Raw genomic sequence first — 288,358 nt, forward strand, 5'->3', positions numbered from 1 at the left:
GGAATGAGATCAGGTCTAAGTGATGTCCTTTGTTATGTGTTTTGGTTGGGGGTGGTATGGAGTATCCTAGAGATGTTAGGAAGGAGAAAAGATCTGAAACGTTAGAATTCTATGCTTGTTCCAGGTGTAGATTTACATCGCCGGCGAGAAGGGTGTGGGTGCTGGCGGTGGAATTTGCGAGGAGGAATTCATAGAGATCTTCTTTTGCTTGGTTCCATTTATTAGGGGGGGTGTAGAATACTGTTATGGTCAGGTAATCTTTGCAGTCTGCTTTGGATAGTTTACAGGAGAGGATTTCCAGGTCTTTGGTCATTTTGGAGTCTAGGGTTTGGAATTGGAAGTGATCTTTGAGGATTATTGCTAGGCCACCTCCTCTCCTGGTTTGTCGTGATAGCGGAATGATTTTGTAGTTAGTAGGGAGAAGATCTCTAATGATGATGTCCTGATCGGAAATTAGCCATGTTTCCGTTAGGAGAAGAATGTCGAGTTGGGTTTCTTCTAGCCAATCTTTAATCAGTTGGGTTTTGTTTCTAGCTGAGTGGATGTTTAGATATGCACCAGTGATTGTGTAGTGTTCTGGGGGGGTTGTGTGTTGGGTAATTGGTAGGCTTTTTAGGAGTCTGTTTCTTTTTTGTGATGGTCTAGGGAATTGTCTGGAGGTATTGACCACGGAGATTGGGAAGGGGCCTGATTCCTTGTAGTCATGGAGGTTGCTGAAGGATTGAGGTAGTTTGCCTGGTTTGGCGATTCTGTTCCAGGTGTAGTAGGTAGGGATGGGTTCGAATGCTGAGGCTTTGGGGATCCATTGTCTTGAGCTAAGAAGATAGAGGAGGAGGAGGGCTAGAAGTTTTGTTGTGAAGTTGGACATGTTGCCGGGCGAGCCGTGGGAAGATTTTGGTTTGTGGAATGCGGTTGGTAAGGTATGCAGGCTGGTGAGGTAAGCAGGGGGGTTGTGGCATGCAAGAGCTTGGTAGTTGGGGCATGCAAGCAGATAGAGTCATGCAAATACTTAGCTGATGTTGGTCTGGATTGAGGCGTTTGAAATTTGTTGTTTGCAGGAGGTTTCCTCGATTGTTGTGAAGTCTTGAAGGACACAGCACTAGACACAGCACTAGACTCTACTACAGGGCCAACCACAGCCAGGCTCTACTAGACACAGCACTGGGCTCTCTACTAGACACAGCAAGACAACATCTAAGTAAAGGCAAAAAATGCTAGTCATACAACTTGATCTCACTGCAGCATTCAACCTGGTAGACCATGACATCCTACTACAAACAATGGAAGCAATGGGAATCAAAGGTAGAGTTTACACATGGTTTTAAGGATTCCTTCAATCTAGGAGATACAGAGTTAAAACAAATAAAGAAAAATGGGATTCCTGGACCAAACCCTGCGGAGTCCCTCCAAAGCTCTTCAACACTCTTCAATCTCTACATAGCCACACTCAGTACTTGCCTGGACAAACCAGGCATAACTTCATACAGCTACATAGACGACATCACCATCCTCCTTCTTTTCGACCAACACACCTCCAACACAACAAACATACTACATATAACAGTAGAAACTGTGACAAAATGGATGAAAGACCACAAACTAAAGCTGAACCAAGACAAAACTAAATTCCTACTTCTCGAAAAAAACAACAAAAAACAACAGTGCATAACAAACCTTGAAATAAACTCCATCACATATCCTTTGCGACCCAATCTAAAACTGCTGGGAATAGTGATAGACAAAGGCTGCACCATGTAAGTCCAAATCAACAAAACAGTCCAGAAAGCCTTCGCAGTCATGCACAACTTAAGACAAATCTGAAAATACTTTGACAAAAAACAATTCAGACTCCTGGTCCAGTCCCTAGTTCTAGGACACCTAGACTACTTTAACATCCTATACTTGTCATGCCCTGCCAACATGATAAAACAATTGCAAACAGTGCAAAATACAGCCCTCAGACTGATATGCTCATTGAAAAAAATACAACCACATTACTACTGCCTTCCAAGACTCACACTGGCTCTCTGTACAAGCACACATACTCTACAAATTCTAATGCACACTATTCAAAGCCCTGAATGGCGATGGACCAACCTATCTAAAGAATAGTCTTACCAGGAACAACATATTCAGACCAAGGAGAACACAGTCCCCCTTCACTCACCCCCAATCAAAGGCATACAACATAAGAAAATGTATGATAGCCTACTAGCGTCCCAAGCAGCAAAACTAGATCACCACATCTCCAACCTGCTGATCACAGCATCCAACTACAAAACCTTCAGTAGAGAATTTAAAATCAAGTTATTCAGGAAATTTGTCAAGTCAAACTAACCTCCTTTATATATCCCCGGACCCTAATGCTTCTTATAATTATCTATCTTGTAATCTCACTGGGTATGCCCAGACCAATTCTTTTGTAATCCACCTAGAACTGAAAGGTTTTGACGGAATAGGACAGTGTTCTTCAACCTTTTTACACCCGTGGACCGGCAGAAATAAAAGAATTATTTTGTGGACCGGCAAACTACTAGGACTAAAATTTAAAAACCCCGTTTACGCCCCATCTCTGTGAGCTCGGTCCCCGCAAACCATCTGATCCCATCTGCACAAGCCGCAATTATGATTTTATATTGAACGTATTTTATTAAAGTATAAAAAGAAACAATTTTTTGAACAATTGTGATTTTATAAATACAAATATACAGAGCACGGACCAACAAACCCCTGTCTCCCCTCCCCTTCACATATATCCCCTCTACTATCAAGAAAACTGAACAAGCCGAGTTATTATAGAATGCTACATAGAAATATCATGCTAACAGAATACTGCAGTCCCCAGTTATGTCTCTAGCAGGATATATATTTCAAATCTGATATATTCTAATGACAAAATAGAAATAAAATTATTTTTTTCTACCTTTTGTTGTCTCTGGTTTCTGCTTTCACCTTCTTTTCACTCTTTTCCTTCCAGCATCTGCCCGTTCCATCCAATGTCTGCCCTCTCCCCCTTCCATATGTATCTGACTTCTTTCTATGCCCCTCTTCCCTGTCCATCTAGCCTGTTCCTCCTCTCTCCTTTTTACATCATTCATTCCAGCTTCACTGCCTTCTTCATTTATATCTCTTCTACACCAGATCTAGCATCTTTATCCCTCTCTCATTTCTCTGCTGACCCCCTTTCCAGCATCAATGTCTCTCTACTTTCTCATTCCTCTCTCTCCCCTTTCCCTCATCTGATCTCTCCATTCCACCCTGACCCCCTTCCCCTCCTGTAATCTCCCTGCCAGCTATTTCCTTCCTTTTTTCTTTCTCCCTTCCCTCCTTCTTTTTTTTCCCTTCTCCCTTTCCCTCCTCCCTCTATCCAATATTAAATCTCTTCCCATCCCTTTCCCTCCTCCTCTCCTAGCAGCATCTCTCCTTCTTCTCCCTTCCCTCTTCCCTCTATCCAACATTAACTCTCTTCCCATCCCTTTCCCTCCTCCCCTCCCAGCAGCATCTCTCCTTCTAATTCTCTCCAAGTCCAGTAACAGCTCTCTCTTTATCCAGCAGCTTCCCAGCCTCCTACAGTGGCTTCCTCCCCTTCCAGCAGCTCTCAGTACTTGCCTGCAGGAAGTTGCCGGTAAATCACTGCCCTGGCAAGTAGGAGAGCTGGTGGGAGGGGAGACAGCCACTGTGAAGGCTCCCCAGGATCTTGCTCGCACACGCTGACCATCTCCCTCCACCTGCACCTGCAGCTCTCTCCATTCTACTTGCGACTTCCCCGCGGCCCTCTTCAGCAACTCGGCAGGGGCGGCGATCAAGACAGGCTGCCGACATCGGGACCTTCACTCTCTGAGTTCCGCCTATTTTGTTTCAACTTCCTGTTTCCTAACAGGCGAGACTCAGAGAGGGAAAGCCCCGACGTTGGCAGCCTGTCTTGATCGCCTGAGGCTGGGAGGAACATTAGTCGGGAGGAACCGCAGTCCAGTGGCGTACCTAGGGTATGTGGCACCCAGGGCCCATCATTTTTTGACACCCCCCTCATGTAAAAAAATATTTTTTGTAATGACCATGAAACGGAATAAATGGTCAGAATAGAAACAGGCAGTGAAAATTTTCTTATATTCCAAACATAACATAACATAAATTATGTCTGAATTGTCATGACATCAGAAGTACATATGGAGTAGTTGCAGGTGATGCTTGGGACAGTTCTGATTGTGTTAGTTCGGTTTTATGTGTTTTTTGAAAAGAAAGGTTTTTATTTCTTTTTGAAGGTTTTGTAGTCTGTGGTCGAGGTCAATAGGTTGTAGAGTTGAGGGTCGAGTGTTGCAGCTCGAATGGCTAGGAGATTGTCGAACAGTTTTTTTTCTTTTGACGTTTTTGGTTGGAGGGTGTGTGAATGGTGCGTGAGTTCTCCTATGTCTGTTTGAGGTGGATTGAATTATTTAGCTGAAGAAATTAGTTACCCCCTCATCCCACACACATTAATTCTCTTCCATTTTTGTTCCCATTATTAAAAACACTGATAAGTTCCGAGAAAAAAAATACATTAAAATAAGAAGTGAAAACAAAGGCCCCTACAGATGAGAACATAACATAAGAATAGCCTAACTGGGTCAGACCAATGGTCCATCATGCCCAGTAGCCCATTCTCATGGTAGCCAATCCAGGACACTAATACCTGGTCAAAACCCAAAGAGTAGCAACATTCCATGCTACCGATCCAGGGCAAGCAGACACTTCCCCCATGTCTTAATAACAGATTATGGACTTTTCCTCCAGGAATTTGTCCAAATCTTTCTTAAAACCAGCTACACTATCTGCTTTTACCATAACTTCTGGCCACTTCATTTTTAAGTTTAGATCTTTCCTTTCAAACAGAGACCTTGCTAGATGTCAAATACAGCACAAGGTAACTTCACATGGACTTAGCTGTGCAGGAAATGTGAATCTCCTCATACACCCACCATATAGTGCAAAAATGTGCAAAGGTCTGATTTTTTCTTTCGATCACTACATAGCCTAATGCCACACAAGCAGCGCTGTTACAAACATATTCTGTAGGTCAATGCTAAGGATAACCTTGGACCAGAAGGAGATACTGATAAACCACTGGAAGAGATCCCAAAACAACACCCAAAGACCCACTCAGTGTGTGAACCAGTTGAGTAGAGTGGACTAACTGGGGGGTGGAAATGGGCCCGGAGTTTGCTCAGCAGAATTTCCCAGACCACCTCTTCCTCTCAACACATTGACACGCTGCCACCACCACCACTAGGAACACCTCACTGGGTAGGCCAGCTATGCTATAAACTTTATAAAACACATTATTATATTTTCTTATAAAGCACATATTTTAACTGAGCTCTCTGACATCCTCAGCCTTTCCATTCACAAAAATAGAAGGAAGAAAAGTTCCCATTTCCTGCTGTCTCATGTCCCCGGCTTATACAATATTTTTTTTCTGCAGACCCTTTAAAAGTCTGACCAAATCCTCGTTTCACTTGCATTATAAAGTACTGAGGATGCCATCTCTCCCCAATCCCAGGTCCTAAAGTCTAAGACAGTAGCGCAAACTAATGTTGCCAGATTCAGGAAAAAAAATTTCGATTCGATTCGGCCTATTGAATTGGTTTTTCAATTCGATTTTCCTGCCCAGTTGGGTGATTTTTTTCAAAAATCCTGGTGGGTTTTATAGCTTTTTCACACCCTTTGGCTTCTCCTAACCACACTGGCGCTGTGGTGTAAATAAAATAAAGAAACAAAAAGGACTTTTCCTCTCTCTGTTAAATCCTAGCTCACGTTTGTAGTCCAACACCAGCTCTGGCAGGATACACATTTCAAATCTGACATATTGTAATCACAAAACAGAAAATAAAATTAATTTTTCTACCTTTTGTTGTCTGGTTATATTTCAAATCTTGTTGGTCCAAGGCTCTGGTTTTCTTCTGATAACTTGCTTGCCAGGGTCTCCTTCTTTCTGCATGCTAACCATCCATCTACCAACTCTGTCCTCCCTTTCCATTTCCCTTCCCCTTCCCTCCCCAGGAAGTCTGGTATCTTTTTCCTTTTTTTCATCTCCCTCCACAGATCCACCTTTTCTTAACTACCCTTTCATCCGGCATCTCTCCCTCCTTCCCCACCAACCGAGAGTCCACCATCTCTCCCTTTCTTTTCCCAATTACCCTCCTATCCAGTATCTCTATCCCTCCTCCACACCATCCCTTGTGTCCAATTTCTCTCCTTTTCTGTTCCTTCCCTCCCTAAATCCCATGGTCCATCATCTCTCTCCCTCTCCTCTATTTTCAGACCCATTATTTCTTCCCCCCCCTTGTAGGCCTGCCCCACCCCCTTGTAGGCCTGCCCCACCCCCTTGTAGGCTTGTCCCCCCCTTGAAGGCCTGCCTGCCTGTCCCCCCCTTGAAGGTCTGTCCCCCCCCTTGAAGGCCTGCACCCCCTTGAAGATCTGCACCCCCCCGAAGGCCTGTCCCACCCCCTTGTAGGCCTGTCCCTCCCTTGAAGGCCTGTCCCACCCCCTTGAAGGCCTGCACCCCCTTGAAGGTCTGCACACCCCCGAAGGCCTGTCCCTTCCCCCTTGAAGGCCTGCCTGCCTGCCTGCCCGCCCGCCCCAACCTGAAGGCCTGATGCCCCGACCCACCCCGAAGGACCGCTCGCCCCCTGGCCTCCCCGCACCACCTATGAAGCAGCCCGCAGCAGGATCGCGATGTCAGCGATCCCTGCGCTGCTTCCTGTGCTGCGGTCCCGCCCCCTCCTCTGACATCAGAGGAGGGGCGAGACCGCGGCGCAGGAAGCAGCGCCCAAGCAGCTCAGGGATCGCTGACATCGCGATACTGCTGCGGGCTGCTTCATAGGTGGAGCAAGAAGGTCAGTGGGGCGAGCGGTCCTTCGGGGGTGGGGGGGACTGAACGGCAAGGCCGGACCGCCCCCCCTTAGTACGCTACTGCCGCAGTCGGCAGGAAATTTAACTGCCGACTGGATCTCGCCGGCCCTGCGCGGACCGGCAGAAATTTTCTGCGGACCAGCACTGGTCTGCGGACCGGCGGTTGAAGAACTGTGGAATAGAAGACACTAATGTAAAGTAAAAAGAAGAAGATTGCAAACTGGACATTAAGAGTGAATTAAATCTAAGCAGATCGAGAGGCAGAAGAATAAAAGGAAGAAAACTGAAAAGAAAAGATTGAAATCAGAGATAAATGTAAGAGAAGATGGGAAGAACACAGGAAGGGAGAAAAGAAGAAATGGCAGATGGAAGGGGAGACCCAGGAAAGAGAACTAAGAAAAGACACAAGAAAGCAGAAATTGGTGACTGTGACAAACATGAATAATATGGTCAGAGAACAAAGGCAGAACAAAGAGCTTTATTTTTAAATTTTAACAATTGAAAATTGTCAGTTTTATGGTATAAATCTACATGTATTTTCTTTATATGTTGCAATGTAATTAATATAATTGCTTGATGAGTTGTATGAGGAAAGATCCTAGCTCTATTATTAAGAATTGTGATGTTTATAACAAAACTGGAGGTTCAGGGTTTATACCGAGATTTTCAGATTTGTCAATTATCCAGTTTTAACAGGGAGATTTTTGTTTATTTCTGACTTTGACAAAACTGCATTGATGCATTATGGGACCTGCAGCATGGATTTCAGTGAATAGAATCAGGGACTATAACTCCCTCTCTGCTTTGGGGTGTAAATTCAAAATCAGGATTGACCCCAAAACTAGGTAACTTAGCATGTCTGGTTTCTGGTATATCTTTTGTGAAATTCAGATTTCATTCCCATATAGAAGAATTTGTGAAATTATGCTATTGTTTTCAATAGGTAATTTTATGGATGGCGGAAACTAGCAGGTGGGATTCTTTGTGCTTAGAAATCCCATGGGACATATAGGTGGCAATTCTAAATTGGTGGCAAGATATAGGTACCCCAATGTCATGTGCTTAGCACTAATTCTATAAAGGTGCTAAGATTCCATAATAGAATACTAGGGTGAGTCAGCATTGGTACACCTAAAGTTAGGTGCCAATAGTTATTCCAAGTCAATGGCAGTTGTAACTGGTGGTGTCTAATTGTGCCCTGAAATACAATATTCTGCAAGTTATAGGCATACCTCAGAGACATTTCCATTACCTGTCCATATTCCACTCACTTACATACTAAGGGGTTCATAATTAAAAAAAAAAAAGTCTAAAAATGGCTAAATGGCTACTTGGACGATCAAAAAGCCTGATCGTCCAAGTACCCATAACCAAAGCTGGTTTTTAGACGTATCTAAAAACAGCAAAGGCCTTTCCCCTGCCTCTAGACACACAGAGAGAAAAGAGGTGTGTTTAGAGGAGGGAAAAGGGTGGGCAGTGGGCGGGAGGTGGGCTGACCTACAACACGTATAACCAAAACCGTAGGCAGGTTATCCAGTTGACACTTAGACCTTTTTGACTTAGACGAAGTCAAACCAGGTCTAAGTGCCGAAAAAGGGGCCGCTGAGCTGATGGCCACTGGTACGATCAGTTCAGCAGCACGGCAACCTACTCACCGCAACCATCGTGGCAGGAGAGATGCCTCATCTCCCCTACCGCGATGCGATCACCCCTCTACACGAACTGCCACGACCCGCGGCAGGAGAGATGCCCAAACTCTCCTGCCGTGGGTTGTGTCAATTTGGGTACAGGAGTGATCGCATCGCGACAGGGGAGATGTTCAATCTCTCCTGCCATGATACATCACCCCCGACGATATCGGGGCAAGAGGGAGCCCAAGCCCTCTTGCCCCGGCGATCATGCCCCCCTAACTCAATATGGCCAGGAGGGAGCTCAAGCCCTCCTGGCCCCGGCAACCCTCCTCCGACACAACGGGCCAGGAGAGAGCCCAAGCTCTCCTGGCCCCGGTGACCCCCCTACCCCCCACCCCCCACTACAATACAGGCAGGAGGGATTCCAGGCCCTCCTACCCTCGACACAACCCCCCTCCCCCAATAACCTCCCCCCCAGAACCCCCAATCGGACCCCCCACGCTGACCCACGACCCCCTCGGCCGACCCCACAATCCCTCCACCCCCACCCCTTCCCCATACCTGTAATGTTGGCCAGTCGGACGGGTGCCAAGCCCGCCCGTCCGACAGGCCCAGGAGCCTCAGGCCCCACCTGTGGGCGTGATTTCTGCCACCTAGGCTAATCCAGCCCCATTCTGGATCCGGCTGGCCTGCCGGACGGGCGGGCTTGGCACCCGTCCGTCTGGCCAACTTAACAGGTATAGGGTGGGGGGGTCATGGGGTCGGCCGGGGGGTCGCGGGTCGCTGGGGGGTTCTGGGGGGGCGGTCGTTGGGGGGAGGGGGATTGTGTCGAGGGCAGGAGTGCCTGGGATCCCTCCTGCCCGTATTTTATTGGGGGGTGGAAAGTAGGGGGTCGCTGAGCTTGGGCTCTCTCCTGGCCCATTGTGTCGGAGGAGGGGTTGCCGGGGCCAGGAGGGCTTGGGCTCCCTCCTGGCCATATCGAGTCAGGGGGGGCAAAATTGCCAGGACAAGCGGTTAACTTTTACTTTTACCAGCAGGCAGCAAGGCAGAGGGGGAGAAGAGCTGTGCGAGGCGCTGGGAGAGGGAAGAAGCGCCCGCACAAGCAGAGAGACTTCGGGGCAGCGGCGAGTTAGCTCCGCCCACCCCACCGCATCAGTAGCGTGCGACCGGGCTCCTCCATAAAAGGAGGCGAGCCATCGGGCGCCGCTACTGCTAGCGGTTAACTTTTACTTTTACCAGCAGGCAGCAAGGCAGAGGGGGAGAAGAGCTGTGCGAGGCGCTGGGAGAGGGAAGAAGCGCCCGCACAAGCAGAGAGACTTCGGGGCAGCGGCGAGTTAGCTCCGCCCACCCCACCGCATCAGTAGCGTGCGACCGGGCTCCTCCATAAAAGGAGGCGAGCCATCGGGCGCCGCTACTGCTAGCGGTTAACTTTTACTTTTACCAGCAGGCAGCAAGGCAGAGGGGGAGAAGAGCTGTGCGAGGCGCTGGGAGAGGGAAGAAGCGCCCGCACAAGCAGAGAGACTTCGGGGCAGCGGCGAGTTAGCTCCGCCCACCCCACCGCATCAGTAGCGTGCGACCGGGCTCCTCCATAAAAGGAGGCGAGCCAACGGCGCACAGCCGTTCGGCGCGTGGCGAAGGCGAGCGGCAAAGGCGCTCGCCTTAGCGAGAGCGCCTTTGCGAAGGGCCTCAAGAGGGGCCTCTAAACATAGCCCTACCACTTTGAACCAGATACACTCCACTCTTCCCACACAAAAACAGATACTCCCCTTTATCACACGCAAACAAGCACACAGGCAAACACACTCTTTCCTTGACTCACATTTGTTTTCTCTTTTCTTTTCCTTGTAGAAATGGCAGGGAGAACAAGGAGCGCCAAGACTACTATCAAGCTCAACAATCCAGCATCTGAAGACACCCGGGGGATGGCCAAGGACTCCACACAGAAGACAGAGAGTGCCACTGAGCAGGGAACAGATGTCTCAGTGCTGACCGAGGTCACTCCCCTCCCACGGTATGCCTCGATCTCTACGCAGACAGACGAGATGGAACAGGTAGAAGCGGACGAGGACGTTATGCAGGAACTGCGGAGCCTCAGGGAGGAGGTGAAACGCCTGAGGTGCATCAGGGAGGATGAGGCCTTCATCGACGAAGCCATCCAGGAATTGTCTCACATCGCAGAACGAAGCCTCGACAAGACCATCCTTGGCACTCCCAAACCTACAACTCTAAACTCAACGATCGGAATACAGGAAATGATTGGAGATGCCGGTCCCTGGCAGCTGGTAACCTCTTCTACTGGCAAGCAAAGAAATCCCCCCCCATTCTCACCTTCTTCTTCTTTTTCTCTCAAACAGGGCAGTTCAACACCAACGCCACAACTTTCCCTGAAAAACAGATTTCACGTCCTTCAAGAAGGAACTGACGAGGATGACGCAGAGGAGGATTCCGAACACAGAACACCGGCTGCAATTCTCGCTGCTCGATCCACCCCCCCTCGGAAGGAGCGTAGAGTGGTGGTCATCGGAGACTCCATGCTAAGAGGCACCGAAGGACCAATTTGCAGACCAGATTTGCAGTCGAGGGAGGTCTGCTGTCTCCCTGGAGCCAGGATCCGTGACATCACCAACAGTATAGACAAACTTCTAAAACCTACTGACCATTTCCCTATGTTTCTCATTCATGTAGGTACCAACGATACTGCCAGAAGCACATCAGACAGCATCCCTAAAGACTTCGAGGCCCTGGGAAGGAAGCTAAAGCAGACAGGAGCACAGGTGGTCTTCTCATCAATCCTCCCGGTAAGAGACAAAGGCAGAGACAGAGAGGAGCGCATCCATAGGACCAACGAGTGGCTTCGCGAATGGTGTTTAGAGACGAACTTTGGATTCCTTGACCACGGAGCAGCGCTACAAGGACTACAGGGACCTGATGGACTTCACCTAACAAAGAGAGGCAAGAAAGTTTTTGGACATCGACTAGCACATCTACTTCGGAAGGCTTTAAACTAGGTAAGTTGGGGGAGGGTTCACACATACATACCAGAGCAGTAAGGATCCATCCTGGAGAAGCAAGTAAAACCCACACTTCCGAGCCTAAGGTAAGTACCCATAGGATCCATCCTGGAGAAGCAAGTAAAACCCACACTTCCGAGCCTAAGGTAAGTACCCATAGTATACACACTTCTGAGCCTAAAGCAAGTACACTAACGGGGATAGGCATATCATCACAAATTTGGAGAGCAATGTATGTTAATGCACACAGCTTGGGCAACAAAATCCTGGAACTAGAAACAGAAATAAGGAATGCAGACCTTGACATAGTAGCGATATCCGAGACCTGGTTCACAGACTCGCATGGGTGGGATATGGTTATACCAGGCTACAATCTACTTCGTCGGGACAGAGAAAGCAAATTAGGAGGATAATATCAAAACTACCAGGATCACAGAGGTTAGATACATAGGGGAATCACTTTGGGTAAACCTGACCAGAGGGAACGAAAAATGCCTTTACCTCGGTGTGGTATACAGGCCTCCGAGACAAAAGGAAGACAAAGACAAAGAATTGATTGAGGACATAGAGAACATCACTCTGCGTGGTGACACAGTACTGTTAGGCGACTTCAACATGCCAGATGCAGACTGGAACACCCTCTCAGCAACTACGAGCGGTAGCAAAAGAATAATAACCTCCATTAAGGGTGCACAACTAAAACAAATGGTATTAGAGCCCACCAGGGAAAAAGCAATACTGGACCTGGTACTCACAAATGGAGACAGTGTCTCGGAAGTATCAGTGGGAGACACGCTGGCCTCCAGTGACCACAACATGGTATGGCTCAACCTCAGGAAAGGCTTCTCTAAATCAAACACAGCAACGAGGGTCCTCAACTTTAGGGAGGCAGATTTCGACCACATGAGAGACTTTGTCCATCAAAAGCTGCAAAACCATGCAGAAACTGACAATCCGGAAACTATGTGGTCAAACCTAAAATCCATCCTGAACGAAGCATCTAGCCGCTACGTAAAAACAGTAAGCAAACGCCGGAGAAACAAAAAACCACAATGGTTCAACAAGGAAATTTCGGACCTCATTAAAATGAAAAAAGAAACATTTATTACCTACAAACATCTGGGGAAAAGGGAGGCAAAAGAAGACTATCTGGCCAGATCTAAGGCTGTCAAAAAGGCAGTCAGGGAAGCCAAACTTCAAACAGAGGAAGATCTAGCATGGAACATTAAAAAAGGGGACAAATCCTTCTTCAGGTACATTAGCGACAGGAAGAGAAACAAAAATGGAATAGAACGCCTTAGGAAATCAGATGGAAACTACGCAGAATCTGATACTACCAAAGCAGAACTGCTAAACGAATACTTCTGCTCAGTATTCACCTGTGAAGCACCGGGAGATGGTCCGCAACTACAAATAAGAAACAGCCAAAATGACCTGTTTCGTGATTACGAGTTTACACCTAGTAATGTCTACCACGAACTTTCAAGACTCAAAGTAGACAAAGCTATGGGGCCAGACAATCTACACCCCAGAGTACTCAGAGAGCTGAGTGAAGTTCTGGCTGAACCACTATCTGTACTCTTCAATCTTTCCATGCGCACGGGAGTAGTACCCCTAGACTGGAAAACAGCTAACGTAATTCCACTCCACAAAAAGGGCTGCAGAACGGAGACAGGAAATTACAGACCGGTGAGTCTTACATCCATAGTGTGCAAACTCATGGAAACACTGATCAAACATGAACTTGACAAAATTCTAGATGAAGAAAATCTACGTGATCCACATCAACACGGATTCACCAGGGGAAGGTCCTGCCAATCTAATCTGATTGACTTCTTTGATTGGGTGACCAGTCATCTGGATGCCGGTGAGTCCCTTGACGTGATATACTTGGACTTCAGCAAAGCTTTTGATAGCGTTCCACACCGCAGGCTGTTGAACAAACTAAAATCGATGGGATTAGGGGATACATTCACAACATGGGTAAGGGATTGGCTAGATGGTAGGCTTCAAAGGGTGATGGTAAATGGTACCCCCTCCAAAACGTCAGCAGTGATGAGTGGAGTACCTCAGGGCTCCGTCTTAGGGCCGATTCTATTCAATTTATTCATAGGAGATTTGACCCAAGGACTTAGAGGAAAAGTATCACTGTTTGCCGACGATGCCAAACTATGCAACATAGTTGGCAAAAGCAGTGTGCCTGACTCTATGACGCAGGACCTAAGACAGCTTGAACAGTGGTCCTCAACTTGGCAGCTGGGCTTCAATGCTAAAAAATGTAAAGTAATGCACCTAGGCAAAAAAAATCCACACAGAACTTACACACTAAATGGTGAAACCTTGTCCAGGACCACGGTGGAACGTGATTTAGGAGTGATCATTAGCGACGATATGAAGGCTGCCAATCAAGTAGAGAAGGCATCGTCCAAGGCAAGACAAATGATGGGCTGTATCCGTAGGGGTTTTGTCAGCAGAAAACCTGAAGTCATAATGCCGCTGTACAGATCCATGGTGAGACCTCATCTCGAGTATTGTGTTCAATTCTGGAGACCACACTACCGAAAAGATGTGTTGAGAATTGAGTCGGTTCAGCGAATGGCTACCAGGATGGTTTTGGGGCTCGGGGAACTCACGTATGAAGAAAGGTTAAAAAGACTGCGGATGTACTCACTGGAGGAGCGAAGAGAGAGAGGGGACATGATTGAGACCTTTAAGTATATTACTGGGCGTATAGAGGTGAAAGATGATATCTTCAGTCTTACAGGGCCCTCAGTAACCAGAGGACACTCGCTGAAAATCAGGGGAGGGAAATTTCAGGGTGATGCGAGGAAGTACTTCTTCACTGAAAGGGTGGTAGATCATTGGAACGAGCTGCCTCAGAGGGTGATTGAGGCCAGCAGCGTGTTAGATTTCAAGAGAAAATGGGATATTCATGTGGGATCTCTAGGAGAGTAAGAATCAGGGAGTGGGTCATTGGTATGGGCAGACTCGATGGGCTATAGCCCTTTTCTGCCGTCAATTTCTATGTTTCTATGTTTCTAAGAGGGCTTGGGCTCCCTCTTGCCCTGATATCGTCGGGGTGGTGGTGATGTATCGCGGCAGGAGAGATTGGCCATCTCCCCTGCCGCAGTGCGATCACTCCTGTACCCGAACTGCCACAACCCACGGCAGGAGAGATTGGGCATCTCTCCTGCCGCGGATCGCGGCAGTTCGGGTAGAGGGGTGATAGCATCATGGTAGGGGAGATGAGGCATCTCTCCTGCCGCAATGGTTGGGGTGGGTAGGTTGCCGGGCCGCTGAACTGATCGCGCCAGCAGCCATCAGCTCAGCGGCCCCTTTTTCGGCACTTAGACCTGTTTTGACTTCGTCTAAGTCAAAAATGTCTAAGTGCCGACTAGGCAACCTGCCAACTGTTTTGGTTATACATGTTGTATGCCTAGGTGTAGGTCGGCCCACCTCCTGCCCACCGCCAGCCCTTTCCCCTCCTCTAAACACGCTTCTTTTCTCTGTGTGCGTTTAGAGGCAGGGGAAAGGCCTAAGCTGTTTTTAGATACGTCTAAAAACCAGCTTTGGTTATGGGTGCTTGGACGATCAGGCTTTTTGATCGTCCAAGTAGCCATTTAGGACACTTTTTAGACGTGTTTTTTTTTTTTTATTATTATTATGAACCCCTTAGTTTCTGATTTTATAAATGACGCCTATAGTTAGGAGCCTAGATCTTTATGACTAGACAATCTAGGTGCCTAACTTAATTATTTAAAAGGCTTTAATCTGCACAGATAATTAAAATTAGTACCTCATAATTAATGTAATTTGCACTTAATTGGATGGTACATGTTGGTACAAAATCTATGTCAAAATTCTTTCTAATTGCCTTAAATCCATTATTAACAAAGTTCGGAAGTCAAGATTAATGAGGAAGGTTACTGGAGTTAAACTATCCTGCGACCATCTTAGTCAGGCTCAACAGCGCCCCTCCCCCTCTGCGGATGATACCACTTTGAGGTAGGCACCTAGTCCAAAGCGCCTACCAGAAAGGTGTGGTTAAAAGTGGATCATGGGCATGTTTTTCATGTAGGCACCTATTTTGGACTTGGGTGCACTGATTTAGCCTAAGAAAACTTTGGCATAAATATGGTGTGCCTAAGATTAGGATGCCTATTGATGTCTAAGCCCACTTTTATAACTTTTATAGAATCACACTACTCAGCACATATGTGTTAGGCACCATTTATAGAACTGGGCCCTTAGGCCCATATTCTATAAATGGTACCATAAGTTAGGCACTGATTTAAGCAGCAGAGCCATTTAAAAGTGACTTTAAAATTGTTTAAAACCAAAAATGTAGGTGCCCAGAGGAGCCTATTAAACCAGCACCTAGATTGCATTTACGGCACCACCTAAGGACGCCTAAGGTCATAGTAGGCACGGCTAATGCCAGAAACAATCTTAGGCATCCTTAGGTGCTGCCATAGACACGATTCATGTGAAACATAGGCACTGGAAATGTAGGCCTTGAAATCCCTGTCCAGGCTGCGCTTATATTCTCTCGAGAAGCGCAGAGAAAGGGGGGACATGATAGAAACATTCAAATATGTCACGGGATGAATTGAAGTGGAGGAAGAAATCTTTTTTCTAAAGAGTCCCATAGCGACAAGAGGGCATCCGCTGAAACTCATGGGGGGAAGATTTCATGGAGACACCAGGAAATACTTCTTCACTGAGCGGGTGATTGATCCAGATAAATCCTTACTTGAACAACTGGTTGATCCGGGCTCCGTCTTGTCAGGAGTGCAAAAGTGTGGTGCAGACAGTGGTGTCTCTGCTACAGGTGTTGGATTAGATTGTCAACTTCAGGAAGAGCCACTTGACGCCCTCCCACTCCATGGGGTATCTGGGCCTTCTCCTAGACACCAGACAGGGTCATGTGTTTCTTACAAGGTACGCCAATAGAACCTTCTGAATCAGATCAGAGGTCTTCTGGACTGTCTGTCTCCCATGGCCTGGCATTATCTGCAAGTTCTGGTGTTCATGGTAGCATCCTTGGAGGCGTTCCCCTGGGCCAGAGAGCACATTTGCCCTTTTCAGGAGTCCCTCCTCTCTCGGTGGTCTCCTCAGCATCATCCCGTTCAGATGCCACTCCCCTGGACAGAGCCAGCTCGCAGAAGCTTGAGCTGATGGCTTCGGGGAGAGGCTCTGTACCAGGACAAGCTTCTTCAGATTTCAGAATGGACCTGCCTATCGGGTTGGAGTGCTCACCATGAGGACTGTTCCATTCAGGGGCAGTAGACTCCTCATCAGAAGCGCTGGTCGATCATTCGACTGGAGCTCAGGGCAATATGGCTGGCGTTACTCGCTCTCCAGCCCTTCTGTAAGGACAAACAACGCCAAGGCAGTGGTGTATGTGACTCGATCAGGAGGCACTAGAAGCATTCCCTTGGGCCATAAAGCTTGTATGCTGTTTCTCTGGGTGACTCAGAAAAGACAGCCAATGATGAAGCACCACACAATGCTTCCCGCGATCTAAATAATTTTTGCGGTGGAGTGGTGGGGCTGAGGCGTCCTTTCTAATACTATATAGACACGAGCAACAAAATAACATCCAGCCCATTTAGGGTAATGCAGTTTCACTGACGTTTCTCTGGGCGACAGCACATCTGTCTTTCTCAGTGGCCCATGTGGCCGGAGTCGACACTGTTCAGGCAGACTTCCTCAGCCGACAGATCCAGGACCCGGGAGACTGATCCCTCTGTGAGAAGGCTTCCTCCTTGATCGTACAGTGCTGGGATCATCCTCAGGTGGACTTCAGCAAAGAACTCGAAGGCTAGGCACTTGTTCAGTTGACGACCACAGCGCAGAAGCCTGGGGCTGGATGCCATGGTTTAGCCCTGGCTGGCTCGCAAGCTTCTGTATGTGTTCCATCCGTGGCCTCTGGTTGGTCGGGGTCATCCGCCGGATAGAAACACATCCCAGACTGGTGCTTCTAGTAGCTTCAGGCAGGCCTTATCGCCCATGGTATGCGGATCTCATCCATCTTCAGTGGGGTGAGAAACTCCAGCTCCCTCTTCATCAATAAGACGCTGGTGCCCATGGAGAACACATAGCAATTTGGTCTTACGGCATGGCTCTTGAGCAATCAGCTTTGATGAAGCGTGGTTTTTTGGATGTAGTTATCTTGGCTCTTTTGCGCTCGATGAAACCTACTATAGCATCTTATGCCAAAGCCTGGAAAGCTTTCAAACAGTGGTATGTTAAGGATCCCATGGAGCCTAAGAGGGCCCCCATTTCAGAGGTCCTGATTTTTCTTCAGGCAGGCCTAGAAACAGGTTTAGCAGTGGCCTCCTTTAAAGTTCAGATTGCAGGCCTTTCATGTTTTAGAGCGCACAGAGGCGCTAGTTTACTTACTACTTCTCCAGCTGTGTATAGGTTTCTGAGAGGGCCGCTTCATTTGTGACCTCCCTTGCATCTTCCTTTTCCTTTGTAGAATATTAACTTCATTCTGCAGGGACTTGGAGAGGCCCCATTCAAACCACTGAAGGATGCTTCTCTTCTGGATCTGATAGTCAAGACTGTTTTTCTGGTCGCCATTGTCTCGGCATGGCGTATATTGGAGCTTTAGGCTCTTTTATGCAGATAGTCCTTTATACATATTCTGGGCGTGGGAGTTTTCTCCATATGGTACCTTCCTTCCTTTCTACCGCAGGTGGTTTCTGCCTTCCATGTCAACCAGGAAGTTCATTTTTCTGCATTTCCTTCCATAGGCTCAGAGTGAAAGGGTCAGATCTTGTGCAAGTTGGCTGTCAGGAGAGTCTTGCTTCACTGTTTGAGAAGACTAATGTTTCATGGCTGTATGATTGCCTATTTGTCCTGACTGCTGCACCTCACTGAGGTCAGCTGGTGGTCAAGATTTTGATCGCTTGGATTAAAATGGCTATTTCTGCAACTTCCATTGCTCCTGGCAAGCAGCCGCCGATTTTGCTTAACACCCACTCGTCTGGTAGTGTGGCTGCATCATGGGCGGTGTCTCACACAAATCATCCTGATGAACTTTGCGGGGCAGCTACTGGATCCTCTGTCCATACTTTTACCCAGTTTTGCTGAGTGCATGTGGCAGCTCGTTCTGCCACTTTTGGGGCCTTGGTGTTGAGGGCAGGCTCTTCTGTCCCTCCTTAGATGTTACCATTACTTTGGTATGTCACCTAGCGTATGGAATCCATAAAGGACGTAATAGAATAGATTAGGTTTATACTTTCGATAATCTTCTTTCTGTTAGTCCAGGGGTAGGGAACTCCGGTCCTCGAGAGCCGTATTCCAGTCGGGTTTTCAGGATTTCCCCAATGAATATGCATTGAAAGCAATGCATGCAAATAGATCTCATGCATACTCATTGGGGAAATCCTGAAAACCCGACTGGAATACAGCTCTCGAGGACCGGAGTTCCTTACCCCTGTGTGAGTGCCTGTAGGTTTCCATATGACCCCCCATCTCTGTGTACACTTTCTTCTTTGATAATTTTCCTTTCAGGCTTGAACGCTTTTCAGCCAGTTGGAAGATCCTGTGAAGCATTTTCTATGAGTATATTGTGACAGGGAAGCTCCTGTCATGGTTAAAAAGACTGCTAACCCAGTCCAAAGTACAGCCCTCAAACCTGCAATCCCTAGAATAAAGTCTGTACACCCTGCTAAAAGCCCTAGTTTAGGACAGAAAGAAAGAAAAGAGAAAAGGCAGGTGATGTCACAGCCAGAAATTCAGGCAGGGAGGGCACAGAAACCACAGTCTATCCCCTATTATTCCTTTCCCAGAGCTGGGGAGAAAAATAAGATCAACCCAGAAGGGGGTGGAGTTAGCTACCGAGCTCTGCAGTCACGTAAGCCTCAAGCAGGAGGACTGCAAATGAATAAATTATCCTCAGCTGACTAACAGGAGAAGCAGAACGGAGCACACTGAAAGCAGCCCAACGCTCTCTGCAAACCACCAGGAACGTATGATTGCCCCAGGCCAAAAAGCAGGGAGAAGAATCCAGCAGCCAGCTAGGTACTATGAATTCCCAGGGGGAGCCTGAGGGGGTAGGGCTAGAGGTTCTTTCAGACAGAGAAGAACCTGGCCAGTAAACTTTCCCAAACAATCAGAGAAGGGATGGGAGGTGGAGAGTGAAGCAAGGGAATTTATGGAGACAGAAAACAACTATAGCCCCAGTGACACAGGGTGGGGGTGGTGCAGTGAGGCTAAAGCAGAGATAAGTGGGTCAGAGGAATGGATGGAAACCTGATTGATAAGTTATAAGCTGAATCATTCCTCCTTCCAAAGTAAGGACTGCATAGTAGAGAGTTGCGCGGGGACAGAAATCCCACCCGTCCCCGCCAAAGTCCCACCCGTCCCCGTGAGGAATCCCACCCGTCCCCACCTGTCCCCGTGAGGAATCCCTCCGTCCCCACCCGTCCCCGCGAGGAATCCCCTCCGTCCCCACCCATCCCCGCGAGGAATCCCCTCCGTCCCCGCCCGTCCATATAAACTTCAGAAATAGTTATTTCATTTAATTATGCTACTGAATTAAAGGCTCTGGTAGAAACCATTTACAAATAAGCAAAAAGACTTTATTAATTTGAAAATATTAATTGGGAAGAATACATACTTTGCAAATGGGTTTCTACCAGAGCCTCTAATGTTTATAAATTTTTATCAACACAACTAATATACTACTTTATCCTGAAGCAAAATAAAAAAAAAAAGAAATATAATTCTTTTCCTACCTTTGTTGCCTGGTTTCTGCTTTCCTCATGTTCTCATTCAATTCCTTCCATCCACTGTCTCTCTTCCTTCTGCATCTTCCATTTGCTCTGTTACTGTGCCTCTCCCTTTCTTCCCCCTTCCAAATTGGTCTGGCACCCATCTTCTTCTCTCCGCTCCCCCCATAGTCTGGCATCTGTCTTCTTCCCTGTCAGCGTCTTCTCCCTACTCTCTCTTCCCCATTTCCTTTCAGCGTCCTTCTCCCCCCATCTTCCCCATGTCCTGCCAGCGTCCTTCTCCCCCCTCTGTCTTCCACATGTGCTTTCAGTGTCCTTCTCCCCCCTCTGCTTCCCCATGTCCTTTCAGCGTCCTTCTCCCTCTCTGTCTTCCCCATGGCCTTTCAGTGTCCTTCTCCACCCCCCTCCCCGTCTTCCCCATGTCCTTTCAGCGTCCTTCTCCACCCCTTTGTCTTCCCCATGTGCTTTCAGCATCCTTCTCCCCCCTCTGTTTTCCACAAGTGCTTTCAGAGTCCTTTCCCCCCCCCCGCCCTTCCCATGGCCTTTCAGCGTCCTTCTCCACCCCTTTATCTTCCCCATGTCCTTTCAGCGTCCTTCTCCACCCCTTTGTCTTCCCCATGTGCTTTCAGCATCCTTCTCCCCCCTCTGTCTTCCACAAGTGCTTTCAGAGTCCTTTCCCCCCTGCCCTTCCCATGGCCTTTCAGCGTCCTTCTCCACCCCTTTATCTTCCCCATGTCCTTTCAGCGTCCTTCTCCACCCCTTTGTCTTCCCCATGTGCTTTCAGCATCCTTCTCCCCCCTCTGTCTTCCACAAGTGCTTTCAGAGTCCTTCCCCCCCCCCCCCGCCCTTCCCATGGCCTTTCAGCGTCCTTCTCCACCCCTTTGTATTCCCCCATGTGCTTTCAGCGTCCTTCTCCCTCCTCTGTCTTCAAGTGCTTTCAGCGTCCTTCTCCCCCCCTCCTTCTCTACCGCCCCGGGTGCAGCACAGCCGGCCAGGTCCCCTTACTTTTGTGGCACTTCCCCGACCGACTGACAACAGCCCCGGTCCGACAAGCCTCCCTGCCCTTAACTGCGAATCTAAATTACCTTATTACAGCTGCTGTAAGAAGATAATTTAGATTCGCGGCTACAGGGCAGGGAGGATTGTCGGACCGGGGCTGTTGTCGGTCGGTCGGGGAAGTGCCACAAAAGTAAGGGGACCTGGCCGGCTGTGCTGCAACCGGGGCGGGGTGTGGCGGGGCGGACCGCCCCGTCCCTTGGTAGCCACTCGAACCGCGAGGCTACTCTCCTCCTTACCTGCACTGCCTGCAGCACAGAGCCAAACGGAAGTCTTCCCGACTCAGTCGCGCGGCTCTTCTCTCTACCTTCTCTGCTTGCAGCACAGACAGAGCCGAACGGAAGTCTTCCCGACGTCAGCGCTGACGTCGGAGGGAGGGAGGGCTTTAAGCTTTAAGCCCTCCCTCCCCTCCGACGTCAGCGCTGACGTCGGGAAGACTTCCGTTCGGCTCTGTGCTGCAAGCAGAGAAGGTAGAGAGAAGAGCCGTGCAACTGAGTACATCCAGCCCCGCAGGAACCCCGCGACCCTTGGAGGCGTCCCCACGGGATCCCCGCGACCCTAGGGGGCGTCCCCACGGGATCCCCGCGACCCTAGGGGCGTCCCCACGGGATCCCCGTGACCCAAAGGGGGAACCCGCGGGATGCCCGCGGGTCCCGCGGGATTCCCGTCGTCCCCGTTCCCGTGCAGCTCTCTACTGCATAGCCTGTGCTTAATTAATGCCATAGAGGCAGAGGGTAGCAGAGTCTGTCCATTTGAACCAGGCTTAAAAGCCGTATTGGCAAGTAAGGTCCCTCGGTAACAGAAGCTCTAGGACTGTGGTAGCATTTGGGAGGGCCTGAAGAGCTTAGTGCAAAGGGAGACTTGCTCCACACAGCCTGCAAAGCAGGGCTTTGAAAGTCCTTATAGGGGACCAAGTGCTAGAGAGGAAAAGCAGTGGCAGAGAAAACGTTTTTCTTCTCTCTGTGGGAAAAGTGTTTGGAAGAAGGGCGGGCACCTGCAGTGCTCAGCCAGTGGTGGCAAGAACTGGTGCTAGAAGCCAGCTGCCCTAAGGAGGGAGAATTGGGGGCATTTGAGAGACTGAAAAGCCTGTTTTGATTTTGGTTTACCTTTTCGCTGACAAGGACTGTCCAGTCCAAGAACTAAACCACAGATAGCGTGCACTGGAACTAAAGGGAGGAACTGTATAATTGGTGCCTGTGAGAAATAATTGTCTGTTTTGGAATTTTTCTTTTGCCTTATAATAAACCCAGTGAAGTTTTGTTTGAGAGAAATCCAGTGTCCAGGTTTTCCTTCCACCAGCCATATAAAAGGCACATCAAAAATCTGCCCTGTGGTCTGAGCCGGGTTTTCCCACTTGCTCGTGGCCTGTCCCAGCCACAATATGCATTACCGAAGGCCTTTCTTGGGGTTCTCGTTGCACACAGCAGGTTAGTTCTACATTGTTTCTCAATGTTTTTCTGAGTTGCCTTTGTGCCTGTATATTGCTTGTTAATATTTTGCAGAGCAAACCAGTTCAAGAATTACTTATGTTGTTGGGGATCCTCTGCCATATCCCCTTGTCATGGATTTGTCCAGGAATGTTGCCAGGTTTGGGGGAACAGGCTTTCTCCTTCTTTGTCAAGAGGTAGAATGCATATGGAACTGGGCAACTGCTCAAAGCATAGTTCTCAAAGCTATCTATGTACAAGAAAAGCTGAATACTCCAGCCAACAAACTAAGCTGATTTCTTCAGCCACACAAGTGGACACTCAACTCCAGTGTCTTACACTGCATCTTCTTATCCTCAAATAGACCTCTTTGCATAGAAACATAGAAATAGACAGCAGATAAAGGCCACGGCCCATCTAGTCTGCCCACCCCTACCTTTCTCTGTGAATAGATCCCACGTGTCTATCCCATTTGGCCTTAAAATCAGGCACACTGCTGGCCTCAATAACCTGAAGTGGAAGACTATTCCAGCGAACAACCACCCTTTCAGTGAAAAATAATTTCCTGGTGTCCCCATGCAGTTTCCCGCCCCTGATTTTCCACGGATGCCCCCTTGTTGCCGCGGGACCCTTGAAAAAGAAGATATCTTCTTCCACCTCGATGCGGCCTGTGAGATACTTGAATGGCTCGATCATGTCACCCCTCTCTCTGCGTTCCTCGAGTGAGTACAGCTGCAACTTATCCAGCCATTCCTCGTACGGCAGATCCTTAGAACATAAGAAATGCCTTCACCGGATCAGACCAAGGTCCATCTAGTCCGGCGATCCGCACACGCGGAGGCCCATTTAGGTGCTCCTTGTTGGAGACCCGGATTTCCCTTATCCCTCAATATGATCTGCAAGAAGGTGTGCATCCAACTTGCGTTTGAAACCCAGCACAGTATTTTCTGCCACCACCTCCTCCGGGAGAGCATTCCAAGCGCCCACCACTCTCTGTGTGAAACAGAACTTCTTGACATTTGTCCTGAACCTGCTGCCATTCAGTTTCAGGCTATGACCTCTTGTCTGCGTCACATCTGAAAATGTCAGTAATGCTGCTTCCTGGTCAATTTGATCAAAACCCTTTAATATTTTAAAAGTCTCTATCAGATCACCACGCAGTCTTCTCTTTTCGAGGGTGAACAGTCCCAGTTTTCCGAGGCGTTCCTTGTAGCTTAAACTCTCCATGCCTTTGACTAGTTTCGTGGCTTGCCTCTGCACCCTCTCCAACAGAATTTTATCCTTCTTAAGGTATGGAGACCAGTGTTGGACATAGTATTCTAAGTGTGGTCTAACCATTGTTCTGTAAAGTGGCATTATAACATCTTCCGACCTACTCGTGATCCCCTTCTTAATCATGCCTAACATCCTATTTGCTTTCTTCACCGCCACCACACATTGAGCCGATGGCTTTAGGGTTCTGTCTATCAGTACCCCCAAATCCCTTTCTTGTTCGCATTTGGCTAATGTCACCCCCGACATCTTGTATTCATGTTCTTTGTTTTTCTTTCCCAGATGCATCACCTTGCATTTGTCAATGTTAAAATTCATCTGCCACTTTATTGCCCACGTTTCCAGCTGATTTAGGTCTTTCTGAAGATCCGCACAGTCCCTTTGAGAGCCAACCGCCCGACATAGTTTTGTATCATCTGCAAACTTGATTATATTGCATGATGCTTCCTCTTCCAGGTCATTTATAAAAATATTAAACAAGATGGGCCCAAGAACCGAGCCCTGGGGTACGCCGCTGGTCACCTTTTCCCAGTCTGAGAATTTCCCATTTATGGTTACCCTCTGCATTCTGTTCTCTAACCATTTTCCGATCCATCCGTGCACTTCTCCTCCTATTCCGTGACTTAGTAGTTTACTCATAAGCCTTGCATGCAGAACCTTGTCAAACGCTTTTTGGAAGTCCAAGTAAATTATGTCCACTGGATCTCCACTATCTATTTGCTTGTTAACCTTCTCAAAGAATTGAAGTAGATTTGTCAAACATGACCTCCCTTTCCTGAAGCCGTGTTGACTAGCTCTCATTAGGTTGTGCTTTTCCTAGTGTTGTATAATGCGGTCTTTAATTAGTGCTTCGATTATCTTCCCAGGAACCGATGTGAGACTCACCGGTCTGTAGTTTCCTGGTTCACCTCTTGATCCTTTTTTGAAAATTGGGATGACATTTGCTATCCTTCAGTCGTCTGGTATTTGCCCGGTTCTAATTGACATGTTAGCTGTCAATTAGAACCGGGCAAATACCAGACGACTGGAGGATAGCAAATGTCATCCCAATTTTCAAAAAAGGATCAAGAGGTGAACCAGGAAACTACAGACCGGTGAGTCTCACATCGGTTCCTGGGAAGATAATCCTTGAGTCCCGAGACCATCCGGGTGGCCATTCTCTGGACCGACTCCAGTCTCAGCACATCCTTATGGTAATGCGGCCTCCAGATTTGCACACAGTATTCCAGGTGGGGCCTCACCATGGATCTATACAATGGCATAATGACTTCAGGCTTACGGCTGACGAAACTCCTGCGTATGCAACCTATGATTTGCCTTGTCTTGGATGAAGCTTGCTCCACTTGATTGGCAGTCTTCATGTTCTCACTGACGATCACGTCTAAGTCTCGTTCTGCTTCAGTTCTTGTTAGGATCTCGCCATTAAGGGTGTAAGTCTTGCATGGATTTTGGCTGCCCAGGTGCATGACTTTGCGTTTTTTGGCATTGAAGCTGAGTTGCCAGGACCTAGACCAGCGCTCCAGTAGGTTCGTGCATCGTGTTATCTGACATTAAATTTATGTCTGTTGTGCTTTTGCCCATTACATTGCTTAGTTTGGCATCATCGGCGAATAATGTTATTTTACCTCGCAGCCCTTCTGCCAAGTCTCTTATAAAGATGTTGAATAGGATCGGGCCCAGGACCGAGCCCTGCGGCACTCCACTGATTACCTCCGTCATTTTGGAGGGGGTGCCGTTCACCACTACCCTCTGAAGCCTACCTCCAAGCCAGTTCCCAACCCATTTCGTCAATGTGTCGCCCAATCCTATAAAACTCATCTTGCTCAGTAATCTACGGTGTGGTACGCTATCGAATGCTTTACTGAAGTCCAGGTATACGATGTCCAGGGACTCCCCAACATCCAGCTTCCTCGTCACCCAGTCAAAGAAGCTGATCAGGTTGGATTGGCAGGATCTCCCCTTAGTAAATCCATGTTGACGGGGATCCCGTAGATTCTCCTCGTTCAGGATCCAATTGGCATTTGATTAGAGTTTCCATTAGTTTGCACACTATTGATGTGAGACTCACCGGTCTGTAGTTTGCTGTCTCCATCTTGGAGCCTTTCTTGTGGAGTGGAATGACATTAGCCATCTTCCAGTCCAACAGGACGTTACCCGTACTAAGGGAGAGATTGAAGAGCACGGATAGCGGTTCCGCCAAGACATCACACAATTCCTCAACCTGGCAGCTAGGCTACAATGTTAAGAAATGTAAGGTCATGCACCTCGGAAGCGGAAATCCATGCAGGACGTACTTCTTGAACGGAGAAACTTTAACTAGGACTTCAGCAGAACGAGATTTAGGAGTAATCATCAATGCAGACATGAAAACTGCCAATCAAGTGGAGAAGGCTTCATCTAAGGCAAGGCAGATATTGGGTTGTATCAATAGAAGTTTCATCAGCCGAAAGCCTGAAGTCATAATGCTGTTGTACAGGGCCATGGTGAGACCTCATCTGGAGTACTGTGTGCAATTCTGGAGGCCACATTACAGTAAAGATGTGCGCAGAATTGAATCGGTTCAACGGACGGCCACCAGGGTGATCTCGGGGCTCAAGGGTCTCTCGTACGAAGAGAGACTGAACAAATTGCAGCTCGACACTCTCGAGGAACGTAGGGAGAGGGGAGACATGATCGAAACATTTAAGTACCTCACGGGACGTGTCGAAGTGGAAGATGATATTTTCTTTCTCAAGGGACCCTCGGCCACAAGAGGGCACCCGCTCAAACTCAGGGGCGGAAAATTTCATGGCGACACCAGAAAGTATTTCTTCACAGAGAGAGTGGTTGATCATTGGAACAAGCTTCCAGTGCAGGTGATCGAGGCAGACAGCCTGCCAGACTTTAAGAATAAATGGGATACCCATGTGGGATCCCTACGAGGGTCAAGATAAGGAAATTGGGTCATTAGGGCATGGACAGGGGGTGGGTAAGCAGAGTGGGCAGACTTGATGGGCTGTAGCCCTTTTCTGCCGTCATCTTCTATGTTTCTATGTAACTCCCTGAGCACCCTGGGGTGTAGGTTGTCAGATCCCATTGCCTTGTTAACCTTAAGCTTTGACAGCTCGCAGTAGACACCGCTGGGTGTAAACTCGAAATTACTAAACGGGTCATCTGCGTCAACCCTTGCTTGTAGCTGAGGGCCGAGTCCTGGCGCCTCGCGGGTGAAGACTGAGCAGAAGTATTCATTTAACAGTTGGGCTTTTTCCGAGTCCACTTCTACATAGTCTCCGTCTGGTTTCCTAAGACGTACTATCACGCCTGAGTTCTTTTTTTCTGTCACTGATATACCTGAAGAAGGATTTATCTCCTTTCTGGATGTTGGATGTTCTTCGCTAGAGACTCCTCCATGCGGAATTTGGCCTCCCTAACTGCTGTTTTGACGGCTTTTGACTTGGCCAGATAGACTTCCCTAGAGTCCTGTTTCCCTGATTGTTTGTAAGAGATGAATGCTTTTTTCTTCTCCTTAATGAGGTCCGAAATCTCCGCAGAGAACCACTGTGGCTTATTGTTCCTTCGCCGTTTACTTACTGATTTAACATAGCTTCTTGTATGCTTCTTGTATGGTGGCTTTCAAAGTCGACCACATTTCTTCCACGTTATCGGTTTCTGCTTGGTTTTGTAGCGCCTGGTGAACGAAGTCTCCCATTTCTTTGAAGTTTGTGTCCTTGAATTTGAGGACCTTGGTCAGTGTGGTAGATTTAGTGAAACCTTTCCTGAGATTGAACCATACCATGTTGTGGTCACTGGAGGCCAATGTGTCACCCACCGAGACCTCTGTGACACTTTCTCCATTGGTAAGTATCAGGTCTAGTATTGCCTGATCCCTTGTTGGTTCCAACACCAGTTGCCTGAGTCTTGCTCCCTTCATAGAGTTTAATAGCCTCCTGCTGCTGCCGGAAGCAGAGGAAAGCGTATCCCAATCCACATCAGGCATGTTGAAGTCACCTAGCAATACTGTGTCCCCACGCAAGGTGATATTCTCTATATCTCCAATTAATTCCATATCTAGGTCATCCATCTTATGGAGGGTACACAGCCGGCCAGGTCCGGAAAATGGTCAATCGCCAAGGCAAAGTAAGTTGATTTTGAAGCCCATCCCGGGCTCCGTGATAGACTCACTTTGCCTTGGCGATCTACCGGGCCGATCAGCCTTCCTCTCCGCGACGTCAATTCTGCCGTCGGAGAGGAAGTTCAGGCCAGCCAATCGCTGCCTGGTTGGGCGGAACTTCCTCTCTGACGGCAGAATTGAAGTCAGGGAGAGGAATGCTGGTCGGCCCGTCACAGGGAAGCAGAGAGAGCTCGGGGCGGCCACGGCTTTGGGACCTGTTCCTCGATGGTGTCAGCAGTGGCTTGGTGGAGGGCAGGCAGGGAGAAAGAAAGAAAGGGGGCAGGCAGGGAGACAGAAGGGAAACAGAAAAAAAAGAAAGGGGATATGAAGAGAGAAAAAAGAAAGGGAGGCAGGGAGAGAGAAAAAAGAAAGGGCAGGGAGAGAGGAAGAAAAAGTTGGGGGAGGGAATGAGGTTTGGAGGAGAGGAAGCATACAGGCTGAAAGAAGGGAAGAAAGATTGGATGCACAGTCAGAAAAAGAAAGTGCAACCAGAGACTCATGAAATCACCAGACAAGGTAGGAAAAATTATTTTATTTTCAATTTAGTGATCAAAATGTGTCTGAATTTATATCTGCTGTCTATATTTTACACTTTGGCCCCCTTTTACTAAACCGCAATAGCGATTTTTAGTGCAGGGAGCCTATAAGCGTCGAGAGCAGCCCCAGAATAGGAATGATAATTAACATTTTCTCAGCGTACAGTGTGCTTTGTGTTTTTTAAAATTTTATTGTTGGTAGATCATTTTGACTTGATCATTTTAAAAGTAACTCGCAAGCCCAAAAAGTGTGGGCACCCCTGAGCTAGAGCGTTGAAGCTGCGTGTGGCTGCCGTAAAGGTCATCTCTGACACAACCGCAGCTCCCTTCGCTAAAAACTGCTATTGTGGTTTAGTAAAAAGGGAGGGGGTATATTTGTCTATTTTTGTATGGTTGTTACTGAGGTGACAGTGCATAGAGTCATCTGCCTTGACCTCTTTGAAAAATCCCCAGAATAGGAATAATAATTAACATTTTCTCAGCGTACAGTGTGCTTTGTGTTTTTTTAAATTTTATTGTTGGTAGATCATTTTGACTTGATCATTTTAAAAGTAGCTCGCAAGCCCAAAAAGTATGGGCACCCCCTGAGCTAGAGCGTTGAAGCTGCGTGTGGCTGCCATAAAGGTCATCTCTGACACAACCGAAAGTTTCATCAGAGACGACCTTTACGGCAGCCATATACAACTACAATGCTCCGGCTGCTGTAAGAAGGCAGTTTAGACATCGTCGGCCACAGTGCAGGGAGGTTTGTCGGACCGGGCCTGTTGTCCGGGGGGTGGAGGGGGGGGGGTTGTAGATCTTGTTGCCAAAATCGGAACGGTAAGGAAGGGAGAAAGATGGGCCTGTGGTGGATGGAGAGATTGAGAGAATGGGGCATATGATGGAAGTGGGGAGAAAGGGGAGAGAGAAGAGGTCAGATGATGGAAGTGGGGAGAAGGGAGAGCAAATGCTGAATGGAAGTGGAGAAAGAGAACACATACTGGATGGAAGGAGGGATAAAGAAAAAGGACATATGCTGGATGGGGGAAGAAGATAGAGTTAGTGAGATAGTGGAGGAGTGAAGGAAAGGGGTAGCATGCTGTGGGTAGACATAGTGAAAAGAGGGAAACTGAGGACTGTATAGTAAAAAAGAATTTAATTTAGATGGAGGCAGAAAATAAAGAAGGAAGACCAGAGAAGGAAAGGGGAGAGAGAGAGGAGTGAGAGATGCCAGAGAATGGGGAAGGAGACAGAGATATCAGATCTGAGCGGAGGAAATGAGAAGAGAGAGATGCTAAAAACCACAGGGGGAGGGAAAGAGAGATGAAAGGAGAAAGATGCAAGACCATGAGGGAACAGAGGGAAGATGATGGATGCCAGACCAAAGGGGGGGGGTCTAAAGGAGAGATGGAAGGGGGAGGCATACAGTTTCTGGAAGGGGCATTGAAGGAGAGAAGATGCCATATAGGGAGGGGCAGAGAGATGGCAGACAGTGGATGGAAGGAAGACAGTAAGAAGAAGATGAGGAAAGCAGAAACCAGAGAAGACAAAGATAGAACAAAAATTTTCTATTTATTTATTGCTTTAGGAGACATATGTCACTGTTTATGCAGAGTCCAGCTTCTTGCTGGTTCAATTTAATCTTTGTCTGTGTATTTCTATTTTATCCTCCCTTTTACAAAACTGTGGAGCGTTTTTTAGCGCCAGCCGTGGTGGTAGCAGCTCTGATGCTCAAAATTCTATGAGTGTCAGAGCTGTTACCACTGTGGCTAAAATCCATACTACAGTTTTGTAAAAGGGGGAGGGGTTAGTTTGTTATGACATATTCCATACTAGGCGAAGGTGTTTTCTGTGTTCTGTGTGTTTGAAAGACATGGTTTTCTGTTAGGATTGACGGTGTAGGATTGATCTGTACTGGTCTGGCTTGTTTAGTTTTACAATGAGTGTATTGATGTACTGCTCACTGCATTATGTAAGATGCTGCCTTTTCCTAGGTACTCATGTGTGACATGTGGCTTGTTACTAAAAATCATGTTTTTTGTACAGATGGGGGGGGGAGGTGCCAAAAACTGATGGGCCCGGGTGTCACATATGCTAAGTACGCCACTGAATCACAGTTCTGTTATTAATCCATATCAGATGGCCTAAATGTATGCAAAAGAAAAACTTTCAAACATAAACTCCTCTTTTGTAATCCACAAGGCTGTGGCAAAACATAGGTACAGTTAAGCATTAATAAAGATCCTCAAAACCCCAGCAGTTCAACAGTTAATAGTTCAACATTGAGGTACTTGCTCATGGGAAAAAAAACCCTATTAAAGCATGTGCCTTTCACTCCAGACACAAAAACACACTTTTCTTCACAACACTCTGTCATAGCTCTTCAGGCTTTGATTTAAACTGGACTGGTAACGAGCCTCTATTACCAGGCAGCCTGGGGGGAAAGAGCTTAACCCTACAGTAGATTCCTCCCTCCCCATTCTGAAATGCAGCAGCAGTGCAAACAGCAAAGCTTCGTTCCCATAATTCAGCAGACTAGCATTCACATTTCTTAGTATTTCCAATGTCCAGGAACAGAGTTGAAAAAAAGAGTTTCAGAGAGAAAGAAAAAAAAGAAAGGAAAAATAAACTCAAACACACTAGCTTCCTGTTTAGGCAGAACGTTACTGCCTCAACTCAAAACACTCAGTGCTGGGGTGCCCACCCATTTAACTCATGCAGGAGTTCAACAGACTTTCCCAGTTCCCACGTGTATCAGGGAAAGGAGAAAAAAACCCTCTGCAGCAGCACAATGAAAGTTCAAAAACAGTCTGACCTGAAACTAGGCAGTTCACACAGGGCCGCCATCAGAAATTTCTGGGCCCCTTACTGAGCAACCTATTGGGCCCCTACGCACCCCTTCCCCACCCCCAACCCCCCCTTCTTCCATGGGCCGAATACACACATACTTTTCTCTGTCGCCGCACTCTTTGACCAAAAGATTTGTAAGCCTGCAACCACGTCAAGGTAAACTCTTTCAGCAGGGCCCTAACCTAACCTAAACTAAACTAATCTATACCTATCTATTCTAAACTAACATATGTCTAATACTGAACTAATAACAAACTAACAAACATCTGCATAATAAATAACTAATAAATAATAGTGCTAGTAGCTATAATTCACATTTGAATGTAAAATCTCAGTTAAGGATTTCTTTTGACCTTTGTAGGCCAGAAGTAGATCACAATTGCACAATATTTTTTGTAACAAGTATTAAATGTGTTTTTATAAATACTGTAAGTTTAATAAATATATCAGAAAAAACTACACATCTGAGCGCATATCTGAACATACACATCTGTATGATCCCATCCTCCTCAGCTTGCCTATAGCTGCATCATGCATGTTAAAAATGTATGATATGTTGATATGTGCACCTTCCTTCCTTCCCATCCATCCTCCTCAGCCTGTCCTTACACATCCACAGCTGCATGTTAATGATGATGTATATGTTATGATGATAAATAAGTGCATATGAGCACATCATCAACATGCAGCTATGGATGAATATATAATGATGTTATGAGTGTGCACCTCTTCCTTCCCATCCTCAGCATGTCACATACAGCATGTTACATTACACAGACTTTGTGTAATGTAACATGCTGTATGTGACATGCTAAGGAAGATGGGAAGGAAGAGGTGCACACTCATAACACCATTATATATTCATGAATCAATCTGATAATCATCACCACCAGGCTGTGTGTGTTATGGGATGGAGGAAGAAAGGTGCATGGGATGGAGGAAGAAAGGTGCATGTTTAAATTGATCATTGCCTTACTAGTTCTGCAGCTCCTCGTGCTGCTCCTCTTGTCCTGTCCTCCTAGAGACGTGGTGAGGTCATCCGGCCGACCCGCTCTCACAGATTCAAGTGGCAGGCAAGTCATGTGTCTCCTGATTGGCTAGGCACCCTAAGCCCAAGCCAATCGGAGTGGAGACAGGGCGGGCCTTGATGAAGGAGTCAGGAGACGAGAGGCACGCACCTAGTATATCGCCGGCTGCGGTCGCGGGCCAGGTAGATGGATCCACTTTTGTCCGGGGGGTGCTATCAGGAAATCGGCAGGGGACAAAAAAAAGTATGACAGCAGTGTTTATTGTTGTGCACAGCAGAAGCATAATACAGGAATTTGTGCTATGATGGCCTAGGACAGTGTTCTTCAACCTTTTTACACCCGTGGACCGGCAGAAAAAAAAGAATTATTTTGTGGACCGGCAAATTACTAGGACTAAAATTTAAAAACCCCGTTTCCGCCCCATCTCTGTGAGCTCGGTCCCCACAAATCATCTGATCCCATCCACACAAGCCTCAGTTATGATTTTATATTAAATGTATTTTATTAAAGTATAAAAAGAAACAATATTCTGTACAATTGTCATTTTATAAATACAAATAATTCAGAGCAAGGATCAACAAAACCCCTGTCTCCCCTCCCCTTCACATATATCCCCTCTACTATCAAGAAAACTGAACAAGCCAAATTATTATAGAATGCTACACAGAAATATCATGCTAACAGAATACTGCAGTCACACATGACAGGAATAGTTTTAGGGGAGTGCAACTAGGGCAACTGCCCTCTGGTCAGAGAGCGCCCTAAGCCAGCTGGAAGCTAAAGAAGCACTGCCTGGGTTTTGCAGTCCCCAGTTATGTCTAACACCAGCTCTAGCAGGATATATATTTCAAATCTGATATATTCTAATCACAAAATAGAAATAAAATTATTTTTTTCTACCTTTTGTCGTCTCTGGTTTCTGCTTTCAATCTTCTTTTCACTCTCTTCCTTCCAGCGCCTGCCCTCTCTGTCTCTTCAGTCCAGCATCTGCCCCTTCCATCCACTGTCTGTCCTTTCCTCCCTTCCATATGGTATCTGTCTTCTTTCTTTGCCCCTCTCCCCTTTCCATCCAGCTTGTGCTCCCTCTCTCCTTTTTACATGATTCATTCCATCTTCACTGCTCTCTTCATTTTTATCTCTCCTACACCCGATCTATCATCGTTGTCCCTCTCTGTTTATTTTTCTGCTGACTCCTTCCTATCATCAATCTCTCTACTTTCTCATGCCTGTGTCTCCCCTTCCCCTCCTCTAATCTCTCTGCCAGCTGTTTCCTTCCTTTTTTCATTCTCCCTTCCCTCCTCCTCCTGTCCAGCAGTAACTCTCTTCCCTTCCTCCCCTCCCAGCAGCATCTCTCCTTCTCCCTCTCCAGTAGCAGCTGTCCCTTTTTTTCCCTTGCTCACAAGCTTCCCTCCAGGTCCAGTAGCAGCTGTCCCTTTTTTCCCCCTTGCCCAGCAGCTTCCCAGACTCCTTTCCCTCCTCCCCTCCCAGTAGCATCTCTCCTTCTCCTTCCCTCCAGGTCCAGTAGCAGCTGTCCCTTTTTTTCCCTTGACCAGCAGCTTCCCAGATTCCTTTCCCTCCTCCCCTCCCAGCAGCATCTTTCCTTCTCCCTCTCCAGTAGCAGATGTCCCTGTTTCCCCTTGCCCAGCAGCTTCCCAGACTCCAATAGTGGCTTTCTCCCCTCCCAGCAGCTCTCCTTACTTCCCAGCATAACGATTCAGGAAGGCAGTCTCGGGTCCTTTGTTGGGTCGCGCCGCCTCTGAGGAAAGAGGAAGTTGCATCATCAGAGGCAGCCGCGACTCAGCAAAAGCCCCCGAGGCTGCCTTCATGAATCGCTGCGTTGGGAAGTAAAGGAGAGCTGCAGAGAGGGGAGAAAGCCACTGTCGGAGACTCCCCAAGATCTCTCCGGCCCAGCGCAGACTTCAGCTGTTGATCTTGCTGGCCCTGCGCGGACCGGCAGGAAATTGAAGGGAGTCAATCTTGCCGGCCCTGTGCGGACATGCAAAAATTTTCTGCGGACTGGCCAGTGGTGTACCTAGGGTATGTGGCACCCGGGGCCCATCATTTTTTGACACCCCCCCCATCTATATGAAAAATACGATTTTTAGTAACAATCCACATATCGCACAAGAGTGTACCTAGGAAAAGGCAGCATCTTAAACACCAGTGAGCACTAGAACACCAACACATACATTGTAAAACTAAACAAGCCAGATCCCGCACAGTCAATTGATCCTGTAGTCAATGCCAACTGAAAACTATGTTCTTTTCATGCACACAGAACAGAGATACACCCTCGCCCAATATGGAATAATCACAAACTAAAAATAGAAATATGTAGACAAAAGTTAAACTGAACCGCCAAGAAACCAGACCCTGGATGCAATGCAACACCACAAAAACAGTAACACATGTCCTCTAATACAGTGCAAAATATAAAGACAGTAGATGTAAATTTGAAAAACTGATACATATCACCACTTTACAAATTAACAAATAAAAATAAAACAAATAATGAGAAATAAAAAAATACCATTTTATTGGACTAATCCCCGTAAGCTCGGTCCCCATCCCCGCAAACCACCTGATTCCATCCACACAAGCCTTGAATTGTTTATATTAAAGTATAAAAAGAAACAATATTCTGTACAATTGTCAATTTATAAATCAGCGTCTTCTCCCCACTCTCTCTTCCCCATTTCCCTTCAGCGTCCTCAGCCCACTCTCTCTCCACTTTCCTTCAGCGCACGCACATAAAAACAAGGAAGTAATTTATATCATTTTCATTCTATTCATTCATAGAAATTAAAGTCTAAATAATGCCAGTCACATAACAAAACATGATTTAAAAAAAATAATTCCCTGCACAGTCAAGCCTGCAAGGATTACTAGATGTCTTTCAGCAGCTCCCCTCCCTCCCTCCCCCTTACCTTTGTGGCCAAGTCAAAATGATCTACCAACAATAAAATTTTAAAAACACAAAGCACGCTGTACGCAGAGAAAATGTTAATTATCATTTATATTCCGTGGGTTTTCAAAGAGGTCAAGGCAGATGACTTTATGCAATGTCACCTCAGTAACAACTATACAAAAATAGACAAATATTCCCACTCCCTTTTTACTAAAATGCGATAGCGGTTTTTAGCACAGGGAGCTGCGCTGAATGCCCCACGCTGCTCTTAACGCTCATAGGCTTCCTGCGCTAAAAAACGCTATTGCGGTTTAGTAAAAGGGGGCCACAGTGCAAAATATAGACAGCATATATAAATTCTCAAAGCAGACACATTTTGATCACTAAATTGAAAATAAAATCATTTTTCCTACCTTTGGTAATTTCATCAGTCTCTGGTTGCACTTTATTCTTCTGACTGTGCATCCAATATTTCTTCCCTTCTTTCAGCCTCCTGTATGCTTCCTCTCCTCCAGACTTCATTCCCTCTCCAAACTTTTTCTTTGTTTCACCCTGCCCCTTCTTTCTTTTTCTCTCTCTCCATATCTCCTTTCTTTCTGTATGTCTGTTTTTCTCTCTTTCCGTGCCCCATTTCTTTCTTTGTTTCACCCTGCCCCCTTCTTTGTTTCTCTCTCCACACCCTCTTTCGTTCTGTATGTCTGTTTTTCTCTCTTTCTCCATGCCCCATTTTTTTTTGTTTTACCCTGCCCCCTTTCTTTCTTTCTGGCTTCCTGTCCCCCCCTTTCTTTCTTTCTCCCTGCCCTTCCCTATGCCACCACCATTGGGAAAATGCTGCCCCACCACTGGGGAATAGGCTGCCACTGCCGCCATCGGGAACAGGCTGGCGCCGAGTTCGCCCTGCTTCTCTTCCCCGCGGGGCCGACCAACTCTCGCCACCCGACGTCAATTCTAACGTCGGAGAGGACGTTCTAGGCCAGCCAGGCAGCGATTGGCTGGCCCAGAACGTCCTCTCCGATGTTAGAATTGACGCGAGTGGCGAGAGTTGGTCGGCCCCACAGGGAAAAGCAGGGAGAACTTGGCGCCGGCCTGTTCCCGATGGCAGCGGTGGCACTCAAGTGGCTAAAGAGCTGCAGTTTGCCGGCCTAGAGAGAACACTGGAGGGTGGCCAGCTGTGCACCCCCTTGGGACATAAACCCAGGGTGGGGTGGACCGCCCCCCCACCCTCCCCCACTTTGGTATGCCACTATCTGTACCTCACTCCCTCCCTATGACCAAAAATTCTCCTTTCTTCTATTCCCCGTGTACACAACCATCTCTTTCCCTCCCTTCCTCTCTCCTAAGTCCATGCCTTCTGTGTCCAAAAACCCATTCCCTCCCCACCTCAGCATCTCTTTCCTTCCCTTCCTCTCTCCCAAGTCCATGCCTTTTGTGTCCAAAAATCCATTACATCCCCCACCTCAGCATCTCTTTCCCTCCCTTTCTTTCTCCCAAGTTCATGCCTTCTGTGTCCAAAAACCCATTCCCTCCCCCACCTCAGCATCTCTTTCCCTCCCTTCTTCTCTCCCAAGTCCATGCCTTCTGTGTCCAAAAACCCATTCCATCCCCCACCTCAGCATCTCTTTCCCTCCCTTCCTCTCTCCCAAGTTCATGCCTTGTGTCCAAAATGCACTCCCTCCCCCCTTTTGTGTTCCGCGTTTGCCTCCCAGCCCATCTTTGCAACTTTCTCAGCAAAACGGAGCTCGAGCTGAGAGGCTTGTCTTCTGTTTCCTGCCTGCCCTGCCGCGCACAAATAGCCAACCGGAAGTATTCTCTGACGTCAGCGCTGACGTCGGAGGGCAGGCTTTGCTTAAGCCCTCCCTCCGACGTCAGCGCTGAAATCGGGGAACACTTCCGATCGGCTATAAGTGAGCGGCAGGGCAGGTAGGAACAGAAGACGAGCCTCGCGGCTCGAGCTGTATTTAACTCCGTGGGTCCCCCGTCAAGCTCTCTCCTGTGCACCCCCTTGGGGCGTGCACCTGGGGGCGGACCTCCCCCCCTAGGTACGCCACTGGGACCGGCACCAGTCTGCGGACCAGCGGTTGAAGAACTGTGGCCTAGGACCCTGGGGGAGCCCGGGCCCCCTGTCAGCTCCGGGCCTCTGAATGCAGGACTGGTAGTACTGCCCTGATGGCGGCCCTGAGTTCACATGCTCTCCTCAATGTAGAGTTCTGGGGAAAAGGAACTTTCCCACTTCATTTTTTTTAGAACTTGTCACTCATATGAGAAAATATTTGCACGCATCCGACCAATCCTTAGAGGGAGTTACATTGGAAGGATGGACTCAGCCAGAGGAAAGTTCTTGGAGCAGGCTTGCGATGTTGCCTCTTCAGTAAATGAAGTTTCTACACTGGTAGACCAGGGGCAGGAGGCACAAAGGGGGGTGGGATTGCTGTATCACCTGTGATCGGGAGGGGGGGGCTGTTGGATCTGTGATTGGGAGGAGGGCTGCTGGACCCATGATCATGAGGGGGTGTTGCTGGCTGGGAGGGGAGGAAGGAGGTGACTCATGACATTCTTTACTGTGGGAGCAAGGTCCTTTACAGCTTCCGTGTGGCGGTTAAAAAACCTTGTTCCCAAACTCACAGCAAATGGGCTAATTTTTTCCCCTATTCCTGCGGGTTTGCTGCAGTTTGCCATGGCTTACCACAGGAAACAATTGCTGTGTCATTCTCTACTCCAGGGCTGCCCAAGTCCGGTCCTCGAGATCTACTGGCAGGCCATGTTTTCTGGATATCCACAATGACCATGCATGAGAGAGATTTGCATACCAAGAAGGCAGTGCAGGTAAATCTCTCTCATGCATATTCATTGTGGATATCCTGAAAACCTGGCCTGCCAGTAGATCTCGAGGACCAAACTTGGGCAGCCCTGCTCTACTCTATCACTCATCTAAGGATCCTATAACTATTAACTATTTGCATCCTCTATGAGTTGTTTAAGACTTACTTAGTGTGATTGAGGAGAGGGGTAGCATGAGCATAATGACACTGGCTTTATGACTGACTTTATGTTACAGTTGGATGCATGCCAAGTAAATTACAGTAATGACATCCTTCTAGTCATGGCTGATATAGAGGCACTCTATACTAACATACCACAAGAAATAGCTATTGCACTTATTAGTTCTCTCCTTGATGCTCGATCAGATGCCACAAAACCACCTACCAGTTTTTTATCCACTCTTTTACGGTATGTTCTTCAAAAGAACTTTTTTCTGTTTCAAGATCAGTATTATTTTCAGATAAAAGGCACGGCGATGGGGGCGTCTGTCGCCCCTGATGTGGTGAATCTTTATGTTACTAATTTTGAAAAACAATTTCTTGATAGTTTACCATGGAGGTCTCACATCATATATTGGAAACGATATATAGATGACGTTTTTTTGATATGGCAAGGTAGTGTTGAAGATTTAACAAGTTTTTTTGCATGGCTAAATGGTTGTGAACATAATCTTAGGTTTACACACACTTTTCATAAAACTCAAGTGTGTTTTTTGGATTTATTAGTGAATTTCACAAAGAATGGTTTCTCATATACTATCTTCCGAAAGCCAAGTGACAGAAATACTTTATTACATTATGATAGTTGTCATCCCTTTCACTTGAAGAAAAACATACCTGATGGCCAGTTTTTGAGACTCCATAGAATTTGTTCATCTCTAAATGATTTTGAATCACAAGCAGAAATAATGAAAAAAAGATTTCTTGAACATAGTTATCCTACTTCTGTTATTAAGAGAGCCTATAAAAGATCTCGTTGGGCTGAACGCACATATTTACTATATCCTCAATCTAGGGAAACCACCAGCCGGGTGACTTGTGTTCTACCTTTTACACCTGATGTGCACATGGTCCAACAACACATATTGAAGCATTGGCATATATTGTAATTACATGAAGGATTTCAGAAGCCCCCACATTTTGCCTTCACCAGAGGTAGAAATTTGAAGGAATATCTTTCTCCATCTTTCCTTCCTTCAAGACATCTGACAGAAAACGATGTACGGACGTTGGGCCACTTTCCTTGTGGACAATGCAGTCTGTGCACTTGTTCTTTTTCAGGCCAAATCTTACATCTAAATAATAAACAAATCAAGCTGAGACATTATTCCACTTGTTTAACTGCTTATGTGGTGTATGCTGTATGGTGCCCATGTGGTTTGGTCTATATAGGTTAAACCTCTAGAGTTTTAAAGTTGAGATTGATCGAACATCGATCCCGTTTACATCAGCAAAACATGGATGCTCCATTGGTAGCTCATTGTATCGCAGCTCATCATTCGTTATCAGACTTAAAGTTTGCGGCTGTTGAAGTGGTAGTACCCTCCCCCAGGGGTGGAGATATTACCACTATTTTGCTCTGTAAAGAACGACGGTGGATATTTTATTTAGATTGTGTTTATCCAGCATGGTCTAAATAGAGAATTCAATTTATAATAAGTTATAATAAGTTGCAAAATCGATTTTTACCTTGGTCCTCAATTTAACCCATTTTGATTCTAATTTAACTTTTTTGGTTATGATCTCTGTTCCTTTTCCTTTCCCTTTTCATTTTCATTTTTTACATCTATTCATAATCATTCATATCTATACAAGGGTTTATTTTTTTTCCCCTTTTTTCTTTCATATTTATTTTAATTTAATTTAATTTTTTCACAGCTTTGATCTGTCTTTTAGGTTTGTTATTTAGTTTTGATATTGTTTATTGTTTATTCATTTATAATGTTTTTTGTATGGTGTGGTATCTCATTACATCTGGATAGCCTGAATTTTGTTCATGGTTCATATATTATACCCAGTTTATTTGTGGTTTATTATTGTTTATGCTTTCTTATACTATAAAATGGATGCTTTCTACGGTGGCCTATTTGGCCCACGTTTCGTTTTGTGTGAGTTGTGAATCTGGCACTGTTGCGATATTTGAGACATGAGTCACGTTGACTTCCGGTATCACCACCCCTATGCGTCATAATGAACACTTAAAAGCTGTTCACAGCACAAGAGTACACGGAAGACTTCGTTTCCTACATATTAAAACATTTTGGGCGTTAGGCCAGCTTAGTTTGGTATGTGCCTTTGGTTTTATTCAAATGTTTAGCGTTGTTTCTAGTATTCGTGGCTTCTAACTTAATTTTATTTTTTTCAGTTCATTGTTTCTGTCATTTAAGTATTTCCGCGTTGATAACGCCTGTTTAGGATCATGTAGCGCATGTTCGTTGAAGTGTAGTTTTCTTTTTCTTTTGGTAAGTAAGAAAGTTTTTTGTGGTGTTTGCTTTTTGCGTTTCTCTTTGGCCTTTTTAGTATGTACCATGGCACCAATGTATATTTAGGTTCTCTATGGGAGTCTCTCAGTATTATTTTTATATATGTTATCATTCACTTAGCTATTTCATTGCACTCGCTTTCCAATTTTTCATGGTGTTTCCGGTTTGTGAATTGTTTTTTTGTTCTGGCTTTCATTGTTTTATTAGTTGTTTCTGGTATATCCCTGCATGAACTAATTTGTCCAACCGTGTTTTTGTTTGTATATTTGATATAGTAAGGCAGCGTTGGTTCAAAATCTTCCCCCAAAGAAGACCCGTGCTCGGGTTGAAACGCCTATATAATATAAAGGCGTCGGGAGTTCTTCTATCATATCAACATTGATGGTGGCAGGTTCCACCACACAACAAGCTAAGTGTTGCCTTTTCAATAAAGATTAGCCACATTGCACATAATTTATTTACACTTTCCAAAAGAATTCAAGCAAATGCACGTTTTAGGAACATATATCTTTAGTCTTATTTACACATAGTGACATTTTCACAATTTTTTTTTTTTTTATGTTCAATAAGTTTTATTGAAGTTTCAAATAAAGAAATACAATAATATTAACAGATTAAGATAACAAGGAGAACTGTCACGCTTTCAAAATTACAAGCATTAAAGTAAACATTCATGTGTTAAACAGGCAAGGTGGCATATGTATGTAAAACAGAAATGTGTACACATTCATGTGAGTTAAGGAGAGCGTTCAGCATAAGACAGTAAATATGACCACATCTTCGTATATGAGGAAAACGAGAAAACATCTCTTTCTGCAATCGATTTTTCATACTTCGCATACATACAAACAGTGTTCCACCATTCGTGGAAATTAAGGGTTGAGAAGTCTTTCCAATGTGATAATATAGTCTTGAGTGCAATTATTAATAAGCAGTGCAATAGTTTAGTCCCATATTTATCTAGTTTCGATGTTAATGCCACACTACCTAGAATAATAATGGAGTACCGTATTTTCACGCATATAACGCGCGCGTTATACGCGTTTTTACCTACCGCGCATACCCCTCGCGCGTTATATGCGTGAGCGCGGTATACAAAAGTTTTAAAACATAGTTCCCACCCCCGCCCGACGCCCGATTCACCCCCCCAGCAGGACCGCTCGCACCCCCATCCCGAACGACCGCTCGCACGCGCTCCCACCCGCACCCGCATCCACGATCGGAGCAAGAGGGAGCCCAAGCCCTCTTGCCCGGCCGACTCCCCGACGTACGATACATCCCCCCCCCCGGCAGGACCACTCGCACCCCCACCCCGAAGGACCGCCGACTTCCCGACAATATCGGGCCAGAAGGGAGCCCAAACCCTCCTGGCCACGGCGACCCCCTAACCCCACCCCGCACTACATTACGGGCAGGAGGGATCCCAGGCCCTCCTGCCCTCGACGCAAACCCCCCTCCCTCCAACGATCGCCCCCCCCCAAGAACCTCCGACCGCCCCCCCAGCCGACCCGCGCCCCCCCTGGCGACCCCCACGACCCCCCACCCCCCTTCCCCGTACCTTTGGTAGTTGGGCCAGAAGGGAGCCCAAACCCTCCTGGCCACGGCGACCCCCTAACCCCACCCCGCACTACATTACGGGCAGGAGGGATCCCAGGCCCTCCTGCCCTCGACGCAAACCCCCCTCCCCCCCAACGACCGCCCCCCCCCAAGAACCTCCGACCGCCCCCCAGCCGACCCGCGATCCCCCTGGCGACCCCCACGACCCCCCCACCCCCCTTCCCCGTACCTTTGGTTGTTGGCCGGACAGACGGGAGCCAAACCCGCCTGTCCGGCAGGCAGCCAACGAAGGAATGAGGCCGGATTGGCCCATCCATCCTAAAGCTCCGCCTACTGGTGGGACCTAAGGCGCGTGGGCCAATCAGAATAGGCCCTGGAGCCTTAGGTCCCACCTGGGGGCGCGGCCTGAGGCACATGGGCCCAACCCGACCATGTGCCTCAGGCCGCGCCCCCAGGTGGGACCTAAGGCTCCAGGGCCTATTCTGATTGGCCCACGCGCCTTAGGTCCCACCAGTAGGCGGAGCTTTAGGATGGATGGGCCAATCCGGCCTCATTCCTTCGTTGGCTGCCTGCCGGACAGGCGGGTTTGGCTCCCGTCTGTCCGGCCAACTACCAAAGGTACGGGGAAGGGGGGTGGGGGGGTCGTGGGGGTCGCCAGGGGGGTCGCGGGTCGGCTGGGGGGGCGGTCGGAGGTTCTTGGGGGGGGCGGTCGTTGGGGGGGAGGGGGGTTTGCGTCGAGGGCAGGAGGGCCTGGGATCCCTCCTGCCCATAATGTAGTGCGGGGTGGGGTTAGGGGGTCGCCGTGGCCAGGAGGGTTTGGGCTCCCTTCTGGCCCAACTACCAAAGGTACGGGGAAGGGGGGTGGGGGAGTCGTGGGGGTCGTCAGGGGGATCGCGGGTCGGCTGGGGGGCGGTCGGAGGTTCTTGGGGGGGGGCGGGCGTTGGGGGGGGGGGGGGTTTGCGTCGAGGGCAGGAGGGCCTGGGATCCCTCCTGCCCGTAATGTAGTGCGGGGTGGGGTTAGGGGGTCGCCGTGGCCAGGAGGGTTTGGGCTCCCTTCTGGCCCAACTACCAAAGGTACGGGGAAGGGGGGTGGGGGGGTCGTGGGGGTCGTCAGGGGGATCGCGGGTCGGCTGGGGGGCGGTCGGAGGTTCTTGGGAGGGGCGGTCGTTGGGGGGAGGGGGGTTTGCGTCGAGGGCAGGAGGGCCTGGGATCCCTCCTGCCCGTAATGTAGTGCGGGGTGGGGTTAGGGGGTCGCCGTGGCCAGGAGGATTTGGGCTCCCTCCTGGCCCGATATTGTTGGGGAGTCGGCGGTCCTTCGGGGGGAGGGATGTATCGGACGTCGGGGGGGGGCATCAGGCTTTCAGGATGGGGACAGACCTTCAAGGGGGGACAGTGCACGGAAGTCAGGGTGGGTGAACGGAGAGTCGGGACAGCGCACGGAAAGTCAGGGCAGTGCACGGAAGTCAGGGGGGGGTGAACGGAGAGTCGGGACAGCGCACGGAAAGTCGGGGCAGTGCACGGAAGTCAGGGGGGGTGAACGGAGAGTCGGGACAGCGCACGGAAAGTCGGGGCAGTGCACGGAAGTCAGGGGGGGGTGAACGGAGAGTCGGGACAGCGCACGGAAAGTCGGGGCAGTGCACGGAAGTCAGGGGGGGTGAACGGAGAGTCGGGACAGCGCACGGAGAGGCGGGGCAGTGCACGGAAGTCAGGGGGGGTGAACGGAGAGTCGGGCAGCATGCGCGGTATAATCGTGAGCGCGTTATACCAAAGTTTTTGTGCTTATCATCGTGATTTCTGCGCGCTATACACGTGTGCGCGTTTTATACGGGTGCGTGTTATTTGCGTGAAAATACGGTAGTTAAGGGGATCAGAAATAGGTAGAATGTCACATATAGTAGTCCAAACTTTAGTCCAATATGATTTTAGAAGACTGCAAGAGAATAACATATGGGTTAATGTTCCGACATCAGCTGAACAAGACCAGCACAAATTTGAGACAGTAGATGAAACTTTCGACAATCTATATGGGGTCCAATAAGCCTTGTGATACATAAAAAGAACCAATTGTTTGATAGATGCTGCCTTTAACAAACCAAAGGCTCTAAGCCACATAGATTCCCAGTCTAGAGAGGAGAGTTGTACAGAGGTGTCATGTGCCCATATACTATATAAAACATTGGGACTATGATAAATAGACCCTTTTAACAATTTATACCATCTAGATGCTTCACCCTTAAAACCACTATATATTCTACACCATTCCAGAATGGTGGGAGAATTATTTGACAGAATTGTAGACTTCATTAAAGAGTGAAGGCTGTGATGAAGTTGATGCCATTGGAAGAACATAGAAGATGGTAGAGCATATGTAGTGGATAAAACAGCGAAAGAGGTCAATTTACCAACATCTAGAACTTGTGAAATGGACCAAATACCACATTTTATCCATGACTTCCATTCCACATATTGTCCTTGAATTTTTACCTGAGGATTTAGCCAGATGGAGGCGAGAGTAGTAGAGTTCCACGGAATCGGTGCTAATTTGTCCAAATCAGAAAGAGCCTTTATGGTAGAGGAAAGTATCTTGTTATTGCGTATGCGAGGAGGAGATGTGAGGAAGGAAGCAAATTGTAGGAACCTTTCATCATAAAGTTGACGTTCCAGCATGAGCCATGCAGGAGTAGGAGAGTTTGAGGTTGGGCTAAGCCATTTCGACCCTTGTCTGGCTAAGAAGGCAATGTGATATTCATACATACTTGGGAAATTCACACCCCCATTACATTTGAATGCCTTCAGTTTCTTTAGGGCAATGCGTGGAGTTTTGTGGTTCCATAGAAACTCAGCCAATATAGCTTCTATCTTGTTGTAAGTCTTTGTAGGAAACAGGAAAGGTAACATTGAGAGTATATATGTTATTTTAGGAGCCAGTACCATCTTTATGGAATCCAGCCTTCCCCACCAGCTCAATTTCAAGGGAGACCATGATGATGTATTTTCTTTGATCAATTTAAATATATGATCCTCATTATACTGTTGTGTTTCTTCCAGTGATGGGCCAAAATAGACCCCTAAGTATTTCAGACGGGAAGAGGAATATTGCAAACCAAGGTTAGATATGATGTCCCTACAAGGGGAACCAGATAATGGCATAACCTCCGTCTTGGATGTGTTGAGTTTGTAGCCCGATATACTTGCATAACTGCTAATTAATTGTAAGATGTATGGGATGGATGGAAGGGTGGCATAAATCATAACATCGTCAGCGTATGCCGATAATTTAATGTCCACTGTATCATATTGGAGACCCACAATATTAGGTGAAGATCTGATGGCTATAAGAAGGGGTTCCAGTGCGATGTTGAATAAAAGGGGCGACAAAGGGCAGCCCTGCCTTGTACCTCTGGATGGATGAAAATCTTCTGAGAGGATGTCATTTATTCGAAGCTTGGTAGTCGGGTTGGAGTATAAAACTTGTACCATTCGGATAAAGCTTTCAGGAAAGCCAAACCAAGACATTACTCTAAAGAGAAATGACCACTCAACGCGGTCAAAGGCTTTTTCCGCATCCAATGCCATGGCCACCAAAGAATCCTTAACTTGCGGAGCTCGGAGCAAAACATGTGCAAAGAGTCTGGTGTTGTCACTAGATAGTCTATTTTGCATAAAACCACATTGGTCATTATGGATAATTGAAGGGAGGACTGAATTGAGTCTAATTGCTAGAAGTTTCGCATATAATTTGGCATCGACATTTATCAATGATAGTGGTCTATAGTTTTGGACAAATAAGGGGTCCTTACCCGGCTTGGGTAAAACAATTGTGATCGCTTCCGTAATAGAACCGAAAGCTGTCCCAAGTTCAGCTAATTGTGTAAAGTATTGAGATAGAAAAGGAAGAATATCAGAACTAAAGGCCTGATAAAATTCCACAGGCAACCCATCAGGTCCAGGAGTTTTGTTTTTAGCCATTGTTTTCAAGGCCTGTTCCACTTGTGACTGTGTAAACGGTTCAGATAATGACGATGTCTCATCCTCAGTCAGGGATTTATGGGGTAGGCAATCCAAAAATGAGTCAAACTTAGATTGGACAGGGTTTTCAGTTTTGTAAAGTTCCTGATAAAACTTCTGAAATTGCTTACAAATGTCAACAGTATTTAATACCGTACTCCCATTCTCATCTGTAATTGCTGGAATTAAAGTCTTTTCTGATTTTAGTTTTAGATAAGCAGCAAGTTGATGTCCACATTTATTCATGCTCGAGTAGTAAGTGGTGGAATTCCGAAACAGTTCTTTGGCAGCCTCCGAACTTAATGTTAAATTGTAGTCAAATCTCAATTTCTGCAAATTAGAAAGTTTAATGGGGTTATTTAGATCTTCCTGATGTGATTTCTCTGCCAGTTGTATATCAGATTCCAATTGTTGCATATGAGCGCGTTCAGCTTTTCGTTTGGTGGCAGAATAAGAGATGATGTGACCTCTTATGTGGGCTTTGAACGCATCCCAGGTTGTTTGCCAAGAGGTATCCCCTGGTTTGTTAAGATCAAAATAAAGTGCAATTTGTTGTTTAATATTCGTACAAAAATCTTCATCAGATAACAAAGAAGAGTTAAATCTCCATAAGCCCGGTGTACGTTTCCAACTCAAATCAGATAGTGTAAGTAATATAGAGGCATGGTCAGATATCGAAATAGCGTTAATTTGGGCTGAGTTTACTTTTTGGGTTAATGAATAGCTCACTAAGAAATAGTCTATTCTCGAGTAAGAAGCATGAGGAGGAGAATAGAAGGTGTACATAAGTTCATCAGGATGTAAAATTCTCCAAATGTCGATCATCTTCAGGTGTTTCATTAAATCTTGTATACTTTGCCATGTTTTAGTGGTGCGGTAAGTGGACCCAGATTTCCTGTCTAATTTTTTGTCCAGTATCTGATTGAAATCACCACCTATTACACAAGGAGTGTTACCAGTAGAAGAAATTACATCTGATATTTTATGGAAAAAGACTGGTTCATCTATATTAGGGGCATAGAGGTTAACAATAGTAAGGCGTTCATTGCCAATGCTTAGATCAATTTTGGACCAACGGCCACAGTCGTCATTAGAATGGGAGTTGATCTTTATGTCTGGGCGACGTCGGATCAGCGTGAGTACACCATTTTTCTTGCCCATTGCTGGTGAAAACAGAGGTGGGTATGCCCATTTAGGACAGATCTTTTTGGATTCCATTTCATTAAGATGAGTTTCTTGATACATTACCACATCCGGATTATACTGTGTGGTATATTTAAGTATTTTGGATCTTTTGATTGGGTTATTAAAACCTTTTACATTTAAGGAAAAGTAAGTTATTGACATTATTAAGCAGACATATAAGATTCATACATATTCTGAACTATTATGTACTTATATACTAGGCATTGTGTATGTATAGGCTTAGAAATAAAAGTATTATGAGAGGGCTTAACCTTTTGATAGCACATGCAAAATGCATATAGATACACATAAAGTGAAAAAGTGTGCAATGATATATTAATACAGAGATGTATACGAAACACAAGTAGAGCAAGTGGATTACTTACTTTAGTACAGTAATTATGGAAGTTGCACCAAAAGTTATAAGACACATAAATGTGGTGCTTAGCCATAGACTCAAACACTCTCCTACAAAGTAATAATAATCCTCTCATTACTTCTGTAATATTGAAATAACAGAACATGCAGCATAGAACATAATAACCAAATCGTACTATATAGTATATTCTATGCAGTGGTTGTGACCAATTGCAGTACCATATCAAACCGGCATAGCAATAACAATTATTGGCAGTAAATTGTATATAAGAACATTTGGATGTAATGCAGCAATGGAAAAAGGCATTAGCAATCAATAGTAATAGTATGTCGGTGATATAGGCAACAATAGCATTGTTAGGAGAAAACATGATTAAGTGAATTAGGCTGTAAGTTGTTTGGTATTGCAGCTCAGATAGAGAGACAAGTGCATAAGAGAGATGAATACTGTGGCCACACGAAACACTGAGCAGAAAACTATACGAACACAGGAGACAGCAAAACATACATAAAAATCCAAAGGACTGGTTAATGCCTGCATAACTAGATGGAAGAAAAAAAATGATAAAAACACTTGTAATCAAAAAAACGTGACTAACTGTAAAACTACAGTAAAATTCCATGGGTAGGCAAACAAGGAACAGGGAGTGAGGGAACAGAGCAGACAGCAATAAAGCATTTGTTTGGAAAACATTGCTGAAACAGGTTACCAATAGAGATGTGCCATTAGAGGCTTGTGAGCCCCCTAACAGCTAACAATTGCATAGGAAACAGGCTAACAGGAACAGAGAGAGTTATTGATAAAAGAAAAGGTAAATGAATGAAAAGCCTTGAAGTTGATAGTAGAGATTGGCCTTCTATGTAATCAGGTCTTGTCAATCGCCGTCGGTAACAGGTTTTCTATGAAATCAGCTAGGTCAGCTGGATTTGTGAAATCCTTCGTTGCATTGTTATGTGTGACCCGCATTCTTGCCGGATAAAGGAGGCCATGTTTGGCACCGATGGTGTTTAGTTTTGGACGAAACGCCAGAAGCTGCTTCCTCTTCTTTGCAGTTTCCTTTGAGAGATCGGGAACTAGGATCAGTTTGGTGCCTTCAAAGATCACTGGCGCATATGTTTTTGCCTTCTGTAGGATAAGTTGTACTTGAGCCTGCCGCAGTAGAGTCACCACGATCGGGCGCGGGAATTTGCTGGGTCGCACCACGTGCTGCGGGACACGGAATGCCATGTCGATATCGAGCTTTGTTTCAGACGGTATTTTGAGTAGTTCAGGCAACAGGGCAGCCAGAAAATCCCGCAGATCACATGCTTCCCTACCTTCAGGTAGGCCGAGCAGCCGGAAACTGTTCTTTTTAGCACGGTTTTTCTCCGCTTCCAGTGCAAGCTCCAGCTGAGCTATGCGATTGGACTGTTTAAATAAAAGTTTAATGGAGTCCTCAGAGGATTGAACTTTAGCCTCGAGAGCTTCCGTACGAGCTTTAACTGAAGTGAATTCTTCCCGCATAGTGGTGAGTTCAGTTTTAATATCGTTGATATCTTGCTTTGTATCAAGAATTAAATTCCTGATCGAGCGCAGCTCATCCAATATGGAGGCCGCCGAACTGTCCTCAGGTTTCTCTTCGCCAGCTTTTTGTGGTGATGATGGTTCGGCGTTTTTCCTTTTACTTGGTTTGGTGCTGGACATGTTTAACCTGCAATTCGTATCTATTGCGCTTAAAAAAAATAAATGAAAAGCAGTGTTTTCCTCGATGGAATATTTAATAGGGCTGGAGCTCCGTTACCCTGCTGCCATCCCAGTCGGTGCTCACCAGCGCCCCCCCTTTTTTCACAATTTTTAAATCAATCAATTAGGTCACATGTACTTTATGCATTTTAGATTCTTAAGTCCGTAAATTTATTGTATTGTAATTTAATAGAAATTGAAAATGAAATTACAATTTAGTTTTTTTCACACACATGCAGTTATTATTTAATATTTTAAAAGTATTTAAGATCAGTGATCATAACAATAGTAAATTAAATAAACTGAGTAACTATAATCATTAAATGTAATTAAAATAAATAAATTAAAAGATTTTTTTGTTGGTAGGAGGTGATGGACATAAATGATTATAACAATATACAAGACAGGTACTTGGAATGGTATATAAGTAGTATAATGGGTACACCTCATGTCAAACTGATTGACAGGTGAGATAAGATAAGGATCGACCAATCAGCGTTCACTTCCGGGTTAAGCCCCGCCCATTGTCCCGCCTTAGTCTCCACCCATGGCCCCGCCCCCACCCATGGCCATGCCCTAGTCTCCGCCCTTGGCCCCGCCCCTCCCATAGGAATGAATGGTGGTAGCCCCGCCCATGGCCACACCCCCACCCATGGCCCCACCCCACCCTTCACCTAAGCCCCGCCCCTCCCATAGGAATGAATGGTGGTAGCCCCGCCCATGGCCCCACCCCCGCCCATGGCCCCACCCCTCAAGCCCCGCCCCCACCCCTGTCCCCACCCCTCAAGCCACGCCCCCACCCATGACCCCGCCCCCTCAAGCCACGCCCCCGGAAATGCACTTTTGATGACATCACCGGAAATGGGGGCGTGTTTAACCCCGAAAATACGCTTTCTGATGACATCACCGGAAATGGGAGTGCCTGCCCCCTACCGGAAATGCGCTTTTCTGATGACATAGGCGGAAATTGGGTAAATGACGCGGCGGAAATGCGCTTTTCTGAACACGTAGGCGGAAGTAGGGTAAATGACGCGGCGGAAATGCGCTTTTCTGAACACGTAGGCGGAAGTAGGGAAACAGACTCGGTCAAAACACCCACCCAGAAAAGAAGCGTCTTTATTTTAACAGTTTTTAGTTAAAAGACAGGGTTTAAGAGCTCACAGATAGAGCAGAGCACAAAACAAAAGGCATTCACAAAATCTTTCCTGCTTTTTAAAACAGAGTAGGGGCAGAAACAAACGAGAAAAAAAAAAAAAAAGTTGCATTTGCTTTTAACACCCTTTTCAGTAGGAATTCTGAGCTAATGGTTAATGGGTCAGCTCCCCTATTGTCATGGTAACAGCTGATAAGACCCTTGCAACACCCCTCCCCCTGATAAAACCAAGGGGAGAGATGCGGAAGTGTGTTTAAACATGTCTGAACTTGTCCCGGCCCCTACTGTTGTCTTAACAATCTGAAAAAAAAAAAAACACAAGGCAAAAGTCTTTATTGAAGCAAATTTATTATGATCCACATGCGGCAGGAAGCTATGGAGGCATTAACCCTCTACTTCAAGCGGCTAAAAAGAGTGATATAACAGTTCGGAGAAAAGATGTGGTGGATTGGGTCACCGGTCAAAACGCATACAATTTACACAGACCGGCTAGAATCCATTTTAAAAGAAATAAAACAACAGACAGTGGCAAAGTGACTTAGTCAACATGTCAGCCTTTGCCCCCTTATAATAACGGTTACAAATACATCTTAACGGTAATAGATAACCTGTCAAAATATGCACGGGTCGTTTCTTTAAAAACAAAAACCGGTCGGGAAGTTACCGAAGCCTTTGAAACAATATTTAATTTAGGGCGTACATCTGAAAAACTTCAAACAGACAAGGGTAAAGAATTTTGTGACCCATAATGATGTTAAAGCAGCTGTAGTGGAAAGATTTAACAGGACTTTAAAATCCATAATACCTTTACTTACCAAGACGTCCTACAGGCTATGGTGTACATCCGTATGGGCACGCGTTTCCGGTTGCCGCGCGGCGGCACACGTACGGCACAAAGGAAACATAAGTTTAACCCCCACCCTGACAGGTAACACCCCCGGAAATACGCTTTCTGGTGACATCACAGGAAAAGGGAGTGCCTGCCCCGACAGGAAATGCGCTTTTCTGATGACATAGGCGGAAATTGGGTAAATGGAGCGACGGATATGCGCTTTTCTGAACACGTAGGCGGAAACAGACTTAGTCAAAACCCCCCCACCCCGGAAATGAAGTGGGGTTTAAGAGCTCACAGATAGAGCAGAGCAGAAAACAAAAGGCATTCACAAAATATTTCCTGCTTTTTAAAACAGAGTAGGGGCAGAAACAAACGAGAAAAGTTGCATTAGCTTTTAACATCCTTTTCAGTAGGAATTCAATGTCTGTCACGAAGGCTCGTAGATTGAGTTACTTTCTTAAAGATCGTGATGTAGAAAAAGAGGGTTACCCAAAGACCGAAAAACTGTACGAATCAGACAAAGAAAATATGGATCCCTTTAACACGCAGGTAACTGAAAAAAGGCCTACCAAGAGGCCTCGTAACTTTCTTAAAGACTGTAATGCGGAGAAAGAGGTTTACTCACCGTCTGAAAAACCGATTGACTTGACGGCAGATACCGGGGAGCATACGCACGAATTAACAGATTCTGAAATACAAGAGTTTCCAGATGCTCAAAAGCTATATGATTCAGACATAGAAAATGAAGATGTAGGCTATGAACTACCAGAGGATAATGCTTCAGATATTGAATTTTATGAAGCCGCTGCTGAAGCCGAAGCAACAGACATGTTGGAAAAGCCAGGATCTTTCACGGTAAGAGAGAGAGAGAGAGACACACACGCACTTTTTATTACCAGTGGTCGTTGAAGGGGTTTATGAAGCTGTATGTGTTCATGTGTTTTAAAAAGGAAAATTTATTTCTGTATGTTTGTTTTTTTTTGTAGGGAAGTGGCGGATCTTCACGATCACAGAAACCTGTGGACAAGGTGTACAAGCCGATGATAAATCTATCATGTTTGTGTTTTTTCTGCTCGTTTCAAAGAGAACCGGCGGTGAATGTGCGTAAACCTGAAGATTCTTGTGATTATGGACTGTGGACAGGCATAGGCCTTTCCAAAACACCAACAGAACTTAAATCATTTATAAAGGTCGTTGTATACTGCGTTCTAAATAAATGTCTGCAAGGCGTGAAGGATGAAGATTGTGGAGCCTGCTTAATACGTACTGGGGGGCAAAAACACCACGATTGCTTGATATGGGGACATAAGGAAATACAGCAGAAACTCAAAAAAACTTGTGACATGCTATGCCTAGGACGTGTGGTAAATGTAGTCACATTTGTAGGCTATAAAATGAAAATATTGATGCTTTGTAATGAAAGCATTAATATAATCATTGATTTAATCAGAGATATTAAAACCTCTATAAATGGGCCACGGCTACTCAACAGAATGGTCAATGTCATGAGAGATGGTACATATGTAGAGATTGTAAATGATTTAATCCGTGACATCGATTATAAATCATTCTTCAAAAGAAATGCTTTTTAAAACATGTTTTGTTTTTTATTCTCGGGATTGTGGGAAATACAATGTGTAATGGTATGTTTGTTTGTATAAAAGTTTAAACATTTTATTGTTGTAAAATAAAGATTTTCTTAAAAAAAATAAAAAAATATAAAATGTGTGGTGTGTTTTAGAAATGTATTATCAACCCAAACTAAAACAATAGAAGGTGTGACAGGTTATAAGGAACTAGGTTCTAGACACGTAGGGGTCATTTTGGTGTCTAAATTGACTAACCAAGACAAACAAGTTCTATCAGAGGTCTTAGACATACAATAAAGCCTTTGTGAACGGATAACCTCTATAGAGGGGATTGTAAGTGTATAAAATAAACTATGAGAAGACCAGCAAGCATTCTGGTTTTTGTGGGTGCTACGCCGGGCCCCCGGATACATCAACTGCTAACATGGTGTGTAGAAAAGGGGCTTTTATTTTTGGTTTTAGGGATATCGTTTTTTCTTTCTCTGAATCTATCATTGCATTTAAAAACAGGAACGGGGATCTGATGGTAGAAATAAACTATCTCTTACCAGAAAAAGACAACGGATATTAAACAGTAAGTGACAAAAGTATTATATGGCACATATGTTGGTTTTTAAAAACAGCATGTACAAAACATTCTTTTTTCGTTATGATTAGACCAAGAAACGGCTGGAGAGCCCACATCTTCTACATCGACATGTTCTAACCAACAACCGGCTCCTTACCGGAAGCCAAAAGATAAACGAAATAGTAGGTATCCTGGTTTTGTAAGGAGACTAGGGTTAAAAGAAAATGTCATTACTTTTATAATGGTTGATGGGGAAAAAGTATTAACGGTTATGCTATGTTATAAATTGTAGATCGGGAAAATGTTAGAAAGTCACAAACAGACACCGTGAAGCCGACAGAAAAAGTTTAACAGCACAGAAGCACAGCCGGACAGCACAGAAGAAGGAGAATGTTATGAAGTTGATAATTATTCTGATAGCAGCAAAAAGTGTCAGAGGATGGTTCAAATAAGGGTGCATTAGGTCCTTCTGAAGATTCAGAACCAATCAACTATGTCCAATTTGTGAAAAGATGGGATCGCAACCTGGTCTAAGAAATCATCAGCATCTAGCGATTCGGGATTTAATTTACCAGAAAACAAGGAGTTGTGAAAAAGTGACGAATGTAGGTGCACTTGTACGTAGTCACCGGGCGATACTCTGCTGTTAACATCGTCCAGGATATGTTGGGTGCCTTGGCGTATAGCATTTTGAGCATCACTTAATGATGTTATCCTGTCTAAATTAATGAAACGAAATTCTTCTGAATAAAGCACACCATGAAACTTGTCCAGTTTACGATCCCATCTTTTCACAAATTGGACATAGTTGATTGGTTCTGAATCTTCAGAAGGACCTAATGCACCCTTATTTGAACCATCCTCTAACACTTTTTGCTGCTATCAGAATAATTATCAACTTCATAACATTCTCCTTCTTCTGTGCTGTCCGGCTGTGCTTCTGTGCTGTTAAACTTTTTCTGTCGGCTTCACGGTGTCTGTTTGTGACTTTCTAACATTTTCCCGATCTACAATTTATAACATAGCATAACCGTTAATACTTTTTCCCCATCAACCATTATAAAAGTAATGACATTTTCTTTTAACCCTAGTCTCCTTACAAAACCAGGATACCTACTATTTCGTTTATCTTTTGGCTTCCGGTAAGGAGCCGGTTGTTGGTTAGAACATGTCGATGTAGAAGATGTGGGCTCTCCAGCCGTTTCTTGGTCTAATCATAACGAAAAAAGAATGTTTTGTACATGCTGTTTTTAAAAACCAACATATGTGCCATATAATACTTTTGTCACTTACTGTTTAATATCCGTTGTCTTTTTCTGGTAAGAGATAGTTTATTTCTACCATCAGATCCCCGTTCCTGTTTTTAAATGCAATGATAGATTCAGAGAAAGAAAAAACGATATCCCTAAAACCAAAAATAAAAGCCCCTTTTCTACACACCATGTTAGCAGTTGATGTATCCGGGGGCCCGGCGTAGCACCCACAAAAACCAGAATGCTTGCTGGTCTTCTCATAGTTTATTTTATACACTTACAATCCCCTCTATAGAGGTTATCCGTTCACAAAGGCTTTATTGTATGTCTAAGACCTCTGATAGAACTTGTTTGTCTTGGTTAGTCAATTTAGACACCAAAATGACCCCTACGTGTCTAGAACCTAGTTCCTTATAACCTGTCACACCTTCTATTGTTTTAGTTTGGGTTGATAATACATTTCTAAAACACACCACACATTTTATATTTTTTTATTTTTTTTAAGAAAATCTTTATTTTACAACAATAAAATGTTTAAACTTTTATACAAACAAACATACCATTACACATTGTATTTCCCACAATCCCGAGAATAAAAAACAAAACATGTTTTAAAAAGCATTTCTTTTGAAGAATGATTTTTAATCGGTGTCACGGATTAAATCATTTACAATCTCTACATATGTACCATCTCTCATGACATTGACCATTCTGTTGAGTAGCCGTGGCCCATTTATAGAGGTTTTAATATCTCTGATTAAATCAATGATTATATTAATGCTTTCATTACAAAGCATCAATATTTTCATTTTATAGCCTACAAATGTGACTACATTTACCACACGTCCTAGGCATAGCATGTCACAAGTTTTTTTGAGTTTCTGCTGTATTTCCTTATGTCCCCATATCAAGCAATCGTGGTGTTTTTGCCCCCCAGTACGTATTAAGCAGGCTCCACAATCTTCATCCTTCACGCCTTGCAGACATTTATTTAGAACGCAGTATACAACGACCTTTATAAATGATTTAAGTTCTGTTGGTGTTTTGGAAAGGCCTATGCCTGTCCACAGTCCATAATCACAAGAATCTTCAGGTTTACGCACATTCACCGCCGGTTCTCTTTGAAACGAGCAGAAAAAACACAAACATGATAGATTTATCATCGGCTTGTACACCTTGTCCACAGGTTTCTGTGATCGTGAAGATCCGCCACTTCCCTACAAAAAAAAACAAACATACAGAAATAAATTTTCCTTTTTAAAACACATGAACACATACAGCTTCATAAACCCCTTCAACGACCACTGGTAATAAAAAGTGCGTGTGTGTCTCTCTCTCTCTCTCTTACCGTGAAAGATCCTGGCTTTTCCAACATGTCTGTTGCTTCGGCTTCAGCAGCGGCTTCATAAAATTCAATATCTGAAGCATTATCCTCTGGTAGTTCATAGCCTACATCTTCATTTTCTATGTCTGAATCATATAGCTTTTGAGCATCTGGAAACTCTTGTATTTCAGAATCTGTTAATTCGTGCGTATGCTCCCCGGTATCTGCCGTCAAGTCAATCGGTTTTTCAGACGGTGAGTAAACCTCTTTCTCCGCATTACAGTCTTTAAGAAAGTTACGAGGCCTCTTGGTAGGCCTTTTTTCAGTTACCTGCGTGTTAAAGGGATCCATATTTTCTTTGTCTGATTCGTACAGTTTTTCGGTCTTTGGGTAACCCTCTTTTTCTACATCACGATCTTTAAGAAAGTAACTCAATCTACGAGCCTTCGTGACAGACATTGAATTCCTACTGAAAAGGATGTTAAAAGCTAATGCAACTTTTCTCGTTTGTTTCTGCCCCTACTCTGTTTTAAAAAGCAGGAAATATTTTGTGAATGCCTTTTGTTTTCTGCTCTGCTCTATCTGTGAGCTCTTAAACCCCACTTCATTTCCGGGGTGGGGGGGTTTTGACTAAGTCTGTTTCCGCCTACGTGTTCAGAAAAGCGCATATCCGTTGCTCCATTTACCCAATTTCCGCCTATGTCATCAGAAAAGCGCATTTCCTGTCGGGGCAGGCACTCCCTTTTCCTGTGATGTCACCAGAAAGCGTATTTCCGGGGGTGTTACCTGTCAGGGTGGGGGTTAAACTTATGTTTCCTTTGTGCCGTACGTGTGCCGCCGCGCGGCAACCGGAAACGCGTGCCCATACGGATGTACACCATAGCCTGTAGGACGTCTTGGTAAGTAAAGGTATTATGGATTTTAAAGTCCTGTTAAATCTTTCCACTACAGCTGCTTTAACATCATTATGGGTCACAAAATTCTTTACCCTTGTCTGTTTGAAGTTTTTCAGATGTACGCCCTAAATTAAATATTGTTTCAAAGGCTTCGGTAACTTCCCGACCGGTTTTTGTTTTTAAAGAAACAACCCGTGCATATTTTGACAGGTTATCTATTACCGTTAAGATGTATTTGTAACCGTTGTTATAAGGGGGCAAAGGCTGACATGTTGACTAAGTCACTTTGCCACTGTCTGTTGTTTTATTTCTTTTAAAATGGATTCTAGCCGGTCTGTGTAAATTGTATGCGTTTTGACCGGTGACCCAATCCACCACATCTTTTCTCCGAACTGTTATATCACTCTTTTTAGCCGCTTGAAGTAGAGGGTTAATGCCTCCATAGCTTCCTGCCGCATGTGGATCATAATAAATTTGCTTCAATAAAGACTTTTGCCTTGTGTTTTTTTTTTTTTTCAGATTGTTAAGACAACAGTAGGGGCCGGGACAAGTTCAGACATGTTTAAACACACTTCCGCATCTCTCCCCTTGGTTTTATCAGGGGGAGGGGTGTTGCAAGGGTCTTATCAGCTGTTACCATGACAATAGGGGAGCTGACCCATTAACCATTAGCTCAGAATTCCTACTGAAAAGGGTGTTAAAAGCAAATGCAACTTTTTTTTTTTTTTTTCTCGTTTGTTTCTGCCCCTACTCTGTTTTAAAAAGCAGGAAAGATTTTGTGAATGCCTTTTGTTTTGTGCTCTGCTCTATCTGTGAGCTCTTAAACCCTGTCTTTTAACTAAAAACTGTTAAAATAAAGACGCTTCTTTTCTGGGTGGGTGTTTTGACCGAGTCTGTTTCCCTACTTCCGCCTACGTGTTCAGAAAAGCGCATTTCCGCCGCGTCATTTACCCTACTTCCGCCTACGTGTTCAGAAAAGCGCATTTCCGCCGCGTCATTTACCCAATTTCCGCCTATGTCATCAGAAAAGCGCATTTCCGGTAGGGGGCAGGCACTCCCATTTCCGGTGATGTCATCAGAAAGCGTATTTTCGGGGTTAAACACGCCCCCATTTCCGGTGATGTCATCAAAAGTGCATTTCCGGGGGCGTGGCTTGAGGGGGCGGGGTCATGGGTGGGGGCGTGGCTTGAGGGGTGGGGACAGGGGCGGGGGCGGGGCTTGAGGGGTGGGGGCATGGGCGGGGGTGGGGCCATGGGCGGGGCTACCACCATTCATTCCTATGGGAGGGGCGGGGCTTAGGTGAAGGGTGGGGTGGGGCCATGGGTGGGGGTGTGGCCATGGGCGGGGCTACCACCATTCATTCCTATGGGAGGGGCGGGGCCAAGGGCGGAGACTAGGGCGTGGCCATGGGTGGGGGCAGGGCCATGGGCGGAGACTAAGGCGGGACAATGGGCGGGGCTTAACCCGGAAGTGAACGCTGATTGGTCGATCCTTATCTTATCTCACCTGTCAATCAGTTTGACATGAGGTGTACCCATTATACTACTTATATATAATAAGAGGTTCCAAAGATTGAAGACTGTATAATTTATGAAATGTCCACCACAGTTTTCTTTCAATACCTAAACACTCAATAAGGATTATGACTTAATTTCAATTATATTTTGAACATTCATGATAATATTTTGATCTAGATTCATCACATTAGACGCTATTATGGCTTTTATTTTAGTCTTGAATGATGCTAGTTTTGATGATTTGATCACTTTATATATTTATTAAATTATCTTCCCTCTATCTATTTTGTTTACATTTATAGGGTTGATATATGGTTAAGGCCTTTCTATATAATATCCTACTGGCAGAATATGAGGCATGCAGCAGAACTGTAAACAGATTAAGGGGAGAGAGATGGTTTAGGAGAAGACCTGTGAGAAGCAAGTTGCAGTAGTCTAGGCAAGAGGTGATGAGAGTATAGTTTCATAGTTTATTTAAAATTTGATTATACACTTATCAAAATTCTAGGCAAGAATACAATACTAATAAAAATAAGGGATACAATAATTTACTGTTCAAAAAGTTTTATTGATTTTATAAGCAAAAAATACAATACAATACCAACAATATGCGTGCTCCCATAAAGGAGGCACATAATAACAATGAGCATTAACACAAGTAAAGTGTATCAATAATGAAACAAAATTTCAAGCCAGTAGATGCATTAAGAAAGGGTAAATAAAAGATATGGGATGATAAGTACAGATGCAGGCATGTTATACAAATCAGAAATAGTAATATAAGGCATTAAAACATAGAAGGAGATAAGACAAGTCGCAGTATAAGTAAGTGAGCAATGAGAGACATCAGTCAAATAACATGGAAGAAGATTAACAATAAGAGGAATGTCAAAGATCAGATTTACAATAATCCAACAATAAGGACCAGGTTTTTGTATAAGCAGATAGGGAATTATGTCTTTCAGCAATACTACGGTCATATTTCATAAACAGACAGATCGAGTTCCACCACTGATTGACATGAAGTTTAGTGGTATCCTTCCAGTGTTGAAGGATTAAGGAGAGGGCGGCATATAACAATATAATCAGTAGACGTTCATGGTGAATGGGTAACACGGAAGTAAGTGATACAGAACCAGTAAGCAGTATATCCAAGGAGAAAGGGTCTTCAATATTAATAATATGGGTGACAATAAACCAAACATCAGACCAGAAAGAAGAGACAGAAGGGCAAGTATAGAGCATATGGGATAAAGAGCCATCAGTGGATTTACAAGTCCAACAGCATCCATCATATGATTGATTAAGTTTGGCCGATTTGGCAGGCATCCAGAAGGCCCTATGATAAAAAAATAGGGCAGTTTGTAAATGTGAGGCTGATCTAAGTGATTTTAATAATTTGGGCCACATAAGGAGCCATATTTGTTCTGTAAAGGTAATATGTAACGATGCATCCCATTTAGCTATAGTATCAAGAGGGGGGTGTAGTGGTATGAGCTTGGATGCATTTATACCATTTGGACGACTGTCCTTTGGTGGCAGAATAGGAAGCGGTTAAAGCAGGTAAGTCTGGAGAGTCATGAAGAGAGGAAGGAGAGGGAAAGGCAGATTTGAGACAGTGATGGAGCTGGATCCACAGAAAGTACTGTGACTCAGGGATTCGGAACTTAGCAATAAGATCAGTAAAGGAGAGCCAGAGATCATTGAGGAGAAGATGGTGAAGAAACCAAATTCCTCGCTGTTGCCAACCCTTCCATGCCACCATCTCCTTGTTTATTTTGATATTTGGGTTGTTCCAAATAGGAGCTGCAGAGGAGCACGTCCATTTATGAGGATATATAGAGTCTATATAGCAAAGCACCGTCCAGGTGCTCATAAGAATGGGATTCTCCTTCACCATAGAAACATAGAAACATAGAAATAGACGGCAGATAAGGGCCACGGCCCATCAAGTCTGCCCACTCCAATGTCCCTCCCTATCTATCTTTGCGGATAGATCCCACATGTCTGTCCCATTTGGCCTTAAAATCTGGCACGCTGCTGGCCTCAATAACCTGAAGTGGAAGACTATTCCAGCGATCAACCACCCTTTCGGTGAAGAAGAACTTCCTAGTGTCACCGTGCAGTTTCCCGCCCCTGATTTTCCACTGATGCCCCCTTGTTGCCGCGGGACCCTTGAAAAAGAAGATATCCTCTTCCACCTCGATGCGACCTGTGAGGTACTTGAATGTCTCGATCATATCTCCCCTCTCTCTACGTTCCTCGAGTGAGTAGAGCTGCAATTTCCCTAACCGCTCCTCGTATGGGAGCTCCTTGAGTCCCGAGACCATCCTGGTGGCCATTCTCTGGACCGATTCCAGTCTCAGCACATCCTTGCAGTAATGTGGCTTCCAAAATTGCACACAGTACTCCAGGTGCGGTCTCACCATGGATCTATACAGTGGCATAATGACTTCACCGACATAGGAAGGGTCATACAAGGGGCATATTTGAGGAGAATTGGATCAGTTATAGTTTGTTCAAGATGCAGCCAATTGGGATGTGTAGTGGCAGTGAGATCTAACCAGAGGGATCCTTGTGTCATCAGGAAAGGCATGTGATAGTCCTAAAGCAAGGGAAATTCACCCCCCCCCATCTATTCGAGAACATTTCAGTTTTTTTAGTGCAATTCTGGGTTGCTTCCCCTGCCATAGAAAATGCACAAGTAGCTTCTCCATACAGGTGTATACAGAGTGAGGTAAAAGCATGGGGAGCATGCTGAGGACATAATTAATTTTAGGAACAATCATCATTCGGATAGTAGAAAGATGACCTAGCCACGACAGATTAAGAGGGGACCATTTACACGTACAAGCAAGTATAGTTGAAATAATGTAGTCTCCATTAAGTTGGATGGTCGAGTCAATAGAGGGTCCAATCATTAGTCAAAGATACTTAATTTTTTGAGGGGACCATATAAAGCCCTGGTTGAGAACATCAGGTTGTACATCTATGCAGTTCAAGGGTAAGACCTCGGATTTGGATATATTCAGTTTATATCCAGAAATATCAGAGTAGAGATGGATTTGGGATAGAACATGAGGTAAAGAATCAGGAGTGATATAAAGCAAAATGTCATCTGCATAAGCAGACAGTTTAACTGAAAAAGAGCCCTGATGAAAGCCCACAATGTTAGGGTCCATTCGGATGGCTGTGAGAAGAAGTTCCAGGGCAATATTAAAAAGAAGAGGTGAGAGAGGACACCCCTGTCTCGTACCCCGAGAGGGAGAAAAAGATTGAGTGAGTTGGCCGTTAATCATAATTCTGGTTTGGGGAGAGGAATATAAGGTCCTGATCATACGAATGAAGACCTCGGAAAAACCAAACCACTGGAGTGTGTGGTAAAGAAAGGACCATTCAATACATTCAAAAGCTTTTTCGGCATCAAGTGCCATAACTAAGAATCTATCGGGGTTAGAGTCTGTGTGATGTATGATGTGCGAAAGAAGACAAGTGTTATTAGAAGAATATTGATTATGTAAGAAGCTAGATTGGTTAGGATGGATCAAGTGGGGGAGTACAGATTGTAATCGAGTGGCTAGAATCTTGGCATAGATTTTTGCGTCCACATTGATCAAAGATATAGGGCGGTAGTTTCTAACATCTTGGGGGTCTTTACCAGGTTTTGGGAATACAATTAAAGTAGCTTCAGTAAATGAACCATGAGCATATCCCGTGTCACAGAGATGATGAAAAAAGGATAGCAGATGAGGAAGAAGGGAGGGGAGGAAAGCTTAGTAAAACTCAGTGATCAAACCGTCTGGTCCGGGGGATTTATTGGAGGCTAAGGAGGAAATAGCATCTATGAGTTCCTGTGCAGTGAATGTTTTGTTTAAAATTAAATGGTCAGAAGGGGAGACCATAGAGTGGGGAGAGGTGAGAAAAGAATCCGCTGAAGTGGTGGAGAAGTAGATTCTGAAGAGTATAATGATTGATAAAAGGATAAGAACTGAGAAGAGACGGCTGAAGAGCCAGTGAGAAGGGAACCAGAAGAATCTTTAATAGATGGTATAGAGCAGTGATGGCTAACCTTTTTGAGCCTGAGTGCCCAAACTGCCGCACAAAACCAAAGAATTTCCTCAAAGTGCCAGCACGTCAATTAAACCTTAATAACAAGATTTTAGTATCTAAAAACTCTTTATAAAGTTGCCTGAAATATGTAACATCATTTTTAAAGGTTGGAATCTTTGTATTGTCAGAGAATCAATTTGATTCACAATCCTTTGGTTTTCATTTCAATTTATTGGCAATTTATAATGTTTTAATGATTTCATTCAATTTAATGAATTTAGGAAGAATTTGATTCAGTTACACAATATATTTTAAATGTATTATTCACATAACATGTCAAATGTATCCTGAGTAAAAAAAAAGATAAACTTCTTAAAACTGTTAACTGTGTCAAGACTCGGTGTGTATTCCCAAAGAGTCTATACATGTTTTTTTGTAAAATTTACAATCAAATTTGAAAATAGTTAAATCATTACATTTCTAATAATATGATGTAAAGAAAACAAAAGAGCTTTCAATTAAACCAACCGTTTTTATTGGAAATTCCAGATTGGAATACAACAGGGCCATGTAAAGTCCCTTTTTTAAATAACATCTTTAAATAATATTTAAATAACTTAGAAAGTGTCTTAACTGCAAACTGAAAACACTGCTTCATGTAAACATATGCATTGGGCATGCTCTGAAAAAAATTAATGTGATTTTTGTTGTTGCATGCATGCTGATAACTTGTCAATCCTTGGCTCATATTGCGTTGATTTCAAAGCAACACATACAGCACTCATGTCATCCGTTAATCTGTTTCTAGCATCAGATTTTATATGATTCAAAGCTGAAAACAGCTGCTCACAAGCATAGGATGACCCAAACAAAGTAAGAAGAGCAATCCCAAGTGCTTTCATGAACTTAAAATTGTCTGGAAGAGAATTCCACGCTTTTAGGATTTCATTTTCAGAACTGCTAGCAGTGATTTCATTTGTCACCCTTTCACACTCAATATGTTCAAGAGCCGCACGCAGGTCATTGAATTTACTTTTCCAGATAGAGCTTTCTTGAAATTCCAGTAGCTCCATTTCCAAATTTTGAATATCCAACCACTGTAAGCAGGAAAGATCAAGATCTTCAAATGTGGACTTTTCTGGGGAAGTTATAAATGAAAGAGTTGTCTCCATCTTACGGAACTGAGAAAATCTTTTACTAAAATTCTCCTTTGCTTCGGCTACAATGGTGGAATATGCTTTATGGATTTTCTGGTGTTTTTTATGACTGTCCACAAATGTTGTAGAATTATCCAAATGTATTTTTAGGTTGGGAAAATATTTTAGCTGTCCACTCTCAAGGTCTTTTTCAAAAACATGCAATTTTCTCTCAAAAGCTTTGATGTCACTAAACATGCTTTCTGCTGTTTTTCCCATGCCTTGTAATTTTTTGTTTAGTACATTAAAGTGGTTAGTAAAATCTGTAAAGAACATGAGGTTGGTAAGCCAGGCCATGTTGGTGAGTTGAGGATAGTCTTCCCCCTTTTCATTCATAACTAGCCTAACTTCTTCCAAGCAGGCCACAAATCTCTCTAACACTCGTCCTCTGCTCAGCCACCGGACATTATTGTAAATCAGTAAAGTGTTATATTTTGCCTGAACCTCATCAAGAAGGGCTTGAAATTGTCGAAAATTAAGAGTATGCGCCATGATGAAGTTCACCATTTTTGTTACATCTTTGAGGACATCGTCAAGTTTTTTGCTGCTTTCTTTGGCGCAGAGAGCCTCTTGATGTATTATGCAGTGAAATTGAATCAGTGGATGTTTTGCTTCCTTAGCAAAGAAATGAATAAATCCTGATGTTGTCCCCACCATGCTAGGTGCTCCATCGCTAGTAACTGAAACCACTTTTTCTGGACTTATGTCTAGTGATGAAAAAGCCTCCATTGTGGATATCTATCCCTTGTGTTCTTCCAGGCAAAGACAGCAGTTTTACCAGCTCTTCTCTCATGATGTCACCAGTAGCATAACGCAATATGAGCGCTAGTCTTGCATGGTTAGTAATATCTGTACTTTCATCCAAGCACATGGAGTAGAAGGGTGCTTTTTGTAAGTCGCAAGTAAGCTGTTGACTAACATCAGCAGCCATTCGCAGAACCCTATCTTTTGCAGTATTTCTTCTTAGCGGCATCTCAGAGATGCGCTGCACAATTTTATCCTTGTTTTGGAAATCATGGAAGAGTGAATTACTCCAGCCAAAATTGCCTTTTTGATAAAATCTCCATCAGAGAGGGGCTTACCATGTTTTGCCATGCACAGTGAAATTTGAAAGCTGGCAACTGTAAGATGATTAGTTTTTGAAAGATAGTTGCTAAAACTAAGAGACTGGGAGTGATATTTCTTTAATTTTCCTACAAGGAACTCTTTTCTTTGAGCTAAACCAAGTTCAGCAACACTGTTATGGTTGGTCTCAAAGTGACGTTTGACACTTGATGTTCGAGACACAACACTTTCATTACACATAATACACAATGCTTTCCCACTGCGTTCAATCACTCCATATGTCTCTGTCCAGGCCTCTTGGAATGGTCTTCCACTATCTGATTTTGCTTTTTTTGCTGTACTCGTTTTCTTTGTTCAAGACTTCAAGTCTACAAAAAGATAAAATTTGTATAATAAAAAAAATCTAATGAAGTGCTGTATACAAATCCGTCCCCATAAAAAAATATGTGATTGGGGAATTTTACTAATTGTAGACATCCGTTTTGGTCAAAAAATATACTGTCCGGGTGAAAACCGGACTTGTGCAACCCTAACCTGGACACCTAGACAAATAGCCAGATAATTTAATAGGTTTTTAAAAAGGAGCACAGGCAAGTTTATAATTAACATTAGTATTATTGGTCCAATTAAACTTAGGCAGCACAGGGAGGGCAAAGTAGAAGTTTACCTAATAATAAATGATGTAGAATGCAGATTGCATCTCCTGTTCTCCTCAAGTCTCCCGCCAGGGTGGGAGGGCGTGATAGAAGAACGCTCGGTGCTGTAGGCGAGTACCTGGGCGGGTTCAGAGGCAGAGGCGGGGAGTGAGACTTTGCTTCTCACAGCCCCGCGGCGGTTCAGGCAGCCGCGAGGAACATTGCCAGGCAGGGCCGGACTGGGACAAAAAATAGGCCCGGGCATTTTAGGTTGAGCAGCCCAATCACATGACCTCACGCAGGCCCCGCCCATTGAAGTCCAGGGGCAGGGCTAAAATGCAGAAGCACACTTGAGAGGCACGGCCAGCCACTAATAAGTAAGGAGTGCAACAGCCAACACACAAGAAGATGTGACATGGGGGAGGGGAGAGAGAGAAGATGGGACATGGAGGGGGGGGAGAGAAGATCCATATCGTCACCTCTCTAGCATGGGAGCACTAGGAACTGTTCCTGATTACAGATGTCACATGTGGAGTCACACTACAGCCTCACTGAGTTCCTGTGACAGACTCAGTGTGAAGCTTCTCTTCCTCCCCCCACTTCCCCCTCACACACTGCCTGGCTCATAGGATACTAAGGGGAAGACAGGCAGGCTAAACATCCACTCACAGGACTGCAGCCAGCACAGGAGGATGGGCCGCGGCCCACCGGGACAATGCCCGGTCCTCCCAATGGCCAGTCCGGCCCTGTTGCCAGGTGAGCTGCAAAGCAGACACAGGCACACTCGCCTCCCGCTGCGCCACATACCTTAATTGCGGACCTTCCCGCGTGCCAGCTGCAAGGCCTTCGCGTGCCACAGTTGGCACGCGTGCCATAGGTTCGCCATCGCTGGTTTAGAGGATTTATTCAAGGATTTCTTAAGGTAATTAACTAGGAGATGGCCAGTCTTATTATTTTCTGCAAAGTAGGTTGATGCCTGTATAAAAACAGATTGAGTGGCCGAGGAACTGAGTAAAGAATTATATTCAATGCGAAGTTTACGGAGGTCTGAAAGGATAGAAACATTGGATATGTCTGACGTGTGTGTCGTTTCAGCTGTGTGAATCCGTTCTAGATCACGAAGGCGGTTCTTCCTAACTGAATGTAGGCAAGATGAAAATTGAATAATTACCCCACGAATGAAAGCTTTAAAAGCGTCCCATGTATTTAGAGGGTAGGTTGGTTGCGAAAAATTCATTAATGGCATCCGTTATGGTTGATTTGAAATCAGTTTCTTCAAGAAGAGACGAGTTAAATCTCGAATGGCGAGCACGAGGTTCAAGAGAAAGATGGTTACAAGTCAAGGAGATGGCAGCATGGTCAGATATGGCAATATCGTGAATGGTAGTAGAGGAGAGAGAGTCAATGAGGGAGGAGCTAGTCAGAAAGTAGTCAATACGAGAGTAGGTAGAATGAGGAGCAGAAAAGAATGTGAATTGGTCTGTGTCTGGGTAGTGTAATCGCCAAGGATCAATGAGGTGCAGTTGTGAAATGATATCATGGAGAGTATACCAGGACCGTGTCTTTTTGTATGAAGCATAGGATTTTCTATCTTTGTGAATATCTAGAATGAGATTAAAGTCCCCTCCCATAATAATAGGGACGGTCGGTTCCTGAAGGATATGAGTGGCTAGATTATGAAAGAAATCAGGTTGATCTATATTAGGAGCATATATGTTAATGGCACGGACTGATTGGCCAGAAATAGTAAGCTGAACGCTGACCCAACGCCCATGCATATCATGAGAGCTATAATCTATGGAAATAGAAGAATTTTGTCGTATAAGTGTAATGACCCCATTTTTTCCATTAATTGCAGGGTAGTATAATAAGGGAGTATAGTAGCCTTTCATGGTGAACTTAACAGAATCAGAGTCAGATAAGTGCGTTTCCTGCAGGAAAATAATATCAGGGTTAACATCATGCAAATGAGAGATAATTTTACGTTTCTTAATACAGTTATTAAGACCCTTGACATTAAGCGAGAAAAATGTTACAGGCATAAGAAGGTAAAAAGTATAGCATCATACGATGATGTTATACTGCAACAGGAGATCATTATAGAAAATATGGCATAACATATAGTAAAGGTACATCTCAGTAATGCAAGGAGAAACTTATACATAGCAAACAGAACCAGCAACTACCGGTAAAGTAAAAGAGACAGATACACTGAGAGAACAGGTGTTAATGTAAAGCACTGCAAGGGCAGCGACTTAAAACCGTGGAGGGTGGAGAGTCAAGCCAGGTGGCCGAGTGTAAACAGCCAGATAGCAACCATAGCAAGAAATAATAGCAAACATTTTCTGTACAAAGAACATAACAGATTAAGGAGGACACAGAATCATGCACATTAGCAATGCAAAGGGTCAATCAGAAATATAGAGATTAGGAAGGGAAAGCAAGAGGATAAGATTCAATAAGAGGAAATGAGCCGTGCAAAGCTAATAGGTAGTATAAATGCAATGAATACGGGCAGAGCAGGAGAAAGAAGAATGCAGGCCAAGGTTAATAATCTAATGAGGGTAATCAGCCAAGTAAACAGAAAGGGTGTGGGTAAGAGCACAGCTGAATGGAAATGTAATGAGCCGTGAAGGTAGAGTGAGACAGTGAAATCAGAGAAGAACAAGGCTAGAATGAGTAGTATAAGCATCAAGAAAATAAGCAGACAATCAGGGCAGATAGCAGCATAAGAGAATAAAATAACCCGAGACAGCAGTCCTGATCGCAGAGACTCCAAGTAGCAGCAGGGCGGACGTGGGTGGCAGGCCATGCAGAGCGATGAAGACGAGATGGAGGCGGGAAAAGCAGCGCAGCACGAGTCCTGAAGATTAGGGCGGTCAGGAGCGGCGAGAAAGTCACTCAACAACAATAGAGTTTAGCGGTAAAGATGAAGTCTGTAGCAAGAGGCAACAATCTTGATCGAGGAGTCGTCTAGAAGCAGCAAGGCAGGCGAGAGCGCCAGACGGGTAGATCGATGAAAGTAAAATGGAGGTGGTAAGAGTGGCGCGTTTCAAGTCACGAGGGTAGAAAAGTTACAAGCGGTGGAGGAGTCACACAGCATCAATGGAGATCGGAGATTTCTCCTCAATATCAGTTGCAAGGAGGTCCGGGTCAGTGAAGTCCCTGGTCTGATTGAGGTAGGTGACTCTCATTCTCGCGGGATAAAAAATTCCAAAGCGGGCGCCCATTTTTTTCAATTGTGGCCGAAGAGCCAGAAGCTGCTGTCTAGATTTAACAGTATTTTTGTGCAGGTCAGGCAGAAACAGAATTTTGTTGCCATCAAAGGTAAGCGGTGATAAGGAGCGAGCCTTCTGCATGATCTCGAGTACCTGTTGGTAACGGAGAATTTTAAGAATAATAGGCCGCGGTCGTTGGTCGCGTGGTTGTCGGGATGACGGTGTGTGATGCGCCTGCTCGATTTCGAAATCTTTGGAGAACTGAAGATTAAGTAAGGAGGGAATAAAAGATTCTAGGAAGGTTAGGATATTATTTCCTTCCCGTCCTTCCGGGACCCCAAGCAGTCTCACGTTTGTTCCGATGCGAGCGGTTACTCGCATCCTCAAATTCCCGCTCGATGAGTATGATGCGTTTTACATGTGTTTGCAGGGCCTTTATGTTGGCATCAGCAGTGGCCGATTTGATTTCCAATTCTGCAACTTTGGATTTGAACGCTGATAAATCCGTGTGAATGGTGGTAAGTTAATCTCTTACATCGGTCATGATGTCCTGCAGAGACCGGATCGCCTCCCACAAATCAAGCATGGAGGGAGCCTCCGGTTTGTCTGATTTCTCAGTAGAAGATTTGGCTGGCGATTGGGGCTCTGGTTTGTGGCATTTGCCCACTTTCGCAGAAGCCATGGTGTAAAGGATAAGTTCTGCTGAAAATTATCGAAGAATTTAGTAAAAAAGTAGTACAGAAAAGGAAAATAAAAGAAAGGGTTGCTGGAGCTGATCTAACACACGACCATCCTAGTCGGGCTCCACAGCGCCCCCCCGAGATACAATAATTTAAAACAAAGACATCTACACACTAAGGACAAACCATACTGATTATACGTGGGAAGGGGAGAAGAACTACAATAAAGTCAAGAAAGAAAACATAAAAGGAACAAACGCAAGGAATGGGAAGACATATTATGCTGCTGAATTTCTTTTAAAAGAAGGGAAACTGTAAGGGACGAGCAGCGCATTCAGAAAGGGTACCCAGTGTTCATGGGCATCTTTGAACAAACAAGGGTACCTAATAATGTTCATAGGAATCTTTGAACAAAAAACATTTTAAAGCGCCTTTGAATTTCTCTAAGTTAGTTTCTGATCTAATATGTAAAGGTAAAGAATTCCAAACTGTGGGAGCAGTTGCAGAAAATACTGTTGTACGGCAAGTGCCGATTATTTTCAATGAGGGTACAAAAAAAAGATGTTGGTTTGAGGATCTTAGTGTTTTAGATGCTGGTTCATTGGTTTTATGTGTTTTAAATGTTATCAAGGCGAGTTTATATGTTATTCTATGGGGGATGGGGAGTCAATGTTCCTTTATCAACAACGGAGTGACGTGGTTGTATTTCTTAGATCCTGTGATAACCTTAATAGTGGTATTTTGAATGAGTTGAATCTCTTTCTGTAATATACCCTTATATAGAGAATTGCAGTAGTCAATTTACGCCATTACAAGTGAATGAATCAGTATATTTAATGACAGTGGTTCCAAGATACTTGATAGTGATCTAATCATTCTCAATTTGTGAAAGGTCAGATTGCAGCAATGTAGGAAAGCGAATAATTGGGTAAAGAAGTCATTAATTGCAATCTCTTATTTGTTAGCTAAAATTTTTTGATATAAATAAGTCTTTAATGTTCTCCGAAAGATTATCAGAGAAGGAAGAAGTCTAATTTCAGTCGGAAGATCATTCCAGATTTTTGCAAGGGAGAATGCCAAAGAATGATAGATCCTACCTAATGCTTTGAATCCCTTAATAGAAGGGAAAGCTAGAGCAGGGGTAGGCAATTCCGGTCCTCGAGAGCCGGAGCCAGGTCAGGTTTTCAGGATATTCACAATGAATATGTATGAGATGGATTTGCATGCATTGCCTCCTTGAGATGCAAATCTATCTCATGCATATTTATTGTGGAAATCCTGGAAACCTGACCTGGCTCCAGCTCTCGAGGACTGGAATTGCCTACCACTGCCCTAGAGGATAAAGACTTTTGAGAATTAAACAAAAAAAGAGATTAATGGGAAAAAAATCCCATATAAGATTTTGAATATAATACTGGCACATTTGAATTGGACTCTCCAATAAACAGGAAGCCAATATAAAGCTTTCAATAAAGGAGTAACATGATCATATTTACTCTTTCTAAATATTAATTTTGCCGCCGTGTTTTCAATAAGTTGCAGTCTAGAAACATAGAAATAGATGGCAGATAAGGGCCACGGACAAATAGTTTGCCCATTTTGGTCTTAAAATTAGGCACGCTGCTGGCCTCAATAACCTGAAGTGGAAGACTATTCCAGCGATCAACCATCCTTTCAGTGAAAAAGAATTTCCTGGTGTCCCCGTGCAGTTTCCCGCCCCTGATTTTCCACGGATGCCCACTTGTTACCGCTGGACCCTTGATAAAGAAGATATCTTCTTCCATCTCAATGCGGCCCGTGAGATACTTGAATGTCTCGATCATGTCACCCCTCTCTCTGCATTCCTCAAGTGAGTATAGCTTTAATTTATCCAGCCATTCCTCGTACGGGAGATCCTTGAGTCCCGAGACCATCCTGGTGGCCATTCTCTGGACCGACTCAAGTCTCAGCACATCCTTACGGTAATGTGGCCTCCAGAATTGCACACAGTACTCCAGGTGGGGCCTCACCATGGATCTATACAATGGCATAATGACTTCAGGCTTACGACTGATGAAATTCCTGCGTATGCAACCTATGATTTGCCTTGCCTTTGATGAAGCTTGCTCCACTTGATTGGCAGTCTTCATGTTCTCACTGACGATCACCCCTAAATCTCGTTCTGCTTCAGTTCTTGTTAGGATCTCACCATTAAGGGTGTAAGTCTTGCATGGATTTTGGCTGCCCAGGTGCATGACTTTGCATTTTTTGGCATTGAAGCTGAGTTGCCAGGACCTAGACCAGCGCTCCAGTAGTAGTAGGTCGTGCATCATGTTGTCGGGCATTGAATTTATGTCCGTTGTGCTTTTGCCTACTACATAGCCCAGTTTGGCGTCATCGGTGAATAATGTCATTTTACCTTGCAGCCCTTCTGCTAAGTCTCTTATAAAGATGTTGAAAAGGATCGGGCCCAGGACCGAGCCCTGCGGCACCCCACTGATCACCTCCATCATTTCGGAGGGGGTGCTGTTCACTACAACCCTCTGAAGCCTACCTCCAAGCCAATTCCCAACCCATTTTGTCAATGTATTGCCCAATCCCATAGAACTCATCTTGCTCAGTAACCTGCGGTGTGGTACGCTATCAAATGCTTTGCTGAAGTCCAGGTATACGATGTCCAGGGACTCCCCAACATCCAGCTTCCTCGTCACTCAGTCAAAGAAGCTGATCAGGTTGGATTGGCACGATCTCCCTTTAGTAAATCCATGTTGACGGGAATCCCGTAGATTCTCCTCGTTCAGGATCGTATCCAATTGGCGCTTGATTAGAGTTTCCATTAGTTTGCTTACTATTGATGTGAGACTCACTGGCCTGTAGTTTGCCGTCTTCAACTTGGAACCTTTCTTGTGGAGTGGAATGACGTTAGCCGTCTTCCAGTCCAACGGGATGTTACCCGTACTAAGGGAGAGATTGAAGAGCACGGATAGCGGTTCTGCCAAAACATCACACAACTCCCTGAGCACCCTGGGGTGTAGGTTGTCAGGTCCCATTGCCTTGTTAACCTTAAGCTTTGACAGCTCGCAGTAGACACCGCTGGGTGTAAACTTGAAATTACTAAACGGGTCAACTGCGTCAACCCTTGTCTGTAGCTAAGGGCCAAGTCCTGGCGCCTCACGGATGAAGACTGAGCAGAAGTATTCATTTAACAGTTGGGCTTTTTCCGAGTCCGTTTCTACAAAGTCTCCGTCTGGTTTCCTAAGACGTACTATCCCGCCTGAGTTCCTATTTCTTTCACTGATATACCTGAAGAAGGATTTATCTCCTTTTTGGATGTTCTTTACTAGAGACTCCTCCATGCAGAATTTGGCCTCCCTAACTGCTGTTTTGATGGCTTTTGACTTGGCCAGATAGACTTCCCTAGAGTCCTGTTTCCCTGATTGTTTGTAAGAGATGAATGCTGCACTTACTTAAGCTGATATAAAGAGAGTTTATGTAATCCAAGTAAGCCAGTATAATTGCCTGGACCAAAACAGAAAAATGTTGTTGATGGAAGGAATGTCGAACCCTTCTCAACATCCAGAGACTAAAAAAGCATTTTTTTTTGTTATGTTATTAATCTGGTTGGACAAAGAAAGAATAGAATCCAGAACAAATCCCAGGATTCTGTGAGTTATCAGCATAGAGATGATACTGAAAGCCATGAGAGATGACTAGAGCACCAAGGGAAGAAGTATAGATGGAGAAAAGAAGAAGTCTCAGGACAGAGCCCTAGGGTACACCAACCAATAGCAGGATGGTGGTGGAGGAGGATCTACCAGAGCATATGCTAAATGTGTAGTGGGAAAGATAAAAAGAAAACCATGAGATAATAGAGCCCTGAAACGCAAGCAAAGACAGCGTATTAATAAGTATGCGGTGATCTACAGTATCAAAAGCTGCAAATCAAGGAGGATGAGGATAGAGTAGGGGCCTTTGGATTTGGTCAGGAATAGGTCATTGGAGACTTTAGCAAGGGCAGTTTCCATAGAATGAAGAGAGCGAAAGTCCGATTGAAATAGGTCAAGGATAGCTCGAGATGAAATAAAGTCAAAACAATGACAGAAAACAGCATGTTCAGTAGCTTGGATAAGAAGGGGAGGAGGGAGATGGAAGGGTCCAGTGAGGGTTTTTTGAGAAGTGGCTTAACTACGGCATGTTTGAAGGCTTCAGGCACAGTTGCAGTTGCTTCCAGAAAAGATTCTAATAAGAGGCCATACAATTTCAAGCAGAATAGATTCATTGTTTTGTGTGAGGGCAAGGCCTTAGTTCCTTTTTCCAGCTCTATACAAAAACTTCTACACCTTTCTGAGTCTAACCTCAAGATCAATTCCTTAAGGATTCACCTCAGTATATTTGGTGCATACTATCACTCTATGGAAGATAAGCCTATCTCTGTACAGCCTATAATTGTTCAATTCATGAGAAATTTGCTTCTAATGAAACTCTCAATCAAACCTCCCTCACTGTCATGGGACCTAAATGTTGTTCTCATCTAGCTGATGAAAGCTTCTTTTGAACCTCTAGATACTTGTCATCTGAAGTTCTTGACCTGGAAAGTTTTGTTCCTGGTGATAGTCACTTCAGCACATAGGGTTAGCAAGCTTCAAGCCCTAATAGCTGATCTACCTTATACAAAGTTTTATCATAACAGAGTGATTCTTTGAATTCATCTTAAGTTCCTTCCAAAGGTGGTGTCAGATTTCTACCTTAATCAGTCAACAGTTCTGCCAACATTTTTCCCAAAACCTTATGTTCATCATAGCAAAAGCACAGTGCACACCTTGAGCTGCAAGCAAACTTTGGTCTTTTTATCTAGAATGGACTAAATCCCAAAGAAAGTCCACCCAGCTTTTTGTTTCTTTTGACTCAAACAGGATGGAGGCAGCCCTAGTAAATGTACTCCATCCAATTGGCTAGCAATGGGCTGACTCTAGTGCATCATGTCATAGTTCACAATGTCAGAGCCATAGCTACATTGATAGCCTGCTTGAGTTCAGCCTCCATTGAGGATATTTGCAACGTGGCCTTCAATACACACATTCACATCTCACAACTGCCTTGAGCAAGATTCCAGTCAGAAAGTTCTGCAGAATTTATTTGGAGCCTAAAATCCAGCTCCACCCTCCTAGGCCCAGATCCAGGCTGCATCTACACAATACGAATGTATATAAGTTCAATTAATTGGATCCTTGTTAGTCTTGCCTGTTGCAAGATCCTGTGTCCGTTGTATATGGTTTTCAGTGAGCCTGATAGCTAAGAATTCCCAAATGTGGTAAATGATGTCCTGCTTGTCCTTAAAGAAAGTGAAGTTACTTACCTGTAGCAGGTATTCTCCAAGTACAGCAGGACACATTGCTTCATACCCTCCCTCCTCTCCTAGGAGTTGTCTTCTTTAAGCTTTTATATGATACTGTTGGCTTTCCATGTTCATGTTGAGCAGGAAGGCACCCATGCATGCATAATACTGCACTGCCAAAGGCTTCTGAAGTTACTAAAATGCTTAGAGTTGGACGTCTTGCAGCAATAATCATACCTTCTGCAGGATGTCCTAGCTGAAACTTACACATTCTGAGCTAGACCTGTTTTAGAAGCCTCTAAGTGCCAAAAAGGTACCCAAACTGACTAGATGACCACTAGATACATGAAAATATGACCCAGTGGTCACTGACCCCCTCCAACCCCCAAAGATCTGAATGAAACACTACATACCTGTGTGTAGAACAGCAGAACGTGGTATGAGAAAACCTAGTAGATGTCCACACAGATGTCTTAAGTAGCCAGATAGGTGGGTTAGTGAACCATAGAGAGCAGGATCCAAGCTCATAAGCCACTCTAAGTATGAGCCCCAAAAAATCCTACTATTCTGCCTTATATGTGCCACTGCAGCAATAAGGGCTATTGGGATGGTAGACAAGTGGGTATACTACGATTCAGGGAACTTTCAGAGAGCTTACCATTATAAGGGAGTTATGGTGAGATGTACATCTGGCACCCTTTATGTGAAGTTCATAGCAGTGTCCTATAAGGTGCCCCATTGCTCTGTTTGCATGTCTATGTGACCAGTCCATTACAATGCTAGCCTCTCTCAGGTCTAAATGCTGCCAATTTGGACATTTCTAATTTGGACATTTTTGTGGTTGAAAATGATGAATAAAGTTGGATGTTCTGGCTGCCTAGACATTCTGGCAGTTAACATGTCCAAATAGTTGATTTTAAAAAAAAAAGCTCTGTGACGGGGCCAGGGGTAAGCCTAGCACTGGCAACCCAGTTCCCGCCCCAGGCACAAGTATTAGTGTTCTTTAGAAGACCACTCTGGAATAAGCACAGCAGAGAAAAAGGAAAAAAAAACCCTTTTCACCAATAATTTCCAGTTCCAAGTTTTATTATCCAGTTCAGTTTGCACTGGTTCTAATACAGCCACACTGGATGATGATGCTTGGAAGAGATTTATCACAAACAAAAGTTCGCCTTACAGCCACTTTTTGTATCAGTCAGAAAAAAGAAAAAAACCCAAAACAAGTCCCTTTTAATCTGGGGGTTTTTTTCTCACAGTTCGGCTGCCATGCTTTGCACAGTTCTGGGCAGCATTCTGGTTTCAAGAACTTATATATGAGAGCCCCCCGTGGACCAGCCAGCCCTGGGCTCCACTCTTTTTAGGCTTGGCACAATTATTGTATTGAGCTCACTGTTTCTTCAGGAAGTTCTCCCCACCTGACTACCTGAAGTATGAATATCCCACTGACCGTTCTTATTTCTGGGCAGTGGGCTGAGAACCATCCACCCTTGTTTTAATGGTCTAAGATTCCCTTCCCAAAAGTTCCCACTATCAGGAATGTGAATTGTCAGGTCACTGAATCATCTCCGGGCTTTATTTCTCCTTTTAAGGTTAATTAGCATTACCCATCCCCCCACTCACTATGCTTTGCTTGCATACAGGGATTCTGATTTAATTTCTGTTGCTAACCAATCCTCAGATTCACACATCAAACTCTTATTTATAATACAGTCCCTAATGAGGACAGAAATGTTTAAGTACTTTAGACCATTGTTATAGAACAAACTTTAATTCCCTTCCCCCCCCCACCACAGTACCTTACTGACTCATGCTGCATTCAAACATATAATCTATGTCTTCTGGGCTGCAGTCCATTTCATTCCCCTCAGAGATATCTTCCTCTACTTCCATAAGAGATTTCGCACTCTCTGAAGCTGAGTACAAGTATTCTCTGGAGCAGCATTTGGCCCACCCTGCTCATGGAGCTTTTCCCTTCCAGTTAGCCTCTGTTTGGAAAGCAAAGTTTTTTCAGCATGGCAGTGCTGTAGGACAGGGGGTTTCTTAGCAGAAGGCAGTAAGACAGAGCTCCTAGCCTTCAGTTCCCTGTTCTGTGAGGAACGTCCTTCCCTCCAGGTTCCTGATTGCTTGTGTGTGTTCTCAGCTGGCTTTGATTTATCTTGCTGGGGAACTTTCACTGGTGCTCTAGCCACGTTCTGCCTGTCAGAATCACCCCTTTCCTTAACCCTTGCTATGTCAGATTGCCTGACCAGAGGTTTAGCTAAAGAATTAACAGATGATTTATAAAAGGGATTATAGTGACTTGGAACAGGTATTCTGTTCTTCTGTGCCATCCCTTCTCTGTTCTGCCCTGTCTGTCTGATCTTAGCACTGGTAACAGAATTAATGAGCAGCTTCCTTGGCTTAGGAATAGGCACATTTGCTTTAGTGGCAGGGTTTAAAGCGGGTTTTAAGCTAGTGATAGGGGCTTCCCTGTCATTATATATATATATATATATATCCTATATAATAAAAAGCTAGCCGTGCATGCGTGATCTGTGATCCCTGATCTGTGATCCGTAGGTCCATGGTCAGAGTGTGTATGCGGCGGACAGACAAATCGAGAAAGCACAGCACAGCCGGCGACTCCCCCCTCCCACCCTCACTCACCGCCAAAACTAACACCGCCAAAGCCTCCTCCTTCTCGCCAGCTCACCCGCGTTTAAATTGAGAAAAGCGCTGCACCGCGCTAACGCTGGCTATGCCGTCTTCTGTCCACTGAGGCCCACCCTTTCTGACTACTTCCTGTTTCCACTAGGGTTGGCCGCAGTGGATAGAAGACGCCGAAGCCAGCGGTAGCGCGGTGCAGCGCTTTTCTCAATTTAAAACTGCCCACCCCCTCACGTGCAGCCGGCTGCGCCGATCCATTACGCTACTCGTGCTCTCGGCAGCTGACTATTTCTCTCCGCGTGCTGATGAGTAGTCAGGGCGACAGAGGCAGGCATATGTTATGATGAACCCATTTGTTGCCACTACACTAAAAGGCCGATGTAGCAAGCTGTGTGTTCAGATTCCAGTGTTGAAACTCAGCTTCTCATGTTGTAACCAAATGGCATTGAAATAATTTGCACACAAAAAATACGTGTAAACATTGGGAGGCCACATGTTGATATTTAAGCAACGGGAAATAATTTTAGAGCAACTTGGTGGGGTTTTATGCACATACATTACCAGCATGTGCATGGCTGTACATGTATTGCTATTCTGCATATAAATATTATTGGAATGTCCAAATCCATCATCTTGGGTTTGTGGACAACGCTTTCAGCGGGTCCCACACTACCCCCTCCCTTTTTAACTTTCAACATCCTATATAATAAAAAGCTAGCCGCGCATGCGCACTCAGACCTGCGTGATCTGTGATCCGTAGGTCCGTGTCAGAGTGCGTATGCAGCGGCCAGACAAATCAGGAAAACACAGCACAGCACAGCCGGCGACTCCCCCCTCCCACTCTCACTCACCGCCAAAACCACCACTGCCAAAGCCTCCTCCTTCTCGCCGGCTCATCCGCGTTTAAATTGAGAAAAGCGCTGCACCGCGCTAATGCTGGCTTTGCCGTCTTCTGTCCACTGTGGCCCGCCCTCTCTGACTACTTCCTGTTTCCGCTAGGGTTGGCCGCAGTGTATAGAAGACGCCGAAGCCAGCGGTAGTGCTGTGCAGCACTTTTCTCTCAATTTAAATGCGGCAGCTGGGAAGGGAGCGGCGGGAAATGTTGCTTCTGCACAGGGAAGTGTGTGTGTGGGGGGGAAATGCTGCTGTGTGTGGGGAAATGCTGCTGCTGCACAGGGAAGGCCGGGAAATGCTGCTGCTGCTGCACAGGGTAGTGTGTGTGTGTGGGGGGGGAAATGCTACTTCTGCACAGGGAAGTGTATGTGTGTGGGGGGAAATGCTGCTTCTGCACAGGGAATTATGTGTGGGGGGGAAATGCTGCTTCTGCACAGGGAAATGCTGCTGTGTGTGGGGAAATGCTGCTTCTGCACAGGGAAGGCCGGGAAATGCTGCTGCTGCACAGGGTAGTGTGTGTGTGTGTGTGTGGGGGGAAATGCTGCTGCTGCACAGGGAAGGGTGGGAGGGAAATGCTGTTGCTGCTGCTGCAAAGAGAAGTGGAGGGGACGGAGAGGGAAAGGGGGCCTGGGAGCAATCTTGGTTTGCTTTGGGGAGGGGAGACAGAAGGGGGCTTGGAGAGACAGGCAGGCAGGCAGCGCATTAGAACGAAAGACAAACACACAGAAAGACAGCAGGCAGGAAGAGAGACAGAAAGACAGGCAGACAAGGTGCCAGAGAGAGAACCAGAAAGAAAGAAGGACAGACAGCGAGAGGGAGAAAGACAGAAAGAAAAGAAGAGAGAGACAGGGGCAGGGAGAGACACAGAAAGTAAGAAATAAAGACAGACAGACATATATTCTAGTAACGGGCTTAAACACTAGTATATATATATATATATATATATATATATATATATATATATTTGGACATATAGCGATTTGGGCAGTTTCAAAAATGGCTATTTCTCCACCCTCAACTTTGGATGTTTTGCGGGAAATGTCCAAAGTTGGATTTAGATATCCTGTCGAAATGCCCTTCTTCAACAACTATAGTTTGGATGGTGTCACACCTCATAAAAGATCCACCATCCATAAAAACTAAAAAGCTTACAAATTAATTTTTTAAGGAAAATGTTACACAAAAGCTAAAAAAAAGTATGATAGGCTACTAATCTACTATAACATCTTGAGCATACCTAGCAATTATTTTAGATGGTGCTGCATTTCATAGATTCCTAAAAAGGCAGCTATATTGCCATAACTGATTTTTAAACTTCTAAGCAAGGGATATCTCGCTTCTTAATGGGATACCGTATTTTTTGCCCAATAAGATGCACCTGACAATAAGACGCACCCTAAATTTAGAGGAGGAAAACAAGAAAAAAACATTCTGAACCAAATTCTACCTGCCAGGCTCTACACCCAACTCCACACTCATTGCCAGGCTCTGCACCCTGTCCCTCCTCCCTGCCAGGCTCTGCACCCTGTCTTCCCTCTGGTGGTTTAGTGGTAGGCTGGGACAGGGCACAAGGCGGGCAGGGAAATGGCACAAATGTCAAGGCAGATGACTTTTTAAAATATACAATGTCACCTCAGTAACAACTATATAAAAATAGACAAATATAGGGCAAAATATAGACAGCAGATATAAATTCTCCAGACTGACACATTTTGATTACTAAATTGCAAATAAAATCATTTTTCCTACCTTTCTTGTCTGGTGATTTCTTTCTTTCCTTCCTTCCATCTTCAGGCCCAACAATTGTCCCTTCTTCCCTCCCTCCTATGTTCTCCTCACTGCCTTTGTCATCTTCTCTCCCCTCCCCCCACCTCAGGCCCAACAATTGTTCCTTCCTCCCTCCTATGTTCCTCTCACTGCCTTCCAGCCTGCCCTCTTCCGCGACTCGCGAGAACTGCCTGCAGCCATTCAGGCAGGTGCACGGGACCACGCAGGCGCGCCTGCCTTGTTCGACGCTCTGCCTCTCCCTGCCACAGCTGTCCACTGAAGGAAGCGCCGGGATTAAAAGCAGGTACAGGAGGGGAAAGATCACTGCCGGGGGGGGGGGGGGGAGGCTCACTGCCATAGCTGCCAGCAAGGGAAGTACCGGGATTAAAAGCAGGCACGGGGGAGGAGCGACTCGCTGCCACAGTTGTCCAGCAAGAGAAGCGCCGACATTAAAAGCAGGCACGGGGAGGGTGGTTCACTGCCGCAGCCATCTAATGAGGGAAGTGCCATGATTAAAAACAGGTGGGGGGTGTGGTATTCGCTCTATAAGATGTACCCTTATTTCTATCTACTTTTGGGGGAGGGAAAAAGTGCATCTTATAGAGTGAAAAATACGGTAAATTTGTCTGTTTTGTCCCAGCTACAGATAGTTTCAGAATACTGATATGCACCTCCTGCATTGTGCCAGACTTGATGACTATTTTATGTCATTGCTTATGAAATGCTACTGGTTTCCAATCCGTTAGAGAGTTAAATTTAAAATTTTAGAAATAGCTTTTAAGGTAATGCAGGCAGAGTTTCCAGTGTCTTTAGCCAATGCTTTGGTTTCATAACTCCTTTGTGGGTTCTTCATTTGGCTAACGATGTTCTGCTATTTAATGGAGAGTGTATAACATCTTTGCTACTCCCCTTATGATGTTGAGATATGTAGTAGAAAATATTTTATCCGTAAATATTTATTATCCTTCATCTGAGCCACAGTACCTCAGGATTTGAGTTCCCCTTTATCCCAGGACAAGCAGGCAGGTATTCTCACTAGTGGGTGACGTGATCCAACGGAGCCCCGATGCGGACGCCTCATAAGCAGTCTTGCTTGAAGAAACTCGAAGTTTCGAGTCACCCGCACCGTGCATGCGCGAGTGCCTTCCCGCCCAGCGTAGGGCACGTCTCCTCAGTTCTTATTTTTCCGCGGAGCCGAGAAGTCCGTCTTCGACTCTCTGCGTGAAGTTAATTCACTTGCGCCTTCTTAAAGTCCTCAGTTTTGGGTTCTTTTACTCAGAATCGTTGCTTTTTGTCGTGCTTTCTTGTTTAAAAAAAAAAAAAAAAAAAAATTCTTCCATCCCTTCGACCGGGCAAGCCACGTGGCCTCGATCTTGAGGTGGAGCTTTTTCGGCCTATGTTCCGGCCTATTACCAGTTTAAAAAAGTGTGCCAAGTGCCAGCGCGCGATTTCGCTAACGGACCCTCATCGACGCTGTCTTCGGTGTCTCGGGCCTCAACACCTTCTGAAATCATGCCGGCCTTGCTCCACACTTACAGCACATGCTTTCAAGCGTCGTTGCTTTATTGTGGGAGTCGCTGTTCAGCATGGAGTCTTCGGCGGAGCTGTCTTCATCGAAGGGTGCATCACCTTCGACATCAACCGATGCTCTCCAGCCTTCCACCTTTGCGGCCCTGAGCATCCTCAAGCCTGCTTACAAAAAAAATATATAAAATACAAGCATCCTAGCTTTCAAAAAAAAAAAAAAAAAAATTGGAACAAAACAACAATAAAAAAAAATAATCCTGCCTCCCCTTTCCAAAAGCCCCCCCTTTCTTACCTGCCTCCCCAATTCTTACCTGCTAACCCAGGCCCCCCCAAAAAAACAAGGGAATTTACTAACTTCATTCTCCACTCTCCACTAAGCTCCTCCTCCATCCTACCTCTATAAAAAAATAAAAAAATAAATAAATATAAGTCCAACCTCCCCTTTCCAAAGGCTCCCCAATTCCTCTTGCCTCCCCACCCACTAAGGCTTCCCAGTCTCTCACCATGAAGCTACCCTCATGGCTCCTTCTCCTCCTACTCTGCTCCTCGCTCAACACCACCCTCTGCCTACTACTCCCTTCTCCCAACCTCCTTAATTCTGCTAGTGCCAGTAATATCTGCCCTGGCTTCAGAATCCCCACGCTGATACGCACCAGAAACCATCCCCCCCAAAAAAAACCTCGAATATCCAACCTTGCCTCTCTAAAGCCTATTCCCCCTGCCAACCTCCCAAACCTCGCCTCTGACTCCCTCACCCCAGTCCCAACACTTTATTGCAATGTCAGGTCCGCATGCAACAAGATCCAAATTTTGAAGGATCTACTCGAAGACTCTGACCCTGGATTCCTATGCATCTCTGAATCATGGATCACAAAAGATGATCAACTTACTCAAAACGAACTCTGCTCTCACGGCTACCATGGCCTCTTCTCTCCCAGAACCAACCGTAAAGGAGGTGGCTTGGCATTACTCTACAAATCATTTTTCGATGTCCAGCTCCTCAAAAAAGGCAGTCACACCTCACTAGAATACATGCTAGCCTCTGTAAACGATGAACTCCACCCCCATGCACTGGGTATCCTGCTTCTATATCGCCCACCCACCCCTTGGAACAAATCCTCTGAACTGGTACTTGAGACTATTACAAATGCCTTCCTTAAATTCCAAAGACTACTGATTATAGGGGACATCAATCTCCACCTAGACGACCTCACCAGCAAGGACACAACCGAATTTATTAGCTTCCTCACCTCCCTTGGCTTCCCCCCCTGCCCCATCCCCAACCCATGAAAAGGGGCACACACTTGACCTCATCAGCTTCCTCGACCTCACCGCCCACAAAACTCTAGCCGGCGATACTCGCTGGGATCATGTACCCTGGTCTGATCACCTCTTAGGGACCTTCTGTCTCCCCATCTTCATGTCGCCTTTTGGGGCCCCGCCCCGCACTCCCAGTTCCATCACCTTCCCGCAAAAAAATTACGAACGACCTGTTCTGGAGTAAATTTCTCAACCTATTCTCCTCCATTCCTCAGCCTGCAGACCCAGAATCCTACTGGCATAATTGGGTCACACTTTCCCAGTCCACTTACCATTCCCTCGCCCCTCTTTCCACCAAAACCATCTCCTACTCCCGTAAGGCCCCTTGGTTTCTCCCCTATCACAGAGAACTAAAACAGAAATGTCGAGCTCTGGAGCGCAAATGGAGAAAATCTAAATCCCCTATCGACAGACAGTCCTTGAGGGCCAACATCAAGCTCTACAATACAGTTCTGAAAAAAGCAAGACAGAACTTCTACGGAGATAAAATCACCAGATCCAACAACCAGAGCAGTACTCTATTCAATATCTGGCATTCCTTAACTTCCAAAAAAGGCTCCACCTCAGTCCCCTCCTCCCCCTCAGCTGGTGTTCTGGCGAAATTCTTCAACGATAAGATCACCACCTTGAAATCCCCCTTCCCACCCACAGTCTCCTACAACTCCCTGGTGCCCACCGACTCCATTTCTACCCCAACGACCTCCTATCCCATCCCAGTGGACAGATCCTGGTCCATCTTTGAGCTCGTATCGGAATCCTCGGTCCTCAAACTTTGCCTCAAACTGAAATCCTGCAACTGCTCCTTAGACCCATTCCCCTCCTACCTATATGAGAAAATTCCCACGCAGGCCATCTCTTCTATCACCGAACTCATCAACTCCGCCTTACGCTTGGGCCTTTTCTCCCCAGAAATGGGCCATATTGCCCTGACCCCTCTACTGAAAAAATCTGACCTAGACCCCTCCACACCATCCAGCTATCGCCCAATAGCAAATATCCCTCTATTAACCAAGTTACTCGAGTCCATCATTGCCACCCAACTCGCATCTTATTTAGAGAGATTTTCTATCCTCTTACCTTACCAATATGGATTTCGTCCCAATTTCAGCACCGAATCCCTACTGACCTCCTTAATCTCTAAGGTCTAGTTACTCCACTCTCGAAACAAGTTTGCCGTCCTCCTTCAATTTGACCTTTCCGCTGCTTTTGACGTTGTTCACCATGACATCCTAGTCTACCAACTCTCCGAGATAGGCATCAACTCCACAGTCTTAGACTGGTTCTCTAAATTCTTACGCTCTCGCTCTTACACCATCAACATGAATGGCACCTCATCCGCCCCCTGGCAACCAACGTGTGGAGTCCCACAAGGCTCTCCTCTCTCTCCTATCCTGTTCAACATCTATATGTCCTCCCTTAAACTCCTCCACCTATCACCCCTAGAAACAATTTACACTTACACTGACGATATCCTAGTCCTCCTCGAGACCGACCCAAACCTTACCAACCTCTCGGAGAACATATCCTCCTGTAAAACGAACCTCCAGTCCTGGGCCCATACTGTCAAAATGAAATTGAACGAGTCCAAAACTAAACTACTTTGGCTCGGCCCTAAACTTGACCAACTCCCCACCTCCATCTCCCTGTCCTCTGGCTCCACTCTGCAGCTGGAGTCCTCAAGCAATGTTCTGGGCATCATCATCGACTCCACTTTGTCTTTCAACGACCACCTCAATTCCTTGGCAAAAAAATACTATTTCAGCCTTCACATGCTTAGGAAAGTAAGATCCTATTTCCATCAAAACCACTTTACTGTTCTTGTCCAATCTATCATTCTGTCCAGATTGGACTACTGCAACTCAATCTACCTAAGCCTTACCAAGAATAGCCTTCATAGACTTCAGCGGATCCAGAATGCCGCGGCCAAGCTCATCTTCGCAAAAAGTAAATTCGACCATGTCTCACCGCTCCTGTCCAAGCTCCACTGGCTTCCGATTATCGCCAGGGTCCACGTTAAATGCGCCTGTCTAACTTTCAAAATCCTCCATGGCATCCTCCCTCCCTTCATCCCACTCTCCTGGAACTCCTTAAACCTTAATACCACCAGACCCACTCACAAACTTAAATTATCCTTTCCTTCGTTAAAAGGCATTTCCCGCGCAGGAAAACTAGGGACCTCCCTCCCCTTCAGACTCACTGAACTCTGGAACAACCTTACCTCCCCCCTCCGGACCCTGAGCTCTCTCCAACTCTTCCGCAAACATCTGAAAACCTGGCTGTTTTCAAAAATGTAATACTTACCCATCTTTGGCATCGTAAGCCCCAATCACCCTATCTCTATACCCTTTCTCTATACACATTAACCTTCATGGAGTTCCTTTCTCTCAACTCCTGTAAACTGTGCCGAGCTCTACGATTGTGGAGATGATGCGGTATATAAACCTAAGGTTTAGTTTAGTTTAGTTAGTTTGTTCTGGCTCAGCCTTCGGTGCCAGCTGCGATGCCTTCCGCCGTCTCCTCAGGTCAGGTAGCACAGCAGCCCATACCCCCAGTAGCGTTAAAAGTGCCCAAGGCTTCTAAGCCCAAGCACTCTCACACAGCCTCTAAGGAGCGCAAGGCCCATGCAGGTGGTCCCATTGCTGATGCGGGTCCATCCTTGCCGGCTTCGTTCCAGATCTTGCTTGAGAAGCAATTCATTGAGCTCTTTACCACCATGGGGCCCAAGCTTCTCTCTCAAATCCAGCCTGTGCAAGTGGAGGTCTCCCGCGGAGTCGAGCCGCCTCCGGTGCATCAGCAGTACGCACACTCTCAACAGGGAGCAGAGTCTCTGCGAGTGTCTGGTCTGGCATCGATGCATGCATTGCTAAGAGCAGAGTCTTTGCCCATGCCTCCGTTGGAACCGATTCACTCGATGCAAGGAGTAGATTCTTTGCGAGTGCCTCCATTGGAACCAATCCACTCGATGCAAGGAGTAGATTCTTTGCGAGTGCCTCCATTGGAACCAATCCACTCGATGCAAGGAGTAGATTCTTTGCGAGTGCCTCCATTGGAACCAATCCACTCGATGCAAGGAGTAGAGTCTTTGCGAGTGCCTCCGTTGGAGCCGATTCACTTGATGCAAGGGCTCGAGTCTTTGTGAGTGCCTCGAGGTGATTCCAGCCATCCACCTCTGCTTCGATCCACCACTTCCAGCCCCATCCACTCGCTGGGGGCTTCAGCAAAGGCCTACTTGCCTCGTTTGTCGAGGCCTGCTTCTAGACACAGCTCGCATCATCGATCAAGACATTCATCGAGGCATTCGTCCAGGCATGCCTCGCCTCATCGGAAACAGCCTTTTCTTGAATATTCCCCACCGGCTACTTCACCTCCTCCGATGCCGGAGCTCAAGGACATGCTGGGGTCCTTTTCTCCATCTCGATCCCCGTCCTCATTGGATCCAGAGGCCTCGACGTCATCGAGCCCTTCTCGAGGCCCTGCTTTGGCTGACCAGCTGTCTTTCTCCTCGTTTCTTCGGCAGATGGCAGCTGATTTGGACATTCAACTGGACACCGGTTCCAAATTTTCAAAGGAGTATCTGGAGACTATGCATCTTCCTCAACCACCTGCTGAATCCCTCAAGCTTCCTCTTCATAAGCTGCTGGATCAGACCTTTGTTTGGTGTCTTGAAACACCCTACTCCATCCCCGCTGTGCCGGGCAAGTTGGATGCCAGGTACCGCATGGTCCACCATAAGGGGTTTGACGGTGCCCAACTCTCCCATCAATCCCTTTTGGTGGAGTCTTCTTTGAAGCGGTCTCACCCCTCCCAGGTGTTTGCCACCGTTCCACCTGGCAGGGAGGGCAAGACCATGGACAGGTTTGGCAGGAGAATTTATCAGAACTCCATGATGACATCCAGAGTTCTTAATTACAACTTCCACTTCATCATCTATTTTGAATTTTTCCTGTCTGTCCTGCAAAAGTTCATGCCCTATTTGGACTCTAGAACACAGTTTGAATACCAAGAGGTTCTCGCTTCATTATCCCAGCTCAGGTTGCAAATGATGCAGTCCTCCTATGAAGCCTTTGAGCTCTCTGCTCGGGCTACTGCTTGCTCGATGGCCATGCGCCGGCTGGCATGGCTCAGGACCATCGACAAGGACCCCAATCTTCAGGACAGACTTGCCAATGTTCCATGTGTGGGTACCGACCTCTTCGATGAGTCCATTGAGGCGGCGACCAAGAAGCTTATGGACCACAAGAAGTCTTTCCAGTCCATTCTTCATCCGAAGCCCAAGCCTGCTCCTCCTCATCCATCACGCCCACCGTTGATCTACCAGCGGCTTTTCCTGCCTAAACAGGCTCCTGCCATCCGTCAGCCTGTTAAGAGGCAGCACCCTCAAAAGCAGCAGCAGAAATCTCAGCCATCTGCTGTCCCCAAGGCTCCTCAGCCTTTTTGACTGTCTCATGGAGAGCATAACATCCGTCGTTCTGCCCTTCCCTGTTTTTCCCCCGATAGGAGGTCGTCTCCATCATTTTTACCATCGATGGAAGACTATTACCACCGACCTCTGGGTCCTATCCATCGTCCAGGAGGGATACTCTCTTCAGTTCCATCAAGTTCCTCCGGAACATCCTCCAAGAGAGTATCCTTCCACCTTGACCCAGACTGCCCTTCTTCTTCAGGAAGCTCAGGCTTTGTTGTAGCTCCGGGCTGTCGAGCCAGTTCCTCTGGTTCAACAGAACAAGGGTTTTTACTCCCGGTACTTCTTTGTTCCGAAGAAGATGGGCGATCTGTGTCCTATTTTGGATCTCATGGTGCTCAACAAATATCTGGTCAAGGAAAAATTTAGCATGTTGACCCTGGCATCCCTGTATCCCCTCCTCAAGCAGAACGACTGGTTATGCTCTCTGGATCTGAAGGAGGCCTACACTCACATTCCCATTCATCCGGCCTCCCGTCAATACCTCAGATTTCGGGTGGGACATCTTCATCTCCAATATCGAGTGCTCCCTTTCGGCCTGGCATCGTCACCCAGAGTGTTCACCAAGTGCCTGGTTGTGGTGGCTGCAGCACTCAGGAACCTTGGTCTTCAGGTGTTTCCCTACCTGGACAACTGGCTCATCAAGGATTCCACGTCTCAGGGAGTCGTCCTGGCGACCCAGAGTACTATCTGGTTCCTGCAGAGTCTGGGGTTCAAGATCAACTTTCCAAAATCCCATCTGCAACCTTCCCAGACTCTTCCCTTCATTGGAGCTGTTCTGGATACTACCCAACTCAGAGCGTTCCTTCCTCCTCAACGTCTGGAAGCTCTCCTCCATCTTTGTCAATCGGTGTCCTCTCGCCCGTCCATCTCGGCGAGACATATGATGGTTCTTCTGGGCCACATGGCCTCTACAGTTCATGTGACTCCTTTTGCCAGACTTCACCTTCGGATTCCTCAGTGGACCCTGGCATCTCAGTGGACGCAGGTCTCTGACCCTCTGTCACGTCACATCCAGGTCACTCCTGCTCTGCAGCAGTCTCTTCGCTGATGGATGCTCTCTTCCAATCTATCCAGAGGTTTGCTGTTTCACACACCCCCACATCAGAAAGTTCTCACGACCGACTCTTCGACTTATGCTTGGGGGTTCATTTGGACGGTCTCCGCACTCAGGGTTATTGGACCAGTACAGACCGCCAGTGCTATATCAATCTCCTGGAACTCAGGGTGATTTTCAATGCTCTCAATGCTTTTCAACATCTGCTTCGCGACCGTGTGGTCCTCATTCGCACAGACAACCAAGTCGCCATGTACTATATCAACAAACAGGGAGGGACGGGATCGGCCTCTCTCTGCCAGGAAGCTCTGAAAGTGTAGGATTGGGCGATTCACCACAACACCTTCCTCAAAGCTGTCTACATTCAAGGGGTGGACAATGCCTTAGTGGACAAATTGAGTCGTCTTCTGCAACCGCACGAATGGATTCTCCACTCCATGCCCCTTCATCACATCTTCTCCCTGTGGGGAGCACCTCAAATAGACCTCTTTGCAGCCTCCCACAACTTCAAACTGCCTCAGTTTTACTCCAGGATCTACACTCCTCATCGCCTCGAGGCAGATGCCTTTCTTCTGGACTGGACGAATCTCTTTCTATATGCGTTTCCTCCATTTCCTCTCATTCAAAAGACTCTAGTCAAGCTGAAGTCCGATCATGCCACCATGATTCTGATTGCTCCTCGGTGGCCAAGACAACCTTGGTACTCCCTTCTACTTCAACTCAGCACCAGGGAGACTTTCCTTCTAACAGTTTTTCCCTTGCTATTTTCACAGCATCAGGGATCCCTGCTTCATCCCAACCTGCAGTCTCTCCACCTGACAGCTTGGTTCCTCTCAACATAACTCCTCTCCAGTTTTCCCAACCTGTGAGGGAGGTCTTGGAAGCTTCACGGAAGTTATTTTAGTGGGGGTGGGGGTAGGGGGGTCCACCTGGGCAGGAGGGGTAGGGCTCCCTCCTGCTTGATCTTGTAGGGGGTGGGGGTTGAGTGGGTAGGAGGGCTTGGGCTCCCTCCTGGCCGGATCGGACTCGGCGGGGGGGGGGGGGGAGTTGGGGATCGTGGGGCAGGAGGGCTTGGGCTCCCTCCTGCCCCGAATGTAATCGGGGGTTCAGGGGTGCCACGGGACAGGAGGACTTGGGCTTCCTCCTGCCCCAATAGTGTCGGGGAGGTCGGGGGTGCCGCGGGGCAAGAGGGCTTGGGCTCCCTCTTGCCCCAATGTTGGTGGGGGTTGGGGATCGCGGAGCAAGAGGGCTTGGGCTCCCTCTTGCCCCGATGTCGTGGGGGGGTGTGGATTCTATAACCGGTGTTGTTTTTGACAGACACCAGTTACAGAATCCAGCTTTTAGGCAAAGGACTGGCTCCTCCTTCACCTAAAAGCCCTTTTTTTGGACGTTTGGGGCTTAGGCTTTTTGTAGGTTGATTATATGATATAAGTTTAGATGTAGTGGTGGTCTGGGCGTTTAAACAGCTGAACATAGAGGCAGACCATGATCAAGAAAAACCTCCTTTTGGATGTTTTTTTGATAATGGACATTTTCCCTGTTTCTACTTTCAACGTTTAAGGCCTTAGGCCAAAAGAGGCCTTAGACTTTTTTTTTATTATGCCCCTCCACGGAGTTAGAGTTGGCTGACTATCCCTCAAATCCTGAATCAGCTAATGAAATGCAGCAGTATAGTGTTCCATGGCAGTATGTGCCTCCCAGGTTTAAAAGAATTAGAAAACCTGGTAAGATTAAAGAGGACAGGAAATGGAGACATGTTCCTTTAAGGAAAGCTCATCCCTGGTTACCCAGTAGGGGAAATCAGGCTCACTACCTGGATGAGCTGGAGCCAAGCCTCTTTCCCAGGAGAGAAGGGCAGGGGTTGGGTCCATTTAAGCTCAGTGCTCTGAGAGCAAAGGAGAGAGAGAACTGGCAACACAGACAGCAGGGAACAGACTTGAGGAAAGGTCAGAAGCCAAGCCGTAGGTGGAAGGGAGGAGTCATTCCCCTCACACAGGCAAGTGTCAAGATGTAGAAATGGCTGAGGACTTGCGCTTGAGCTCAGACCCTGCACCTATTTCCATAGAAGATTTAATGGATACCTCTAACCCTTTTGGGGAATTATATGTTGGCTCAGAAGGTATGGATAACCAGTCTTTAACAATGTCTGTAAGCTGTACAGGGAAGCATTGCCTTGCTAGCATTATGTGTGTTTGCTTGTACAGAGGAAACTGTGTGCAGCTGACGCTAATCAAGAAGCAAGAGAGATAATAGTGGTTTTACAATTCTGTGCATCTTCAGGATGGCATCCTTGTAGATAATCTTATGCAGAAAGGTGGCAAGGGTGACCTCCAGCACCCCAGCTGTGCTGGGTTCCCATAACTTGCTTCAGAGGCAGACCAGCCTGGGTAAGAGTTCTGTCTTGGTATCAGGATCCTACGTCTCTTACTCCCCTGTCATCCTGCAGGGAATTTTGCTTGTTATAAATATTTTATGGATTTCCAGGGTGCCTGGCATATGTGAAGTCATACAGTACTGATAACAGCTCAGCAGAACCTTGGAGAAGTATCCTCCCAGCAGAGAATGGAGACAAGAACTTTGCAGCAAAGGCAGCTGGATTAGCATTTCAAAGGATACATGTGTTCACAGACAGCAAGGTACAGGTTGGGCCAGGCTATAGGCAAATATATGTTAAAAATGTCTGTAGTGTCCAGCATACACAAGTGAGACCAGTATGTCCAGTTTATCCATCTGTATGTCAAGGTTATCCATTTCACCCCAAAGCAGCCTCCTACCATTCAGCTGTTCAGGGCAGGACGAGTAGGGTTTTTTTTATGGGCAAAGGTATGAGCATTGGAGCAGCATCGGAACATTTAGCACTACAGGCCATAGTAGAAACATCTGCCATAGGTTAGTAAAAGAGGGCCTAAATAAATAAACAAAAAATATAGGTGCATTAAAAATAAATCTCCATCTACTGTTCACAGAACCCTGTGGCTTCCAAAATCTGAATAAAAGAATGCAAAACATCTAAAAAGAGGGCATACATTATGATCAATACAAAATAAAAATAAAAAAAATGAAACATCTAATGCTCAAAATGTTCATACCAAGCCATTACTCTTAGAAACAGTGGACAAAAACTGCTATGCCAAGACAGGAAGCTGAAAAGAAGAAAAAATGAAAACAATTTTTATCATAAAAATACCTACATCTAATATGTAATCTCTACTGGTGTCGCATAATGGTTAGAGCTTCAGCCTCAGCACCCTGAAGATATGGGTTCAAACCCAGCACTTCTTGTGGTCCTGGACAAGTCACTTAGGCCTAGATTCACTAAACTTACCGATCCTCTAAGGTTTTGCGATCGTTCTTGTTCCCCGACCTGATTCACTAAATGGCCCACCGCCTACTTAATGATCTGATCCAATCCACCCATGCAAATGAGCAAAACCCCATGCAAAATAGCCATGCAATTGATTCACTAACAATTGTTTTGCTATTTTGCATTGGGTTTTACCATTGCAAAACCCGAATGCTGCAGACCTGTCGATAACTGTGTTACCGACAGGTCTGCCTGGTTTTTTTCATTTTTTTAATGTAACAGATATTTTGCATGTATTAAGAACATAAGAACAGCCACTGCTAGGTCAGACCAGTGGTCCTTTGCACCCAGCAGTCCGCTCACGCAGCGGCCCCCAGGTCAGTGCCCTAACCTACCTGCGTTCGTTCTGATTCAGCAGGAACTTGTCCAACCTTGTTTTGAATCCCTGGAGGGTGTTTTCCCTTATGACAGTCTCCGGAAGAGCATCCCAATTCTCTACCACTCTCTGGGTGAAGAAGAACTTCCTTACGTTTGTACAGAATCTATCCCCTTTTAACTTTAGAGAGTGCCCTCTCGTTCTCTCTACCTGTACATGCCAAATATCTGGCCAATTAAAAAAAAAAAATGAGGAAAAAGCCCCTTCCCCCGACATATGCAGCCCCCGCACTCCCCTCCAAAGAAAAAAGCAGGAGGGATGCCCACTCCCTCCTGCCAGCAAATACCTCCCCCACCCCCGAAAAACCCAGCAGGAACGTTGCCCATTCCTATGGAGCAGGAGGGACTGAGCACTCCTCCTGCTCCCAGGGCAGGATTAACCAATAAGCCAAGTAGGCACTTGCCTAGGGCCTGAAATGGACAAGGGGGCCCAATGAAGGAGGGCATCAACATTGTTTTTTCCAAACAGCGATGGGCCCCTCCTGCATCGATCGGCAACGCTGGCCCCCCCGATCAGAAACACAGGCCCCCACCCCGATCGGCAACGCAGCCCCCCCCATCGACGGAAAGTAAGACAAGCAAGCAACGTGGGTAAGAAAGGCAACAGGAACAGAGGAGGGGCGAAACCGCAGGGGAGGAAGCAGTGCCGAAGCAGCTCAGGGATTGCTGGCATCGCGATCCCGCTGCGGACTGTTTCTCCACCGTAGATGGTGTGGGGAGGCTAGGGGGATGAGCGGTCCTTCAGGGTTGGGGTGAGCAGTCTTTCGGGGTGGGTCGGGGCATCAGGCCTTCAGGGTGGAGCGGGCGGGCAGGCCTTCAAGGGGGGGACAGGCAGGCAGGCCTTCAAGGGGGGGACAGGCCTTCAAGGGGGGGACAGGCAGGCAGGCCTTCAAGGGTGGGACAGGCCTTCGGGGGGTGCAGGTCTTTAAGGGGGGGACAGGCAGGCCTTCAAGGGGGACAGTCAGGCAGGCCTTCAAAGGGGGGAAAGGCCTTCAAGGGGGGATAGGCCTTCAAGGTGAGGTCAGACAGGCAGGCCTTCAATGGGGGGGACAGGCCTTCAAGAGGGGGGGACAGGCAGGCAGGCTTTCAAGGGGGGACAGGTCTTCAACGGGGGGGGACAGGTCTTCAAGGGGGACAGACAGGCAGGCCTTCAAGGGGGGACAGGCCTTCAAGGGGGGATAGGCCTTCAAGGGGATCAGGCAGGCAGGCCTTCAAGGGGGGGACAGGCCTTCAAGGGGAGCAGGCAGGCAGGCCTTCAAAGGAGGGGGTGCAGGCCTTCAAGGGGGGGACAGACCATCAGGGGTGGGATGCAGACCTTTAAGAGGGAACAGGCCTTCAGGGGAGGGGAGGTGGGACAGGCCTTCAGGGGAGGGGGTGCTCTGGTGTAGAAGTACACGGAGGGAAGGGGGGTTCAAAGAGACGTGCATTTACTGGACTTTGGTTGGGAAGAAATAATGGGTCTGAAAATAGAGGAGAGGGAGAGAGATGATGGACCATGGTTTTTAGGGAGGGAAGGAACAGAAAGGGAGAGAAATTGGACACAAGAGATGGTGTGGAGGGGGAATAGAGATACACACCCTCCAACTAAATTCGTCAAAAGAAAAAAAACTGTTCGACAACCTCCTAACACTCGACCCCCAACTCTACAACCTATTGACCTCGACCACAAACTACAAAACCTTCAAAAAAGAAATAAAAACCCTTCTATTCAAAAAACACATAAAACCGAACTAACACAATCAGAACGGTCCCAAGCATCACCTGCAACTACTCCTTATGTACATCTGATGTCATGACAATTCAGACATAATTTATGATATGTTTGGAATAATGGTTACATATATGAGGTTCAATAAAAGAAAATTTTCTCTGCCTGTTTCTATTCTGACCATTTATTCCGTTTCATGGTTATTACAAAAAATATTTTTTTACATGGGGGGGCGTCAAAAAATGATGGGCCCCGGGTGCCACATATCCTAGGTACGCCACTGATGGATCCTAATCTTCAGGACCGCTTGGCTAATCCTTGTGCAAGCAGTGACCTCTTTGATGAATCTATCGAGGCATCCACCAAGAAATTGTCTGAACATGAAAAATCCTTTGCTTCTATTGTCAGACCAAAACCTAAGCCAGCTCCTGCCAAACCTGCACACCCTAATCCAATTTTCCAGAGGCGCTTTGCTCTGAAAGCAGCTCCTTATTCTTGTCCTCTCAAAAAACAGCAAAATTAGAAGCACCAGAAATCTCAATCTTCTGCTGCACCTAAGGCTTCGCAGCCTTTTTGACTGTTTAAAACAGAGCATAACTTCTACCTTTCTGTCTCTGCCCTATCTTCCCCCCATTGGAGGTCGTCTCCATCATTTTTATTATCGATGGGAGCCAATCACATCTGACCTCTGGGTGCTGTCAATCATCAGGGAAGGATACTCTCTTCATTTCACTCACGTTCCACCAGAGCTTCCTCCAAGAGAGTATCCTTCCAGCCCATCTCAGCCCGCCCTTCTTCTTCAGGAAGCTCAAGCTCTGCTTACCCTCCATGCTGTCGAACCAGTTCCCTTGGAACAGCAGAACAGGGGGTTTTACTCCCGTTACTTCCTTGTTCCGAAAAAGACAGGCGATCTGCAACCCATTCTGGATCTCAGGGCTCTCAACAAATTTTTAGTCAAAGAAAAATTTTGAATGTTATCCCTGGCGTCCTTTTATCCCCTTTCTCGATCAGAATGACTGGTTATACTCTTGGGATCTCAAGGAGGCTTATACTCGTATTCCCATTCATCTGGCCTCTCGCCAATATCTTAGATTTTGGGTGGGGAATCTGCATTATCAGTACAGAGTGCTGCTCTTTGGCCTGGCTTCATCTCCCTTAGTGTTTATCAAGTTCCTGATAATGGTAGCAGCAGCTCTCAGGAACCATGGTCTTCAGGTATTTCCCTACCTGGACGACTGGCTCATCAAAGATTCAACATCTCAGGGGATTATTGTAGAGCCCCAACGGACTATGTGGTTCCTACAAAGTTTGGGATTCGAAATCAACTTTCCCAAATCCCAACTTCAGCCCTCACAGAATCTACAATTCATTGGAGCTGTTCTAGACACTATCCAACTCAGAGCATTCCTTCCACAACGACGTCTGGAAGCTCTCCTTCAACTCTGTCATACAGTGTCTTCCCGCTCTTCCATCTCAGCGAGACACATGATGATACTATTAGGTCACATAGCCTCCACAGTACATGTGACTCCTTTTGCCAGACATTCTGCTATGCCCAGGCTGGATTACAACTACAGAGTTGAGTCACAGCCCATAAATTCAGAGCAATGACAGCTTCAGTAGCTTTCCTCAGATCTACACCTATTGAGGAAATTTGCAAAGCTGCTATCTAGTCCTCAGTTCATACATTCACCTCTCACTATTGTCTGGATGTTTTCTCCAGATGGGATAGCCATGTTGGCCAGAGAATTTTGCAAAATTTATTCTCCTAAGTTGCCAACGCTCCCTACATCCCATTCTGGTTATCTTGGAGATTAGGCTGCCTGCTTGTCCTGGGATAAAGCACAGTTACTTACCATAACAGGTGTTATCCAGGGACAGCAGGCAGCTATTCTCACAACCCACCCACCTTGCGCATGCGTGCTGCAGTTGACTTGAAACTTCTAGTTTCTACAAGCAAGTCTGCTTGCGAGGCATCCACATCCGGGCTCCGTCGATGACATCACCCATGTGTGAGATTAGCTGCCTGCATTCCCTGGATAACACCTGTTACAGTAAGTAACTATGCTTTTTGAGCCCACAGGACAGATAGGGAAAATGCTTGTAGTACCTGTATGTAAACTGCTTTGAGTGTGATTGTAAAATTATAAAAAGGTGGTATACAAGTCCCAATCCCTTTCCCCTTTCCCTAATATCAATTATGCTCCAGTCTAATAACTGAAAATAAAACTATGGGCTGTGATGAAAAAAGCTTAAAAATTTGTTTCAGTTTCTTATGCTGCAACTCAAAAAAGTTTCTTATAAAAAAATACATTTATACTGGTATAGTACAAAATGCAATGCAAAACCCAGAAAAGCTGCACATTTGAAATATACATGTAAATCGCAATTCTACCTTTGCTCCTTATAAATCTATACCCCTTGGAATGCCTACATGCAAATTGCATAAATGTTTAACAGTTTCTTTGTGCATTTTACACATTTTACTGCACATAAAACAAGTTTACACATGGAAAAATATAAAATTATCCCTATAAAGTGGAGCAGGGTTGGGTGGTTGGGATGCAATGTCAGAAGTTATATCACTCTATTTTACCTGTCTATCCCCCTTTTTGCAAAGCTGAGGCAGCAGCTGCCTATCTCAAATAACATTATCTCTATGGGCTTCGGAACAATTACTGCAGCAGCAGCCGCTACCGTGGTTTTGTATAAGGAGCCTATGTGTTCCACATTTGCTTCTACCTCATGATGTTTATTCAAATTTTTGATTGCTTATTCTGTTGACAATTTAAGTAGCATACTATGCCATTCTATGTATTGTTATTTGAATATTTTTATTACAGTAATTGCCTATGCTTGTTTTCAACTTATTTTTGCTGTACAGGCCTTGTGTAAATTTTTTCCAAAAAAGCAGTATAAAAGTTCTAATAAATATATATATATGGATAGTAGTGATATTCACCCACTATCCTTATAACGTAGGGGCTCATAATAAAAAAAAAAAGTCTAAAAAGTGGCCTAAATGACTACTTGGATGATCAAAAAGCCTGATCGTCCAAGTACTCATAATCAAAACTGGTTTTAGACGTATTTAAAACCAGCTTAGGCCTTTCCTCTGCCTCTAAACTCACAGAGAGAAAGGTGTTTTTAGAGGAGGAGAAAGGGTGGGAGGTGGCCGACCTAGACCTAGGTGTGTAACAGGTATATATATTAACAATAATCACAGCTCTGATTAAGTAAATTTCGTGCTAAATATTTATGTGAAAAACTCAGACCCTGAACCCGTGAATTAGTGTAACAACACCAACTGAGGTTCACTAGGGGACCATCATAGTTTTCACTGTCCCCTCATACCATCCAAACATATTGAAACAATAAATACCACTAAGTACTTATCTGAAACAGATGGTATTCCGCTGTTATAGAGCCTCAGAGGAGTTAAAGTGACTTGTGCAGTTAAAAATAATTCATAAGAACATAAGAACATAAGAAGGTGCCTCCGCTGGGACAGACCAGAGGTCCATCTTGCCCAGCGGTCTGCTCACGCAGTGGCCCATCAGGCCTATCGCCTGAACAGTGGTCCCAGACTAATTTTGTAACTTACCTCTAATCCTCTAATCCTATCCTTATAACCTACCTCTACTCCTATCTGTACCCCTCAATCCCTTTGTCCTCTAGGTACCTATCCAAACCTTCTTTGAAGCCCTGTAGCGTGCTCCTGCTTATCACTTCTTCTGGTAGCGCGTTCCATGTATCCACCACCCTCTGTGTGAAAAAGAACTTCCTGGCGTTTGTTCTAAACCTATCCCCTTTCAATTTCTCCGAGTGCCCCCTTGTATTTGTAGTTCCCCATAATTTGAAAAATCTATCCCTATCTACTTTTTCTACACCCTTCATGATTTTGAAGGTTTCTATCATGTCCCCTCTAAGTCTCCGCTTTTCCAGGGAGAAAAGCCCCAGCCCTTTCAGTCTGTCAGTATATGAGAGGTCCTCCATACCCTTTATTAGCTTAGTTGCTCTTCTCTGGACTCTCTCAAGTACCGCCATGTCCTTCTTGAGGTACGGTGATCAGTACTGGACACAGTACTCCAGGTGCGGGCGCACCATTGCACGATACAGTGGCAGGATGACTTCCTTCGTCCTGGTCGTGATACCTTTCTTAATGATACCCAACATTTTGTTTGCTTTCTTTGAGGCTGCCGCACACTGTGCCGACGCCTTCAAGGTTGTGTCTACCATCACTCCCAGGTCTCTTTCAAGTTGCTCACCCCTAGTGGTGAGTTTCCCATTTTGTAAGTGAACATCGGGGTTTTTTTCCCTACATGCATGTCCTTGCATTTCCCTATGTTGAAGCTCATTTGCCACTTTTTGGCCCACTCTTCCAGCGTTGTCAGATCTTTTTGGAGATCTTTGTAGTCCTCCATGTTATTTACCCTGCTGTATAGTTTGGTGTCATCCGCAAACTTAATAACCTCACATTTTGTTCCTGCCTCTAGGTCGTTAATAAATATATTGAACAGGAGCGGTCCCAGCACCGACCCCTGCGGAACTCCGCTCGTGACCCATTGCCAATCTGAGTAATGGCCCTTTACTCCAACCCTCTGTTTCCTGTCCGCCAGCCAGTTTTTAATCCATCGGTGGACCTCCCCTTGCACCCCGTGGTTCCATAGCTTCCTTGGCAGCCTTTCGTGTGGTACCATGTCGAAGGCTTTTTGTAAGTCAAGGTAAATGATGTCTATGGATTCCCCTTTATCCACCTGGCTGTTGACCCCCTCAATTCCTATGTTGATTGTAGAAAAATTCACTCTAATGACTCTGTCCCCCCGACTCGAGTTTCAAGTCTTCTTCAGGGAAGGACATTAATAATTCAAAGCAAAAATAACTATTAGAAAAATCCTAACTAAATATAATATAACCCACTACTCGGGCCCCAAGGGAATGTGTATATCTCCCTTAAGGATCTATCAATCTTACTATGTATCTCAAAACTACATAAAAATACCTGTTAGTGGCACAGAACAACAGAGAGGTAACATTATCAGGACTGGCTGACTGAGAGTGTGAGAATAAAAATATATTCCCCAGAGCGTCAGTTATATCCCAATTCCACCGGAAATGACGGAACCCCAACCAGGAAACAAAGGCTTACCCACGCCGGTGATGTTAAGTCAATAGCCATTCAATTTCATGATTTAAACCGTGCGGGGTCAGTGTATGCCATTCAAAAATAAAACGTTGTTCCCTCCGGATCAGAGATCCCAAGAAATCACCCTCTAGATCCCTGATCTGGATTAGAACAGTGTATTTGAGATCATCAATTGAATGTGATTCCTCAATCCAGTGGGCTGCAAAGGGGGCTGACATTCTCTGATTGCGGATACCGCTCAAATGTTCAGAAATTCTAATTTTAATCTTACGAGACGTCTGACCTATGTAAAGTTGTTGACACGGGCATTTTATACAATATACTACCCCAACAGATTCACAATTTGTTACTGATTGTAGTTTAAATTTTCTCCCTTGACCCTAGGGATATCCACATAAGAAGTGTCCCATACAAACTGGCATAAGCGGCACTTGCCGCACGCTTGATGGGGTTGGAAATTCCTTTTATCAAATCTCACCTGCCTATATTTTAATTTTTCCCCCAAATTCGGGGCCCTGGAGAAAGCAAACTTAGGTCTCTCCTGAAAAACCGTATGATACTGGACAATGGGCCAATATTTCAGAATGATCTGCTTGATGTCATTACTTTTACTAGTATGTGGCATAACACATACCAAATCATCGAGATTATTATTATTTTTAGGATTTGTTTTCATGACCCAAGGTCTGTGGCAGTTTTTTGCTCGTTTCCAAGCCCTCTTTATTACCTTATGTGGATACCCCCTGTCTACAAAGTTATTATACATTCTAAAGGCCTCATCATCAAAATCTTGCTCATTAGAGCAGATTCTCCTAAGGCGGAGAAACTGCCCTATTGGAATACTATCTCTTAGAGGCCGTGGATGGAAACTTTGATATTGCAGGAGAGCATTCCGATCCGATGGCTTTTTGTGAAGAGTGGTGGAGGGGCGCCCTTGGACATTATACACTTTAATATCAAGGAATGAAATCTGATGACAATCAAACTGATAAGTAAATTTAATATTAAGATCCCATTGATTCATCTCCTCCATAAACAATGTGAGCGCCGCATCCCCACCAGTCCACACAAAAAACACATCGTCGATGAATCTCTTCCAACAACGAATGTATTTAAATGATGGTGATTTGTATACATGGGTCTCCTCAAACCCCGTCATATAGAGGCAAGCCAAAGTCAGGGCAACAGTAGCCTCCATAGCTACCCCTTTAGTTTGGAGGAAAAACTCATCCTCAAACCTAGAATAATTATTGTAAATTCACAAATTCAGCCAAGTCATTCAGCAAGGACCTTTTGGCTTGAGACATCATCATATTATTAACCATCTGCGAATTTACCAAAGACACAGCTGCCACTTGGGGAATGTTCGTATACAATGCTGTCACGTCAGCCGTGACAAGAATGCATTGATCCCACCTATGTTACGTCATTATCACAGAAGAATATAGATTTTCTCTCCATTATTGGCGAATTTTGTGTAGCAGGTATAACCAAAACTTTAGACAGGTTGCCTAGTCGGTACTTATACGTTTTGACTTAGACCAAGTCAAAACAGGTATAAGTGCCGAAAAGGGGCCGCTGAGCTGATCGTGGCTGCTGCGATCAGCTCAGCGGCCCCAGCAACCTGCCTACCCCCTACAGCAATGATCGCGGCAGGAGATATGGCTCATCTCCCCTGCCGCAATCCACCCTTCCCCCCCGATGACATCGGGGCAAGAGAGAGGCCAAGCCCTCTTGCCCCGCGGCACCCCCGAACTCCCCGACAGGATCAGGGCAGGAGGGAGCCCAAGCCCTCCTGCCCCGGGCACCCCCGAACTCCCTGACAGGATCGGGCCAGGAGGGGTACGGGGAAGGGGGGTGGGGGGGGTTGGAGGTCGATGGGGGGGGATCGGGGTTTCGGGGAGGTGGTCATTGGGAGGGTTGCATCGAGGGCAGGAGGGCCTGGGATCCCTCCTGTCCGTATTTTAGTGGGGGGTGGGGGTTAGAGGGGTCGCGGGCCAGGAGGGCTTGGGCTCCCTCCTGGCCCGATCCTGTCGGGGAGTTCGGGGGTGCACGGGGCAGGAGGGCTTGGGCTCTATCCTGCCCCGATCCTGTCGGGGAGTTCGGGGGTGCCCAGGGTAGGAGGGCTTGGGCTCTATCCTGCCCTGATCCTGTTGAGGAGTTTGGGGGTGCTCGGGGCAGGAGGGCTTGGGCTCCCTCCTACCCCGATAGTGTCGGGGAGGTCGGGGTGCTGCGGGGCAAGAGGGCTTGAGCTCCCTCTTACCCCGATGTTGTTGGGGGGATGGGGGTTGGGGTGGATTCTGTAACCGGATACAGAATCCAGCTTTTAGGCGAAGGACTGACTCCTCCTTCGCCTAAAAGCCCTTGTTTTGGGTGTTTGGTACTTAGGCTTTTTTTGGGTTCATTATATGTAGTGTGTAGATGTAGTGGTGGTCTGGGTGTTTAAACAGCTGAACGTAGAGGCAGGCCATTATCAAAAAAAACTCCTTTTGGATCTTTTTTTGATGATTGACATTTTCCCTGCTTCTACTTTCAACGTTTAAGGCCTTAGGCCAAAAGAGAACTTAGACATTTTTTTAAATTATGCCCTTCTTAGTGTTCAAGAATGTATAAATAGGAAGCCTAACTTGATAAGGATAACTTATCCATATAAAATTATGCCAGCATTTTCAGTATTCAGACGTGGACAAATATAGAATATGCAGAAATTATCTGTATATCGTTATGTAGTCCCAGTCCTTTTGACTATCTCATTCAACAAATGGTGGCATATCAAATGCAATAACTTTACCTTTCCCTTATTCATATCTTTATGGGATTTAGACTTTTTTTTTTATTTATCACTCTCCTCCAAATCAGATCTCTAAAGGGCCCTTTTACTTATTCTTAGCATACACTAACAGAATTAGCATGCATTAAATGCACATCCTATTTTAAATCTGCGGGCCACACAGCATTTAGCATATGCTAATTCCATTAACGTGTGCTAAGCTTTAGTAAATGAGTCCCTATTTGAATTACATTCAGTCACACAAAATAGGATCAAAGTTTAAGTTGCATCTGAGGGCTAGTGCTAGGGCCAGGATTCACTAAGCAAACCGATCATGTACCAATCGGTTTGCGAGACCTTTGCGACCAAATTTCCCTCCTGCACTATTCACTAAGGCCTATAGGGATCCAATCTCAATCCTCCCATGCAAATTAGTAAAATAGAGTGATATAACATGCAAAATAGCCAAGCGATTGATTCACTAACAATTGCTTGGCTATTTTGAGTCGGGTGTTACTACTGACAAACCCGACTGCTGCAGACCTGTCGGTAACTGAGTTACTTATTGAAAAAGGGGGGGTATAAAGGATAATTTAAGATGTTTACCTTAAAGTCTTTTTTGCACATCAGTGTCTCATTTTATTTATGATTAATATTTCACTCTTATTCACCCACTATTCTAATCATTTAAATGATGCCCTAATTTAACAATAAAACTCATCCCCAAATTTAATAGAGGTTGAAGTATCATAAAATATGCACTGTACTCAGTAAAGAGACTTCTTATAACTTAGATGTTATTTCAAGTTCTCATCCTGAATGCATGTGATGTAATCATTTACTTCAAAACCTCCTTCCTAACCTTAATATTTATTAATTAATTAATTAAAAAGAGCTACTTGACTAACTGGGGGTGCAACCCTTTAATCGATTATTTATATTATTTCATGTAATATTGTATTATCCCAAAACTTAAAATCCACTTATTAGTTATATGCTTCTAAATATATACTTTATAGAAGAGCAACAACATTTATCTTAGTGGCCTTCCGGCCAATCCAACGTTGAGGGACCATGAACTACCCGACGCTCAAATTGGTCTTAGAGCATTTCAGCTAACAAATAGCCTTCATCGGGGGGACAATATTATTATTGTGCCGCCTGCGCAGCTGCCCGCTCACAGGCGCAGGTAGCACAACAATAATGTCCCCCGATGAAGGCTATATGTTAATTGAAACACTCTAAGATCAATTTGAGCGTTGGGTAGTTAATGGTCCCCCAACATTGGCATATTATAAATATATTCATATTGGTAGGACAGGTAAGTGACTGGTCTTGACCAGTTGCTTTTTTCGGATTGCTAAAAGCAATCACTTTTTTTGTGTATCGGAAAGCCATGTTAGAGCATCAATCGCTCTAGTTTACAAGGCATTTTAATATTAATGACCTTATTTGCATAGCTGGATCAGTGAATAAGCAGTCCTGCAGAAAACCACATGGTGAGCCATTTTCTGCATCAGGTTGGCAATTCTGATCATCGCTAAACCAGTCAAAACCGATTTAGTGATGATCATTTGAGAATTGCTGACTTTAGTGCATCTAAACCCGAGTCAATTCAGAAGTTACTATCTCATGATCACAAAGAGGGCCAATAGGAATTTCACTATTTGAAACCTGCTTTCCTGGTTCATAATCTACTTCTCTAACCATTTAACCTCTTAGCTACTCAATTATTTAGCAAATTTCTATCTTGAATTATCTCTGAAAATCTAAGCAAGTTACAACAAACATTCCAAAAATTCAAGACCTAGGACAACATCCAGCTATTTATATTGAATTTGTCTCTTACAGGAGCAAAAGGTGCTCCACTGGAATGCTTCACTGCAGTGAATACCACTGGTGATAGATATGGGAATTGCAGTAATGCTGAAAATAAAACAAAATGTGAGAGCAAGTAAGTTGCATTGAAGTGAAACTTATGTGTACATTTGCTGGCAGTGGTATAAAATTGAAACTGTTTAGCAAATTAAAGAATATGCTTTCTAACTCCTTGACTTGTGTGTATGGTGCAATTGTAGAAGTATATTTCCAGTGCAATAGGTTATTTCCCCCTAGCCGCATGCAGCTGAAGAAGGAATCCACTCCATATTTTTAATACTGCCTCTGCTGTACTTGACTGGGTTCTCTAGCTCCACCTATAGTTCTTTCCTTCTGAACGCATGCCTGCAGGAGTGTTTGTTCTGCTTGAGAATTCAGACTTTGGTCTGTAGCTGACAGGTCGACCCCACTGGGTAACTGTTAGCCAGCCTGCATAGTTTTCTCTGGAGCTCAGGGCCATCTCTGATATGATCTCACCTACTGTTAAGCAGGGGGTCAAGCGCAGGCTGTTGGGTCACCCTTAGGAGACTCGGCAGTGTCTCATAGGACGCTGGCTGCATCTCCGTGCCTCCACCTATCCCAGGGCACATCCATTGGTCACAGGAGTAGAGGTATAGTCAGGCATAGAAATCTGACTGGCAGCCTGAAGATCAGCTTTGCAAAAGTATCCCCAGCATTGTGGCAGTGATTTTCTCATCTAGATACTTTGAGAGAGCTGAAGCAGGCTGCAGCACAGATCTTCTGTCAGTTCACAATGAGTATGCAGGCTGACAGCTTATGAGAGGAATCGGTAGACATTGGAAAAGTGGGGGTTTGAGTGTTTCTTAGGTTCAAACAATATTTTATTGATACAATCAAGAGTGCAAACACAAAAGGTTCAAAATACAAACAGTGATGCATCATATACAACAAATCTCCCCTCAAATCGACTCATGGCCAGCGAGGCCAGAGTTGGCAGAATGGCCCTCCAGGACCCTGGACTCTTATGAGCCTTGAAGTTGCCACTCCACCTCCCTCCTCCCACTCATCCCCAATACAAAAACCTGTGACCAGTGCATGAATCTTAGGAACCCCCCTCCCCCTTCCCCCTTCCCAACCCCCCAACCCCCCCATCGGTACTCTCCGCCCCACCCCACCATTGCTCACTATTGCTTTCTCATCCCAATAAGCTGAGCGCCCAATTAGGACACCCATCGTAAAATTTCACTATGTCCCATTGGATGTAAAGATTGCAGATATGGCTCCCATACATTCATGAACACCGTCTTCCACTTCCTAGACCAGGGGTGTCCAATGTTGGTCCTCGAGGGCCGCAGTCCAGTCGGGTTTTCAGGATTTCCCCAGTGAATATGCATTGAAACAGTGCATGCAAATAGATCTCATGCATATTCATTGGGGAAATCCTGAAAACCCGACTGGACTGCGGCCCTCGAGGACCGACATTGGACACCCCTGTCCTTGACCCTCCTGCATACCTCGCCTCCCAGGTAGCCAACTGATGCAACTGGTTCCTCCAGTGCCAAAATGCGGGAGGTTCCTGGACCATCCTGTATTGTAGAATACATTTCTGGGCCAGCAAGCTCATCTTTCTATAGAGAGCCCTGTTCCCCCTTTGCAAATGGCCATAAGCCTCCAGTAAATCAATACAAAGTGGGCCGGGGTCCCACATAAATCTTTACCAAGCAACCCGAACATATAGGAGATGATACGTCTCCAGAAGTTCTGGATGATGGGGCAAAACCAAAAAGCATGCCCCAAAGAGTGTCCCCCCATCCCACATTTATTACACAGTGGTGTTGGCAGACTTCCGCTATAATACAACTGTGTATGAGTGTAAAAAGCGCGTAAGATCACCCTGTAATACGTTTTCCGCAACCACGCACAGGGGGGGTCACCCCAGGTGTCGCCCTCAAAGTACGACCAACATCCCATTGTCTCAAATTAATCTGCAATTTCAACTCCCATTTACTCCTAACCAAATGATAGTCTTTAGCTGGTTGTAAGTCTTGCAATCTATACAGAAAGGGACACCCCTTCCTCCCAGGTGAAAAACTCCCGCAGCTGGGCTCCTATATGCTTGCTCAATTGTGCTTTGTCGAGGGATCTCACATAATGTTCCACTTGATGACACGCAAACTGTGCTCCCCAGGTATCTCCCACCTTTACCTGCAAATCTGCACGGACCAACAACTCCCCATCGGCCCCCAAGAAGTGCTCCAGCTGGAAAACCCCTCTTTCTGCCCAAAGCAAATACTCCTGGCACTCCCTTCCCAGGGGAAAGGCTGGATTACCCCTCAGAGGCAAGAGATCCATGACCGTCGGATCCCCCCCAGGGTCTGTATGAGCCAACGCCATGCCGCTTGCAGTGTGCGAAATATCACACTGGTTCTGATACAGGGGGGGCATGTCCTTCTGGGGACTATAAAGTAATGTGAACACATCGAATGGAGCAAAATATTCATGTTCCATTTGTAGAGGGGTGTAACTATTAGACAAATTCACCCAATCCCCTAAATGACGAAGTAAACACGCAAAATTATAAACCCAAACATCCAGTAAACCCAACCCCCCCGCCTCCCTTGCCAATTCCCCAATAACTGAGCCAGCTGTAATTTTGTTTTTTTGGCTGCCCAACAGAAACGAGTAACCCCTTTGTAGAAGATGTGCAAATCTTTCTTCGTCAAACACAATGTAGCACATACAGCCATTTGGGAAAAATAAACATCTTAACCAAACGCGTCCCATCAGAGAAAGGGGTAAGGTCCGCCAAGTATCCATCATGCACTCCATCTGCTGCTGAAGCCTGTCCACATTAAGTTGATATTCGAGAGGCACCTGCATAGTCATTAGAGTCCCCAGGTACAGAAACTGCCCCTATGCCCAAGTCAATGGAAACTGAGTTCCCCATTGGGCCTGATCCGTTACTGATAACGCCAACGCCTCGGATTTCTTCAAATTTAAGCGAAAGCCCATATAATCTCCATATTCTGTCATCAAGTCCAATAGAGCCGTTAAGGATGACAAAGGATCCATGAGATGCACTAAGATATTGTCTGCAAAGGCCCGATAGCTTAAAGGTAGTGGCTCCGATATCAATCCCCCGAGTAGATGGCATGGCATATATGTCTCGAATAAGGGGGTCTAGGGTAAGCACAAACAATAATGGTAACAAGGGACAACCCTGTCTCATCCCCCTGGAAATTGAGAACCGATTCGTTTCAAAATCTTTCAGCACTAATTTAGCTTGCGGCAGGGCATACAACGCCCGCACCGCCGATACAAAAAACCCATCAAAACCGTAAGCCGTCAGAGTATCATAGAAAAAATCCCACCTCACCCTGTCAAATGCTTTTTCGGCGTCAAAGCTCACCAATACAGATGGGAGACTGCGAGCTGCCTGCTGTTCCAAAGACAGAAGTAGTTTTCTCACATTTTTGGCTGCTGTTCTGCCCTTCACAAAGCCCATCTGAGCTTTGTGAATAAGAGAAGGCAGCACCGTCGCCATCCTATTGGCCATAATTTTCGCTAACAGTTTAACCTCTGTTCAAAAGAGAGATAGGACGATACGAGGCCGCTTGTTCTGGGTCTTTATGCGGCTTAGGTAACATCAAAATATGAGCCGTATTCAAACCCTCCGGTATTGCTTCTGCTCCCACCATGATGTTAAACATCCATGTGAGTGGCTGTATGATTTCCTCCTCTAGGATTTTATAAAACTCAATGCACATGCCATCCTCACCCGGTGCTTTCATCAAGGGACTATTCCCAATTGCCCAATACACTTCCTTCGGGGAGATAGGCGCATTCAAGCGCTCCTTGGCTTTTGCAGTGATACGGGGCAACGTTATCCCATCCAAATAGGGGGCAGCCGATACACCCTCCTCAGACGGGGGGGGGGGGGTATAGAGGTTCGTAAAATAGCGGAGAAATATTGCTCCTATCTCAGGATCAGTTGTAACTCTTTTCCCCCGCTCATTCTGCAGGGCCTGAACCCTATGGGGGCCAATAGTTTCCCCCCCTTATTCCCATATCTATAGAGCTGGTACTTATAGTAAGCAAAGGATTTACTTGCCCGCTGATGTAATAGGGATTTAAGGGCGACTTGATATTCCATCAGCTACTGTCTGTGCGTGGGCTACCCGTGCAGCCATACCGCTGCCGTGGCCTGGTGATGGCCCTCTCCAAGCACAAAATCTTCCTGTCTCTGGCCTTCTTAATATGACTACTATAACTTAAGGTCTCCTCCCCCCCCTCAGCACCGCCTTCGCTGCTTCCCAAAAGAGAATTGGATCCTCCTCCGCATGTGCATTATTATGCTTATAATCTTTCCAAGAAGCCAACAACCGCTCCCGATAACTCTGATCCTTATACAGGGCCAGTGGGAACACCCAGCGCCAAGCCCTCAGAGTCCCCCCACCCCTTGCCACCGCACACCAACCCAGGCAGGATCCGAAACCGTATACAGTCCAATATCTGCTCGCTCAATGCCCCAAAACACGGATTCTGTCACCCAAATATAATCAATGCGCGATTGGGTACCATGCGCCCTAGATAAATGCGTAAAATCCTTTTCATTCCCATGCAACACCCTCCAGGCGTCATTTAATTCTAGGTTGTCACTAAACTTTTGTAATTCCTTCTCCCCAGCCTGACGCACGGTTTCCATTGGCCCAGTACAATCCAGGCAGGGATCTCTAACTGCATTAAAATCCCCTCCAACAATGAGAGCACTCTGAGAGAAAGGCAACAGCAAGCATGTCAGTTTGGCATAAAATGCCGGATCACACTCATTTGGGGCATAGACACAATAAAACACAATGTCACGCTGTTCTAGCATCCCCTGACAGAGCACATAGCGGCCTTCCCCATCCCTGGCTAAAATTTGCAGATTATCAACAAGACCCTTGCAAAACAATATCGCTACCCCCCTGTGTTTCACCTGTGCAGAGGCCGCCACACAATCCCCCACCCACCACTGTTTCAGCTTTGCATGCTCAATATCATTCAAATGAGTCTCCTGAAGGAACGCCACATCCACTTTGTGTCACTGCAACTGCTGTAAAATTTTGAGCACTTAACTGGTGAATTTATCCCCCTCACATTCCAAGTTACCAAGTTAACCAGGGTCTAGAAACTGCAACCACTCTATATACATCTTTATAGACACAGAGGCAACCCAGCCATCCAGCCCCTGACCAGGCCCCCCCAGAGCATCAGTTGACTACACAGATCCAAAGATGGGCAGAGAGTGCCATTCCCCAGACAACCCTCACCCCAATCCCCCTTCCCCACCCCATCCCCTCCCCAACTCCCAACCCAACCTTCAAAGTCCGCCCTCTACCCAAACCCCAGCCCACTGCTATATCTCAAAACCATCCTACTTGACCCCGAGATTCCCTGAAAGAAGAAGTAACATTACACGGATACAACCTGCTTCGCCAAGATAGAGAGGGTAAGTTGGGAGGTGGGGTAGCACTCTACATCAAAGAGAACATCAAGACAACTAGGATCACAGATGTCAAGTACACTGGGGAATCCATCTGGGTAAACCTGGCCAGAGGCAGAGAGAAATGCCTATACCTTGGTGTGGTATACAGACCTCCAAGACAATTGGAGGACAAGGACACAGGATTAATTGAAGACATTGAGAATTTCACCTTACGGGGGGACGTTGTCCTGCTAGGGGACTTCAACATGCCTGATGTAGACTGGAACACATTCTCAGCAACAACTTGTAGTAGAGGAGGATATTAACATCCATGAAGGGAGTACAGCTCAAACAAATGGTACTAGAGCCCACTAGGGCCCAGGCCATCCTGGACCTGGTACTTACGAACGGGGAAAGCGTCACGGAAGTCTCGGTGGGAGAAACGCTGGCAACCAGTGACCATAACATGGTATGGTTCAACCTTAGAAAGGGCTTCCCTGGATCACAAACAAAAACGAAGGTACTCAATTTCTGGGGCACTGACTTCGCAAGCATGGGTGATTTCGTCCATCAGACGCTACAGGCTCAAGAAACAACGGATGATGTGGAAGCTATGTGGTCAACACTGAAAAGGACACTACACGAAGCAACTATCCGCTACATAAAATCGGTAAACAAACAACAAAGAAAGAAGAAACCCCGTTGGTTCACTGATGAGGTCTCACACCTAGTCAAGGACAAGAAAAGAGCATTTCTTTCATACAAACGCACCGGGGAGAAAGAAGCTAACATTGAATACAAGACAAAGTCTGCAGCGGTCAAAACAGCAGTCAGGGAGGCCAAACTTCGAGTGGAAGAAACTCTAGCAAAGAACATTAAGAAAGGGGACAAATCCTTCTTCAGGTATATTAGTGACAGGTAGAAGAACACAAACGGGATGGTACGCCTTAGAACAGCAGATGGGATTTATGTGGAAACAGATTCCGAAAAAGCCAAACTACTGAACGATTACTTCTGCTCAGTCTTTACCTGCGAGGCACCTGGACACGGGCCACAGCTGGAAGCAAAGCCAAGCAAGGAAGACCCATTTCAGAATTTTGGGTTCTCACCAGCTGACGTTTACAGCGAACTGTCAAGACTCAAGGTGAGCAAAGCCATGGGACCAGACAAATTGCACCCACGAGTGCTCAGGGAGCTGTGTGATGTCCTGGCGGAACCGTTAACCATGCTCTTCAATCTCTCCCTAAGTACGGGGAGAGTCCCCCTGGACTGGAAAACAGCTAACGTCGTTCCTCTGCACAAAAAGGGTTGCAGAGCGGAGGCTGCGAATTACAGACCAGTGAGTCTCACATCAATAGTGTGTAAACTCATGGAAACATTACTTAAATGTAAATTAGATACGATTTTGGATGAGGGGAATCTAAGGGATCCTAGTCAACATGGATTCACTAGGGGTAGGTCATGCCAATCCAATCTTATTAGCTTCTTTGACTGGGTAACAGGAAAGCTAGACTCGGGAGAGTCTCTGGACATAGTGTACTTGGATTTCAGTAAGGCTTTCGACAGCGTCCCACACCGTAGACTATTAAACAAGATGAAATCGATGGGGTTAGGTGAGACACTAATTGCATGGGTCAATGATTGGCTGAGTGGAAGATGTCAGAGGGTGGTGGTCAACGGCACCCTCTCTGAGACATCAGAGGTGACCAGCGGAGTGCCACAGGGCTCGGTCCTGGGTCCACTCCTTTTTAACATATTCATAAGGGACTTGACCCAAGGGCTTCAGGGTAAAGTAACTCTATTCGCTGATGACGCCAAACTATGTAATATAGTAAGTGAAAGCAATCTGCAGGATAGTATGACGCAGGATCTGCTTACATTGGAAAACTGGTCCTCGACATGGCAGCTGGGCTTCAACGCTAAGAAATGTAAGGTTATGCATCTCGGTAGCAGAAATCCATGCAAACCTTACACCTTAAATGGAGAAACACTAGCTAGGACTTCAGAAGAAAGAGACTTGGGAGTAATCATCAGTGCAGACATGAAGGCCGCCAAACAAGTGGAGAAGGCCTCATCCAAAGCAAGGCAACTTATGGGATGTATCAACAGAAGCTTCGTTAGCCGCAAATCTGAAGTCATAATGCCACTGTACAGAACCATGGTGAGACCTCATCTGGAGTACTGTGTGCAATTTTGGAGGCCACATTACCGTAAAGACGTGCTTAGAGTTGAGTCGGTTCAGCGGATGGCCACTAGGATGATCTCGGGGCTCAAGGGTCTCTCGTACGAAGAAAGACTAAACAAATTGCAGCTCTACACTCTAGAGGAGCGCAGGGAGAGGGGGGACATGATTGAGACATTTAAATTAGAGAATGACACGGGGAAAAAATCTGTCCCCGTCACCGGCCCACCATCCTCTGCACCGCCCCGTCACCGCCGTTTCCTTCACCTGCCCCGTCACCGTCACCGCCATCCCTTTCACCGCCCCGTCACCGCCACTGCCATCCCATTCACCGCCCCGTCACCGTCCTCGCTGCATCCATATAAGCCTTAGTACTGTAATATTTAGCTTATTCCTTTCTTATAAATCAAAGTTCCTGCTGCTGAACTAGAGAAAGAGATGTTCAGCTGGCAGGGCTTTGTTTATAAATTTTTATCAACACAACTAATATACTATTTTATCCTAAAGCAAAAAATAAATAAATAAATATAATTTTTTTTTCTACCTTTGTTGTCTGGTTTCTGCTTTCCACATCTTCTCATTGAATTCCTTCCATCCACTGTGTGTCTTCTCTCTGCGTCTTCCATTTGCTGTTACTGTGCCTCTCCCTTCACCCCCCCCAAATTGGTCTAGCACCCATCTTCTTCCCTCCGCTCCCTCATAGTCTGGCATCTGTCTTCTTCCCATTCTATCTTCCACATTTCCCTTCAGGGTCTGTTCCTCTCCACCCTCCTTCAATGTCTGTCCTATTCCTTTCCACCACCACCCTTCCCTCCCTCCTTTACCATCTGTTCCTTTCTACTACCCTTCAGCTCCTCTCGCGTGGCCTATCTATCTACCTTCCTCCCTCTTATTTTCATGGCACGTTACAATGTAATTTGTGCAAGCCACTGGAGCCTGCGAGCTCGATCCCTGTCCCATCCCCACAAACCATCTCGCTTCTGTGCTCCTATTTTCCCCATTTCTAATATCTCCCCTATGTATCTGCCATTGCCCCCCCTGTGTCCATATACCATCCCCATGGCATGTCCCCTTTATGTCTCTGTCCCTATGCCCCATGCACATAATTTCCCCTCTTTCTGTTACCTTCCTGTGTCCAGATTTCCCCTATCTTCCTCTTCCATACCAGTGTGTCTCTTCTTTTCAACCCCATCTAGCTTTTTTCCCTCTTTCTCCCCCCCCCCCACTGCTTATAGCATCTGGCTCACCTGTCTGTCCTTCCCTTTCTTTCCTGCTGTGGGTTTTTCTTTCCGTTTTCATCCCCTTGGCCCAGAATCCTTTTCCCTTTCACTCCCTCCTTACAGTTTGAGCCGGGAACACGGGTGATCGCACGGTCCTCGCAGCCCCCACCCGCCTGCCCAATCGATCGTAGTGATTAGCCAGCTCTCTCCCTTCTCCTCACCTTAGTTTGCAGGCTTTCTTTTTCAGCGACCTGCACGCTTTCCCAAAGAGCCGCACACGCGCGGCTGCTCAGTGTTCAATCTTCTGCTCTGCTGCAACTTCCTGTTTCCGGTTGCGTCAGAGCAGAAGATCGAAACTGAGCAGCGGCGGGTGCGTGGCTCTCTGATAGCGTGCGGGTCGCCGAAAAAGAAAATCTACAAACTAAGGTGAGGAGAAGGGAGAGAGCTGGCTAAACACTAGAATCGATTGGGCAGGCGGGTGTGAGCTGCGGGGACCGCGCGATCCTTCATGCCTCACTGCGGGGACAAGACCCATTCACCGCCCCGCGGGCGGTGAATGGCCTTGTCCCCGTCGCCGCAGCGACTGCTAGTTTTCTTCCCCATTTTCGGCGGGTGACCCGCGGCTAAAATGCAGTGGCCGCGGGTAAACCGCCACCGTGTCATTCTCTAATTTAAATACATCACGGGACGTGTCGAGGTGGAAGAAGACATCTTCTTTCTCAAGGGACCCTCGGTCACAAGGGGGCATCCGTTCAAACTCAGAGGAGGGAAATTCGATAGTGACATAAGGAAGTACTTCTTCACAGAAAGGGTTGTGGATCACTGGAACAAGCTTCCAGAGCAGGTGATCAAGGCCACCAGCGTTATTGACTTTAAGAATAAATGGGATGCCCTAGTAGGATCCTTACGAGGGTCGAGGTAAGGAACTAGGTCATTAGTACTCAGACTTAATGGGGTGGGTCAGTAGAGTGGACAGACTTGATGGGCTATAGCCCTTTTCTGCCGTCATCTTTCTATGTTTCTATGTTACACCCCCCCCCCAGCCGCCCCTGAATTATACAAACCACTTCATAGTAAATTCAACACAAACTCCACACTCCCGTCCAACCCCTGCCCAACTCACACACTTCAGGCACGTGCACCACCCCACCCCTGAACCCCCACCTTCCACTCTTCCACTTCCCATTTCCCCTCCAGAAACCCCCCAAGACTTCCCCTTAGGGGATCTCTAAAACAGCAATTGAGTCCAACAGCAGTCTGGTCTCCTCTCATGTTGGCGGTTCTTCAGACACACTATGCGCTGCATTCCTTGTAACCGCCTCTCGGGTTTGGCGCCTCCATCCTGATGTTCCTTCTTGGCCCCCTGCTCACTGCAGGAGAGCCCCTTCTGGAAGGTTAGGGGCTCCAAGGTCTTTCAGAACAGTCCATGCCTCGGCCACCGTTCTTACTCTCTTAGTGGTGCCCCCCACCATCAGGGCCAAGGCAAAGGGATAGAGCCACTGATAGCGCAGACCTTCCCTCCGAAGTTAGGTCATCACCGGTTGCATATCCTTGTGCTTCTGCAAAGTGGCCGCCGCCACATCCTGGAGCGTTCCCGCAGCTTCCTCCACACATAAAAGATCTCCTCTTTCACCCAGAAGCTTCCCAGGCAGATGATGATGTCGCAGGGCAGATTAGCTTTGGGGCGCCCCAGCGCCCTGTGAGCCCGTTAAATATCAATTTCCGGCACGCAACCAAATTACTGGTGAGGATATCCATGCAAATGTCCAAGGCTATTTGTCTAGCATCTTGATAGGCGCTTTCTTCAGGCACCCCCCCTGAGTTGTAGATTACACCTTCGAGACCTGTTTTCCAGATCCTCCAGCTTGTCCCACAGCGCCAGCTCTCCCGTCCACACTCCCTCTATGGCCTGCTTCACCTCAATTATTTCCTCAGTCATGGTGTTCACTTGGGCCTCCATTAGTGCTGCCCGTATCAGGAAAAAAATTTCTTTTCGATTCAGCCTATTGAATTGTTTTTTTGATTTGATTTGATTTTCCTGCCCAGTTGGGTTTTTTTTTTTTTTGTTTTGTTTTTTCAAACATTCTGGTGGGTTTATTTTATAGCCTCTTCACCCTTTTTGCCTTCTCCTAACCACACTGGTGCTGTGGTGTAAACAAAATAAACAAACAATAAAGTCTTTTCCTCTCTGTTAAATCCTAGCTCACGTTTTCATTTCAAGCATCATCAATCATTAAAAATTTTTTTTACACATACCACACAGACAAACATACACATGAAAAAACAATAAATAGAAAAGACATAAGTCAAAAACAGCGAAGGAGTCCACTGCATACATCCTATATAATAAAAGGCTAGCCGTGCATGCGCACTCCTATTTGCGTGCTTCCGTGATCAGTAGGTTTGTGGTCGCAGGAGTGCGCATGCACGCTTATATGTCACCAGCCGCCGATGGCCTTCACAAGCCGGGTCCGCAGCTAGCCGCCGATCTCCGGGGGGGGGGGGGGTCTGGGAGGAGAGGGATCGCGGCCGCTCAGCGCCCCCCACCGAGGAGCCCAGCAACTTTCCGCTGCCCGGGACCCAAGTCCTTTGCTGCCCCCCTTTTCCCTTCCCGTGGGCCCGACTGGCGATTTAAGCAGCGTGTGCAGCAGTCTTCACACGCTGCTTCGGGCCCTTCTATTGCCCTGATTTGCTCTGCCGCGTCTCTGATGATGTCATCAGGGACGTGCCAGAGTAAATCAGGCCAGTAGAAGGACCCGAAGCAGCGTGTGAAGACTGCTGCACACGCTGCTTGAATCACCAGGTTTGTAGTCGGGCCTGCAGGAAGGAAGGGGGGGAGGGCGGCAAAGGACTCGTGACCGCGTTTGGAGTCGGGACCGCGGGAAGGGAAAGGGAGGTAGAGGAAACGCTAATGCTGCTGCACAGGGAACTGGTGTGGGGGGAGGGAATGCTGCTTCGGACAGACAGACAGAGAGAGGAAGGGAGATGAAAAGAATAAAGACACAGGGGCAGGGAGATACACAGAAAGACAGACAGATAAAGGGGGCCAGGGACAGAGACAGACAGAAAGAAAGACAGCGGGAGTCACGTCAGGAGGGGTGCGGGATGCGGCAGAGGGAACTTTTCCAATGGGTGCAACTGGGCGGCTGTCGGGAACCTCTGATCAGGGGCAGAGCAAGGTAAGTGTATCATAGGGATAAGAAGGAGGAAGAGGGAGAGAAAAAGGAAGGGACGCCTACTGCTGGACAGGGGGAGAAGGAAAAAGGTGCTGATGGACAGGGGGGTGAAGAAAAATGAACAGAGGCCTAATGTTGGACAGGGGGAGAAGGAAAGAGGTGCTGCTGGACAGGGGGGAGGTAAAACAAAAGGAGAAGAGCTACTGCTGCATAAGGAGAGCAGTGAAGGGGTGGTGGTGGACACAGGGGAGGTAAAAGGAAGGGACAGGGGGAGCAGGCAAGGGGTGGTGATGGACAACCAAGGAAAAAGAAAGAAAGAAAACGGCTAAGGAGAGAGAGAGAAAGAAATAAAGACAGACACACACACATATATTCTAGCACCCGTTAATGTAACGGGCTATAAGACTAGTAAGATAATAATAGAGTTCATGAGTCACTTATCTCAAATGGGTTCAAGCTTCATGAATCACTTGTCCAAAGTAAGTTCAAACTTCAATATAAATGACCTCAGAAGATAAACCAAGGCAAGTGGAGTCCTGAGCCGTCCGATGAAGCAAAAAACCATAAAGTTCATGTGCAAACAGACCTAATATATTAATATTATTAAAGCAAACAAAATTAACAGAAAATAAGAGCAATCATACCAGGTGAGAGAACAAAGCAAACTTAACCAAGAGCAAAGCTAGAGAACGTCGTATAAACGTCATGACGATAGAGAGAGGGCGGAGCATTAAATATGGAGAAACATATTGCCTAAAGAGGCAGCTGGATTAACTTTCCACAACAATTAAACCAATCAGACACAAAATAATAATCTAAGTGTTAATGAAGCGTCAGCCACTCAATCTCACTATTCAAACCATTAGGGTGCACGGTGTGCCAGGCAAAAATCAAGCGTTGCTCATGGTAAGTAAGTAGCTGAGAAATATTGTCCCCAGTGCTAGTAACAAACTGCTTAAAGACACAAAACCGCAAGTCAGTTAAAGAATGGTGAAATTGAACCTAATGGTCCACCAGAGTGGCCTCACTTTTCAAAGTTCTAATACAACTCAAATGTTCAGCAATACGAAGTTTAATGGCTCTCTTAGTTTGACCAATATAAAGTTTCTGACAAGGACAGAAAATACCATAAACGACTTGAGTAGAATTACAGTCAGTTTTTTGTAGTAGTTTAAACTGAATCCCCACATTGGGAATAAGGACACTCTCAGTGCTCACTGAATATTGACAGTACCTACATTTTCCACAAGGGGTGTGACCCAGCTTACTATTATCGGCTTGAAAAGGTAAATGATGTTTGAGAGATTCACCTAGATTTTTACCACTTTTAAAAGCAAATCGCGATTTATTAATAAACACCGGATTAAAGCCTAACAGATGCCAGTGTTGACCAATAATATTCTGAACATGAGTAGACAAAGGAGAAAAAGGAAGCACACAGGTAATTCTATGGTCAGTAATGTCACTGGAAGGCTTGGGAAGAAACAACATTGTTGTTCAGTGCTTAACTACTCGAGTAGGATAACCACGCTGCCTGAATCTCCGATACATATGATGACATTGAATTTTAAAATCACTATCAGACGAACACAAACGTTTCAGTCTCAACATTTGACTCATGGGTATACTATTGTGTAACAGTTTCGGATGGTAACTACGATAGTGAAGTACCGTATTAGTATCAGTCGGTTTCTGAAAAATTGAGGTATCAAATTGCCCCTCGCAATAATGTAATTGTATGTCCAAAAAGTTGATGGAAGTAAAGTGATAAGTCATCGTAAATTGGATATTCTGGTCACATTGATTAAGATATACTAAAAATTTGTCTAATGCAGCCTGTGATCCCCACCAAATAATAAAGATGTCATCTATATACCTCTTCCAATAAAGCACATAAGAAAAAAATATAGATGGATAAACAAACAGCTCTTCAAATATAGCCATAAAAAGACAGGCTATGGAGGGGGCCACAGTAGCACCCATGGCAACACCCTTCTTCTGCATGTAAAACGACTCATTGAATTTAAAATAGTTTTTATTAATAAAGTCAGCCATGGATAAAATTAACTCTAAACGGTTTCCGACATCAGCAGTCCCGCCCCTCCTCTGACATCAGAGGCAGGATCGCGGCAGAGGAAACATCTCTGAAGCAGTGCAAAGATCGCTAGCATTGCAATCTTGTCTGCAGGCTGCTCCTCAAAGGTAAACAGTGCGGGGAGGCCAAGGGGGGAAGCGGGAGGCCAGGGGGGAAAACAGAAATACTGGGGGGAAACGGATGCCAGGGGGGAAGCTGGACAGCAGCACTTCCCGACTGACCCTCCCCCCTCGCCCTCTAAAGCAGGCGCGGCAGCGGCCAACCAGCAAGAGCAGCGCTGCTGCTCCTGCTTTAGGGGGCCAGGGGGGAGGGTCAGCCGAATCGGGAAGCCGATTTTTTTTTGTTTTGAAACGATTCAAATCAATTCACCCAAAGTGAATCGGTGAATCGATTCGAATCGTGAATCAGGCAGTACTAGTCTCCACCTCATCTTGGGGTGTAGCCAAATCCTCAAACTCCTGTTTGAGGTCTGTAACTACATTTCTGCCCGGATTTCTAGAAGTTCTCGGATTGGGTCCGGAGCCACACCTGAAACCTGAGTTTCACACTGCTCCCTGGGGAGTCCGTTACCTCCGCCATCTTGGCCACCGGCGGGGAGCTTACACTCGCCACCCTCTGCTCTCCCGGCTGCTTCCCGGCGAAGCCATAGCTGTCCAACTTTCATTAGGTGGTCATTCTGACGTTACCACAACCGCCACGCTTGTTCAGGGGCTGCAGGAATTCGATTGCGGGGCGTTATTGGCACATTTTTATCACAGCTCCCATGGAACTAAGTTCAGAGTCGTCCGTTCATGATGGTGAAGTCACTTCCCCCCTTGAGTGTTTCTTAATGTTCCCCTGTGTACCCCCTCCTGAAAAATCCTGAAATTGCTGTTTTTGGAGTTTGGGAAGTGTAAAAAATATGGTGCAAATTTTTTGACGGTGGTCATCTTGGATTTTTAGCAATCTTTTTTTCTAAAGCTCCCTGTTTCTTAAAAACTACAAATTATGCCTAAAAACCTGCTGGGATGGAGTCCTTGGGCTCTCCTCATGTGGATTCTTGTTATGATTGTGCAAATGTAGCACTTTTAGAGTGTCTTTGGCACCATGTGTTACGTGGCACAGCCTGGGGGGGGGGGGGGGTTGGCAGCAGGTTCCAGCTTAGCCTCTCAAATGTTAAGCTAGCCTAGTAGGGTGGCTTTTATTGCTTTCTTGGCTTGGCACAGCTGGTAATCCCGTTAGCCAGGCTGTGGACCCTGGGGATGATCCTACGGCCTATGCTTATTTAAGTTTGCGGCTCTGCCGGACCTTATTTCTGAGTCTTTGAAGGGATTGAACTTAGTCACTCTCGTCTCTGTCAACTTCTTCCTCCTGGCTTTGTGGTGTGCGCTCACAGTATGTTGCCTTTCCCTGGCACCCTGATATGAGCATTCTGGTCTCAGAGCAGTTTGGCTCTTCGGAGGGTGCTCTGAAAATTGCCAGAGCTATGTCATGCTTGTATCCTCTGGCACAAGAGTGTCAGCAGCTTTTGGGTCAGCCCAGGGTGGATTCTTTAGTGGCGCAGGTGACTAAGTGCACCTCTCCCCAGTGAAGGTGGTGTACTGTTAAAGGTTATGCAAGATCACCATGTGGATGTGGCCCTCAGGAAACTTTTTTATGCAGCTGCTTTGGGCATCAAAGCTACTTAGACGACATCTTATGTCGCACACGCCTATCTCTCTCGCCTGCACACACTGGAGAGTGAGGCGGTGGATCACCCTCTTCAACTTCTGTTGGCTGGGACAGATTATATGGCTGATGCATTGTATGATCTTATGCAAGTTTTGGCAAAGGTGTCGGTATACTCCATCTCTGCCAGCAGAATGCTCTGGATCAGACAGTGGGTTGTTGATTCCACTTCCAAGGCTACTTGACTAGGCTGCCTTTTAAGGGGCAGTTGTTGTTTGGCAAAGGTCTGGATGACCTCATGGATTCTGTGATGGATCATCACCCTAAGACTCTGCCGGATAGCAGACTCAGACCCTCTAGGGGCTCTAGTCATTATAATTTTCATGGCTCAGAGCAATCCAGACTATATGAAAAGTGCTACGTTGCACAGGGCTCCTGATGAAGATATACGGGCTTCAGGCGTTCCCAGCCTTCCACCTCCCATTCTGCACCCTCTGCCAGAAAGGCACAATGACGCCAGGCCGAGGGATGTCCCTCTTCAGATAGTGGGCCGGCTCTCAGCATTTCTTCCTGCCTGGATGCGCATTACATACGACCAATGGGTCTTGGACAATATTCGGTTGGGCTACAAGCTGTAATTTGCCTGGCCTCTGACAGATTGGTTTGTGGACTCTCCCACAGGTCATCCAGACAAAGCACTCAAGGTTTAAGCCATTGTTTAGCACTTGCTGGATATTCAAGCTATAAGAACCAATGCCACCTAGACAGTCGGGCAGATACCGCTGGCCATCCTGACTTGGGCGGAGGGTTGCTTTTCACAAGAATTGCCAGCTTTGCCTTCGGTTTGACCTTGCTCTTCTGTGAGGGATTGTCACTCCCCATCTCGATGAGTTCTACCTCCAGATATCGATCTTCGCATTGACGTTCTAGCTCATCTCATCGACGTAATCCATTGAGGCATCGATCCACTGCTTCGAAGCATTGACGCTCTTCTTCAAAATGGTGTTTGACACCAAGGTATCCTCGTTCCTCATTGCATTATTCTCATTCTTCTAAGGGGAAAACGGATACTCATCAATCCTCCTCCTCATCTTCATCACATCTGTACTGAAGATGTCAAAAAACTTCTCATAGACATCGTTCTCCTTGACACACAACTTCTCCAAATTTTCTCTATGATTAAGATTTGCATCTGACTCAAGAGTATGAGTGTACTTTATCTGCGCCTGAGTCTTATGACACACCTTCAGAATCATCACCACAGAAAATGCCTCCCAGAAGAAGATCTCCAGAAGGACTTTCCTTTATTAGATATAGTAGGCAGAAGGGAAAAGCCTTATCTGTTAAATTGGAAGCTGACACTCAACCAAACCCTGAGTTCCAGGAAGCCTCCCAAAGAGCTCCTCAAATTACCATTACTTGGCATTCTTAAAGACACATTTCTCAAGAAAACTAGATTCCATTTACAGAATCATTTCTTGTCTAGGGTTTGATAAACTACAACTTCAACATCAGTTATTACTTGTGGAGTCAACCCTTAAGAAACCTTCCAGTACAAGAGTTTATGCCTCAGCGCCACTAAGGCGTGAAGTCCATACTGTGGACGTTTGGACGTTGCCTTGTATTCGATGACTTTATATTGTGACTACTTCGCTGATTGTCCAGCACATCTTATTGTAAACTGCCTCGAACTATCATGGCTTTGGCGGTATATAAGAATAAAATTATTATTATTAATTATCAAAATTCTATGCTAGTAAGCAGGATCCTTAATTACAATTTCTACATGTCCATTTATTTAAAACTACTTGTAAGGAAATTGCCTGATTTTGAGCTAGATTCACTAAGCAAACCAATCGTGTACCGATCGATTTGCGACATGATTTTACTCCGTCCTGATTCACTCTCTGCTGATCCGATTCCAATCTGCGCATGCAAATGAGAGGAATGGCATGCAAAGTAGGCAGGGACGCGATTCACAAAACAAATTTTGCGAACCGACTGGGCTGGCCGATCAACCCATGAAGCGACTGCTGGGGACCACTCGCAAACGTCCTTTCCCATTCTCCAGCTCCATTGCCGCCCTGCTCTCTCCTCTGCTCTCTGCATGCCCCGACAATATTGAGGAGCACTCAGGGCAAAGCATGATAGTCTGTTTAGTTCCCCATGATGAAAATCATCTCTCTGCCCTGAAACTCTCCTGCCTGCCACCCTGAATTGCTGCCCTGTTCTGCCCTGAATCTCTCCTGCCCTTCCCTGCACTGTAAGCCCATGGTTTTAACACATGGGTTAAAAGCACGGGCTCGCTGGGCTACAAAAGTAAAATAAAAGTAAAAAACAAGGTTTCATTAAGGCATGACAAAAATCCGCCTACGTAGAAAAATAAAACGTGCCAGCATTGTATCTATTTCTTCCCAGGAATTTGTGCCAGAAGCTGGCGCTTTCTGTCTGGAGAGTCCAGAGTTTTTTTTCAACTTGGCTCTCTGGAACCGTGTGGTGTCTCCGTGTTGATAAGTGTCATCCGAAGTCCCTGTTTTCACAAATGTTTGCACCACTGACACAGGAGTCAGCTCTGCTGGTGCTGTGAATGCTTTGAGAAGGGAGGCAGGGTTTCAAGGGCCGGTTGTTAATGCGTCTCTGAGTTTTTGAGTTAAAAAAGGATCCAATGTATGTTTTGATACAGAGGCAGGGAGGAGAGCAGTGGGCAACTGGCCAGGAGCTGGGAGGTGGGGTGAGCGGCTGCTGGAGGGTGCTAGGTCTAGAAGCAGTCCCAGAAAGACACGGCCAGGTAGCATTGTCGAAGAATCAAAACTCCTATTTCTTTCTCTTTTCTCTTTCCCTCCTGCTGGAATCCACACCTACAACATGAGAGAAACAACTCTGCTGTTGGAGAGGGCCAAATCGGTGCCACTTGGGGGGGGCAACCTTACACTTTAAAAAGTCACAGCTCAGACAGGTCTTAGACGCATGCGCAGGTCTGCACATGCGTCAGGATTGCACACTAGAGATCCGTGCCGACAGATGGGGGCGCTCTCTGATCGCCCCCATTAGAATATTGTTGGTTTCTGAATCCATCAGACCTGCCCAGATCGGACACGGATCAGTCACAATCGGGCAGGTTAGTGAATCTAGTCCTTTGAAAAGTATATTCCTTTAGAGCACCTTACAGAATATTAGCAAACTGTTCACACTTTTTCACAGACTAGAAAGCGATAAATCCCCGGGACCAGATGGCATCCATCCGAGGGTCATCAAGGAATTGAAAGGGACTATAGCTGAACTGCTTCAACTAGTAGCCAACCTGTCGATCAAATCAGGAAAGATTCCGGAGGACTGGAAGGTGGCGAATGTTATGTCGATCTTTCAAAAAAGGTTTGAGGGGGGACCCAGGAAACTACAGACCGGTGAGTCTGACCTCGGTACTGGGAAAGATAATAGAGGCACTGATAAAGGATCGCATCATTGATCACCTTGACGGACATGGGCTGATGATGACCAGCCAGCACATTTTCAGCAAAGGCAGATCTTGTTTGACGAACTTGCTGCACTTATTCGAGGGAGTAAACAGGCAGATAGACAAGGGCGACCCAGTCGACATTGTATATCTGGATTTTCAGAAGGCATTTGACAAGGTTCCACATAAACGACTACTTAAGAAAATTGCAAGCCATGGAATTGAGGGTGAAATACTCACATGGATTGAAAACTGGCTGGAGCATAGGAAACAGAGAGTGGGGGTAAATGCACAATACTCGGACTGGAAGAGCGTTACCATTGGGGTGCCGCAGTGCTCTGTGCTTGGACCCATGCTATTCAACATCTTTATAAATGATCTGGACATTGGTACGACGAGTGAGGTGATTAAATTTGCAGACAATCCGAAGTTATTCAGAGTTGTGAAGACACAGGGGGACTGCGAAGATCTGCAGCGTGACATAATCAGGCTTGAGAAATGGGCATTGAAATGGCAGATGAAGTTCAACATGGATAAGTGTAAAGTGATACAGGATGTCCGGGCAGTACTTGGAGAGACTTCCCAGAAAAGTTCTGATCGAAAAGTCGATGAAATTGTCCATGCGATGCGCAGCAGCGGCGAAAAGGGCGAACAGAATGCTAGGAATGATAAAGGGATCATGAACAAATCAGAGAAGGTTATCATGCCGCTGTACTGGGCCATGGTGCACCCTCACCTGGAGTACTGCATCCAGCACTGGTCGGCGTACATGAAGATGGACACAATACTACTCGAAAGGGTCCAGAGAAGAGTGACTAAAATGGTTAAGGGGGCTGGAGGAGTTTCCGTACAGTGAGAGATTAGAGAAACTGGGCCTCTTCTCCCTCAAAAAGAGTAGATTGAGAGGGGACATGATCGAAACATTCAAGATACTGAAGGGAATAAACTTATTAGATAAAGACAGGTTGGTCACCTTCTCCAAGGAAGGGAGAATGAGAGGGCAGCTCTAAAGTTGAAAGGGGATAGATTCCATACGAACGTAAGGAAGTTCTTCTTCACCCAGAGAGTGGTAGAAAACTGGAACGCTCTTCCGGAGTCTGTCATAGGGGAAAACACCCTTCAGGGATTCAAAATAAAGTTGGACAAGTTCCTGCTCAATTGGAAAGTACGCAGGTAAGGCTGGGCTCGTTTAGAGCACTGGTCTATGACCTAGGGGCCGCCGCGTGAGTGGACTGCTGGGCACGATGGACCACTGGTCTGACCCAGGAGCGGCAATTCTTATGTTCTTAATGCAAGGTCAGCCTATGGTGCTTTTGAAATGTCATCTAGAGCAGTGTTCTTCAACCTCCAGTCAGCTGACCGATGTCGGTCCGCAAAAAATTCCTGCAGGTATGCGCAGGGTCGCAGTGTTGTCCCTTGTGTGTTTTAGCAGGGCACTCCACCAGGCTAATTTAGGGGAGTGCCCAGCTATCATCTTGCATCCACAGATCGCCCTGCTCATCCCACTACCAGCATTGAAGCAGCGCGCCAATCCTCTTCCCTGCCCCTATTCCTTCACTGTGAGCAGGGAGGGGTAATTTGCATAGCGTTCCAGGACACGCGCCAACCCTCTTCCCCACTCCTACTTCTTCACCGTAAGCAGGGAGGGGTAATTTGCATAGTGTTTGTGGTGCACGGCCTCGAACGCTATGCAAATTACCCCTCCCTGCTTACGGTGAAGTAGGGGTGGGGAAGAAGGTTGGTGCGTGGCCTGGAACGCTATGCAAATTACCTCTCCCTGCTCATGGTGAAGGAGTAGGGGCAGGGAAGCAGTGGAGGTAAGGCCCTGCCCATCGCGAGGGCCCCGGTGGGCGGCAGGCTTCAACATCAAAGCTATGCACCATCAGGTGAAAGTGTAGGGGCGGGGAAGCAGCGGAGGTAAGGCCCTGTGTATTTGATTGAAAATATCAAATACACAAGGATAGCAACCAATATATTTCTGAACTAGGTAAGTTTTCAATGATCATTTAAAAAATAAAAAACCCATGAATTTGAAAACCTAATATCCATTGGAAGAGAATCCCAGCTTTGAACATCTTAAAACCCAAAGGAATTTTTTAAGATCCTAAGATACCGTATACCCTTTGGTAGGGAAAATGAAGGACAGGCACTGAATGAGATCTGGAAGTCTTAGCTTTAATAGGATAAGAGAAGATTCAAAGCATACTGTATACTTGGAACCAACTCCTTCAAACAATTTAATAAGATTTAAACTGAATTTGTACCTAAACAGGGAGCCATTTTTTGCAGAACACTCCAGATTGATTTGAAGTTGAGTAAACATAGGGACCCTTTTACAAAGGCACAGTAGTATATTGCCCTGCGGCAAACAATACTGCATGCACGCTGCACTTGCTGTGGTAAAAAAATGATTTTCCACATGACATTTCAAGCAGTAAGGCTTACTGAATCAGTAGGCAAATGGGCAGAAAAAGGGGCTTCTTGTAGGTTTTTGTACCCACAATGCACTGGCACCAAATGGAATGCCACCAAATGGAAAACTCATTGAGATGCTGGATCTGGACACTGGGGGTGGGGACAGAAAAGGACCTTGAGGAGTGGCGGGAAAGCAGACTTGAACCATAAGGGAGGGGGAAGACAGGACAGATGCTGAACTAGAAGGGGTAGAGAGGAGAAACACCCTGAACTGAGGAGAGAGAGATGCCAGGCCCTGGGGAGGGGGAAGACAAAGAGAGTGAGAGAGACAGAAAGACCTGGATCAAAGGTGGGAGGACTCAAAATGTTAGCAGAAGAAAGATAGAGGGAAAAATCAGAAACAAAAGGGAGGCAGAAGGGGGGGGGAAGATGCTGGACTTGGAGGTTGTAGGGTGAAGGAAAAAAGCAGACTTGAATGAGTAGGAAGACAGGTTAGAGATGCTAGACATGGGGTGGATGCAGTAAGAAGAAAAAGGAGGTTCTGGATATTGGAGTAATAGGTAGAAGACAGGAAGGGACAGAAGTGACAGATAGACTGAAGACCTTGGAAAGAAAATTAAGAAAAGACAGAAGAAAGCAGAAACTGGGATAAACATGAACAAAATGGGCAGACAATAAAGGTAGAAAAAATAATTTTATTTCTATTTTGTCATTAGAATATATCAGATTTGAACTATATTTCCAGGCAGTGCTTTTTTTTAGCTTCCAGCTGGCTTAGGACTCTCTCTAACCAGGGGGCACTCTCCTAACACTATTCCTGTCGTGTGACTGCAGTATTCTGTTAGCATGATATTTCTGTGTAGCATTCTATAATAATTTGGCTTGTTCAGTTTTCTTGATAGTAGAGGGGATATATGTGAAGGGGAGGGGAGACAGGGGTTTTGTTGGTCCTTGCTCTGTATATTTGTATTTATAAAATGACAATTGTACAGAATATTGTTTCTTTTTATACTTTAATAAAATACGTTCAATATAAAATCATAACTGAGGTTTGTGCGGATGGGATCAGATGGTTTGCGGGAACTGAGCTCATGGAGATGGGGCGGAAATGAGTTTTTAAAATTTCAGTCTTAGTAGTTTGCTGGTCCACAAAATAATTATTTTATTTCCGCTGGTCCATAGGTGTAAAAAGGTCCATAGATGATCTAGAGCATCTGCTATACCAATGGCTATGAGATGCTTAGCTTGGCTAAGTCTCTGATATGGATATCAATCTTCAAGATAGATTAGCAAATATTCCATGTTTAGGAGAAGAATGTTTTGGCAATTTGATCGAGGGGGCCACACAAAAATTGACACAACATGAAAAAAAATTGGAATTCTTTGAACAGAACAAAGACTAAGCCTCAAGCTTCAAGCAATCTGCTAAACCTTCCTATTTGTATCAGAGGCAATATACTTCTACACCTTCTGCTTCTAAGCAAAAACAACAGTGGCCTCAGAAAGCTCAGTTGGCTGCTCCTCAAAAACCTGTTCAGTCCTTTTGACATGCTTCTGTAAAGCATAGCTGCTGTTCTCTTATCTTAGCCTCTTCCTCGACTAATTGGAGGTCATCTACAATTTTTACCATTAACCTTGGTCTGATAACAACCGACCTGTGGGTTCTCAAAGTCATCAAGGAAGGTTACTCTCTTCATTTGGTCACCATACCTCCAAATCATCCTCCAAGAGAGTTCTCTTTCAACCCTCTGGAGACGTTCTTTCTTTAGGAAGTAGAGGCTCTGCTTCAACTAAATGCCATAGAGGTAGTACCCACTTCTCAGAAAAAATCAGGGGTTCTACTCCAGGTATTTTCTCATCACAAAGAAGACAGAAGGTCTACATCCAATTCCCGACCTCCGAGACCTAAACAAATTCCTAGTCGAAGAAACATAGAAACATAGAAATAGACGGCAGATAAGGGCCACTGCCCATCTAGTCTGCCCACCACAATGACTCTCCCCCACCTAACTCAGTGAATAGATCCCATGTGTCTATCCCATTTGGCCTTAAAATCAGGCACGCTGCTGGCCTCAGTGACCTGAAGTGGAAGACTATTCCAGCGGTCAACCACTCTTTCAGTGAAAAAGAATTTCCTGGTGTCACTGTGCAGTTTCCCTCCCCTGATTTTCCACAGTTGCCCCCTGGTTGCCGTGGGACCCTTGAGAAGGAAGATATCTTCTTCCACTTCGATGTGGCCTGTGAGATACTTGAACGTCTCGATCATGTCTCCCCTCTCTCTGCGTTCCTCGAGTGAGTAGAGCTGTAATTTATCCAGCCTTTCCTCGTACAGGAGATCCTTGAGACCCGCGATCATCCGGGTGGCCATTCTCTGGACCGACTCTAGTCTTAGCACATCCTTTCGGTAATGCGGCCTCCAGAATTGCACACAGTACTCGAGGTGTGGTCTCACCATAGATTTATACAATGGCATAATGACTTTAGGCTTACGGCTGACGAAACTCCTGCGTATGCAACCTATGATTTGCCTTGCTTTGGAGGAAGCTTGCTCCACTTGATTGGCAGCCTTCATGACCTCACTGACGATCACCCCTAGGTCACGTTCTGCTTCAGTTCTTGTTAGGATCTCGCCATTTAGGGTGTAAGTCCTGCATGGATTTTGGCTGCCCAGGTGCATGACTTTGCATTTTTTAGCATTGAAGCTGAGTTGCCAGGACCTAGACCAGCGCTCCAGTAGTAGTAGGTCGTGCATCATGTTGTCGGGCATTGAATTTTTGTCTGTTGTACTCTTCGATCAAAATGATTGGCTATGCTCTCTAGATCTAAAAGAGGCTTATATACATATATCAATTCATCCTACTCACAGAAAGTTTCTGCAGTTTCGGATAGCCCATCAACATTTTCAATACATAGTTCTGCCCTTCAGCCTGGCCTCCCCTCCAAGTGTTCACCAAGTGCCTGGTAGTAGTGGTAACAGCTTTAAGAGCTCAAGGGTTCCAAGTTTTTCCCTATCTGTATGATTGGCTCATAAAAGATGCCTCTCCTCATTGGGTACTCTCAGCAACTCAGTCCACAATCCTGTTTCTTCAGCAGTTAGAGTTCGAAGTCAACTTTCCAAAATCCTGACTTCAACCCTCTCAACCTCTCAATTCATAGGGATCCTGCTCGACATGATTCAGCTCAGGGCGTTCCTACCTCAGCAAAGACAGGACAATTTGCTTCAACTTTGCAATCGTCTATTATCTTCCATCCATCTCAGCCAGACAAATGATGAAATTATTAGATCACATGGCATCTACCCCTTTCTCGAGGCTTCATCTCAGACCAGCTCAGTAATCCTTGGCATCTCAATGGTCTCACGCTCTCAATACATTCTCATAGAAAATTACTCTCACATCATTGCTTCATCAGTCTCTGCAGTGGTGGATGAATTCTTCAAATCTTTCCAAAGGGCTGCTGTTTCAAATGCCTCCACATCAGAAAGTTCTGACCATAGACTTGTCTAAGTATGCTTGGGGAGTTTACCTGGACAGTCTTCACACACAAGGTCACTGGTCTGCTCATGAGCAGAACTTCCACATAAACCTTATGGAACTCAGAGCTATTCGAAATGCTCTGAAGACTTTTCAAAACAGTATATCCAATCAAATCCTAGTACGCATGGACAATCAAGTTGCGGTATATTACATAAACAAGCAAGGAGGGTACGGGTTCTCTGACTCTCTGACAAGAGGCAGACAAGATTTGGAACTGGGCAATTCCTCGAAACATATTTCTAAAAACTGTCTATATTCAAGGAGCGCAAAATACTCTTGCCGACAACTAGCAGTAGTAGCAGCCTATCTCCGCAAGCAACATCGTGCAGTTTATCCTTAACTAGACAATTGGCTACTGATAGCTCATTCCAAGGAAAGTTTGCTGCATATGATCCATGCAGCAGTACATATCTTTGCAAAACTTAGGTTTCATTATCAACCTCAAGAAATCCAAACTCACACCAGTTTGCTCCCTTACGTTAATTGAAGCACAGCAAGAGCCTATCTTCCAGAAGACCGACATCAAACAAACATCACTCTAGCCCACCATCTCAGACAATCCTTCCTTCCAGCACGCAGCATATTATGCCTCTTGGGTCATATGGCAGCATCACTTTCCAAGTCCACATGCAAAATTAAACATGTGCCCACTGCAATGGCACCTAAAATTGCACTGGAATCAACGTACTCAACTACTTTCCAAAAGAATACCTACAACAGAACACATCCAAAATTCCATGCTGTGGTGGATCCATTCCCCTTCTTTTCAAGAGGGTTGCCCGTTCCAGCCGCCACCCTTTCAAGTCACCATTACAATAGATACTTTGACCAAAGGTTGGGGAACTCATCTCAACTGCCTTCGAACTCAGGGCCAGTGGTCTTCGGGGAGCAACACCTCCACATCAACCACTTAGACTAGAGCTTTGAGCCATACACTATGCTCTTCGAGTTTTCCACCCTTTGATTCACAGCCAATGCCTTCTCAAACAGACAGACAACCAAGTAGCAATGTTCTATGTGAACAAGCATGAGGGATCTTTCCCTTCATGTGGAACTCCATGCAGTATACATTCCAGAAGACAATTTGAGTTTCATTGTGGATTCTCTAAGCCGCAAGCTCGATCCTCCAAGTTTCCAAGTTTATTTAAAAATTTTATATACTGCTTAATAAGTATCTAAGCGGTGTACAAAAATATAAAATTTGAAAAATTCCAGGATATATATTAAAAGGTATACAAAGACAGAACATTCAAACACATGTGGAAAGGGATGAAGGTGGGGGGTGAAATATAATTCATGATAGCATAGATGTATAATAAATGGTAAATACAATAAGAGAGGGTGTGCTCTTCATTTGATCCTCATGAATGAATTTTAAATACTGCCACCCTTCAACACATATTTTAACTCTGGGGAACCCCTCTGATAGACTTTTTTGCTTCGCAAGACAATGCTCAGTATCAATTGCTCTGCTCCCTTTGTCCAGCTCTGCAAGCAATAGTAAGAGATGATTTTTCCATTCCATGAGGAAACATCTTCTCTATGCCTTCCCATCAATTCCACTCATTTTCAGAGTACTTCAGAAAGTAGCCAGAGATAATACTCATTTTATTCTAAATGCCCCTCGCTGGCCCAGACAGATCTGGTATCCACTGCTTCTAGATCTCCTTGATACTCTCCAAACCCTTTGGAGGACCAACTCTCTCTACTTTCGCAGCAGAACAGACAACTCCTGCATCCCAATCTATGGAGTCTCAACATCACAGCACGGAAATTGAAGTTTCATTCCTCGCTGGAATTCTAGTCTCACAATCAGTGAAGTTGGTCTTTCTTGCATCCAGATGCCCTTCAACTAGGAAGTCTTATCAATCTAAATGGCAATGTTTTAAAATATCAATGTAGTAGCTAGGAAATCCAAATATGGTTGCTTGTTTAGCAGGAAAGAAATTATTTCCTAGCTACTACATTGATATATGAAGTAAGCACCTTTACTCATTTATAGTGCTTTGGTTTGAATGTTTTAAAATAGGCACATTCTGAAGCATTCTTGATTGCCTGATTCCTTACGTATTAACAAATCTTCTCCATTTGCCAGTTTCTGGTATCAAGTCAAATTCTGTAAAATTCCATTATCTGCAATTTCAGCATATCATTCTATCATTGATGGAAAACCAATTTCATATTCCCTGGTTTCTCATTTTCTCAGAGGTCTCACTAATATTACGCCTCCATTATCCTAGGACAAGCAGACATCCTATTCTCACCTATAGGTGACATCATCCACGGAGCCCAGATGCGGACAGCCTTACAAGCATACTTGCTTGTAGAAAACTTCAGAAGTTTTGAGTCAGCCACACCGCGCATGCGCGAGTGCCTTCCCGCCCAGCACAGGGCGAGTCTCCTCAGTTCTCAGTTTTCCGCGGAGCCGAGAAGTCCGTCTTTAATGCTCTGCGCTGAACTTACTGCACTTTGTGCCTTCCCTCACTGCGGTTTGTGTTCTTTTTAGTCGCGAATCGCTGTGTTTCTTCATTTTCTGTTTGGGTTTATAAATTTTTTTAAATACTTTATTTTTTTTCTTCATTCGACTGGCGGGAGAGGCCACTCAGCTGCAGCCTGCGGGCTTCGACTTCGCAGTGGCTATTTTTCCTCCTATGTCCTGACCAACAACAGGCTTCAAGAAGTGTAGCCAGTACCAGTGTGCAATTTATCTCACGGACCCACACCACTGGTGCCTTAAGTGCTTCAGGCCTGATCATTGTATGAAGTTGTATGAGCGCTGTGCTACTCTTCAACCTCGAGTCCTTAAATGTCATCGGATTTTGGTGGAGAAACTCTTCAGGATGGACTCTTCAGTGACACCCTCGACCTCGAGTGCTGCCTCGGTCCCACTGTCTACCAAGGGTCCTCCTGCTTCCACAACTCCAACCTCAAGTCTCATCAAACCTTCCTCATTTGGAGCATCTTTGACCTCGAGTATATCTGCTTTATCCCAGGACAAACAGGCAGCCTATTCTTACATATGGGTGACGTCATCCACGGAGCCCGGATGCAGACAGCCTCGCAAGCAGACTTGCTTGTAGAAACTTAGAAGTTTCGAGTCAGCCGCACTGAGCATGCACGAGTGCCTTCCCGCCCAGTGCAGGGCGAGTCTCCTCAGTTCTCAGTTTTTCGTGGAGCCGAGAAGTCTGTCTTTGACTCTCTGCGTTTAACTTTGTTACTTCGTGCCTTCTCTCACCGTGGTTTGTGTTATTTTCTTCACGAATCGCTGTGTTCTTTTATTTCTAGTTTATATTTTTAAAAAATTTATTTTCTTCCGTTCAACTGGCGGGGCAGGACGCTTGGCCACAGCCCAGGGGCTTCGACTTCACTGCGGCTATTTTTCCTCCTATGTCCCGGCCAGCAACGGGCTTCAAGAAGTGTAGCCAGTGCCAGCGTGCGATTTTTCTCACGAACCCACACCTCAACTGCTTTGGGCCGGGCCATCAACTGAAGTCATGCGAGCGCTATGCTACGCTTCAACCTCATGCCCTTAAAGAAATTTCAGACCTAGTTAAACAAAAAAAAGACGCATTTATCACCTACAAACATTTAGGCAGAGAGGGGGCGAAAGAGGACTATCTAGATAGATCTAAAGCTGTCAAAACAGCAGTCAGAGAAGCCAAACTCCGAATGGAGGAAGAGCTAGCACGGAAAATTAAGAAAGGGGATAAATCTTTCTTCAGCTATATTAGTGACAGGAAAAGAAACAAAGATGGGATAGTATGCCTGAAGCAATCGGACGGTAACTTTGCGGAATCAGATTCTGAGAAGGCAGAACTACTAAACAAATACTTCTGTTCAGTGTTCACCCGCGAATCGCCGGGAGCTGGTCCACAGCTGCAGACGAGAGATAACCAGAAAGACCAGTTTCAAGATTTCGAATTTACGCCCAGTAGCATCTATGACGAACTATCAAGACTCAAAATAAACAAAGTCATGGGACCGGATAACCTACACCCCAGAATGCTCAGGGAGTTAAGGGAAGTCCTGGCAGAACCTTTATCTGTTCTTTTCAATCTTTCCCTAAGCACAGGAAGGGTCCCCTTGGACTGGAAAACCGCCAACGTAATCCCACTCCACAAAAAGGGCTGCAGGACAGAGACAGCAAACTACAGACCAGTGAGTCTCACGTCTATAGTGTGTAAACTCATGGAAACACTGATCAAACAGAATCTTGACACAATCCTAGACGAAGAAAAACTGTGTGATCCACACCAACACGGGTTCACCCAGGGTAGATCCTGCCAATCTAATCTGATTAGCTTTTTTGACTGGGTTACTAGACAACTGGACGCCGGAGAGTCACTGGACGTGGTATATTTGGAATTCAGTAAAGCATTTGATAGCGTCCCTCATCGAAGATTACTGAACAAGCTGAAATCGATAGGATTAGGAGACACTCTAACTACATGGGTTGGGGATTGGCTGAGCGGTAGACTTCAGAAGGTGGTGGTGAACGGTACCCCATCCGAAGCATCGGACGTGATCAGTGGAGTGCCGCAGGGCTCGGTCCTGGGCCCGATTCTATTTAACTTATTCATAAGAGATATGACGCAAGGACTTAGAGGAAGGGTATCACTGTTCGCCGACGCCGCCAAACTTTGCAACATAGTAGGCAAAAGCTTATTACCTGATAATATGACACACGACCTACTGTTGCTGGAACAATGGTCAACTACTTGGCAGCTAGGCTTCAATGCTAAAAAATGCAAGATAATGCACCTGGGTAAGAGAAACCCGCATAGAACTTATGTACTAAATGGTGAGACCTTGGTTAGGACCACGGCGGAACGCGACCTAGGGGTGATCATTAGTGAGGACATGAAGGTTGCCAATCAAGTGGAGAAGGCTTCCTCCAGGGCAAGACAAATGATGGGGTGTATCCGCAGAGGTTTCATCAGCAGGAGACCTGAAGTTATGATGCCGTTGTACAGAGCCATGGTGAGGCCTCACTTGGAGTACTGTGTTCAGTTTTGGAGACCACACTACCGAAAGGACGTGCTGAGGATTGAGTCGGTTCAGCGAACGGCCACCAGGATGGTCTTGGGGCTCAAGGATCTCACGTATGAAGAAAGATTTAAAAAATTGCGGCTGTACTCACTTGAAGAAAGAAGAGAACATCACGGGATGCATCGAGTCAGAAGATGATATCTTCTGGCTCATGGGACCCTCGACCACCAGAGGGCATCCGCTGAAGATCAGGGGAGGGAAGTTTCATGGCGACTCCAGGAAGTACTTCACCGAAAGAGTAGTGGATCATTGGAACAGACTCCCACTCCAGGTGATAAAGGCCAGCAGCGTGACGGATTTTAAGAGAAAATGGGATACTCACGTGGGATCTTTAAGGGCGTAAATTCAGGGGAGGGGATACTTGGAATGGGCAGACTTGGTGGGCTATAGCCCTTTTCTGCTGCTTTTTTCTATGTTTCTATGTTTCTAAATGTCATCAGATTTTAGTGGAGAAGCTTTTCGGGATGGACTCTTCAGTCACACTCTCGCCTTCGAAAGCGGCCTTGGTTCTACCTTCTACCGAGGGTCCTTCTGCCTCCACGACTCCAACCTCGAGCCTCATCAAACCTTCCTCGTTTGCGGCGGCTCTTTCCTCGAGTACATCTGCTGTATCTTCCCCTGGATCCTCAGGTCAGATAGCTCAGCAGAAAGTTCCAGCTGTGGTTCTCAAGCTTGCTAAGACTTCCAAGTTGAAGCATATTTCCACTGCCACTTTGGAACCTCCAGTCATAGCAGGTGGTCCAGTTAAAGACGCGAATCCATCCTTGCCGGCTTCCTTCCAGACCATGTTAGAGCAGCAATTTGTTCAGTTCCTAACCAAAATGGGTCCGAAGCTAGCTACTCTAATCCAGCCTGAGCATTCTGCAGACTCCCGCGAGGTCAAGCCTCTTCCTATGCCTCAGGCTGAGACTTCACACTCTATACAGGGAGCAGAGTCTTTGCGAGTGTCTGGTCTGGCATCTATGCACTCTAAGCAAGGAGTAGATTCTTTGCAAGTGCCTCGACAGGAATCCTCAAACTCCATACAAGGAGCAGAATCTTTGGGAGTGCCTCGAGAAGCCTCCTGAGCTTCGTTCTACAGCTTCTAGCCCTATCCATTCCTTGGTGGCAACATCTGCTTTCATCTCCGGGGCGAAGTCTCCTCGATCCTCGAGATCTGCTTCCAAGCACCACTCTTGTCATCGATCGAGGCCTTCCTCGAGGCATACTTCCAGGCATAGCTCTTCTTCCAAAGAGAGTCCTTCTTCAACTAAGCCTCGATCTACACCTTCCAGTTCTACCAGACCACCAACTCCTCGATCGATGTCTCCGCTTCCAGACCTCAAGGACCCAGTGGCTTGTATTGCTTCATCCAAGTCTCCCTATTCTATTGAAAAATATTTTCCCGCCAAGGTTTCATCTTCAACCCAGGCTGCCTCGAGGTCCTCGAGTTCCTCTTGAGGCAGGGCATTAGCGGATCAGCTATCTTTCTCTTCTTTTCTTCGCCAGATAGCTGCTGACCTGGAACTTCAATTGGATGCTGGTTCTAAATATTCTAAGGAGTACCTCGAAGTCATGCATGTTCCTCAACCCGAGTCACTTAAGCTTCCTCTTCACAAGATTTTGTCTCAGACTGTTACACGATGCCTGGAGACTCCTTATGCAATTGCTGCTGTTCCAGGCAAATTGGACTCCAGGTATAAAACTCTGCATTGCAGGAAGGAATCAAGATGGCGTCGGAGTGAGTCGAGCTATCAAGTGGCTCCTGCTCCGTTCGGCAATTTTTCTACCTTTTTCCTTAGAGATTTACCTGCTATGCCCAAGCACAGGGGTAAGCAGAGGAGTGTGCTTCCTGCCTCCTCTTCCACTTCTTTGACTCAGCAAGCGGCAATTACAAGCTATGCCATTCCAGTTGGAGTGGGCGCATCCGCAGACCAAGGAGAGCAGACCTCGGTCTTGGAAGGCGACATTTCGCTTAGTCCATTCGGGCCTGGAGTTCCTCCGTGTCCCGTGATGATGTCGGGGACGCCCTCAGACGCACAGGAAGCGCCAGAATTGATGTCTCCAGCGGCGCTGTAGGCAGGGCCGCCATCAGGGCAGTACTACCAGTCCTGCATTCAGGGGCCTGGAGCTGACAGGGGGCCCGGGCTCCCCAGTGTTCTCCCCAGCGCTTTTCAGCCAGGCGCAACGCCCAGCAAATTTAGATGCCCGCCCGGCTGTCATCTGCCGAATCCTGCTGCCGCCACTGCTTAATGCGCAGCCTGAAGAGCCGCTGAAAAACCCGCCGGACTTTAAACAAAAAAAACCCCCAGCAAGCGACTCGAACCCGGCTTCCCTCCGAAACCGGAAATTATGTCGGGGGGGGGTAGAGAAGAGAAGCCGGCATGGACTATTAGAGCCCAGGAGCATGCGGGAGATAGGCCAGCCACGGAGGGAAGCTTACTTGCTCTTGCTTACTTCGGGCCTTTCTAGCTGCCGGGTCCTGCCTACTTTCTGTTTCTGTGAAGGCAGGACCCGGCAACGAGAAAGGCCCGAAGTAAGCAAGAGCAGCAAGTTGTAAACTTCCCTCTGTCGCTGCCCTTTGGGAGATAGGTCAGCGACCAAGGGAAACTTGCAACTTGCCTTTGTCTGTAGCAAATCTGCCGGGTGTGTGAGACGGGGGGGGGGAATGGGAGGAGTAATGCTGCTGCACCCAATTAGGGGGGAGGGGGAAGAGAAATGCTGATGATACTGCTGTACCCAGTGGGGGGAGGGGGAAGAGAAATACTGCTGCATCCAATTGGGGAGAGAGAGGGAAGGAGGGAGAAGGAAGATCAGGAAAAGGAGGAAAGAGATGCAAAGACCATGGGAGGGAGGGAAAGGAGTTACCATACCATGGAGTGGAAGAGAGAGATGTCAGGGCATATGGGGGGAAGCAGGGCCAGATTAAAGGATAGGCCCAGTAGGCACAGGCCTAGGGCCCAAAATAGTCAGGGGGGCCTGCCAGTGCTGTGCTTTGGGGCCTCACCCTTGCTGGATTCACTGGCAGCAGCAGCAGCCTTATCATCATCCCGGGCGACCCCCAACCCGATCCGCCCCTCCTATCTCTCCCTCCTTCCCTCATCAGTGACGTGCCAGAGGGAATCACGGCAGGAGAAAGCCCTGAAGCAGCCTGCTTAGAGTAGAGCAGTGCTGTTTAGAGTCTCGTGATGGGAGGGAGGGCGAGATAGGAGGGTCATGGGGGGGAGAGTAGCAGTCTGCCCCAGGTGTTCAATCTGGCGTCATGAACTTCTTTGGCTAGCATCAGCATTTACAATTCACTGCTGTTGCCAGCTTCAGGCCTTCCTCTCTGCCGGGTCCTGCCTACTTCTGTTTCCATGAAGGCAGGACCCGACAGAGAAGAAGGCCCGAAGCTGGCAAAAGCAGCAAATTGTGAATGCTGCTGCCTGAAGAAGTTCATGACGCCAGGTCATGGGTGACAGAAGGAGGAAAGGGAGCAGAGGGGGAAAAACTTGCTGCACCCAACTGGAGGGAGAAAGAAGATGAGGGAGGGAATGAAACGAGATGCCAGGGATTGGAGGGAAGGGAGGGAGGAAGAGATGCCAGGGCATGGAGGGAAGGAGGAAAGTATGCCAGACCAAGGGAAAAGGAAGGGGGAAAGGAAGGAGGCGATGTCAGCGCATGGAGGGGGAGGGAGAGATGGAAGAAAAGGAAAGGAGGGGAGCCTTGTTCATCTGGAGGATACTACTTGAGGGGATTCTAAGCCGGTTCCTGGCCTCCTGCAGCAGCGGTCTGCAGTTGATTTTTCTTTGCTGGCAGGCATCTACAGAGACGGACCCCCTGATGTCATCGGGTCCGTCTCCAACGTCTTAAAACTAGCCGCCGCCGCGGCTGAACCGGGAGCCTTGTTCATCTGGAGGATACTACCCGAGGGGATTCTAAGCCGGTTCCTGGCCTCCTGCAGCAGCGGTTTGCAGTTGATTTTTCTTTGCTGGCAGGCATCTACAGAGACGGACCTCCTGACGTCATCGGGTCCGTCTCCAACATCTTAAAACTAAGCCGCCGCCGCGGTTGCGGCCGCAGGGGCGTGCCCTAAGGGGCCCGCCAGGCCCCTTGGGAGCCACGAGGAGCTACGAGGAGCCCGGGAGCTGGAAGCCGGTTGGTAATATAAAAGTTTTCCTATAATTTTTATATGACTTTAGAATATGGGAAAAAGAAAGATAAAACCTAAAAGTTCTACACCAGTGGTATCTGGTCCAATGGATAGACATTTATTATTACTTTCTGACAATCCACCAGTGGTACCACCAAATGTAGATTCCTCCTTGTCAGGAGCCTCAATAAGTCCTCTCAATCGTACTCCTCCCCTTCATCCGGTACCCAGTGATAGTGGGAATATAACACCCACTATATCCGATGCTCAAGTGATTTCATCCACCCATTTAAGTAAATTAGTATATGCTGAAATACCTAAACCATTGATATTTTCTGGTGGAGTGGATGAAAAAACACGAACAGAGGAAACATAAAAGACTTATGGTTAGGTATATCCAGAGTTGAAGGGTTTCTCAGGACAACGATGAAGCAAATGGGAGATTATTCTCAGTTAGTTTCTTCTAAATTAGAAAATGTGGATGCTAATTTAGGTTGTTTGGATAAACAACTAAATGTGGTGGAAAATCAATGTAATAATTTGCTAGCTGTCTCTGTATCAGCTGTTAAAGATTCAACAGTAATACACTCAAAAATTGAATCTATGGAGAACATGAATAGAGTGAAAAATCTACGCTTGGTCAATTTTCCAGTAACTCATTTATTGTCACCTGAGATTTTATTAAGGAAGTTTTTTAAAGAAGTACTGGGAATGACCAATGCTGAGAATTTTCCAATAAATAATTATTATTATATCCCTCCAAAAAAACTTGAATCTGCCCAGGAGGTGGACCATCTGACCACACCAGAGGTAAATTTGACTGAATTTCTAGAAGATACACAGGATGTGATTCAGAGTCGGTCCACCCTGGTAATAACATGCATGAGCGAGATGGATAAAATGTTGATAATGAGACTTTATTTTAAAAACAGGTTAATGAAATTTTGTGGGGATTTGGTTAGGATTTTTCCGGATGTATCCAGAACCACACAGTTGAGGAGGAAAGAATTTTTGAAATTGAAGGATAGAGTGTTGGCACTGGATGCATCCTTTTACCTGAAATTTCCCTGTAAATGTCTGATTAAGCTACAAGATATCGAATATTTTTTTTGGGATCCTATACAACTACAACAATTCTTAATTGTAAGAGAAAAGAAATAGAAATGAGATTTGTTTCACCTTGCTGAAAAATATGAGGAGAATTAATATAACAGTATCCCAGTTTAAGGAACGATTCAGGGTTCATTAAATATGAACCAAGAATCATTATCCTTTATATTTCTTGAACTTTATTTTATTAGAAATAGCAATATATACTCCCCATTAATGTGGGCTTGAAAGGAGCTTTGTATGTATGATTTGATTATGTATTGTTTTATGTGATTTCCTTTTTCTTTTGAATTGTTGGATATTGTAATGTATTCAAAATTATAATTAAAAAAAAAAAAAGGAAAGGAAAGGAGTGAGATGCTAGAGAATCAGGGAAGGGAAGATACCAGACTGTGGGGTGCGAAGGAAAGAAAGGAGAAGAGAAAGATGCCAGAGCATAGGGGACGGGGTGGTAACAGAGAGAGAAAAATAGAGAGGTGACACAGCTGAAATCAATCATGTACAAAGGAGAAGAGAAGGGGCACAGGATAGACAGTTTATTGAAGGAGCATAAAAAGAGGGAAGATGCCATATGGAACGGGGAGAGGGCGGACAGTGGATGGAAGGGGCTGATGCTGTATGGAAGACAGAGTGGACAGATGCTGGCTAGAAAGAAGAGTGAAGACAAGATGATTAAAGCAAAAACGACAAAAGGTAGAAAAAATTGTTTTGTTGCTTTACGTAGAATCAAATAGTATTGTATCTATTGATTAAAGTTTATAAATAGGAAATGGAAATAAGGCAGTTTTGGGGGGACTAAACCCCTTTCCTCAGGTCAGGACAGGATACCATAACAGCAGGGGTGCCCAAATGGTCGAGCGCGATCGACCTGTAGATCGCAAAGGCAATGTGAGTCGATCGCGTTGCCTTGGCAATCTTTTTCTTCCTGCCTCCCTGAGCCAGGCCAAGCACGTAGATGCGCCGGACTCACAAGACTTCACTTCCGACGTCAATTCTGACGTCAGAGAGGAAGTTCTGGGCCAGCCAATCGCTGCCTGGCTGGCCTGGAACTTCCTCTCCGACATTAGAATTGACATCAGAGGTGAAGTCTTGTGAGTCCGGCGCTTGTACATTCCTGGCCTGGCTCGTGGAAGCATGGAGAAATCAGCATGGTGGCTTAGGGGGTAGGGAAAGAATCGGGGAAGTGGAGAAATTGGTGCGATGGCTTGGGGGGGCAGGGGGAGAGAGAAAGAAAGAAAGAGAGACAGAAAGAAAAGGGGAGGGGCAGAAAGAAAAAAATATTGGATTTATAGTCAGAAGAAGAAAGTGCAAACAGAGACTCATGAAATCACCAGACAAAAAGGTAGGAAAAATGATTTTATTTTCAGTTTAGTGATCAAAATGTATCTGTTTAGAGAATTTATATCTGCAATAGCGTTTTTTAGCGCAGGGAGCCTATGAGCATCGAGAGCAGCACAGGGCATTCAGTGCATCTCCCTGCTCTAAAAACCGCTATTGCGATTTAGTAAAAAGGGAGGGGGTATATTTGTCTATTTTTGTGTAGTTGTTCCCGAGGTGACATTGCATAGAATCGTCTGACTTGACCTCTTTGAAAACCCATGGAATATAAATGATAATTAACATTTTCTTTGCATACAGTGTGCTTTGTGGGTTTTTTTTAAATTTTATTGTTGGTAGATCATTTTGACTTGGTCATTTTAAAAGTAGCTCGCAAGCCCAAAAAGTGAGGGCACCCCTGCTGTAGAGCCATTTCTTGTATGACTGGATGAGCTATATTTATCTTTTTTTTTTTAGTTGTTTAAATTCATGCAGAAATAAATGGCTAGATTGAACCCAGTGACTTCATTAACGCCTGTCCCTTTTTTTAACTTCTATACCATTTGAAAGAGAGCAAATACTTCTTAAATTTAGTAAAAATATTCTGGCACAAGTGTCAAACCTTAAAAAAGGAAGTCATATTGAGCATTGGAAAATAATAATAATAATTAACTAATAAAAATAGGGCTCCTTTTACTAAGTTACGATAGTGGCTTTAGCGTACGCCACGCGCGCTAGATGCTAACGCCAGCATTGAGCTGGTGTTATTTTTCCCATGTAGAGCAAGGGTTTGTGCGCGCTAGACATATGTTAGTTTAGAATAGATAGGTATAGATTAGTTTAGGTTAGGTTAGGGCCCTGCTGAAAGAGTCTACCTTGACGTGGTTGCAGCCTTACAAATCTTTTGGTCAAAGAGTGCAGTAACAGATAAAAGTATGTGTGTATTCGGCCCATGGAAGAAAGGGGGGGGGTCGGGGTGGAAGGGGTGTGTGGGGGACCCAATAGGATTGCTCAGTAAGGGGCCCAGAAATTTCTGATGGCGGCCCTGGCTGTAGGTCTCACCCTTGACCCCGGATGGGAACCACAGCTTGCTGACTTTTTCACAGTCAGCATTAGAAGTCGGAGGACCTGAATGTCAGCATGAAGCGGGAAAGGTGGAGATGGAACCCTTGGTAGAGTCCCCCGGAATAGCTATCCCTGCTTCCCTGATTAAACCAGCGGTGATAGACATGGAAACATTATGGAGCGCTTTGGAGACTTTACACAAGGTATGCTCCCAGTTAGTTGTTTCCACACAAAATTCTAACATTAAATTTAAAACTTTTGAAGAGAAACTCCAGCAACAGTCTCATAGAATGGACAAATTGGAGAAATCTGTGGCAGATGGGAAGATTACTACTAATTTACAAGTTAAGGAAAAAGCTTTATTTACTAGGAAAATTGAAAATTTGGAGAACGCTAATAGGAATTTGAACTTAAGACTTTTAAATTTTCCTGTTTCCAAGTTTCAGTCTCCTAGGGATTTATTTCAGTCCTTTTTAAACATAGTTTTGAAATTTCCAGAAAATAATATGCCACCATTACAAAAGATATATTACTTAAATTTACCAAAGGAGGATAAAGGGAATGCATTACCAGGAGAATTGGATCTCACTGGTATGCTGGAGACATCTCAAGAAGAAATAGTGACTAGAGCTACTTTAATGGTAACTTTTGTTTTTCTTCAAGATAAAGAAGCAATTCTTCGTCTATTCTATAGGACTGATAAGGTGGAATTTCACGGATTCAAAATTTCTATATTTCCTGATGTATCAAGTGGACACAAGCCAGACACAAGAAGTTTTTGGCCTGTCGTCAGTCTGTTTTGAGTTTGGGGGCAGCCTTTCAATTACGTTTCCCATGTAAATGTTATATTACATATCAGAGTAATAGATATATTTTTTATGAACCTGATCAATTGCAGTTTTTCCTTGAAGGTAAAGTAACCACAAGAATTCCAGAGACCTTCATGGAATCAGCCAAGCAGGCCATTAGTTAAATAACTCCAACTGCACTCTGCTATTTGATTTAGTTTAGTATTATTTCCTGGAATCCAACTACCCTTGGAAGTGATTGATTCCTTCTCTCCTTAAATTGTGGACTTTAGTCATGGTCACTGTGTGTTATTATTTTATAATTGGTACTTGTTTTCCTTATTTGAGTATGATATTTCCTTTCAAGTATTGATCTATTTGTTAAGTTGTTAAAGTATAAATAATAAAACTCTGCATTGCAAAGGATTTGAGAATTCACAGTTGTATCACCAATCCCTGCTTTTGGAGTCCTCCTTGAAAAGATCCCATCCTTCCAGAGTTTATGCTACCGTTCCTCCTGGAAGGGAAGGGAAAACCATGGACAAGTTTGGACATCGCCTCTACCAAAATGCCATGATGTCCTCCAAAGTCCTCAATTACAATTTTCATTTTGTCACTTATTTCAAGTTCCTCATTGATCTCCTTCCTAAATTTCTCAGCTATTTAGATAACATAGAAGCACTTCGAAAATCAAGAAGTCATAGCTACTCTGTCACAACTCAGATTAAATCTTCCCCAGTCTTCTTGTGATGCCTTTGAGTTGTCCGCCAGGGTGACTGCTTGTTCTGTAGCAATGCGCCGTCTGGCCTGGCTTTGCACCATTGACATGGACCCTAAACTTCAGGACCGCTTGGCTAATATTCCTTGTGCAAGCAATGACCTCTTTGATGAATCTATTGAGGCAGCCACCAAGAAATTGTGTGAACATGAAAAATCTTTTGCTTCCATTGTCAGACAAAAGCCTAAGCCAGCTCCTGCCAAGCCTGCACAACCTCCTCCAATTTCTCAGAGGCGTTTTGCTCTGAGAGCAGCTCCTTACACTCGTCCGCCTCCCAAGAAACAGCAGAATCAGAAGCAACAAAAATCTCAACCTTCTGCTGTACCTAAGGCTGCGCAGTCTTTTTGACTGTCTCAAACAGAGCATAACCTCCACCATTCTGTCTCTGTCTTCTCTTCCCCCCCATTGGAGGTCGTCTTCATCATTTTTATCACCGATGGGAGACAATTACATCCGACCTCTGAGTGCTGTCAATCAGGGAAGGATACTCTCTTCATTTCTCTCAGGTTCCACTAGAGCTTCCTCCAAGAGAGTATCCTTCCAGTCCATCCCAGTCTGCCCTTCTCCTTCAGGAAGCTCAAGTTTTGCTTTGTCTCCGTGCCATCGAACCAGTTTCTTTAGAAAAGCAGAAGAGGGGGTTTTACTCCCGTTACTTCCTAGTTCCGAACATAAGAATTACCACTGCTGAGTCAGACCAATGGTCCATCGCACCTAGCAGTCCGCTCATGTGGCGGCCCCCAGGTCGAACACCTGTGCCCTAACCGAGACCAGCCCTACCTGCGTTCGTTCCGGTTCAGCAGGAACTTGTCCAACCTTGTCTTGAATACCTGGAGCATGTTTTCCCTTATAACAGATTCCGGAAGAGCATTCCACTTCTCCACCACTATCTGGTTGAAGAAGAACTTCCTTACATTTGTACGGAATCTATCCCCTTTCAACTTTAGAGAGTGCCCTCTCATTCTCCCTACCTTGGAAAGGGTGAACAACCTGTCCTTATCTACTAAGTCTATCCCCTTCAGTACCTTGAATGTTTCAATCATGTACCCTCTCAATCTCCTCTGTTCAAGGGAGAAGAGGCCCAGTTTCTCTAATCTTTTGCTGTACAGCAGCTCTTCCAACCCCTTAACCATCCAACGGTCCCACCGCTTCCTTTGCGGGTCGTTTCCCCTTAATGTATCGAAAGAATGGCTTGAAGATTTTTGCCTCCTTGGCTATTTTTTCCTTGTCTCTTTTGGCCCCTTTTACTGCTCTATGGCACTTGAGTTGATGCTGTTTGTGCTTTTTTCAGTTTTCATCCATTTTTGACCTTTTTCATTCCTTAAACGAAGTCTTCTTGTCTCTGATCGCTTCCTTCACTACTACAATGAACGACGCCGGTTCTTTGATATTTTTCCTCATGGCTCCCTTGTTGATATGCAGTATATATAGATTTTGCACCTGGGTCCTTAAAAAGGGACCATGCCTGCTCTAGCATTTTAACAATGCTTATCTTCTTCTTGATCTTTTACCCTACCATGAGTCTCATCCCTTCAGAATTTCCTTTTCGGAATTTCAGTGCCGTGGCTGTCATTCTGGATCGATGTTTCACACCTGCATCTATGTCGAAGCGGATCATATTGTGATCGCTAGTTCCCAGCATCCCCTCTACTTCTTCATCTTGTACCTGTCCTCGTAGTCCATTTAGAATTAAGTCCAGAATTGTGTTTCCTCTCGTGTTTTCCTTGAAGAAGATGAGCGATCTGCGACCCATACTGGATCTCAGGGCTCTCAACAAATTTTTAGTCAAAGAAAAATTTTGCATGTTGTCCCTGGTATCCCTTTACCCCCTTCTAGATCAAAATGATTGGTTATGTTCTCTGGATCTCAAGGAGGCTTATACTCACATCCCCATTCATCCAGCCTCCCATCAGTACCTCAAATTTTGGGTGGGAAATCTGCATTACCAATACAGAGTGCTACCCTTTGGCCTGGCTTCATCTCCCAGAGTGCTCACCAAGTGCCTAGTGGTGGTAGTAGCAGCTCTAAGCAACCATAGTCTTCAGGTGTTCCCCTACCTAGACGACTGGCTCATCAAAGATTCAACATCTCAGGGGGTTATTGTAGCGACCCAACGGACTACATGGTTTCTAGAAAGCTTAGGATTTGAAATTAACTTTCCCAAATCCCATCTTCAGCCCTCTCAGAATCACAGGTCATCGGAGCTGTTCTGGACACTATCCAACTCAGAGCATTCCTTCCTCAACAACGTCTGGATGCTCTTCTTCAATTCTGTCATGCAGTGTCTTCCCGCTCTTCAATCTCAGTGATACACATGATGGTACTACTAGGTCACATGGCCTCCACAGTTCACATGACTCCTTTTGCCAGACTTCACCTCAGAATTCCTCAGTGAACCCTGGCATCTCAATGGACATAGGCTTGTGAACCACTCTCTGGACACATTACAGTCACTCCTTCGTGGAGACAGTCTTTCCACTGGTGGATGCTCTCTTCCAATCTCTCCAGAGGCTTGTGTTTCAAACACCCCCTCATCAGAAGGTCCTCATGACAGATTCCTCGACCTATGCATGGCGGGGCTCATCTCGATGGTCTCCGTACTCAAGGCCACTGGACCAGCATGGATCTTCAGTGTCACATCAATCTGTTGGAACTCAGAGCGATCTTCAATGCTCTCAAAGCTTTTCAACATCTTCTTCATGACCAGGTAGTCCTCATTCGGACGGACAACCAAGTCACCATGTACTATGTCAACAAACAGGGAGGGACGGAATCTCTCTCCCTTTGTCAAGAAGCTCTGAAGGTTTGGGACTGGGCAATCCTCCACAATATCTTCCTGAAAGCTGTCTACATCCAAGGGGTGAAAAACTGTTTGGCGGACAAACTGAGTCATCTTCTGCAACCTCACGAATGGACACTCAATTCTTCGCCTCTTCATCACGTTTTTTCACAGCGGGGAACTCTTCAGATAGATCTCTTTTCGTCTCCCCAAAACCACAAACTGCCTCAGTTCTGCTCCAGGATATATTCTCATCGCCTCGAGGCAGATGCTTTCCTACTGGAATGGACAAATCTCTTCCTTTATGCATTCCCTCCATTCCCTCTCATTCTCAAGACTCTTGTCAAGTTGAAGAACGATCATGCCACCATGATTCTGATAGATCCTCGGTGGCCGTGACAACCTTGGTACTCCCTTCTACTTCAACTCAGCAGCAGGGAGCCATACCTTCTACCAATTTTTCCGTCTCTGCTTACACTGAGTCAATGATCTCTACTTTAACCCAACCTGCAGTCTCTACATTTGACAGCTTGGTACCTCTCAATATAACTCCTCTTCAGTTTTCTTAACCGGTAAGAGACATTTTAGAGGCTTCTAGAAAGCCTGTCACTACCACCAAAAATGGACTAGATTTTCTACGTGGTGCATCTCTCATGATAAGGAGCCTCAAGATTCCTCCTTATCTTCTCTTCTGGATTATCTTTTGCACTTATCCATCTCTGGCCTCAAGTCTACATTTATCCGAGTCCATCTCAGTGCAATTACTGCTTTTCACCAGCCTATTGAAGGGAAACCCCTTGCTGTTCATTCGGTGATTTCCAGGTTTATGAAAGGACTTTTCAATGTCAAACCTCCTCTCAAACTGCCTCCAGTGGTTTGGGATCTCAATGTTGTTCTTGCTAAGTTAATGAAGCCTTCATTTGAACCAAGGTCTATGGCTCATCTGAAGTATCTTACTTGAAAAGTGGTTTTTTCTCATTGCTCTCACATCTGCTCGAAAAGTCAATGAGCTACAAGCATTAGTTGCTGATTCACCTTTCACAGTTTTCCATCATGATAAGGTGGTCCTCCATACTCATCCAAAATTCTTACCTAAAGTGGTTTCAGAATTTCATCTCAATCAATCTATTGTACTTCCAATATTTTTTCCAAGACCTCATTCTCATCCTGAAGAATCAGCTCTTCATACTCTAGAATGTAAGCGTGTTTTGGCCTTCTACTTGGAACGCACCAAACCACACAGAATTGCTCCTCAACTTTTTGTCTCCTTTGATCCAAACAAGTTGGGACATCCAATTTCTAAGCGTACCATCTCCAACTGGATGGCTGCTTGTATCTCTTTCCGCTATGCCCAGGCTGGACTGCATCTACAGAGTCAAGTTACAGCCCACAAAGTCAGAGCCATGGCAGCTTCAGTAGTTTTCCTCAGATCCACTCCTATTGAGGAAATTTGTAAAGCTGCCACCTGGTCCTGGGTTCATACTTTTACCTCTCATTATTGTCTGGATATCTTCTCCAGACAGGATGGCCATTTTCGCCAGAGTATTACAAAATTTATTCTAAGTTGCCAACTTTCCCACCATCCCATTCTGGTTAGCTTGGAGGTCACCCATAGGTGAGAATAAGGCTGCCTGCTTGTCCTGGGATAAAGCACAGTTACTTACCATAACAGTTGTTATCCAGGGACAGCAGGCAACTATTCTCATAAGCCACCCACCTCTCCTGGTTGGCTTCTCTGTTAGCTATCTGAACTGAGGAAACTCGCCCTGTGCTGGGTGGGAAGGCATTCGCGCATGTGCGGTGCGGCTGACTCAAAACTTCTGAAGTTTTCTACAAGTAAGTATGCTTGCGAGGCTGTCCACATCCGGACCCCGTGGATGACATCACCTATAGGTTCTTATGTTCTTAAGTAACTATGCTTTATGGGACCCTCCGCTAGCATGGGACCTTAACTTACCCCCTCTTCTACGAAACTGTGCTAGCAGTTTCTAGTGTGGGGAGCCATGCTGTATGTGCTGCGCTGCACCCGACGCTCATAGGAACTGTATGAGCGTCAGGAGCAGCGTGGGCCATTCAGCGTGGGCCTCTTCTACAAAACTGCTAGGGCAGTTTTGTAGAAGAGGGGAGTTAGTTATAGATCAATTAATGAAAGTCCCTTTTGAACCTTTGGGGTCAACCATGTTAACATTCCTCACATGGAAAACAGTCCTCCTCAAAGTGCTCACATCGGCATGGAGAGTTAGTGAGCATCAGGCTCTGATTACCTATTATCCTTATCTCCAATTTTTTCCAAGTAAATACAGATGTGGACTCACCCGAAGTTCCTTTCAAAAGTTGTTTCAGATTTCAATCTCAACCAGACTATTTCCTTCCTCCGCATTCCTCTCCAGCGGAAGAACATCTCCATACCTTGGACTGCAAATATTCCTTACTGTACTATACTATGCGAGTTTACTATATAAGGAAATTTCAATCTTCCATCAAACTAACCAAGTTTTTGTTTGTTACAATCCCTCCAATTGAGGACACCCAGTCTCTAAAAGAACTATATCCTCATGAATTGTGCACTGTATCAACTTCTGCTATACCAAAGCTCTAGAGTCACCTCCTGACTCAATTGGAGCACACAGAATACGAGCAATGGCTTCTTTGATAGCACATTTTAAATCCTTACCAATTCAAGATATCTGCAAAGCTGCAACCTGATCCTCCATCCATACATTCACCAAACACTACTGCTGACAATCAGTTATTAGAAACTTATTTGCACTTAATTTTTTACCTCCACCCATTTGCTTCTTAAGCTTGTGACTCACCAGCAAGTGTACCTACATTTTCCTTGCTTGTCTCCAGAGAAAGCAAAGTTGCTTACCTGTAGACAGCAGGGGAATGCAGCCACACTTGCCCACCTTCCATAACCTCAGTACACAATTACTTTCTTTGCTAGTGACAAAACTGACAGGAGTAGGGGCATGCCCAGTAAGCTCAAAAGCTTACTACTAGGTGAGAGCACCAACACACAGGCTCAGTCAGAGGACTTCATCAGCAAGTGTGGCTGCATTCTCCTGCTGTCTACCGAAAATCCCTGTTACAGGTAAGCAACTTTGCTATCAAGGCTGTGTAGATATACATATATGGGCATCAGCTTTCAGTATATTACATGTATATTCAGTGCCATGGACTATACTGTGCACAGCAGTCCTGGGTTTATCTGTTTTTGTAAAAACCACTGCTAGCATTTAGAAAATACACTGACCTTTGGGTCAAAATATTGATTCATCCAATTGTACAGTTACATACTGCATATTAAATATAAAATAGATCTCAATATAATTTTAAAGAGGGGAAGTTATTAATGTGGACTACCATTAAGACATGTTATTTTAATGTTAACAAAATACACCATAGGAGCCTAATAAGTCCGTAGAAATGCAAACAAAAAAAAAGAGCAGATCCTATGATGCATGGAGTGTTTTATTCTGTGCTGCAGCTGTGAGAAGAGAGAGTTAACTAGTAGTAGTGCTCAGCATTAGCACATGTGGTATAGAGTGTGTGTCATTGATATTCATGCATATTACATCTGATGCAGCCCATGTAAGGGTGAAAAGTAGCCCACATCAGGTAGTTTTAAGGACTTCTTAAGACTGAATAAATTTATTTGGTATCCTGTCCTTTTGATTTTAATGTTAACTCCAGTTATTAGAAACTACTGTAGGTCTCATTACATAAAATAGGACCTGTGCTAAAACAGGAGAAGTTAATGGTTAAATAACACATCTTAATGGTAGCCCACATTCCAATGGTAGCCTACACCCCTAAATATAGTGAAAAATAAAAATAAATGTACAGATCTGCACTTTTTTTCAAATTTTTAGCATTGTCAAATGTGGACTGGCACAGTGTGTGAATGTGAAGAATATTAGTCTCAGTGACAATCGTACTTCTATTGTACAAACGCCCATGGGAAAATCTTGGTGTTGGAGTTTGGATTACAAATTAAATATGGACATCCCTCATGTTGGAAGAGTACCAGACGGGGCAAAATGTGATATTGGAAAGGTAAACAGAAAGAATGGAATATTTTTGCATATCATTTTCTATTACTACTATCTTGTGCATGACCAGAAATCTGTTCGTTTTGGGAAATTCTCAAATTTTCTGATGTTCAGTGGCTCATTTCATACATTTTACCAATTAGAACATTTGAATTATTTATTTAAAAATGTATAGCCCACTCCATCCGCAGTTCTATGTGGGATACATGCATGCAAATCAATTGTGTATGCATTAATTCATACCTAATGTGCATTACAAAAAAAAGGTTCCCAGCATTCTTCCCTTCTCATTGCCTTGGTTCTAACTCTTCCTTCTGTACTAATTGTATTATCATATCTATTAGGTAATGTGTATTTATTAGCACTCCTTACAAAATTGATGTGCATTCCTCCTGCCGATTTCGGATCTGGGGTGTGTCGAGGGTGTCCTCAGGCAGGAGGGAGTGGGCATCTTTCCTGCTGACTGAGGAAGGAATCTTCTGCCCACTGCTGCTGCTGCTCTCATTGCCAATTGAGCTGATCACTACAGGGGAATCCCAGATCAGCTGAAGCCACGGTTTTGGGGAGTCCTGCCAGCTCAGTTGATCGGGGATTCTTCTGCATAATCAACTGATGGCAGGCTGCAGACTATTGTCCAGATCCTCCAGCAAGGATACTGTAGGTACCAGAAATGTAGGCCAGGGTTTTCCAAACACAGATGGCACACAGAAATTTTACAATTTAAGTAAGTCCCATGAACCCCTTTCCCCCAAACCAACCCCCCCAACTATCCCCCCAATAATATACACAGGGCTTCCCCCAAAAAACTTCCATCCCCACATAAAATAAGAAAGCATTAGTTCAACTGTTCAGTATTCTGCTCCATGAGGCAGTTTTGCAACATATAATATAAAGGAATGGTTCACATAAGCACAACTAGCCTGTTGAACCGGGAGAGAAGGGCCCAGACTGAGATAAAATCCCTAGAGAGGGAACAGAATAAGGAGGTCTATGATAGGTAGTATGTTCCCAGGAAGGGCTGCAACATAGGAGCCAACTTTTCAAAATGATTGTGGTGCTCAACTTGGCACAAATTCCGAAGTCCATATAAAGGAAATTAAAGCATAATGAGTTATGAACACAACTAGCCATGCTGTCTTTAAACAAATAGCACAGCAGTTGGTACACACACGGGGAGGACTTGTGGGTAAAACAAACGGCTAAGATGTACCACTACAAATCCCACCAGTCTCTCTTCCCTCCAAACCCCAACTAATCTCCACAGTTTACTATCCTGTTCCAAGCTCATGTACACCACACTCACACTGTGCCTTTCAGCCCACTGTGACCCATTTATACAACCAAAAAAACCCTGAGAGAAAAAATATATAAATCATATAGATTCACAACTAATCAAACACATTAAATCAAGAGAATCCACTATTTAAAAATAACATAAATTCATTTAAATAATCCAACAATTTAATATTTTAGTTCAATAATTTAGTAATAACCAAACAATTCCAGAATTCAGAGAAAGGAATACAAGTTATCATCACATTTGCATATCTCCAGAAAGGACAATAGTGAACATAAACAATGAATGATAGACATATACTGAAATAGCTCACTTAACTTGGAATTCATTCAGACTTCAAACTAAAGTCCAAGGAGACATCCGAGGAAAGTCAATGTTCATAATCTATAACTCCTAAATTCATATGCAATCAAATCCCTAAGTGTGTCATTAGGATAAAGTGCAGATGCAACAATCATGTGATCATGTCATCAGATCATGTTCAAAAGCATCAGTGGTAAAACTATCCAGTAAAAGGCGTTGAATACAAAGACATTCCATATCAGTTTTAACTCCCTCAACACGAGCCGTGTTTTGATAATACTCTTTATTAAATCAGACAATGAGTGATGGAATTGAACCCAGTGATCCACTAAGGGAGAATCAGTCTTCTGAGTTCTGATACAACTTAAGTGCTCTGCAATATGAATTTATACAACCCATATTCTCCCCCCCCAGCCAGTATTCAATAGTTCCTCTTCTCTACCTACCTGTGCACACCATATACTTTCTTTTCTCTCATATTATCCATACTGCGTTCTCAGTCCTGCTCCACTTTAATATCTTCTTCCTAATCTAGTCTTATTCTGTTTTTTCCCTCATTTATTTTCCCCAGTACAGTTTGTTTTGGGGTAGGATGCTTAAAACTCCCCTGTACCTACTCTAGGCCCCCATTCTATACTTCTTTGCTATCTAATTTCTCCTGACCTGCCTTGCCTTCTACTTTCTCTCTCATTATGTTCTCTCTCACTCCACCTTGATCAGAACCCCCTTCCCTGTAGGCTACACTCACCCATCCCTCATACCTCGTAAGAAGATTAATCTCACATTTCAAACTTTTTTATTCCCACCCTTTCTGGCAAAGATCAAATTCCTTATTTATTTCATTTTCTATACCGTTCTCTCAAGGGAGCTTAGAATGGTTTACATGAATTTATTCAGGTACTCAAGAATTTTTCCCTGTCTGCTCCAGTGGGCTCACAATCTGTCTAATGTACCTGGGGTAATGGGGGGATTAAGTGACTTGCCAAAGATCACAAGGAGCAGTGTGGGTTTGAACCCACAACCCCAGGGTGCTGAGGCTGTAGCATTAACCACTGCTCCATACACTCCCCTTTCCCAGAACCCATATCTAGAACTCACCGACTGAACTACAATAGCAGTTCCATATCCAAAATGGCCCTATGAGCTGCTCTATCACCTGCATGCACAAACCTTGGGAAGCTTAGCAATCAGTTGCTTCACAGCCCCCTGGGCCACATGCATGTAGTGCTTCCTGCCTTCAGATTAAAACCCCAAATATTGCATGCTGAGCAAGAAATTAGTGAACCAAAAACATGCATCCATATCAGCCCACCTGCTAAAGCTCTACTGGTCACAGAGTAAGTGGTTGGCTTGGGGAGCTGAGTTAGCATTGACTCTAGTGCCTTCTGCAAAAATGAAAATTGGCACCCCATTTGGTGATAACAGCTTTGGCAAATGCTCACTCCTTTATTAGTGGTGACTCCAGCATAATATTTCTTTTGTCTCATTTTTTTCTAAAAGATCTCCTTTTTTTCTCCTCCATTCTCTTCCCAGCCCCATTGTCTCCCCACTTCCCTCTTTTTCCAGCTCACATGATGTGGAAGGACATGGGAGTAGCATATCACTATAGCACAGTGGTCTCAAACTCAAACCCTTTGCAGGGCCACATTTTAGATTTGTAGGTACTTGGAGGGCCTCAGAAAAAATAGTTAGTGTCTTATTAAAGAAATGACAATTTTGCATGAGATAAAACTTTATAGTTTATAAATCTTACCTTTTGGCTAAGTCTTAATAATAATATGATCAAGAAACTGTTTTATTTTACTTTTGTGATTATGATAAACATACCGAGGGCCTCAAAATAGTAGCTGGCAGGCCGCATGTGGCCCCTGGGCCGCGAGTTTGAGACTACTGCTATAACAGTACCCCTTCATTCATAGTGCCCTGCACAGTGACACAGGTCATATACCCTAAAACTAGTCTATAGCATACCTGCACTGGGAATGGGAATGGAAAGCCAGGGTTTAGTAGCTGAGCCAAGAGAAAAATCAAACAAGAATCCCATACTTCCATCCAAATCTCCTGTAACCTCATACTTGCTGCTGCCATGCTATTTCTTTGGGATGATACTGCATAATAAGCCCATTTAGTCCTACCCCACTGTGTCCCATAAGATATTTGACTGTTTCATTTTTGTGAAAAAAGAGTGATGATATTATTCTATATACCCCTTTCAATTTGAGATGCAATCATAGGTCTCTTCAGAGCTCCCAAAAAGAAGCAATTTCAGATATTTTCAGACCATGGCATCAAATACTGGCACAATCCCCTCCTGCTCTTCTGTCCTTCCAGTAAAATCACCAAACATAATGGAGATGATCAAGCATCACACCAAAAAGAATTGATAGAATTTTTCACTCATGTCAAAAAAATATTATATTAGTAAACTTTCATCTGCCTTTACACATCATGTTTCAGCCACCTGACCTGCTGGTGGAAGGATAGACTGGCATTACCAGACGACTGAGAGAGAGTGTATGTTTACTGACATGTCCTTTTGTTGAGATTTGCTACATTTCCTTATTCTTCTGATATATAAAATTGTTTTATGAGTTCTTCCATATCTAAAAATCAATAGTAGACTTGTACTGACATTGGAGGCTTCTGATGCAGGCCAAGTGGCCAAAACACTAACACTACCTTTTTGATCTGAGTTTGGAAAAATCTATCAATTCTTTTTGGCATGCTGCTTGATCATCTCCACTGTGTTTAGTGTTTTTTTTCTGTGTCCTGTGGAGTTTTGTTCTTGTGCTATTTTTTAGAACATAAGAATTGCCGCTGCTGGGTCAGACCGGTAGTCCATCGCGCCCAGCAGTCCGCTCACGCGGTGGCCCCCAGGTCAAAGACCAGTGCCCTAATCGAGACCAGCCCTACTTGCGTTCATTCTGGTTCAGCAGGAACTTCTTCAACCTTGTCTTGAATCCCTGGAGGGTGTTTTCCCTTATAACAGACTCCGGAAGAGCATTCCAGTTCTCTACCACTCTCTGGGTGATGAAGAACTTCTTTACGTTTGTACGGAATCTATCCCGTTTTAACTTTAGAAAGTGCCCTCTCGTTCTTCCAGTAAAATAACATTAATTATCCCAGAACAAGTATGCAGCATATTCTCACAGATAGGCAATGTCATCCACGGAGCCCAGTACGGACAGTCTAAAAGTGTAATATCACTTTAACTCTTCAGAAGTCTCGAGACAGCCCATACCACGCATGCATGAGTGCCTTCCTGCCTGATGTCGGTTCTGAGGATCATCAATTTTTAGTCTTCCACAGAGCTAAACAGTTGTTGTTATGGATGGTCTCCAAACACGTGATTTTTCCTCATATATTTTTGCCGTCCCATAATTTTTTACCTTTATTTTTTTCATTATTTTCTTTTCTTTAGTACTCTTGTTTTAAATACTTAAATTTTTCCTAATTTTCATTTCTAGGGCCTTCTGGCTCCTCTCAGCTTCTTAGCAGGCCAGCTGCATCGATCAATTTTTGGTATCTCGTTCACTCAACTAACGCTACAATTCAGAACATAAGAACTGCCGCTGCTGGGTCAGACCAGTGGTCCCTCTTGCCCAGCAGTCCGCTCACAAGGCGGCCCTCTGGTCAAAGACCAGCACCCTAACTGAAACTAGCCCTACTTGACAATGTTCCGGTTCAGCAAGAACTTGTCTAACTTTGTCTTGAATCCCTGGAGGGTGTTTTCCCCTATGACAGACACTGGAAGAGCGTTCCAGTTTTCTAATAATAATAACAGTTTATATACCGCAGTACCGTGAAGTTCTATGCGGTTTACAAAAGAATAAAAGAAGGTACAAATTGAATGAACTTAAAAGATGTGAGAGTGAGTGGTTGATAGGGCAGGAAAACTAATATTGGGGGGAAAGAGATGTATGGATCAGGTGTCTAGATACTTCAGGAACAGATGTGCTTTTAGGGCTTCCTGAATTCCTCATAAGTAGTGGGCGAAAGCAATTGTTCTAGATCTTTACCCCATAATGTTGCCTGATGTGAGAGAAGGTGTTCATGGTTTTTTTTAGTCTACATCCTCTAACTGGGGTGAAAACGAAGTTCAAATGAGAGCTTCTCTTGTGTCTGTTGGCTGAGAAGGAGAAGAGGTCAGTTATGTATTTAGGGGCTAGGGAGGCAAAGAAGAAGAACTTCCTTACATTTCCTTCCTTTCAATTTTAGAGTGCCCTCTCGTTCTCCCTACCTTGGAGAGGGTGAACAACCTGTCCTTATATACTAAGTTTATTCCCTTCAGTACCTTGAATATTTCCTTCTCAATCTCCTCTGTTCGAGGGAGAAAAGGCCCAGTTTCTCTAATCTTTCACTATATGGCAACTCCTCCAGCCCCCTAACCATCTTAGTCGCCCTTCTCTGGCCTGGTATAGCGACATGATAACCTTCTCCAGTCTGTTTGTGATCCCCTTCTTTATCATTCCTAGCATTCTGTTCACCCTTTTCGCTGCCGCCGCACATTGCATGGACGGCTTCATCGACTTGTCCCTTTCCTGGGAGGTCTCTCTAAGTACCACCCCGGACATCCTGTATTCGTGCAGGAGATTTTTGTTACCGACATGCATCACTTTACACTTATCCACGTTGAACCTCTGCCATGTCGATGCCCATTCCTCGAGCCTGATTATGTCATGTTGCAGATCTTCGCAATTCTCCTGCATCTTCACTACTCTGAATAACTTTGTATCGTCCGCAAATTTAATCACCTCGCTCATTGTACCTATGTCCAGATCGTTTATAAAGATGTTGAAGAGCACAGATCCAAGCACTGAGCCCTGCAACACACCACTGGTGATGCTCTTCCAGTCTGAGTATTGTCCATTTATTCCCACTCTCTGTTTCCTATGCTCCAGCCAGTTTTTAATCAACGTGAGTATTTCACCCTCGATTCCATGGCTCGCAATTTTCCGAAGTAGTCGTTAATGTGGAACCTTGTCAAACGCCTTCTGAAAATCAGTGCTTTGACCTTATGATATTTGTTTTTTTCATTGATGTCCAAACCTTCCTGTGGGTTTTTAAAAATGTTCTCAGTGTAGCAGGGCCATTTCTAATGCTGATCCGCACACTTTGTGCCTTCAGTGCCTTGGCCCTGACCACTGGGTTGACACTTGTACCTGCTGTGCCTCTCTTAAAAAGTGTACATTGAAGACACGGCTTATTAAACAAGAGATACATTTTGGCTCAACTTCAACAATGTCTTCACCTTCACCACCAAAGTCTAAGAATACTTTGACTAAAGCATCGACATCAACGTTGGTACTGACATCCTACTCAGTGTCAGCTCCACTGGTACCATCGTCTGCTCCTAAAAATGCTAAGAAGCGGGTTCATTCTTCTCCATCATCTCATGAATCCACATCTTCTCAAGCATCCAGTAAATCGATGCATGCCCAAAGCGGAGGCAAGAAGTCGAAGTCTCCTTCACCACAGTTGGCATCCCCTCCGAGGCATGCCTCTTCATCTAGGTCACCAAAGCCTCGATGCACTGTAGCTCAAACGGCACCATCTGTACTGACAATGGTACCAGTGCAATCTTTACAGGAGCAACTGCAAGAGTTCCTACAAAGGGAGTTGGCACTTATGTTGTAATCGCAACCAGTCCAGATACCTCCCTTGGCTCTGTCGGTACAGTCCCAGCTCAAACATAGCTCTATCGGCCCCTCATCCATCACAACCATCACAGTTCTTCACACTCCATTTCAGATCGGTACCGAGACACCGATTGAAGCTCTTCCAGGCAGCGCAGTCATAGGTCTTCAGATTGGTACCAATCCCAATCAAAAGATCACTGCTCTAAGCGTGTCTTATCCCATAAAAGAACTGACAATGATTCAGATCTTTTGGATCCTACATACTCAAATGCAAAACCTGCTATGCCAGAATCTTATAGTATTATCCCTGATTCTTCTCCTCAACCTCATACCCATAAATCTCCAACAGAGAGTTTATCATTCACCAAATTCATATGCTAAATAGGACATGCTCTACCAGTGAAAATGGAATCTGTTTCTCAACCAAAAGCAGAGTTGTATGATGCCTTGGATTTTGAACTGCTCTATCTATTGCCATGTGTCGACAGGCATGGTTAAGGGTCTCTGACTTAGACCCTAATGTACAAGATCATCTGGCCAATATTCCTTGTCTGGGAGATGACAAGATTGAACTAGTCACTGAGAAAATGACTCAGCATGAGCAAAGTATGACAACTTTGTCTACCTCAAAGTCTTCTAATCCCCAGACTGTTAGGCATTATTATAATCCTAGATATCCGTCAACAGCTTTTAAAAGATGCTATTCTCAGACAATTTCTTCTGTTAAGCCTACTCCTTAAAGATGCCCCAGAAAACAACTGGCCCAGAAACAACAAACACAGCCTCAGTAAAACTCCACTCAGTCATTTTGACTCCCTCATCCATAGAATAGCTACTGTTCCAATATATCTCCCTTCCTCTCATCCCATCAGAGGTCAACTGATTCATTATCATCATTGTTGAACCTAAATCACCACTGACAACTGGGTCTTCAAGGTCATAAGAGAAGGCTATGCACTTTGTCTTTGCAAAATGCCTCCACACAGACTTCCAAGAAAGTATATTTTCAATTCCCAGCAGACCTCCCTTCTTCAACAAGAACTTTCAGGCCTTCTTCAGCTGAATGCCATTAAGCCAGCAGCTCCTCAGCAGAGGGGTTGAGGGTTCTATTCCAAATATTTCCTCATACCAAAGAAGACTGGAGGCCTGCACCCAATCCTTGACCTCAAAGCCCTCAACAAGTACTTAGTCACTGAAAAGTTTTGCATGTTATCCCTTGGCACCCTCTATCCCCTCTTAGAGAACAACTGGCTTTACTCTCTGCATCTCAAAAAAGCATACACGCATATCCCCATTCTTCCAGCCCACAGTAAATACCACCACTTTCAAATAAGCACACATCATCTCCAACACAGAGTGCTGCCCTTTGGCCTAGCATCAGCATCAAGGATATTCACACAGTGTTTAGCTGCAGTGGCTGCAACACTCTACTCATAGGGTTTCATGTATTCCCTTATCTGGATGACTAGTTGATAAAATCTTCCTCACCTCAAGTGGCTCACATAGCAATGGACTCAACCATATGTCTTTTAGAAATTCTGGAGTTTGCGATCAACTACAAAAAAACCCCATCTCCAACTAATCCAGAAACTGGAATTCATAGGAGTGATGCTGGATACAACTCAAGCTCGTGCCTTCCTCCCACAACAAAGGCTTGACAATCTAATTCATCTCTGCAACCAAGTATCTACTCAACAGACTATTTCAGCATGTCACATGATACGCCTCCTGGGTCACATGGCCTCCACGGTACATGTTATACCATTTACTCATCTTCATCTCAGGGATTCCCAATGGTCTCTGGATTCTCAATGGTCTCAAGTCACAGATCCATTTTCCCACCACATTGGAATCACCTCACTTCTTTGTCACTTTCTGCAGTGGTGGACTATCCCATCCAACCTCTTAAGAGGTCTTCTTTTTCATATACCCCAACATTGGAAGATATTAATGACATGCATTCATGTCTAGATCGGGAGCTCACCTAGATGACCTTCAGACTCAAGGGATTTGGGCTTTTCAGGAACAATCATTTCATATCAATCTACTAGAACTGCAAGATTTGCAGAGCACTGAATACATTTCAGGATCGTCTCCTCAATCAAGTAGTTCTAATATGCACAGACAATCAAGTAGTTATGTACTATATCAACAAGCAGGGAGGCATGGTTCTTGCCTCCTGTGCCAAGAAGCAACTCAAATCTGGAATTGGGCCATTCCGTAAAAAATCTTTCTCAAGGCAGTATATCCAGCAGGCAAGCAGAATGTTCTAGCAGACAAGCTAAGCAGATTCCTTCAATCTCATGAGTGGTTCTTGAACATTAAGATGGTTCAATGAATCTTCTCAACATGGGGAACCCTCCAATAGATCTGTTTGTATCTCCCATCAATTACAAACTTCCACAGTTTTATTCCAGACTACACTCGCCGCATTGCCTGTAATCCGATGCAGGACAGACTGGATAGACTGGACAGACTGATTTCTCTATACCTAGGGAAACTTCTCTTCATACTCAAAGAGAGCCAGCTATCATGATTCCGAGATGACCAGGAGAGTCCTGGTTCCCTCTTATATTTCAACTCAGTATCGGGGAGCACATCCCTCTGCAGATTTACCCAACTCTGATCACTCAAAATGAGAGGTCCCTACTTTGAAGATGCCACTGCAATAGTGGATATGTTTTTGGAGCAAAGATTTTGATAAACCCCTGACACAATCAGAGGCGAAATGGGGATTCCCTGTTGGGTTTTCAGGGACACGACAGTAGGATTGTGAGGTCTTGTGAAATCTGCTTGATATCAGAACCACAAAGAGATTACTGCATTTCATTTATTTGCCTTGCCTTTATTATGAAGCCTAATTGAATGTACTGTGGTGCAATTTCAGCTGTGCATGATTACTACTGAACTAATTTGCTTTATGAAGTCCAGTTTATGGTGTTGGTTTAAGACTTGAATATTAAGATTGATGCGCAAAGTGGAGATTTTTACCTATGAAGCACAACTGAGGTTTTTCTCCAATTTCTTTTTCTTTTTGTGTAGCTTTGGAGGTTTGGTTCCTTGAGCTATGAGCTTTTGAGAGGGTTCTGAGGTGTATATGGAGCATGTGTAGATATTATTGGTGATTTTTTTTTGTTCCCTCTTCATTATTAAATTGGTAGTCCCTACTTCACCCCAATCTGCGTTCATTAGCTCTAACAGCCTGGTATCTCTCTCCCAAAGACTAAATGATATTCATCTCTCTACTCCAGTTTCAGCTATCATTAATGTCGCCAGGAAGACTTCCACTCTACACAACTATCGGTTTAAGTGGAATTGTTTTTCCTCATGGTGTACTCAGCAAGCTTTACTTCCAGATACATGACACCTGTCTTCAGTTTTGGATTACCTTTTACACTTCTCAGACTCGTGTCTAAAGACTATTTTCAGTAAGAATGCACCTCAGTGCCATCAGTGCCTTTTACATTCCTCTTCAAGATAAACCTTTAGCTACACACCCATTAATTTCCAGATTTATTAAGGGTCTGCGGCACACAGAACCTCCAATCAAGGGTGTCAGGTCAAAAGCGCGCCAGGACAAAGGAGCGCGCAGACAACAGAGCGCAGCACGGAGGTGCGAGCCGAAGAAAATGACTGTTTTAAAGGGCTCTGACAGGGGGTGTAGGGGGGGAACCCCCCACACTTTACTTTTACAGATCGCGCTGCGTTGCGGGGGTGTTGTGGGGGGTTTTGGGGGTTGTAACCCCCCACATTTTACTGAAAACTTCACTTTTTCCCTAAAAAACAGAGAAACAGTTAAGTTTCCAATATAATGAGGGAAGTTACAACCCCCCAAACCCCCCACAACGCCGCCACGATCTGTATTAAGTAAACTGGGGGGGTTCCCCAACAAAACCCCCTGTCGGAGCCCCTAAAAACACTCTTTTTCTTTGGCGCGTGCTTCCGTCTTGCGCTCAGTTGTCGGCGCGCGCCTTTGTCTTTGGCGGTTTTGTCTATGAACCCCAATCAAGCCTTCTCTGGTTTCTTGAGACCTCAATATTATACTTTCCACTCTCATTAAACCACTGAGTCAGCTTTTTCATCACTCAAATATCTCACCTGGAAAGTAGTCTTCTTAATTTGCATCATTTTAGTTAAACGAATCAGTGAATTTCAAGCACTGATCTCAGATCTTCCTTATACAACCTTCTATCATGACAGAGTGGTCCTCTGCAGTGTTCCCTCTAAGGATTGATGAGGTGTGTGCAAAAAAAAATATGCATGAGCGACAAATTACATACTCCACAAATTTATGAGCAGGCGCAGAGGACGCATTTTTAAACAAATGTAGTTTATCCTTGTACTCCTTATGTAATTTTAATCATCTATGGATATGTTTGTATGTTTATTGTTCAAATGGTTTTATTTATTTCCCAAAATTTATTTTTGTTATACACATTGAAAATATTTGATATTGCGTTTAAATCAAAATCTCAATAAACTTGAAACTTGAAACGAGTGCCCATGAGATTGTGGGAGGGTTAAATACTCAAAACTTAGAAGAATAACAATTTACTTAAAGTTTTTGCTTCGCCAGCTTTCTGGTATCTTTACATAATGCAGTGGTGTACCTAGCATATGTAACACCCGGGGCCCATCATTTTTTGGCACCCCCCCCCCACCATCTGTACGAAAAACGTGATTTTTAGTAACAAGCCACACGTCACACATGAGTACCTAGGAAAAGGCAGCATCTTACATATTGCAGTGAACAGTACATCAATACACCCATTGTAAAACTAAACAAGCCAGACCAGCACAGATCAATCCTACATCGTCAATCCTAACAGAAAACCATGTCTTTCGAACACACAGAACACAGAAAACACCTTCGCCTAGTAAGGAATATGTAATCACAAACTAACCCCTCCCTCTTTTACAAAACTGTAGTGTGGATTTTAGCTACGGAGGTAACAGCTCTGATGCTCATAAAATTCTGAGCATCAGAGCTGCTACCACCAAGGCTGGTGCTAAAAACGCTTCACAGTTTTGTAAAAGGGGGGATAAAATAAAAATACATAGACAAAGGTTAAATTGAACCAGCAAGAAGCTGGACTCTGCATACAATGCTTCACAGAAACAGTGACACATGTCTCCTAAAGCAATAAATAAATAGAAATTTTTTTCTACCTTTGTCTTCTGTGGTTTCTCCTTTCCTCATCTTCTTGTAACTCTCTTCCTTCCATCCACTGTCTGCCGTCTCTCTTCCCCTATATGGCATCTTCTCTCCTTCTATGCCCCTTCCAGAAATTGTATGCCTCCCCCTTCCATCTCTCCTTTCACCCCATTGGTCTGGCATCTCTCTCCTCGCCTTCCCTCTCCCACACCTCTCCTCATAGTCTGGTATCTCCCCTTCCCTGATTCTCTGGCATCTCTCTCCTTTCCTTTTCTTCCATCTTTCGCTCCCCCTCCATGCTCTCACATCTCCCCCTTCCTTTTCCCTTAGACTGGCATACCTTCCTCCTACGCTCCAAGCCCTGGCATCTCCTTTAATTCCCTCCCTCATCTTCCTTCTCCCTCCAGCTGGGTACCGCAACACTCTTCCCTGCAGCTCTGCACTTCCCCACAATTGCCATGCTTCGGTTCCTCTTCTTCCTTCCTTCCTCCCCCCCCCCCCCCGCGGGACCCTGCGGCACCATCAACTCTTACTCCCTCTAATGTCGGCCCTGCAGCTCCAGACTTCCTCGCACCTTCTCCCCTCCCCCTTTGGATCGCTATTATTTTAAATGTTATAGCCGCGGAGCTGTATCCATCAGTGGAGATGTCTAACCTCGGCCTGCCCCGGAACTCTTACTGCAGCAGCCGCCCGTCTAGGCAGGAACAGGAAGTCACTGTTGCAGTAAGAGTTCCGGGGCAGGCCGAGGTTAGACATCTCCACTGATGGATACAGCTCCGCGGCTATAACATTTAAAATAATAGCGATCCAAAGGGGGAGGGGAGAAGGTGCGAGGAAGTCTGGAGCTGCAGGGCCGACATTAGAGGGAGTAAGAGTTGATGGTGCCGCAGGGTCCCGCGGGGGGGGGGAGGAAGGAAGGAAGAAGAGGAACCGAAGCATGGCAATTGTGGGGAAGTGCAATCCCCCCAATGCGTCCCCTTACCTTACCTCCCCTTACCTTTGCGACGCGTGTGTGCGCTGTGAAGAGAAACTTGTGCGCTGCGATGTAATATTTTGTGCGCGAGCGCAGGCCAGCGCAGCTTAGCGGGAACTGTCATCTCAGAATCCCACCTCAACCAGTCTGTAGTTCTTCCTGTCTTCTTTCCAAGACCACATTCCCATCCGGGTGAAGCTGCACTTCATACATTGGACTGTAAATGTGCTTTAACTTACTACCTGGATCAAACAAAGTCTCATAGAACATCTACTCAGCTATTCCTTACATTTGATCCTAACAAACTGGGTACTCCTGTGACTAAGAAAATAATCTCTACATAATTGGTAGACTGCATCTCTTTCTACTATATTCGAGCTGGGCTACCATTGGAAGGTCGAGTCACAGCATACAAGGTTAGAGCAATGGTAGCCTCAGTTGCTTTTCTCCATTCCACTCCTATTGAAGATATCTGTAAGGCTGCCACCTGGTCTTCAATACATACTTTCATGTCTCACTACTGTCTGGAGACTCATTCTAGACAGGACAGTCGGTTCGGCCAAGCAGTTCTACAAAATGTATTATTCTCTACATAAGTGCCATCTTCCCTCCATCCCTTACAGAGTAGCTAGGGAGTCCTATCTGTGAGAATTTGATGCCTTCTTGTTCTAGGATAAAGCACAGTTATTTACCTGTAACAGGTGTTATCCAGGGGCAGCAGATAGATATTCTCACAATCCTCCCACCTCTCTTAGTTGGCTTCTTAGTTTTTTTTACTGAACTGATGATCCCGCAGGTTACATCGGATGATAAGGCACTCGCGCATGCACAGTATGGGCCGTCTCAAGACATCTGAAGAATTAAAGTGATACTACACTTTTAGACCATCCATACCGGGCTTCGTAGATGACGTTACCCATCTGTGAGAACATCTGCCTACTGTCCATGGATAACACCTGTTAAAGTTAAGTAATTGCTTTCTGGTGACTACAGGACTGGAGGAAATGAGCAAAATATAGCTATTGCCCACCCTTGATCCAGCCTAGCTGGCACATAAATCTTTACTAAAAACGCAAACAATTTTCATTCCAACCTATGTGTCTGAGTATAACTTCAGTTTTGTTTCTCTACTTGTTCTTGGTTTTCTCTCTCTCCTCAAGCTTCTTCTTTTAAGGATTCTTCTCCAGTCTTCTTGCATGTATATTTGTCTCTCATTGGTTTTTCTCTACAGCTTCTGTCATCTCACTTTTTTCTAGGCTTATTCCTTCCTCCACCTCTGAACCTATTCTCACCTTCATATCTGTTCTCTCTACCATGACCCTATATCCCTCAGCCAACGTTTTCCCCAGTTCTATAAAGCCATCCTCCATCTTTTCAACTCCTCTTCTGTCTGCAGTGTATGTCCCATCTCCCTACTCTTCCTCCTCTCTCCTAGATCATTTCTCTTTCTGCCAGCCAGTGAGCTCCTCACGTTAGGCTCAAGGTCCCCCAAACTACAGTACTCTCTATGGCTTGCAGGGATGCCCAAGCCCTGCCAGTCAAAATGCTCTGCAGCTCAAACATCCCCTAGTGCGAAGATGTCAGCAGTGTGCTTTCCTGTGCCAACACTAGTACTCCTTGTGCATGCCAATTGGTGCGTATGAAGTAAGCATTCATGAGGCAAGGTGGCGGCCGCGGCAATGGCTAGAAAGCATGTAGCTGATTTCTTCAAATCAGGGGAGTTTCAGGCTTTGTACCAAGTCTCTTCTGCTGTTTTTCAAGAGTTTTTTGAAATCTATCAGCCTAAAAGAAGTCTGAGGTCAGAAAACAGTATGAAATTATGTTTGGAAGGTAATATGTTAATCTCCCACATTAAGATTGATGCGACTATGTTATCTGTAGCGGGTGTAAAGCTGTGGAATACCCTGCCAGGAATTCTGCATTTGTGTACTGCAAGAATGAATATTAAGAAAATGTTTAAAAACTCAACTGTTTGTGAAGTCTTTTTTGAGTTGAAATTTTATTTTCAAACTGGATTTGAAGATTTCTGATGTTTACTGGCCATTTCTAAGAGTGTTGGTTTTGTTTAACTGAATTATGTTTAACATTTTATGCTTGTTACTATGGAAACCAAATAGGTAATCTACAGTATATACATTTTTAAACAAATAAAATAGAACTCTTCAGCTTGAGGGGCTTATGCATCCTGGCCAGCAAAGGTAACATTTTTAATGGAGGATGGAGATGGAGCAGAAAATAATGGGTGACTCCCCAGTTACCCTTGGCACCCTCAAAAAATGAGCTGCTGGCTATGCCCCTGCTGTCAGCAAACTTCCCACACACAGCCCCCATTTTGTGAAACCCACTTCAACAACTGTGCACTTCAATGTGTCAAGCAAAAATAAAGTAAAAATAAACAATCATAGCAGTGATCCAGATAAGTGATTTTTTTAAATTACTTTACTTTTGCTTGATATATTGAAGTGCACAGTTGTTGAAATGGATTTCACAAGATGATCTGAAACAAAATAGAATTTGGAATAGATTGTTTCCTATATGAGATTCACATACCCTTTAGAAACAGATGTCCTCTATATATACTATTTAATATTTGAAAAAGACAAAATAAATACACTAATTATATTATTTTAATAAAAGTTCTGAATTTATACTTTGTGTTCCCCCTTTGAATATGATAGCATAGTTTGTTTCTCTGCAGGTTCTATTTCAGATTGATACAAAGCATTTCTATGGACAGCACTATCTATATTATGTTACTTTATGTAGCTGTTATGTTGTTTTATGCATTCATTCATTTCTTATTTATTTTATATATGCATCTTATAAAGATTTGTCTTTCTGGAAAATGTGTTCCTGACTCAGCCTTGAAATATGATTGTGATGCAAAAAACAAATGCAGTGGACGTGGTGTAAGTAAAGATCTAAAATCTCAATAATTTTACAGAAGATAAAGTTATTGTCTGTTCCCTTTCTTTTCTTTTTAATTTATGCAACTTTTCATTTTACAATGAGAATTTAGTGAACAGAAAATTAACCCTTCCTCCTTCCACAAAACCGTGATAGCGTTTTTTTTAGCGCAGGCCAGCATACTGAATGCTCCACGCTGCTCCTGACACTTAGGAACTTTATAAGTGTCAGGAGCAGTGCAGATTATTCAGCACACCAGCCTGTGCTAAAAAACGCTATTTCAGTTTTGTAAAAGAGGTGTGGGCTGGTAAACAATGTAATTAGAAACCAAACAGGGAACAAAAATGTTTTTTCTAATTAAACAAATCAGGGGAAATTTCCAATCTTACATTGTAACTATTAGTCCACAAACTTAGAAGGAGGAGCTATGAAAAAGACAGAACTAAAAGAAAAACAGGTAAGAAATTTCAAGGAAATAGAGATGATGCTTGAAGAAATTCTGGCAAAATTACTTAGAGCAAATTAAGACAATTCTCATGGCATACTTATTATCACTTGTCCTTTACTGGAAATACAATTAGATAACTGTTGAGGTTCAAAAAAACCATATCTTATTCCAGAATAAGTAACTACATATTTACATGGGTATCTTAGAATAAGTGTAGTTCCCAGCTGCACTACCTGAGGGGGAAGGAGTAAAACGCGGACCTCATGGATCTGACGAACCTCGCGGATCTAAACCCGTATGTCCATAAAAATCTGAGGTCCGTGTCCATGGCGCTTGTAGTTTCTGTCGCTGACAGACCTTGATGAGATTTTAGCACTGACGGATCCGTCTCAGCATAGGGAGGGAAAAGTGTTAGGATCTGTCAGCGCTAAAATCTCTTTGAGGTCTGTCAGAGCCAGAGACTAGTGCTGGAGCGGCAGAGCAGAAGCCAAGAGAGCGGGGACATAGGTTTTGGACGTGCATTATGGAAAAGAAGTCTCCAAATTCCAGCACTAGTCTCTGGCTCTGACAGACCTCGAAGAGATTTTAGCGCTGACGGATCCTAACACTTTTCCCTCCCTATGCTGAGACGGATCCGTCAGTGCTAAAATCTTATCATGGTCTGTCAGCGACAGAAACTACAAGCGCCATGTACATGGACCGACACGGACCTCAGATTTTTAAGGTCGTACGGGTTTAGATCCGCGAGGTCCGTCAGGTCCGTGAGGTTTTACCCCTTCCCTACCTGAGGTCTCAATAACAAAAATTGTTTTCTTCTCTTCTGGGTTAACACTATTATTTTGCTTGTCATAAACAAAGTATCCCTATGCTTAAAAAACAATTTAAATAACCATTCTTTGTCCGAATCAATAGCAAATTGCATTGAGAGTAGCTAAAACTAGTGCCTCAGTATCTATACTCTAGGAAATTTAAGTCAAGTCCAGACTCTCTGCAGACAAAACCTGCTGGTTAGGACTCTTTCTTTTTCTTCTCAAATAATAAACTTTAGAGGGAGGTGGATATGAGGCCTCTAGAACCTTCAAAATCTCAGTTAAATATCTTCTGAACATATCTTGAGCAGTAACTGAAAATGCTTTAGGAAAATTTATAATACTAAGATTACATCTTCTGACAGCATTCTCCAAGATCTCCCACTGTCTTTCACCCATGACGAAACTTGACCCTCCAATGTATTAAATCTGGTCTCATAATCTACAGATCTATTTTCCAAAGTTGAAACTCTATTTTTTTTTTTTTTTGTTCAATAAGTTTTATTGAGGTTTCAAGTAAATAAAGAAATACAATAAACTAAACATAAGAACAACAAAAACTATCACGTTTTCAAGTTTACAAGCTTAGAATAAGCAACCAGGTAAGTAAGCAGGCAAGTTACAACAGTTATACATCATGAGTGTGTACATACTATTAAACCTTAGTAAGATCGTTCAGCATAGGACAATAGGTATGACCACATCTTTGTATATGATGAGAATAAGAGATTATCTTTCTCTGCAATCGATTTCTCATATTTAGCATATATACAGACAGTATTCCACCATTCGTGGTAACTGAGAGTAGAAAAGTTTCTAATGTGATAATAAAGTTTTGAGTGCAATTAGCAACAAACAGTGCAAAAGTTTAATACCACTTTTATCTAGCTTCGAGGTTAAAGCCATACCACCTAAGACAATAATGGAATATTCAAGGGTGTCCGTAATAGGCAGAATTTCGCAGATGGTAGACCAAACTTTGGTCCAATATGGTTTTAGAAGACTACAAGAAAATAACATATGATTTAAGGTACCTACGTTAGATGAGCAAGACCAGCATAGATTAGAAACAGTGGAAGAGACTTTTGACAATCTGTACGGGGTCCAGTAAGCCCTATGGTACAAATAAAGCACCATTTGTTTAATGGAAGCCGCTTTTAGTGAGCCAAAGGACGTGAGCCAAAAGGATTCCCATTCATTAGAAGAGAGACGCACAGAAGTGTCATGGGCCCAAATATCATACAACGCTTCAGGATTGTGGTATTTAGACATTTTCAACAATTTATACCACTGAGAGGCTTTCCCTTTATTCCCACAAAATAAACTACACCATTCCAAAATTGTAGGCATCTCACTTGATAGAGGAGTATTCTTTAAAAAGGAATGAATACTATGTTGGAGTTGATACCATTGAAAGAACATAGTTGATGGAAGACCATAAGTGGAAGATAAGACTGCAAAAGTGGACAATTTCTCCGCCACCAGAACTTGTGATATGGACCAAATACCAAGCTTGATCCCCCATTACATTTATATGTTTTCAACTTCTTTAGCGCAATGCGAGGTGTTTTATGGTTCCATAAAAACCCAGATAATAGCGCTTCTATTTTAGTATAGGTTTTTATAGCAACCAGAAAAGGTAACATAGATAACACGTATGTTATTTTAGGAGCCAATACCATTTTGATAGAGTCCAGTCTGCCCCACCAGCTTAGTTTCAAGGGTGACCATGATGATGTATTTTCTTTAATCATCTTAATGATATATTCTTCATTGTACTGTTGTGTTTCTTCCACGGATGGACCAAAATAAACCCCCAAGTATTTCAAACGGGAAGAAGAATATTGCAAACCAAGGTTAGTTATAAGATCACCACAGGGGATACCAGATAGTGGCATTACTTCAGTCTTGGAAGCATTGAGTTTGTAGCCAGAGATGTGTGCATAGCTGTCTATTATTTGTAGTATGTACGGTATGGAGGGAAGGGTGGCATAAATCATAACGTCATCTGCATACGCCGATAGTTTAATGTCCAGTTCACCAAGGCGGACTCCAACTATATCAGGTGAGGATCTGATGGCTATAAGAAGGGGTTCCAAGGCGATGTTAAATAAAAGAGGGGATAAAGGGCAGCCCTGCCTCGTACCTCTGGATGGATGAAACTCCTCTGAAAAAATATCGTTTATTCGAATTTTAGAGGCAGGATTGGAGAACAGAACCTTTACCATTTGGATAAATCTATCAGGTAGGCCAAACCAAGACATCACTCGGAAAAGATAAGACCATTCTACCCGGTCAAAGGCCTTTTCAGCGTCCAATGCCATCGCTACCATAGGATCCTTAGAGCAGTTAGCTTGGAGGCGTATATGTGCAAAGAATCTGGTGTTATCACTAGACAGCCTATTTTTCATAAATCCACATTGGTCTTGGTGGATAATGGTAGGAAGGATCGAGTTCAATTGATTTGCTAATAGTTTCGCATAAATCTTGGCATTCACGTTTATCAATGATAGTGGTCTGTAATTTTGAACATATAAGGGGTCCTTACCCTGCTTAGGTAGAACGATGGTGAGGGCTTCCATAAAAGTTCCAGATGCCACTCCAGCGTCAGCCATTTGACCAAAATATTGAGACAGAAATGGGAGAATATCATCACTGAAGGCCTGATAAAATTCCACAGTCAAACCGTCAGGACCAGGTGTTTTGTGTTTCGCCATCATTTTCAAAGCCTGTTCCACTTGCAACTGCGTAAATGGTTCAACTAAGGAGGACATCTCTTCTTCCATCAAGCGTTCCAAAAAAGAGTCAAAACTAGCAAGTTCAGGATTTTCAGACTTATAGAGATCTTGATAGAAAATCTGAAATTGTTTACAGATATCAATGTTATTCAACACCGTGCTGCCATTCCCATCCTTAATTTCTGGAATTGCAGTCTTTTCAGATCTCAGTTTCAGGTATGCAGCAAGTTGGTGGCCACATTTATTCATACTCGAGTAATGAGTGGTAGATTTCTGAAAAAGCTCTTTAGAAGCCTCCATGCTCAAAAGGAGATTATATTCAAGTCTCAATTTCTGCAGAGTAGAAAGTTTAACAGGGTTATTTAAGTCTTCTTGATGTGTCTTTTCTGCTATTTGTATATTACTTTCCAATTGCTGTAAGTGACCACGATCAGCTTTGCGTTTGGTAGCAGCATACGAAATTATATGACCTCTTATAAATGCTTTGAATGCATCCCACGTAGTTTGCCAAGAAGTATCCGAAGCTTTGTTGAACTCAAAATAAGACGCAATCTGTTGCTTGATAGACACACAAAAATTTTCATCAGTCAATAGAGAAGATTTAAATCTCCATAGGCCTGAAGAGTGCTTCCAACCCAAATCGTTCAGGGTAAGTTGTACGGATGCATGATCGGATACCGAAATAGAGTTGATTTGAGCTGCACTCACTTTTTGAGATAATGAATAACTAATTAGAAAATATTCTATTCTTGAATAAGAAGCATGAGGTGGAGAATAAAAAGTGTACATATGTTCATCAGAGTGCAATATTCTCCAAATAGCTTCAATTGACTCATTAAGTCTTGTATACTTTGCCATGTTTTAGTATTACGGTAAGAAGACTTAGATTTCCTGTCCAAATTTTTATCTAATATTTGATTGAAGTCTCCTCCAATTATACATGGGATATCCCCAGCAGAAGCAACCACATCTGATATTTTATGAAAGAAAGCAGGTTCATCCACATTTGGAGCATATAGGTTAATGACATTGAGGCGATCATTGCCAATAGACATTTCATTCTTAGACCAACGGCCACAATCATCAGTGGAATGGGAGAGGATCTTGACATCCGACCTGCGTCGGATTAGTGTGATAACACCATTTTTCTTCCCCACTGCTGGTGAAAACAATGGCGGATATGCCCATTTTGGAGAGATCTTCTTGGACTCAGATTCATTGAGATGGGTTTCCTGATAGAATACTACATCCGGTTTGTATTGTGCAGTATATTGAAGTATTTTGGATCTTTTAATTGGGTTATTAAAGCCTTTCACATTTAAAGAAAAATAAGTTAGTGACATTTCAATGCAATAGTATGAGATATATATATAAAAAGACAAAGCCATCACAATTAGAAATCCCTATGTATGTTTCAGAGAAAGTTATAGAGGTAGTAGTGGAACCACATGTTTTGTAGTCAGGTATTAGGTAGTACAGGTGAGTAGAAATATCAATGATAGTAGTATACCATAATAACAGTCGCTGATAAAATACACATGGCATACATAAACCCATATAGCATGGAAAGGTATACAATAGTACAGTAGCACAATTATGCAATGCAGACATATACCCACAAGTACAGCAATGTATTAAAGACATAATAAGTTTATCACACGTAATATATACTTGAAATGGCTAAGATGAGAAATAAACATGCTTCCATACTGCTGAGGATCAGAGTGAGAAAACATATTTCTATACCCGTGCATATTTGTAATGTTATCGCTTTTTCTACTTCCGGAATGCCGAAGTAAAAGTACAAATAGTAAAAGACATCAGTACTAATTTGGAATATTAGGCAGATATCAGGTGAACTCATTAGACTGTGACAATTCCAAACAAGGCAAATATTTGAATGATAATTAGAACAACTGGGCTTTGTGGTAAACGTATAGATGGCAATAAAGCACTCGAAACATCCATTATCATATGTTATGAAAATGAGTCCAAAAATATACTCAGCGCTAACAATTGTGATAGGAACAGTTTTCAGTAGTAAGATACTGCATGGAGCTTGATCAAGCAATACAAACAAAAAGACAAGTATAACGTAAGGAGGAATACAAAAACCAATTATAATACCAAATAAAAGAAAGAACAAGCAGAGTAAACAGAAAAGCAGACACCATGAAGCAAATAAATTAGAAAGACCTGCATTATATGTAAGTGAGAAAAAGAAAAAGCTTGCAACAGAGAAAACACGACTAACCATTGTGCAACAGACAAATTCCATGGGTAGGCAAACAAGAAACAGGGATTAAGGGAACACAGAGACCAGCTAAAGAAAATTTCTTGGAAAACATCGCTAAAGTATAGCACCAACATTGAGACACCTTAACAGGCAGATTAGCCTCGTGTCAACAGGTATCAATCCAGCAATGGAGAGATCGGGAACAAAGAAACCGGCACTGAAGCTTCAGAGACACAGTGGTTTTGATCCAGAAGCTAGGTATACGCTACCCAGATCAGGTTTTATCAATCGCTGTCGGGAGCAGGCTTTCTATGTAATCAGCAAGGTCAGCCGGATTTGTAAAATCCTTCGTCGCGTTGTTCAGAGTGACCCGCATTCTTGCCGGATAGAGGAGGCCATGTTTGGCACTCATGGTGTTGAGTTTAGGGCGGAAGGCCAAAAGTTGTTTTCTCTTCTTTGCAGTCTCTTTAGAGAGATCTGGGACCAGGATTAGTTTAGAGCCCTCGAAAATCACAGGTGCATACGTTTTTGCCTTCTGTAGCAGAAGCTGTACCTGCGCCTGCCTCAGTAATGTTATCACAATCGGGCGTGGGAATCTACTTGGACGTGCCACATGTTGCGGGACCCGGAATGCAGTGTCGATTTCAAGCTTCTTATCGGGTGGTAGTTTGAGTAGTTCAGGCAGTAATGCGGCCAGAAATTCCGGTAAATCACACGCTTCTCTGCCTTCTGTTAAACCAAGCAGACGGAAGCTGTTCTTTTTAGCCCTGTTCTTTTCCGCTTCCAGCACAAGTTCCAGTTGAGCTATGCGGGAGGACTGTTTGAAGAGAAGTTTGATAGAGTCCTCAGAGGATTGTACCTTAGCCTCCAAAGCTTCAGTTCGAGCTTTAACATTGGTAAATTCCTCACGTAGGGTGGTGAGTTCAGATTTAATATCTGTTATATCTTGTTTTGTATCGACTATTAAGTTCTTAATGGAGCGGAGCTCTTCTAAAATGGAGGCCCCCGAACTATCTTCCGCTTTATTTTCTCCAGATTTTTGAGGAGAGGGCAGCTCAGCATTCTTTCTCTTACCCGGTTTGGTGCTAGACATGTTTAGCCTGCAATTTGAGGACAAGGTGATCGAAAATTTTGAAGAAAAGCAATGTTTTTCTCGGGTGATTAAAATGTAAAGCTGGAGCTCCATTACCCTGCTGCCATCCCAGTCGGTGCTCACCAGCGCCCCTGAAACTCTATTTTTAATATCTAAATTTTCAGAGAGAAACAAAAGTACAGTGGGAGGAAAGACCTTGTATCTAGTTGCCCAGAGAAAGTTGCATAGTTGAAATTGCCTCCCAAATAGACTCAAAATTGAAGACCTTCGGTCTTTGTAGTGGGGTAACATCTATTCCAGCACCCTTCGAGAAAATTTGAGTACCTGAACCCACAGTAGAGGAAAAAGCTTTCCCAAGCTCCACTCCATATTGTTGCTTCAATTTCTCCACCAACAATCCAGCTGACTCATCTTGTTCCAAAACAACTACGGATTCCTCTCCAACCCCACAGCACTGGTTCAAAGGTGAAACACCTCGACCTGGAATGGCCTCCAAATTTATCTCCATTGAAAGAGGTTGAGTCGCTGAATATGCTCTTCCAGAGACAAGATGACACCTTCAATGGAGGATGTGCACTCTTCTGACAATGCACTTCCTCCTGCCGAAGCTCCCTCCAGTCTCTGCACACCAGAATCCCGCTTTACAAAGGTGTCCATCAATCCAGTTAAAAAGGTAACGTTTACGGATTCATCCGGGAAAATCCAGATCTTAGATTTCGTCTTTACCATTGGCAAAAAGGAGTAAAGGAATTTTGATAGAGCCTAAGCGCGCTCTTCAAGCAGCCATCTTAAATAAGCTACTCCATCTGTTCCCTTTCTTTTTCTTAAATAAAGTGAATTCTAGTTCCAGATATATCATTATATATGGAAACAAACAATGTACAATACAATTTTAGAACATTTTTAAACTACTCATCATATGTGTGAAAAGTTCCATGTAACCATCCGGCTTTCTTTTACTTTTTTAAATTTTCTCATAAATTGAACATAACATACAGGTAAATGATATAAAATGTATAGGAAAATTCCCTTAAAAAAAGAACAAAGGCATATATAAAATCATATAGTCTATATCTTGGGAGCATAGCAACAATTCTTAAAGTATCTTAGAAAAAAAAAATGTTGCATTCTCTTGGAGAACAGGTATATCCAAAAGAAGCAGCTCTAAAAGATTAGAATCTACAGGTGTATACAATCTATTATTTTCATAAGTGACTCAACATTTATAGGGAAATCTAAGGGTAAAAAGTGCCACACACTATTAAAACTTTGGTTTTAACTGCACAAATTCCTTTCTATGAAGTTGTGTTTGTCTAGCCACATCAGGAAATATGTTACTCTGTTGATTACAGAAAGAAATGTGGAGTTTTCAAAACAGCATTTTTCTTAACTTCAGAACAAAGAGTAATCAGTAGCATGTTTGGTAACAAGATCTTGAGATGAATCCAGAAAATGAAAAGTACCAGGACTATCTGTTGACACAATCTGGTCTAACTCTCCCTCCTCTTTAAACACTTTGGAACCTCTAAGAACACATCAGCTGATATTCAGCACTAAATCTAATCTAATCTAATCTAAACCTTAAGTTTATATACCGCATCATCTCCATGAGAATGGAGCTCGACACGGTTTACAAGAACTTAAAATAGTGGGTAGAGAAGAAGAAAAAGGATTACATGAACTTATGTGTAGAAGGGGGGAGAGAAAGGGGGGAAGGATAGAGCTACAATTTGCTGAAAAGCCAGGTTTTCAGTTGTTTGCGGAATAACTGAAGGGAGCTCAGGTTCCGCAACGGGGTGGTGAGGTCGTTCCAAAGACCTGTGATTTTGAAGAGAAGGGATTTTCCCAGTTTGCCTGAATAGTGGATGCCGCGTGGAGAGGGGAAGGCTAGTTTAAGCCTTTGGGCAGTTCTGGAGGAGTCGGGACTGGAGGAGTTGAAAGACAGTGGGATAAGAGGAGGCAGGATTCCATGAATGATCTTGAAAGCCAGGCAGGAACATTTGAAATGGATTCTGGAGATTATTGGGAGCCAGTGAAGTTTGGCAAGGAGTGGGGAGGCATGGTCAGACTTGCGTTTTGAGAAGATCAGTTTGGCTGCAGTATTCTGGATTAGCTGGAGTCTTAACCTAGCCAGTTAAATAACACTTAGCCAGCTAAGCACTAATATTCAGCACAAGACAGCTGCTAAATATTAGCACTTAGGGCTCCTTTTACTAAGGTGCGCTAGCGGTTTTAGCTCATGCTACAATGCCGCACACGCTAGATGCTAATGCCACTATAGAACTGGCGTTAGATTTTCGTTTAGTGTGGGGGGTTTGCGTGTGCTAATCTCCAGCGCGCGCTAAAAACGCTAGCACACCTTAGTAAATGGAGCACTTAGTAACTAGTGGGTAGTTGGCTATGTCACGTGATTTAGCTGGCTATCCTTGAAATTTAAAGCACTTGATGGCTAAGTGGCTGCCAAATCAAGCCATGTAAATAACTGTTCTATTTTTGCCCTCTATAAACTTAGTGCTGAGTATAGATTTAGTCAGCTAAGTTTATAGTGGCCAAAAATAAATTGGATATTCAATGCTGGTTACTAAAAATGGCCCTGCACAGAATATCCAGGCACAGAACTGACCATGAGAGTCAGCCTCAATTGAAAGAATCATCTTGAAGATAATGCAAAATCTCTCAAGTACCTTTTAAAAGTTCCAAAGAAGCCAAATAATGAGTCATTGGAAAATGTAATATTCTGAGATTCCTAGAACAAAAACAGTTCTCCATAAGTTCCAACTGGCTATGCACCCAGTAGCATAGTTGTTGGGGGATGGGGTTTGACAGGATGGGCAGACCACCTTTGGCACCATCTTGGTGGGTGCGCCAGCACCTTTTCTCCTCTCTGCCCCTCTGCTCCTTCCCACTCTTCCCTCACCACGTGCGTGCTTTCAATTCCCTGCCATTGTACCTCTAGCACTTTGCTGGCATGAGCAGCAGCTCCAACCTGCTGCTCGCACCAGCCTCAGCGCACCCCTCTTATGTTACTTCCAGGTCCCACAACTAGGAAGTGACATGAGAGGGAGAGCCAATGCTGGCACGGGCAGCAAGTTAGAGATGCTGCTCGCACTGGGGAAGCTAAATAGGTACTGGAGAAGGAAAGGTGAGCACGCATAGTGGGGGGGGGGGGAGGGGGTAGAGAAGGAGCCTTGGGTGCCTCCCACTCTCGCTCTGCCTCTGTATGTACCAACCAACTATCTTTAACCATAGACAGAGCAGTAGATTGAAGTGTAGCACTAAAAAAATTCAACTTAACTTCTTTAATCCTCCTTCAATGTTTAACAATCTCATGTCAGTTTCAGAAAATTTAGCATCTCTTCCTGAGAGAATTTACATAGCAGAGAAATAGTCCTCTGCATTGAATTTTCAATCCATTTAACAATCTGCCTTATATCTTGCAAAGTAACCTGGTTTGTTTGTTTTATTTGAGTAGTAGATCCTTCTGTAGAAAAATCATATATCATATGAACAGTCCTTGAGATACAAGCTCTGTAAGGGCTCATAGCCTCCAGGATATTGTCAGATGTCTCATTCATAACAGAAATAAGCAGAGAAAGAGAAACATAATTCCAGTGCCCATTCTGGGCAAGCGGGTTATCTCCCCATGGCTGCGAGCCACCTGCAGAATGAATGCACTCCGGATTTTTTCTGTGATCCTCTTCACTGAGAGGTCTACTGCCATCTACAGCTTTTCCCTTCTGCATGTGAGCTGGAAGGAGTGTTTCTGTTCTGCTGCTCTCCCTTTTTATTTATTTTCTCTTGTGTTTCACAGTTAAGAGTGAGGATTCAGTCCTCTGTGTTTCCCTGGCATCCGAATATTAATATCTTGGTCTCGGAGCAGTGGAGTTCTCCTGAAGGGTCTCTCAAGATTGAAGGGTCTCTCAAGATAGCGAGAGCCATGTCTCAGTTGTATCCTATGACACAGGAGTGCCAGCAGCTTTTTAGTCAGCCTAAAGTAGATTCCTTGGTGGCACAAGTTACTAAGCGTACCTCCCTTCTGAGTGAAGGCAGTGTGGTGCTCAAAGATATGTAGGACCATCACGTAGATGTTCTGAAGAGGCTTTATGAAGAGGTGGCTTTAGGAGTCAAAGCTGCCTCAACAATGTCCTTTGTCACACTAAACTAAACTAAACTAAACCTTAAGTTTATATACCGCATCATCTCCATGGATGTTGTGGAGCTCGGCGTGCCTGTCTTTCCAGGCTGCGTACTTTGAAACGTGAAGGCGATGATCCGCCCCCTCAGCTACTTTTATCTGGTGTGTATTTTGTAGCTGATGCTTTCTATGACATTATTCGTGTCCTGGGTAAAGCGTCAGCTTATTCAATCTCTGCTCAGACAATGGGCTGGAGAGTCCACTTCTAAAGCTACTCTCAGCAGATTCTCTTAAGAGACAACTGTTGTTTGGTAAGGACCAGGATGATCGCATGAACTCTGTGGTGGACCGTCATCCTAAGACTCTGCCTGACAGCCAACCTAGAGCCTTTTGACACTCAGGGAGCTCTAATTATTGTGGCTCCAGGCACTCTCCACAATATTCCAGTTCCAAGTCCCAGAGATTCTCCCAGAGCTACAAGCAAAGGTTTTTCAGGATTCAGACATACCAAGCCCTCAGCACCTGTTGCTGCATCCTCCACCAAGAAATCACAATGATGCCAGGTTGAGAGAGGTCCCTCTTCAATTTGGGGGCTGCCTCTTGGCATTTCTTCAGGCCTGGGTTTAGATTTCATCCAACCGATGGGTTCTGGACATCATTCAGTCTGGCTACAAGCTGGAGTTTGCCCGGCCTCTAATGGATTGGTTTGTGGACTTTCCCATGAGGCATCCAGAAAAGGCACTCAAAGTATAAGTGAGAGTGAGATGGTTGCTAGATATTCAACTCTAATTGTAGAACAATCTCTTTTTGTTCCACCTCCGGTTCTCATTCAAATATCTTAATCTGTTGGTTTTTATGGTCCTCAGAAACACCACCTTAATTCATTGGCTTAGGCTTTAAGTGCTGTTTCCTCACCGGATCCTTTTTAAGTTTATACTAATATTTTAAATATATAAATCTTTTATAAATAATTTAGCATAGTAACTTAATAGTTCAACTTATCTTAATGTGGTCTTCCTTAATGGGATAACTTTGCCAACAAGTTTCACTAAGAAGTTTTATCAAGGCCATTTATCCCTGCAAACAAATGAAATAACCATTTGTCAATTTTATATCTTATTGGACATCCTGCTAAATCCATCCCTGATAATCCAAGAATCCCTTCATCCCGATATCAGAATGAAATATAGTTTACCTTAAGCAAGCTCTGCACTACTCCAACTGACCTCAGTATGTGTTAACATGACCGCTGCGTTCTTGTGTGTTCTACCATACTAAACTAAACCTTAAGTTTGTATACCGCTCCGATGCTATTCCTAAAACTATTACCCTCATTAAAGAGCATTGGTCTATCTTACAGATTTTGAAAGGATTAGAATCCATGCCTATGTTTGCCTTTAATAAAGGGAGAACGATTAGTCAAGTATTGGGACAACAAAGTAACAGGCAATATGGTGACAACTGGAAATCATACAAGCTGCGGCCACTGTCAATGGTGTGAAAACACGATGGAGGGACCTTTTTCGCAGGATCCACAATCTGGCCCTACAATCACAGCCCAATGCAATACTAACTGTCAATCTAGTAAGGTGATGTAATTTAGTTTATGTGGGACGTACTAAAAGAGCTATTCATATACGTTTAAATGAACACAAGTCCCACATCACTACGGGCAACTTGCAAGTCCCTTTAGTACAGCATTGGGCACAGTACCAGCATACAGTAAAACAAATTAAATGGAGGATAATTGAAACCTTGGAAGGAGAGAGGGAGGAAGGCCATTGGGAGGAGAGATTGAATTTTCTGGAACAGAGGTGGATATATTGTCTTGATACAGTGATTCCAAAGGGTTTAAACCTAGAATTGGAATGGGCCTCATTACTTTAAATCAGTGTGAAGGAGGCTCCTTAGGTTTATTAACTAGGTTTCAGTGCATTTTACCATTTGATTTCACCCCTAATAAAAGAAACCATAAGGTTTCCTCCAGTGCCACGATTTCCTGCTGATGTAATGATGTGACCAGTATCTCGCTCCACTGGAGGCTAATTTAAGAAACACACAAGAATGTGGCGGCCATGTTAACACATATTGTGGTCGGTTGGAATAGCGCAGAGCTTGCTTAAGGTAAACTATATTTCACTCTGATATCGGGATGAAGAGATTCTTGGATTATCAGGGAAGGATTTAGCAGGATGTCCAATAAGATGTAAAATTGACAAATGATTATTTCATTTGTTTGCAGGGATGAATGGCCTTGATAAAACTTCTTAGTGAAACATGTTGTCAAAGTTATCTCATTAAAGAAGACCACATTAAGATAAGTTGAATTATTAAGTTACTATGCTAAATTATTTATAAAAGATTTATATATTTAAAATATTAGTATAACATATTTTACTGGGGTGGAGGCTTCGGGGGCTTTTCCGGCTCATGTTAACAGGGCACATATTGTGCTGATTCCCAAGCCTCACCGGAACCCGGCTTTCGTGGATTCTTATCGTCCCATTTCTTTGATTAACTTTGAGCTTAAAATATTGGCTAAAATTCTGGCTAACCGGTTGGCGGGTTTTATACCGGATTTGAATCATGCTGACAAGGTGGGGTTTATTCGGGGTAAACAGGCAGTTTGTAATGTCCGGAGGTCATTGCAGCTTTGGGCCATAGTGCGACCCATTCGCTCCCCGGTCTCTTGATTAGTCTTGATGCTAGTAAAGCATTTGATTGCGTGGACTGGGAGTATTTGTTCGCTGTGCTTGAGGGCTATGGGTTGGGGGGTTCATTTCTGATCATGGTCCGTTTGTTGTATCATCATCCTAGTTCGGCAGTATTGGTTAATGGTCTGGTTTCTAGTTATTTTCCAGTGGAGAGCGGCACCCGTCAGGGTTGTCCTCTTCCCCCTTATTATTTATTCTATCTTTGGAGCCCCTCTTGCGGCTGATTCAGGAGGATGGCTCTGTTTTTGGGTTGACTGTGGGGTGAGAGGAGGTCCGTTGCTTGGCCTTTGCAGATGATATTTTGTTGCTGTTGACCCAAGTGGGTCGGTCTCTTCCTAGTGTGTTACAATTGGTTGGTGATCATGGTGGGGTGTCTGGTTTGGAATTGAATTTGGACAAGTCCGAGGCTTTGGCTGTTGGTGGGTATGTTTATGAAGATTGGTTGATCCCATTCTCCTGCGAAAGGTGGCACACAAACTTAAATACTTGGGGGTATACATCACTGGCGATCTGTTCTTGGCCTATAAAGACAATTTCACAGTGCTATTGAACAGGTCCCGGGATCTTTTGAGTCTTTGGACTCTGTTTCCATTGTTCCTATAGGGTCGCATTGCTCTTTACAAAATGGTGTTGTTTCCTAAGTGGATATATGTAATGCAAACTTTTCCATTGTATATGACTAATAAGGATGTTACTATGTTTCACACTGTCTTACGTAAATTTCTTTGGAATAATAGGAAACCAAGACTGACTCTTGCTCAATTATCTCTCCCTGTGGGACAGGGCGGACTGGCACTCCTGGACCTGAGGAGATACAACATAGCCTGCCTTCTTCGGCACTTGATGGACTGGATTAAGAACATTCAGTTTTATACGCCTGTTACTCTTGAACAGCAGTTGATGGCTCCTACTCACCTGATGTACTATCTTCATGCTAAGCGCCTACACCGGATTTTTCCTACTAGGTCTCATCCTCTGCTGTGTTCCATGAGACAATGTTGGCAATGGTTGTGCAAACTTATGCATTTACCTTTCACCTCTAAGATTCTGTTACCCTTATGGGGTAATCGAGACCTGGATCATGACGCTTCTAAATTATACTTACAACGTTGGAGTGCTCGAGGACTATGCTATGTGCGCGATATGGTGTCGGAAGAGGGTGTGCCTCGCTCTTTTCAGGATCTGCAGGCAATGGGTCTCTTGGAGGCTCGGGACTGGCTGTCTCATCCACTCGTTGGATGCTGCTACTTTGAATGAAGACATGGCGGATATGGTCTGTGAGACTCTGATTCTGTCTCGCCTGACTCGGATTAGTTTATCCTTTCATCAAGTCAGTTTGGGCTGCTTTGTGGCCCCTTGGAACCCAGAGGTGTTGGCAGCTGTGTGAATCAGGATCTCCCCCCATCTGAGCGTATTATGGGCTCTGGAATTCATCTTCTTATGAAATATCTTTCTTGTATGACTCGTTCCGTGGTCCTGCAGGAGCAACACTTCAAGTTTCTACTGTGGCTGCATGTCTCTCCATTCCGGACCTATGTTTCTGGATATGCCTCTCATGCTCGGTGTCCTCGGTGCCAGTCCGCCCCTGCAGGCCTACTTCATATGTTTTGGTCTTGTGACCACATTCAAACATTCTGGTCCTTTGTAGCTCTGTATCTGAAGTCTGCTTTGCGTAAGCAAATTCCCTTGAGAGCGGATGTTCTGCTTTTTTCTCAGGGGGTTCATTTGGGACTGTCCAGAGGGGGCAATTTGTTATTACAAAAGGCCTCTTTGTTGGCCCGGAAGTGTATTCTTTTGCTGTGGCGCCAAGTTGAAGTGCCGACTCTTACTATGTGGAGGAATGAATTGTTTACTCTTTTGAAATTTGAATACCTGGATTTTCGGAGGGGAGGTCCTGGGCCTTGGAGGAAATTTAGGAGAATCTGGGCTCCAATTTGGGAGGGATTGTCCCCTAGAGCTCGCAGTTCTTTATTGAACTTTTGACACTGGAGTGCTGGGGGGGTGGAGGTTGGGAGGGTGGAGGTTGGGAGGGTGGAGGTTGGGGGGGAGGTGGGGGGGATTAGATGGAAGGGTTAGGTTTCCGTGGGTTTTCATGAAGGAATGACACGTAAGACCCGATTGTTTCAGCATTTTCTCTTGTCAATGGTTATTGGTTTGTGATGATCTGTATTTCAAAAACTTAATAAAAATGATTATACAAAAAAAAAAATATTAGTATTAGGATCCAGTGAGGAAACAGCACTTAAAGCCTAAGACAATGAATTATAGGAGTCTAAGGTGGGGTTTCCGAGGACCAAAAAACCAACAGATTAAGATATTTGAATGAGAACCGGAGGTGAAACAAAAAGAGATTGTTCTACAATTAGTCTATTATTTAATTGGTCTCATTCTGAATTGAATTTTCACCAAGGTGCTTTAATATAATTTGCTAGATATTCAAGTCATAGAGTCTATGCTGCCCAAAGACTTGGGCTCTGGCAGCTACTCTATATACTTCACCGTGCAAAGAAATGCTCCAATGATTGGAGACCCATTCTGAACCTTATTCATGTAAATGCAGCGCTCAGAGTTCCGCGCTTTCACATAGAGATAGTTCTCTTTATTATAGCGGCGGTGACTCCGGGGGAGTTCCTTGCCTAACTAGATCTGACAGAGGCTTACTTAAATATTCCAATTTTCCCAGATTACAAAAAGTTTCTCAGGTTTCATGTCCTGGAAAATCATTATCAATTTTCAGCTCTGCCTTTCAGCCTGGCGAAGGCTCCTCGCACCTGGCTGATTAGGGCCCTGTTGTTATTTGAGGATAAGTACACAGTAAATCAGGTGATCCAAGTCCTGGAGGATCTGGGTTGGATTATGAATTACCAAAAGAGAATTTGATGCTGACTCAATCCTTAGAGTACTTGGGAGTCTTGATTGATATGGCTGCTGACTGCATCTATCTTCCAGAGGCATGCAGACAGAAGCTTTGTTCTCAGATTTCCTGTCTCCTGGACAGCCAGCTCCATTGTCATGGGACTATCTTCACGTCCTAAGTTCCATGGCGACCACAATAGATGTGGTTCCTTGGTCGAGGACCCATATTCATCCTCTCCAGCATGCGATACTCTCACACTGGTCTCCACAGACAGACACTTTGCAGAAGTCTCTGCCTTGGATGCTGGAGGCTCGGGCCAGCAGAAATATGTGACTCCGCTCTCAGTCCCTATCCAAGGGCATGCCTCTTTGAATAACTTCCTGGGTACTCGTCATGACAGATGCCAGTCTCCTTGGCTGGTTAGCTCATTGCAACCATTGACCATTTAAAGGGCATTTGTCATCTTCTCAGGAAGTAGTCAATCAACAGGCTAGAGCTGCATGCTGTTCGGATAGCTCTGATGAAATTGCAAAAGACTCTGGAAGGTCAAGTGGTCAGAGTCTTCAACAATGCTACAGTGGTGGCATATGTCAATCACCAGAGTGGAACCAAGAGCACACCTCTGTATATGGAGGCCCACATCCTCTTCAAATGAGTGGAATGTCAACTGCATGTGCTATCAGCAGTGCATGTGGTGGGAGTGGACAATGTTCAAGCTGACTTCCTCAATAGAAAGACTCTGGATCCGGGTGAGTGGACACTGTCCATTCAACACATCAAACACACATGCAACCATTTAAGTTTTGCTTTTTATACCATTCATTTTCTAATTAGAGATCATCTGTGTTCATCCCATGCCTTTTTGAATTCTGTCACCATTTTCATCTCTACCATCTTCCCCAGGAGGGCATTTCAGGCATCAACCACCCTTCTCCATGAAAAGAATTTCCTGACATTATTCCTAAGTCTTAACATAACAAGCAGATCAATCAAAATGAAGAGAAGTGTGGTTTATTAATATTGTATACTCACTAACCATAATAAGATCCATCCACTATAGAACTAATATTCTAATAAAAATGTGAATAATAGTGTTCAGTCAAGCTAACATCTAACACACCGGCAGCAGTATGATTCACATGGTTATAAATAAGTACCATAGTACCATCAATAATACTAACTAGACAAATGTTGGTATAAAATAACACTTATCTTGATGGAATCACCACTACAAGGTAAAGCAGGGGTTGGAATCACTGTTTTTCAATAGATCTTGCTGCCATTATATATATGTTTCCTTCAACCATGTGTCCCAGTGAAAAAAAACATATATCCCAAAACACAAAAAGATTTTTCAAAAATAATTTTTCAAAAATTAATGTCTATTTTCAAGCCAGCCAAAAGTTTTGACAAAAAATCTTAGATCTGTTAAAGAATGGTTTTGTTCCTGCCAATGGGCCACAAGAGGTGCCCATTGGCAGGATTGAATACAACTAAGATGTTCCTCTATCCCATTTTCAACAGAATGTTTGGTTTGTCCAATATATAAGTTATGATGATATGGGAAAAAAATCCCATAAATGACCTCATTAGGATTGCAGTCAGTTCTCCCTTTAAGATGATAGATATTGTTAGTATTAGGAATCTCAACATGATCTATAATCAGAGCATAATGACAATAGTTGCAGGCACCACATCGTGATCTGCTGTCTCCCTATATTTATGTTTTAAGAGCTCACTCAGGTTTTTCCCCATTTGAATGCAAATCTTGGGACCTCTGCAAAAACTGGGTGATAACATAATACATCTCAATGTTTAAAGATCACTCACCGCAATTGAAAAGCCACAGGAGAAAAAGGCAAAATACAAGTGATTCTTCTATAAGGCATTCCTGACTGCCGCATCTACTATAATAAAATGCTAAGCGCACATGCGCACTCCTACCTGCGTGATCCATGATCCGTAGGTCCGTGGCCAGCAGGAGTGCGCATGTGCGCTTAGCTGTGACAGTGGCCAGCAGAGAATCTGTAAAGCGCGGGCCTCCCTGCTCTTCAGCTCCTCCAGGCAGCGGCAGACCTCTCCACAGCAAACAGGACCCGACTACTGCCGGATCAGAGCCCAGATCCTCCCCACCTGAAGCCCTACACTTGCTGCTCACCCATGCCCCTAAACTCCCATGCAGCCGACCTTGGAATCACGCACGAGAGCCTCCCCCCGACCGGCTCCTCCAGGCCGATGACACGCACGAGGCTAAGTCAGCCGGCCAAAGCAACAGATCCAATGCTGCAAAAACGGGCAATTCCCCCATTGCGCCAGTAGCCCTGCATGCCGCTCCACCTCCGATGCGAGGACCAGCAAGCTGACAAATAGAAAAGCCCTGAGCACCTCTCATGGTGCCCGATGTACAGAACTGGCCCCGCGCCCTGCACAGGGAAGTGGGGTGGGAAGGGAAATGCTGCTTCACAGGGACGTGCAGGGGGAGGGAATGCTGCAGCTGCACAGGGAAGTGGGGGGGGGGGGAGGGAAATGCTGCTGCACAGGGAAAGGGGGGGGAAAGGGAAAGGGGGCCAGGGAGTGAACTTGCTTTGCTTAGGGGGGAGGGGTGTGCTGGGGGGCAGGGAGCAATCATGGTTTGCTTTGGGGAGGATACAGAAAGGGGGCCATAGAGAAAGACAAAGAAAGGCAGGCAGGGGGCCACAGAGAGAGTCAGGCAGGCAGCACACGAGAATGAAAGACAGCAGGCAGGGAGAGAGTCAGACAGAAAGAAACACAGACAGTGGGAGGGAGAGAGATAGAAAGAAAGAAAGATAAACAGCGGGAAGGAGAGAGACAGAAAGAAAGGAAGAAAGAAACAGGGGCAGGGAGAGACACAGAAAGAAAGAAAGACAGACATATATTCTAGCACCCATTAATGTAACGGGCTTAAAGACTAGTAGGTAATAAGAGCCACTCATGATTAGCACAAACGGCCCTCCTATATGCCAGTTTCAAACTATGGGCAGGATATCCCCTCTGCCAAAAATGCTGATTCATTACAACAGCCTGAGTTCTAAATTCTGATTGTGAAGAGCACAAACGTTTCAATCTTAACATTTGACCAACCGGGATGCTATTTCTAAGTCACTTAGGATGGTAACTCTGATAATGCAAAAGAGTATTCCTATCAGACTTCTTCCTAAATATTGTAGTCCCAAACACATCTGCTCTATATCCTAATTGGATATCTAAAAAAAATGATAGTAGTCAACACTAGTGGTACTAAACTGCAAGTGTTGATTCCACCTATTTAGGTACTGGATAAATTCACTAAGCTCTTCCCTAAAACCTGTCTAAACAAAAAATATATAATCAATAAAATGTTTCCAGATGAGTACCTTAGAAAAGTGCACCATAGGATACACATCTCTTCAAATTCCGCTATATAAAGGCAGGCAATAAAAGGGCTCTATCATAGTTCCAATGGCCACCCCCTTTATCTGAATATAAAACTGATTGTCAAAAACAAAATAATTTTTCTCAATAACAATGTGAGCCATATACAACAGTAATTCTAACTTAATCCCAACCCTAGGAGAATCAGCAAGATATTTCTCAAGAACTGACATGGCCTCTAATTGTGGAACACTAGTATATAAAGAAGAATCACTAATATTATACTGTCTTGTATCTCCACAGGGATTACCAACTCTTCCAGTTGTTGCATGAGGTTCATAGAATTGCAAATACAGTATATGAAATTATGTTATGAATAAATGGCTGTAAATAAAAATCAGTGTATTGAGACAATGGTTCAAACAATGATATCCTGCACGACACTATTGGTCGACCTGGGGGATTTTGCAGTTTTATGCACTTTGGTGAGAAAGTATGTAATAAGAATGCTTGGATGTATACAAAATAAGTATTTAAATTCCTTAGCAGATATGATTCCCTCAGTGTTAACCTGACACAGTAACTCATGGACTGCTTCCTGAAATTGAGATGTAGGTCATATTCTAACCCCTGATATGAATTGGTGTCTTGTAATTGTCGTTGCCCCTCAGAGAGATAGGAGATTTTATCTAACACAACCACTCCTCTGCCTTTATCTGCTAGCATGATAATAATAGAGCTATCCTGAGATAGGGATTTTAGAGCTAACCATTGGGTGTAGGAGAGGTTGTGGTACTGCATTACCTTATCTGATTCAAATTTTTCAAATCTCTGACTAATTTTTCAAAAGCACCAATGATATCATCAATCGGTCCAAGAGGTGTCCATGATGATGGCACATGATATATATCAGAAAAAGATCTGTCATCTTGATTCTGCCTCAACTCATCATTCCATCCAAAATGTAGCTTAAGTCTTAGTGATCTAAATAATTTTTGTAACCAGGCATGAGTATTATAAGAATTGAACCAGGAGAGTGAAAACACCTATTATCCTAGGACAAACAGGCAGCATATTCTCATATATGGGTAACATCATCCATGGAACCCGGTACGGATAGTGAAAAGTGCACCAGCATTTAAAAAATTTTTTAAAGCTTTCAGTCTGCCCACACCACAGTCTGCCCGACGAGGGCTTGCAGTACCTCAGTTCTTCGTTTTCCAAGGGGCAAAGAAGCTGTGTTTTCTTGTGCTGCATTGCCTTTCCTCAGTGTGTTCTACTGTGAGATTTGTTTTACAAATATATATTTTTTCTTTTTCGTTCATCTTCGTAAATCCTTAAAAAAAAAAAAAAATTATTATCTTAGTTTATTACATTTTTACCTCACTCCTCGTTAAAGGCCTGGGATCTCACTTTTTCCTTGTTTTGGTGGGTTTTCTTCCCTCAGAAAAATTGAGTTTCACTTTGCCGCTCAAATCTTCCCATCCATGTCTAGGACAACAAGCGGTATATCCAGTATTTAGGGCCCGAACATCGAGTAGACTCCTGCATTCGTTGTTCTGCTCTCCAAAAACATTTGCTAAAGGCCCAGTATCTTCAGCAGGAGAAATTTTTCAGTCTCGCTATGGAAGAAAAATCTCAACCCTCAGTACTGCTGGTGCCTGCATCGACATCAGCATTAGGCATCCTTGCCTCAGGACAGCTTGCTAAGAAGTCGACCTCTTCCCAGTCAGCATCACAGGCCTCTTCAGTACCGAGTCTCTCGATGCAGGCCAAATCTCGATGCCAACAGTCTCCTTCTGTGCAGGCTATGTCTTCTACTGGGTGTGCATCCTCTTTGAGGTCTCTCACCCCTTGACACCCTGCCGCACCAGTGATACCTACTCAGTATCAGGTATTGATGCAGGATCTTCAATCCCGAGTTGATGACTTTCTGCACAAAGAGATTGGAGATATGTTCAAACTAATCTCCATGCCAGTGTCTACACCAACCCAGCCCGAGCATAGCTCTCAAAGACCACAATTTACCGCTTCAGAGTCTGCTCCTAAGTATTGCTCTGCTTCATATCAATACTTCTCTAGTCAATGTTAACACTCGTCCGCGGAGCATTCTTCTTCCACAAGGCATCGACACTCTCGATCCCGGCGCTGACGATCAACTTCATTGGAGCATCGATCTCCATTGAAGCAACGTCTTTCTTTGAAACATTATTCTTCACTGAGACATCGGGGCTATACATTGAAATATCAAAGGTTTTCATTGAGGCAGCGACAATAGCGTACCAATAGGGGGCGGGGGGGGGGGGCGGTCCGCCCTGGGTGCAATCCCTGAGGGGGTGCTCCCGGCCTTGGCATCCAGTTTCCCCCCGGCCCCCCAACCGTTTGAGGTGGAGAAGCAGCCCGCAGTGGGATCGTGATGCCAGCGATCCCTGCGCTGCTTCCTCCACCGCGGTCCCACCCCTCCTCTGATGTCAGAGGAGGGGGCATGACCACGGTGGAGGAAGCAGCACCGAAGCAGCACAGGGATCGCTGGCATCACGATCTTGCTGCGGGCTGCTTCAATACCATAGATGGTGCGGGGAGTTCAGGGGGGCGAGTGGTCCTTCGGAGTGGGTCAGGCAGGCTAGGGGGACAGGCAGGCCAGCCTTCAAGGGGGGAGGGGGGACAGGCAGGCAGGCAGATCAGTGGGACAGGCAGGCAGGCCTTCAAAGGGGGGAACAGCCAGGCAGGTCAGGGGGTCAGGCAGGCAGACAGGCCTTCAAGTGGGGGACAGGCAGGCAGGCCTTCAAGGGGGGACAGGCAGGCAGGCCTTCAAGGGGGGGAGGACAGGCAAGCAGGCCAGAGGGACAGTCAGTCAGGCCTTCAAAGGGGGGAGGACAGGCAGTCAGGCAGGCCAGGGGGACAGGCAGGCAGGCCTTCAAGGGGGGGGGGCAGGCCTTCAAGGGGGCAGACAGGCAGGCCTTCAAGGGGGGGACAGGCCTTTGGGGAGCTGCAGGCCTTCAAGGGGGGGGGGACAGGCCTTCAGGGGTGGGATGCAGACCTTTAAGGGGGGGACAGGCCTTCAGGGAGGGGGGCCCTGGTGTAGAAGTACATGGAGGGAAGGGGGGTTCAAAGAGACACGCATATGCAGGATTTTGGGTGGGAAGAAATAATGGGTCTGAAAATAGAGGAGAGGGAGAGAGATGATGGACCATGGTTTTTAGGGAGGGAAGGAACAGAAAGGGAGAGAAGTTGGACACAAGGGATGGTGTGGAGGGGGGATAGAGATACTAGATAGGAGGTAGTTGGGAAAAGAAAGGGAGAGATGGTGGAATCTGGGGGGTGGGGAAGGAGGGAGAGATGCTGGATGAAAGGGTAGTTAAGAAAAGGTGGATCTGTGGAGGGAGACAAAAAAAGGAAAGATGTCAGACATCTGGGGGAGGGAAGGGAAACGGAAGGGGAGGACAGAGATGGCAGATGGATGGTTAGCACGGAGAAAGAAGAAAAGAGACCCTGGCAAGCAAGTTATCAGAAGACAACCAGAGCCTTGGACCAACAAGATTTGAAAAATAACCAGACAACAAAAGGTAGAAAAACTAATTTTATTTTCTGTTTTGTGATTTCAATATGTCAGATTTGAAATGTGTATCCTGCCAGAGCTGGTGTTAGACCTCAAACGTGAGCTAGGATTTAACAGAGAGGAAAAGTCCTTTTTGTTTCTTTATTTTATTTACATCACAGCGCCAGTGTGGTTATGAGAAGCCAAAGGGGGGTGAAAAAGCTATAAAATAAACCCACCAGGATGTTTGAAAAAAACAAACAAACACCCAATTGGGCAGGAAAATTGAATCGAAAAACCATTCAATAGGCTGAATCGAATCAAAATTTTTAATTTTTTTTTCCTGAATCGGGCAGCACTAGTTTGCGCTACTGTCTTAGACTTTAGGACCTGGGATTGGGGAGAGATGGCTTCTTCAGTACTTTATAATGCAAGTGAAACGAGGATTTGGTAAGACTTTTGAAGGGTCTGCAGAAGAAAAATATTGTATAGGCCGGGGACATGAGACAACAGGAAACGGGAACTTTTCTTCCTTCTATTTTTGTGAATGGCAAGGCTGAGGATGTCAGAGAGTTCAGTTAAAATATGTGCTTTATAAGAAAATATAATAATGTGTTTTATAAAGTTTATAAGCATTGCTGGCCTACCCAGTGAAGTGTTCCTAATTGTGGTGGTGGCGGCAGCGTGTCAATGTGTTGAGAGGAAGAGGTGGTCTGGGAAATTCTGCTGAGCAAACTCCGGGCCCATTTCCACCCTCCCAGTTAGTCCACTCCACTCAACTGGTTCACACACTGAGTGGGTCTTTGGGTGTTGTGCCTGGGTAGTTGTTTTGGGATCCCTTCCAGTGGTTTGTCAGTATCTGCTTGTGGTCCAAGGAAGAAAACTTTGTTAACCTTAGCATTGACCTTCAGAATATGTTTGTAACAGCGCTGCTTGTGTGGCATTAGGCTATGTAGTGATCGAAAGAAAAAACCAGACCTTTGCACATTTTTGCACTATATGGTGGATGTATGAGGAGATTCACATTTCCTGCACAGCTAAGTCCTTGTGAAGTTACCTTGTTCTTTCTGTATTTGATATCTAGCAAGGTCTCTGTTTGGAAGGAAAGATCTAAGCTTAGCTTAAAAATGAAGTTGCCAGAAGTTATGGTAAAAGCAGATAGCATTGCTGGTTTTAAGAAAGGTTTGGACAAATTCCTGGAGGAAAAGTCCAAAGTCTGTTATTAAGACATGGGGGAAGTGTCTGCTTGCCCTGGATCGATAGCATGGAATGTTGCTACTCTTTGGGTTTTGACCAGGTACTAGTGACCTGGATTGGTTATCATGAGAATGGGCTACTGGGCATGATGGACCATTGGTCTGACCCAGTTAGGCTATTCTTATGTTATGTTCTCATCTGTAGGGGCCTTTGTTTTCACTTCTTATTTTAATGTATTTTTTTCTGGGAACTTATCAGTGTTTTTTATAATGGGAACAAAAATGGAAGAGAATTAATGTGTGTGGAATGGGTGTGGGGGGGAGGGTAACTAATTTCTTCAGCTAAATAATTCAATCCACCTCAACCAGACATAGGAGAACTCACGCACCATTCACACACCCTCCAATCAAAAACGTCTAAAGAAAAAAATGGTTCGACAACCTCCTAGCCATTCGAGCTGCAACATTCGACCCCCCAACTCTACAATCTATTGACCTCGACCACAGACTACAAAACCTTCAAAAAAGACATAAAAACCCTTCTATTCAAAAAACACATAAAACCGAACTAACACAATCAGAACTGTCTCAAGCATCACCTGCAACTACTCCATATGTACTTCTGATATCATGACAATTCAGACATAATTTATGTTATGTGTGGAATAATGGTTACATATATGAGGTTCAATAAAAGAAAATTTTCACTGCCTGCTTCTATTCTGACCATTTATTCTGTTTCATGGTTATTACAAAAAATATTTTTTTACATGGGGGGTCAAAAAATGATGGGCCCCGGGTGCCACATATCCTAGGTACGCCACTGGGCAGCGAAAATCCTTATCAAAACATTGACGCTCCTCATTGAGGCATCAACGTCCTTAATTAAAACATCAACATTCGTATCAACGTTCTTCTTCTAAGTATTTTACCTTGAGGCATATGTCATCTCGTTCATCTCAGTACCGACAGTCTCTATCTTCAGCATTGTCAAGTCATCACAGAGACTCACCAAACTTTGATCAGGACTCTGATTTATTTTCTAATCACAGTGACTCTAAATGTGAGGCTACTTTATCAGCTGAGTCCTATGGAATATCCACAGAGCCATCCCTTCCGCCACCTAGAAGAAGATTCCCTCTGGAATGACTCTCTGTCACTAAATATATTGGGCAGATGGGTAAAGAGCTTTCTGTAAAATTAGAAGCAGACATTGAACATAGGGCTGAACTTCTGGAGGCATTAGATTTTGATGAACCTCCCAAGGAGCTCGTAAAATTACCACTTCACAATCTTTAGAAAGAGTCTCTTCTGAAAAATTTGGAAACTCCATTGTCAGTAACTATAGCTTCTACAAAGTTAGATTATTTCATGTCCAGGATTTGATAAACCACAACTCCAACATCAGTCGTTGTTGGTAGAGTCTATCCTCACAAAGTCTTCTAGTTCCAGATTCTATGCCACAGCCCCTCCAGGTCATGAAGGCAGAACTATGGACAAATTTGGCTGTTGCCTATTTAAAAATTCAATGTTATCCAACAAGAGTATTAAATTACAATTTCTTCATGTCTTTTTATTTCAAACAGTTAATTACAAAGCTAGCAGTATTTGAGCAATACATTCCACCTGCCCATCTTCCTGAGTTCAAACATATCACTCATGCTCTGCTGCAAACCAGGAAATATATGGCTCATTCTGCTTTTGATGAGTTCAAGCTTTCATCCTGAGCTTCGGCCATGGCAATAGCTATGAGGAGACTTGCCTGGCTATGGGTCTCCGATAAGGATATAAATCTTTAAGACCTCTTGGCCAACATACCATGTGTGGGAGAAAAGCATTTTGGAGAAAAAGTCAAGTTTGCCACACAGAAGCTTACCCAGCATGAGCAGAGTTGGAATACTCTTAACAAAACCAAGATATCTCAGTCTGCTAAGCCTGTTCAGAAGTTGTCTTACACTTATTAGAGATGGTATCCTGCCTCTTCTTCAGCTAAACCACCACCTCAGAAGAAACAGAGACAGAAAAAATCTCAGAAGCAGCAACCATCCACTACTCAAAAACCAGCTCAGTCTTTTTGACCTGCTTCTAGAGAGCATAGTCCATATAATACCTTTACAGCCTCTTCCTCTTCTCACTGGAGGTCATCTTCAATCATTTTACCCACAATGGACTCTCATTATTAACGATACTTGGGTCTTAAAAGTCATAAAGGAGGGTTACTCTCTTCATTTTGAATCCATTCCTCCAAACCACCCTTCAAGAGAGTCCTCTATAACCTCTCAGCAGATGTCCCTTCTTCTTCAGGAACTAGACTTTTACTTCAACTCAGTATCATAGAGGAAGTTCCCCCTCCCCAGAAACAATCTGAGGTTCTACTCCAGGTACTTCCTAATTTCAAAGAAGAAGGGAAGTCTACTTCTAATTCTCAACCTCCAAAATCTCAACAAATATCTAGTCAGGGAAAAGTTCTGTATGTTATCCCTTGTGACATTATATCCCCTTCTAGATCAAAGCAAATGGCTATGTTCTCTAGACCAGTGTTCTTCAACCTTTGACATCTATGGACCGGCGGAAATAAAATAATTATTTTTGGACTGGCAGTTGAAGAACACAGGGCTAAATCGTGCCCATCTCCACCCATTCTCCGCCCCAGACCCCGCCCCCATAATAGTACTAATTGTAACACCATTTTTTCCATTCATTTTTCATATATAAACACACACAATATAATCGTATTAACAACACATAATGGTTAACCACAAAGTTAAAATATACAAAGCACGGGGGGCGCTAGCGAGCTCAGCAGGGAATGGCTGCATAAGTATTGAGCTCCGCTATCCGTTTACTATTAAGAATCGATATCTGCCATAAAAGCTGCTTCTCCAGAGCTACATACAGCTCCCGGTATATGCTAGATCATGGCCTTAAACAAAACCGGGAAACGGAAGAGCACTGAGCCAATTTCACCCCAAAAAGTGTTATCATATAAAGGTGAACTATGGGCCCATAACATTTTATATATATAAATGTCCAGAATGATGTACGTTAGTATAAGTTTCCATGCACAAATACCGTGCTATGGGAATTGTGCTGCTATCTGGACTACACTTACTTTTTCCACTATTCTTTAAAGGAAGCCTCAGCCCCACCACTCCACCGCAAAATTGTTATTTTGTTGCGAGAAGATTTGTGTGGCTCTTCATCATTGGTGTTTTGTTTATATTTCCCATTCACAAAAGTACTTCAATAAATTCAATAAATAGTGCTAAATGTTTCTATTTTGTAATGGTACTTAGCTTGCGTTATCCAACTTGAACACAGCCAAAAGCTCAGGAGTCTGACCCGACATGTTTCGCATAAAAATGCTTTGTCAAGGGTCCCCCTATAGTAAAACAAGTATAAGGAAAAGAGCTATGAAAACATCTTAACACATAGCTACTATTCCTGCTCATTTCAAAGTTGTTAAAAGTTTTGTACTCACCGAGTGTGCTGCTGTCATCCGACTCCAAAAAAGTAAGAGAAAGATGGCGGCGGCACTGACCCCGGCTTCTTTTATACTCCTCCCATTCATTCAGTGATGTCATTCCCTCCCCCTTTGATCCCATTGGCTAGCCTACAATGTCATCCACTCGATTTCCCCATTCAATCCTCTAGGTGTTACCGTATCCAAAAGATAGATATATTTCTGCTCACTCCAATTAAGATTTTTTTGATCTTTCCCTCCATCCCTTCCCGTAATCTTATTAATAACACGCCATCTAATATCATTCACAACATGCCCCTGTGTAATCCAGTGTTGTTCTAGGGGTGCCTGCATAACCTGGTTTGTGATGCGTGACTTATGCTCTGTGAGTCTGGTTTTTATTTTTCTATTAGTCCGTCCCACATATATAAGGTCGCACGGACAAAGGATTATATAAACCACACTTTCAGAATTACAGTCAGTATCCACCTTAGCCCGTAAAGTAATGTTTTTACCCGGTGCTCTCCATTGTTCTCCTTGTATCGTAGAAGAGCACCACTGACACTTTCCACATTGGCGATGCTGCCCCCCTAGTTGTTTAGACCTAACTCCATATTTTTGAAAACTGTATTTCTGCCTAAGGGTTTGACCCCTGGAATACGCTATCCTTGGGAAATCCCGGAGTGAATCATGCATTTGAATAATATGCCAATGCTGCCTCATAAGATTGACCATCTTCCTAGTTGCTTTCGAAAAGGGTAATACACAAGTCAGACCCTGAACTTCTTTGTCATTTATTGTCCCTTGACCCTGTAAAAGAAGTTCCCTTTGAGCAAACCTAGCTCGTAGGTATCCCAGTCTGATTAATCTCTCCGGATAACCTCTATTTCTCAATCTTTCAGATAATAGCTGGGCCTGATTCTTATATTCTTCCAAAGTGGAACATAATCTCCGGATCCGCAAGAATTGACTTATTGGTAAATTAAAACGCAGTTTATATGGATGAAAGCTATGATAATGGAGTATGGTATTTCGTGTTGTGGGTTTTCTATAGAGGGAGGTATGGATCTCTCCTTCTTGTATAGAAATGGCAACATCCAAAAAGTCAATATGCATCTGATGGCATTGCATAGTAAATTTAATATTAGGGTCCACTGTATTCAGATACTGGAAAAATATTTCCAATGGTTCTCTCGTATCTTCCCAAATCAGAAAAATATCATCTAAAAATATCATTCCCTTGCAATGGGCGGATTCCTCGTTTCGCTATTTGGGAGTGCAGTTGTCCATGGATGTTCGGGAGATCTACCGGTTGAATGTCGCTCGTTTGCTCTCCATTACCGGCTCGGTGTTGGCCGCTTGGCGTACTCTGCCGCTTTCTTTGATGGGGAGGGTGCAACTTTTTCGGATGGTGTTATTCCCTAAGTGGCTTTATGTTTTACAGACTTTACCGCTGTATCTTTTGCGTAAGGATATCCGGGCTCTCTTGTCCTTGTTGTCTAAATACCTTTGGGGGGGTCGGAGACCGAAGATGCGGTGGCAGTTGCTGGTGGGTCCCTGGGCGCGGGGCGGGTTTGGTGTGCCGGATATGGCTCTTTATAATCAGGCGTGTCTATTACGACATGTCCGGGACTGGGTCTTGGGTACTGATCTTTATACTGATATATCCCTGGAGCGCGATTATTTTTATCCTTCTCATCTGCTCTTTCTATTGCAGTCTCGGCTGTCGGTTCTGCCGGGGTTTTGTCGCCGTAGTGTTTTGTTTCGCCCCCTTTGGGAAGTGTGGAGACGGGTGTTGTCTTTATGGCGTCAGGATCCTCATGTTAGTGTGTTATTGCCCATTACTGGTAATCGCTCCTTTCTCCCGGGGCTGTTTCCTTCTGTTTTTGGGCGTTGGCGGGCTCGAGGGTTTGAATGTCTTTTTCATATGATGCGGGAGGATGGGACGCTCCTCTCTTGCGAGGAGTTGTTGCGCTGTGGTCTGCCTTCATCGGGCCTTCTCTTTGCTCATTGTCAACTGCGGCATTATGTGAAGTCCCTTCCGCAGAGCGCTCTTTCTTTGGAGTTTGGGATCAGTTTTCGTGCCTTTTTGGAGGGGGGAGAGGACCTAGCCACTGGGATCTCAGTCTCTGTATATCACAAGCAGCTTGGGGCACTGGGGCCCCCGAGGGATTTTACTGTGGTGCTGGAGGCTTGGCAGAGGGATTTGGGGCAGGAGCTGGGGATGGGGTTTTTGCTGCGGGCTATTCGTCATACTCCTACTCTGGTGCATAGTGCGGAGCTTCGAGAATGTCACTTCAGGACCATGCTAAGAGGGTATGCCTCCCAGAGCCGGGCCTACCATATGGGGTGTGTCGATACCCAATACTGTCTCACCTGTCAGGTGGAGGTGAACTCTTATTTTCACGGACTTTGGGAATGTGAGAGTATCCAGAGTTTTTGGGGGGCCTTGGCTTCCTATCTTCAGGGTCTCCTACGGGTGTCTGTTCCTGTCTCTGCATACCATATGTTGTTCGCTCATTTTTCTTTGTTTTCGGTGTATACATCGGCAGAGAAAATGTTTTTGAGCAAATGTTATATTTTGGGGAAGAAATGTATATTGAACTTCTGGCTGGCGGATACCCCGCCCTCCTTCTGGTACTGGAGAAATAAATTACACGAACTTTTAGGGTGGGAGGCCACGTTGGTCTCTGCTTCTCGCCGCCGCAGCAGAGACTTTGTTCATATTTGGACTCCATATTTGGACAGTTTATCTCCCCGGATACGTAGTCGTATCTTGAATAGATTGCAGATGTATGCCATTCCGCCTGTCTGAACTGGGGGGTGGGGGTGAGGTGGGGGGTGGGGTTCTGGGGGGGGGGGAGGGGGTGTGCTGGGGGGGGGTGGGGGGTTGGAGAACCGTGTGACCTGAGAGGACATAAGAGTCCAGTCCTCTTGGGGAGGGGAGTTATGTACTCAATATTTGCCTTTTTGCCTACTGTTTGTACTTGTTGTGGTTCGTTGTTTAATAAAAACAGTTTTCACTAAAAATCTACTCCAAAATACAATATGGGATTCCCACAGTGTCCCATATACCCATGTGTTTTCAAACTTAGCCATATATAGGGCTGCCATAGAAGGGGCCAGGGTAGCTCCCATGGCAACCCCCTGTATGTATTGGAAATTTTTTTTTTTATATTGAAAGTAATTTTTCTGAATGACCCATCTTGCCATTTGCATTAAAAATTCTATAGTGAGAGGGAAAGGAGGATGGAAAGAAGAAGAAGATCATAAAATCCTTGTCAAGTCCTTGTGTGATACAGGTGAAGCAGGATAAGTTCTTTGGATAAAGGTGAAGTAACCAGACCTCACAGGAGAAAACTCCCTCCCCTCCCTCTTGCTCTAATAAATCAGTATATTAACTGTAAAAGATATTTCATAACCCACTTGCCAGCTGGCCTATAGTGATTGAGAAATATCCTGTTTCTGAGTTAGCTATGGTAAGCAAAAACATAAGAAACAAGACTTAAATTCCAATGCATGGCACCTGGCCGGATATTATGCAAAGAGGAACGCAGCTCATGGTCAGAAAAAATGAATTCTCAAGAATATTATTTAGCAAGATATATCACGTGTTACCACAGCAGAGAAGGAATTTGAGACTCGGAATTGCTTATATGGTAAAGGGAAAAGGGCATTTGCAGGAAAGGGTTAGGCCTTACGGTAGACTGAACAGACGTATAAGATGACACAAATAGATAAGCCAATAAATGAATCTACTTATGTAATGACGTATAAGAAAATAACCAATAAAGATGTACCATGTGATTTAGGCCAACGTGGTGTTGACCACCAAAAAATGTATAAAAACAGGCCTGTAAACGGAAGTAAGCAGAACAGAATTCAGAGAATCCTCAGGCCTGAAGATCACTTTCTGTTACGCTATATGCTGAATGATTTATTCTTGTAAGCTGTTACTGATTTGCTAATAAATATATACCTATTGAAACCAGTATATAGTGTGTGAAGTCTCCATTCCGAGGTAGGCCTAGACAGCGGCTTACTTCAATAGGAATGCGGTTAGGGAGCTCTATATGATGGAGGGTTTCAAAGATGATCTGTAAAGCCTCAAGTTGGGGTATCTGGGTGTATAAAGAGGTGACGTCCAACGTCACCATCCACTTATTATACATATTTCCCTCTATCTGTGAAAGTTTCCCCCCAAAAATGGGAAGAATCCCTTATATATGATTTTATCTTTGGTACCTCATCTCTTAGAAAATAGTCCACCATTTTGGAGAGTGGTTCCAATATCGAGTGGCGTGTGTTCACAATGGGGCGACCCGGAGGTCTAGACAAGGTTTTATGTATCTTTGGTACAAATGAGATCTTCAGAATTACCGGATTATTTTCAAATAAGAAGGAATATTCCTTCTATGTAAGAGTCCCATTCTGTAAATGTATATTTAGATATTCTAATATCTCACTGCCCAATGAATCCGTGGGGTCTTGGCCCAATTCTAAATATGCCTGATGATCGTCAAGCTGGCGCTTAGTCTCCCTTTCATAGTAATGTCTATCGATTATCACTGTGGCGCCTCCTTTATCTGCATCTATTATAATGATATCCTCATTATCAAGTAAATTCTGTAACCCCTGTTGTTGAGATTTGGTGATATTGAAGGGGCCTCTATTTTCCCAGTTAAGTTCTATTTCATTTAACCCTTTAGTGATCATTTCTCTGAATGTAAAAATCAAAGGGTCCATGGGGCCAGGGGGTACCCAGATAGACCTGGTTTTACAAATCTCCACTGAGGTCTTATGTACATTAATAGGGTCCTCAACATCCTCTTGGTTAGATATCCCAGGTAGAGACGTCATATCCTGTTTATTATCAAAGAAGAGTTTTAATTGCATCTTGCGTACAAATGTATGAAGCCTCACATGCAGTCTGAAAAAAATCCGGAGGATGTGTGGGTACAAAACCCAACCCGAGCTCCAATACAGATCGTTGGTCAGGAGATAGTGGAAGAGTGGATAAGTTTATGACGGTTGTATGGTTCCCGTGCGGGTCCTGGTCATTGTTTGTTGCATCGGCCCTCTCGATTTCAGTTGGCGTGTCTGTCCTCTTCCCCTCAGTGCTCTGTTGGGTAGTTCCCCTGATTTCTCAGTCATGCTTTCATTAGATCCTTCACTTGTCCCGTCTGAGTCTGCTGAGGTACTATCAAATGCAACTTTTTTAGACTGTGGACCTGGCACATTTCTGCGGTTCCATGAATATACCCTGTCACTCTGATAGTCCCTCTCGTCCCTCTTCCACTTTTTTATTTTAGTTTGTTTCATCTCCTGTCTAAATTGGTTCATTGAATTCTTTAATTCCAAAAGCTTCTTATCAAACTCCTGGGTGTCCATCCGTTGTAATTCGGTCTGTAATGTGGTAGCTTTTGTACAAAGGTCTTTCTCCGTAGATTCCGTGGTCTCCACCAAGAGTATCATCAGATCTCTTGAGTATTTGTTGAGGATGGCTGTCCACCTCTCTCCAAATGCTTTGTCCATAGATATCATCTTGGGTTCTTTAAGAATGCGTAATCCCCTTGGTATCATTGATTTTTTGAGATATTGTATCAAAGTACTGTTATGTAACTCTGCCCTGATCGCCCTTTTCATGGTATTCTCCAAATCTAGCCATGAAGATTCAATGGGGGAGGTCTCTTTTTCATCCAAGACAGCAGGTTTTAAAAGTAGTTTCCTTAAATGTTCTTCTGAATAGCCTTCAAATTGAGTAAATTCCTGGGCCATCGTGTTTTAATACTATACAGTGTGAACTATGGGCCCATAACCTTTTATATATATAAATGTCCAGAATGATGTACGTTAGTATAAGTTTCCATGCACAAATACCGTGCTATGGGAATTGTGCTGCTATCTGGACTACACTTACTTTTTCCACTATTCTTTAAAGGAAGCCTCAGCCCCACCACTCCACCGCAAAATTGTTATTTTGTTGCGAGAAGATTTGTGTGGCTCTTCATCATTGGCCGTCCTTGTTATATAGTATTCTAAGGTGTTTTGTTTATATTTCCCATTCACAAAAGTACTTCAATAAATAATTTAATAAATAGTGCTAAATGTTTCTATTTTGTAATGGTACTTAGCTTGCGTTATCCAACTTGAACACAGCCAAAAGCTCAGGAGTCTGACCCGACATGTTTCGCATAAAAATGCTTTGTCAAGGGTCCCCCTGTAGTAAAACAAGTCTAAGGAAAAGAGCTATGAAAACATCTTAACACATAGCTACTATTCCTGCTCATTTCAAAGTTGTTAAAAGTTTTGTACTCATCGCCAATGTGGAAAGTGTCAGTGGTGCTCTTCTACGATACAAGGAGAACAATGGAGAGCACCGGGTAAAAACATTACTTTACGGGCTAAGGTGGATACTGACTGTAATTCTGAAAGTGTGGTTTATATAATCCTTTGTCCGTGCGACCTTATATATGTGGGACGGACTAATAGAAAAATAAAAACCAGACTCACAGAGCATAAGTCATGCATCAAAAACCAGGTTATGCAGGCACCCCTAGTACAACACTGGATTACACAGGGGCATGTTGTGAATGATATTAGATGGCGTGTTATTAATAAGATTACGGGAAGGGATGGAGGGAAAGATCAAAAAAATCTTAATTGGAGTGAGCAGAAATATATCTACCTTTTGGATACGGTAACACCTAGAGGATTGAATGGGGAAATCGAGTGGATGACATTGATAGGCTAGCCAATGGGATCAAAGGGGGAGGGAATGACATCACTGAATGAATGGGAGCAGTATAAAAGAAGCCGGGGTCAGTGCCGCCGCCATCTTTCTCTTACTTTTTTGGAGTCGGATGACAGCAGCACACTCGGTGAGTACAAAACTTTTAACAACTTTGAAATGAGCAGGAATAGTAGCTATGTGTTAAGATGTTTTCATAGCTCTTTTCCTTATACTTGTTTTACTACAGGGGGACCCTTGACAAAGCATTTTTATGCGAAACATGTCGGGTCAGACTCCTGAGCTTTTGGCTGTGTTCAAGTTGGATAACGCAAGCTAAGTACCATTACAAAATAGAAACATTTAGCACTATTTATTGAATTATTTATTGAAGTACTTTTGTGAATGGGAAATATAAACAAAACACCTTAGAATACTATATAACAAGGACGGCCAATGATGAAGAGCCACAGAAATCTTCTCGCAACAATTTTGCGGTGGAGTGGTGGGGCTAAGGCTTCATTTAAAGAATAGTGGAAAAAGTAAGTGTAGTCCAGATAACAGCACAATTCCCATAGCACGGAGAATCATATAAAGGTGAGGCAGAGGCTGAGGCCTTGCATACAATCATGGAGGAGCTCAAATCTATGAGATGGCTGTTCCGATCTCGTGTCGATATAGCAGAACAGCATATGGAAACCAACGGCATGATTATTAAAGCTCTGCAACATCAAATAAAAAATATGGAGATCCTAGAGCAGGAGCTCAAAGATGCACCACGGGGTGGGAGGGGATGTGCACAGATGGATCAAGCACTGGTTGTCGGGTAGACTGCAGAGGGTCGGAGTAAAGGGCCAATATTCTGACTGGCGGGGAGTCACGAGCGGTGTGCCACAGGGATCGGTGCTGGGGCCGTTACTCTTCAACAAAAAGGAGGCAAAGTGCGAGGTTATAAAATTTGCAGACGATACCAAACTGTGCGGCAGAGTTAGGTCCAGGGAGGAGTGTGAGGAACTGCAAAGGGACCTGGACAAGCTGGAAGACTGGGCAAACAAATGGCAAATGTGCTTTAACGTGGAAAAATGCAAGGTCATGCATATAGGGAAAAAGAACCCGTTGTTCAACTACAAATTGGGGGGGGCATTGTTGGGAGACAGCAGACTTGAGAGAGACTTGGGTGTGCTGGTGGATGCATCACTGAAGCCATCTGCACAGTGCGCAGCAGCCTCGATAAAAGCCAACAGGATGCTGGGCATCATAAAGAGGGGCATAACAACCAGGACGTGGGAAGTCAGCATGCCATTGTATCGAACGATGGTGCGTCCACATCTGGAATACTGCATTCAGTATTGGTCGCCGCACCTCAAGAAGGACATTGCGGTACTTGAGAGAGTCCAAAGGAGAGCAACGAAACTGGTAAGAGGGCTGGAACACTGCCCATACGCCGAGAGGTTGGATAGGCTGGGGCTCTTCTCTCTGGAAAAAAGGAGGCTCAGGGGAGATATGATAGAGACCTTCAAGATCATGAGGGGCATAGAGAGGGTGGATAGGGACAGATTCTTCAGACTGAAGGGGACAACAAGTACAAGGGGGCATTCGGAGAAACTGAAGGGAGATAGGTTCAAAACAAATGCAAGGAAGTTTTTTTTCATCCAAAGGGTCGTGGACACTTGGAATGCGCTACCGGAGGAAGTGATCAGGCAGAGTACGGTAGAGGGATTCAAACAGGGATTGGACAGATTCCTGAGGGATAAAGGGATCGTGGGATACTGAGGGAGGTGCTGGGATGTAGCACAAGTATAGAAAGCTAACCAGGTAATAAGTATAGAAACCCAACCAGGTCGTGCATGTGCAAGACCGGAGGGTTAGGACTTCGATGGGAAGATAGGACTTCAATGAGAAACCAAGGTGGCAAGGGAGACCCTTCTGGTGATTCAGACAGGTCGTGACCTGTTTGGGCCACCGCGGGAGCGGACTGCTGGGCAGGATGGACCTATGGTCTGACCCGGCGGAGGCACTGCTTATGATCTTATGTTCTTATGCTCAGAACAGATCGTGTCGCAATAATTTCTGGATACTGGGGATTCTGGAGGGCCGTAAGGGCCACGATGTTATTGCCTTTATACAAATGTCGCTACCAAAAATTCTTGATTTGGAATTCAAGCCCATCGAGTGCCTTCGCACAAGCTTGATACCAGTGCATGCTATCCTCGACCCATTGCAGTGAGGCTCTTTTGCTATAGGCAAGTGATGGACATCATGCAACAGGTCAAACTTAAACATCCGCTGAAGTTTGACGGCTCATCTCTGCTGATTGTACCTGATCTGGCCAAGCAAACTGCTAAACGCCGTAAAGCTGTACTGGACTACCGACCTCAGCTCAAGGATATTGGCGCGAAGTTTGGCCTGCTTTATCCTGCCACAATGTGGATTACGTATAACAACATCAAGAAGAACGTCACTAATCCATTGGAACTAGCGGAATACTTTGAGCGTGCAGCTCCAAGTTCAATCCAATGCGACCTAATTCTCTAGTGTCTGGCCTTTGGATATAGCAGGCTTGTGGTACAGGCTGATTTGTCTGGGTATACTATCTGCCGTGGCTCTTTCACATGCTATGTGACTGATGTTTCAATACAATATATTTCATGATTAGTTATTATCATAATCTTTTCACTGAGTACCTGTGTTTATCCTCACTGCTCTGCACATAATATTATTCACTGCAGTCTGTTCGTCTCTCACAATTTTGCACTTATGCTTACTATAACTGTTAGTTATAAAATGGCTCTATCCTGATTGATACTCTGATTTAAGCTACCCCTGTTACCACTTTATTTTTCTTGCAGCTTTTACTTGAGTGCTATTGGTTGGTGGTCTCTCCTCATTGCAGCCCTTGTGGACTCGCTATCCCATGGTTCTGCTTCTTTGTGCTATGTCCAATTCTGCCTTTCTCCTCGTTTCTTCATCTGAGTCTCTTCCTTCTACACTCCCAGCAGTTTGTACCTACTTTGACTTCTTGTGTGTCTGCCATTGTCATTTATGGTCTTCAGAGCTGTTTTCTGGTTTGTTTTTTTTACTTTTCTTGCAGGTTACGTTGAATTACAATTTGCCATTGGGACATTGTGTTCTCACTATACCAAGACTATAATATCCCTAGCCTGTATCAGATAATGGTATTTGTTTTGTTTCACTACAATGGTTAATATCTGCTCTCTTAATGTAAAAGGTCTGAATAATCCCTTAAAAAAACAAATGATCTGGGACTATGTTAACAGTTTACAACTTGACATCTTGTTATTGCAGGAATCCCATTTGTCTGCAGCTGATTCTGTGAAACTTTCTTTTCCTTGGACCTTACCAGTCCTATACTCTCCTGCCATTGATAAACATAATGGCGTACTTACATTCATTAGGAAATGTTTGCATATTGAACTCATTGACCACTGTACCAACACTCATGGTCATTGGATCAATGCTACTATCAAACTTGTGGATAAGCTGATTACCTGTGTGAATGTGTATGGTCCTAATACTGATGACCTGGATTTTTTGATGACCTCTCTGACCAACTGACATCATCTACTGATCATCTTATTCTAATGGGAGGCGATTTTAATATGATCATTGACCCCATACTGGATCGGAAATCACATGCAGTATACAAAAAAAATCGAGATCCTGGCACAAACTTAAAGATATGATTCTTCAATTCCACCTAGTTGATTCTTTTTTTTCTGTCCCCCATGCCACCTATTCACTCATCGATTTCTTTCTTCTCAGTGCAGCTTTGTCAACCTATCTCTCGTCTTCCCCCATAAGAGAAATAGCTATCTCTGACTACGGTGCTGTGACCCTTCAACTGAGTGGCCTCCTTACAGTTACCACTCAGAGACGTTGGAGATTTAACAATTCATTACTTAATGAGCCTGAATTTGTTACTCAGATTAATACAGCCATTGAGGAATTCTTCTTGAACAAGCCCTCAGATACAGATTGGGTGATACTATGGGATACGTTTAAAGTGTATATTAGAGGCAAGATCATTTCCTATGCAGCTTACATTAAAAAGTCGAAACGAGCCGAACTTCAAAAACTGGAAGATGAAATCAAACACACTGAACAGCAACACATCCAATCATCCAGTGATTTTTCTCTATTAACTAAGCTTCGCGCTCTCCGAGTACAACATAGTGTATTATCTAGTCAGTTAGCCAATAATCATTTACTGTTGAAGAATGCACACATATATGAAAAATAATAAGTGTGGCCACACTTTAGCTTAGTATCTTAAAAGCAAACCGACTAAGACCTGTGTAGCTGCGTTAACTGATGAAGCTGGGATCAATATTACAAACTCCAGTGGAATTGTTGCACGATTTCAACAATTTTACCAGTCTCTATATTCTTCTGAAACTTAAGATGTAGAGACTGTGCTGGCGTTTCTACAAGATCTTCCTCAGGTACTGATACCAGAATCTCATAGAGATGCTCTCGACCATCCTATACAACTGAATGAAGTGTCCTTGGCTGTCTCCACTCTTGCTAAGAATAAAGCCCCTGGGCCTGATGGCATCTCCTCTGAATTCTATCATTGTTTTCTCCCTCGATTACTCCCACACATGCATGCTTTCTTCAATTGGCTTTTTCTTTTCTTTTTAATTATGAAAAACATTAATTTTGTAACTGTCTCCCTTTCTTTTTTTTCCTTATGTATCCAAGTCTGTCTGTCTGTCAGTCCGTTTTAACCCATTTTAATGCTGTACATTTATTATAAGTTTATTCTATATTTTATTGTTACTCGCTTAGTATGCAATAAGCGATTCATCAAATTTAAATAAAACTTGAAACTTGAAAACTTGAATTACCTGATCAGAGGGTCGCGGTCGAGGCACATTCACAGAAGCAACTATCATCGTACTTCCCAAGGAGGGAAAGGATGCCACAGATGTCAAGAATTATCGGCCGCTCTCATTGATCAACACTGATGCCAAGATCTTTGCAAAACTTGTTGCGACTAGGTTACAATCTATCCTGGGTAATCTTATTGCCCCTGATCAGACAGGTTTTATGTCGGGAAGATTATCATCTGACAAAACTAGACTACTTTCCAATATTACATTAAATTAATTACATTAGGGATTTCTATTCCGCCATTACCTTGCGGTTCAAGGCGGCTTACAAAAGATTTATAAACAGGGGTTACAATGGGAGAACAATTGATTTACTAGGGTGGTAAAGAGTAGATCTTTTGATATTTCTCTGGTTGTTAAGATTAAGGTGGCTTACAAAAGATTTATAAAAGGGGGTTTCAATGGGAGCACAATTGTCATTGCTATGGTAGTAAAGAGTAGATCCTTTGTCAATATTAGCGTTGTTAAGAGTACGTGAAGTTAGGGCTGTTTCAGGAATTTCTTGAAAAGTATAGTTTTTATTTCTTTTCTGAATGTCTTGTAGTCTGGGGTGGTCATCAGAAGGTTGGAGATCTGGTCGTCCAGTCTTGCAGCCTGAGTGGCCAGGAGTTCTGTCATGTAGTTTTGATCGTTTTACTTCTTTGATCGGAGGGGGTATGAATGGGGAATGCGTTTTTCTGTGTCTGATTGTGGATGCTTGGATGAGGCTGTTGTTCAGGTAGGACGGGCTGTCTCCGTTTAGGGTTTTAAATAACATGCAGTAGAATTTAAATTGTATTCTTTCTTGGATTGGTAGCCAATGTGAGTTGATGTAAGCTTCTGTGATATGGTCATGTTTTCTCAATGAGTAGATGAGTCTCAAAGCTGTATTTTGGATTGTTTATAGTTGTTTGGTCATAGTAGCAGGGCATGGAAGGAAGAGGATGTTGCAGTAGTCCAGCAGTCCTAAGATTAGGGATTGTACTATAAGCTGGAATTGTGTTCTTTCAAAGAATTTCCGGATTAGTCTCAGATTTCTCATGATAGCGAAGGATTTCTGTATTGTTTTATTTATTTGCGGTTGCATGGTACAGCATCTGTCTATAGTTATTCCTAGTAGTTTTATGGTGGTTTGGATGGGGTAGTTGATTGAGTTGAGTTCTAAGTTGGCTATGGTTTAGATTTTGTCATTTTTGAGGAAGATGAATTTGGGTTTGTCTGGGTTGAATTTAAGTTTGTGATCTTTCATCCAGGTCGTAACCGTTTCTAGTGTTCGATGTAGTATATTTGTCATGGTAGACTTTGGCTGATCATAAGGTACGAGAATGGTAATGTCATCCGCGTAACTATAGGTGGTTATGCCCAGATTGTCCAGATGTGTTCCGAGAGAGGCAGTGTATAGGTTAAAGAGGGTAGGGGATAGTGGGGATCCCTGTGGTACTCCGCAGGGGTTTGACCAAGGTTCCGATTTTTCTTTATTTGATTTTACACTGTAGGTTCTGGATTTTAGGAAGCCTTCAAGCCAAGAGTATACTTTATCTGAGATACCTATTGCATCCAATATTTGCAGAAGGATATTATGGTCAACTAGGTCGAATGCTGCAGTCGGGTCCAGTTGTATGAGAAGCATTTTTTTCCCTGTGCTGATTGTGTAGGGTTTGGTGTCAGTTAGATCTTTTAAGATTTGGAATAGTTTTTTGGAGTCTTGGGTTTCTGTGCCTGTAAGATTTGTATAATGAGTTTTCCTTTTGTCCTTTAGTAGAAGTTTGTATTGTTTGTTGATTTTTATACACGGAGCTCAGTTATCACACCGTCCTTTATTGGCAATCAGTCTATATGCGGAAAAAGCTTTCAACCGCATAGAATGGTCATACATTTTCCAAGTATTAATTTGATATGGATTTCCTCCTTATTTTATTTCACTCATTAGAGTTCTTTACTCCAACCCTACTACTAATATATTTGTCAATGATATTTACTCGTCCACTTTCCAACCTAAACGTGGTACTAGACAGGGTTGTCCTCTGTCCCCTCTCCTCTTTAATATCGCACTGGAGCCCCTCTTAATTGCTCTTTGAGCCAATGTCAACATCTCTGGATATAAAATGGGTGCCCATGAATTCAAAATCTCAGCCTATGCAGACGATGTACTGATATACGCTTCTCCTTCATCTCTCCCACACATTTTACAGGTGATTCACAGTTACTCTAAGATATCCGGCTATAAACTCAACCTCTCCAAGTCTGAAATCATGCCTTTAAATTGCCCGGAAGCATGGATTTCAATGGGCGAGAGAGAAGATGAAATACCTAGGAGTATATTTTGGTCCTTCTATTGAGAACACGCTGACTCTCAACTCAGATAATATCCTTCAAAAGACTAAAGCACTATTAATGCTCTGGTCCCTGCTAAAATTATCTTGGTGGGGTTGTCTTGACACAATAAAAATGATGGTTTTACCGGTCATTACATATGTTCTTAGTATGCTTCCGTGTTTACTACATAAGTCCTTTTATAAGAAAATTAAGTCTCTTCTTACTGACTTTTATGGAATCATAAGAATCCTTGTATTGGTCTACAGAAGCTTAAATGTATGAAACAGGATGGTGGAGTCTCCTTCCCAAGCATATACGACTATCACATATCTTTTCTACTAAGACATGGAGCCAAATGGAACTATGCCCTGGAAGCCTCACAATCACCTCCTTGGCTGCTACTGGAATGCCCCTGAAATATCTACATGCTATGAGCAAATCCGTGCCGGTGGTATCAAACCCCATTATGCTTGCTACTATATCTGCAATACATGAGGTTGATTCCTTCTCAGAAATCAAATAGGAGTCCTCTCACTAGTTCCCTTGTGGAATAATTCCAAAATTTGGATACAAAATAATTTAGTGTCATGGAAAGTCTGGCAAAAACCATGGTATCTGGTATGTAGGTCAACTGTATGATGGTCGGAAGTGGTACACTTTTGCTGATATCTGCAGGACTTTTAATCTTCCTCCATCACAGTTTTTTCAACTTACCCATACTATAAAAAAGGATCTTCTGCCATCTTCCCCATGTCTAGGATATCCAACATATTTATCTATATGTGACAAGTTGCTACTTCAGTGACACGAAGCTTCTCAATGGTACAAATTGCTTCAATGTCATAAATACATAGAAACATAGAAGATGACGGCAGAAAAGGGCTACAGCCAATCAAGTCTGCCCACTCTGCTTACCCACCCCCTGTCTATGCCCTAATGACCCAATTTTCTTATCTTGACCCTCTTAGGGATCCCACATGGGTATCCCATTTATTCTTAAAGTCTGGCACGCTGTCTGCCTCGATCACCTGCACTGGAAGCTTGTTCCAATGATCAACCACTCTCTCTGTGAAGAAATACTTTTTGGTGTCACCATGAAATTTTCTGCCCCTGAGTTTGAGCGGGTGCCCTCTTGTGGCCGAGGGTCCCTTGAGAAAGAAAATATCATCTTCCACTTCGACACGTCCCGTGAGGTACTTAAATGTTTCGATCATGTCTCCCCTCTCCCTACGTTCCTCGAGAGTGTAGAGCTGCAATTTGTTCAGTCTCTCTTCATATGAGAGACCCTTGAGCCCCGAGATCATTCTGGTGGCCATCCGCTGAACCGATTCAATTCTGCACACATCTTTACTGTAATGTGGCCTCCAGAATTGCACACAGTACTCCAGATGAGGTCTCACCATGGCTCTGTACAACGACATTATGACTTCAGACTTTCGGCTGATGAAACTTCTATTGATACAACCCAATATCTGCCTTGCCTTAGATGAAGCCTTCTCCATTTGATTGGCAGTTTTCATGTATGCACTGATGATTACTCCTAAATCTCGTTCTGCTGAAGTCCTAGTTAAAGTTTCTCTGTTCAAGAAGTACGTCCTGCATGGATTTCCGCTTCCGAGGTGCATGACCTTACATTTCTTAGCATTGAAGCCTAGCTGTCAGGTTGAGGACCAACTTTCCAATGTAAGCAGGTCCTGCACCATATAATTCTGTAAACTGCATTCACTTACTATATTACATAGTTTGGTGTCATCGGCGAATAGTGTTATTTTACCTTGAAGCCCTTGAGTTAGATCCCCTATGAATATGTTGAAAAGGAGTGGACCCAGGACCGAGCCCTGCGGCACTCCACTGGTCACCTCCGATGTTTTAGAGAGGGTACCATTAACCACCACCCTCTGAAGTCTGCCACTCAGCCAATCATTGACCCATGCAGTTAGTGTCTCTCCTAACCTCATCGATTCCAACTTGCTTAGCAGCCTGCGGTGTGGGACACTGTCAAAAGCTTTACTGAAGTCCAGGTACACGACGTCCAAAGACTCTCCCAAGTCCAACTTTCTTGTTACCCAGTCAAAGAAGCTGATGAGATTGGATTGGCAGGACCTACCCTTGGTGAATCCATGCTACTGGGATCCCGAAGATTCCCTTCATTCAAGATCGTGTCCAATTTGCTTTTAATTAGTGTTTCCATGAGTTTGCACACTATTGATGTGAGACTCACCGGTCTATAATTCGCAGCCTCTGCCCTGCAACCCTTTTTATGCAGAGGAACGACATTAGCTAATTTCCAGTCCAGGGGAACTTTCCCCTTACTTAGGGAGAGATTGAATAGTTCAGCCAACGGTTTCGCCAGGACATCGCTCAATTCTCTGAGCACTCTTGGGTGCAAATTGTCTGGTCCCATGGCTTTGTTCACCTTGAGTCTTGCCAGTTCACTGTAAACTCACCTGGTGTGAACTCAAAATTCTGAAACGGGTCTTCTGTGCTTTGTGTTGCCTTCAACTGCGGACCGTGTCCCGGTGCCTCACAGGTGAAGACTGAGCAGAAGTATTCATTCAGTAGTTCAGCTTTATCGGAATCTGCTTCCACGTAACTTCCGTCCGGTCTTCTAAGGCGTACTATCCCGCCTGTGTTCCTTTTTCTGTCACTAATATACCTGAAGAAGGATTTGTCCCCCTTTTTAATGTTTTTTGCCAGAATTTCTTCTACTCGAAGTTTTGCCTCCCTAACTGCCTTTTGACCGCTGTAGACCTGGTCCTATATTCTACCTTTGCCTCTCTTTTCTCCGTGCGCTTGTAGGAGAGAAACGCTTTTTTCTTCTCCTTAATGAGGTGCGAGATCTCCGCGGTGAACCATTGGGGTTTATTGTTTCTTTGTCGTTTATTTACTGATTTTATGAAGCGGCTAGTTGCTTCATGTATGGTTGATTTCAGTGTTAACCACTTAGCTTCTACATCATCGGTCTCCGCTTGGTCCTGCAGCGTCCGATGGATGAAATCTCCCATGCGTGCGAAGTCTGTGCCCCGGAAATTGAGTACCTTTGTTTTCGTGTTTGATCTAGGGAAGCCTTTCCTAAGGTTGAACCATACTATGTTGTGGTCGCTGGAGGCTAGCGTATCTCCTACTGAGACCTCTGAGACGCTTTCCCCGTTGGTGAGTACCAGGTCGAGGATCGCCTGGGCCCTAGTGAGCTCCGTTACCATTTGTTTGAGACGTGCTCCCTTTATGGAGGTTAAGAGCCTCCTGCTACCGCTGGTTGTCGCTGAAAATGAGTTCCAGTCTGCATCAGGCATATTGAAGTCCCCTAGCAGTACAGCTTCTCCTCGTAGAGTGATATTCTCTATGTCTTCAATTAATTCTGCATCCATGTCTTCCAGTTGTCTTGGGGGTCTGTATACCACACCTAGATACAGGCATTTTTCTCTGCCTCTTGCCAGGTTTACCCAGAGGGACTCCCCGGTGTACTTGACATCTGTGATCCTGGTGGTTTTGATGTCCTATTTAATGTATAGAGCTGACAAACCTGACAAAGGGCTGCGAGATTCCTGGAATACCGAAGTAGATATGACTATCGATGATGACTGCTGGTCTTCCATTTGGTCTAACATCCGTAAGGCCTTTTACTTCTCATCCTTGATACAATCAGCTTTCTTCACACTTCATAAAGCATATTGGACTCCAGTTCGTGTTGGTAAACTGGTTCCTCCTCATTCTAATATATGCTGGTCGTGTTAACAGTATACCCGAGTCGCATAGACATATGCTGTTTGATTGCCCCTTGCGCAAGACATTCTGGAGCCAAATCTGGGTGACCATTGAAGACATAATATCCGTCAAGCAGACTTTAACCTATATCATAGTCATATTTGGTGCAGTGGCGATTTCTCATCCACTTTCTGAACTGGTATTGCTGCTACTAAATGGTCTCTTGACTATGGCACTCAAAGTGATTCTATTAAATTGGAAGAACTTATCTGCTGCTACCTATTCCACCTGGTGGTCCTATATTACTGTTACCATAAAATATGAATGGATATTTGCTGAGACATATGGCTCTCTGGGAAAATTTCATGAAATATGGGATTTGGTCTCAGACTTTTGTTCATCTCGATATCATTAATGCTTTTAGGATACTCATGTTATAACTTTTGGATATTGTCCTTATCATCCTATACATGTGCTACCTGCTATTTTGTATGCTGTTTGCACCATATTATGGAAGGCACCTTTTCTATATTTTCCTGTTTTACTGCTGCTGACTGTAGAGTTATTGCTGTTTGTTTTACTGTTTTGATAACTGACCGACACTGGCATATTGTATGTAATTCTATTACTGTTATACTTATACTGTTGTTTGTTTCTGATTTGTTTATATACCAATAAACATATTGAACTTAAAAAAAAAATACACAAAGCACACTGTTTGCTTTTCAGCATTCATTCCTACCAGAAAACAGATAACCCCATGCAAATGCAGGACCAAAAACTAAAAGTATTAATATTTACAAACCCTAAGATGCAAGACTCTGCAAGCAGTATAACCCCAGAGGAAAAGAAGCAAATGCATTTCTTCCTGAACAGACAGCAGATGTAAATCAATCACTAAATAAAAAAAATAAAAGCATTCCCTCTATTGTTGTCTCTCTCCCTCCATGCTGTGCCTTGCCTTCTGGCCTGCCCCGCGGTGCTATCTTCGAGCTGGCCCGCGGTGCGATCAATGCAGCGTCTTCAGGCTGGCTCTCTGAGTGCCACAGTGCACAAAGCTGTGGGTAATGGCTCCTCTTGTGCATCCCACGCATCATCTAGAAGCCTTCTCTCTGACGTTAAGACGTCAGAGAAAAGGCTTCCAGTTCTGGCGCAGGACGTGCATAGGAGCCTTTTCCCATGGCTTTGTGCACTGGGAAACTCAGGGAGCTGGCCCGAAGATGCCGAGTTGATCGCACTGTGGACTGGCGGCTGAAGAGCACTGTCTTGGGCCCGATGGATGTGCCAACCCTGTGGATCGGCAGAAATATTTCTGTGGACCGGCACTGGTCCACGGACCGGTGGTTAAAGAACACTGCTCTAAACCACACATTTCCATCCATCTAGACCACAGGAAATGTCTCTGCTTTCGGATAGCTCATCAGCATTACCAGTACAAAGTTCTGCCTTTTGGCCTAGCTTCCTCTCCAAGAGTATTCACAAAATGCCTAGTGGTCATAGCAGCAAATCTCTGGACTTATGGTCTCCAAGTATTTCCCTATCTAGACGATTGGCTAATAAAAGCCACATATCCTCAGGCAGTTGGTTTGGCAACCAGACTGACCATAGATTTTCTTCAGCAACTCAGATTCAAAGTCAACTTTCCAAAGTCTCAACTTCAACCCTCATAACTTCTTCGGTTTATAGGGACCATATTAGATACCAGTTACGAGCTTATCTTCCTCAACAGAGACAAGACACTTTAATTCATCTTTGCAATAAAGTCTCCACTCTGCAAATACTTTCAGCCTGACAGATGATGTGACTCATAGACCACATGGCGTCCACAGTCCATGTTACCCAATTCACTCACCTACATCTCAGAGTGCTCCAGTGGTCCATAGCATCTCAATTGTCTCAAGCCTTGGACCCCTTATCCAAAAAGATCAATGTCACTTCACATCAAAAATCTTTTCAATGGTGGATAAACCCTGTCAATCTTTCCAGAGGTTTCTTCTTTCAGATTCCCCCACATCAAAAAAGTTCTTACCACGGATTCATCCATATATGCTTGGGGGGCTCACCTGGACGGCCTCAAAGCACAAGTTATTGCAATTCACAAGAGAAGTGTGATAGAGTGGGGCTGCTTGCTCAGGAGAAGGGTTGCATAGCCAGTCAGACAGACCACACTCTGGGCATTTAAGAAAAAAAACTTTTATTCAACAGTAGTGCAGAGCCTGTTTCTTCACAGACTCCTGTAAGGTTGTGTTCTTCAAATAAAACAGTCTTTCTCAAACACAAGTCCCCTTCTCCAAAGGCCATGCCACATCCCAAAGTTTTTATTCCTTGTGTAGGGAACAGTTAGGCAGCGTTATGTCCCAGTTCTTAGCAGGCACTAGAACAAAGGCAGGGTTGTTAAATGCAGTAGAGTCTTACTTCCTACAAACTCGGTCAGTGCAGGCCCTTCAACCAGCTTCTCCAGCACCTAGGTTCCCTCTAGTACACACCTCTCCTTCTGGGTCTGGCTCTGCCTTTTAAGTTCCCCTGAGTCATTTCCTGGTTTCCTACTTTTCTCCCTGCCCCCCTCCCTGGGAGAAACTCTTTCTCAGTGCTGCTGTGATTGTGAGACAATTTAGCCAGGAGGGGGAGTACCGGATTTTCCTGAGGTTTATTCTGAGTCTGAGCAGCAGTATCAAGCAGGGGAAGTGGCAGGGTTTCATACACTCTGTCACATAACCTCCCCCTCAGCTCAGCCATGTCTGGGTGAGCGTCTGCTCCCTGGGACTCTACCACTTGAGACAAAAAAAGCTGCATTTATGTGTTCTCGGCCTGGCCAATGTCTTATGTCAAAGTTAAAGGCTTGTAGCCGTAGAAACCACCTCATTATCCTGGCTTTGGAGTCTTTATGGCGGGCTAGCCATTGAAGTGGTGCATGGTTGGTGACCAACAGGAAATGCCTTCCCAGGCGATAGAATTGTAATGTCTCTAAGGCCCATTTAACGGCCAAGGCTTCTTTCACAATAGTGGAATAGTTCTTCTCCCTCAGAAAAAGTTTTCGGCTGATGAAGGCGACTGGTTGCTCTTCCACATTTATTTCTTGCAAGAAAACCGCCCCCAGGCCAACTTCAGAGGTGTCTGTTTGGACTACATAGGGCCGGTTAAATTCAGGGTTGATGAGGATGGGTTCTGAGCAAATATCCACCTTAAGTATCTAGCATGCTTTTTCTAGCTCAGGGGTCCACTGGATGGCATCAGGAGTTCTTTTCTGCAGCAACCTGGTCAGGGGTTCGGCCTTTTCCGCAAAGTCGGGTATAAATCTTCGGCAGTACCTTACTAAGCCTAAAAAGGCATGGATCTGTTTCTTTGTTTGAGGTCTTGGAATATGGTTGATGGCATTCACTTTTTGCAGTTGGGGTTTGACCTGGCCCCGGCCTACTACATATCCTAAGTACTGGACTTCGTGACTTCCTAGGAAACACTTTTTGGGGTTGGCAGTTAGATCAGCTTTTCTTAAGCTGTGCAAAAAATCTTCAACTTGAATCAAGTGCGATCTCCAGTTGGCACTATAGATTACATTGTCATCAAGGTAGGCTGCTGCATATTCTTGATGGGCTTTCAAGTGATGATTTACCAAGCATTGAAATGTACTTGTGGCCCCATGAAGGCCGAAAGGGAGGACCATAAATTGGAACAGGCCCTGAGGAATAGAAAAGGCAGTCTTCTCTTTGGCAACAGGTGAAAGGGGTACCTGCCAGTACCCCTTAGTTAGATCCAATGTGGAAATGAGCTAAGTCTTTCCTAGTCGTTCGATCAGTTCGTCTACCCTAGGCATAGGGTAGGTATCAAATTTGAGCACTGTATTTACCCTTCGGAAGTTAATGCAGAATCTTATACTGCCGTCGGGCTTAGGTACCACCACTATTGGAGAGTACCAATTACTCATAGACTCTTCAATATTTCCCAGTTGTAACCAGTGTTCCCGCTAAGGTGCGCTGGCCTGCGCACGCGCACAAAATATTACATCGCAGCGCAAAGTTTCTCTTCACAGCGCACACACGCGTCGCAAAGGTAAGGGGAGGTAAGGTAAGGGGACGCATTGGGGGGATTGCACTTCCCCACAATTGCCATGCTTCGGTTCCTCTTCTTCCTTCCTTCCTCCCCCCCCCCCCCGCGGGACCCTGCGGCACCATCAACTCTTACTCCCTCTAATGTCGGCCCTGCAGCTCCAGACTTCCTCGCACCTTCTCCCCTCCCCCTTTGGATCGCTATTATTTTAAATGTTATAGCCGCGGAGCTGTATCCATCAGTGGAGATGTCTAACCTCGGCCTGCCCCGGAACTCTTACTGCAACAGTGACTTCCTGTTCCTGCCTAGACGGGCGGCTGCTGCAGTAAGAGTTCCGGGGCAGGCCGAGGTTAGACATCTCCACTGATGGATACAGCTCCGCGGCTATAACATTTAAAATAATAGCGATCCAAAGGGGGAGGGGAGAAGGTGCGAGGAAGTCTGGAGCTGCAGGGCCGACATTAGAGGGAGTAAGAGTTGATGGTGCCGCAGGGTCCCGCGGGGGGGGGGGAGGAAGGAAGGAAGAAGAAGAGGAACCGAAGCATGGCAATTGTGGGGAAGTGCAGAGCTGCAGGGAAGAGTGTTGCGGTACCCAGCTGGAGGGAGAAGGAAGATGAGGGAGGGAATTAAAGGATATGCCAGGGCTTGGAGCGTAGGAGGAAGGTATGCCAGTCTAAGGGAAAAGGAAGGGGGAGATGTGAGAGCATGGAGGGGGAGCGAAAGATGGAAGAAAAGGAAAGGAGAGAGATGCCAGAGAATCAGGGAAGGGGAGATACCAGACTATGAGGAGAGGTGTGGGAGAGGGAAGGCGAGGAGAGAGATGCCAGACCAATGGGGTGAAAGGAGAGATGGAAGGGGGAGGCATACAGTTTCTGGAAGGGGCATAGAAGGAGAGAAGATGCCATATAGGGGAAGAGAGACGGCAGACAGTGAATGGAAGGAAGAGAGTTACAAGAAGATGAGGAAAGGAGAAACCACAGAAGACAAAGGTAGAAAAAAATTTCTATTTATTTATTGCTTTAGGAGACATGTGTCACTGTTTCTGTGAAGCATTGTATGCAGAGTCCAGCTTCTTGCTGGTTCAATTTAACCTTTGTCTATGTATTTTTATTTTATCCCCCCTTTTACAAAACTGTGAAGCGTTTTTAGCACCAGCCTTGGTGGTAGCAGCTCTGATGCTCAGAATTTTATGAGCATCAGAGCTGTTACCTCCGTAGCTAAAATCCACACTACAGTTTTGTAAAAGAGGGAGGGGTTAGTTTGTGATTACATATTCCTTACTAGGCGAAGGTGTTTTCTGTGTTCTGTGTGTTTTCTGTTAGGATTGACGGTGTAGGATTGATCTGTGCTGGTCTGGCTTGTTTAGTTTTACAATGGGTGTATTGATGTACTGCTCACTGCAATATGTAAGATGCTGCCTTTTCCTAGGTACTCATGTGTGACGTGTGGTTTGTTACTAAAAATCATGTTTTTCTTACAGATGGGGGGGGGTGCCAAAAAATGATGGGCCCCGGATGTTACATATGCTAGGTACGCCACTGTATGTAAAGATACCAGAAAGCTGGCGTAGCAAAAACTTCTAAGTTTTGAGTATTTAACCCTCCCACAATCTCACGGGCACTCGTTTCAAGTTTATTGAGATTTTGATTTAAACGCAATATCAAATATTTTCAATGCGTATAACAAAAATAAATTTGGGGAAATAAATAAAACCATTTGAACCAGTGTTCCCGCTAAGCTGCGCTGGCGTGCGCTGGCGCACAAAATATTACATCGCAGCGCACACGTTTCTCATCACAGCGCACGATCGGAAGAGGCGTACGGCAGATGGCAGGGCGGCGAGAGGAGAATCGGGCGAGTTGGCTCATAACTTGCTGGCGCCCGATATTTTTGGCTCACGGTGAAAAAAGTTTGCTCACAACACCCGCCCGCTTAGAGGGAACACTGGTTGTAACATATCTGTAACCTCCTTCGCCACTGCCTGTTGTTGTGACTCAGAAATCCGGGAGGGAGATTGTCATACTACCACCCCAGGATCCATGACAATCTCGTAAATGGCCAAATGGGTCCGACCAGTTATGGTGGAGAATGCATCTTGGTTCTGATACACCAGTTTCTCCAGATCCTTCCTCTAGTCAGGGTGAAGTTGATTTGCAAATGGTACATGGGCTGAGTCGGGTACTACCTGGCCCTCTGGGCCAAAATTGTCCAGTTGGACTAATGCTGATGTAACCGGGATCCATTTTTTAACAAATTAACATTATATAGTTTGGTTTTGTCCCGCTTGTTCGGCTGAGCCACTTTATAATTCACTGAACCCATCTGGGATACCACTTCGTATGGGCCTTGCCATTTACACAGGAGTTTACTCTCTGAAGAGGGCAGGAGGACTAAAACTTTATCCCCAGGTTGGAAGACTCTCAGCATGGCCCTAGTATTATAGGCTCGTGCTTTTCTCTGCTGGGCTTCCTCCAAACATAGTTTAGCGATTTTCCCCACTTTCCTCAACCGCTCTTGCATCATGAGTATAAACTTGGCCAAATTCCTTCCCTAAATTGGCTCTTTCTCCCAGGACTCCAGGACCACATCTAGAATTCTGTGGGGCCTCCTTCCATATAGTAGCTCAAACTAGGAGAACCCTGTCGAACTCTGGGGTACCTCCCAGATAGCGAACATCACATAGGGGAGTAGGGTGTCCCAGTTCTTTTCATCCTCTGAAACAAACTTCTTGAGCATCTGCTTGAGGGTTTTGTTAAACCTCCCAACTAGGCCTTTCAATAGAGTGCATACTGCTTCATTGTCCTAGACATGAAAGAACTGCCTTGGTCCATTAGTATTTCTTTGGTGATGCCCAGGCGGGCAAACATTTCCCATAAGGCCCTTGCTACTGTTGTGATTTTCATGTTGCGTAGAGGAATAGCCTCTGGATATCTGGTGGCATAGTCCAGTATAACGAGAATGTATTTGTTGCCCTGGGTGGTCCACTCCAGGGGTCCAACAAAAAGTCCATGGCAAAAAGTCTTGAAAGGTACATCGACTAAGGGCACAGGCACAAGAGGAGCTGGTGGAACCTGAACAGGATTGCTCACTTGACAGGTTGGGCATGACTAACAGAAGAGGTCTACCTGTTTATAAATGCCGGGCCAGTAGAACCGAGCTAGAATACGTTGATGAGTTTTATCCTTTCCTAGATGACTCCCTAACATATGACTGTGGGCCAACTGTAAAACTTTATTTCTAAAAGGTTGTGCCAGGGGTCTCTTATCCACCCTGTACACCAGATCCTGTTTAATAATAAAATAAGGAGTGGCTGGTTTACTTGAGGTTTGGGGTCCCACAGGATTCCCATCTATGGCCACTACCCAGGACTCATTCTTGGCCTGTGCCCTTTTGAATCCCTCTGAAGTTCCCATCTTAGTCTCATTAAGAGGAGCATCCCCTAGGTCCTCTTCTGCCGATATCTCACTCCTGGGGTCAGAGATCAGGTCCACCACTGCTACCAGGGCTCTGGAACTTGGTCCTTTTAACTGCAGCAGCCTTTAGCTGCACGCTACTCTCCTCTTCTGAGTCACAAAGATGTCTAGATCCTCCCAGGGGAAAGTCTCAGCAAAAGTTTCTTCCTTATTGTTGGGGAGTCCGGCCAACACCTGAGTCCAGGCAACCCCCAATTTCGGGAAGTCCCTTCCCAATATTACAGGGTATGGTATCTAGAGCAAAACGGCTGCCCCCACCTGAGCTGACCCAATTGGAGTTGTGAGGTGTATTTGGGCTATGGGATACTGGCGCTATCACCATGTACACATATTAATACCACCATTTTAGCATAATCTATCCGAGAGCGATCCAGATCTCTTCAGATTAGGGTTTCCATGCTCCCAAAGTCTATGAGAGCTTGAAGCAAATTCCCTCTCAGCTTTACTTCCATTATCGCTCCCTTACTCGGGGGTTGAGCAGTTTCCTCCCTGTTACAGGAATGGGCAGCGAAGTTAACATCCATTTTTTTTGGTGTATTGTAGGACAAAATGGCCCCAACCCCCACAGTTGAAACAGACCGATGCAGGGGCAACAGCCTCTTGCTCCCTTTGAGGGGGCAACACCCGAGAGGCTCCAAAACTTCTTGGGGTAGTTTCCCCTGGAGAGCCAGAGTTCCGGATTGAGTCGGGGCCATCCCATCTTGACTCTGGATTTGGTGGCTTCGGGCTTGAGCCCCATGGCTGGAGTCTTGGTTGCCTGGCTTGGACAATGCTCCGCCGATTACTGGGGCTCCCAGCAATTGGTTGTTGGGGGTTCCCTCAAGACCTGGCTGCGCCTGGTAATATGCTTCAGCAGCCTTGACCGCACTTTCAGGGGTTAAGTCTGGGTGTCGGACCCACTGTTACATGGGTAGAGGCAGGCCCTCCAGGAACTCCTCAAGGAGTATCTCCTGGGCTACCTGCAGTCCAGTCCTCTCCTCCAGCTGAAGCCACCTCCACTCAACCTCGAGCTGGAAAAAGTAGCTTTGAGGGTTCTCTTTCCCCTGTAAGCGAGCCTTCCGAAACCTCTGTCGATAAACTTCCGCCGTGCACCCAGCTCTTGCCAAAATTGCTAGGCCTATGGAACTGACATCCTGGAAAGCAGTTTGGCTGCTGCCGATAAGCAAGTTGCCTAGATAAGCTGTCCAGATATTTTATGGCCAGCTTGCCAAATGAGCCACTCTCTCAAAGTTGGTTAAAAAATAAGCTGCATCATCCTCTGGCACCATTTTCTTCAAAACTGTGGCTGTGCTTAAAGAATCAATGGACTTAACTTTAGCTTCAGGGCAAGGTGAATTGTTGAGTTATTCAAATTGTTGTTAGATATTCAAATGCAGGTGATCATCGCTCCTACCGTCTCTACCAGTCCCTTTGCTGACATTGAGCTAGCTGTTGTTTCGCCTTCAAGCTGCGTCAGGGTTGTGGATCAATTTTTACGGCGCTTAATTTTCATGCTCACCGTGGCACCTGAATATCTAACATTCAACTCTCAACAATTCAACCTGCCCTGAAGATAAAGTTAAGTCCTTTGATTCTTTAAGCATTGTAAAGTGTCTAAGATTTGATTCTATGCGGGCAGGAGGGGGAGTATGAGCCAGTGAGGTTAATTCCCTTTCTAGTGCAGTTGTTAAGCTTTACAACGCACAGGGATCTGAGGCTCTTCCCCTTTAATTAACAAGACAAGGGGGTTTTTTGGCTGCAGAAAAACACTACCAATTGACCCTGAAAAAGGCATTATTTACTCTTGAGGAACTCCTCAGATAGGTTTGTTTGTGTCTTCCCTCAATCACAAGCTGCCTCAATTTTGCTCCAGACAATTGCTTTTGCCTCTCCTCAATGTCTCAAGGCAAATGCATTCCTTCTGGATTGGAAGAACAAATTTCTAAATGCATATCCACCAATCCCTCTCATTCTGAGGACCTTGGTCAAACTCAAAAGAGAATCATGATCCTAATAGTTTCTCAATGGCCCAGAAAACCTTGGTTCTCCCTTTTACTTTAGCTGACTGTCAAGGATCTGATTCCACTACAGATCTTTCCATCTCTACTCACTCAGTCACAGATCCATGTTACATCCCAATTTGAAGTCTCTATACTTGACAGCTTGGTACCTTTTGGTGTAACTTCAACAGATTTTCATCTCATTCATCCTGTTCAAGCCACTATTGCTGATTGCAGAAAACCATGTACCCAGAAAGCTATCAACAGAAGGGTGACCCATCAAAAGTGCACTGAACATTGGCGCACCGACAATCATGCCCAGATGTTTGTGTAAAGGACAAATGCGCACCGCCTATCAGGCCTTCCCATTTGCACTCTGGGGGTGTGTGGGGAACCCCCACTTCACTTACAACTCCTTGCGCTTCCGTTGAGGGGGGTCTAGGGGGGAAACCCCGCAGTACACTTAAAACATACATACATTTGGAGAGCATGAGTTTTAAGTATACTGAGGGGTTCCCCCCAGACCCCCCTTCAACAGAAACATGAGGGGTTCTAAGTGAAGTGGGAGGTTCCCCCCAAACCCACCCTCAGAGTGCAAATGGGAAGGCCTGATACCGGTCACAGGGGCGGCACTCATTTCTTCTGCACGCAAATGTCGGGGTGTGATTGTTGGCACGCCAATGTCCGTTGTGCTTTTGAAGGTGTGCCCACAGAAGTTGACACATTTTACCTCTTGGTGTTCTCTTTATCACCAAGAACCTTCATCCTCCTCTGGATTACCCTCTCCATCTTTCCACTTCTAGCCTCAAAACCACTTTAATCAGAGTCCACCTCAGGGTTATTAGTGCTTTCTATGCTCCTGTCAACAATAAACCTCTGGCCACTTATCCTCTTGTTTCCAGGTTTATGAAAGGGCTTTTCAACTCCAAGCCTCTGCTGAAATCACCTCCGGTTGTCTAAGATCTTAATGTAGTCCTTGCTAAGTTGATGAAACCACCTTTTGAGCCACTAGCATCTATTCATCTCAAGTTCCTCACTTGGAAAGTAGTTTTCTTGATTGCAGTCACTTTTGCTCGTCGAGTCAACAAACTTTAAACATTGGTTTCCAATCCACTGTATACAGTATTTCATCATGACAAGGTAGTTCTTCATACTCATCCTAAATTCCTTCCAAAAGTTGTCATGGAATTTCATTTCAATCAATCCATTGTACTTTTTTCCAAAGCTTCATCCTCATCTGGGAGAAGTAGCTCTTCATACTACCTACAAAGGACTAAACCACACAGGACTTCACTTCAATTGTTCATCTCCTTTGATCCCAACAAATTAGACCAACCTGTCACCAAGAGAACTATTTCCACATGGCTAGTGGCCTGCATTTCTTTCTGCTATGCTCGGGCTGGGTTGCAACTTGAGGGACGTGTTACAGCTCACAAAGTTCAAACGAGGGCAGGCTCAGTGGCTTTCTTACAATCCGCTACCATTGATGAAATTTGCAAAGCAGCCACTTGGTCCTCAATCCACACATTCACATCTCACTACTGTCTAGAATCCTATTCCAGACGAGATGATCATTTCAGCCAAGCAGTGTTACAGAATCTATTTTATTCTTAATGGCCAACTCTCCCTCCATCCCATTGCAGTAAGCTAGGGAGTCCCACATGTGAGAATATGATGCTTGCTTGTCCTAGGATAAAGCACAGTTACTTACCATAACAGGTGTTATCCGGAGACAGCAGACAAATATTTTCACATCCCTCCCATCTCACCTGGTTGGCTTCTTAGCTTGCTTATGGAACTGAGGTACTGTGAGCCCTCATCAGGTGAGAAGGCACTTGCATATGCGTGGTATTGGCAGACAGAAAGCTTTTTAAGCTCTTAAAGTGCCAGTGCACTTTTCATTGTCCGTACTGGGCTTTGCGGATTATGTCACCCAAATGTGAGAATATCTGCCTGCAGTATCTGGATAACACCTTTTACGATAAGTAACTGTGCTTTGTGGCCCATTGGCAGGAACAAAACCATTCCTTAACAGATCTAAGGTTTTTGTGATCAGGCAGTTTCATTCTTATCATGGGGGTAATATCTCTCAAGTTCTGACTTATCATGAGGAACATTTGATCTATGCTTGGCACATTATTAGCCCAATTGGGCTTAATAAAGAGACTGAATGGACTGTGTTGTGACAACAGGTGCCATGAGGTCATTGTTGATGATGCTGATGAGGTCATCACATCAGGTTGCCATATTAAGTAGGGCGTTTCATATCCTGATCGGTATGAAGATCTGTTATTTTTGTGGATTATATTGAAAAATGTTTTTGACAATTTGATAATGTGTTAAGAATAATATTGTTCATGTTTCCTTTAGGATCAAATTCTTCCTCCTGATGAAGCAAAAGTGAAACACAATCTCGTTTGGGGAAGAATACTGCAGAGCTTTATTTGGAAAGTGGATTTTGGGGAACATTTTGTTGAAGACTTTAGCTAGTTTGAAAATAGATATGAATTTTTGAAAAATTCTTTTTGAAAATTTTTTTGTGTTTTGGGATATATGTTTTTTTTATTGGGACACATGGTTGAAGAAAAATTATATATACTGGCACCAAAATCTATTAAAATACAGTGATTCCAACCCCTGCTCTACCTTGTGGTGAAGATTCTAGCAAGATAAGTGATATTTTATATCAACATTTGTCTATTTAGTATTATTGGTAATAGGGAGATGGTGCTTTGATGTTATTTATAACACTGTGAATCACACTGCTGCCGGCATGTTAGGTGTTAGTTTGAATGAGTACTATTATTCACATTTTTATTAGCATATTAGTTCTATAGTGGAACAGATCTTATTTTGGATATTGAATATTAATTAAAAGATCTTATTAAATTCTGTTTCCTGTTACTATTTTCACTTGATTATTAATAGTGTAACCAGACATGGCCACGGATGGTGCTCAGGGATTGGGAGGAAAAGGGGACACCACTGTCTTCCTCTCTTTCTCTCCACCTGGGCCACACGCTGATTACACCGGGCCTGGGGTGCCTCCCAGCATGAGGAGGGCCTGACCGAGGAGGAGCGAGACAGCAGTGGCAATGCGAAGCTCCAAACAGGGTTCCCAGCACCGCTGGCTTCACGTTAGGTGAAGCCCTGACTGAGTGAGGCTGCTGGACCCCTGATAGGGAAGGTAAGCCCTGGGGTTGGGCTGCGGGGATCTTCTCTCCATACTCTTTTCCTGGGAGTGCATGGATGCCCGGGATCCTCTTCCACTCGCTGACTAGGAGAGAAGGGGAGAAAGAGGTCCATGCTTCAACACCAGGCATGCCATGTGGAAGAAGCCCCATTGATGGGCAGAGGTGTAGCTGGAATGAGAGGGAGGTCCCTGCCCCACCCTACCTCTACCCTCCGAAACCCTTCGTGAGGGCCTTCCATCTGGTCGAACACTGTTCTGTCCTCTGTGGTTCCAGGTACCTAGCAGTGCAGCCCGATCAGGACATGGCAGAGGTTTGAAGACTCAAGCAACTCTGGGTGTGCCCAGTGAGAGGCACCGAAGGGTTACAGTGCTGTACGTGATGTCTTCCTGGGTTGGTGGGGGAGAGGGGTGTGGGGGTGAAATATAGAGATTGGCATCAACATTGAGATGATACTCATGTAATATCAGGTTGACAATGTCAGGAAATACATATCTTTCAAAGAATACATACAGATGACATAAGAACAAAAAAATAGCCTTACTGGGTGAGACCAATGGTTCATCAAGCCCAGTCTCACAGTAACCAATCCAGGTCCCTAGTACCTGGCCAAAACCCAAGAAGTAACAAAATTACATGCTACTGATCCAGGTCAAGCAGTGGCTTTCCCCATGTCTATCTCAATAACAGACTATGGACTTTTCCTCCAGGAAATTGTCCAAACCATTATTAAAATCAGTTACGCTATCCGCTCTTACCACAATCTCTGGCAATGCGTTTCAGAGCTTAACTATTCTCTGGGTGAAAAAATATTTCTTCCTATTGGTTTTAAAAGTATTTCCCTGCAGTTTCATCGAGTGTCCCCCAGTCTTTGTAACTTTTGATGGAGTAAAAAATTGATCTATTTGTACTCGTTCTACTCCACTCATGATTTTGTAGTCTTCAATCATATCTTCCCTCAGACATCTCTTTTCCAAATGAAGAGCCCTAACCTTTTTAGTCTTTCCTCAAACGAGAGGAGTTCCATCCCCTTTATCATCTTGGTCACTCTTCTTTGAACCTTTTCTATGTGTTCCTATATCTTTCTTAAGATAAGGAGACCAGAATTGAACGCAATACTCCAGATGAAGTTGCACCATGGAGTGATACAGGGGCATTATAGTTAACCAACCCTTTTTTAATAATTCCTAGCATCCTGTTTGCTTTTTTGGCCACCATTGCACATTGGGCAGAAGGTTTCATCATATTGTCTACGATGACACAAATCCTTTTCTTGGGCGCTAACCCCCAAGGTGGACCCTAGCATTTGGCAACTGTGATTCAAGTTATTCTTCCCAATGTGCATCACTTTGCATTTGTCCACATTAAATTTCATCTACCACTTGGATGTCCAGTCTTCCAATTTCCTAAGGCCTGCCTGTAATTTTTCATAATTCGCATGGGTTTTAACAACTTTGAATTATTTAGTGTTATCTGCAAATTTAATTGCCTCACTCGTTCCAATTTCCAGGTCATTTATGAATAAGTTAAATAGCACCGATCCCAGTACAGATCCCTGTGGCACTCCACTGTTTACTCTCCTCCATTGAGAAAAATGACCATTTAACCCTACCTCTATTTTCTATCCGATAACCAATTCCTAATCCACAACTGAACTTTGCCACCTATCCCATGACTCTTTAATTTTCTCAGGAGCCTCTCATGAGGAACTTTATCAAAAGCTTTCTGAAAATCTAGATATACAATATCAAATATCCGCATGTGTATTCAAAACTTCAAACAAGTCAAGCAAAGGGGCATCAGCAGAATGCATCTGCCTATTTGGATGATGTCATCATCCACTCCCAGACTTGGCCACAACATGTAGAACAGGTACAGGAGTCCTGCAGGCTTTAAGGGAAGCAGTCCTGACTATTAACCCCAAGTAGTGTTGCCTGGGGAAAAGGGAATTCAAATACTTGGGGTACCTAGTGGGGAGGGGGTGGTAAAGCCTTTAGTGGATAAAATCCAATGCATCTGAGAGTACCCAGTGCCCAATTCCAAAAGACAACTCTGAGGGTTCCTAGGGCTGGTAGGGTACTACCGGTGGATTATTCCCCACTTTGCCACCTGGGCCACCCCGCTGACAGAGATGCTTAGAAAGAATAGGCCAGACAAATTGCAATGAGGCACGGAGGGCAGGGAAGCTCTGAAAGACTTAAAAACCTGTTTGTGCTCCGAACCAGTGCTGGCATCCGTGAATTTCCAAAAGCCGTTTGTATTGCAAACGGATGCCTCACAAAACGGATTAGGAGCGGTGTTGAGCCAGGAAGTAGAGGGGCTAGAACATCCTGTACTCTACTTAAGCCGTAAACTGCATGACAATGAAAAGAATTATGCAACTATGGAGCTAGAATGCCTAGCTGCCAAATGAGCAATGCAAAGTCTCGAACACTATCTCGAGGCCGATAATTTTCATTAGTCACGGATCATGCTGCTCTTAGCTGGCTGGACTCCATGAGAAACAACAATACCAGGCTAACCAGGTGGTACCTGTCCCTCCAAACCTTTCATTTCAGGCCAAGCCGACTACACGACAATGCTGATGCCCTATCCCATGTTGGAGAAAAAGATCCGGCAAGACATAGGTCCACCCCTAGCAGTAATTTAAGGAAGGGGGTATGTGGTATTCAGCATATGCCTGCTAGGTCTGTCCCCAGAGCAGTGCACAAACCAGAATCAGATGCACTAGAAACAGCACACTTTAAACCTCAAACTGACCATTTTGAGGACTTTTCTTCTTTGGCCTCTAGAGGGAGCAGGAGAGCAGATTTGCCTGTTCCACATCACACACACAGCTCTGGCTTAGTTCTTGTATACAAACAGACTGACTTCAGTAAGAAGTTCTGTCTTCAGAGAGATATATACTCTGCTCAGAGATATGAAACTCAAAAAAGGAAGGCTGAGAAGCCACCTTTACACTAAGAGTTCACCTTCCAGTCATTGTGATATTCATATGTTAGATCACTCTCTGAGACTTGATGGAACAATGTATCTAATAATTCAATAGACAATTTCAAAAAATGTTTCAACAGACGAATGTTTCAACTGACTTTCTTAAATATCTTCATTTAGTTTAAATGTATCAAAAGTCCATAGTGTGGAGGGATACATTGTCAGAGCTAGTTGAATGTAATAAAGGTACTTAGCTTGTGAAACCAATTGCCTCAGAGAGTGATCTAACATATAAATATCGCAATGACTGGAAGGTGAACTCTTAGTGCAAAGGTGGCTTCTCTGAAGACAGAACTTCTTACTGAAGTCAGTCTGTATATATTGTGCCATTTTTCTGACTTCCTTTTCATAAATTTTGATCCCTGGTTATCTAAGGAATTTAATTTCTGGCTTAGTTCTTAGCAGTCACGTGCAGGCTGAAACTAGAGCCAGCAGGAAAACCTTTGCACCTGAGGGTTTGGGGCATGGCTGCAGACTTTTACACCAGAGAGCAGAACAGCTAGGGAGGCAGAGGAATAAGAAGGAGCAGCAAGGAAGGCAGGAATGCTCAGGGCTGAGAGTTCTAAATGGCAGTGAACAGCCAGAATGCATGGACCTGGTAGAGGCTGGTTCAGAGCAGGAGCGCTAGTACACCAGGATTTACAAGCCATGGAGTTGGAGCTGTACCCTAAACTGCCTAATGGGGCCCTACCAATGGAAGTCTGCTGTACTAAAGGCAAGTGATCTAAATTGCCTAATTTGAACTGGATATTTTATGGATAAGCTTGCTGTATTTTTTGTTGAATAATCTTGAGAAAGGTGTGATGCTTGGTGGCACCTGATTGAACTTTAAAAGAACTGGATTTTCTGTTTGGTTTTCTTTCCCTCTGTGTGGAGGAAGGGCAGTTAGTAGTCCCAGGAAGTGGGGACTGCTCTGTGTTTTTCTGTGGTGGGTTTGAGGGCATAAATTATGCAAAGTGAGGCAACACAGAGCACACTCCCTGGCCAGCAAGCCATATGCTGGGGCCTAGTGCCATAGCACTAGTGCAGGCTGAGTGATCTGATATCAGCCCAAGAAACTGTTTTGGATAAATTCAGAGAGTTTTAAGAGATAAACTGTGGTGGCTTTGAGAAGCCAAAACTGTGAATTTTGAATTTATTTTCAACATTGAGAGACTCGGGATAAAAGAGTTTCAGTGAACTTTATTGGCTGGCACTAATCCAGAAACTGTTTGAAAATATAGTTTGTTTGTTTTTTTGTTTGTTTTCGTACACGGTGGACACTAGCAGAAGGACCATGCTTTGTATTTTGGAGCATTCTGACAATATTGATTTTCTTTCTTCCAATGTGGAATTGTTTAACCCTATGCAAGCAGGCTGGTTTAAATGGTTTTTTTGTGAATAAGCTCAGACCTTGCTTTATGAGATACACTTACCTAGTGCTGTGGTGTTTCCTTTTGGTTACCTATTTTTCCTTGTGCAGCCCATAGCAGCTCACAAGAGTTTTCTCTTGTCACTGGTGTCCTAGGACCCATTGCCCTGAGGCTGCCGGTAACAACCCACAGATTCCCTCACAGGTTTTCTGTTTCTGATGTACCTAAAGAAATTGTTATGAGTTTTTGCCTCTTTGGCAAGTTTCTCTTAATATTCTTTCTTAGCTTTCTTTATCAATGCTTTATCAATGCTTAACTTGCCAATGCTTGTGTCTCTTCTTATTTTCTTCAGTCGGATCCTTTTTCCATTCTTTAAAGCACAGATGTCAAAGTCGGTCCTCAAGGGCCGCAATCCAGTCGGGTTTTCAGGATTTCCCCAATGAATATGCATGAGATCTATTAGCATACAATTAAAGCAGTGCATGCAAATAGATCTCATTCATATTCATTGGGGAAATCCTGAAAACCCAACTGGATTGCGGCCTTCGAGGAGAGACGTTGATACCCCTGCTTTAAATAATTTTTTTTTTTTGCTCTAATAGCCTCTTCCACTTCACTTTTTAACCATGCCGGTTCTTGTTTCCACTTTTGTGAATACATGGGATACATCTGGTCTGGACTTCCATGATGGTATTTTTAAATAACATCCATGCCTGATTTACAGTCCTAATCTTTGCAATTGATCCTTTACCTAACGGATGTAGCGGTATATAAGAAATAAATTACATTACATTACATTACATCTTCTTTTTAACCATTTTCCTCATTTTATCATAGTCCCCCTTTCAAAAATTAAATGCCTCTTCAGCAGATTTATTTTGCGATGTAACTCCAGATATCAGCTCAAATTTGATCACATTATAATCATTGTTGCCAAGCGGACCCAACACAGTTAACTCCTGTACTGTGCCTTGTATTCCACTAAGGACCAAATCTAAAATAGCTCCCCCTCTTGTCGGTTCCCAGACCAGTTGCTCCAAGAAGCAGTCATTTATGACGTTTAGGAATTTTACCTTCCTTGCACTCCCTGACGTGAAGGCCAATGCCACCTTAACACCAGCAGTGTCTGAATCATACAGACTCTTCAGGTCAAAATCCACACGTCAGTCATGAACATCCTTCAGGACTTCTCCACCATCACTGGGGAGGGAAGTGCGCTTGGTGACCTGAGCTACCATAGAATCTACCTTCAGGGAAATAAAGCGCTGTTAAAGGCAACAGCCATGGGAGAGCTATGTCTTGACATGAGCCCATTTCAAGGAACTCTCAAGAGCCTCCCAGAGATCTGTAAGAATCTAAACAAAGTCAGGCTGAACAGGAAGAAAGGCAGATTGTGGACTTTGGTCACTCATGAGGGAATATTCTTCAGTGACAGGCTGCTGTGACAAACCTACTGAAGTCCCGAGGTTTATTACAGGAAAATATAGAAAATTATACAAACCACAGTGCAGAATGGCAGACCAGGTCAGAGGCCACGACAGTAATTTAGCTGATTACCCTATGAGCAGTGAAGAGGAGACTGAGACAGAACAGGAAAGGTTTGCCTTACCTGAGGCAGTGCAACTAGATGACGTTCTGGGGGAAGAGCAAGCTATTCAAGAAGGATGGACTTCACCTCAGCGGAGACAGAATGAGGCTACTTGCAGGTGACATCAAGAGAGAAATTGAGAAGTTTTTAAACTAAGAAGGGGAAAGCCGACAGTCAACCGAGAGTCGATGGTTCGGGAACCGGTATACCCAGAGGATACTGTGCAGAAAGATAGCGGGGAAGACTCACCGGATCATAGGCAAGACAAAAATCTTGACAGATTGAAAGGGACACAAGAGGGAAAGAAATGCAAGAAAGTAAAAGACCACAAACTCAAGTGTATGTACACGAATGCAAGGAGCCAAAAGAATAAGATGGGTGAATTAGAAGCTATGGCACAAAAAGATAACTTTGACACATCATCAGCATCACAGTAACATGGTGGAACAAGGAAAAAGTCTGGGACACTGTGCTACCGCAGAGATAGATTGGCTCAAAAAGGTGGGGGCATTGCCCCATATGTCAAAGAGGGAAATGAGTCTACTGGAGAGAACATGAAGAATAATTTAAAGTCTCTAAGTGTCAAAATTCTGGGAACAAATGGAACGGAAACGAAGATCGGCATCTACTACCGACCCCCAGGCAGTCCAAAGAAATTGATGGAGAAATGATGGACAAGATTAAATGCAACTGCAAGGGAGGCAACGCAGTTATCATGGGTGACTTCAATTATCCAGGGATAGACTGGAACCTAGGCACCTCTAGCTGCGATAGGGAGACTAAGTTCCTGGATGCTGTAGGCAATTGCTTCCTGGAACAACTTGTCAAGGAAAATACGAGAGGAAATGCAAATCTGGACTTAACTCTAAATGGACTACGAGGACCTGGTGCAAGGTATAGAAGTAGAGGGGACACTGGGAACCAGTGATCACCAATATGATCCGCTTCGAATTGGACACAGGGGTGAAACATCGCTCCAAAAAGACGGGCACGGCACTGAACTTCCGAATAGGGAATTTCGAAGGTATGAGACTCATGATGGGGAAGAAGATTAAGAAGAGAATAAGCACTGTAAATACGCTAGAACAAGCATGGTCCCTTTGTAAGGACACAGTCACCGAGGCGAAAAATCTATATATACCGCGTATCAACAAGGGATCCAAGAAGAAAAAGAACAAGGAACCGGCGTGGCTCACTGTAGTAGTGAAGGAAGTGATCAAAGACAAGAAGACTTCTTTAAGGAATGGAAAAGGTTGAAAGCGGACGAAAACTAGAAAAAGCACACACAGCATCAAAGCAGGTGCCATAGGGTGGTAAGAGAATATAGCTAAGGAGGCAAAAAACTTCAAGTCGTTCTTTTGATATATTAAGGGGAAACGACCCGTGAAGAAAGCGGTGGGGTTGTTGGATGACCATGGAATAAAGGGAGTGCTAAAGGAGGACAAAGCCATCACCGACAAACTGAACACATTTTTTTGCGTCTGTGTTTACCGAAGAAGATATACACAACATACTGGAAGCTGACTGGCAATACGCAGGAAAAGAAGACTGGAAACTGACAGGGTTGACGGTCAATCTAGAAGAGGTATGCAGGCAGATTGATAGGCTTAAAAATGATAAATCCCCGTGACCGAATGGCATCCTTCCGAGGGTAATCAAGGAATTGAAAGGGGCTCTAGCTGAACTGCTTCAACTAATAGCCAATCTGTCGATCAAATCAGGAAGAATTACGGAAGGTTGGAAGGTGGCAAATGTTAAGCCAATCTTCAAGAAAGGTTCGAGGGGTGATCCAGGAAACTACAGACTGGTGAGTCTGACCTCAGTACTAGGAAAGATGGTAGAGGCACTGATAAAGGACCGCATCATTGATCACCTTGATGGACACAATCTGATGAGGACCAGCCAGCATGGCTTCAGCAAAAGGAAGATCTTGCTTGACGAACTTGCTGCACTTCTTCAAGGAAGTAAACAGGCAGATAGACAAAGGTGACCCGGTCGACATTGTATATCTGGATTTTCAGAAGGTGTTTGACAAGGTTCCGTATAAACGACTACTTTTGAAAAATTGCGAGCCATGGAATCAAGGGTGAAATACTCACGTGGATTAAAAACTGGCTGGTGGATAGGAAACAAGAGAGTGGTAGTAAATGGACAATAGTCGGACTGGAAAAGCGTCACCAGTGAAGTGCCGCAGGGTTCGATATTTGGGCCCGTGCTCTTCAACATATTTATAAATGATCTGAAAATTGGCACGATGAGTGAGGTGATTAAATTTGCAAACAATACTAAGTTATTCAGAGTAGTGAAGACGCAGGAGGATTTCAAAGATCTGCAACGTGACATAAACATGCTCGAGAAAAGGGCCGCAACATGGCAAATGAGGTTCAACATGAATAAGTGTAAGGTGATACATATCGGTAACAAAAATCTTATACACGAATACAGGATGTTCATGGTGGTACTTGGAGAGATCCCCCAGGAAAGAGACTTGGGAATACTGATCGACAAGTTGATGAAGTCGTCCACGCAATGTGCGGTGGCGGCAAAAAAGGCAAACAGAATGCTAGGAATGATTAAGAAGGGGATCATGAACAGATCGGAGAAGGTTATCATGTGGCTGTACCGGGCCATGGTACGCCCTCACCTGGAATACTGCATCCAGCACTGGTTGCCGTACATGAAGAAGGACACAGTACTACTCGAAAGGGTCCAGAGAAGAGCAACTAAAATGGTTAAGGGGCTTGAGGAGTTGCCGTACAGCGAGATATTAGAGAAACTGGGCCTCTTCTCCCTTGAAAAGAGGAGACTGAGTGGGGACATGATAGAAACTTTCAAGATACTGAAGGGAATAGACTTAGTAGATAAAGACAGGTTGTTTACTCTCTCCAAGGTAGGGAGAATGAGAGGGTACTCTCTAAAGTTAAAAGGGGATAGATTCTGTACAAACGTAAGGAACTTCTTCACCCAGAGAGTGGTGGAAAACTAGAATGCTCTTCTGGAGGCTGTTATAGGGGAAAATGCCCTCCAGGGATTCAAGACAAAGTTAGACAAGTTCCTGCTGAGCTGGAACGTACACAGATAGGGCTGGTCTCAGTTAGGGCACTGGTCTTTGACCTAGGGGCTGCCACGGGAGTGGACTGCTGGGCACGATGGACCACTGATCTGACCCAGTAATGGCAATTCTTATGTTCTTACCCAGTTCCGGTAAGGCAAAAATCAGAAAGACAGTTTTCCCTCAGGGAAACATCACAAGCTGATGAGGGAAAGCCCTTCCCCCCACTGAAGCCAAGGGGGTGTGGTTTTCCTCAGCTTAAATCAAGGGTCTGTAGAGAGCAGAGGGAGGAGAGAAAGAAAGCTCATAACGGGACTGAGCTTACCCCAGACCAGGCAGTTCAGCTACACAGCCCTGATTAGGAAATGAGAGATGAGCAGGCTGAAGGGAATCTGCCTTCAGGATTCTTTTCCTCAGAGCTGGGTGAGGCTATGATAGTGGAGGACAGCAGTGCTGCAGCTGAAATTTGGCCAGAGCAAATGGAAGTGGCTTGAAACAAACGTGGGTTTATTGGATGTTTTCCTTGTCTGTTTTTTTTCTGCTATGCAGACTGTGTGTGCTGCAACAGAAAGTATTTTGGACTGTAAAGTTTGCTGCATTTTTCCTATGTGCTTTAAGCAAAGGGACAGTATCCTTCACTGTACAAAACAGTGACTAAATTAAGACAAACACTGGGCAGGAAACTCAGCCTGTTTGTTTCTCTGATTTACTGTTGATTGCACTGAGCCTGCATGCTTCTCAAAAACATATGGAAAATCTCTGAATTTAAAACTGCTATGTTTTCTCTGTTAAACTCCATCTGATTGAGTTCATCTTTAAGAGCTGTGTTTGCTGTCTCCTGCCTAAATGCTATAAAGCTGTCTGCGTGCCTTGCTAAAGAACTGGCTTCCCAGAAGTGTAAATTGGTCTGTCTCTTTCTCATGACTACCTGTGCCAGTAGCCCAGTATTGCTGGCTTATTAACCACTGCCATAAGTTCCCATCCTGCAGCTCAGGAATAGAGAGCTGCTTAGTTTAGCTGCTGTAAAACAGTGAAGCATTTAAGTGGAATAATTGTATTCTTTTGCCTGCATAACGTATGCCTAACCTTAGACTCTGGAGAAGAGGACTGTGTATAATTTACTTACTAAAGTCCAGAGCTGGCAACAGAGTTAAAGTTGGTTATGAGGAATCTGTTCTTTTGGCTATGTTTTCATGTTTGCATTAAAACCCGTTATGGACTATGATTTTGAGCCCTTGGGCCAAATAAAGTTTATAGTTTTTCTTTATGGCTATTCTGACTAAATGGTGTTCTTTGAAAGATCAGTGAAAGAGCAATTCTAGGCTCCCCAAGTTCCAGGGGGACCACACCAGAGTTAAGTAGCGTGTTACTACCTGACTACCCGCCATGTTATTTGGAGCACAGGTGTGACATATGTGGTATTAGAGTGGGATTTGGATGCCTTTCTCAACTGGAAAAGAATATCACAAGTAAAAAATAAATTGGGGGGGACTTTTACTTGGTTACATTCCTGGAGGAATTTTTTGTGTTTCTGGAGAAAAAGTTGTTTTTTTTCCAAACCTATTTCTACTGGAATGGACTAATCCATTGGATACTATCATGAATTGATAATTGCATGATACAGATTTTCTAGATCTGGCACGGAGTGACTTGGTCAACTGTGGAGGAGTCCACAGTAGAGTAACCGAGAAGAGTGATCTGGGAGAGGAGGCAGGACTCAGATGGTGTCAGGAGTTCCTGAGGAACCAGAAGGGGACCTGGTGGTCCTGGAAGGAGGGCGGTGCACCCTATAAGGAGCATGCAGGTGCAGACTCAAAAGCATCTTGGTAAGCGCACTAGACACAGGGTCTGGTGAGGGTGGTGCTGGGAGGCCATTCTGGTAGTGTAATATTGCACTTGGATTGTGTATTTTGCATTCTTTACATGTTCAAGATGGAGATATCAGCATTGGCGGTGGTGGCTGGAGAGCGTCAGCATAAAGAACTCAAGAAAGTCTTGGAGACCAACCAAGGACTTTGGCCAGCTAGCCAAGAGGCAGCAGAGCATCATCATAAGGACTTTGTTAGAGTCATGGAGGCACAAACACAGATGATGGGACAACTGTTTCAAGCTACAACAGAAGGTCCGACAGCCACTCCAGTACTGGGGGTCATATTGGCTCAGCCTACGGTAGGGCAAAACTCTTTTAACATGTTAAATTTGAGTAAAATTACACCAAAAGATGCTTCGGACGATTTTTGAGCTCTTTTGAGAGGATTGCCACAGCAGCAGGTTGGCCAGTAGACCAATGGGCTGTCTGGCTGTTACCCTGTCTTTAGCAGCTTTCTAAACTTTAGCCCCGGGATAGGCCAATAATTACCCAGCCATTAAAGCACACATTTTTGATTTCCTAGGTTACACTAGGGAACACTATAAGCAGTCTTTCCGTAGTATGCAGTTGCAGGATAAGGAATGGCCCAAAGTACTGCTTCAACGCCTTACGAAGGTAGCGGAGAGGTAGTTACAACCAGTACTAGCAGACCCTGGCGCCCTGTTCACAGAGATTGTGCGTGAACAATTTCTGGAAGCTATGCCCCCTAATATAAAAAGTTGGGTACGCAGGCAGGGATGCCATGACCTTAATCAGACCTTGACAGTTGTAGAGGCATATTTAGATGCCCAAAGCCCTGTGGAGATAGGTAGGCTAGCAGGTAGAACACTCCCACCCCTGCACACATACCTGGGGACATATTACATACTGGGAATAGGTTCTCTAGAGCCCAAGGTTATAGCCATAAAAAGTTCTCATCATCTACCCCTATTCAATGTTTTAAGTATGAGGGAAAAGGACATCGGCAGGGGGAGAGTGTAAGGAAAAGGGGAACTCCAAGATAGCTTGGGGTGTCATTAAAGAAAACTCGCAGGCTAAAGTGGGGTATTTTCTCACAGTAGCCATAGGGGGGCATGAATTGGAGGTATTGTTGGATTCTGGGGCAGATCAGTTCATGATGGCCTGGCAGTTTTGGAAGAAGGTGTTCCCTAGGGATAACCATCCTGAAAGGCTCCCCTAGTTCTAGGGGGACTATGCCAGAGTTAAGTAGCGTGTCACTACCTGACTGTCTGTCATGTTCTTTGGAGCACAGGTGTGACACTGCTCAGCCTGCAGCTGCAATTCCTGCAGAGATCAAATCAACAAGGTGCATGTGCTGGGAAAAAATAAAATCTGCACACAGCATGATCTACCCTCAAATCGGAGGCTCTACAGAGGTCCGGATCCTGGAGATCTGCTAAATTAGCCACATCAGCATCTGCTGCAGCATCTTCCTGCGAAAGAAGGGGCTTGAAAGTGTCTGGCACCCCCGATGAAAGGCAAGCAAAAGACCCTGGTCCACCAGAGCAGGGGTCCCTGTGACCGGCACAGATGTCGGTGGAAAGGAATCAGGCAAGAGCCTTTCTGACTAAGTATGCCTGATAAAGCATATTAACAAATTCTGGGGGAAACCATCCTCTGCGGTGGGAGCTGACCTATGAACTCCAGACTGACTGTTTGGAAGATTTGTGAGGTTTATCACCAGAGATGCACTTGTGTTAGGCCAAAACATTGCCAGCGCATTCCCGAGGGCCCCCAATGCCATTTTTACAGGAGTCGGGGCAGAAGACACTTGAAGTCCCTCCTTGGAGGTCGAAGGCGCTGCAACTGGGTAAACTTCACCCTCCTCGTGGGTTGCAGAGCACGTTGAACACGGCTTTGTATTCAACAGCCTTCTACCACAAATGAAGCATGAATCCATGACATCCTGCCCTGGGGAGGTTATCTATGTGGTTTTCTTTCAAAAATGAAGCTGGCAAGTATAAAAAAATTAACTTTAAAATTAAATCTGGAAAAATCCAAGATGGCCACTGAGGGCCTGTTTTGATTAAAAATAGCTTGGGAAAACCAGAGCGAACCCTCAAAAACAGAGATTGAAGAAATGGGAAGGTGTAGGGCATGCAGGGAAACTACCTAGAAAACCCTTTTTAAAGACCCCCCTAAATCTCTGATTCATGCTGTTAGCTTGAACACACAGAAACATGTGTTGACAGGAACACTACAGCTATACTCACTGTGAAAGTGCTGAATGCAAACAGTGCAAACAGAGTAGAAAACTGCTCAAAGGGAGATCCTCTGCCTCAAAAAACTGGAAATTCGTATTTCACCTCTTCTGATTGTCCCACTGGCCTGACCTTTATGGCCAGAGACCTCCGTCACTCTCGGACATGCCACGCAGATGTCTGGCAGAGGTATGGAGTCTGGCTGCGATCCCGGTCGCACCTCCACGGAACCACTCAGCCTACACTCTACCCACTAGTGGAAGAACCTAGGGCGAGTAAACTCCCAAGAGAACGATCCTCTGAGTCCCGATCTGAAGTGCTGGCTGTCCAAGCGGCTTACTACCTAGCAGGGACACCCCCCCCCCCCACAGAAGCAGACTTATACCTAAGGTCTGCAATCTCCTGCAGTCAAGGATGCTCCGCAGGGAACCTCCACAGCACAAGGGTGAAAACTGCGAACAACAAATATTAAAATTCCACAAAATTAAACACGAGCAGAAAAGATAAATTCATACAGCCTGGCCTGTAGGAAGGAAGACGGTGCAATGAGGAGCATGCTCAGTGATGAGGTATGAGGGGGAGGGGATAAAGCATCTGAAGTTTTGAGGCTTCCTACAGATCCTGGTGGGTAGACAGAAATAACCCATTGGTCCTGGAATAAAGTGGGATTGTACAAGAACATCCTTTAGAAAACTGACTCCTAAGTGTAATATGTTATTGTGTAATCAAAATTAAAATATGGTTTCAGTTAATATTTTATTTCCATTCAGGCTTGTGTAACCCCTTGCCTGTGGCTGGTTATGTGCACAGGAGGCAGGCCAGAAGGACACTATTAGGCAAAAAGAGGGTAAATAGGACAAATAGAAATCCCCCCTTTACCAGTATATTCAGGATTCTGGGACACTGATCCCAAGAGCTATATGTATAGAAGTAGACAGCAACTTAGAGAAATTCTCTGCAAGCTTCCACCAAACTATAATCCAGAGATAGGGTTACCAGATGTTCGGATTTCCCGGGGCATGTCCTTCTTTTTGAAGACATGTCCAGGAGTCCAGATGGCTTTTCAAAACACGGCACTTTGACCAGGTTTTGAAAAGCTTTCCAGCTAGCAGCGATGTCGGGATGGCATCTGCGTATGCGCGGATGTAACGTGGTGATGTCACGTTTATGCACGATTATGTGCAACTTCATTGCATCACATCAGCGCATGGGTAGATACCCTCCCGACAAATGACCAGGTTGAGGGGAGCGGGGCTGGGGCGTGCCTAGGGGCAAAACCATGAGTCTGGATTTTTGTTCCCAAAAATCTGGTAACCCTAACCAGAGAGAGATAATTGTTTCTTCCTACTTCAAATTGTTCCCTTCCCCTTCTTACACCAACTGCAGCTGTTTTTTCTCTATACTGTTCTCAGGCTGAAAAAAAAAGCTCTGAATCTTTTTTTTTTTTTTTTTTTTAATTTCTTTATTCATTTTTAAAAACTTACAATAAGTGTAACAGCATATACAACATTTTATACTCAAATACCACACTTAATATTCTATTAAAATCCATATCAGAATGTATCCCCCCCTAATCCATCAGAATTTTCAACATCGAGAATGTCTATCATAAATCCCATTCCTATATACCTTAATTAATTATCAAACCAAGACCTCTCCTCCTCCCCCCTCCCGGATGTGCATTTATAAAGGGTAAAATAATATTCAGTCATTACAATATTTTGTTAATGGCTCCCAAATCTCCTGGAATTTTTTAAAATTCCCTTTCTGTGGGGCTATTACTCTTTCTATTTTATATATGTGACATAAAGAATTCCACCAGAAACTATAATTACCGTAAGTCTCTTCCAATTTTTCCAATTACTCATAATTTGTTGTATGGCAACCCCTGTCATAATAAGTAGAAGCCTGTTATTCTTAGATGATATTTGGCTCTTAGCCCTCATTGACATGCTAAATAATATAGTATCATACAATAATGCCACCGGATTTTCTAATAAACAATTTATTTGGCCCCATATTGATTTCCAAAAAGCCAAAATAAATGAACAATAGAATAATAAATGATCTAAAGTCCCTGCTTCGAGATGACAATGCCAACATCTATTAGACTTGGAGCTATCCATCTTTTGTAAACGAATTGGTGTCCAGAATGCTCTATGCAACAGAAAAAAACAAGTTTGTCTCATAGATGCAGACACTGTACATCTCATCCTCCAAGTCCAAATTCGTGGCCATTGAGATGCAGAAATTTGATGCTTAATCTCAATACTCCAAATGTCCTTAAGACCAGTTTTTGGTTTCTTGTTTATAAATCCAGCTATCAATTTATACCACTGTGCGGCCTGGTGTTCCAGGAAGTCCACCTGGAAGCATAAGAATTCCAAACTATATTGATTATTAAGATTTTTCCATACAGGAAACCCCACCTGAATGGCCTGCTTCAGTTGCAACCATCTAAAACTTTGTGATTTGCTAAGACCAAATTTATGTTGCAGCTGTGAAAAATCAAGCAGCTTACCATTAGAAATAACATCATCTAAAATACGTATACCTGCTATCATCCAATACTTCCAGATAACCTTAAATCCGCCAATTTGAATCTTGGAGTTCAGACATATAGTCTGATTTGTTGATTTATGTATTGGAATAGGTGTTAAATTACTCACATATCTTAATGTTTTCTATGCATCTACTAATATTCTGTTTGCTATATATAACCTAGGCATTTTAATACTAAAAACGTAGTGTAATCGCAGAGGAGGCATGAGTTGCCATTCCAACCACAAACAATCTGGGTGCTTTTCCATGAGCTCTGGGAGGACCCAATACATACCCTGGCGCATAATATAGGATTGATGATACCTATAAAAATTGGGAAAATTTACCTCTCCCTCTGTTATTGGCTTTTGTAGAGATACTAAAGCAATTCTAGCAATTTTACCCAACCAAATAAATTTTGTAAGAATACTATTTAATTTTTTTATAAAAAGACCCCTGAAAAAAACTGGCAACATACCCATTTGATAACAAACCACAGGCAAAATCATCATTTTAATAGTGTGGACTCTCCCCCACCAAGATAAATGTAATGGATTCCATTACTCACACATTTCTGTTATCTTCTGTAATAAAAATTTCTCATTTACTTTTATTGTTTCTTCCAGCGTATTTTTTATCCAAATGCCTAAGTACTTTATTCCCTCATCTTTCCACAGAAAGGGGAATGATTCAAATAAACCTTTTGTACAATGCACATTAAGTGGAAGAACTTCTGATTTACTCCAATTTATCTCGTATCCTGAAAATTCCTCAAATGAATCAGTATGTCATCTGTATAAGCAGAGACCTTATATTCCCGATCTGAATAAGGAATACCCTGTATCTCCTTTACTTGCTGAATAGCTAATAACAAGGGTTCTAATACAATATCAAAAAGCAAAGGAGACAAGGGACATCCTTGTCTAACCCCCCTCTATAAACTAAAACACTCCGAGAAATTATTATTAATATACAATCTAGCAGCAGGGGGACTATACAAGGTTTGGATCATTTGTATAAATCCTGAACCTATTCCAAACCAATCATTGCTTGATACATGAAGGCCCATTCCACACGATCAAAGGCCTTCTCTGCATCCAAGGATACAGAAAAGGCTGGATCTTTCATGGCTTTTGTTAAATTTAACATATGAAAAGCCAACCTGGTGTTATTAGAAGAATGTCTCGAGAGATTCAAGATGGCGACGAAGCTAGTCACATAGCTGGAGGCTCTCCCTGCATTGGCAATTTAACTATCCTTTACCTTTTCATGCTTGGCTCTTCAGTATGCCCAAGCGCAGAGGGAAACAGAGGGGTGATCTTCCTGCCTCCTCCGCCACCATGCTAACGTGCCAGACAGCAATAACATCTTTTGCTGTCCCGGTTGTTCAGGGCGTTCCGGCTGGTCGAGAGGGATCGATTTCGACTTCGGGAAGCAAAGTTTCACTTAGCCCAGCTGGTCCGGGAGCCCTCCCACACCCAGAAAGAATGTCGGGGAAGCCGACAGCGTTGCAGGAAGTGGCGGGGACATTAGCAACCCCGCCTGCGTTGTCTAGCTTACCCCTGACCCCGGAGGCAGTTCCAGTCTTGCTGGATCTATTACATCAATTGCTAGCGATGAGGGGGACTAGGAGTTCATGGCGGTTCAGGAAACGGAACATTTAATTCTGATTTGGAGATTTCAGTTTCATCAACGATTTCTGCTTCCCTCCTGACCCCGTTGAAGAAACCACCGGTGATTGACTTGGAAGCACTCTGGGAGGCTATTGAAAGCCTTCATAAGGTATGCTCCTATTCTATTACAGCCATGCAAACTTCATTACAATTGAAAAATATTGAAGGGAAAATTCAACACCAAGACCAGAGACTAGACAAATTTGAAAAACAGGTCTCTGATTTATAGAAAATTTCTAATCTTCAAGTTAAAGATAAAGCAATGTTGTCCAGGAAGATTGAAAATCTGGAAAATGCCAACAGGAATTTAAATTTAAGGCTAATTAATTTTCCAGTCACCAGATTACAATCATCCAAGGAATTCTTTCATCAGTTTTTAACTTCAGTCTTAAAATATCCAGAGACCTCAATGTCTCCTTTACAGAAATTATACTATCTAAACGACTCAGGATTTAGAAAATCAACAGACTGAATTAGACATAACAAATATTCTTGAGTCTTCATATTCTGAAATTTCTGAAAGGGCTACATTGCTTGTGACCTTTGTTTTTTTACAAGACAAAGAAGCAGTCCTTCGTCTATTCTTTAGGACTGAGAATGTTGAATTTTATGGTTTAAAAAAAGTTATATTTCTTGATGTTTCTAAATGGACGCAATTGCGTCGTAAAAAATTTCTAATGTTATGCCAATCTGTATTGGGGTTAGGAGGAACCTTTCAGCTGCGCTTTCCATGTAAATGTTGTATTAATTATCAAGCAAACAGATATGTTTTTTATGAACCCGATCAATTACAATTTTTCTTGGAGGGTAAAGTGGCTTCTGTATCCCCTCAGATACCCACTGAAGTCACCAACCAGACCGTATAGTAAATACAATTGATGTGCTCTGTATTTATGTTATGAAATATTGTTGGTTTCTTGTTATAATCAGCTGTCCCTGATATGTGCTTGATTCTCTCTCCTTAGTTGTGGACTGCTATCATGGTATTGTACAAGTGATATATAATATTTTATCTCCTTTTGGATATTGTTATGTTCCTTTATCAAAGAATTTCTTTTGATGTAAAATAAAGGTAAATAAAGAATTTTTTTTTAAAAAAGAAGAATGTCTCTGAGCAACAAATCCTGTTTGGTGCATTCCAATAATAAAAGGGAGAGCCTTAGCCAAGCGTAAAGCCAATGTCTTAGCTAAAAGTTTTCCATCTACATTGATTAAAGAAATAGGCCTGTAATTTGAAACCAATGTGGGATATTTATTTGGCTTCGGCAAAACTATAGTTACAGATTCTGCCATAGTACCTGTGATGCAACCATTAGTTGAACCTGATATAAATTTAACAAATGTACTTTCAAAACAGCCAATACCAGCTCTCTTCTCTTGGCAGTGGGAGGAGTTTATATAATATATTAATGGTTTCCCTGTTGCAATGACATCACAGGCCTGTATGCTGAATTTCCGCACTTTGAAAGATTCAGTGAACACAGAAATCCCCCTCTTCACACTTGAAACTAAACAGAATAATTTTCAAGGTGTTAGTTCAAGAACTGATATTACAAAGGCATCTAAAACTTTTCCAGGTTCTCAGTCTGCCTCTTCCTTTCACGGCAAACCTGTGGGTATTTTCTGTAAATTAAGATGTCATGGATGCTAGTAAGAATAGGGTTACCAGCCATAGACCTGCCCCCTGGCCCGCCCAGTCCCACCCATCCCCGCCTGACACACCCCGGTTATGCCCCATCCACCCCCCCAATCCCGCCCATCGCCCATCAGGCAGCACAGAGATGCAGCGTGCATGTGATGTCATTGCATCACATTCGTGCATGTGCGGATGCCCTCCTGCACGGATAGCTTTTCAAAACCCGGATGAAGTGTCGGGTTTTGAAAAGCTGTCTGGACCCCCGGAAAATTTTCCCTCTATTCCTTCATGCCCGTTCAAAGCATTATAGTGACAGTATACTCTGTATGTAGCCTGGTTTAATTTGACTCCTAAGTCAGTCAAAGGAGTTGTGAACACTGCTTTCACTACAGCCCCAGCCACTACAGTATGACAGGATCAGATCTAAGAAATAAACTCAGGACTTCTACATGGCAATACATGTGACCCTGGGCCATTTGTCCCGCTTAAGATATATATTTTATTTTAATTTAATTTATATTCCATTTATGTTTTTATATTTTACAGGTTTGTAATAATAAGAAAAACTGTCATTGTAATAAAGGATGGACACCTCCAAACTGTATGATAAAAGGATTTGGAGGAAGCTTCAATAGTGGGCCTTTAGTTAAAGGCTCATTTGTTAATTATGTTTATCCTGCAGAAGATGATGATGGTAAGTTATAAATTTGTGTATGAAACCCCACATGAGAGTGGGTTTTTGATAGAGCTTAGAAAGAGGTGTTTGTGAACAATGGGCTAGATTCATTAAGCAAACCGATCGTGTACCGTTCGGTTTGCGACCCCTTAGCGACCAAATTTCCCTCCGGCCCCATTCACTAACCTCTCCTGCGATCTGCTTCCAATCCGTGCATGCAAATGAGGGGAACTGAATGCAAAGTAGGTAGGGATACGATTCACTAAACAAATTTCCCGATCCGACTAAGCTGGACGATCAACCCAAAAAGTGACTGCTGGGGACCAGTCGAAAACATCTTTTTGACTCTCTGTCCTGCTCTCTACTGGCCCTGCTCTCTGCTGCCCCGATCCTTTCCTGCCCTTCCCCGCACTGCGAGCCCATGGTTTTAACCCACGGGTTAAAGTGGATTAAAACCACGGGCTCCCTGGCCTATGTAAAAAAGTTAAATTTTTAAAAAAAATCGTAGCTCGCGCTGCCCCCCCCCCCATGTCGATGCCAATTCCCTCCTGCCATTTTAAACGCCACCTGGCCGGGCCCGACCCAGCCCACCTCCCTCCCTGTAGTAGGCCGTTAGGCTGGCTGGGCCCAACCCACCCCCTCCCCGTATCTTTAGAATTGTTGGGAGCAGGAGGGGTGCCCAGTCCTTCCTGCTCCTGAGGCCTCCCATGATCGTCTTCTGGAGCAGGAGGAAGCCCAAAGTCCTCCTGCTGCTCCACCACGATACTGGCCTTAGGCCACGCCCTGATGCATCATCTGATGCACGGGGAGGGGCCTAAGGCACTGATTGGCTGTGGTTCCTTGGGCTCCTCCATTGGGAGGGGCCTGTGGCGCCTCAGCCAAACAGGGACTTCCTTAAAGAGGAGTCTAAGGAAGTCCCTGATTGGTCATTGTTTTGGCCAATCAGGGACTTCCTTAGACTCTTCCCTAAGGAAGTCCCTGATTGGCTGAGGTGCCACAGGCCCCTCAGCCAATCAGTGCCTTAGGCCCCTCCCCGTGCATCAGATGATGCATTGGAGTGTGGCCTAAGGCCAGTATTGCGGCGGAGCAGCAGGAGGACTTTGGGTTTCTTCCTGCTCCAGAAGACGATCACGGGGAAGGGGTGGGCTGGGCCCAGCCAGCCGGACGGCCTACTACATGGAGGGAGGTGGGACGGGCCCGGCCAGGTGGCATTAAGATGGTAGGAGGGAGTTGGTTTCCCTCCTGCCTTGTGTTGGCGGGGCATTGGGCGCAGGGGGGCATCGGCGCGGGGGGCATTTTTTAGAGGTTTGGGGAGGGAGGCAGCACTTCGTATGTGGGCTTTTTAAAATTTTTATTTTAACCGAGCAATTATTTTGCTTGTGTAATACACACAAAATATCTGCCCGATTAAAATTTTAAAAAAGCTGTCAGAAGCCCTGGCAGCAGTGACAGAAGGCTTCTTTTTCTGTCACTACTGTCAGGGTCTGCGCATGCTCCAGGATCGCTCTCTAGCGATCTGTGCTGTAGGTGAGGGGGGGTGGGGGGCATGCCAACGATCGTCTCCATTTGCATGCAGGCCTTTAGGTGAATTTGTCAGCCTGCATGCAAATGGAAACGGATCGCACATGGATCAGAGGGTTAGTGAATCCAGCCCAATGGGTTTGAAACCAGCAGTTATCTGTTTGTATTAAAACTGAAAAGGGGTTTCTGCCTGCCATTTATCTGACTACAGGAAGATTAGATCCAATTTATGAAACTAGATGGCCGACTGTGCAGAGGGGGGTGGGTAACTTCATAGGCAAATCATACACTGAGGGATGAACACTCAAACACTTGGGTGAAATGTTATACATTTTAAGAGGTTATCTAATTAATGAGAATAAAGCTTGTGGGGATGTGAACTGAGCAGAGCTGAACCAGAATAACAGAAGTGAATATATACTCTCCACAAGTTCAGAAGGGAGAAGAAATGGTGAGAGAAAGCAGTGGTGTACTAAGGGGGGGGGCAGACGCCCCAGGTACAAGCATGAGAGGGTGTCAGGTCAAAAGCACGCCGGGACAAAGGCGCGCGCAGACAATTGAGTGCAGCGTGGAGGTGCGCGCCACACAAAATTACTGTTTTTATGGACCCCCCCCCACACTTTACTTAATAGAGATCGCGCCGCGTTGTGGGGGATGTGGGGGGTTGTAACCCCCCACATTTTACTGAAAACTTCAGTTTTTCCCTGTTTTTAGGGAAAAAGTTAAGTTTACAGTAAAATGTGGAGGGTTACAACCCTCCAAACCCCCCACAACGCCGACGCGATCTCTATTAAGTAAACTGGGGGGCTCCCCAACAAAAACCCCCGTCGGAGCCCCTAAAAACTGTAATTTTCTTCGGCGCGCGCCTCCGTCTTGCGCTCAGTTGTCGGCACGCGCCTTTGTCTTTCGCCGAGTTGTCTATGAACCGCATGAGAGGGGTGTTCCCGGCCTTGGAGCCATGGTCTACGAACTTCCCCTTCTCATGGCCCGGCTCCAAGGCTCTCACCCTTCTCTCCTCTCCAGTTTCGTCCGATGCCACCAAGCTGAAAAAACTGCTGGCCTCGACAATAATTCAGCGATGTTGCCCGCAGCTTCCGTTCCTGTTTTCTATGTCTGCCTGGTCTTTCTCAATGACACAACTTCCTGTTTCCGTCCGGGTAGACCGCAGCAGACGGAAAACAGGAAGGGGAGCCTCGGGCAATGTCGCTGATTCACTGCCGAAGCTGCCAGTTTATTCCGGTTGATGGCATCGGACCGGACAGGAAAGAAGGGTGAGAACATGCTGGGCCTGGATTAACTGGGCTTTTTTAAAGTGCAAAGCAGTGGTGGGGGGGGAAGGTATTAAGAAGTGCTAACTGGACTGGGTTGTTTTTTTTTAAATACAAAGTGGGAGGGGAGGTATTAAGATGTGCTAACTGTACTGGGTTTTTTTTTTTAAGTACAAAATGGGGGGTATTAAGAAGTGCTAACTGGGTTTTCTTTTAAAGTACAAAGTGGGTGGCGGGTATTAAGAAGTGCTAACTGGGTTTTCTTTTAAAGTACAAAGTGGGTGGCGGGTATTAAGAAGTGCTAACTGGGTTTTCTTTTAAAGTACAAAGTGGGGGGGGGGTATTAAGAGGTGCTAACTGGGTTTTCTTTTAAAGTACAAAGTGGGTGGGTGAGGGTATTAAGAAGTGCTAACTGGACTAACTGGGTTTTCTTTTAAAAGTACAAAGTGGGTGGGAGGTATTAAGAAGTGCTAACTGCACTAACTGGATTTTCTTTTAAAGTACAAAGTGGGTGGAGGATATTAAGAAGTGCTAACTGGACTAACTAGGTTTTCTTTTAAAGTACAAAGTGGGTGGCGGGTATTAAGAAGTGCTAACTGGGTTTTCTTTTAAAGTACAAAGTGGGTGGCGGGTATTAAGAAGTGCTAACTGGGTTTTCTTTTAAAGTACAAAGTGGGGGGGGGGTATTAAGAGGTGCTAACTGGGTTTTCTTTTAAAGTACAAAGTGGGTGGGTGAGGGTATTAAGAAGTGCTAACTGGACTAACTGGGTTTTCTTTTAAAAGTACAAAGTGGGTGGGGGTATTAAGAAGTGCTAACTGGACTAACTGGGTTTTCTTTTAAAGTACAAAGTGAGTGGAGGGTATTAAGAAGTGCTAACTGGACTAACTGAGTTTTCTTTTAAAGTGCAAAGTGGGTGGGGGTGGTATTAAGAAGTGCTAACTGGACTAACTGAGTTTTCTTTTAAAGTGAAAAGTGGGTGGGGGTGGTATTAAGAAGTGCTAACTGGACTAACTGAGTTTTCTTTTAAAGTGAAAAGTGGGTGGGGGTGGTATTGAGAAGTGCTAACTGAACTAACTGGGTTTTCTTTTAAAGTACAAAGTGGGTGGGTGGGGGTATTAAGAAGTGCTAACTGGACTAACGGGTTTTCTTTCAAAGTACAAAGTGGGTGGGGGGTATTAAGAAGTGCTAACTGGACTAACTGAGTTTTCTTTTAAAGTACAAAGTGGTTGGGGGGTATTAAGAAGTGCTAACTGGACTAACTGAGTTTTCTTTTAAAGTGCAACGTGGGTGAGGGGGGTGGTGTAGAAAGATTTGCGGTCTACTAATCAGTTACATAAACAAATACGTGCCTCAGTGGCGTACCAAGGGGGGGGGGGGCGTGGGGGGGCGGTCCGCCCCGGGTGCCAAGCCCTGAGGGGGTGCTCCCGGTCCGGTTCGGTTCCCCCCCTGTGCCGGGTGTCGCTCATTCCCCCGGCCTTCACGCTTCAGTCCTTGGGGAAACAGCCTGCAGCAAGATCGCGATGCTAGCGATCTTTGCCTGCTTCAGCTGTTTCCTCCACCACGGTCCCGCCCCTCCTCTGACTCCATATGTACTTCTGATGTTATGACAATTCAGACATAATTTATGTTATGTTATGGTATGTTTGTAATAATGGTTACATATATGAGGTTCAATAAAAGAAAATTTTCACTGCCTGTTTCTATTATGACCATTTATTCAGTTTCATGGTTATTACAAAAAATATTTTTTTACATGGGGGGGGTGTCAAAAAATTATGGGCCCCGGGTGCCACATACCCTAGGTATGCCACTGACGTGCCTGTTAGTTTTTCTAGGGAAGACCATAAGATCTCATCCAAGTTCAACTGTCTTTGCCTATTTACACAACACAAGACCCAGGCTAATGAGAAATACTTTTATTATGAAAATAGAAAAATATAATTCACAAGCCAGTAGCAATATCTAAATATTGTTCACAAAATATCTGATTACATATATGAAACTCAATACATAATTATCACAACACACTTGCTAGATAACTAAATAAAATTACTTCTTACACACACTAAACAATTCCTTATAATAATAATAATCCCTGATTAGCAGCAATCTATTACAGATTATCACCGAGAGTAGCTTTACAAGCCTTATCTTATATCACAATCGGATGCACTTATCTAACCCCAGCTGATAAGATAATAAGTTCCTTATCTCACCATCTAATTAGGCCTTGGCACAAAATCAGGTGAAATGGAAGACGTCTCTTCAGCTTAGCAGATGTAGAAATCCTTTGGTTACAGGAACAAGTGTCCGTCAGCCACTGGTAAAGCTGTAATTTATTGGCAGCAAAAGTTTCCTTGAAGTGATGGAATTCAGATCTGTTTAAGGTCCGAATCACTCTCTCTCAGGCAGAGAGTACACGAGGTAACTGTTCAGGTCTTAATTATTATGAAAAAGATAGAAACATAGAAAGATGACGGCAGAAAAGGGCTATAGCCCATCAAGTTTGCCCACTCTACTGTCCCACCCCATTAAGTCAGAGTGCTGCTCGACCCACGTAGAGATCCCACGTGGATGTCCCATTTATTCTTAAAGGCGAGCACGCTAGTGGCCTTGATCACCTGCACCGGTAGTTTGTTCCAGTGATCCACCACCCTTTCTGGAAAGAAATACTTCCTGGTGTCACCACCAAATCTCCCTCCTCTGAGTTTGAGCGGGTGTCCCCTTGTGACTGAAGGTCCCTTAGGAAAGAATATGTCGTTTTCCACCTCGACACGACCTGTGACGTACTTAAATGTCTCAATCATGTCACACCTCTCCCTGCGCTCCTCCAGAGAGTAGAGCTGCAACTTACCCAGTCTTTCCTCGTATGAGAGACCCTTGAGTCCGGAGACCATCCTAGTGGCCATTCGCTGGACTGACTCAGCTCGAAGTATATCTTTACGGTAATGTGGCCTCCAGAATTGCACACAGTACTCCAGATGAGGTCTCACCATGGTTCTGTACAGTGGCATTATGACTTCAGGTTTATGGCTGACTAAGCTTCTATTGATACATCCCATCATCTGCCTTGCCCTAGATGAGGCCTTCTCTACTTGTTTGGCAGCCTTCATGTCTGCACTGATGATCACTCCCAAGTCCCGTTCTTCTGAGGTCGTAGCTAGTGTTTCTCCATTCAAGGTGTATGTTCTGCATGGATTTCTGCTGCCGAGATACATCACCTTACACTTCTTTGCATTGAAGCCCAGCTGCCATGTTGAGGACCAATTTTCCAACTTGATCAGATCCTGCGCCATACCATCCGTGAGATCGCTTTCACCTACTGTATTACACAGTTTGGCGGCGTCGGCAAACAGTGCTACTTTTCCCTGAAGCCCTCGGATCAAGTCCCTTATGAATATGTTAAAAAGGGATGGTCCTAAGACTGAGCCCTGCGTGCAGAACACCTGTGATGAGATGTCAGTTTACTTCCATCCCGGCACAGACTAATTATAATTAGCAACTTTTCACTTGGATCACGTCAGATGACTTCCGCAGACCAATCCAGAAACAGAACTTAGATAAATAGCCTTTCTGTATAAAGTCTCATACAGGCTAGGAGACACAGGTGCCGTTCGAGAGATAAGCACAGCATTGGAGTATCAGTCCCCCAAGATTCACAGTCTAAGCATGAAGGCATAGATGGATGTCCTTGACTAGAATACCATTCTGGTACATACCCAGAATGCATCAGGCAGAAACAGCAAAGATGTGTTCTTCTTTCTCTTCTTGCTAGGTTCAGGCTGGAAAGATTTCTTGAAGACAATGGTTCAGGCTTGATGATATCAGAGAGGCTTAACCTTCAGGTGCAAATAAGGAAACACCCCTACAGTGGTATTAAGAAGTGCTTAACTGGGTTTTCTTTTAAGGTACAAAGTGGGGGGTGTTAAGAAGTGCTAACTGGACTAACTGGGTTTTCTTTTAAGGTACAAAGTGGGGGGGGTGTTAAGAAGTGCTAACTGGGTTTCTTTTAAAGTACAAAGAGGGGGGTATTAAGAAGTGCTAACTGGACTAACTGGGTTTTCTTTTAAGTACAAAGTAGGGGGTGTATTAAGAAGTGCTAATTGGATTTTCTTTTAAAAAGTACAAAGTGGAGGGTGTATTAAGAAGTGCTAACTGGGTTTCTTTTAAAGTACAAAGAGGGGGGGTATTAAGAAGTACTAACTGGGTTTTCTTTTTAAAGTACAAAGTGGAGGGGGGTATTAAGGAGTTCTAACTGGGTTTTCTTTTAAAGTACAAAGTGGGTGTGGGGTATTAAGAAGTGCTAACTGGACTAACTGGGTTTTCTTTTAAAGTACAAAGTGGGTGAGGAGGTATTAAGAAGTGCTAACTGGGTTTTCTTTTAAAGTGCAAAGTAGGTGGGGGGTATTAAGAAGTGCTAACTGGACTAACTGGGTTTTCTTTTAAAGTACAAAGGGCTAGATTCACAAAGCAAACCGATTGTGTACCGATCGGTTTGTGACCACTTTACTATCAAATTTCCCTCTGGCCTGATTCACTTACCTCTCCTGCGATCCGTTGCTAATCCGTGCTTGCAAATGAGGAGAAATGCATGCAAATTGGACAGCGATCCAATTCACTACACAAAATATCACATTGGACAAGGCTGGCCGATCAACGGAAGAAGCGACTGCTGGGGACCAGTCGTTCAGTGGTTTCCAACTGCATATCCTGCTCTCTGCCCCAACTCAAGCACAAATCTCCTGCCCCGAAGTCCTGCCACTGAAGTAGCTGGGTTTTCTTTTAAAGTACAAAGTGGGGGGTGTATTAAGAAGTGCTAACTGGACTAACTGGGTTTTCTTTTAAAGTGCAAAGTGGGTGGGGGGTGGTATTAAGAAGTGCTAACTGAACTAACTGGGTTTTCTCTTAAGGTACAAAGTGGGGGGTACTAAGAAGTGCTAACTGGACTAAATGGGTTTTCTTTTAAAGTACAAAGGGCTAGATTCACAAAGCAAACCGATCGTGTACCGATCGGTTTGCGACCACTTTACTATCAAATTTCCCTCTGGCCTGATTCACTTACCTCTCCTGCGATCCATTTCTAATCCGTGCATGCAAATGAGGAAAAATGCATGCAAATTGGACAGCGACCCAATTCACTACACAAAATATCACATTGGACTGGGCTGGCCGATCAACGGAAGAAGCGACTTCTGGGGACCAGTCGTTCAGTGGGCATGGGCTCCTTGGGCATGGCTCCCCCAACATCTTCGGGAGCAGGAGGGGTGCCCGGAACCCTCCTCCTGCTCCTACGTACTGGCAATCTTCGGGAGCAGGAGCAAGCTCCTCCTGTTCCTACTCTCCTGCCCCGCCGCCACCCCAGCGCATCAACTTTGGAGGGGCTGGAGCACCTCAACCAATCAGGGACTTCCTTAGGGAGGAGTCTAGGGAAGTCCCTGATTGGCCAAAACAATGTTAACAATGTTAAGGATGTTTTAACAGCTTTAGCGATGATTGCATTTGCCGACCAGATGCAAAAAATGACACACTGCCTGGTTTTCTGCAAAATTATTCATTCCCCGACCTCACCATGCAATTAAGCTGATTAATATTAAAATGACAAGTAAACTAGTAGAGCAATTGATGCTCTAACATGGCTTCCCATTGCACTAAAAAAAGTGATCACTTTTAGCAACCAAAAAAAAAACCCAACTGGTCAAGACCAGTCACTTATCTATCTAACCTTTTTTTTTTTATGGGCACAGATGCTGTATATATTTACACATAATACCACTCACGTCGCAATGCCTCTCTCTCTTGTTAATCTCTTTGATCAAACTATCAGGGCTTCAGACATGCCATTCGGTCACCACACATTGTTTGAGTTTATTTGGCTGCCAAAATGCTTCTCATTGGCTATGGCTTCTTCACTAGCTCCTCTCAATATATCGCCATGTTTCTTTATTTTATCTTTTAAAGTGCTTAATATCAATAACTTATTTGCTATAAAAACTATTTTATATTATAAAAACTTATCTTAATATGTTCATTCTTGTTTATCTTATCACGTCGGGAAAGGGACCAGTCATATCGACATGTTTTGCCAACAGGCTGCTTCAAGAAAAAGTCCCCCCTTCACAAATTTCTCTGCACCATCCCAATCCAGCATAACAGTTCTTTGGAACATATTGAGAAGGGCTAGTGAAGAAGCCATAGCCAATGAGAAGCATTTTGGCAGCCAAATAAACACAAACAATGTGTGGTGACCGAATGGCATATCTGAAGCCCTGATAGTTTGATCAAAGAGATTAACAAAAGAGAGAGGCATTGCGATGTGAGTGGTATTATGAATGATTTACCAATGCCATATCAGTGACTGAGATTTTCACGTGTATATTTACACAAGCACAATAACTGCCCCATTAGAAAAAAAAAAGCACCCCCCCCCTGCCAATGACGGCTCTGCCCAAGGAACCAGTACCATGAACAGCTCTTCCCCCGCACCAGCGAAAATGGCAGGAGGAATGCCCACTTCCTCCTACCACTTAAGGCCCTCTCCTGCGCCAGGCTCCCCCCGCACCTCCCCCCCCCCCCCCCCCCGATAAAGAAGGCAGGAGAGATGCCTATAAAAATTGTCATACTGGGACAGACCTAAGGTCTATCAAGCCCAGTATCCTGTTTCCACCAGTGACCAACCCAGGTCCCAAGTACCTAGCTAGATCCCAAGTAGCAAAACAGATTCTATGCTGCTTATCCTAGGAATAAGCAGTCATCTCAATAATGGCCTATGGACTTAGATAATTTCCTAAAATAACCAGTTAGTGCCTTAGACCCCTCACCGTACATCACATGATGAACCGGGGAGGGAAAGGCCTACCATTTTGAACTGGCGGCCTACGAGTGGGACAGACTGAGCTTCCCTCCCACTCCAACTTATCTAAAAAGGTACGGGGGGTTTGTAGAGTGGGGTTTCGGGGGACCTCTTGTGGCAGGAGGGAGTGGGTCTCTCCTGCCTTTTTTTCCAGGAGGAAAGGGGGAGTGTAGGGGATGTTTGTTGAGGCACCTTGCATAGGAGTGAGCCTTCAGTAGCAGGAGGCAGTGGGCATCCCTCCTGCCAATTTTCTTTCACATGGAAGGGTGGAGGGAGTATGGCAGAGCAGGAGGAAGTGGGCATTCTTCCTGCTGTTTTCGCTAGCACGGGGGTGGGCCAGTTCATGGTCGGATAGAGCTGTCATCAGGGGGGGGGGGCATTTTTTTTTTTCTTTTTTAATGGGGCAGATATTATGCGTGTGTAACACGCACATCATCTGTGCCCATTTAAAAAAAAAAGGTTTCCTGCACCGAACAGGAGTGGCAGAAGGCTGCTTTCAGGGCTTCACCTGCTGGCTCTGCACATATGTGAGAGTCGCTCACAGCGATTTTCAGATGGCAGTGTCTGGGATTACGACAAACATCCATGTGAATCATTTGTGTGCAATCTTTTCTTAGTGCATCAATAGCTCTTTCAAAATTAGCCAGAAAATCTGATCGGTGCAGACCCACATGGTCTTCCCAATCCTCTTAGTGCATCTAGGCCTTGGACCCCAGAAGAGAGCTACCCAGAGGCTCCTTTTGAAGGAGGGAAAGACTACCGGAGTACAGATCATCACTAGTAGCCCAATGTAGGTGCCAGGCTGCTGGGTTGCGATCAGCACCAGCGGTCCAATAAGGAAGAAGGCTCACTGGAGACAAGCGGTGGAGGTATAACATAGGAGGGGCCTTAGGCATCCAAGCCAATCAGCCTTAGGACCCTTCCTGCTGCATCCAGGGAGGGGCCTGAGGCTCGGATTGGCCCAAGTTGTTTAAGGCCCCTCCCGAGTGCATCCCAAGATGCACCGGGGAGGGGAAGGCCCATTTTACATAACGCAGGCAGCTGAGAGGTGGGTTATCTATCTGAGGTAAGAGGGAGGGGGGGTCGTGGTTCAGTGGGCATCTCTCCCACTACAGGGGAAGGGGGTGGGTTGGGTTGCGTCATGGTGGGGATTTTAAGACAGCAGGAGAATGTGGGCATCTTTCCCGTGCATGGGGAGGGAATTGGGTTGCATCGTGGCAGGGATTTTAGGGCAGTGGGAGAGTGTTGGCATCTCTCCCGCTGCAGGGAATGGGATTGTTGGTTGACGGCAGGTATGTGCTGGGAGGTGAGAGGCTGAGGATCTAAAGACATCCAAACAGTGTGATAAGGCAGTGGCTGTAGCCAGAAGGATGCTAGGCTGTATAGAAAGAGGAATAACCAGCAGAAGAAGGGAGGTGTTGATGCCCATGTATAGGTTATTGGTGAGGCCGCACTTGGAGTATTGTGTTCAGTTTTGGAGGCCGTATCTGATGGTGAAGGATATAAAAAGACTTGAAGCGATCCAGAGGAAGGTGACAAAAATGGTAAGGGGTTTGAACCAAAAGAAGTATGAGAAGAGACTGGAAGACCTAAATATGTATACTCTGGAGGAGAGGAGGGACAGGGGAGATGTGATACAGACATTTAAATACTTGAAAGGTATTAATATAGAACCAAATCTTTTCCAGAGAAGAGAAAATGGTAAAACTAGAGGGCATAATTTGAGGTTGCGGGGAGGAAGACTCAGGAGCAATGTTAGGAAATTCTTTTTCACAGAGAGGTTGGTAGATGCTTGAAATGCCCTCCCAAGGTAAGTGGTGGAGAGGAAAATGATGATGGAATTCAAAAAAGCATAGGATAAACATAGAAGATCTCTAATTAGAAAACAAAGAATGTAAATTAAAGAGCTAAGGTCGGTACTGGACAGACTTGCACGGTCTGTGTCCCATATGTAATGATTTGGTGTAGGATGGGCTGGGGAGGGCATCAATGGGAACTCCACTAACTTACAAAATGAGATTATTACTGGCCAGCCTTTATGGTAGATATCCTGCAAACAGGATGGTTGACTAGACTGGAGTGAGCTTGGACGGCAACTTCAGCTTTGGAACCTAGGACAATACCAGGTGGACTTTACAGTCTATGACCCAAAAATATCAAAGAAGAGACAAGTTAAATTAATCATGTATTTTTAATGGATATAACTAATGGGATACTGTTACGTTAATTAATTTTTGTTCTCTGTTGCATTAATTGCCTGGTGTCTAATTACTTCAGCTGTTTTGATTTACGTTTTAATATGGCTTATTTTATAACACCGGAAGTTTTGTGATAGTTGCTTTCATGCAGTGGTAGTCGCTGCTCATGGTCAAGCTTGTTTCTTCTCCTAACCTGGTAAGAGGCCATTAAGATATGAAAAATTGAAATGTATGTTTGAGGTGTTTTAGTTGCCTTGAGGCTTGTGTTTTTTCGTAGTGATGTATTATGTATTTTTCCATGTGTTCTCTACTCCCAGTGACTATCTTCCTCTTGAAAAAGAGATGTTCGAAACACGGCTCATGTTGAGGGAGTCAAATGTATTGTGATTGATGACGCATTAATTTGTAGTATTCGATATGATGAACTTGCACCTGCCACTTTTAGGATGAATTTGCACTAGCAATTTATGGTTTCATCTTCGACTGCTTGGGATATGGGAACACGTGGATATTTGGTTTTCCAGTTGGATTAAATTGCTGTAATTGACTGAGTTTTGCTTTTTGTCCACCTCTATTGGATTATAATTAATCTTCAACAAATTTTGGATCTATTGCTTACCCTGAGATCTGCTCCAAATAAGTTTTGAACTTTATCTATTTATTTCAGAAGTGTGGACTAGTAGAGACTGATGTGCCAATTTTTATTACGTCTTTAGATTAGTCCTCTGGATTTTGTATATGTATGTGTATTTTATTTATTATTTGTACTAGATATAAGCATTTATGGAAAAAATATATAAATTGTGTTGTATAATGGATTCTCTTTAATAATTATTTGACTGGTTGAGCATCCTATTTTTGATTCATTATCTACCTTATTATTTTGATTTGTTGATTTTCCTGAACAGTGCAAAATATAGACAGCAGATATAAATTCTGAAAATTGGCGCATTTCAATCACTAAATTGAAAATAAAATCACTTTTCCTACCTTTGCTGTCTGGTGATTTTATTTTTCTGTCCATCTTTTCCCAGTCTCTGGTTGCACTTCCTTCTGCCTTTGCTCTTAGCTCTGTTTCCAGGGCTGCCTTATCCAATTGCTGTTTTTCTCTCCTTCATTTTCTGTCATTTATCCATCTTTATTTCCAATTGAAACAGGGAATATATATCCAAAAGTGAGAGTAGGTAAAGCTTGTTAGATATATCAAGAACAAACTGACTATAATGAAAAAACTGGTCTCAAGGGAGTAATCCTATATTTATATGGTACGCTCAGAGATATGAAACTCCAGAAGAGGGGGAGGTAACCCCCTCTTATATTTAAGAGTTCACCAGCCTGTCATTGCGAACTTCATATTGAAATTACGCTCCGAGACCTGTAAGTTCAATTTAGTTTTTAAATATATAATTTCTTTATGTAAAATCTTGTACGTTGAAATTTGCATGTGAAGAAATCACTGGAAGACTAGATAGACTTCACTTGTCTTTTGAAAAACATTCTAGGGGGTCTCAACGTGGCCCCGTTTCGACATCGTCTTCAGGAGACCCAATCAGAAATTTGCCTGGTTTTCAGTCCATAATGAGTCACTAATGAATGTTTAAATGTCCCTGATTCTTGGTAATGTCTACATTGTAAAGAATTCAATATCAAAAACCACATATGCCTTGTGGACTACAAACTTTCAACCACACTGCTATGTGTCTTGTAACGATTCTATAGCTAAACCTGTAGAAAGAAAGCGCATAAAAAGTTACATACCCTTTGTAGAAGTTTGCACAGTGTTTCCAACCAACAGCGTACAGTGCCTACCACTCCTTCTTTTAAATAAAAAGGGAAGGACGGGTTCTGTGCGTAAACTTTGCATGATGACAACACACTCACGTTGACTTAGCCGGGAGAGTGTGCAAAGAGTGACAAGGTGTAAGAACATGAATGTCTTAAAAGGAAAGGCTACCCATCAAAGAAAAGCTACCCATTCAATTTCATTAAGTCTGTGTGGGTGGAGCGTATTAAGAGTGTATATCCATTTTTGCTCCTTTCTCCAAAGTATGTGTGCCATATCCCCACCCCTGGTACTGGTGACTATATCCAATATCGAGTATCTCAAATCCCCCGGATCATGTTGTAAATTGAGCCAATGTGATACCAGGGGGGGCATCTTGTGTATCAGAGCAAAAATGGATATACAATCTTAATACGCTCCACCCACATGGACTATTCTGGTTGGCCCAGGTCCTCAGGCGGGATTTGAGTTGCCTGGGCCAATCCGGTTCCATTCCTGAGCTGGCTGACCAGCCGGACGGGCGGGCTTGGCACCCGTCCGTCCGGCCAACGATGTCAAGGTACGGGGGGGTGGGATTAGGGGTGGGGGTTCGGGGGGGTCGGCAGGTGGGGATCGCAGGTCATGGGGGGGGCCGATCGGGGGTTCAGCGGGGGCTGTCATGGGGGGGTTTGAGTCGAGGGCAGGAGGGCCTGGGATCCCTCCTGCCCATATTAGTGGGGGTGGGGGTAGGGGGTCCGCCTGGGCAATAGGGGTTGGGCTCCCTCCTGCCCAATCTTGTAGGGGGTGGGGGTCATGTGGCCAGGATGGCTTGGGCTCCCTCCTGGCTCAATTGAGTTGGGGCTGTCGACGGGGCAAGAGGGCTTGGGTTCCCTCTTGCCCCGATGTTATCGTGGGGGTGATGCATTGCGGCAGGAGAGATTGGCCATCTCCCCTGCCGCGATGCGATCACTCCTCTACCCGAACTGCCACAACCTGTGGCAGGAGAGATTGGGCATCTCTCCTGCCGTGGGTCACGGCAGTTAGGGTAGAGGGGTGATCGCATCGTGGTAGGGGAGATGAGGAATCTCTCCTGCTGCGATGGTTGCGGTGGGTAGGTTGCTGGGCTGCTGAACTGATGCGCAAGCTGCTGGCTTGTGAATTATATTTTTCTATTTTCATAATAAAAGTATTTCTCATTAGCCTTGGTCTTGTGTCGTGTAAATAGGCAAAGAAAGCTGAACCTGGATGAGATATTATGGTCTTCCCTAGAAACTAACAGGCACGTATTTGTTTATGTAACTGATTAGTGGACCGTAAATCTTTCTACAACAGCATTCTTGGTTAGGCAACTACATTAATGGAACTAGGTTGACTTACAGCACCTTCAGGAAAGAAATTAAAACTGCATTGTTTGATAGATTTATCTCCTAAACAGAAGCTACACTAAAAATACCAACAACTGTATTATATCTATTCTTGTATAAAATGTATTATATCTATTCTTGTATAATATGTCGTACTCTTATAATCTTACAATCTTATAATATGTACATTGTAATTCACAGATTGTCCAGCTCTCTTCTGTGTGAACCGCCTAGAAATCATCTGACTATGGCGGTATAGAAGAATAAAGTTATTATTATTATCCCATATTATTCATACGATTGAGTCTGTATTGAAATTGATGGACTCATGGATGCAGGAATTTAAGCTCAAATTAAATCATGATAATACTAAGTTTTTCGTTGCATCACCGCACAAAATTTCACATGAACCATCAAATACTATAGACTCAACACTGTAAACAATTCATCCGATGATTAAAATATTGGGAGTTGTTATTGATCAACATCTGACTATGAAAAATCAGATAGATGCTGTGGTACAAAAGGGTTATTATACTTTATGGAAGTTGCGTACCATAAAACCATATTTTTCGTTTTCTGCTTTCAAACTTCTAGTTCAGTCATTGTTGTTGAGTCTTCTTGATTATTGTAACATTGTTTATTTAACATGTACTAAGAAAGAGATGGCTAGACTTAGATTAATTCAGAATACGACAGTCAGACTGATTTATGGCCTGAAGAAATATGACCATGTGATACCATTCTACCGCGAGTTGCACTGGCTCACATTTTGTTTAAATTGGGTTGTCTTTGCCATAAAGTCGTGTATGGTACTTCTCCACTTTATATGGCTGATAGATTACTTATTGCATCTTATAAATATAGTAGAAGAACACATGCTCTGTTCAGGGTTGTAAAAGCAAGAAATTTTTGGGCACTTCAGGCAGCTTCCTACGATAAAGAATTTTGATTCTTGTTGCGTAGAGCTTGTTCTTACAAACATTTCAGAACCCAGTTGAAAACCTATCTTTTCTCAAAATATTTTGCCAAATAGTTTTATGCGTTTCTTATGTTATCTTTATTTTTAATTTTTTGTTAACCGCGTTGAACTTAAGACAGACGCTTCTTAGGCTTTTTTTCAGGCTTAAAAAGGTGACTTTTCTGGACAGTAAGATCTGCATGTTTCCAGATGTCTCAAAATCAACTCAGACCAGGAGGAAAAGGTTCCTAGAAATGAAACAGTTTGTAGTTTCTCTGGGGGCCAAATTTCATAAGAACATAAGAATTGCCGCTCCTGGGTCAGACCAGTGGTCCATCATGCCCAGCAGTCCGCTCACGTGAAGGCCCTCTGGTCAAAGACCAGCGCCCTAACTGAGACTGAGACTAGCCCTACCAGCGTACTTCCTTGTTCAGCAGGAACTTGTCTAACTTTGTCTTGAATCCCTGGAGGGTGTTTTCTCCTATGACAGACTCCGGAAGAGCGTTCCAGTTTTCCACCACTCTCTGGATGAAGAAGAACTTCCTTACATTTGTACGGAATCTATCCCCTTTCAACTTTAAAGAGTGCCCTCTCGTTCTCTCTACCTTGGAGAAGGTGAACAACCTGTCCTTATCTACTAAGTCTATCCCCTTCAGTATCTTGAATGTTTCGATCATGTCCCCTCTCAATCTCCTCTGTTCGAGGGAGAAGAGGCCCAGTTTCTCTAATCTTTCGCTGTACGGCAGCTCCTCCAACCCGTTAACCATCTTAGTCGCTCTTCTCTGGACCCTAATGTTTTTTTTCCCTTTTTCTTTCCTTTTCCCTTCTACCCTTTTTTTTTCTCTTCACCACTAATAATGTACTCTTATTCCCTTCCCCTCTTTTCTAACCTCACCATCATGTTTGTCACTATTAAACGTCCTTTATGTACACCCCTCTCTTTCTTATATGTATTATTATTGATAACCATTTCTCCTACTCTTATTTTATCATTTTACTGTAAACCGGCTAGATACTAGTTGATGGTCGGTATATTAAAAATTAATAAACTTGAAACTTGAAACCCTTTCGAGTAGTACCATGTCCTTCTTCATGTACGGCGATCAGTGCTGAATACAGTACTCCAGGTAAGGCACATGGCCCAGTACAGCGGCATGATAACCTTCTCCGACCTGTTCGTGATCCCCTTCTTTATCATTCCTAGTATTCTGTTCGCCCTTTTCGCCGCTTCCGCACATTACACGCACAGCTTCATCGACTTGTCGATCAGAACTCCCATATCCCTTTCCTGGGAGGTCTCGCCAAGTACCGTCTGAAGTAAAGGCTGCTTTGTTTACCTCATTGGAATGACTACGAGACAGCATTGTATGTTCCAAAAACAGACAATATTTGTTTATTGTTAGTATAAAAACTTACAAAATTACAGCAGCAAAGGCATAGCAGAAAAACATATTGTCAGTTCAGAATATGCAATGGAGAGACGAACTTGCTCTCATATGCTTAGCAGGGGGCTAGCAGTTTCCCTGTAGCATAAGTAAGTGAATCTCTCTGGCTCTACCTGTGATACACGTGTTTTTTATACAGATAAATTCTTCCTTTGTTCCAAAAAGCAGCACATCCCCGAATTCTGGTCATGTAATTCCCTATTGGTACAAAAATGTACACCTAACTATTCCTCCCCCCAGTCCACGACTCTCTCACTTCCCCCCCAGGAGAGGGGCCCGAGCAGAAACAGAGAATTCTTGGTGAACTTTCTTCCTCCAGCTCTGAGATCCTTATCACCTTGTAGATAGTCTTATGCAGAAAGTTGGCAAGGGTGACCTTTCAACAACCCAGCTGCTTGGTTCCCATAACTCGGTTCAGAGACAGGCAGCAACTGTTTTGGTACCAAGTTCTCTCATCTCTCTACACCCACATCATCCTGCAGGGATCCTTGCGCATTATAAATGTTTTATGGCTTTTCAGGGTGCCTGGCATATGAAGTCATACAGCACTGATAACAGTTCAGCAGAACCTTGGAGAAATATCCTCCCAGCAGGGAATGGAGATAGGAACTTTGCAGCACAAAGGCCTGTTGGGTTAGCATTTCAAAGGATACATGTGTTCACAGACAGCAAGGTACAGGCTGGGCCTGGCTATGGGAAAATATAGGGCTGTAGTGTCCAGCATAAACAAGTGAGGCCAGTATGTCCAATTGATCCATCTGTATGTCCAGGTTATCCATCTCAGTCCCCTCTTGGTGGGCCGAAAACTGCAAGATGAGGGCCGCCACACAAAGGGTAGCAGAGACAGAGGAAGAAACAAAGGTGTGGAGGAGGGGCTGCCCTCCCAACTATCTATCTAAACTGAACAACAGTACATGCCAGAACCAGAGGATGTAGGCACAAAAAGCAAACAGTAGAACAATAAAAAAAACAGTGGGCAAATGCAGATGCACAGGACATAACAGGCATAGAAGGCAGAACTTTGATTCATCGTACACAGCATGAAAATTGGGATGGTACAAGTTTAGCAATCAATACAACACATGGGTCATTGCAAATGAAAACCTAGGAAAGCAAGAAATACATATTGGAAATGTGGTTCATTCAGGTGGAAATACAAGAGGCAAGCAATCAAAATAAAAAGAAAGCATTAAAAAGAAAATAATGACATGGCAGGAAAGAATAACGGGTAACTTAAAAATAAAATATAGGATAAAAAAATGAGTCCTTCATGGAAATAATGTCCTGAACCAAAACTGAAGAAAATATAAAGTCCAGCAAAATGTCAGAACGGGCATAAACAAAACATGGGAGAGAAAGTATCCAAGAAATTAAAAGTTCAGAATGCGGCGTTGCAAGGCTCGCAGTCACTTTAAACTGGTAAGGTGCATACTCGGAATGAAAGGTGTCTGCACATACAGGGAGGGACACACCGGCTTGAAAGAAGTCCAGGTTGCCTGTACTAAGGGTGACAACAAGTGACAAAATAATGCATTTACTGGTCATAAATACAGCAAGAGAGAAACAATATTCAAGTACACAATATTCATAAGAGGACATGTAATATGGTTGTGTAGTGCACAGAAAAATACCATTATGTCTATAGAACCTTCGTCTAAATAAGATAACCCCTAACTAAGCAGCGCTCAGGCCATGAAAACAAAAAATAAAAAGGTATTGTGCAATTTAGATAGGAAAACACAAAAATGCAAAAATAGGGAGAAAAATCTCCAAAAATGGCCAATGGTATATTTGGTTTCCCCGGGATACACCACAGACCAAACAGACAGACAACACAAAGATTACAGGCACAAACAAACATAGTACACACAAAGTTTCAGGCTTGGAACTGTTCTTCCATCTGTCAAGGATGCAGAGCTGAACTTAGATCTGCAGATAAATGCACAGTTATACAAAAGCAAACTTCCATCATAGCACAAATCATATTTGTGTGCACACATTGGCAAAGTAAATTGCTATATAACACAAGGCATAATAATCACATAATCATGAAAGGCATCTAAATGGTTACTGGAACTTCTGAAAGACAGAATGTAAGAACTTGATCACGCTGACTCGCCCTGCCTATTTCATTCAGAATGCAGACAGGGACACAACTGCTAGGTTGTGCTTCAATCTTTAAAAATAAGCAGAACTTATTAGTTAAAACAAGATACAGTGTACAATGTTAAATATAGAGATATTCTGAAGTATTGCAATGTCAATTCTAAGGGAAAAAAAAGAAACATGTTAAATCTTAAGTGCAAGGTCATTTCAAGGTTACTTAAAGCATAACTTTTTCCTCCTCTGGTTCAGCAAAAGAGTTTTTGTGCCAAAAATGGGTTGAGAACAGCTCTGTATGTATGCCAAATGACTGCCAAGACAAAGAAGAGACATTTCATGGGAACAAAAAATTCATATTCCAAAACATGAGATACGACAGACCTAATAAAGACACAAGTATAAAAACACAATTCTGGAAAGCAAGGGAGACTATTATTTTTATAATTCCCCAGTTTAAGTTTCAAGTATATTTAAAAAGTGATTAATCCCTAATCAGGCAATACACAATTTTAAAATACTTTATAAACCATGCAAGGGCACAAAAATTAATATTTAGAACTGGTATGGTTTTGTTTTTGGAATCAATCTTTTTCTTTTCACAAAACTATTCTTCCACTACTAAATATATTCCATAACACATCCTTCCTTGACACATCTCACAAAACCTTCTTAAACATGCCTATACATTCTTTATAAGCGGGCTGCCTAAATAGCAGGCACGCTCCCACTAACGTCCTGCTTTGAAACAGCTCCTTAATATGCTGCTAACAATTCAGTGTTAGAACTCATCCGTCCAGCTGTTCAAACTTCTTTTGTCCATTCACATATGGCAAAATTCCACCACATGTCTCTCTCATCTATCTGAAACCCACATTCTTAATTCTTTCGAGACCTACATTCATTTTCTGTTCCCTCTTATAACTTTAAAAAAAGGAACAAGAGAAATATATGCATTCCAAGCATAACTTGCAATAAGCTTGCAGCCAGGTCTAACCAATTTCTCATGCAAACCGATCGCTTTCAGGAAAACAGCAGAAAAAGTTCAAGTACTTCTATTGTTCTCAACACAGCAGGGATCACGCAAACACGCATAGCTCTCCCGGGCTACAGCGCACTGAACTACAAGTCTAATCAGAGGCATTTAAAACAATATATATTCAGACTACATAATATTTTATTTGTTTGAAAAACACTTTCCTTATTATCTCTAGACCCATTCTGTTTAAAATAATGTATACCACTGTTTTCAATTCTTTTTCCAAAGTAATACAACAATTTTCCCCTGTGAGGGGTTTGCTTGTTTGGTTTTCCCCTCTTACTGAAAGCAAGATAAAGGCACCGATTTACAGTGTAACTGTAAATCCATAAAAAACAGAATTTAAAATACTATGTCATTTATAGACAAGGGATATTCTATCATAGTTATAATTACCTACTTAAAACTATCCAGTGAAATCCCTCTGCCTCTACAATGTGCTTGGCACCTCGGTTCAAGCATAAATTAAATACTAGGGCATAAGTAAACTTTTTCCTCTTTTCCCCACTCTTTCTCACATTCTCTAGCGTAAAGTAGGAAGTAAGATAAGACTCCTAAGGATTTATGATATAGGCAAATAGATTACACATACAAAAACAGTTAAGTCTGGTTGCTAATTACGTTGAACCCTGTTTTACTCATTAAAGCACCGTATTACAAAGATCTCCATGTCCTTAGTTCAAACGGGCTATTTCCACAGTAACACATCTGGAATTTTGGCTCATACAAACTCTCTAAAACCCATTAATCAAGTTTCAAGTTAATTAAAAGACTTTTTAAACCACTTAATCAGGTTTCTAAGCAGTGTACAATATAAGGCTCATGGGCAGCTTAATGAAAAATACACCGGAAAGAAAACAATTTTCCCTAACTCCTATTGCTCCACAATTTTCCAAAGTATACAAACTACTTTTGCTTTTCAGTACAGGAAGCTTGTAATGATCTGTGAAGTAACTCCCTGTACTCCTCGGTATCTTGGCATAATTATAATGGCTCCATCTACCTTCATAGATTATAAAATTCCTCAATCGGCTAATGTAGTTGGAAAAATCTCACAGCAACACCTCCCTTTTTACCACAACTGGGAGTGAGCCTCCTGTACTGTCTGTTCTTCTAAGCTCTATACCGGAAAAAGTAATCCGTCCCTTTGCCAAAATCTAATCTTTTTTTTTATATTAACATACATATACACAACGGCACGTTCCCTAATGCTGTAGATTCATAACTCTTGCTAAGCAAATATATATATATTTATTTATTTATTTATATGCAGCAAACAAAAACAGATTATAGAATGTACATTTGCAGTCGGCTGGCCACACCTTCCATAAAATGTACCTTCACTGTACGGGACAATCTTTACTGTACAGGACACTCCTAAGCTACAATTTTAGCCTCCATTAATCAAGTTTCAAGTTAATTAAAAGACTTTTTAAACCACTTAATCAGGTTTCTAAGCAGTGTACAATATAAGGCTCATGGGCAGCTTAATGAAAAATACACCGGAAAGAAAACAATTTTCCCTAACTCCTATTGCTCCACAATTTTCCAAAGTATACAAACTACTTTTGCTTTTCAGTACAGGAAGCTTGTAATGATCTGTGAAGTAACTCCCTGTACTCCTCGGTATCTTGGCATAATTATAATGGCTCCATCTACCTTCATAGATTATAAAATTCCTCAATCGGCTAATGTAGTTGGAAAAATCTCACAGCAACACCTCCCTTTTTACCACAACTGGGAGTGAGCCTCCTGTACTGTCTGTTCTTCTAAGCTCTATACCGGAAAAAGTAATCCGTCCCTTTGCCAAAATCTAATCTTTTTTTTTATATTAACATACATATACACAACGGCACGTTCCCTAATGCTGTAGATTCATAACTCTTGCTAAGCAAATATATATATATTTATTTATTTATTTATTTATATGCAGCAAACAAAAACAGATTATAGAATGTACATTTGCAGTCGGCTGGCCACACCTTCCATAAAATGTACCTTCACTGTACGGGACAATCTTTACTGTACAGGACACTCCTAAGCTACAATTTTAGCCTCCATGCCACCTCCCATCTCTGTTTAAGGCATCGTCTTAAATTATTTTTTCCTAACTTAAATACTTTAAGGCAGCGATGGAGAACCTATGGCACGCGAAGGCCTTGCAGCTGGCACACGGGAAGGTCCGCAATAGAAAGCTGCACGGGTCGCGGGGATCCCGTGGGGACGCCTCCGAGGGTCGCGGGGTTCCTGCGGGGCTGGATGTACTAAGTCGCGTGGCTTTTCTCCCTACCTGCTCTGCTTGCAGCACAGAGCCAAACGGAAGTCTTCCCGACGTCAGCGCTGACGTCGGTAAACAAAGCCCACCCTCCCTCCGACGTCTGCGCTGACGTTGGGAAGACTTCCGTTCGGCTCTGTGCTGCAGGCAGGGTAGGTAAGGAGGAGTAGCCTCGCGGCTCGAGTGGCTACCAAGGGAGGGGGGCGGTCCGTCCCACCCCGTGTGCAGCACAGCCGGCCAGGTCCCCTTACTTTTGTGGAGCTAACCCGACCGACCGACAACAGCCCTGATCCGACAAACCTCCCTGCCCTTAACCGCGAATCTAAATTACCTTCTTACAGCAGCTGTAAGAAGGAAATTTAGATTCGCGGTTAAGGGCAGGGAGGTTTGTCAGACCGGGGCTGTTGTCGGTCTGTCGGTCGCGGAAGCGCCACAAAAGTAAGAGGACCTGGCCGGCTGTGCTGCACCCGGGGCTGGAGAGAAGGAGGGGGGAGAAGGACGCTGAAAGCACTGGGGAAGACAAAGGGGTGAAGAAGGACGCTGAAAGGCAATGAGGAAGACGGGGGGGGGGAGGTGGAAGAACACTGAAAGCATTTGTGGAAGACAGAAGGGGGAGAAGAACGCTGACAGGACATGGGGAAGACGGGGGGAAGAAGGACGCTGAAAGACCATGGGGAAGACAAAGGGGTGGAGAAGGACGCTGAAAGGACATGGGGAAGACAAAGGGGTGGGGTGGAGAAGGACACTGAAAGGCCATGGGGAAGACAGGGGGGTGGAGAAGGATGCTGAAAGGCCATGGGGAAGACAGAGGGGGGAAAAGGACGCTGACAGGACATGGGGGAAGATGGGGGGGAGAAGGACGCTGAAAGGAAATGGGGAAGAGAGAATGGGGAGAAGACGCTGGCAGGGAAGAAGACAGAGATGCCAGACTATGGGGGGAGCGGAGGGAAGAAGATGGGTGCCAGACCAATTTGCAAGGGGGGAGAAAGGGAGAGGCACAGTAACAGAGCAAATGGAAGACGCAGAAGGAAAGACAGTGGATGGAAGGAACTGAATGAGAACATGAGGAAAGCAGAAACCAGGCAACAAAGGTAGGAAAAGAATTCTATTTCTTTTTTTCTTTTTTTTTGCTTCAGGATAAAGTAGTATATTAGTTGTGTTGATAAAAATTTATAAACAAAAGAGGCTCTGGTAGAAACCCGTTTACAAAGTGTGTATTCTTCCCAATTAATATTTCAAATTAATAAAGTCTTTTTGCTTATTTGTAAATGGGTTTCTACCAGAGCCTTTAATTCAGTAGCATAATTAAATAAAATAACTATTTCTGAAGTTTATAGGGACGGGCGGGGAAGGAAGGGATTCCTCACGGGGACGGGCGGGGACGGAGGACATTCCTCGCGGGGACGGGTGGGGACAGAGGGGTTCCTCACGGGTGGGATTCCTCACGGGGACGGGTGGGGATGGGTGAGACTTTGGAGGGGACGGGTGGGGACGGGTGGGACTTCTGAACCCGCGCAACTCTCTAGTCCGCAATTAAGATATGCGGCACGGTGGGAGGCGAGTGTGCCGGTGTCTGCTTTGCAGCTCACCTGGCAACAGGGCCGGACTGGCCATTGGGAGGACCGGGCATTGTCCCGGTGGGCCGCGGCCCATCCTCCTGTGCTGGCTGCAGTCCTGTGAGTGGATGTTTAGCCTGCCTGTCTTCCCCTTAGTATCCTATGAGCCAGGCAGTGTGTGAGGGGGAATTGGGGGGAGGAAGAGAAGCTTCACACTGAGTCTGTCACAGGAACTCAGTGAGGCTGTAGTGTGACTCCACATGTGACATCTGTAATCAGGAACAGTTCCTAGTGCTCCCATGCTAGAGAGGTGAGGATATGGGGGGAAGTTAATGTGTCTAATAATGTGCTCCTCTGTAAAAACCTCTGTATCTTCCATGGGGGACATGCTAAATTTGAGGAAATAAAAAAGCTGCTTATGATGATTGCATAGAGAAGTTCAGTAAGCTGAGAGGAGGGCTGGGCTCTCTGTGAACAACCAACACACTAATCCTCTGCGCTGTACCTTATGGAAAACTCAATATAGCAAAAAACAGTAAAGTGTATATGTGGCCCTTCACAGTGCTTTTGTAAACATCATAATAAAATAACAAAGGCTCCAATAATGAAAAATAAAAGTCCTTTTCCCATACACTCAGGTTGCACAAGTCCGGTTTTCACCCGGACAGTATATTTTTTGACCAAAACGGATGTCTACAATTAGTAAAATTCCCCAATCACATATTTTTTTATGGGGACGGATTTGTATAAAGCACTTCATTAGATTTTTTTTTATTATACAAATTTTATCTTTTTGTAGACTTGAAGTCTTGAACAAAGAAAATGAGTACAGCAAAAAAAGCAAAAACAGATAGTGGAAGACCATTCCAAGAGGCCTGGACAGAGTACATATGGAGTGATTGAACGCAGTGGGAAAGCATTGTGTATTATGTGTAATGAAAGTGTTGTGTCTCGCACATCAAGTGTCAAACGTCACTTTGAGACCAACCATAACAGTGTTGCTGAACTTGGTTTAGCTCAAAGAAAAGAGTTCCTTGTAGGAAAATTAAAGAAATATCACTCCCAATCTCTTAGTTTTAGCAACTATCTTTCAAAAACTTATCATCTTACAGTTGCCAGCTTTCAAATTTCACTGTGCATGGCAAAACATGGTAAGCCCCTCTCTGATGGAGATTTTATCAAAAAGGCAATTTTGGCTGGGAGTAATTCACTCTTCCATGATTTCCAAAACAAGGATAAATTGTGCAGCGCATCTCTGAGATGCCGCTAAGCAGAAATACTGCAAAAGATAGGGTTCTGCGAATGGCTGCTGATGTTAGTCAACAGCTTACTTGCGACTTACAAAAAGCACCCTTCTACTCCATGTGCTTGGATGAAAGTACAGATATTACTAACCATGCAAAACTAGCGCTCATTTTGCGTTATGCTACTGGTGACATCATGAGAGAAGAGCTGGTAAAACTGCTGTCTTTGCCTGGAAGAACACAAGGGATAGATATCCACAATGCTGTGATGGAGGCTTTTTCATCACTAGACATAAGTCCAGAAAAAGTAGTTTCAGTTACTAGCGATGGAGCACCTATCATGGTAGGGACAACATCAGGATTCATTCATTTCTTTGCTAAGGAAGCAAAACATCCACTGATTCAATTTCACTGCATAATACATCAAGAGGCGCTCTGCGCCAAAGAAAGCAGCAAAAAACTTGACGATGTCCTCAAAGATGTAACAAAAATGGTGAACTTCATCATGGCGCGTGCTCTTAATTTTCGACAATTTCAAGCCCTTCTTGATGAGGTTCAGGCACAATATAACACTTTACTGATGTACAATAATGCCCGGTGGCTGAGCAGAGGACGAGTGTTAGAGAGATTTGTGGCCTGCTTGGAAGAAGTTAGGTTATTTATGAACGAAAAGGGGGAAGACTATCCTCAACTCACCAACATGGCCTGGCTTACCAACCTCATGTTCTTTACAGATTTTACTAACCACTTTAATGTACTAAACAAAAAAATTACAAGGCATGGGAAAAACAGCAGAAAGCATGTTTAGTGACATCAAAGCTTTTGAGAGAAAATTGCATGTTTTTGAAAAAGACCTTGAGAGTGGACAGCTAAAATATTTTCCCAACCTAAAAATACATTTGGATAATTCTACAACATTTGTGGACAGTCATAAAAAATACCAGGAAATCCACAAAGCATATTCCAGCATTGTAGCCGAAGCAAAGGAGAATTTTAGTAAAAGATTTTCTCAGTTCTGTAAGATGGAGACAACCCTTTCATTTATAACTTCCCCAGAAAAGTCCACATTTGAAATCTTGATCTTTCCTGCTTACAGTGGTTGGATATTCAAAATTTGGAAATGGAGCTACTGGAATTTCAAGAAAACTCTATCTGGAAAAGTAAATTCAATGACCTGCGTGTGGCTCTTGAATGTATTGAGTGTGAAAGGGTGACAAATGAAATCACTGCTAACAGTTCTGAAAATGAAATCCTAAAAGCGTGGAATTCTCTGCCAGACAATTTTAAGTCCATGAAAGCACTTGGGATTGCTCTTCTTACTTTGTTTGAGTCATCTTATGCTTGTGAGCAGCTGTTTTCGGCTTTGAATCATATAAAATCTGATGCTAGAAACAGATTAACGGATGACATGAGTGCTGCATGTGTTGCTCTGAAATTAACGCACTATGAGCCAAGGATTGACAAGTTATCAGCATGCATGCAACAACAAAAATCACATTAATTTTTTTCAGAGCATGCCCAATGCATATGTTTACATGAAGCAGTGTTTTCAGTTTGCAGTTAAGACACTTTCTAAGTTATTTAAATATTATTTAAAGATGTTATTTAAAAAAGGGACTTTACATGGCCCTGTTGTATTCCAATCTGGAATTTCCAATAAAAACGGTTGGTTTAATTGAAAGCTCTTTTGTTTTCTTTACATCATATTATTAGAAATGTAACGATTTAACTATTTTCTAATTTGATTGTAAATTTTACAAAAAAACATGTATAGACTCTTTGGGAATGCACACCGAGTCTTGACACAGTTAACAGTTTTAAGAAGTTTATCTTTTTTTTTACTCAGGATACATTTGACATGTTATGTGAATAATACATTTAAAATATATTGTGTAACTGAATCAAATTCTTCCTAAATTCATTAAATTGAATTAAATTATTAAAACATTATAAATTGCCAATAAATTGAAATGAAAACCAAAGGATTGTGAATCAAATTGATTCTCTGACAATACAAAGATTCCAATCTTTAAAAATGATGTTACATAGTTCAGGCAACTTTATAAAGAGTTTTTAGATACTAAAATCTTGTTATTAAGGTTTAATTGACGTGCTGGCACTTTGAGGAAATTCTTTGGTTTTGTGCGGCAGTTTGGGCACTCGGGCTCAAAAAGGTTAGCCATCACTGCTTTAAGGGGTCTCATGGGCAGATTTTCACCTCTTTGCAATCCCCTTTGTTTTTCAACAGGAAAACATTTCTAGCTTCCTTAGTGCTGCATGCAATTCTCCTACTAATTTCAAAATTTGACATAGCCAATTTTTTTTTTTCTTTCCACACTAAACTTTTCTCTTAATACTGAACACACTGTCCTTATCACTGCAGGATCTTCTCTAAGGGCTTTTCCAGAGAATTGCTGTCTGGGGAGGTCTCTCACTTCTGCTGTACTCCCCATTCTGTCCCCTTGAGCCACCCACATTCAACAGAAATATTTTGCTTTGTCCGTCTCTGGCCATGCCCTTCACAGGACAATGGAAACGCAAATAAGGACTCTCTCTCTCTCGCTTTGTGCCCCTGGCACATCTCATACACACACAATTGCAGGGTGCTCACAGAAAAATCTCAATCCAGATCTTGACTCAACCCTATTCTTTCCCCTAATATATATATATATATATATATATATATATATACAGTATATATACAAATGTACAATGTTGACTGTCTTTCCCTATCACTAGCCTGATGTCTAATATATAAAAAGTAAAATAAAAGGTTGTACTTACAGTTTGTACAGTATTAAGTCCGTACAGTCTCTGGGTGACTAAAAATATATTTTGTAGAGTTTTGGGTCCAATTACAGCACAAAAAGTGGACCACGATGTGGCCCCCAGCAGTCCGTGCCACAACTAGCCCCCCTATAACTCTTCCTCACCCAGGAGCACCATCCATCCAGCACTAAGGCGAAATACGCCCTCTGAATGTGTTTCTCTTTGGAGTTCACCGGAACACATTAAAAAATAAAATCCGTTAATCACGCAAGCGCATGAAACCCAAGCATGATCACGTTGGGCAGTCACCAATGAAGTAAAGGCTGCTTTGTTTACCTCATTGGAATGACTACGAAACAGCATTGTATGTTCCAAAAACAGATAATATTTGTTTATTGTTAGTATAAAAACTTACAAAATTACAGCAGCAAAGGCATAGCAGAAAAATATATTGTCAGTTCAGAATATGTAGTGGAGAGAAGAACTTGCACTCAAATGCTTAGCAGGGGGCTAGCAATTCCCCGTAGCATAAGTAAGTGAATCTATCTGGCTCTACCTTTGATACACGTGTTTTTTATACAGATAAATTCTTCCTTCATTTCAAAAAGCAGCACATCCCCGAATTCTGGTCATGTAATTCCCTATTGGTACAAAAATGTATACCTAACTATTCCTCCCCCAGTCTCTCTTATTCACCCCCCCCCCAGGAGGGGGACCCAAGCAGAAACAGAGAATTCTTGGTGAACTTTCTTCCTCCAGCTCTGAGATCCTTATCACCTTGTAGATAGTCTTATGCAGAAAGTTGGCAAGGGTGACCTTTCAACATCCCAGCTGCTTGGTTCCCATAACTTGGTTCAGAGACAGGCAGCAACTGTTTTGGTACCAAGTTCTCTCATCTCTCTACACCCACATTGTCCTGCAGGGATCCTTGCTCATTATAAATGTTTTATGGCTTTCCAGAGTGCCTGGCATATGAAGTCATACAGTACTGATAACAGTTCAGCAGAACCTTGGAGAAATATCCTCCCAGCAGGGAATGGAGACAGGAACTTTGCAGCACAAAGGCCAGCTGGGTTAGCATTTCAAAGGATACATGTGTTCACAGACAGCAAAGTACAGGCTGGGCCTGGCTATGGGAAAATATAGGTCTGTAATGTCCAGCATAAACAAGTGAGGCCAGTATGTCCAGTTGATCCATCTGTATGTCCAGGTTATCCATCTCACGTCCCAGACATCCTGTATTCGTGCATGAGATTTTTGTTACCAATATGCATCACTTTATACTTGTCCACGTTGAACCTCGTCTGCCATGTCAATGCCTATTCCTCGAGCCTGATTATGTCACATTATAGATCTTCGCAATCCCCCTGCGTCTTTACTACTCTGAATAACTTCGTATTGTCCGCAAATTTTATCACCTTGCTCATCGTACTTATGTCCAGATCATTTATAAAGATGTTGAAGAGCATGGGTCCAAGCATTGAGCCCTGCAGCACCCCACTGCTGACGCTCTTCCAGTCCGAGTATTGTCCATTTACCCCCACTCTCTGTTTTCTATGCTCCAGCCAGTTTTTAATCCACGTGAGTATTTCACCCTTGATTCCATGGCTCGCAATTTTCCAAAGTAGTCGTTCATGTGGAACCTTGTCGAACGCCTTCTGAAAGTCAAGATATACAATGTTGACTAGGTCTCCCTTGTCTATCTACCTGTTTACTCCCTCAAAGAAGTGCAGCAGGTTTGTTAAACAAGATCTGCCTTTGCTGAAACTGTGCTGGCTGGTCCTCATCAGCCCGTGTCCGTCAAGGTGATCAATGATGCAGTCCTTTATCAGCGCCTCTACCATCTTTTCCGGTACCGAGGTCAGACTCACCAGTCTGTAGTTTCCCGGGTCTCCCCTTGAACCTTTTTTGAAGATAGGTGTAACATTCACCACCTTCCAGTTCTCTGGAATCTTTCCCAATTCCATCGACAGATTGGCTATTAGTTGAGGCAGTCCAGCTATGGTTCCTTTCAGTTCCTTGATGACCCTCGGATGGATGCCATACGGTTCCAAGGATTTATTGTTCTTAAGCCTATCAATCTGCCTGCATACCTCTTCTAGACTGACTGTTAACCCTGTCAGTTTCCTGTTTTCACTTCCAGCATATAGCCTGATGGGTTCCAGTATGCTGTGTATATCCTCTTTGGTAAATACAGATGCAAAAAAACATGTTCAGTCTGTCAGCAATTGCTTTGTCCTCCTTTAGCGCTCCCTTTATTCCTAGGTCATCCAAAGGTCCCACTGCTTCCTTCGCAGGTCGTTCCCCTTTAATATATCGAAAGAACGTCTTGAAGTTTTTTGCCTCATTGGATATTTTTTCCTCGTAGTCTCTTTTGGTCCCTTTTACAGCCTTATGGCACCTGCGTTGATATTGTTTGTGCTTTTGGATCAAAATTCCTATATTTTCTTTGAGCCCTCTCAATTACAATTTTTTCTTGAGGCAAAGGGAGTAATACTGTCCAGTGACTCTAGTGTGAAGTAGGGTCCCAGTAAATAAATATGAGGATATAGCACTTCTAAATCCATGTTCTTTTTTTTTTCTTTTCCTTTAGTAATCATTCCCTATGATCATATGAATTATGTCCCCCAGAATGTGGGCTATTTAAGAGACTGTGTATATTTAAGTTGAGGATCATTTGATCTAAGGTTTTTTGTTTCCTTCTAAATATTGTAATGTGGCAAGTCTCTTTTTCCATATATATAATGGTTTATGTATATATATATATATATATATATATATATATATATATATATATATATAAATGAATAATTTAAAAAATGGATACAATTTTTCTGCGGTCAGATAAATGACAGACAATAACTTATTTTTAATTTTTAACACAGACAAATAACTGCTGGTTTAAATTCACTGTTCACAAACACTTTTTTTTCAAGCTTTCAGAAACCCACCCCCATAAGGAAGAGGTAGGGAACTACATGCTGGCAAGTCTGACTTCTGTGGTAAGTAAATTAATGGAAACTTTTAAAACAAAAAGTGAAGTTTTAAATAGTAAACTTTTAAAATAAATAGTGAATTTTATAGACTACAATGGATTACAGACTAGGCAACATGGTTTCACTAGAGGCAGGTCTTGTTAGACAAATCTGATCATTTTTTTGAATGGGTGACCTGAGATGTGGATAGAAGGAGAGCACTAGATGTGGTGTATTTATATTTTAGCAAATAAACTGAGTGCACTCAGTATAGGCCTCAAAGTGAAAGACCGGGTTATAAACTGATTGAGTGGAAGGTGACAGAAAGTAGTGCTAAATCATTAATTCTGCATCTAAATCAAGCCAAAGTTTGCCCAATGCACAGTACTGAAACTGTCATTCCCACACTTCTGAGTGATCTTCATGCCAAACTTGATGCAAATAATATTTCCCTCCTGGTGTCTTTAGATTTATCAGTCACTTTAGTATTATCATGATTTAATTTGAGCTTAAATTTCTGCATCTATGAGTGCATCCATAATCTTCTCTTATCCAAACTCACAGAAATTGGTATTTCAGGCATGGTCCATGCTTGGTTCTCTTCCTTTCTAGACGCTCATTTGTTGTTTCCCATCTTTCCAATCTCTCTAGGAATCATAGTCTGTCTTGTGGTGTACCACAAGTTTCTGTACTCTCCCCCTCTCTTTCAATATTTTTATTAGTCAATTAGCCACCCTTATCCAGTCATTCAATGTCATCTACACTGATGATATTCTCTTGATATATCCATGTTCACAATTCCACTCCAACTTGTTACTCTTACAATCTTGTCTTACAGCCCTTGCATTGTGATTGACTAACCACAGACTTGTCCTCAATCCTGAAAGAACTATGGCATGTTGTATTACAGGTTCTCTCTTTCCTCCATCTTTAACCCCAGTTTTATTTCACCGACCAATTCAATCAGTGACTTCATTCCACTACCTAGGGGTTATGCGTGATTATCAACTATCTTTTACTAAATATGTCTCATCTACTGTCAAATCAGGATTTTTTGCACTATGTCAATTATGTTCATGTCGTTTGTGCCTTGACTTTACCTCTTTCCATATACTTATCCATGCCTTTATTACATCCAAATTAGATTATTGCAACTCCGCCTATCCTGGACTATCTAGTTTTCAGTTAAAGCGTTTATCGACTCTTCAAAATACATCTTTACATCTTCTTTACCATGCATGATGTTACAATAAACTTACTCCAGCATTTTTACGGTCACACTGGTTATCTGTTCAATACTGTTCTATCTTTTAAATTCTGTGTTTAGTTCACAAAACGCTATACTCTGATCACCCCTTTATCTTTCTCGGTTGCTCATTCCCTATATCCCTTCACATTCATCGATGCAAATCATTTGGTTCTTCCAGGTCCATATCTAGCACATTTTAAATCAACAAGAAAGCTGTGTTATATTTTTTTGTCCCAAAATCTTGGAATGGCCTTCCTTCATACATCCATTTGGAGCCCATTTTACAAAATTTAAGATTTTGTTAAAAACTTTCTCTTTTGAATAGGCATTAGTAGTATAATGGGTACACTTCATGTCAAAATGATTGACAGTTGTCAAAGATAAAGATCGACCAATCAGTGTTCACTTCTGGGTTAAGCCATGCCCACTCTCTGCCTGTACCACACCCACTCTCCGCCCAAACCCTGCCCACTTTTACCCAAACCCCACCCATGCCCCACCCACACCATGCCCACTTTTGCCTTAGCCCCATCCAGGCCCACACACACCATGCTCCTCCCACCCAGACCCCGCTTACTGTCCACCCATGCTCTGCCCCCTCCCATAGGAATGAATGGTGGTGGCCCCACCCATGCCCTGCCCCATGCCACATCACTGGAAATACACTTTCTGATGACATCACTGGAAATGGGGTGTGTTTGACCCTGTAAATACGCTTTCTGATGACATCAGTGAAAATGGGAGTGCCTACCCTACCAGAAGTGCACATTCTGATGACATAGGTGGAAACAGGGTAAATGAAGTACCGGAAATGCACTTTTCTGACCACGTCAGTGGAAACAGGGTAAATGAAGTGCCGGAAATGCGCTTTTCCTATGAGACGGAAATGCATTTTCTAAAGATGTTAGCGGAAACAGATTTAGTCGAACCCCCGGAAATGATGTGGCCAGAAAAAAATGTGTCTTTATTTTAACAGCCTTTTAGTTTAAAAAAAAGTCTTTATTTTAACAGCCTTTTAGTTAAAAGACAGGTTTTAAGAGCTCATTGTTAGAGCAATGAACAAGCAGATCACAAAAGAAAAAAAAGACATTTACCACTGCTTTTTTTCTTTCCTGTTTTTTTTTTTTTAAAACAGACCCCAGGTTTTAAGAGCACTGCACAAGCAGCTTAGAAAATAAAAAAGACATTTATAGCTGCTTTTTTTCTTTCCTGTTTTGTTTTTTTAAAAAAACAGACCCTGTAGTAGGAAATCTTAGTTAATGGTTGAGGGGATGGATAACACCCAGATTATCATGGTGACAGCTGATAAGCTGGTTCATCCTTCTTGCAGCCCCCCTGATAAAGCCAAGGAGAGAGGTGGAGGTGTGTTTAAACCTATCTGAACATGTGCCGGCCCCCTGGTGTTGTCATAGTGATGTATGCCTTAGATCTTTAACAATCTGGGGAAAAAACTGTTCTTAATGTCCTCTGTTAAAAGGTAGAGTTTTAAGATCTATTTTTTTTTTTATTTAGAGTGAAGTTAACAGAGCTGACTGGAACAGGGTACAGATGAAGGAATCTTTACTGAAGCATATTTATTACGATCCAAACACGGCAGGCAGCTATGGAGGCATTAACCCTCTACTTCAAGAGGCTAAAAAGAGCGATATTACAATCCAAAGAAAAGAGGTGGTGGACTGGGTCACCAGTCAAAACGCATACAATTTATACAGACCTGCTAGAATCCATTTTAAAAGAAATAAAACAATTGTGTCAGAAGTTGACAGCCAGTGGCAAAGTGACGTAGTCAACATATCAGCCTTTGGCCGTTATAACAACGGTTACAAATACATCTTAACGGTAATAGATATCCTGTCAAAATATGCATGGGCCATGAGTTTAAAAACAAAAACCAGTCACGAAGTTACCAAAGCCTTTGAAACAATATTTAATTTAGGACAGGGCATGCAAATAGATCTCATGCATATTCATTGGGGAAATCCTGAAAACCCGACTGGAATACGGCTCTCGAGGACTGGAGTTCCCTATGCCTGATTTAGGGCGTACACCTGAAAACTTCAAACAAACAAGGGTAAAGAATTTTTAAATAAGTCTCTGAAGAATTTATTAAAACAAAAAGGTGTTGCCCATTTTGTGACCCTTAATGATGTTAAAGCAGCTGTAGTGGAAAGATTTAACCGTGGGAAATAATCCCATGTCATTTTCTAGTGTCTATTTCAACCTCAGTCCTTCTACACCAGCATTCTTCAAAGCAAAGCTTGTGGGTCAGTGGTTGTGGTCATTCATACTCTGATTCTTCCCTCTCTCTTTAAAGAATGACATGAAGATGGTTTCCCGTGGTTATCCGCGGGGACGAGAACGGTGATGAATTTTGTCACCATGTCATTCTCTATTTAAAATCCAAAATGTGGTGCTATGTCACAGCTCAGAACACCTTTACTTATCAAGATGTGCTACAGGCTATAGTGCACAGCTATAATTATAGTTTTCACAGAACGATACAGGCGAGGCCTGTAGATGTGACACCCTCAAACTCTTTGCAGATTTGGAAAACAGTTTATGTCTGTAACATCAAATGCGATTCCATCAAGGATCTCTTAAAGAAAGGAGACCATGTAAGGCTGTCAAAAGTTTAAAGGAAAATTTGAGAAAGGTTATGAGCAAATGTGGACGGATGAGATATTTATAATAAAAAGATGTTTTAAACAGTGGTCAGAGAACAATATATAAGATACAGGATTATGATAGCAAAGCTATACAAGGTTCTTTTTATCCTGAAGAATTACTAAAAGTCAAGCCGCTACAGGACAGAATATACCGTATCAAAAAGGTTCTAAAGGTAAAAGGAGGGGGTAAGAACAAAATTTGTCTCGTGAAATGGAAGGGGTGGTATGATACATTTAACAGTTAGGTGAAGGCCTCGGAGATTCAAGAAATCTGATTTTGTCTTTTGAAGCAATACAGAGAGAAAAAAAAAAGAATGATGGTGGTTTTTATATCACATTGCCTAGCAATGCTTCGGGAGTTATGTTTCCCCATAATACCAGCTCTAATTTTACCATACAAATAGCTATGCCTTTGGACTTACAGGGGCCGTGGGAAGTGGGGCTGGTGGAAATACAGTACCCCCATACTTGGGAAAATATTAAGGAAGACATAAAGTACGTTGTCACCTCTGGGTCTGGACAGGTACCTGGAGGACAAAGGGATTGAGGGGTACAGATAGAAGTAGAGGTAGGTATTAGGGATAGGATTAGAGGCAGTTACAAAATTAGTCAGGGACACTGTTCAGGCAATTAGGCCTGATGGGCCGCCACGAGAGCGGACCTCTGGTCTGCCCCAGCGGAGGCAACTTCTTATGTTCTTATGTTCTTATGGAGAAGGACATATACACCAATTTACAATCCAGAGAGGATATTATGCAACAATGGGGAGGTTACTGGAAACCATGAATCAAGACATTACATTATATTAGTGTGGTTCAAGGCGGATTACATAAGAATTGTCATGAAATTAAGTAATACATAATGGGTAATTTGAACATTTTAGATTTGATAAGGAGTAGATAGTGTAGTAGGTGAAGCTTGGGATCTGGTCGTGTTAAATAGGTTTTATGTATTTTTTGAAGAGTAGGGTTTTTGTTTCTTTTTTGAAGGTTTTGTAGTCTGTGGTTGAAGACAGCAGATTGGTGAGTTGTTTGTCTAGTTTTGCTGCTCTGGTGGCCATTAGGTTGTCATATAGTTTTCTTCGTTTGACATTTTTGGTTGGCGGGTGTATGAATAGTGAGTGGGTTCTCCTGTGTCTGGTTGAGGTAGATTGAGTTAGTCAGTTGTTCCAGTAACTCAATACACCTCAACCAGACATAATAACATAAGATTATAAGCAATGCCTCTGCTGGATCAGACCTGTGGTCCATCGTGCCCAGCAGCCTGCTCACGCGGCGGCCCAATAGGTCCAGGACCTGTGCAGTAATCCTCTATCTATACCCTTCTCCAGCAGGAAATTGTCCAATCCTTTCTTAAACCCCAGTACTGTACTCTGCCCTATTACATCCTCTGGAAGCGAATTCCAGGTGTCCACCACACTTTGGGTAAAGAAGAACTTCCTGGCATTTGTTTTGAATCTGTCCTCTTTCAACTTTTCCGAATGCCCTCTTGTTCTTATATTTTTTGAAAGTTTGAAGAATCTGTCCCTCTTTACTCTCTCTATGTCTTTCATGATCTTGTAGGTCTCTATCATATCTCCTCCGAGTCTCCTCTTCTCCAGGGAAAAGAGACCCAGTTTCTCCAATCTCTCAGCGTGTGAAAGGTTTTCCATCCCTTTTATCAGACGTGTCGCTCTCCTCTGAACCCTCTTGAGTAACGCCATATCCTTCTTAAGGTACGGCGACCAATATTCGATGCAGTACTCCAAATGCGGATGCACCATTGCCTGATACAATGGCAGGATAACTTCTTTCGTTCTGGTAGTAATACCCTTCTTGATTATACCTAGCATTCTATTCGCTCTCTTAGCAGCCACTGCACACTGTGCCGTTGGCTTCATTGTCATGTCAGCCATTACTCCCAAGTCCCTTTCTTGGGTACTCTCATTCGATAACATCCCTCCCATCGTATAGTTGTACCTCAGGTTTCTGCTTCCCACATGCAATACTTTACATTTCTCAACGTTGAACTTCATCTGCCATCTCGTCGCCCATTCCCCTAGTTTGTTCAGGTCTCTTTGCAATTCTTCGCAGTCCTCCTTAGTCCGAGCTCCATTAAATAGTTTGGTGTCATCCGTAAATTTTATTATCTCGCACTTCGTCCCTGTTTCTAGATAATTTATGAATATATTAAATAGCAGTGGCCTGAGCACCGAGCCCTGCGGAACACCACTCGTGACCCTCCTCCAGTCCGAGTAGTGGCCCTTCACCCCTACCCTCTGTTTCCTACCCGCCAACCAGTTTCTGATCCATCTGTGTATGTCTCTGTCCACCCCATGATTCTTCAGTTTCCGAAGTATACGTTCATGAGGCACCTTATCAAAGGCTTTTTGGAAATCTAAGTATATGGTGTCTACGGGGTCTCCTTGGTCCATCTGTTTGTTAATTCCTTCGAAGAAGTGCAATAAGTTAGTTAGGCACGATCTCCCCCTACAGAAACCATGTTGGCTGGCTATCAAAAGTTTGTTTCTTTCAAAATGTTCATCAATGTTTTCTTTTATCAGTGCTTCCACAATTTTCCCCGGAACCGAAGTCAGACTCACCGGTCTGTAGTTTTCGGGGTCACCTCTTGATCCCTTTTTAAAGATGGGCGTAACATTGGCTATCTTCCAATCCTCCGGGATCACTCCTGTTTTCAGGGATAGGTTGCAAATTTGCTGCAGTAGTTCTGCTATCTCCTCCTTTAATTCCTTCAGAACCCTTGGATGAATTCCATCTGGACCCGAGGATTTGTCAGTTTTTAGTTTATCTATCTGCCTGAGTATATCTTCAAGGCTCACTTCCATGGATGTTTGATTTCCATTGAAGAATTGCTCAGGTTCCGGTATGCTGGTTGTGTCTTCATTTGTAAATACAGATGAAAAGAACATGTTAAGTCTTTCCACGACCTCTTTCTCCTCCTTCACCACTCCCTTCCTGTCTCCGTCGTCCAGCGGTCCCACCTCCTCCCTACACGGCTGCTTACCTTTAACATATCTAAAGAACGGTTTGAAATTTCGTGCTTCCCTGGCTTGCCTCTCTTCATACTCTCTTTTGGCTTTTCGGACCACACGGTAACATTCTTTTTGATACTTCCTGTGCTCTTTCCAGTTGCCCTCAGTTTTGTCCCTTTTCCATTTTCTGAATTAATTTTTCTTATTGCCTATCGCTTCCTTCACTATATTAGTTATCCATGCTGGGTCTTTTGTTTGACTCTTTTTGCACTCCTTTCTGAATCTGGGGATGTACAGATTCTGTGCTTCGCTCACCGTGTCCTTGAAAAAAGACCAGGCATGTTCTACTGTTTGCCATTTTTTGGAAATGTTCCTAAGTTTCTTCCTTACCATTCCCCTCATTGCTTCGTAGTTTCCTTTCCTGAAGTTGAAAGTTGTCACTATGGTTCTCTTTCCTTTCGGTATTCCTACCTCAACCTTGAACTTGATCATATTATGATCGCTGTTTCCCAACGGTCCCACTACTTCCACTTCCTTTGCAGGTCCCCTTAACCCATTTAGGATTAGATCCAGAGTGGCATTTCCTCTCGTTGGTTCTCTAACAAGCTGCTCCATGAAGCAATCTTGTGTAGCCTCCAGAAATTTTGTCTCCTTAGTACATCTTGAGCTTCCAAGACTCCAGTCTAACCCGGGGTAGTTGAAGTCTCCCATAATAACTGTGTTACCGCTTTTGCATTCTTGCTTCATCTCGGCTTCCATTTCTTCATCAATATCTCCAGTTTGTCCGGGTGGACGATAATATAGGCCCATCTTTATTTCAGGCCCTTTCCTTCCCGATATTTTAACCCATAGCGATTCCAGCTTGTTGGTCGTCTCTGTTGTATCCATTCTTGTTGATTATATGCTTTCTTTTATGTACCTCCTTTCTGTCCTGACCTATCCTGGCGATATAGTTTGTACCCCCGCAGTGCTGTATCCCATTTGCTTTCCTCATTCCACCATGTTTCAGAGATTCCAATGATGTCTATGTCTTCTGCATTGGCCATGGCCTCTAATTCCCCCATTTTGTTTCTTAGGCTCCTTGCATTAGTATATATGCAATTTAGATCCTGGTATTTTGTTGTCTTCATTTCCTTTCCCTGTGATTCGGTCTTTAATGTCTTCTCATTTGCCACAATCTTCCTAACTTCCTCTTCTGGGTTAGTTGATTCCTGTAGTTTGTCATTTGTTTCTTCCCAGCCCTGTTTCCCCTTAGTATCTTCAAGGGATACCTTCTTCCGAATCGTCGACGCTTGGTCGACTGTCGGCTTTCCCCTTCCTCTTAGTTTAAAGCCTGATCTATTCCTCTCTTGACGTTGTTTGCTAGAAGTCTAGTTCCCGCCATGCTCAGGTGCAGTCCATCACTCCTGTAGAGCCTGCTCTTGCCCCAGAACATTGTCCAGTTCCTCACGAAGTGGAATCCTTCTTCCTCACACCATTTCCTCATCCACGCATTTATTGATTGTAGTTCCTCCTGCCTCTTCGCATCTGCCCTTGGTACTGGTAGGATCTCCGAGAACGCTATCTTCTGGGTCCTCATCTTCAGCTTCCTTCCCAGAGTCTTGAACTGTTCTATCAGTGTGCTTCTTCTGTAGTCTCTCCTGCTGACATCATTTGTCCCGATGTGGATCATTACTGCTGTCTCTTCTGTTACGGGAAGGTGATCCTTAAGCTTTATCTGCAACCCAGGAAGCTTGTTTTTTAAAATGTTGGTGTCTAAAGATTACAGAGACCCCAAAGCATACAAAAATTATTATATAGCACAAGCCGGTTATGGACTTTCAGGATATCTTGGGGCCCCTGTCATGTACGATGCCGGTGTGGCGTATTTCATAGTCTCTTTAGAAAAGCAATACCGCTTTTGAGAAGGGGTTTTGAAATTATTAAACCACATGTGAAAGGAGCCGCAAAAAACATAGCTAAAGATGTCATGGGCCACATCGCAATTACCGTTCTAAATAAAATAAACCATTCCGCAGAGCAGGCGGGGTCAGGACTGGAGGTGGTTAGACGAGCTGTTAAAAGAAAGAGGACCCATTCCTCAAAAGATTCTGCAAGGACCTCCAAAGCCTTTTAAAAGAAAGAAACTCCAAGGTGAGAAATCACAGAAGCTATCTGGCGGATCCAAGAAGAGAAGGGCCCTTTCTAGGAAACGTGATATATTCTAAAAAACCATGGCTTTTGTACACCAGCGGCTCTGAAGAATGCATTAAATCAGAACTAGATCTGTTTGAGCTATCCCCGACCCAAGCCAGTATCGAAAAAAGCATTTATGTGGAAATACCACCATTATCAGCTTTATTGGAAACAGCACCTTTGGACTTCTACATAGTAGGGCACGGTGAAGACTACATTGATTTAAATAACACTCTCCTGCATCTGACCTGTAAAATTGTGAAAGAAGACGGTTCAGACATTGACGCAGCTGTTAAAGTAGCCCTGGTAAACTACCCGATTGCATCTATTTTTAACCAATTGGATGTTACCCTGGGAGACCAACTGATTAGTCAGAGTAATAACTGCTACCCCTACAGAGCCCTCATAGAGCTGATCCTCAGTTACGGTGAAGGAGCCCTCAAATCACAGTTTACAAGCGGCCTGTTTTATAAGGATACAGCCGAACATCATGACATAAGAGATATAGGAGCACGTAATGTGAGTTTTACCGAAAGGGCTCACTTTACAGCAGGGGTGTACAACCTTTTGGTTTCCCTGGGCCACATTGGACAAAAAAATTTCTGGGGCCGCACAAACACTAACATTAGCTGTTGAGCAAAAAAAGGTTGAGCAGGTCTCAAATTTGCACTCACTAATTCACTCACTAATTGCACTCACTAATATATAAGATGTATATATCTAATAATAAACCTTCATAAAAAGCAGTAATACTTAACCTGACTGAATGAACCTCCATGTGCACTGCTGACAGTGGGAGCAGCCACAGGCTTCTGCATCCCCACTCTGATGAGCAGGGATGCATGCTCCTGGTTCTCCCATTCACTTCTATTACAGCTATGGTGAGCCTCTTCAGAGGTGAACCTCATCAGAGCGGGGATGCTGAATCAGCTGTCAGCAGTGCACGTTGTCACCCCCCCCCCCCCCCCCCCCCGGTACCGGGTTGTCAGAATGGCTACCAGGCGGTGTGCAAAATAATAGTCCCGAGCGTGCCTTCTTAATGTAGAAGGGTCCTGCTGGCATTAATAACAGGGTAATAAAACATTCCCCAAGAACAAAAGAATATCAAACCAGAAGTTCTGTATGAGAGCAAGCTTTAATCAGGCAGCACTCTGGAATCGGCAGTGCTGTCGGTGTAGGTACTGTTTCTCAAAACAGGCTTGCATATAAAATCAAAAATAATAGGCCTTAACAAAACTCATAGGCCTCTGCCTTTCCACAGGTAAGTATCCCAGTCTGACTTCCAGGAATAAATTCACAGTCCATAACAGAACTATAGCAATACGGAGAAGCCAGCTTGCCTAGTCTTTAAGTGTAACTTATTCAAAAGTTCCTCTATCACAGTCCAAAGTACTGCACTTGCCTTTGAAACAACAGGCTTTCCACCTCAGCTTACTAAGCTGGTGGGGGAGGGGTGCAGCTGAGTCCACACAATTAACATTTGCCAAACTGGCCCCACAAACCCAACCCAAAGATCTTCGGGGACTCACCCCACACTACCCCCAGTTAGTTTTCAAGTCCCCTGCGAGCAGTAGCAAAAAGAGAGAAACACAACTGTTCTGAAAAGTTTCAAAAACCAAAAACGCTGAGCTTCAGCAACAAGCCCAGCACTGCTCACCTATTGTCAGCAGCAATTCCAAACAGGCAAGAGAGAAAAAACACACTTAACTCTCGTCCATAAGTTCCTCAGCAGGTTCCATAGAAGTGTCCATATCTTCTGTAGAATGAAGGCTGGATAATTGGCTTGCTCCAGGGAAGGTTTCTAGTTCTTCCATCTCAATCTCATTCTCCAGGTGAGAGGGAGGAGAACTGGCTCTGAAGACCTCTTCTTCCCCTGGCTCAGGAACTACTAACTTAAGCTTCCTGGATTCTGGTATTTTAGACCTGCACAAGACACGCCCTGACCTGGATGGGGGAAGGGCAAACTGCTGGTTCTGCTGGGCTTTATCATGAGCCCTAATTAGTTTCAGCAGCTGAGTACTTCCAGCATTATGCTGACTCTTGGGCTGTTCCTTCCTCCCAGTTATCTCAGGTTCCTTGAGGCTGTTCCTATGACATTCCCCCTCCCCCCTGAGTCCCTGCACAAAATCAGACTTTCTATGCTCAGCAAGTTTGGGGGCTGCAGAACTACTGCACTGATCTGCTCTTTTTAGCTGCAGTCTAATAGTTTGGGGATTCCTACCTGGGACAAGCCTAGCTCTAGGGCTGGGGTTGTTACAACGTGGAGGATTATTCAGTCAGGGTAAATATTACTGCATTTTTGGGCTTCCCACTTTGAGCTTAGGCTCCCTCAAAATGAACATCTCCCCTGCTGTAGCTAGTAGGGATCCCCAAGCCTCACCAACTGACAGCCACCTCCTCTCCCTCCAACTTCCCAAGTTCTGCAGCTGGCAGCAATATTGCAGAGCTGCTGTCTTCCCTCCTTCCTACCCCCTTGGCTTTCATGCATGCATGAAAGCAGTGGCAGCTTGACAATATTGCCATTGGCTGCAAAGCTTGAAGATTTTGAGTTGCCAGACTGGAGGAAGATATCTTCAGTTGGCAGTGCTTGGGAATCCCCCCTAGCTCAAGTATTTATCAATTGCATTCAGGCAGCCCATTCTCCGTGTGCGGCGTCAGCTCCTTGCATGTAATTCACGGCTGCTTCGAAAGCCTTCTCTCTGACGTCGTGAAGTCAGAGGGAATGCTTCTGACACAGCCGCAGATCACACGCGAGGAGCCAACGCCGCATGCAGAGGATTGCAGCAAGGGAGCCGACCATAAAATAAACACTCACCGGGAGGCAAAGAAGGAAGGGAATGTGAGAAGGCTTTTGAAGCAGCCGTGAACCGATCGCAAGGAGCCGCCCAGAAAACTAAATACCTGCTGGAGAGAGTAACAGAAAGGAGGGAGGGAGGGAGAAGCTTGGGCCGCACGAAACTCCTTGCTGGGCCGCCTGCGGGCCACGGGTTGGACACCCCTGCTTTACAGCATCTAGCCACAAGGTGGAGTTGTTGGGGCATTTACACAGCGATCTATTTTTTTCAAGAAAAGCTACTCATCAACAGTGTAGATCTTAAAATAAAACTGTCTCGTAAAAAAACTTTCTGTTTAATGAGCGGT

The 288,358-nt window shown here is 44.3% G+C and overlaps 1 protein-coding gene across 2 annotated transcripts; it reads left to right on the plus strand.

Moving 5' to 3' along the window:
• Nucleotides 1-22,684: 22,684 nt before the first annotated feature.
• On the plus strand, nucleotides 22,685-224,820 carry LOC117362044 (disintegrin and metalloproteinase domain-containing protein 9-like). Of its 2 annotated transcripts, none has more exons than XM_033947779.1 (5): nucleotides 22,685-22,757; nucleotides 103,814-103,916; nucleotides 149,863-150,046; nucleotides 166,238-166,318; nucleotides 224,425-224,820. In XM_033947779.1, the coding sequence occupies exons 1-5, from the start codon at nucleotides 22,712-22,714 to the stop codon at nucleotides 224,542-224,544; spliced, it is 534 nt and encodes a 177-aa protein (XP_033803670.1). In that variant the 5' UTR covers nucleotides 22,685-22,711; the 3' UTR covers nucleotides 224,545-224,820. The 2 variants fall into 2 exon arrangements, with proteins under 2 accessions (XP_033803670.1, XP_033803669.1); XM_033947778.1 differs by lacking the exon at nucleotides 22,685-22,757 and adding an exon at nucleotides 90,553-90,718.
• Nucleotides 224,821-288,358: the final 63,538 nt, after the last annotated feature.

Source organism: Geotrypetes seraphini, chromosome 6 (genome assembly GCF_902459505.1).
Source record: "Geotrypetes seraphini chromosome 6, aGeoSer1.1, whole genome shotgun sequence".
Taxonomy (NCBI): domain Eukaryota; kingdom Metazoa; phylum Chordata; class Amphibia; order Gymnophiona; family Dermophiidae; genus Geotrypetes; species Geotrypetes seraphini.

Excerpts from the sequence above, each read along its gene's own strand:
- LOC117362044 (XM_033947778.1), top strand. The coding sequence starts at position 90,616 with ATGGCTGAGGACTTGCGCTTGAGCTCAGACCCTGCACCTATTTCCATA. Across the intron at positions 150,047-166,237 it reads CAAAATGTGATATTGGAAAG|ATTTGTCTTTCTGGAAAATG; the intron begins GTAAACAGAAAG and ends CATCTTATAAAG. Across the intron at positions 166,319-224,424 it reads ACAAATGCAGTGGACGTGGT|GATCAAATTCTTCCTCCTGA; the intron begins GTAAGTAAAGAT and ends TGTTTCCTTTAG.